The sequence below is a fragment of the Stegodyphus dumicola genome, chromosome X2, assembly GCF_044657685.1.
Source record: "Stegodyphus dumicola isolate Sdum_Otavi_A_Nest chromosome X2, ASM4465768v1".
Taxonomy (NCBI): Eukaryota; Metazoa; Arthropoda; class Arachnida; order Araneae; family Eresidae; genus Stegodyphus; species Stegodyphus dumicola.
The window spans coordinates 182,839,224-183,127,581 of NC_140781.1; the positions used below are offsets into that span (position 1 = coordinate 182,839,224).

The 288,358-nt window shown below is 33.1% G+C and overlaps 2 protein-coding genes across 7 annotated transcripts; one reads left to right on the plus strand and one right to left on the minus strand.

Moving 5' to 3' along the window:
* Positions 1-2,547: 2,547 nt before the first annotated feature.
* LOC118193735 (autophagy-related protein 13 homolog) lies at positions 2,548-85,711 on the plus strand. Of its 3 annotated transcripts, none has more exons than XM_035364863.2 (7): positions 2,548-2,797; positions 15,071-15,351; positions 35,679-36,029; positions 45,589-45,794; positions 74,734-74,904; positions 80,829-81,156; positions 85,296-85,711. In XM_035364863.2, the coding sequence occupies exons 2-7, from the start codon at positions 15,190-15,192 to the stop codon at positions 85,506-85,508; spliced, it is 1,431 nt and encodes a 476-aa protein (XP_035220754.1). In that variant the 5' UTR covers positions 2,548-2,797; positions 15,071-15,189; the 3' UTR covers positions 85,509-85,711. The 3 variants fall into 3 exon arrangements, with proteins under 3 accessions (XP_035220754.1, XP_035220755.1, XP_035220756.1); XM_035364864.2 differs by having other exon boundaries at positions 2,549-2,797; positions 80,829-81,147; XM_035364865.2 differs by lacking the exon at positions 74,734-74,904 and having other exon boundaries at positions 2,550-2,797.
* On the minus strand, positions 85,562-225,390 carry LOC118193734 (NF-X1-type zinc finger protein NFXL1-like). 4 transcript variants are annotated; one of them, XM_085809611.1, is made up of 16 exons: positions 225,241-225,390; positions 177,164-177,292; positions 174,451-174,603; positions 174,115-174,224; positions 167,836-167,966; positions 166,805-166,983; positions 157,628-157,789; positions 155,788-156,119; positions 140,422-140,553; positions 129,536-129,626; positions 121,080-121,197; positions 111,669-111,828; positions 106,791-106,901; positions 99,681-99,809; positions 96,814-97,050; positions 85,562-86,146 (listed from the first exon to the last, which is right to left on the minus strand). In XM_085809611.1, exons 2-16 carry the CDS (start codon positions 177,219-177,221, stop codon positions 85,730-85,732), a joined length of 2,520 nt encoding a protein of 839 aa, XP_085665737.1. In that variant the 5' UTR covers positions 177,222-177,292; positions 225,241-225,390; the 3' UTR covers positions 85,562-85,729. The 4 variants fall into 4 exon arrangements, with proteins under 4 accessions (XP_085665737.1, XP_085665736.1, XP_085665735.1 ...); XM_085809610.1 differs by having other exon boundaries at positions 174,451-174,606; XM_085809609.1 differs by lacking the exon at positions 225,241-225,390 and adding an exon at positions 214,731-216,484.
* Positions 225,391-288,358: the final 62,968 nt, after the last annotated feature.

The window sequence follows — 288,358 nt, forward strand, 5'->3', positions numbered from 1 at the left end:
CTACAACGTTACTGCGACATTGAGGTCGTCACAATGCCACACATTTGCAATGTTGCAACGACGCGCAGTGCTGTTGGAGACATTACTTTGCTTATCAAAAACAGAAGTAATATTATTCAAGAAAGGAACAGGTAAATTAATCTGTATATAAATTTAAGTTATTAGGACTGCGCAATTTATAAATGAAAAATTTCGAGGAAAGTATTGCCTAAATGTCATTTGGCAAATCAACAGAAAGTATTAAATATTACAAAACTGCAGGGAACTTAAGAAAATACTCTTATTTAATGGTCATTCAAAACTATATTTTATAAAATAAATGCAGCCAGCATATGAAGCTATGACAACAAAATGAAATGAAATAATGCTTTAATACATGTTGTTGCTCAAACTTTTATAAGATAGCTTATAGAAGTTTGATTTCATTTCATAATCTTTAAATTTTATTCTTTTAATACTTGCCACATAAAACAAGGTTAGCGTATTATTCAAAAATGTTATTTTACTAACTCTAAAGGGTGTCTGTGAAACGTTCCCCTCCCTCAAAGGCAAGGTTAATGTGTTACATGTTTTCGTAATTTAACGGGAATGCTTTACGAAATATGCGCAGAGTCCATGGAGGTAGGAAAGGGAGGAGGGGCCATTCCGCGCTAGAAGTGAAGCACTGCTTTGAAGCTTGGGTCACCAGACGGGGTGTTCTTTGTTTACATTCAGAAGCTCGCTTGACAAGATTCTGATAGTATATCGACACACGACAGTTCCATAGAAATCGAAAAAGGGACACTCTCGCATGAAAGAAACATTCATAGTGTAATGGATAATAGCAATTTGTATAGTTTACTGACATTTACGCAAAAATCACATCTTGGTTATTTTTCGATAACTAACAACAGCGATTTTGATTATGAATTTGTTTTATAAAATTCTAAGCTGTTGCACTACAAAAATATAGTTTTTAAGAAAATTGCTAAAAGAGACCTGCCAAAATTTATTTTCTAGAAGATTTGAAAAGTTTGACACTTGATGGCTAAATGTAAATATAAAATTATGTATGTTAAAATATTTGTAATTAGGCACATAGGTCAGATTAAGATTTTATTAAATAGAGTAACGCATGCAAGGGCTATCTGCCTAAAGAGAGAGATGCCATCGTGGAGGAATTTTGAAGAAAAATTGACCTTTGAGTGGATATTAAAAATAATACTTATAATTTTCATTCAAATTATATTCATATATATTTTTTATGTAAAACTTTCGGGTGTATGCTAAATTAGTGTAAATTACTTTACACGAAAAATATACTAAATGCACAGAAATTAAAGATTTGCACATGGCGGAAATGATAAATAGGAAATATGTATGGGTATTTATGCATGTGCTTGCTAAAAGCATGTATCTGCCTTTGACAAAATACTTAAATATTCATTAAATTATTTATATATGTATTTGAAATGAAGAATTTATTCACTTATAAACAACTGTGAAAGTACTGTGAAGAAATCTAATGATTAAATGTATCTAATTTATAATGATTATAAATGTTATCTAAATATATAATAACTTTAATATTGAATTGCAAACATAAATTGAAATCCTGTTGACAAATACGTTATAAAACTATTTAAGCAAGAATTGTTCGTATTGGAAAGCAATCTGTTAAAAGGTATTGTAAAGCAAATGCTATGAGATGCGCACTTAAGAACGTAATAAAGAGTTTTGGAATATGTATTGTTGAAATGAAGGGTAAAAAAAAAAAAATCTGATAAGTATAATTAAAAGAATTATTCCCTTTACATTTTATAATAACTCAGTTACAAGTTTAAAATAATATTTAAAAAAAAAAAAAGTTATTTTATTCCCTTTCAGAAATGTTCAGAGAAAGTCAAATACTATTTAATACCTATTTAATTATTAGGAATTAGCGAAATACTTATTTAAAGTATTTCGCTAATTCCTAATTTCCTAATAATTCTCTAATTTTAAATGAACCGAATAGAGCATTAATTATAAATTGACTTACATTTTTCGATTTAAAAGAAGCCAAAAAATCATGTCATATTTAAGAAAGTATTTTAGGAAGAAGCTCTATAAATAGAAAAGAAATAATGCATAATTTTAATATTAATAATACAATAAACTTTGATCTTAATTTTTGTACCTTAACCGAATAAAATCGAATTACCTTAATTTTTTTTTCTAATGTAATTAACGAAAACTTGAAAATATTTCATTCAAATTAAACCATTCTGAGAAAACTGTCCTGTGAAAAGTATAGCATTTAATTCCGTTCAGAATGAAATGTTGTTGAAAAATATGTTGTTTTCACATACTTAGGACTCTGAAGTGTTGTAGAAAAAGAAAATATATACATTTATATGTATATTTGCGACGTAATTACAAAATATTTACACCCGAACGCGTCAAATCCCATAGAACTCAATGGTAAATGACCCAATGTTTTGGTCACCACATAGGGATCGCCGGTGCTTCAGAGCAGGGTACGGAGAAACTTGTTTAGGGCGACTCCATCTTACTTCGTACCTCCATGGCAGAGTCATCTAGTGGATTTGAAGTACGCATATTATCTGCGTAATGAGTTGACGGGAAGTTCAGAACGTTGGTAAAAACCCATCCTGAGTTAAAGTAGCTTGTCTACGAATGTGGTGAGACCGTGGAGAGCGGAGTGTTCGCTCTCGTAGCTAACGGCTATGGGATGAAGTTGGGATTTAAATTGGACATGGCATATGAGATAAACATAAATGCATACTGCGTATAATTCATCTGTACATGACTCATTGTAAGTAACAGCAAATTATAGAACTACTAATGGATACTAAATCATATCATATATTAATGTATCATTCGTTAATTGGGGGAACTTAATACTGCGACCTAAGATAATTTATGAAGATTTATTGGTTACATATTGACTGAATATATAAGGAATTTATACTTGTTTGCACTGTTTTAGTTAAGAAGTAATTGCGCCGTAAGATTTGTGGGCTAAAATGAAAAAATACGAGCAGTGATATGTTATCACGTCAGATTATTGGGAATTCGTAATTAAATTTTTTATCTTTATTTTTTTTCTTTTCTTATCTTGAGGTCCCAGTACCCCTATTATATGATATGTAAATTTTTCTCCTACATCTGTTCTTGCGAAAAATTCTTCGATCGGTTTTTTTTAGTAGCTGATCATAGATAAAATCAAAAATGTGATATTTAACTTAATACAGTTAAATTTAGCATCTCCTCTTGAAAATTTATCCAGTACCTTCCCGCATATATTCGTATTAACATTGGTCATTTCGTCCTTCATTAACTGTATTCAAATTGTATTTCATTAAATCTTGCTAGATTTTACTCCAGTTCCTTTTGTAAAGCAACACACGCTGATTTGCATAATAAATGGAATGCTGAATCTAATCTGATACGGTGTAAATATCTACTTGATTGAAAATATAAGGTATGAAAGATGGAAAATTCGTAAAATTCTTTCAGTTTCATGCAATTAATGCAAATAAATTTGCTGCATGATGGCCATTTATTTTGAGTCTTTCATTATTATTGGTTCTTTTATCTGTATGTTTTGTGTATATGCAGGTTTGAATGGTATGCTGGAAGAGAATATTAAAATAATTTTCATATTGATAACTTTTCTAAACTTACTATTTATTGCTAATTTTAATTCTCAACTGGTTAATTTAAATATAATGTATATTATGCAGCAGTTACAAAGTTTCTGGAGTGTTTCAGTTTGAACCTAATTAAAAGATTTAATGAATATGTACTTCTCAATGATAAGACTGCTATTATATGAACAAAAAATATTTATGAAATACTAAGTAAATGAGAAATAAATTCCATAGAAATCACAATGTCAAATTTAAATGAATGATATAGAAAGGCACCTTCCTTTTTCTCATTCTTATCCTACTAAATTTATTATAAAATTTGTAATATTAATTTAAGGTTCTATTTTCATTAGTTATCATTTATTAAATCATATGTAATACAATTACTCTTTTTTTGTGGAGTGTTTTTTTTCTCCTTGCATATGAATACTATTATTTTGCTTGCCTTATGCTGTGACGGAGTTCGGGCTTTAACAGGAAAACATCCCAGAGTGATTTCTCAAATAATGAAAGTCACACCTGAAACTAAATTTACTCACTGTTCCATACATCATGAAGCTTTAGTAGCCAAAACAATTCCTGAAAACCGGAAAATCGCTTTAAATCAAGATGTGAAAATTGTTAATTTTATTAAAAGCTGAGCTTTAAATTCAAGAATATTTAGTATTTTAGACCAAGAGCTGGGCAGTGAGCATGAAATGCTTTTGTTACATTCCAAAGTAATTATTCCAGACGCAAACTTTTAAATCCTCTTTTTGAACTTCAATCAGAAATTCAAATTTTCCTCTGTGATTCAATTAATGTTTATTTGTGAATTATGGTTGGCATATTTAGCATATTTAATTGTTATTTTTGGAGAGTTAAATAAATTGAATTAAAAAAATTACTAAGCAATGAATCTTTATTCATTAATTAACTAATTACATTTCATGATTTTATTTCATATTTGTGACATCCACACATACCTAGCTTCACAATTTTTTTTTTTTTTTCCCTTCCCCAGTAGCAACAACAGCACCATCTCATTTCAAAGGATTTAACAATGGACTTCAAATGTTAATTTTTTTATGTCATGCTTCATAAAAAGGGAAAACAAGAGTTTGTCTTCTGAAGTTCAGTGGAGTATTTAACATGTATTCATGTTTTTGAATGTCAGTTAATCAGACACCAAAATCTTCAAATATATCATTGTAATTTTAATTATTTCATAAACAAAAATCAAGCAGGAAAATGTCGGTTGATCTTTGGAATATGGTAACAGGTAGTTTGGCGACATTTTGGAGGCAATAAAGGTTACTACCTAGGACTTCGGTAATAATTTCAGAAGTACTGAGTTCCGATTATGCATTATTTTGTGTGAGGGAAATGAGAGATTCTGAGATATGTCATGTGACATTAATGGACGAATTGCAGTTCTTTAATCGGAAAAGGGGGTAAAAATTTGGAAAAATATCTGTAGTACTATGTTATTATGTATTAAGCTTCATCGTGTGTTATGTGAAATAGTGTTGATTAATTTTCGGATTTCGTGGCACTATTTAAAGTGAATTCTAAATTTTTAATGCGTGTATCTGATAATTCAAAAGAATTGGTTGAATGGTGTATGAGTGTAGGTTTAATTGCGGATAAGTATGAATGTCCAAAATGTGGGAATGAAATGAGATTGTGTGAAAGGAAGGATATTACAGATAAGTTTGAATGGTGGTGCAAGAAATCTGGTGAAAATGGACATTTTGTGAAACGGAGTGTAAGGAAGGGTACGTGGTTTGCTGAAAGTACTTTGAGTATGGGTGAAACTCTTTCTGTAGGGAAGTGTGCGTGCCACGTAATGAAGATTCTGAAGAAGATTAGGTAAGTTAGTATTTTTAATCATTTGAGGATATTATTTTTATTCATTGTTCTAAATGTAAGGTGTAAATTAATATGGTATTATTGGAAAATTGGGTTGATCTTTATGGTAACTTATGGTAACTTGGCGATTTTTTGGTGAAAATTTGGTGACCAACTCTCCTACAGCAACCCTCTATTTTTTTTTTCCCGCCGCCATTTTGTCTTCACGAAGTAAAGACATGTTTCTTTTCTTTTTATCTACTGAACACTTCTTCCAACAATCTACTAGCTGAATTACACTTATGCTAGAAATTTTATCTAACAAAACTGCTTAATCATGACAAATATTCACTGCAAAATTGGGAAAAAGTGCACAATACCGTACTCCTTACACGTTTTTCAAATTAACACATACACATAAACCATGTACACGACGACTTATTTTTACTTAAAAAAACATCCCAGAATTACACAAAAATGGCATTGCGCACACTCTTCACTATATCCATGTACACTGCTTTTTTCTCATAAATTTGAAAAATTTCACGAAAATACATGACAATTTTCTGAATCTTTAAACCCGGTAAAAAGAACATATATGAAATGTCAAATATTGTCAATAGTGTCAAATATTTAAATTATTTCCATGCACGTTTACTTCAACTAAAACGTATACCAAATTCCTACAAACATAAAATTCACTAAATAACTATCATTTAATTAAAATATCACTAAACCATGTACACGTCGACTTATTTTTACTTAAAAAAAAAATCCCAGAATTGCACAAAAATGGCATTGCGCACACTCTTCACCATATCCATGTACACTGCTTTTTTCTCATAAATTAGAAAAATTTCACGAAAATGCATGACAATTTTCTGAATCTTTAAACCCGTTAAAAAGAACATATATGAAATTACCTAATAACGAAAAAGTATATACCCTTTCTAAATATGAACATTTCCACGTCTAAAATAAATAAAATATCCAAAAACTTTTACCTCTAAATTATCTATTATATTATAAACATCACCAACGAATTCATACCGCAAACATTACAAATATTTAGTGTCAAATATTTAAATTATTTCCATGCATGCTTACTTACACTAAAACGTATACCAAATTCCTACAAACATAAAATTCACAAAATAACTATCATTTAATTAAAATATAATTAAAATCAAAAACACTACTTAAAATATAAATAAGCACATACATTAAATTAATAAAAATTAGCTTAAAGTCCTAATTACTTTAAACTAAATCATTGCTAATAACAATTTTCCCAATAATACCAAATTACTTTACTTCCACCTTACATTTAGAACAATGCGTAAAAATAATATCATCAAATAATTAAAAATACTAATTTACCTAATCTTCTTCAGAATCTTGCTTACATGGTGGATACACTTTTATTATGGATTCAATAAAATTATTGAACGATTTTTTTCTGCGAATTTTTCCTCCACACTTCCTCCGCTAAATAAAAAGCAAAATTCTCTTTATCACATCTAGAATTCACTTTAGACAGCGCCATACAATCCCAAAATTATTCAACCCTACTTCACACAACACACAATGAAGCTTAATACAAAATAATATACAGCCACAGATATTTTTCCAAATTCTCCCCCTTTTTCCGATTAAAGAACCGTAATTCGTCCATTAATATCACATGACATATCCCATGATCTTTCATTTCCCTCACACAAAATAATGCGTAATCGGAACTGAGTACTGCTCATATTATTACCAAAGTCCCAGGTAGTAACCTTTATCGCCTCCAAAATGTCACCAAACTACCAGTTATCATATTCTAAAGATCAGCCGAAAATTGTTATTAGCAATGATTTAGTTTAAAGTAATTAGGATTGTAATCTAATTTTTATTAATTTAATGTATGTGCTTATTTATATTTTAAGTAGTGTTTTTTAATTTAATGATATTTTAATTTAATGATCGTGATTTTGTCAGTTATATGTTTGTAGTATTTTGGAATACGTTTGAGTAGTATACGTTGAGTATTTTCATGCATTTTCGTGAAAATTTTCCAATTTATGAGAAAAAAGCAGTGTACATGGATATAGTGAAGAGTGTGCGCAATGCCATTTTTGTGCAATTCTGGGATTTTTTTTAAGTAAAAATAAGTCGACATGTACATGGTTTAGTTATATTTTAATTAAATGATAGTTATTTTGTGAATTTTATGTTTGTAGCAATTTGGTATACGTTTCAGTTGAAGTAAACGTGCATGGAAATAATTTAAATATATGACAATAAGTATTTGTAACCATTTTTAATGTTTGCGGTATAAATTCATTGGTGACGTTTATAATATAATAGATAATTTAGAGGTAAATGTTTTTGGATTTTTTATTTATATGTGGAAATGTTCATCCTTGGAAAGGGTATATACTTTTTCGCGATCAGGTAATTTCATATATGTACTTTTTACCGAGTTTAAAGATTCACAAAATTTTCTTGCATTTGTGCAAATTTTTGTAATTTATGAGAAAACAGCAGTGTAGATGGATAAAGTTAGGAGTGTGTGCAATGCCATTTTTGTGCAATTCTGAGATGTTTTTTTTAAATAAAAATAAGTCGACGTGTAAATGGTTTATGTGTATGTGCTATTCTGAAAAATGCGCAAGGAGTTTGCGATTGTGCACTTTTTCCCAATTTTGCAGTTAATATTTGTCATGATTAAGCAGTTTTGTTACAAAAAATTTCTAGCATAAGTGTAATTTGGCTAGTAGATTGTTGGAAAAAGTGTTGAGTAAATAAAAAGAAAAGAAACATGTCTTTGTACTTACGTATTAACGCAACCAGGCCAAAATTCCCATAAATCGCCAAATTTGGCGACCCTACATACGGCAATCCTACGTGTTATACGTAGTTTTTCATAAAGAAATTATTTTTCTTACTGGTTTGATTGAATGCCCTGAAATACTTTAACTATGGGTTTTTGGGATCTGCCTGCGAGTGAAAAAGATGCTGTTGAATTGTTGCAGGGATATGGAATTATACTGAACGAACGTACTTGTAAAAATTCTCATAAAATGAAACTGTATTTTGGAAAGAAAATCTTCTGGAAATGTAACGTCGAAGAGTGCAATCAACATTTGGGTGTGAGAACCGGAAATTGGTTTGAAGGTAGCCGAATTTCATTTGTGACAGCAATGCACTTCATTTATTGTTGGGGTAAAGAGTAAGTCAGTTTTCAGTAATTAAGTCAATTAGGATGCAATCACAGCGCTTACCCGAAGCCGAAAATATAGAAGATGTAAAGTCAAGGGTTAAATTCATCAATTCTAATGAGAATGCATTAGTGAAGTAAAGCACTGCAGTTTTAGATAATTTCTGAGTAAGCTATTCGTATGAATTGAAATATTTCTTGCAATTAAACTTTTGTTCCAAATTAAGATTTAACTTGAAATTAATGTAGATAATTACTGAGAGCATTAGATTTTTGTAGAGTTGTTTGCGTGAGATGAGATCGCTTGGGGTCACGTGATATGAACCGCCGAATCAGGATGTTGAACCATGAAAGCATAGTAAATTCTTAAATTAATGTCTTTTTACAAATTTATTGTCTCTATTTATTAGCTTTTTATAAAATTTGAAGCAATATTAAAATGTTTATGCCTTCAAAATAAAAAATTCTTAGAACTAAAATTTTTTAAATATTTTTTATGTGTATACTGTATGTTGTCGCCAATATAGCCTGCTTGGCAAGATTTGTTCCGGCGAAATGGAAAAGTACCGAAATTTGCTTTAGTTTTGTATAGCGAAGATTTTTAGTAAAGTATGTTAGGTTTTACAAGAAAGTTAAAAGTTCACTGCTGTTTCTCTGTTTTTCTCTTGCATTTTGAAAAAATAGAGTTAAAATCTGTGATCTCCCTTTTACAGAACAGAAAGCAGTCAAGTATTTTCAAAGTTGTAGGACTGATTATACCAATGCACACTGCGCAAAAAAAAAAAAAAAAAAAAAAAAAAAAAAATGGGGGGAGACTGTTCTATATCTCCCGCTCTACTGGGCCGTTTGACAAACTTCAACTTGCATTTTTCATGTCTCGAAAGCGCGACTTAGGATGTGTATTAGATTTATGCATAACATTGTTCTAATACAGTCAAAAGTCGTTAATCCGGACACGTCGGGACTTCGGCGATTCCGGTTTATCGATTTTTCCGGATTATAGATCATCAGTTTAAATCTCGTAAGATGGCATGCAGAAATTCTAAAATTAAAAATATGAAACCGTAATTTATAAAATAATGAGCAATTATGATCTAAAGGGTATCAAAATTTACAAACAAAAAAAAAGCTTAATATTTATTTGTTTACTTTATTAAACATTTCTTTCAATGTAAGTTGTTTAAGTTGCTTCGTTTTATGTGATAATACTTTCTCTTTAATTCTATAAACAGACATAATTTCTTGTTCAGTTACAAAGTTCCGCTGTTCAAGTCCCGTTAATTGCTGTGCCGAGAATACCGACTAACTTGTCAATCGAAATGTTTTCATTTTCACTAACCTCTCTGTCACATTCTTCAGGTCTTTATCCATTTTTTGCAGCAATTCCACTTTTTGTTTGTTGGACATCGAAACATACTTTCGTTTTGTAGATCCTTTGGAAGTTCCAGCATCAGAAATTCTATATGACATAATTGAAAGTTCAAGTTTACTTTTATAAAATTGCTCTTACAGTCTGCAAAAAATAATAAGCGGGATCCAATTTGAAGTTTAAGGAACAACGCAATCATTAACATTAACTGAAATATATAATTAGATAATTTTAGCTTACACCGTCCGTTATACATTAAACGCGCAGGCGAAAACGTATTCTGCACTTGCGCACACGCATATGCGCAACAGTCAAGGTCTTACGCGCATGCGTAAAACGCCTGTGCGCATGTGCCAATGCGGTGCATGCGCAGAAAGTTTTTAGCTTTCAGGTCCGGATTATAGATCATTCCGGATTATGGACGTCCGAATTAATGACTTTTGACTGTATAGGTATTTTGACACAAAAGTGCACTTTTTCTGAAATGACTTGCCATTTTCCATACTTCGATTCTAGAACTCAAATTATGCCAAACTGCCAAGTTTTGTAAAAATCGCATGAGTGGTTTTAAAAAAATTAGCTCTCAAAATTTTAGCTCCTCAATGTTAATTGAATTTGATATATATTTATTAATATCTCTTTTTGGTTAGAGTAGAGAGAAGGGTATCCCTTGTATTATTGCGAAGTTGTTGTTTCATTTATCGCCAAGTTTTTGTTTCATTTATGGTAGCCTGAATAGTTGAATGTTATAGAAATCCTATTATGATGTAATCGGTGGCATGATAGCGGTAAATTCGTAAGGGCTTGTGGTCTGTGTTGGTTAAAAAGTATATTGCTTGTTTTGTGGTTTAGACAGTAAAATGGCTGAATGTGATAAGATTAATTTGAAGTTTCTGTACGATTTGGAAGGAAAGGGGAAAAGAGCATTACTTGACTGGTGTGTAAATGAAGATTTACTTAGTAGCCATTATTAAGTGTCCTGTTTGTAGGAAGGCAATGTGTTATGGTCGGACGATAATGGCAGTACAGAGGATATTTTTTACTCTTATTTTGTGAATTTATGTGGTGACGCGAGTATACAGATTCTAATTCAGATAATTTTAGGAAGTTTTTGGATGCTGTTAAGGAATTTTGTTTGATTGAAGATATGTTAATTCGTAATAAGTGTATATTTTTGTGTAGTGCAAAGGTGAATTTTCTTTTTTATGTTATTTCATTGTTTGATTTAAAATGTAGTTTATTGAGATTATATATATATATATATATATATATATAAATATATATTTTTTTTGTTGGCTGCTCTTTTGACTTTTAAAGTGAATATAGTTCAATGTGTACATGGACAAAGGGAGTGCGCAGTGCCTAGTTTGTGCAATTCTCTGTTGTTTTTTTTAAGTGAAAATAGGTTGATGTGTACATGGATATTGAGTGCGTGCAATTCTTTGTCTTGTTATTTCGGCTTTGTGTAGTGGCGATTTTTGGTGCAAAAACCACCGCTACACAAGCCAGAATAACAAGTCTAAGAATTGCACAAATTTGTTATTCATGTATCGCCAATTTTCGCCAAGGGGTACCCGTAAATATACCTTTACCCGCTTTTTTTTTGTTAAACTTATTTGATTCTTCCTTTGATATTTCAAAATTTAAGTTCATTCCAAATAAAATTCACCTATTTTTTTATGTTTTATTTTTAAAATTTGTATTTTTAAAGAATTTTTATAAATGTTTCAAAAACATTTGAATTGTAATCTATAAAATTTTTGCCATCATCTTAAAGTAGATGTATTTTAAAGCATACCTGCAAAAAATTAGTTTTTTTATTGAAAATTTCCGAAGTTATATGGGAATTTATATATTGGCACATTTTGAAATTTGGCATATTTGTTGAAAGTGATAATGACATCAAATGTGGTTTAGGCACTTTTTTAAAATTATTTCGAAGTATAAATGAGTTCAACTTACTTATAGATTTTAAAAACAAATGTTTAGTTGATGGACAAACAAAACTGTATTCTTCTGGTAAGACTTCCCAATGTGCACCCGCTCAGTACTAGCATTCATATTTTGATGGGTAACTCAGAATTTGACAAAATTCTTGTCGATTACCCCAGCTTGACGAATCCTTCACATACTTTTGAGAGGACACCAATGTCAACAGTTTTGCATCACATTGAAACTAAAGGACCCCCTATTTTCTCAAAACCTAGAAGATTGTCTCCAGAATTACTTCAAGCTGCACATCAAGAGTTTGACTTTCTCCTATCAAGAGGCATCATTCAGCCTTCAAAAAGTCCTTGGGCAAGCCCCTTGCATATGGTTTGTATAGCAAATGGTGACTGGCGACCATGCGGTGATTATCGTCGCTCAAATGCCATTACAATTCTGGATCGTTATCCCATATCCCATATTCATAATTGCACTCAAATGTTTCAGGAAAGAACATATTCTCAACGCTTGATTTAACCCATGCCTATCATCAAATCCCTGTTAACCCTGCAGACATTCTAAAAACGGCCATCACTACACCATTTGGTCTCTTTGAGTACTTGTACATGCCGTTTGGCCTTTGCAACGCTGGCCAAACATTTCAATGATTCATACACCAAGTACTATCTGGTCTTGATTTCTGCATCCCATATTTTGATGATATCCTGGTTGCATCTACAGATGCAGAAGAACATTCCCAACATCTGCACCAGATTTTTACTCGCCTTAAAGAGCATGGACTAAAACTCAGTCCATCCAGATGTGTACTTGGTCAAACCACAGTTTCCTTTCTTGGATGGCTTATCACTCAGGATGGAGTAAAACCTTTACCTGAAAGAGTCAACATAATTAATGACCTACCTCAACCAAAAACCATCTCGGAACTGAAGCATTTCCTAGCAATGTTAAATTTCTACCGTTGCTTTCTGCCACATGCTGCAAAAACACAAGCCTGCCTGCATGAGTTTCTGAAGAAAAAAAAAAAGATCAACGAGCTGTCCCTTGGACTGAATCTGCATCTGCAGCATTCGTGCAATGCAAAAACGATCTGGCAAATACAGCCACACTTTCTTATCACTCACCTAATGATAAGCTCTCTATAATGGTGGATGCTTCTGACACTGCCATAGGAGCTGTGCTTCAAGCCCATACCACTAAAGGACTTTTTCCAATGGCATTCTTCTCCAGAAAACTTACCACTGCAGAAAGGAAATACAGCATATATGACAAGGAATTGCTTGCTGTGTACTGTGCTGTTAAATACTTCGGCACAATCTGGAAGGACACAACTTTATCATTATCGACCATTAATTTTCGCTTTTCGAAAAAGCTCCAACTCGTGTTCTCCTCGTCAACTCCGACCGTTGGATTTTATTGTCCAGTTCAGTACAGATATGTCTCTGGTACTGATAATTGTGTTGCCTATGCTTTGTCTCAGATTAACAATATTAACCTCACCACTCCAGGTTTTTCTGAAATTGCAAAAGCTCAGTTGCATGATGAGGAACTCAAGAACCTAATCCACATACCTCCCTTCAGTTAAAACCACTGTACATTGATGCAGCGCTTAAAATTTACTGTGACATAGAGAACGATAGAATACGTCCTTATATTCCTGTCGATTTTAGACGTGAAGTGTTTAATGCCTTGCACAATTTGGCACATCCTGGAATCCACGCCACCAAAAAGCCGATAGCAGACAGAGTTGTCTGGCCAGCAATGAACCAGGACGTCGCAGAATGGATTCGTTCATGTATTAGATGTCAATGGTGTAAAGTATCTCATCACACTCACAGTCCCATTCAACAATTTAATCTTCCTGCAAGACGTTTTGATCATATACACTTAGATTTGGTAGGCCCATTGCCTCCTTCAAATCGTTACACTTACCTTCTCACTTGTATTGACTGTTACACAAGATGGCCTGAAGCCTTTCCTATTGAAAATATCTCTGCTGAAACTGTAGCTCGAGTGTTCATCTCCCACTGGATTTCAAGATTTGACATGCCTACTACCATCACTACTGATCAAGGTCAACATTTTCAGTCTCACTTGTTCTCATCCCTCACATCTCTTCTTGGCATTTGCCATATCCGAACAACACCATACCATCCATCTGGAAATGGGATGGTGGAACGATATCACTGATCTCTAAAACAAGCTCTGAAGTGTCACAGTAGCACACACTGCACAGAATTTTGCTATCTAAATTTTTTGTTTTGGATTTTTAGCTTAAATTGTGTGTTAAAAGCATGTTTTTTTTGAGACATTTTAGGCTTAAAGTTCGAAATGTTGACAAAAAATTTAGATAGTAATATGGCACCATGGATTTTCGAGCCGAAAATGTTTGGTGAGAAATTTGGCAACCTGAGGGTGTATATAAAAGTAGTTCCATGCTGTTTAAATACAGGTCATCATGACGACATCCAAAAAATAGTGCTGCTCAGAGGGTTAAATGAATTTATGTAATTTCGAGTTTTTAAAGAATGTGAAATTTGTTATTTTAGATTCCATTAACGATTTTTGCCCACTGAAATGATTGACACTAGTTTTAATGTCAGGTAATTTCAAAGCTTAAGTTCATTGGTATTTAGGTTTTCATATGCTATAATTGTAACTTGTATCTGAGTAAAGAGCAATCTGTTCCTTCAAATTTGGTGGGATTTGGTGGGATTCAATCTTTGGTGGGATTGCTGTCATCAATGGGAAAATACAGAAACCTGAAAAATTTTATTAACATATATTAAGATTCAATTATTAAACATATTTTTATTTATTTAACCTTTAATATTTTTTCATCAAATTATTTGTAAATGGTTTTAAATATGTCAGCCATTCTTTAAATGTCGGTTGTAAAATATTTCTTAAAATTTCTCAATTTGTATACAGAAATACAGTGTAATTATGCTGTTTCAAAAATGTTTTCTAATTATGCTTTTTCAAAAATGTTTTCTAATTATGCTCCTGCCTGAATTGCATGTATATCTAAGTATATTTTTTAGATCTGTTATCATAGTTTCTTATATTAGTGTTTCATTTTGCTAGGTTTGCTTATTGATTTCCCATGATACTTCATTGCATTTGATCAGTTCAGAATTTCTACATAAAAAGTGTTTCATGTGTGCAGTTTTCAAGTTTATGTTTACTTTTCATTGCCTTGAAAAATGAATCAGAGCCCTGGAAATAAATTATCTTCACGTGAGCGAACTGAACTGGAAAAGTATGTGAAATTTTTGGTTTTTAAAATGTCTCAAGTTATCGTGCAGTCGCGCTTTGGAGAAAAACGAAAAGTGCGAACAAGCACTAAATCTTCTGTTCATGATTGGGTGAGTAAAATGTGCAATTATGTTAAGCCTTCTGTTAAAATGCATTTAGTTAGATCATAGTGTATATGTGTTTTTATGGTATTAATTGAGGGTAGATGGTTATGATTTTGCTGCTTCTAAAGAATATTTATTTTTCTACTTTATTTATTTTCATAAGTATCACTGTTTAGGTTAATAATAAATTATAATGTAATTTGGCATATATATTTTTTTCCATTTGACTTTCTTTTAGGGCCAGTTTTACAAATGATCTAAAGCTAAGTAAAACTCAGATAAAATTATTTTTAAACCATTTCTTGCTCAGCATGTACATCTTCTTCCTCTTGACATTGTGGAGTACTCAACATCATCATTATTATTTGTCCTTTGATCCAAGAGAGGGTGCTGCCAGCTTTCTCCCTCTCGTGCAGTAGCTAAAAATTCGGACCGGTCCCTCATTTTGTTCCAGGCTGCCGTCAGTAAAGCACAAACTTGCCTTTCTTCTGCCTCGTGATGTTCGCATAGTTGTATTACAAATTGAACTTATTACCTGTAAAAATGCTTTTGTTGTGTGACCTGCATCCGATGTTATTTTGTTACTATTGAACGTGAGTTGAAGTATATATCCTTTCTTGCTTTAAAAAAAATGGTAATATCACCGAGCTAAGTTATCATCGTTTTTATCTGCAGCAACAACACACGCCACCAAAAATGGCATCCATAAATGATGACCCGTCAAGTTAGTCAAACACGTGCCTCCTGGAATCTCCTTGCATTGTCAATTTTTGTGCTTATAATGTATTATGAAGTGGAAATATCATCTGTTAACACAAGCTAATATCATAATCCATGATTATTTTTGTGATATCATCAAAATAATCCATGATTATTTTCGTGATATCATCAAAATAGTGTGAAAAATAATTGTGTCTTCTTAAAATGTGCTTGTGAATTATAATGTACCTCATGCAAAAGGGCAAAGTGCTTCAAAGTATTCTACATATAAATCCTACAACGTGGTTACATATCACAAAATTGTTTTGGAATATTTTTGTATGAGTGATTTGTGTTATGCTGACTGAGCAAATATTTCTCGTATAATTCGGAGGTAAGCTACACAAATTCTTAGTATTTATTTAACACTCATGCCTATATCTGGATAGCATACCTGCAAAAAATATTTTTCTCACTTTAATCTTTGCATTAACTTTATTTATCTTGCATTAGTATCATATGTGTACTTATTAGTGATTGATTATTGTGTATTTATTTGTTGCATATTGGCAATATATATACATATATGTTTGTTTTTTGTGAATCATGGCTCCACCACAACCCATCGCAGATGATCTTAATATCTTGCATGTTTCCGTCAAACTTCCCCCATTTTGGAAGGTCAATCTCACTTTGTGGTTTGACCAACTGCAGGCCCACTTTGAAATGCCCGGAATCACTGTTGACTCCACGAAATTGAATCGTGTGATATCTGCAATCGAATCTGATATTCTCAATAGTGTTTGCGATATCGTTACAGTTTTTGTGCTTATAATGTATTGGGAAGTGGAAATATCATCTGTTAACACAAGCTAATATCATACATATCAAGGGCTATCTTGTCTCTCGCAAAATGCACAGCGTATTCATGCTGTCTTAAGTGATGATCTCCCAAAAGTCACAGTTGTAGCTGACAAAATTGCAAATTTTGTAACTCTCCCCAACATAAACAGTGCTGCTACGATGCCTACCTCTCCCATTGAACAGCAAGTTGCAGAGCTGATGAAACAATTAAATTTACTTTCGCTAGCCATCAAAAAAGCCATGAATGCTCCTGTGAACAAAGAGACAATCATTCCCAATACAACAGAAGGCTAATAGATCCAATGGACGCTATTGACAGTATAAAAGAACCATGAAACAACATTTGTTTCTACCATACTAATTTTGGTTCCAATGCAAGAAAATGCATTTCTCCATGCAATTTCCAGCAGTCAGAAAACTAAACCAGTGATCGCTTGGCAGCCAACGTTGCAATGGCCACATTAATCAAATTCTCCTAGCCGATCCATCGTCAGAACTGACCTTTTTAATTGACATCAGCACCGATTTATCTGTCATTCCCAGGAGTTACAGTCAGCATGCCAACAATCCAGCTGCGTTAGTACTCTTTGCTGCCAATGGCACGAAAGTAGCAGCATATGGTACCAAACTTTTGACCATCAATTTAAACTTACATTGCTCATTTACTTGGCCTTTTGTCTTGGCAGATGTCAATCAACCCATCATAGGTGATGACTTTCTCACAAAGTTCAACTTACTTATAGATGTTAAAAACAACTGTTTAAAATATGGACAAAGAAATCGATATTCTTATGGTAGACTTCCTAATGTCAACACGCTCAGTGGTAGCATTCATATTTTGATTGGTTACGCAAAAGCTGACAAAATTCTTGCCGATTACCCCAGCTTAACGAATCCTTTGCAGACTTTTGAGAGAAAACCAACATCAATAATTTTCCATCACATTGAAACTAAAGGACACCCTATTTTCTCAAAACCTAGTAGGTTATCTCCAGAATTACTTCAAGCTGCACGTCAAGTGTTTGACTTTCTCCTATCAAAGGCATCATTCAGCCTTCAAAAACTCCTTGGGCAAATTCCCTACATATGGTTCGTAAGGTGACTGGCGACCATGTGAAGATTATCATCGCTTAAATGCCATTACAATTCCGGATCGTTACCCTGTACTCCATATGCAGGATCGCACTGAAATGTTTTCAAGAAAGACGATATTCTCAACTCTTGGTTTAGCCATACCTGTTATCAAATACCCGTTAATCCTGCTGACATTCTGAAAACTGCCGTCACCACCCCCTTGGGTCTTTTTGAACTTTTTGCTATACTGTTTAGTTTACCTAATTCGGGCCAAACTTTCCAAGGTTTTATACACGAAGTTTTATTTGGATTGGATTTTTGCATCCCTTATTTTGACATCTTTATTGCATCGACTAGTGAAGAAGAGCACATCAGCCATCTTCGTCAGGTGTTTGATCATTTGAATAAATACAGTTTGACTTAAAACCCTAACAAATGCATACTCGGAAAACCATCTGTTTCCTTTTTAGGTTGCTTTATCACTGCCTCAGGTGTAAAACCCCTGCCTGAAAAAACAAAAGCAATCGTCGACTTCCCAAAACCTACCACTATAGTCGAGCTTTAGACATTTCTTAGCCATGATAAACTTCTATCGCTGCTTCTTACCAAAGGCAGCTGAGACCCAAGCTTCACTGAATGAACTCTTAAAAGATTCACGTAAAAATGATAAACACTCAGTTGCTTGGAACAACGAACTGAATCAGGCATTTGAAAAATGTAAATTTGAAAAATGATCTTAGTAATGCTGCAACTCTCTCCTGTCATTCTCCTAACAAAAAGCTGAGTATTTTGGTCGATGCTTCTTGCGTTTCCATCGGAGCTGTCTTAAACATTCGACACTCTAGCAACTACCAGCCGCTAGGATTTTCTCACTTAAACTGTCTCCCACTGAACAAAATATTATAAAATAATAATATATAATATTTCAGTTATAATCTCGAAGGTCAACACTTCACTATATTTACTGATCACTGACCTCTAACTTATGCATTCACATCAAAATCAAATTCTGCTTCCTCACGACAATTAGGCATTTAAATTAAATAGCTCAGTTCAGTACGGATATTAAGCATATATCAGGTTCCAGCAATGTTGTCAGATACTCTCTTGTTTATTCAAAACATCAATGTTAATTCACCACTGGATTTTACTCTTATTGCTCACTCACAAGCCACTGATGAGGAGTTAAAACGTCTGAGTGAAGATTCAAACTGCTCATTGAAATTTCAGTCATTGCAACTTATTCTGGACCTCCATCTATTATGTGATACTTCTAATAACAGACTTCAACCCTACGTACTACTTGAATTCAGGAAAATAGCTTTTGACTGTTTCCACAACCTATCGCACCCAGGTATCCAGGCTTTCAAAACGTATATACAAGAAAGAATTCGTTTGGCCTTTCATATTAAAGGACATTGCCAACTGGACTCATTTCTGCATCATGTGCCAATGTTCGTAAGTTACCCGGCACACACACACACATAGCCCTTTGGAAAAAATTGTGATGCCCTCCGAGTAATTCGACCATGTTCATATAGACATCGTCAGTCTTCTGCCGCCACCTGAAGGTTACCAATATCTACTCACCTGCATTGACAGGTTTACTCCTTGGCCAGAAGCTTTTCCCATTCAGAACATTTCTGCTGACTCTGTGGCTCGACCATTCATCTCTGGTTGGATTGTATGTTTTGGTGTAGTCTCAATTGTGACAACTGATCAAGGTCAACAATTCCAGTTGCACCTTTTTGCTTCTCTAACATCCATACTTAGAATATGCCGAATTCACACTTTGTTACATCATCCTTCCGCCAATGGCTTAGTGGAACGTTTCGACCACAACCTAAAAGCAGCTCTCAAAAGCAAGACCTCACCTGTATATCTGCTGAACTTGCCTGCGACACAGCGCTTCGATTACCATCGGAGTTCTTTCAGCCATCCTCTGCTCCAGTCGATCCAGCTGTTAGAACCCAGCCTCAGTTGTTATTTTTCTTTACATAGTTTATCACTGTAAGAGTGGCAACCATCTGATTTTTTTGTAGTTTCTTGGAGTTTTATGGATTTTGAAAATAAATATGACGCTGTAGAATTTTATATGTAAAGTTATTTTATTTTAAGTTTATTAGGAGAAAGGAGAACATTCTTGCAAATCTCGAACAATTTTGGTGATGACGGAAGTGATCGGTAAAACAAGTCAAGGTAATTTTGTTAGTTTTATCGAATTTAATTTTATTTGACTTTTTTGAATTTATTTTTATTGAAATGGAATTGTTAATTGAGAAACGAAAACCTGTCAGAGCGTCTTTTATGAGAACAATTAATGCAATTTTGCAAGAATTAGAAAAGGAAATTCCTGATGCAAAATCTGTAAAAACGAAACTTGTTACTTTAGAATGTTTATCTGTTGAACTTAATGCATTTGATACTCAAATATTAAATTCGGAATTTTTTTCAAATGATACGTTTGAAAGTGAATGGGCGAAAATTGAAGAATGCAAAGAATAATTAGATTTAATACGAGTAGAAACGGTATTATTCTTCAATCGCCAAACGACACTATCCATAGGCAGTGTTCCGCTGAATTCGAACAAATGGAAACTGAAATTACCTAAAATTGAGTTAAAACAATTCAGTGGCAAAATTAAAGATTGGTTACCGTTTTGGGGGCAATTTTGGCGAATACATGAAGATAAAGAAATTCAAAACGAGGATAAGATGCATTATCTCGTTCAAGCGACCGTACCCGGTACGAGACCACGGGATATTGTAAACAGCTTCCCTGCAACTGCCGAAAATTATGAAAAAGTTATAGAAAGCTTAAAAATAGGTTGGCAGGGAAGAATTGTTGGTAGAATTCTATATTCGGGAATTATTAGGTTTGATTATTAAAAATGTCACTGATCAAAAGGGAAAATGCAGTATATCAGAATTGTATGACAAGTTAGAGTCGTATTTACGTTCGTTGGAGTCAATAGGAATGACAAGCGATAAATACGCTGCAATGCTGTTTCCGCTCGTGGAATCTTGCATTCCCGAGGAAATTTTACGAGTTTGGCTTAGAAATTATGCATCAATAATTACAGCAGAAAATTCTCACTCTGATAAATTGAAACAATTATTATTGTTTTTGAAGAATGAAGTGGAAGGAGAGCAGAGAATTTCTTTGGCAAAAGCTGGATTTAAATTAATTGATTCGCGTGCCAAGAGAGAAGGTAGAAGAGATAAAAGGTACCAGAGTGAACATTTCGTGCCTATAGCAAATGATTTATTCTCAGGCCATAATAAAGCAACCAGTTATAGTAAGAAGAATTCTTGCATATTTTGTGAAAAATTTCATGAAAGTCGAGATTGCTTTGTTTCTCAGAAGATGCCTCTGAGTCAAAAGAATGATGAAATTAAGAAAAAGAAGGGTTGCTTCTTCTGCCTCAAAATTGGACACAGAGCCAAGCAAGATAAATGTACGATATATGATATGCTCGAAAAGACATTGGGGTGTCATGTGTCTGGATTTGCCCACCAATCAAAAGAGCAATGATTTTGAAAAGAATAAAGAAGAGGAAACACAAAACGTATCACTTGCGGGCACTAATTTCCTAGATGAAGTGTTTCTTCAAACACTATTAATTAATATAGACGTAAACAAAAAGCAGAAGACAGTAAGAACACTTATCGATACAGGATCGCAACGTTCATACATATTAAAGGAGACTGCTGTAGACATAGGGTGCCATGCAATTGGATCTGAATTTTTAATCCATGCACTTTTTGGAGAAGTAACAACAAGGAGAGAAATTCACAAACGCTATGAAGTGAACGTTAGAAGCCTAAGAGGTGATTTTTCTAGACGACTAATCTTGTTGGAACAGTCGAAGATTTGTGGACCAGTAGTCAGTTTACAGCCTGGACCATGGATGGAAGAACTAAGACAGAAGAATATCCATGCATCTGATGTAGGAAAAAAGGATTTGAAAATAGAAGTTCTTATTGGAGCTGACGTCACAGGTGTTCTGTTAACTGGAAGAATTCAGAAATTAGAAAATGGGCTGACTGCTGTGTAATCACTACTTGGATGGACAATCATGGGAAAGATAAAAAATAACGTTTCAGAAAGAAACTCCTTGTCCATGTCTTTAACCATAACATCGATGTTGACTCACAGCAGTGACATAGAAAACTTGTGGAAGCTAGAAGCACTGGGAATTACAGATGCCAAAGAAAGTAAAACTGACTCAGAGTTAGAAGAAGCAGTGTGGGATCACTTTCACTAGACTCTGAAGAGGGTGGGTGATCGCTATGAAGTCAGTTTACCTTGGATCAACGATAAAGAAGCTTTACCAAGAAACAGAGAAGTTTCTCAAAAGCGATTGATTTCCACGACAAAGAAGCTCATGTTGAAAGATAAATTTGAAAGATACAACGCAGTATTCGAAGAATGGCTCGAATCTGGAGTAATAGAAGAAGTAACAGAAGAAGAGGAACGAGTTAACAATCATTATCTTCCCCACAGACCGGTCTTCAAAGATAACTGTAGTAAGGCCTTTATTGACGCTTCGTGCAAGCAAAAAGATTTCCTGTGACTTAATGACTGTTTAGCAAAAGGTCAAAATTTAATTGAATTAATACCTAGACTGCTTCTTGAATTTAGGCAAGGAAAAATAGGGATTATCTCAGATATTAAAAGAGCTTTTCTTCAAATATCTGTTCAAAGATCTGATCGTGATTTCCTAAGATTCCTATGGTGGAAAAACTCGGAACAAAAGGAAATAAGAAAATTTCGCCATTGCAGAGTAGTCTTTGGACTAAAATGCAGTCCGTTTCTTTTAGGAGCAGTGATCAACTCTCATTTAGACCAATGTGAACCTTCTTTGAAGGAAGTGGCTACAAAATTGAAAAATTCCTTCTATGTTGAGAACTGTGTCACTTCAGTGAATTCGAATGAAGAAGCAGAATACTTTATTGCAAAATCAACTCAGTTAATGGCAAGTGCTAACTTTGACTTAAGAGGGTGGGAGCAAACAGAACTGAACAGTGGAAAATCTACAATGAGTGAACCATTGAAAGTACTTGGTCTTCTGTGGGATAAATATGAAGATTCTTTGTTTTGTGACATCCCTAATATCAACATGATTGATCTCTCAGTGACAAGATGAAACGTTCTATCGATTGTACAGAGAGTTTTTGACCCAATGGGTTTCACATGCCCTTTTACACTCCTTCCAAAGTTATAATTGCAAAAGAACTGGGAAACTAAATTGAGCTGGGATGCAGAGCTACCTGAAGATATTAAAAGAAAATTCTTGAAGTGGGTCAAAGAATTGCCCTTGTTATCCTCTGTGAAGATTCCCAGACTACTTTCATTGACAGAAGGACAATCTTTTAGTTTGCATATGTTTGCCGATGCTTCACAGGGATCTTATGCAAGTGCAGTATATTTGAGAAGTCAAAATAAAGAAGTCAAAGTGACCCTAGTGCGAGCCAAAGCACGAGTGGCTCCCTTGAAAGATTCCTATGGTGTATTCCTTGAAAGTATATCACGACTTGAATTGCTTGCTTCTCTTATTGGGGTGCGATTAGCATCATTTGTCAAGAACCTTAAGGTCAAAATTTCAAAGGAATATTACTGGACCGATTTGTCAACAGCACTGTTCTGGATAAAGAACATAGAAGTTTGGAGCACTTTTGTGAATCACAGAGTTTCAGAAATTAGAATCCTATTGAATCGTGAAAAGTGGCATCGTGTACCAAGTGTGGAAAAAACCAGCCGATATGCCACAAAGAGGATGCTCTGTGAAGAAACTCATTGAATCAAGATGGTGGGAAGGCCCACCTTGGTTGGCACTGCCGGAAGAAGAATGGCCTTGTTCTATCCCAATCGATAATAAAGAAGATGTTAATACTGAAAAACGTAAAGCAGTTATAGTTTCGTTAAGCAATGTTAGCGATATGTCTTCACAATTCTTTGGCTATTTTTCAAAGTATAAGAAAATACTTAGAATGATTGGGTGGATACACAGATTCATAGGAAATACCCGAAAGAGGAAAGAAGAAAGAGAATCAGGAGAGTTAAAAGTTTATGAATTGATAAGGGCTGAGGAATCTATCGTGAAGATTATTCAACATGATTCTTTTTCATCTGATGATATTAAGAAGCTGAAGTCAATAAGTGTGTTCAAAGACGATGAAGGCATTTTACGTGTCAGGTCTAGGTTGACTGAAAGACCATGAACATTTTATTTATCCGATGTTACTTCCAAATCATAAGATTGTGGAGAAATTGATAATTGATAAACATCTCTCTATGTCCCATGCAGGAATTCACGTACTGATGTCAAAACTTAGAGAGACGTTTTGGATCCTGAAAAGTAAAGCTACAATTCGAAAAGATTTATATGCATGTGTCAGGTGCAGGAGACATGGAGGTAAACGACTACAGACTGTGCCTGCTACTCTACCAGAAAACAGAGTTAGAGAGGCTCGTGTTTTCGAGATTGTCGGCGTTGATTTAGCTGGCCCATTAATTTTGAAGGACAAAAGAAAAGCTTGGATTTTACTTTTCACATGTGCTGTTTTCAGGGCGGTCCATTTGGAACTGATTTTGTCCCTTTCAGCTCAAGGATTTTTACTTGGTCTTAGAAGATTTATTGCTTGTAGAGAGAGGCCATCGATAATTTATAGCGAAAAGGAAAGCAATTTTGTCGGATCCAATAACCTCTTGAGATCGATAAATTGGAATACCATTGAAATAGAAGCCGCCACAAACAAGATCGATTGGAAGTTCAGTCCACCCACAGCACCATGGTGGGGTGGCTTTTGGGAACGAATTGTTCAAATGATTAAGAAGCTTTTGCGTCGAGTCCTAGGCCAGTCATGTCTGAATTATGAAGAATTGGTGAGTGTGCTGTGCGACTGCGAAGCAACTGTGAATGCCAGACCACTCACTTATGTGTCAGAGGACTCTGTTGATCTCATCCCTTTGACACTGTCCTTGTTTTTAGGTGAAATTCCAGTCTTTGGAGACTTGGATCATCTTGATAAAGTTGATTTCAACAAGAGACTGAGACATTTACAGAATTTACGAGAGCTCTTGAGAAAGAGATTTAGAAATGAATATCTCGGCCTGCTAGTGCAACGTCAATCTACAGTATCGATTTCTCAACTGATAAAATTGGTGATATAGTTCTTATCGAATGTGATGACAAATGCAAGGTGTTGTGGCCTCTAGCAAAAGTAATTGAACTATATCCCGGAAAAGATGGCAACATTCGAGTAGTTCGTGTCAAAACCATGTCTGGAGAATTGTTCGACCAATCCAGAGAATATTCCCTCTCGAAATGCCTTCATCTTTGGAGTCAGATGAGGCAAATGAAACTGAGACGCAGGGTGAAGACAGTTTAGTCTCAAAATTACCAAAGAATAATTCAGCTGCAGATTTATCAAAGGACATTAAGACTGTCGTGTCGAAGTGGACGACAAATTAAAATTCCATCTAGATTTCTAACCTGAACACTGCTTGAGTTATTTTAGAGTAGAAATTTAAAAACTTAATTTTTTTCTTTTGTTTACTATTTAGCCTTAATATTTGTATGAACAGTATTTTTTTATTATATTTTGTTTTGATTGATTAAGTATATGTCATCGATCAAAAGGTGGGAGTATTGTTAGAACCCAGCCTAAGTTGTTATATTTCTTTACATAGTTTATCACTATAAGAGTGGCAACCACCTGATTTTTTTTTGTAGTTTCTTGGAGTTCTATGGATTTTGAAAATAAATATGACGCTGTAGAATTTTATATGTAAAGTTATTTTATTTTAAGTTTATTAGGAGAAAGGAGGACGGTTAGTTCTTGCAAATCTCGAACATACATAGGAAATCCCCGAAATAGGAAAGAAATCATGACAGATAGACATCGTCAGTCTTCTGCCGCCACCTGAAGGTTACCGATATCTACTTACCTGCATTGACAGGTTTACTCCTTGGCCAGAAACTTTTCCCATTCAGAACATTTCTGCTGACTCTGTGGCTCGACCATTCATCTCTGGTTGGATTGTATGTTTTGGTGTAGTCTCAATTGTGACAACTGATCAAGGTCAACAATTCCAGTCACACCTTTTTGCTTCTCTAACATCCATACTTAGAATATGCCGAATTCGCACTTTGCTATATCATCCTTCCTCCAATGGCTTAGTGGAACGTTTCGACCACGACCTAAAAGCAGCTCTCAAAAGCAAGACCTCACCTGTATATCTCCTGAACTTGCCTGCGGCACAGCGCTTAGATTACCATCGGAGTTCTTTCAGCCATCCTCTGCTCCAGTCGATCCAGCATTCTTCCTCCATTCTTTCTAAGAGGCGATTGAAGACGCTGTTTCCGACTCTTACATCATGCCACAACAAATTCGTCTCATTCGTACACTCTGTTGTGAGCTCTTGCACTCGCATATTTGTGCGAAATGATGTGGTAAAACCAACGCTCACTCAGCCATCCAACAGATCCTTCAAAGTCTGTGCATGTAGCAATAAACATTTCTTCGTTCTTGTGCGTGACAAGGAAACCATTCTGGAATTAGACCGATTGAAGCATGCATTCTTCGAAGCTTCAAATAGTCCAGTTCCTGTGACCAGCAATCCTTCTTATTCCCTGGACCCACCTGTTTCTCCAGATACTCCTCTTTCGATCGACCTTACGTTTCCTCCCAATGCTCCACCAGTCATCACACGACCGGGAGGACAGGTATGCTTCAACACCATGTAATTGTGAACTGATTTTTTCATCGTAGCTTTGGTACTCAATGTTGAAATATTGTGGAGAACTCTTCATTATTATTATTTGTTCACTGACCCAAGAGAGGGTGCTGCCAGCTTTCTCCCTCTCGTCCAGTAGAGGAAAATTCGGACCGGTCCCTCACTCTGTTCCTGGCTGCCGTTGGTAAAGCACAAACTCGCCTTTCTTCCACCTCGTGATGTCCACATAGCTGTATTATGACTTTCATGCTTTTTTGCTAACGTGGACTTACTACCTGTAAAATCTTATATTGTTTTGTTACTATTGAACATTTGTTGAAGTATATATCCTCCTTTCTTGCTTTAATAAAAATGGTAATACCACCCAGCCAAGTTATCATCGTTTTATCTGCAGCAACAACAACACACGCCACCAAAAGTGGCATCCATAAATATAACATCAATCTGATAGACACTTTGGTCCTTCCCAAATATCTCGGAAGGAAAGAGCATGCACTTGTTTCTAAGAAAAATTTCCATTTTCCCTTCCAATTACATTTTATTGCATTTATTTGGCCCTCAAACAGATTTTATTCACATACCTATTAACTTTTTTCTCCACTCTATCCAGAAATTTGTTCTGTTGTAAACTGAGGGTGTCAGTATTGTGTTGCTGCAAATCAGCGCTACCAACTAACCCTCATCTGCGAGTTGTTAGAATTTGACATATAGACCTCAAGGACTCTCCATTTGCAAAATTTAAGCTAATATACTAAAGGGAACTTGATTTAAACTTTAAATGTTGGCTGGAAAGCCTAATCTGTAACATGCATTATTCTATACTTTCTCTCCAGTCGTTCATAAACAAAGTTTTGCATTTACACAAAGTTTGCATTTAAACAAAGTTTAACTTTAAAGCACTTTTAAAATCGTAAAGCGCTTTTAAAATTGACCTTTAAAATTTTACTTTCAGCACAAACATTTTTTTTTTCATATGTAATATATAAAATTTAAAATTCATTTTACATCACAAGTTACACAGTTGTATATAGTTTACAATCCTTTCTACAATTTAATTTCAGTTTTACAGCAATTTTCATCCTAATTTCATGTCTTTTTGACTAAAAGATAGTTACAGTGTACTTTCTTGCAGCCTTGCAAATTCAACGTTCTTGCTTCTAGTAGCTTGAGAAAAGCAGCTTTGCACAAAGTTGTATAAATTGAACTTTAATTCTAAACGAGAGAACAAGGAAAATTCTTTCATTTTTGCTTTCTGTACTCCTACATTCTCTTTCAGCAGAAGGCTTTCCAGCTAGGGCACTATAGGGTCTCTAGTCTGGCCTTTCTCCACGGGTGGCTTGCATTTTCCGCTGAAACTTCTTTCCTTTTCTTCAATTTGGCAGTGAATTGTCCTGATTTCTGCATAGGTTGAGGATTCTGGTACTCAGCCTTTCTCTTGGTTTCCTGAGGGGCACTCCTTTCCCACTGGTCTGTAAACTTTCTTTTGGACTTCCTTGATTGCTGGAGCGGCATTGGCTGTTCTTTTATTCCTGATTATTCTTCGAACTGTATCTCTTTCGACCTCCCTCGGGGTGGTTGTTGAAGGTTAATGATGACTATCTGGCGAGGCTTTCTTTGTTGCGTCTGGCCCCCTCTGTGGTGCCACTCTTTTCACTTGTCTTCCATTTCTTGTTCTTTTTTCTTTTCTCCACTGGTACTGGAACTTGTCGTGGATCAATTTGTTTAGCTGGTCCTTTTCTCCATACTTTCCACCTGCTTCCGTTTTTCTGCTGGGAGATTCCAGTTTATTGCTTAATTATTCGCTGTTCTTGGCACGCTTCCAGGATCCTGCAAGAGATCTCTTAAGATTTCAAAATCAGTTCGACTATAATATGGTTTGATTTGGTCAATGTTAGCAACTATTTCCTGGCCATTTGCAGCCTTTAAATATACTGTTGGAAATTTTATCCTTTCAATGACAAAAGGCAACTCGAACCTGGGCTCAAATTTTGCCACTTTATTTTCTGGTGCAGATGATAAGGAATGTTTGATTTTTAAAACTTTTTGACCCACAGAATATTCTACCTTCCGTCTATTCCTGTCAAAGTAGACTTTCTGTTTCTGCCTCACTACATCAGAATTTTTGATTGCTTTATTAATGATTTCTTGAATGACCTTTAACTTAAATTCTTCTTCCTTTTGTTGCACAAAGAAGAGTTTATCTAAGGGAGTTAAAATTTTCCTAACTGAAAAGAGTTCTGCAGGGGTCTTTTGTGTAGTATCATGTTTTGCCAATCTTAAAGCAAAACCTAATTCATTGATGCAACTATCCTAACGATCATGACAATTTTTGACGTATCCCTGAGTAATGTTAAAAATATTCTTGTTTACGCATTCCACTATATTCAATTTGGGTCCTTTATGGTACCATATTTGATGTGTATGCCAAGTTCTGTGCAAAGGTTTTTAAATAAGTGACTAATAAGTTATTTTCCATTGTCAGATATTATTTTTGCTGGGGCCTTGTATTTTAAAATATATTTATTTAAGAATGAATCTGATACTATTTTTGCTAATGCTCGTTTAAAGGGAATTATTTCCACCCACTTTGAAAAGTAATCAATGATAGTTAAGAGCTATATGTTTTTATTTAATCTTGTTCTAAGGGTGGTTGCATTTTCCGCCGGAACTTCTTTCCTTTTCTTCTCTTTGGCAGGGAAGGTCCGAGCAAAGTAATACCCACCAATTCATTGGGGAAAGTGGTCTTTATGTTATTTAAGCACCTGACCGGGTTGTAATTAACGTCGTTAATTAATTGGCACATATGACATGATCTGAATGCATATGCTTATGCATGTGCGTATGTGCACATGCGCATAATACGTTTACGCATGCACGTTTAATGTATAACGAACGGTATAAGCTAAACGTATCTAATTATCTATTTCAGTTAATGTTGCAGATTGCATTGTTCTTTAATCTTCAAATTGAATCCAGCTTATTATTTTTTGCAGACTGTTAGAACAATTTTATAAAAGTAAGATTGAAATTTCGATTATGTCAAATAGAATTTCCGATGCTGGAGCTCCCAAAGGATCTATAAAGCGAAAGTATGTTTCGATGTCCATCAAACAAAAAGTGGAATTGCTGCAAAAAATGGATAAAGGCATATCCTTTGTTTCTCTAACCATTCCGAAATCTGTTTATCAATTTCACGCTGCTCTGCGGGGAAGGGGGGGAAACGCCGCGGCACGCAATTAATTGGAAGTTGATCTGTCAGCACTAGCCTTATCTTCAGGGCAGATGTTTTTATTTTATTTAGCTTACGATTCCTTACTAAATGTAGTATTTCATCTCGATGTACTCCGTCTTTGATATGATTTAAATCAAATTCCTCCTCATTATAATTCGCTTCCGATAGTGAAGAAAGTGAAACAGAGGTTATTGAAAACGAAAAAATTTCGATTGACAAATTAGTCGGTATTCTCGAAACAGTAATTATAGGACTTGAACAGCGGAACTTTGTAACTGAACAAAAAATTATGTCTGTTTATATAATTAAAGAGAAAGTATTATCACATAAAACGAAGCAACTTGAACAACTTAACATTGAAAGAAATGTTTGATAAAGTAAACAAATAAATATTAAGCTTTTTTTTTTTTTTTTTTTTTTTTTGTAAATTTTGATACCCTTTAGATCATAATTGTTCTTTATTTCATAAATTACAGTATCATATTTTTAATTTTATAATTTCTGCATGCCATCTTACCAGATTTAAACCGATGATCTATAATCCGGAATTACCGAAGTCCCAACGAGTCCGGATTAACGACTTTTGGCTGTACAACCATTGAGCGATCCTGCGGATAACAGTATACCGCAGGATCTTTGTGTACTGTTATCGAGACACTTCCAAAATAAACGTGGAATTTTTTCACTACTAGTAACACAGCGAGAGTTCAGTAATTTCGCTGAGTTTGGTTTAGTTTTACTAAAAAAGTCAATTGGCTGCCCATTTTGGCAGAGGACGGCACTAACTGAGAAATCCGAGGCGTCTGCTGCGATTTATAAATTCTGGTTCCCTTCCAGGAACTTGAGAACTGTGGTGTTAATGAATGCATGCTTTAATTATTTGAACACTGTGTTCGCCTTTGCGGTCTACATGAGTCTAGTTTTTTTACATTTGAGAACCAGCAAGTGTTCAACTATTTTCCCAAACTCCTTGATGGATACTCTATAATATGAGCACATGCCCAAAAAGGATGCTAGTATTTTGCCTGCATTAGGAGGTGAATAACTTGATTGCTAAGATTTTAGAATTATCGGCTTCAATTCCTTTTTTTTTTTTTTTTAGATATTATACCCGAGATATCTAAGCCCTTTGCTGCAAACTTGCATTTGTTAGGATTCACCTTGAGGCCGGCTTTATTTAATAACGAGAAAACTTCCTCAAGATGTTTAAAATTTCATCTACGGTTTCGCTTGTAACAATTATATATCATCTAAGTACTTTTGCCAAAGATGGGTCTTAATATCCATGACTTTTTGGAATGTAGCTGGAGCTCCGCTTAAGCCAAACGCTTAAGCCAAAATGTATTGCCATTGTATGTCATGACATTTTTGTATTAACCCCAAAAATAATATTTCAAGTACTTATGTATTAATGTAATCACCTTGGCACTATTTGCTAATATTTTACAGATGAAAAGGAAGAATTTACTTGTTAAGTAGGCAATTTTTACTTCTGTTTTTTAATAAGATTTCTAAACTATCGATATGTATCATAAGTGAGCAAGCATTATTAACATACGGAAAGAAAACACATTTTAGCAATTTAAATTATTAAATCAGGAATATGTAATACATTAAAAAATAGATGGCTACATATTTCACAAAAACCTTTTTTATTTTTTATTTATTTATTTATTTTTTCCTTGGTGTGTGTATATATGTTATGTTTCTTCCCATGTACACAGTGATCTGTTTTTGCTTAAAAAATATTCAGAGAATTGCACAAAATCGGCATTGCACAACAGCCATCTACCAGTGCGTCTCATTGTTGTTTAGTGATTTTACAGAAAAATACACTATTCCTGCATATATTTGACTGAAATTTTTTCCTTTGTTGACAGATTTTACAATTGCATATTTTGAACTGACTTTTAAGGTAAAAGAAAATAAAAATATGATTTTTCTATCAGAAATGTTGAAATGCAATGGAAAGAAAGCATACAAAAATGGTGATGTTGCTTGTCAGAACAATTGTCATGAGCATGATTGTTTGAATGATGGTTATGCACATGGTTGTCTAGGTTTAGCATGTTTTGAATGTGATGTCTTCTGCTAAGGTAGTTGTAATAACACTTAAGTACCATATTTTAACGTCCAATTATCCCTGACTATAATATACGCAACTTACATGAATTCACAGTTGCCTAACTCGGCAAAAGCCATATCAACTGAAACCTACCAATTAGAAATAAGAACTTTCTTAAATAACTCCGCTTTTCCTTGGCATATGCTTCTTGCATTTCAATAATATTTGCATGGTTAGTTTAGTCACTTCAGGGCTGTCATTACCACCAAGTGAGGAGGAAAAAAATACACAGTCAAAAGTTTTTAATCCGAACTTGTCGGGACTTCGGCGATTCCGGATTATCGGTTTTTCCGGATTAGAGATCATCAGTTTAAATCTGGTAAGATGGCATGCAGAAATTATAAAATTAAAAATATGAAACCGTAATTTATGAAATAAAGAGCAATTATGATCTAAAGGGTATCAAAATTTACCAAGAAAAAAAAGCTTAATATTTATTTGTTTATTAAACATTTCTTTCAATTTAAGTCATTTAAGTTGCTTTGTTTTATGTGCTAATACACTGGTTGTCATAAATTAAGGAAAAATCACGATTACTGAAAAAGTTACATGTAGAATTTAATGAAACTTACCCACAATATAGAACACATAGTAAGGTATCAAATAACATACGTAAAAAGAAATTACCAGACAAATATGGTAGTATAGAAATTAGCACATGTATAAAATGAACAAATCGAAGGTGTCAGTTTGCTATAGGAAAACTACCTTCAATATGGAATATGATCACCTCTAGAAGCAGTACAGCACATACAGCGATGTGTGATGCTTTCAGTTATGCGGTTTATCAGTTCCGTAGGAAGCGAGAGCCATTGCTCTCGCAAAGCAGTTGCAAGCGCGACAGGGGTCTGAGGGGGCGAATTGAGAGCAGCTAGACGTCTCCCTAAAGCATCCCAAACGTGCTCGATAGGATTCAAGTCCGAGGATCGAGCTGGCCACTCCATGCGCATAATTATTTCCTGTTAAAGATACTCATCTACGATGCGAGCCCTGTGTGGTTTTGCGTTGTCGTCCTGTAACAGGAAAGCATCACCTATTGCCCCGGCATATGGGCACCCATAAACATCAAGGACGTCATCTCTATAAATCTGAGCATTCACGGTTCCCCTTGGAAAGACATGGAGGTCTGTGCGTCCACCTAAAGAGATGCCACCCCAAACACAGACATTGCTTCTTCCGTATGCATCTCTTTCACGGATGTTTGACGGATGATAACGGGTTCTAGGTTCTCTCCATATCACTCCATATCAAATAACGTGTACTCTCGCTTTCTAGACTAAACCTGGACACATTCGTAAAGAGAACTGCCCTCCATTGATCAGGCGTCCAGTAGACATGTTGTCGTGCCCATTGAAAATGGTCCCTCCTATGGCGTGACGTGAGCGGCACACAAATGGCTTGTCGGTCACCTTGCATACAGATCACCTTCGTGAAGCCTTCTATGCACAGTTGACGTTGACACGAATCTTCCGGTAGCTGCAGCAAGGGAGGATCTAAGAAGAGTCGGAATAGCGGTTCTATTCCTGCGTGCACATAATGTCAAATATTGGTCATTGGCGCTCGTCGTAGCAGTTTATTGTCCTTGGCTGAACCTCCTAGATGCCAAATCTGTGGTTTGAAATTGCCTCCAAAGTCTATGAACCACAGAAGGACTCACATTTAGCCATCTGGCCACTTCTGTTTGACTTTGTCATGCCTCTAGTCTCCCAATGCCTCTCCATCGCAGTTCTGCAGGCAAATGAATGCCTGGAGGTCATTGTTAGAAATTGGCTATCTCAGATTTCTGATGTCACACAAAGTGATATATGTGGACTTGCTCTCAAACATGGACTTTTATGCTCCTCACAGATGACGTATTCCGAAAGCAGCGCCACTAATTCGCATTTCGCAGTTTTACTCAGCATACGGAAGGGGCAGTGTCTGTGTTTGGGGTGGCATCTTTTTAGGTGGATGCACAGACATCCATGTCTTTCCATAGGGAACCGTGAATGCTCAGATTTATAGAGATGACATCCTTGGCAACATGTTTGAATTTTACGCGGTTTGGCTCATTTTTTAGGGAGTTATCGCTATTTTTGTGATTATCCCTTAATTTATGATAATCAGTGTACTTTCTCTTTAATTCTATAAACAGACATAATTTCTTGTTCAGTTACAAAGTTCCGCTGTTCAAGTTTTATAATTGCTATGTCGAGAATACCGACTAATTTGTCAATCGAAATTTTTTCATTTTCAATAACCTCTCTGTCACTTTCTTCACTATCGCAAGCGGTGCATCGAAACATGCTTTTGCTTTGTAGATGCTTTGGCAGCTCCAGAATAATCGGAAACTCTTTTTGACATAATCGAAAGTTCAAGCTTACTTTTTATAAAATTGCTCTAGCAGTCTGCAAAAAATAATAAGCCGGATCCAATTAGAAGATTAAGGAACAATGCAATCTGCAACATTAACTGAAATAGATAATTTTAGTTTAAGTTATACTGTTCGTTATACATTAAACACGCATGCATAAACGTTTTATGCGCATGCGTAAAGGTAATATGCACTATGTGTTTACGCATGCGCATAATACCATATTCTCAATTGAGAATAATCAAGCACCCCAAAATTTACTTTCATAAAATAATTAACTAGTTTGCTTCTTTGACAGTTAGAAAACAGAGATTTTTGTAATCCAAGTATAAAAATAAAGTATACTGAATAATGTGATAAGCATTTTAGTATAATTATACAGCATGTGTCTTATGACATCAAAAAGCTTAAGGTGTCACATTCATTTTAACAGGACTAAATAGGAACAAAAAGTAACATATATAATGACACACATCAGTGAGACATTTATCAAAATTTTTCATTCACTTAAGTGTACTTTAATTATTAAAAAAATTATCAACTATAACTAGGAAAAAAAAATTGTTAATGCTGGGAGTAAAAATAAAGAGGATGGCATATGAAGTTACACTTAGGCAATTTACAAATTTGAATTATATAAAACTCTGGTTATGTAAAGATAAATAGAATTCATTATTTACTTGATTTGAGGGACTACTGTATTGGTGCCAAATTTGTTTTGAGCTGTTTACATCATGTATAGATTTGTGTTTCGCACATGTAAATTTCTCCTCAGACCTGTGCAGTTGAAGATTTGATTCAGTGTTTATTATTAGAAAAAGCAGTTTCTTTCATTCTTCCAAAATATGAATTTTGCATCTTTGCTATTATTTCTAACATTCTAGAAAAGTTGATGATTTATAGTATTTGTGTTAAAGTAGATTGCTGTGTTGAAGTTTTAGTATATAAATGACAGTTCTAATTTATAATTTTCTTGCTTTTGTACAAATGTTTGAAAAGTAAATCATGCAGTAATCTATATATAATTCTTTATAGGGTTTACACAATCATGCAGATCATGCTGTGAAAAGACTTGAAATTCTAGATCTGTAAAATTGTTAAATTTTTGTTAAATATTTTCTTACAGCTTTCCTGTTTCAAAATGATTTCTTTTTATGGAGTTGCTATGTTATTATTGCTTAGTTTGTTTTGTTCAGATGGTGTGTGTGTATAATTTTTTAATTGATATTTTCATTTGTTATAGTTTAACTTGGCCATAGAAGACAATATTGAAATTCAAGCTAAAGCTAAAGAAGCATATAGCAACATTCTTCCTTTGAAAGACTTTTGTATATGTACTGAAATTTTGCTTAAAACTGCTGATGGAGATACATTGGTACTTGAAACATGGAGCCTGCGAATGAATACTTCAGACTTCTTCTGTGACTCTCCTTATGTATCATACACTAGTTTAGCATCTGTGTATTGTAGGATGACCTTACTTTTGAAGTCTGTCATAGCTGTAACTCGAGTTACTCCTGCATATAGGCTGTCTTCTCGACAAAGTGCAGATACATATGTAATATTATTTCGGATATATTCAGGTGAACCCCAAGTAAGTTTAAAAGTGACTTAACTCTAAATGATTGATAAATGTTGCGTAGTACAGTGTAGTGTATCTTTCTTAAGCTAGAATGAAATAGAAGTTTTTTAAAGAAAGGGAAGATGTTTTAAAAATTCCTATTTTAAAGTAAATTAAATTTTGTACAATTTACTAGTAACTTGGTTTTAATATAAAAATTGATAAAAATAATGTTATTTTTTCTACTTATATACTTACTTCCCTTTTTTCCCTACTTATTCTTTTGCTCCTGCCTGTGATTTTCCCACTAAATTACTATGTTTGGTTGTAGTATCTTTTTACTATTGACATTAATAATTCATTTTTCTTCTTTTTTCCAAGATTTCTGAATTCTTAAGTATTAATTCCTTAATATGTCTTAAAAAGCATTCCGTGAAAAGAGCAACATGAAAGTTATCCTCAGAAATTTTTGTTAATCATAAAGCATTAGCATAAGTAATTAGGACAGTTTTTAATATTAAAATATAATTTCTTAATATTAAAAAAATAATGAATTTGTAATGACAGAGTTACCTCCAAAAAGTAGTCTTTAAGAGTTCTAAATTGAGATCCAATTTTTCATTCATAATTATGTTTTATTATTTATTAACAAGGAATTTCACCAAAGACAAAAAATGACATATCTTGGGATAGCAGCCTTTAAATTTTCAAGATTTTTTTATTTATCTTCTTTGGACCAGAAACTAGAAAATTTAAATGAACTCAATGATTGTGCTTTATTCCTTATTATTGGATGTATTTTTAAAAAATCCAATGATTCAACTTAAAAAAGAATCCAGGCAATTTTTTTTTATTCATCTTTTTAGAGAGTGTTTTATTTCTTAATATTTCTTAAAAGGTAGATCTTTCAACCTTGATTTTCTTTTCTTATTTATTAGGGAGTTGTTACTGAATAATTTGAATATATATGAATCTGCTGATCTAGAAAAGCATTTATTGCTTCAGCACTGTAGATCAGCAATTAAAAAAATATGCAAACTAACAATATTTAGCAATGCCTACCGTTTTGCAATGTTCTATAATTTCAGCATATTTCCTAAGTTCTGAAATTATGAATAAATTATAAATAAAAAGCTGTATGTAGAATCTTAATTCTCATTGATTTTATATACTTATGTTACATTCATTATATGTATTATATAGAAATACCAATATGTTTTAATTTTGGTTGCTATCTGCTCACATTCATATGCAAGTTTGTGGAAAACGATATATATATATACTACTTTATATATTAGCACATTTAGAAATCATGAAATTTTCAGAATGCGTCAAACTGTGGCAACAGTACGCATAATAGTTCTTCAGTTTTAACAAGCAGCATCTCCATTTTCTTATGCATTCTTTTTGGTGTATTCCAGGTGCATTTTTTCTGATCCAGTAGATTGCCATAAGTAGTATCAAATTAGTTTTTGATGTTACATACTACTGGCATAAGCTAGTGTTGGAACTAGATTATCATGCGAGCAGCCAGAGAAACATCAAAACGAATTTTGCAGCAAGATATCTTGTAGAAAGATGTATGTGTGGCTATTCAAGCAACAGAGTAGACTATACAATCCTAGTGAGTATTTGTGTACGATGCAAGCACAAACTTTAATCATGAATCTTTCCTTGTAGACATGTGATCTTGCATCGTGAATTATCTTGAACCCAAAGGTGAAAATTGGTGTTAAAAACACCCAGTGCATCATCATCAACAACAGTGCTTAATCAATGAATAAAATGTAGAATAGAAAGTCAGGGTTTGCTGTTGCCTACTGAAGAATTCTGACTGAACCTGTTAATTAACACACAGTGAATAATCATCCAGTTTTAATGCTTGCAGTCTCTGAAAATGATACAGATGCATTTCTTCTTCATTTAAATTATTTGAAACAGTTTGCTGATCGACACCCAATGCGTATTTAATGATTCTTGTGCTGGTACTAAAATTATCCTCAAATGTACATATTGCAGTTTCTGTGATATCCCTTGTCCAAATCACATCTGCAAACATGAAATGATCCACTGTTGTACAACTCCCAGTTCATGCACTTAAAAAGCATGTAGATTTGGTAGTTGTGTACTTGGTAATGTCTTCTGTACATCCTTTGAGAAATTATTTCATCTCCATCTGCAGAGCCATGGATGGAATGCATGTCAGCAGATTTCTGTTTATATACAGAGATACTTACTGCTCATAATCATAAGAGATACTTACTGCTCATAATCATTAAGTCATGAGGAGTGATGATTTATGCCAGCGAAGCACTTTTACCTACCAATCTCAACAAAATTGAACCTACCAACCTTCTCCCATTTATTTTTGTGCACAGATATTCCATTACATAATATGCCGATATTGATCACGTCTACCTGCCTTTGCATTTTTGCCAGATATTTTAACCCCTTCGCGCCGACTGTCACATATACGTGCCAGCAACGAACACACTTATCTACCTGCCGACACGCAGGCATTATTGCGTTTACTACCGGCTGTCACGTATTTGTGCTAGTACCTTGGAACGTTTTTCAAACTATAATTTCTGCCACAAGATGGCACTGTATGTCCATATGTTTTCAGATACATGTACATTAGACCTTCTACTCGAAATGAGAGAAGCATGACTCACATACACGTGTTTTTGATTATATAAACAAACGGGGAACTAAATGTTTCCGAATGGCGTGATTTATGACGTCTCTTTAAATCGCACTTTATTCGCACGTGGTAGTTGTTTATTGTAAGTAGAAGTTTTATATGCGCTAAAGTGTTGAGTATTTCGGTTTACAGTTCAGTTTTTAGAAAATAATTAGCTCTGTTTTTACTGTTTCAATGTCGAAGCGTCGAAAATGTTTAACAGAGCATGAAATAGCAGAAATGATACAAAATATTTCAGATATTGATTCTGAAATTCTGATATTGATTCTGAAAGATTAACTGAAAGACATTTTCCCAAACTTTGTTCAGATGAGACTGATAAGAAAATGAGACGACGATGCTTCGTTTGTTCACATTCCCGGAAAAATCCTCCAAAACGGCAAATGAGTTATTACGAGTTCAAGGAATGTAACGTAGGACTGCGTGTAGATCCCTGTTTTAAAATTTTTCATACGAAAAGAGAATTTTAAGTAATATATTTAGTTTTCAGATGTATAATGTTAAAAGTCATAAAATGGTGAGTAATTAAAATAAAATGTGTAAAATATGCATTTAAACAAGAAATAAGGTAATTAAAGTATATATATAAAAATATCTATAAAGCATAAGCCGTTTAAATACTCTATAGAGCATTATTAAACAATGCGTTGATACTTCAGAAATTTCATGGATTTAGGCTTAGTAGCAAAAAAGCCCCCGGCCCTGGAGAGACGCTCGCGGAACACACTGCGGGCCTCCGCAATAAGCGTGCGTTTTCGCTACCCGGCTCGAAGGGGTTAAAATTACTCCATAATTTTATATTCACACGTAATCTAGGTGACATTACTTTGTTTTTTACTCATTATGGGTACTAAATGTTTATGATTAGTTAGCACTTCAACTATATGATAATAAATGGAATTAAGAAAGAGCTATGTTTAAATATTCTTTTTCAGTTTTTACATAACCTGTTTCTGCTTTAGAGAAGCCTTAAAAAGCAAATGTTGACTAGCCTCGCATCCTGTAACAAATATCTGCTAAGCCATCTTTGGAATTATCTGCATGTATTACAGTAGTCCATTGAAAGCATCCAGAATTGGTGCTTTTGACGTGATTATAAAGTGCCTCAGATAATGAATCAATATACTGTGTAGTTCAGTTTGATTAATTGGTACTGGCTTTCAGAAATAGCTTTGGTGTAATTTGGATCAGATTTCAATCCTGTAGAACCAAACACATACCTTAAATATTTCGCTACTTGTGCTTAATGCTGAGTGTTATTCTGACTGAATTTCACATTCAGTTCTAATTCTTTTCTCTAATATTTTGCATTCAGTCCTAATTCTTTTAATTACTTGAGCTAAAATTTGATAATGTTCTACCCTTCTTCATTGGCTGAGTGGTTAAATCTGCTGAATGGTGTTAGTTCGACCCAGGTTTCAACCCATGTGAAAAGGCTATCCCCATGTGTAATGTGAATACAGGTCAGTTTCCCTCAGAAAATCCTCCTTGAAGGCATCACTTCCCTTAAGGAGTTGTCCCTCATGTGCTTTGCCATGTTCAAATAATCTAACCTTATCATGTTCTGTGTGTTTTCTTAACTATAAGAAGGTCATCAAAATAAACTGAAAAACCCTGGAATGTCCCCAAATTTTTTCCGTTTCTCTAAAAAATTTCAGGTGTACACTGTAATTTTATTGGACATTGCAAAACTTTTTAACATCTGAATGTTAAATAGGCACAAATAATTGATTCCCTCTTTTTATCCAGTTCAATTTGAAATTATTCATATTTAAGGTTAAGAACTGCAAAGCTAGTTTTTATCACATTTAGGAACAAGCTCCTCTATTTTAGCTATTAAGACATGGTCGCTTTGATTGTTTGTTAAGATCTTGTGTATATAAACTAAGCCCTGTGGAACCATTTGTCTTCTTCATTATCACAAAATTATTAACCCACCCTTAAGCACCTTCAGTTCAGTTTCTCTTCCTATTCCAACTTTTTCAATTTCTTCTTAAATTTAGGTACTGATACATGTATTTAGGTAAGCAAACTGTTGGCGAATAGTTTTTCTTTTATTTTAATATTGCATGTCCCATCAAATTTTCTTACATCTTCAAAGATTTTCATATTATTCTGTAGAAACTGCTTTTGTTTATTTGTAGCTATACATGCTTTATCAATATATTTTTAATAAGATTAAGTTTGACTCCCTCTTAAATCTAATAATGGCAATGATTTGTTATTACCTACAATAACAAAATTCACAGTTGCTTGTTTGTGACAAACACAGCAATTTAAATTAATCTTGTCAAGAGGTTTAATTTGTACCTTCAAAAGCCTCTAAACTTATGTTTGTTTTCTCAAATTTCAGGTTTTTATCTCTTTGCTGATATAATATACAATGTTAGAACATTAATCTGAGCACAAATGTCTAAGCTTAAAGTTTATTTTTTATCAGTAATAATTTTTTCCCACTCATTTCTTGGAACTTCTTTTTCAGTCTCAAAGAATAGCAGCCAAGCAGTAAAGTTACTGAACACTCGTAGTTTGGTCCAAAGTTCAAATCTGGTGAACAGGCTGGCTGCATGGACTTTTCATGGTTTTCCTCATGTCATGTGCATATGAGACAGTTTCCCTTAGAAAAACAAAGGCATTCCTTTCCTTAAGCTGATAGCCCTCGAATGCTTTGCTGTAATCAAATAAACCAAAATAAAATAAATTAAAACAATCCATTCTCATAATGCATAGAGTTTATAAAAAAATCACTTTGACTGTTGTTGTGAGGTAAATGTCTCTAATCTTCATTATCATTACATGACATCCTTTGTACACCATGATATTTACACAGTATGAAGAAAAATTTACTAATTACATTTGTAGGAATGCTTTGTGTAAGCTTGGCATTCTGCATGCTTATTAATAGCACCCAAAGTTTTTGTGTTCTTGATGAAGATCTTTTTTGTACTGCAGCAAAAATTTTGTATTTCAGTGTTTGGACCTGAATTTTGCTTAATACAGCTAGTCTACATATTCCTACAGTGCTTTCTGAAGAAAATCTCTTAAAATTCTGTCTTGTAGGCGATCACCCTCTATAATCCTGTCTCTTGCAACACTATCTGCTTGATCACCAATGTCACAGGATTTTATCATTTTTCCTAAATCAGTGTAGAATATATCAAAACTTCCACTTGATTTTAGCATATGGGTATTAATACAAATTTTCCTCTACAACATTTCTTTTAGGTGTTGTGTACTATTTAAATGCCACTAAACTTTTATCAGAATTCTTTCTTTTACTGTTTGTAAAGCCGAAGGTATTAAAAAGTTCTACATCTTCACCTACTGAATGAAGTAGAATTGCAACTTTAGTTTCAGATTCTTTTTGTCCCCACTACCCAGTGTTTTCATATATACAGTGAGCAACTGTTTGAAACTTGCACCAATTTCCAGCCACTTTCCCATTTAGGCTTAAGTGTACTAGCGGGTTTCAAGAATTTCATAGTTAATTTTTTATTTTCAATTTTCATAGTTTTATAGAATTTCATAGTTGAATGAACTGATCAAAGTTTCACAGCAATTGCACTATGTTACATTTTTATTTTAAGTGAAATATTAAAACACAACCATTAAGAAGCAGATATATTTATTAACATGTATAATATCTTAATTCTAAGAACTAGTTTTTCTTTATGATTTTTTTTATTCCTTATTTCTCTAAATTACTATTCTTTTCTCGGACACACAGATTTTGTCTTAGAACTTCTAAAATCTGAAACCAGAATTTATTTAGTAATATATGTTTTTTTTCTTTTACTGTTCTTTCTTCATCATTAAACAAAGTTGCTATTGCTACTTTTATGGGCAATGGCATTACTCTTTTGCAGTGGACTCACATACTAATCAGACCTGGCATTCAATTTAAATTTTACATATTTAAGTCTTTTTTTTTTTTAAGCTGCCCCCCAATGGCACTTGCAAAAAAAAAAAAAAAAAAAAAAAAAAAAAACTGAGGTTCCCTTCAAATGATTTTGGTTAATTGAACAGCAAAAGTTTTCAGTTTTTACAAACTGGATAGCATGCCAGCATTTTCTTTCCAAGGAAGTGCATAAACTTTTTCTTTCCCTGCTAAATTTCATTCTTGAAAAAATAGGCTGTACTTAGAAAGTGCTACTGATATCTTTCACAACAAGTTGTGATATAGAGTGAGCACTTTTAACTAGAAAACAAATTTATTGATACACTTGCATTAATTTTTAATTAATCTCATCATTATATATTCTCATTTACTTTATTGTATTTCTAGTATTATCAGTATCATGAAATATTTTGGTAGATTTTTTAATGTAAATTAAAAATTTTATTACTTTTCCCTGATTTTAGCATGATATTTCACTGAAAGACAATTGAGCAAATTTATTCAAATATGCCCATTAAAGTGAAGTTAGTGTCAGTTTTAGAAAAGTGGAGTAAATTTCTTGAACATCAGTGCTGGTTTACTTTATCATTACATTTAAATTGAGTATTGCAGATATTTCCCCCTCATTCTGAACTTACCTCATTAGTATTATTTTTGTGTGGGGGAAAAAAAAGTCATATGCTGGCTTAAGAAGTTCGGACATGTATCTATAAATTTCCTCACATTTTTTTCTTTTGTTTTTGAAACCTTTTGCATTTAATGAAATATGTTAATTTAAATTAATGATTTTAATTTTAAGACTTAATACCCAAGTGTTTATGCATATGATCTCTTATCTCCCTTCTGCCTCTTTCTGCTGAATAAATAGTTTTAAGCAGCCATTACATTAAAAATGATTGAACTGAGGGATTCTGCTCAGAATAAAAGATGATCACATTTGAATGCACCATGTTTCATTTGCAGTCAGTTTCAAAATTAGATTTTTGCCACTTGCTAATCTTTGGTGTGATATGTAATTATAAAATTATATCTTATATAAAATAAATTATAAATTTTAAAATCTTATAAATTGATTCAAGCCAAAATTATCCTTAGCTTTGACATGTTCCATTATCTTGCTTTAATAAAAGTCGAAACTCCTTGTCTTAGTCTCTGAGAATGAAATATATGTATATTTGTTCATTTTTGATATCCCAGTTTTTGGTGGGGTTAAAAGAATAGAATTTACAAAATAATTGCCTTAGGGATATTGTAGAAATGCTTTTTTAATTAGGAATGCAGGCAATGGATATTAGTTTACATATGTTATCACTTATGATGAAAGATAAACCATTTCACTTTATTATTTATGACAATGTTTTGACTTACTGTTAGTAATAATAGCATAACAATTTCGAATGAAACATATTAGTTGAATGATCTCTTCAGCTTTAGAAGCATAAGAATTAGCTGTAAAATTTTAATGAATCAATCTCAACTCTAATCTTTCAGGAATTTAAACCATTAAATAATAATTACAGTAACTGCCATTAATAATTACCAAATTAAATAATAATTACCTTAATGCCTCATAATATTTTATGCCTCCATATTACTTCTTTAATGGTCTACCATTAGTGAAAGTAAAATGTAAAATGATTTTTTTTCTTGAATGTTAATGAAGGTACAGAAAACAATGCAAAATTAATTTTAAAATTACATATCTTCTTTATTTTGCATCTTAGATGTGTGCTGTGTTTTTCACTTGAATGTCAGGAATGCAGTTTCTTAATTTTGTTTTATTATTCATTTTAAATTGATAGTGTATATAAATTTAGATTATTATGCAAGCTTTTATTTCTATCCAGTTTCTAGTATTTCAGTATGAGTTTTCAAAATAATTTGGTTTGAGTTTTTCCTGATTTTAATTCCAAAAAAATTTTTTAATTTTTAACTAGAATTGATTTTTTATCTCTGCTTTTAAGACAGCACTCTGATTAATATTCTTCAACATTTTTCATGCTTTGTTATTATATCCCTCTAAAATGCGTGCAGTTATGTTCTGTGATCTTCCCTTTTTTGCAATAAGTATTTCAGATTTATGAAACATCATCACAATGTTGGTAGTCCACCAGCACCCGAGTGTTAAAGTCACTGAACACTGGTAGTTAAGTCTGGGTATCGAATCTCGGTGAGCAGGCTGGCTGCATAGATGTTTTTGTTGTAATGTGGATATGAGCCAGTTTCCCTTAGAAAGTCCTACATAAAGACATACCTCTCCTTAGGCAGCTAGCCCTTGAGTGCTTTGCCATGACCAACTAAACCACAGTGCTGGTAACTTCAGCCTTATTATTATAGAAATTTTAAAACTTGCATAAACACAAAACCTGATTAGTCATGAAATATTATTAGGTACCATAAATATTTTCTTAAGTTTTGCATCTAAAGTAAATGAAATATTTTTTCCAATCTAGTGCTTTATTGTAAAAGAAGTAACATCAATATTTCCAGGTTAAGTTTTACTGAGGCATCTGAGAAACTATTATGTCAGAAAAAATTAGTGTCATTATATTATTAGCTAAACAGCATGCTATTACTTATAGAAAAGAGAAGAAACAGTCATTACTTTGCCAGTGATGAGGGCAAATAGTATTTGGCTTTGTATTTGGGTAATGAGACTCAATATTTTGATTGATGTTACTGATCTATAATGTGAAAGAAATTTCAACATTTTCATCAAGCATTCATGTATGTGAGCATTTGCAGCATTTTGTGCTTCGTTAAAACATCTGTTGACAGGGGGTATATACTGCCTAAAATTTTCATAATTTTCTTGCAGAATAGCATAAAGCAATGTTAATAAATTTTGATTTTAATATCAAACTTTCCTAAAGCTGAATTCCATCTGCAATCTCCCCCTTTTTTTTCGAGTGGGGTCTATTTGTGTCTCAAATCTAAGTACTGATATTTTGGTAATAATCAGTGTATATTTTCAATTGCTGTTCTTTCAGGTACATCAATTAGGTGAACATTATCAAGGAAGTAAAATTGGTGAGGTTCTGACTCCAGTAGGTACATTAAGAATGTCTGTTTCCTACCGTTCTAAAGATGATATGACAATAACACCACAAAAAGTTGAGAAAGGAAGCCCTTTCATGGTTAAAAGTGACTATTTTAAACCTGACATGAGCCCTAAAAAATATAGGATTGGAAAAAAGTACGTATGTGTATTCAATTTTTTCCCTTTATAAAAATTCAGAAGTTTTAAAATCTGAATAAAACTTTATTTTAAATATGTTTATTATTGCTATGGATGTACAGTCTTAAAGTAGCTATAATAGACTTAGACATTTTGTGTAACTTTTCTTTATTTTATTACACATTTTAAGATCAGTAAATTCTATTTCTGTGATTATCTTTTGAAGGTAGGTTTTTGTATCCATAGTTGAAGCATTTTATCTTATTTTTAAAAAAATTCTCACATTTTGAATTTAATCTGAAGATTTTTGAATTTAATCTAACATTTCTCTTCCCACGGAAGAGAAATATTACTTTATACTTTTAATGAAAGAATTTTTTTAAAAATGGGAACTGCTGCTAAATTATCATTCTTTTCCTGGTGAAAAAAAATGCTTGTGAATCTGCTCTTAAAAAAAGGGGGGGACTTTTGGTGGTTTCTGATTAGTTGGACACCCACTGAAATGTCACAAAAACGTTTTCATCAGGCAATGCAGTATGTTACCAAAATAAGTATGTAGTAATTCTATGATGTTATCAAAAAGTATTTGTGTGGTAATGCAGGTATGCAGGGTAGCATATATCTGTTTAAGTATACGTGAATTTGTAATTTTGAAACTCAACTGCCATTTTTTTATCAATATTTCTATTTATAATTGCGTTAGGTATTTGGTTGTTTTCTTGTAACTTATCATAATGGAGATTGTTGAGTTTGCTGGCTAATGAAGAAGAAAGCAGTTCTGCAAAAATATGATGGCATTTTGCCCAACAGTAGAGGAAGTAAACGTTTGCATTCTGTGAGTTGTATTTCTTAAACAACTAACTTTTATGGAAATGCAATGTGACAAATTGTAGGCAAAATATTAGAATGCAGGTTTGGAAATTGATTTGGAGATAGCAGTGCAACTAACATTCATTTTATTTAGTCTTGGCTAATGCTCATTGCTAAGTTTGTGCAATACATGGGGAAAACAAGTGTGAATGAAAAAAGTGCAGAAGGATTTTTCAAAAACATTAATTATTTTTATTTCTGATGTTCAGTGTTTTAAAAATTTTATTGATTGATTGTTCTTTAGTGGAATTCTTAGTGCGGTGCCATTTAAAAAATGGTTCTTGCCTTTCATGCATTAGCTTGGCAAATAATTACTTAACAAGGAGTATGCAAATGCAGTCTAAAGTCACAAATGAATTCACAACTTTTTAGTGGGTGTATGGATAATCAGAAAGTAGCTTTCTTTTTGATACTTTTTTTTTTTTCTTTTTTAGGAAATTAAATATGATCATTGAAAAATATACAGCTTTTTTATATTCAAAAAAATTAACATTTGTGTTTGTACGTATTTGTGGATTTGGATTGATTAACGACAACACTTGATGAAGAATGAAAACATATTTTAGTAGCCAGTATTACCCAGAACAGCTTCAGAAACACATTTACAGCCATTAGAAAACTACAACAAGCATACTGAAACAATCAGCAACACAGCCTTCAGGCGATAACAGTGAAGACAGCTTCACAGCAAAGCACTAGAGTACAGCTCCTGACTTGGTTAGGTCGTTCTCAGAACTCAACGTGCTCTCGAGACTCTTCATGCTAGAACTCGCAGTGCCCTCGACGATACACTCGATAGCCTCAATGATGCACACTCTCGATGCACCAACTCGCAACACACTCGACACTAGACTGCTATTCTGCATACTGGCAGGATTTACTGTAATTTCCGGAAGAAAGGCTGCATCAGCGTAAATGCTGCACTCGTGGAAAATGGCGGGAAAAAAATTACACAGAAAGGCCGCATCAGCGTAAACGCTGCAATAGATTAAATTGCGTGTGACATTGTCATGGGCCGTATAGATGCAAAAGCTCAACCTAAGTCCTGATATATGACATATCAGTTAAGAAAAATGCATAAAATGAAACCATAAATCAAAAATAAATTAAAGGTAAGAAATGTTCTTATGGCTCGTTTCTGTTGTGGCATATTTTTAAGAAGTTCTTTTTCAGGTCTTTAACGTCGAATACATCTGTCGCCCACTTCAAACTCTCGATCTGCTGCTCTATTTCCAATTTGTTCAGCACGTGAAATTACATTAAGCTTAAAACCAGCAGTATAGCTTCTGTGCCGTTTAGGTGCCATTTTAAAAAAAATTCTGCTCCCTTCTTACTTAAAATCTATCCAACAAGTACTTGTACCCAAACTGAAGGGATCTGTATCTAGCAGAATGCCAAGAAAAATTGATTCATGCTGAAGGGGAAATATGTCAGAGTTCATTATTGCGAGGCAGGTGGAGTCGTGTCTGCTTTTGAAAAAAATTGCAGAAAAGGCGGGTGGGGAGAGGATGGGTCCTGGAAGATTCATCAAATGGCAGAGGAGAGAGACTATTCAAACTGATGAGAATGTTGATTTGAAAGGGGGAAGAATGTTATTGTTCTGAGATCCTGCTTAGGGTGAATAAGGAATGTAGGTCCATCTAAGGGAAAGAATGTAAACAATATAACATTTGCAAAAAGCAACTGAATGGTCATTTGTGTGGGAACAGCACCAGTCTATGTACAATGACAAGGCCATCCAAACTATGTACAATGACCATCATAGGAAATATTTTATTTTTAGTGCACCTATACACTGCATGAAAAGAAACAACGCACCCGCTAAAAATGTAAGTTTTAAACACGTAAACGCCGCGACGTTTCTTCCGGAAATTACGGTGTATTGCTTTTGGCCTGCCTTCAAAGAACATTCTGGTCCAAACTGGTAAAATTCATACCAGAAAGTTCTCCATCTGTCTATGGCATATTGGCAATTTTGTTGCTAAATGGGCAATTTTGTGCCAAGTATGGCAACCCTGTTTTCACTTGCCATTTTCTGGCAACCCTAAACTCACCTTGAGGAGAAGATATCTTACCGCAGCTGGGCATTTCATAAAAATATATTTTTTTAATTTATGACAATGTGAAAAACTAATAGACAAACTGTGTAATATATAGACAACAAAATAATTTTAAAATAGATCACAAATGCCAAAAATGTCTAGATCGGGAGTTCCCAACCCTATGCCCGCAGGCACCATGGCATCTGCCAATCGTTTAACGTGTGCCCGCCACTGTGCGATCACAATAAAAATGTTTTAGTTTTCAATAAAATTCTATGTGAAATTTTTCTCATTTTTAATGAAATAGAAATTGCATCCAACATAGATACCACCACAAAGCGAAATGTGGCCGATTTCTTATTTTTTTATGTGCATGTATTATTGACCCTATCTAACTATAAATTCACCTTGAAAAAGGTAAATGCTGTCTGCCATTCAACAGATATTCTAGAATGTGCTCTTAAGGACAAAAAGGTTGGGAACCCCTGGTGTAGATGCATAACTGTGTCATCATTTGCTATCATAAAATCAGCACGAAACTTAATAAAAAGTTAAAATTTGCAGAGATATAAGCACTCAAATTTAGTGCTATCAGGATTCAGATATGTCAACGAACATATAGATAAATCACTCATACATAAGATCAAATACAGTACATAATGGGCTATTGTTATAATTTTGCATCTGCTTTCTGTTATGAATTTCTGAATAAGATCACATACAACTTGGTTATGTCTACGTGAATGGTGCATTGGAACAATTAATTGAGTGTTACAGTAGAACATGATCTCCAGGAATAGGTTATTTTTCATTGTGTTCAGCATAATATCGCAAACTGAATACAGTGAAACAAAATAATAAATTGCATATAGAATGCTTTTGGGTGGGCTAAAATTTCTCCCAAGAAGTACAGAAGGTCATGAATATGGTAGTTTCTTGATAAGAATTGCAGTCGTATTTCAATGAAACGTTTTCAAGACTTTGTTAGGAATATGAATGAATGCCATAAAAATATTAAAGGGTTGTAATGATTTTTAATGCATAATACGCCCTGCCACAAATCAGTTGTATTGAGTGCATTTACTTTATCATTGGAAAACAAATCTGTTGCTTTCTTATTGATGCATAAATATTTATGCAGTGAAATCTCGAATCACAAACGTAATTCATTTGTGAAAGCCATTCATCATGTGAAAGGTTGGTAAACCAAAACTGCTTTTTCCCCAGAAGTGAATGTAAAACGGATGGATTTGTTCCTGATCCCAGATGATTACTTATTTAAAATTTTATAATGATATTTTATGCTCAAGCTCATATCACAAAACAATTGAAATCATCAAATTTTGCACATACACAACACACTTATAAAAAGAAAAAAAAAAGGATGGAAAAATAATATACTTAACTGGTAAAATAGATGAAAACTTAAGTTTATCATACGTGTACAAAAGTAAGTTGGCAGTGTTAGTGAAGGGAAAAATCAATGTTACTTATTATTTGAAGAGTAATTTTGCCGCCATAAAAGCTGAAGTAACTTCCTTTCTGGGATTACTTTTTTTTTCGTTCTGAGTGTCTTGACACCATTTGATTGCTTTCAAGACTCACTGGGCCTCTGGCTATTGAAATGTTTCCCATTGAGATTTGTTTTTGTTTATATTTTAAAATATTTCCAAGAAGAGGTATGATATTGCCACTGAAAATATTTATGCTGAGGTTTGCTACTGCTATGATATCATTCTTTGAAACTTTATGCTTGGTACCACTTTACAGAAATTTTGTAGATAAAAAAAAAATAACATTCTGTCTTCCCATGCTAAAACTCTGAAGACATAATCTTTAATCATTTTTAAGACTACTTTTGAAGTTATTCCAAATCTTTCACGCTAAGTCACTTCTTTATATCTTCATTGTTTGCAAGGAGGTAAGAAAGGAAGGAGAGGTCATCTCAGCACTATGAGTGAAGCACTGCTCCGAGGCTTCGGTTTCCAGATGGGGTATTTTTTGTTTACATTAATAAGCTCCCTTTATAGCATTTTGATAGTATTTTTACACATGACAGTTCCATACAAATCGAAAAACGGGAAGCAAAAAGTGACATTCATTGTATGATGGATAATAGCAAATTGTATAGTTTAATGAAATTTATGCAAAAATCCAATCTTGGTTATTTTTTGATAATTAACAACAGCGATTTTGATTATGAATTTGTTTTATAAAATTCTAAGCTGTTGAACTACGAAAATATAGATTTTAGCAAAAATGTTATGCTTAAAGAATGAAAAATACCTTACGGTAACTTTAAAATTATATATTATACTCCTATCGATACCCTTGATAATCGCTACTTTTATTTTATGTTCTGAACGGCAATATGTTTTAAATAAAATAAATTTTTTTGTCATCCACATATTATTGTATTGTACATTTTAAAAATTTTTAGAGGGGAGCCTTTATAGTTGCTCATTTTAGACTTATCATTTTTATATAATTGAAAAATAATCACTGGGTTTACACTTTTTACTTATTTGGGTTAGTTAAGAAATAAAATTACCACCAAATCCTGCACTCATCATCAGTATTAATAAATATACACACAGATATGCCAATAAGTTAACTTTTCCTTGATTTGTAACCACACATTTGTGTAAGATTATGTACAGTTTTACACACATTTGTTTAAGAGAAGATGGATACATTTGCGAATTCAGCGAATGAAACAATGTTATGCAGACTACGGCAAACAAAATAATGATCTGATGACAGTGTGGTTAATGTTTAAATGTGAAATGGATAGTTATTATTTATTATATTATCAGAAAATTATTAAACTAGGTAAAATTGCTAAAAGAGCTATTCAGTGCTATGTCAAAATATATTTACTAGAAGATTTGAATTAGATGATGAATGTATACTAAAACATGTTTTAAGTCAAAAGTTGGAAACATGATGGCTAAATGTAAATATAAAATTATGTATGTTAAAATATTTGTAATTAGGTACATAGGTCAGGTTGTTTATATTAAATAGAGTAAGGCATGCAAGAGCTATCTGTCTAATGGGAAAGATGTCATCGTGAATGAATTTTAAAGAAAAACTGACCATTGAGTGGGTATTAAAAATAATGCATGTAATTTTCATTAAAATTATAGTTACGTATTTATTATACAGTACAAAGTCTGAAATCCGGACCTCAAAACCATTGACAACGTTTTCTCGTAGGCTTTATGCATGCACATTTGATCCCACATCCGCGCATAATAAAACGTTTAGAGAGTTGATTCTTAATTTCACTTTGACACTAAATAAAATACCTTATTTTTGAAGAAACAACCATTTTATTATGAATTTGTATGATCAACAATTTGGCTCTGTTGCTGCATATCTGCTTGGCATACATCTCAAACTGAAACATTCCACATAGATACATTATTGATCTGACGCCACCCTGGCGAATCATTATTTATTATACTTTTCTTTCATCACTGCATGTTTATCAAAACATGACAAATTGAGTAATGACTCATGTAGCCATGCCTAAACAATTTTTTTAATGTTAATCATTAAATAATAAAGGAGTGTGGTAACATTTTATGTTGACATTACGCTTGGCGATGATTACAGATTTAAGTTAAATGTGCTAAAAAATGTTGACAATTAAAAATTTACCGAAAATTTCTTTCCATATGCTAAAAATAGATTTTGTTGATGATACTCATAGACCCAAAGATTACATTTAGGGATATTTGAATTAAGAATAACTGATTTGTCATTCACATAAACTCAGAACCAGCACCAGGGCTGCATGGTCGCATCATTGAGTCACAGAATTTAGGGCCCACAGAGACTGCATCAGGTGATAAGATATCTAGCACCGGCACCTCAGTAAGGCTTAAGTATATGGTGGGAATTTATGTATTCAGAACTCTGACAAGCCTTAACCCTCTAACTGCTTAAGACGTGTTTAAACTTTTTCAGAGTTTCCTTTAAAAATGATGTAGACGTCTTTACACGAATTTTAAATCACTCGAAAAATCTTTAAGACGTGTATACACGAAGCTCAAATTTTGCCAAAAATGCTTAAGACGTGTTTAGACGATGCGCTCTGGTGTTCTTTCCCCTACCTTTCTGCAGGCGGTTGTCAGTTGACACAAAGCGCTTAATGGGGTGTGAAGTTTCTTTCAAAAGAGCACTTTACGAAAGAGTCCTGAGAGTGAAGTATCATTGTCAGATAGCAGATATGTATTATCTGTGTGGTGACTAAAAGTTTGCAAATGAAGATAAATCATTTTCCAACTGTTTGCCTTGTAGTACTTTATACAAATGAAAGTCAAACAGGATCAGACGTTGTTATAGTACATTGCTGAATTTTAGTAGAAACAGGGAAAAAATAAGAATTGCAACGGAAGACACCCTTTTTAATAAATCATATGTTACACAATCAAATATTTTATTTTTGTATTAAAAGTTGATTGCAATTTCTGATTCGTAAGGAAAAAATATGAAATGTAGCAACCAGCTTTCTTGTTTGCCCTCATATTTCAAATGCGCTTTATTATAATGGTATATTCTTCTTTTGACATTCTGAAATGTTAAAACTGTGCTTTCAGCATGGCTGAGTTTTGTACTCGTATGTGTGGCTCTGTGTTCTGTAGAAATGGTGAACTGACATAAAAATTTTATGAATGTTTAAAGGAAGATGTTCTACTCGAAAACTTCAATTAAATGGAATAAATCAATGCGCCGAAGGAATTTCTAGAAATATTTGTTTTAAAAATTTTATTATTAAGATTTTAAATAGTTTGAAGGAGGTTCAAATCCTGGTTAAGGGGAGGTATGCTTTCATGACAAGTTTTCTAAAGGAAACAATCTCGTACTACACAGAGTTAAAACCATAAAAACGCCCATGCAATTAGCCTGTTCGCTGGGGTTTGAATGCAGATCAAACTACCAGTATGTTAAGAGCTAGCCCTCGTATAGTTTGCCATAAGCTAAATAAAATCATTAAACATTCTTGAAATCACTTCACATTACTGAAATGGCAATAACTTCATATTATACTATGCTACCATTTTTCCTCTAATATGAAATTTTAAGCTTTTCCTTTATTGGACAGCCCACCAGCAGCTGAGCGGAGTTTAACAGGACAACTGATGGTTCTGTCCGGGGTTCGAATCCCGGCTAACGGGCTGGCTGCAAAGATGTTTTCTTAGTTTTCCACATGTGTAACATGTATTTAAGCCAATATCTGTTAGACATTCCTCCAATGAAGGCATCCTTCACCTTAGGTAAATAACCCTCGAGTACCTTGCCATAATCAAATAAACCATTATCCATAACATGCTTCTCTTCGGTCGGATATTATTTTTCTGTTGAAAAGTGCATGTGCCAAAGTTGGCCCCCGTTGAATGAAATAAGTTGTTTATTTTTTATCACGTCAAAGTTGGCCGCCGTTGAATGAAATACGTTATTAATTTTTATAACAGTGTTCTTATTTTCAGAATCTGAATTATCAATAAAATATTTTTAGTAATATGCAATTCTATTTTTCTTTTGATTAATGAAAAATTAATTTAAGCGACAAATTTCTTACATTTAGAAAAATTTCCTATTGTCGAAACGAGTTGCTGTCAAAAGCGCATCTTCTCGTTGCTGCATATATTTATTTACAGAAAACTGCTTGGTGTGTGTGCTTTTATAATTGAAAAGATCCAGAGAATTTTCAACAGGGAAATAAAGTTATTAATTTTATTGAAGTTTGGATTCTTTGTGTTTTGAGGTGAAAGTCAAACCATCAGATATGTAATAACCTTAAAATAAGGGTATATATAATTAGGATTTTGCAGCCAGACATTCCCAGCGAAATATATTGCAAAAATTTATCTATGTAAAAGTAATGTATATTCCGCTTAGTATTTGAATTTATCAGTGTTATTACACATCAGTTTATCAGTGTAAGTTATATCGAGATTTAGTCGTGTTCAATACAAGAATTTAATTTGTTTATATAAATCCGATTCGTTTAATAATATTATATTTATTAAATACTATTTATTAGGTTTCCAAATCTGTCAAACCCAATCAATGGCCTCCTGGCTAAGATTTCTGATTACCGCTAGTTCAACTTATATTCAAACCCAAACAAACTAACTGGCTGCATGATTGGGTTTTGTGATCTCACCTATGTGTAGCATGAACATGAGTACGTTTTACTTAGAAAGTCGTCCACAGAGACATCCAAATCCTTAGGCTGATAGATCTCGTTTCCTTTGCCATACTCAAATAATTTAAACATTGTCAAAAAGACTAACAGATGCATATAACAAAATAAAATTAAGTAAATGCATATAACAAAACTGAAGTAAATGTATATAACGAAAAACAAATGAGGTAAAAAATTTTTAATCATTTTTTAATACAGTAGTTTTTAAATTGCGTTGTTTTCAAATTTTATTTCATTTTTATGTATGTACCAATATACAGTTTATATATGCAAAAGTGTACTTGTTCAGCATATATAAATTAATTAAATAAATCTGATTTGAAAATGCATGCACTAACGCGCTATTCTCATAACTTGAAAAACACTACACATAAAGTATTGTCTGAGAAAAATGTTTTTAAAGAAAAATTTAGTCTCCTTACTCGGTGCTTTGTAAAACAATTTAAATAAGCTTATTAATTTTTTTCTTCTATATTAAAAACAACTTAGTTTCTTTTTCATCTATATATGAAAAATACAAAAATTTTGCTGTCAGACTAGAAATTCTTAAAAATATGAAACTCGTTTTTTCAAACAAAAGTTTCTGGGGGATTTCTCTACGTTAGCAGGTAGTAACAGACCACTGAATGCTTTGTTTGAAAAACCCGATGAAGTGGATGATTTCAGCCCCCAGAAATTTTTTTTTACAAAGCAGATGCGGTCCAAATGGCTTCTGAGAAGTGTTCATATTTGAATATCTAGAAGCTTGAGTTGGAAGACTTATTGTTCCCGAAGCAATCAGTCAGACAGCAATAAAATTTGTTATAGATATTTCTCTCTCTCTCTGTGTGTTCTTGAAATCCTAGAATTTGTGAAAGTTTTTTTTGTTTTACATGTATAAGGAAACTACATGTAAAGCAAAACAATTCCAGGCACCCAATGTATGTTAACCCCTTAACTGCCGCGGGCGTATATATACGCCTTGCTCAGCCGATGCGTTAACTGCCCCAGGCGTATATATACGTCCTTCCAAACTGCTATCATTTGCTTTGCGCTGCTACACCTAAAATTATTCGCAAAGTTAATGCATCGGCTGCGCATCTGGGGCAGTTAACACATCGGCTGAGCAAGGCGTATATATACGCCTGCGGCAGTTAAGGGGTTAATCATTGTACGTCCCCTCAGCTCTTCGGTCGGATATTAAGAAAAGAAATTATTATACTGCTTTTGTATTACTTGTATAGTGAAAGATTTGAAAAAATTATCTTCATATGAAAAGTTTTTCTCTGATGAACAAATACAGCTGAAAACATGTTTCTGTCTTCCGTATATCCACAAAACAACATGAAATAGTACTGTACTCATTTGTGTTGTATTACATTTTTATATTACTCGTGGTAAATTTTTCGATTCTTAAATTTCTCTCTCTTTTCTTATAATACACAAGCACTTTTTCAAATATGGCTGACCTATGAACCTAAAGTTTTATGCTATAAAATTTTATATAAAAATTAGCCGTAATCATTAGGCACAGCTTTTGTGTATATTATATTTATGAATACATGCCTGCAATTAATACTAAGAATACTGTTGATAAAATTTGTGATATAATTAATAATGGAAATACTGTTTAAGCTATAAACCAATTTGAATCTTTTTTTTATTATAGGGTAACATGAGCCAAACACTTTTTGTTAGAAATATACAATTATGCTAACTTGACACATCAGATAGAAAATATTTTATCGTCATCATCGGCTATGATAAAAGATTTTTACGCTTAAGATTTTGGATTATGATAAAGCACACAGGATCTATTTGCGTAAGGAAAAGGAAGTCTTCATGGTAGATTTTTTTGAGGAAAACAAACTGTTAATTCACAATCGCACTTCTGAAAAACTTCTAAACCTCCCATGCAGCGGCTAGAATTTACCGGTGCTCAGCCATCTTACCGCTTGGAGACTAGTTGGCTTTCTGAATTTATGCAATATCTATCTGAATTTGGATATTTGCATAAAAAAGGAGCAAAATAAAATTGCACATTGTAAATAGTACATTTTACTGAAAACTAACTTTCTTTCAAGAAGGAAAATTAACTGTAAGGAATAAGATGGATGCATTTAATTAAACGGCGGCCAATAACAGCGCTGATCATATGTTTCTGTATAATCATTTTATTCGTGTTATCGTATAGCAAAAAATATCCACATATTATATTTTACAGTTTGTAAGGTCACGGGTTATCTGTTTTAAGAGAACACCTTTGAGGGAAATTTTCTAAATAAAATTGGCTTGAATTCACGTTACGCATGGGGAAAATCATAAAGACACCAAGCAGCTAAACTGTTCGGTTGCCAACGACAAACTACCAACATCCACAATCTTATTCACTGAACTATAGTGAACTTAAATTACTGTTTGTATATTATTAGTAGTATTAAAATAACGAAAATATTTATTCTAATAAAAATTTTTGTTCAAATATCCTCCCTAGTAAGGTATTTCCTTTGGTTGGAGATTTGGTGTCAATAATTAATGCTATGTTGAAACAAGACATTTATTTAGAGCATAATGCTTCAAAAATGTATGCTGGGATCCCTAGAAAAAAATATTGCCTGAAAATATATCTCCGAAAAAATATTTAATTATTCATATTCTTATGATTAATTATTAAATAATTAATAACTGTTATAATTATTAAATGCAAGCTTATTTATACTTTACAAAATGTACAGCAACACTCTTTCTTTACAAAAATACCATACTGAATAAATTATATTGTAAGCTAATGAGTAACAACATTGCTTTGTTTAATTAAGATACAATAACACGGCGAACAAATATTAATTTGGAAGTCAAACAACAAAAATCAGCATTATATTTTCAAATTTTAACAATCTAATTTTTATTATATCTTATCTCCTTCATTTGCGCTTTTGCAGCTGAGAATGATGGTTCGGTAAAACCATCAAAACTAGTCCTGTGAAAATTTGAAATTATAACGCTGATTTCTGTTGTTTGACTTCCAACTTAATTGATTTCTCTGTTATTAATATATCTAATCTTTCTTATTTCAGATAAAGTTTACTAGTGTTTCTTGGACAAGAAAGCAAGAATTTTTAAATTGAGTCAATAAATTTATGATACACTGAAAACAGTTTCAGGTTATAATTCCCTTTCTGAATATCTTTAATGTATATTTAAAAAAGTAAAATGCAAATTTAATATTAATATTATCACCTTTAAATAACACCCAAATGTTCCGTTTATAACTCTTAAAACTACGTAATAATTAGGGCCTAAAGAAATTATTTAAAATAATTATTATTTGCATGCAGTTGAAGAATATAGGAAAATGTTAAAAGTATGAAAGTTTTTTAATTAATGACAAAAATAGAGACAGAAAATCGGAAATAATATGAAATGTTTCAGCAGTATCTCAGAAGGAATGAAAGAGATATTTGTCAGAATAGAATTTAGTGATAGCAGTTTAATCAGAGTGTATTGAAATTCAGGTGATAATCAGTGACATACAGATTTAGGATACTTAGGTTAAAAAAGCATAATAATTAAAAATTTAACCGCGTGAATTTTAAAACCAATTTATTTGAAAATAATATTGTTTTAGGGAAGTAAACTTTTAAGTTTCGCAGCTGTACCGTGCAGCATTGAGACGGTCATCACGGAAATTCTAGTCTTTTGCAATTCTCTTGACAGTTGACATCTACGGAACAATATCTAGTAATCAATCTCACTTAGCGGAATCATTAAAGTAAAATTCTGGGAGGGATGGGAAGTAACAAAAGAACTGCCTGACAATTTTCAGAGGTTTTGGGTTATTTTCGCGACATTTTACGGGAAGTTCGGTCCAAAACCAGCGACAGTTTTAAAGGGATTCGCAAAAAATCGCTTGACAGGCTAAGGGTTAAGCATGTGCAGGAAATAGACATAAATATAATAAATAACTAAAGTAACACAATTCAGGCTTAATTTTCTCAGTGCGTGATAGAAGCAAGATAAAATTTAATGGAACAACTTGTCATTAGTCACCAAGCTCATGATGCATAGCCAAATATGTATAGTGAAGAATAGCTAAATTTGATGGTGGTAGGTGCTAATTTTAAAGGTTTTCGGATATTGCAAAACAAAGGTAAAATTTCCCAATTAAAACATTTTGTAAAGAAATGCAGAGACGCAGTAATAAATGAAGATGATGTAAAAGGAGTTTTTTATTGTGCTGACAATGCTTCTCAATCATCAATCAATTAACCCCTTAACTGCCACAGAAAACGTACAAGATTCATTTCCCAGTACCACGGTTTTTCACATAGGCGTGCATAGTTATGCGATGTATTAGGGGGGGGAATAAGTTTTACTTTCTAAAAACTGTTTACTTTCACAAAATAAAGAATAAAAGAAAAAAAAAATGAATGAACAAAATTTAATGTTTTGAGTAAAAGTATAATGAAAAGATGTAAGTATAATAAAAATGATGTTGTTATAATAAAAAAAGATACCTAAAATGGAGTTTCGATCAATTCATTTTTAGATTAGTAAAGTGTAATATCAGGTTTCAGTGTTATACCTTGTGAAATCAGTATACCTAAAAAAATGTATATTTCTTCTTTACTGGTTGAAAACCATGATTTTGTTCTTGATTTTTCGTTTGCAAGGTGTTGGTTCATATTCTCGTCTACAAAATGGTTAGTTTCAGTAACAATATGAAGCACAAGCAATTCAAAAAAAAAAAAAAAAAATCAAAAAAGATAAATGTGTTTGAAACATCCATTATATCTTTCTTTATTCCTGGAACCTACTATAAAAAGTAAAAGAAAACAGAGGACACAAAATTAAAAAAAATACGTTTTACTCAAACAGCACCAGGCAATACCACGCAGTCATTACTTTCATCGTTTTAGACACACCCCTCTCTCCAATTTCTCCCCACACTTCTCTGATATAGGATCCTCTTTCACATACTTTGTCAAGGTCATTGTGGTGTTGCATTCCAAAGCTTTTCAAATAATTTTATGGGTAGCAGCGCAAAGCAAATGATAGTAGTTTGGAAGGGCGTATGTATACGCCCGAGGCAGTTAACACATCGGCTGCACAAGGCATATACACCCGTGGCAGTTAAGGGGTTAATGATTGGCAAAATCTGTAGTATTGTTCTAGATCCAGAAAATACTGCTACCGACAGTGAAGAAAGTGACAGAGAAGTTACTGAAAATGAGAAAATTGCAATTGACATGTTAGTCAAAATTCTCGACACAGCAACTACAGAACTTCAACAGTGAAACTTTGTAAGTGAACAAGAAATTACTTATGTCTATATAACTGAAAAGAAAGTATCAGCACAAAAAAGAAGCAACTTAAACAATTTACATTCAAAGAAATGTTTAATAAACAAATAAATATTAAGCTTTATAAATTTTGATACCCTTTAGATCATAAATACTTCATTATTTCATAAATCATGATTTCATATTTTCAATTTTATAATTTCTGTATGCCATCTTACTAGATTTAAATTGATAATCTAATATCCAGAAAAATCCCAAATCCGTAATCGCCAAAGACCCCACAAGTCCGGATTTCGGACTTTGTACTATATTAAAATTTTCGGTATATGCTAAATTATTGTGAATTACTTTACTCGAAAAATATAGTGAATGCACAGAAAGATTTGCACATGCTGAAAATGAAAAATATGAAATATGTATGGATATTTATGCATATGCAAAATTCAACTATTATCATTCAACTACTTTCTTCCAAACTACTATCATTTGCTTTACACTGCTACCCATAAAATTATTTGAAAAGCTTTGGAATGCAACACCACAATGACCTTGACAAAGTATGTGAAGGAGGATCCTATATCAGAGAAGTGTGGGGAGAAATTGGAGAGAGGGGTGTGTCTAAAACGATGAAAGTAATGACTGCGTGGTATTGCCTGGTGCTGTTTGAGTAAAACGTATTTTTTTAAATTTTGTGTCCTCTGTTTTCTTTTACTTTTTATAGTAGGTTCCAGGAATAAAGAAAGATATAACGAATGTTTCAAACACATTTATCTTTTTTGAATTATTTTATTTATTATGTTAAAGACATGTATCTGCCTTTAACAAAATACTTAAATATGTATTAAATTATTTATAAATGAAATTTGAAATGAATGATTTATTTATGCATAAACTTCTGGGAAAGTTACCGTGAAAAAAATCTAATTATTAAATGTATCTAAATTTATAATGATTATAAATATTATTTTAAAATATATAATAACCTCATATTATACCTTAACATTGAATTGTAAACATAAATTGAATCTTGTTGAGAAATACGTTTATAAAAGTATTTAAGCTAGAATTGTTCGTACTGGAAAGCAGTCAATTAAAAGGTATTGTAAAACAAATTCTATGAGATGTGTGAAGTAATAAAGAAGAGGTTTGGAATATGTATTGTTGAAATTAAGGGTAAAAAAAATCTGATAGCTATAATTAAAAGAATTATTCCCTTATATTTTATAACTCAGTTACAAGTTTTAAATAATATATTTTTTAAAATCCTTTTTTTTTTTTTTTTTTTTATTTTCTTTCAGAAATATTCAGGGAAAGTTAAGTACATGGAAATGAGCACCAATATTAAATATATTTCACTATTAAAATAAAGGATGCTTTACTTTCAAATGGACCGAATAGAACATTAATTATAAATTCACTTTGATTTTTTGATTTAAAATATGCCTCAGAAGCTAAAAAAAATTGTCATATTTGAGAAAGTATTTTAGGAAGAAGCTTTGTAAATAGAATAGAAATAATGCATAATTGTAATATTAATAATACAATAAACTTTGATTTTTAATTTTTGTAATCCTTAGCCAAATAAAATCGAATTACCTTAAACTTTTTTTCTAATGAAATTAACGAAAACTTGTGAAAATAGTTCATTCAAATTAAACTGTTCTGAGCAAACTGTTCTGTGAAAAGTATAGAATTTAATTCCGTTCAGAATGGAATGTTGTTTAAAAATGTATTCTTTTAATATACTTAGAACTCTGAAATATTGTAGAAAAAGAAAGTATATACATTTATATGTATATTTACAAAGTAATTACAAAATATTTACATCCGATCATGTCAAAACCCACTGATCTTAATGGTAAGTCACTGAATCTTTTTATGACCAAGAAGGGATTGCTAGTGCTTCAAAGCAGTGTATGCAGAAGACCAGTTAGGGCCTCTCCTTCTTACTTCCTACCTCCATTATTGTTAGCTTAAGCCCATATTTTTACCTAGGAGCACAATATCATTGATAACAGCAAAAATATAAATAATAATAGTTAACTAATTAATAAAACATTAATAGTAAATAAATAATAGTCCTTGTTTATCAAAGCCCCCCAAATCTGTTCGTGAAACTCTGGTCTCAGTTTCTTGTAGGCCAAATTAATCATCCTCTGACACATTTACTTCCAGGCTGAGAGAGAATATTAAAATGATCTTTTAGTGGATCGCTGAGTATTACTTCTGTGCGAGAAATAACCTCATAATATCTTTAAATAAGAGCTCTGGTGTAGAGTTGCTTAAAATTTAAAGTGACCTGCTGGGTGTTAACAGGCAGGAACTGTACTGTGATACACTAACCGACATTGAAAATACAAAACCAAGGAGTGGCCTGGAGATTATGCAAAATTCAAGGTAGATGCATGTCACCGAGTTATGTGAATGATGTGAAATGTGCACCTTTCCAGCACACGTTGAAGAAGATATAAGGGAAGGAACCTGCAGAATGTTCAATTTTTGTGCTGTTATTTCTGCTAGGGAAATCATCTTAGAAAATTTATTCTTATCCCTGAGAATGTGTGTAATAGCAGAAGATGGCAACCCATCATACAACAGAGGCAGTTCCAGCAGACAGACAATTTTATGAGGATCATGGTGATTGTACTTAAAGGGGCAGGTTGGTCCATACGGTAAATCTCAGCTGACACACACCTCGACATGTCCACAGTGCACCGGCTGTGGCTACGATGATGGGAACAAGGAAATGTGGCAAGTTCAAGGGGTGCTGGTGCAGCCACAATGATGTCAGCACACATGGCCTACCTGCAAGCCACGTATACCAACATTCAGGATGTTCAAGACACTGGAATGTTTCCATATCGACCAGAAACTTTTGCCGTCTATTGGTGGCTAATGGCCTGCACTGGTGACGTCCATTAAGAAGACTACCAGTGAGCCCACATCATAGATGCCAACATCTGCAGGGGTGCCAGGCTCGAGTGATGCGAATGACGGAATTGCACAGGGTCGTGTTCTCCGATGAGTCATGCTTCTGTTTCTCCATGATAGTCGTCACATACGAGTGGGGTGTCAACGTGGAAACAGGTCCCATCCAGCAGCAACTGCGGAATGCCCCACGACATGACAATGCGGCATCATGGTGTTTGGGGCACAATCTCAAACAATTCCACGTCACATCAAGTTCGTATTCAGAGCAATATGACAGCCCAATGATATGTGGATGATGTGCTGCAGTTGGAGATACCACCTACCTTCAGGAAGTGCCCAATGCCCTTTATCGGCAGGATGACCTCTGACCACACACTACTCGCATCAGCCAACGTGCTCTGGAAGGTATATAAATGCTTCACTGACCACTGCTCTTGTCTGACCTGTCACCAATCAAACACATTTAGGATATCATTGGACTCCATTTGCAGATTCTGCTGTTGCCATGTTCAGAACTGTTGGAAATGGTTGACAGGGAATGGAGAGCTATTCCTCAGGACTTCATCTGTAGTCTAACTAACTTTCTACCTAGATGTGCTGCTTCGTGTAGCCCCATCCAAGGTGGTCTTACAACCCACTGAGCCAACGCTATTCTCGCTCTGTATTATGTATATCATTTCGAAATAAAGATCAATTATTGTTCATTGCTATCTCTCTCTGTTTGCGGAGTGTCATCGCTTTCTGGCCAATCCTTCTTGATGTTGCATTTTCAGTGTCAGGTAGTGTATAATCTAATTATTCCATTAACTCGTGAAGCCTAGATGCCAAGCAGATATATTATTTATCAAAAAAAGACACTTTAATGGCAAATTGATTTTTTGCAAATATTTCTTCAGAATTGCGGCAAAAATCAGCATATGTGAATGTTAAGCCTTTTTAATAACGACACTGTGGTAATCAATTTTCAACATTTTTCTGCTTCATTTTATTCATCCTTTAAGCATAACCAGAATACGCTGTTTTTTGTGGGGTTTGGTTAGATTTTGTTGGTTGTCTTTAAATGTTGGTTGATTTTATGTTATCTGTCTTAAATTGTAAGCTGTATTAGCAACAAACTTTGCAAATTGCACCTGCTTACAACTTAAGCACAAAGATACCCCTATGATTAAGCAAAGAATAAACATGAGTTGATGAAATTAGGAAATAAACAAGCATGGCTACTATTGGTCTTCAGCCAGTTTGTTTCTCTAGTAGGGCAGCAAGCTCATTACAAGACCCCTATTGGATGAAGAAATTATAACCTTTGTCTACATCTATGTTACTTATAGCAAGTATTGCACCAAAATTCCACATGCGGAAGTCCTTTGTAGCTTTAATTCAGTTATTGTGACTTCCTGTGCATTCTGAAGTGTCATTTGTTTTGGATTGCCAGTTCATTCCTTGAGCCACCATTTTTAACCTGAGATATTTCTGCTTGGAAAATTTGTGACCTTGAGGTTTTACTGTATCTGTTTAAAAATCGTAATATTTTATTTTCAATTTCAAATTCCAGTGCTAGTTATGTATGTATATACATAACCTGTTCGCGACGGGCACCTTTGTTACCAAAGCATTCTCTTGGAACAGCGCATTAACCGGATGTGTCGTCCCGCGGGGACGGGCAATTTACGCTGCTAAGCCTAACTTTGGAAAAAAATTTTTATAAATGAAATTTTTCATCCAATTTTTCCAATTTTGGGTACATTATGAGAAGAACATTCAGGTAGTCGTCAGAATTAATTTTAAGCCTTTATTATTATATTTTCCTTAAAAATTTTATAAAATACTCATTCTAGAATAATATAATTTTCCCCTTATCCCACAAATAAATATACATAGAAAAATATCCAAACAATCGCAGATTTTATTTAACACACACAATTAAAATTAAAAATATTAAAACTGTCTTTCATAAAAATTCAACTAGCAAACAACGAAAAGTAAGCAATGTTTCGAAATGAGACGTATGATATTCTTTGAAACATGGGTGTATGCTAAGTCCAGCGTTGCATTAGTCACAGGAATATAATATCTGCTGCTATTTTACTCAGCAAATTTGACTCATTTAGCATTTGTATATGTTCTATGATCAGATAGTGCTTTCGTTTTGACATTTAAAAAAAAAAAAAAAGAAAAAAAAAAAAGAAAAAAACTTTCACTAAGCGATACAAAATATTCGTCTCAATGGCGTAAAACTCAGAGTAATAAAAAAGTCTCTAATGATAGAACATCTACTCCGCTATAACCGATAAAAAATAAAATAAAAATAACAAAAATTAACAAATTAAATTAAAAGTATTCCAGAGCATCAAGAACATGTTCATTTGTTTATATAAAGTGATGCAGTAAGAGCCATTACATAACTCAACACTAACGAATTAGTGATTGTATATATTCTACGTTTAGGTACTGCTTTCATTTGCCATGAAAAAAAAGATATGTTTCGCTGATGATTAAAAATATTCATCTCTAAGCACTAAAAATCTAAGAGTAATAAAAAAAATCTGTAATGGTAGAACGTCTATCCCACTATATCCCAAAAATTAAAATAAAAAGTACCTCAATATAGTGCGAGCACATGCATTTGTGTATATCAAATGACACAGTTAAAGAGACGTTACATTGCTCAACACCAACCCATGAATCTCACTCTCATTCCGAAACAAAAAACCAAAAGTAAGAATTATTGCATAGGAATGAAGGTAAACATACTTAACTTTCGATATATTTCCCCATAACAGGCATACAGCTACATCTGGCAGCAACAAAAAATATTAATTAAACGTTCTATGTAAAAAGTGAAATCTCGTACGCCCGGCCGGTAGAATGAATTAAATGACGATTTAAATATGACACACCTGGCCGTGAGGTAATGTTCGCTGCTGATGCATATATGACACACCCGTACTGAACAGGATAAAATCCAGAGTGTTTTGTATATTTCAATATAACAATTATGGATGTATTTTATAATGTAATATTAATGATACATAGTTGATTGATTCACCTTACCAATCTAAACAAACATTCCATACTCATAGCGACAGTGAATGCAGAAAAATATTGCTGAAATATTTCCTTGTTTTTTAAATATTGATGAACATCGATTATTGATAATTTAATTATTGATGAGTATTTTTTCCTTTTATTTGTTATTTTCTCTCTTGATATTTCTTTTCCTTATCTCACTTGTAAGAATAGAGCATGTACTGCATATGATATGCACTGAAGAGCCATTACATTATGACCGCCCTGTTAATAACATGTAGGACCCCCTTCAGCCCTCAAAACCACCAGCACCCGGAGTGGCATTAACTCCATAAGGCAGGGGTGGGCAAATACTTTTAAGCGCGGGCCAAAATGAAATTTTCAAAATGTCCCCCGGGCCGGAAGACTATACCGCGTACGCTGTGTACACGCAAATTTTTTTCCCTGCCCAAGAAATTTTTTTGACAAAAACACTATAAGTATCATTTTAAACTTTAAAGCATTTGGACAGAGAAATTTGACAGTTAATAAAAGATAATAGTAATAATAAATTGCCTTACTTAGGTGTATATGCGAACAATTTGTGCCCAGTAAAATATGTCGCGTAATTTTTAAAGAAATATGATCCATTATATTAAATTAATGGTCATTAAATAAATCAGTTAATGAAAGATTTTATTTTGATATTTATTTATATCTTTTAATACAAATTATTTTATTTTGGTTGTATTTATTACATTTTTATATTTATATTACATTTTGTAAATATAAATAGTAAATAGAGTTATAAAAAGAAAAGACAAACATCAAACATTAGAATAGAATAGTTTTAGTTAATGTGAAACGTGAAATCTGGAATGTTAATTTGATATATTTCTTCAAAATTTGGATCCAAATCACTTGTAGCAATCCTTAATACCGAGTGTAGATTTTCGTCAGTAATTTGTGATCGATATTTATTTTTCGTGTAAATCATTAACGAAAAAGTTCTTTCACAAATATATGTTGATCCAAATAAAACTAGGTATTTTTGAACATAGTTCAAAAAATGTTTGAAATGTTCTGTATTCAAAGCACCGTAGAAAACACTCAACTCGTTTGATTGAAAATTTTCTTTTAGTAAATTATTTGACTTAAGTCAATTAGTTCTAGTTGAATTTCAACAGGAGCTTCTTGCACGTCAAAATTGAAAGGTTGACTAATTAATGATAAAGGTTTTTCAATAGCTTTGAGATCTTTAAATCTTCTTTGGAATTCAGAATGCAGGTCTTGTCTTATTGCACTATATTTAAGAAAATCGGTATTTTTCAATGATTCTCGTCATGATTGTAATGAAGGGAAATGATTTAGTAATTTCTTATTAAAGTTTTTAACAAATAAACTGAGTTTTATCGTAAATGCTTTGACGTTTGAGTGCATATTGAAAGCGAATTGGTTTTTCCTTTGTAGATTTATATTTTGTTCATTCAAATATTTTACAATATCTACTGCAAACGAGAAATCGTTTAGCCACGCCTCATTTTGCAATTCAGGAAAATCATGTTTTTTTTTTTTTTTTTTTTAATCGACAAGAAGGATACTATTTCATCAAGTAAATATTGAAACCTGTCCAAACCGATATCTTTACCGATGCTAAGCCATCGCACTTCAGTGTAATAAGAAATTTCGTAAAAGTCAATTTCAATTTCGCCCACCAGCGGCTGAGCGGTAAAGACGCTAAACACTGGTAGTTCGGTCTGAGGTTCAATCCTGCGAACATGCACTGGCGCTTTTGTGGTTTTCCCCATGTGTAACGTGTATACGAGCTAGTTTCCCTTAGAAAGTCCTCCATGAAGGCATCCCTCCCTTTAAGCAGATAGCCCTCGTGTGCTTTGCCATAATTAAATAATCCAATCCACTTTCAATTTCTTTCAAAAATTCAACAAACTGTCGCTGATTTAAGGCATGTCCCCGGATAAAATTTACAACTTTTGTCACAACAGTAATGACGTGATTCAATTTCAAGACTTTTCTACATAACACTTCTTGATGAATAATGTAGTGTAAAAATAATATATCCTGTTCTGGCTGCAACTCTTTTACTTTGTCGCTGATTCGTTTTAGTAAACCCACATTTGTCCCTGTTAAACTAGGACAGCCATCTGTAGTGATGCTTACTATTTTGTTCCAAGTTAAATTTACTTTAACTAAACACTTTTCAACAGTGATAAAGAAGTCTTCACTGGTAGTTGTATCTTTCATTCAATGCACACTAAGAAGTTCCTCGCTAATTTCAGAGTTCTTGTTAATACCTCAGATAAATATTAATAATTGACTTGTGTCAGTAGTATCGCAGAACTCATCTAAAGCCAGAGAACAATATGTAAAATCAGCAGTTTTTGTTCTTAGCTGGTCAAGTAAATTTTCTGCAGTATTTTCGATCCATCGTACTATTGTTCTTCTTGAAAGGCTTACATTTTCAAAAATATGTTTCTTTTCAGGACAACATATCTCCGACACTTGTATCATGCATTGTTTAACAAATTCTGCTTCAGTAAAAGGTTTACAGAACTTAGCAATTTTGTGTGCAACAGCATAACTTGCTTTTGTGGTAGATTTCTCGATATTACTTTGGTACAAATATTGTGTTGCTTATTCAAGTTTTTTTGTCATGTTTTCTGCTGCACTTCGAAGTTCTGTTAAAGAAAGTGATGCATATTTTGGATGTTTTGATTTAAAATGCCTGTTTATATTGTATTCCTTGAAAACAGCAATTGTTTCCTGGCAAACTAAACAAATTGCTTTTTTTATCTATGTTTGTAAAAAGGGATTTTACCATCCATGCTTCATTGAAATTTCTGCACTCCAAATCAACTTTTCTTTTTTTAGATTGACTCATTTTACAAAGGCCTACAAATAAATAATTTAATTATTACAATAAAATAATATATATATGTGATGTACCAGCTTTAGTCGTAGCTTAAATTATCAGATGATAAGATTAAAAAAACAGGATCCATTTATTATTATTCAGGAGAAAAAGCAGTTACAAAATCAGATATCTGGAGTAAATAAAAAGAATTACTAATAACTTTTTGTATGAAGTTTACTGCATTGTGACATTTAAGAAAAAGCCCCGATATTCTTTTGCAAGTCCTTTTATAGCCTCTGGAAAGGCGGAGCTTCCAAGAAATGACTGACGTCAGCCTCGTCAGCCAATCCAGTTCGCTTTAAATATTTTCAGAACATTCTATAACTGTACATGTACAGAAGGCGGGAAAACCAACTTGACTACGGGGCTGTGGATTTAATTCCACGTACTTTCAAATAAGAGAACATCGCCATTAAAAAATGAAAAGAACATACAGTTTGAATTTTAAGTGTATTCTTGACTATGGAAATTTTATTATTACATATACATATATATATATATATATTATTAAGAAATAAGACATATATATGAGATTAAATAAGATATATTTTAAGAGGATGTTACAGCATATAAGAGATTAAAAAAATTGCATGCAGGATTTTTCAACGGGCCGGATAAAGCAAGCAAAAGGGACGGCTTTTGCCCACCTCTGCCGTAAGGTGCTGATAGGTAGTCTGAGGTGTCTGGTACCAAGTGCTCACCAACTGATCTTGCAGTTACCACACATTGGGAGGGGGGTAGCATGGCAGCCCGAATTTGGTTTTCCAGGTAGGACTACAAATGCTCAATTGGATTAATGTCGGGTGAATTTGGAGGCCAAGACAGGACTTAAAAGTCACTGGAATGTTCCTCGAACCACTCCCTGACAATTTGACCCTTATGACATGGTGCATTATCCTGTTGATAAACACCGTGCCCCGCCAGAAATACTGTTGTTGTGAATGGAGGAATCTGGTCTGCAAGGTCATTCACGTAGCACACAGATTGTTTTATGGGGATTATGGGTCCTAATGTGCTCCATGAAAACACTACCCATATCATAATACCCCCATTTCCATTCAACTATGCATCCAGGAGCCAGAGCTTCGCTTGAAAATTGGCATATCAGCACATGCCCATCAGTGTGATAGACCAGAAAACATGATTAGTCGGACATGCAACTTTCTTCTATTCTTCTAATGTCCAATTCTGATGATTCTTGGCCCATTGTAGATGCAGCTGGCGATGACGTGCCGTCAGTGCAGGTATATGTTTCGGCCTCCGGCTGCATAGGCCCATACGCATCAATTTAGGCTGCACAGTGTCTTGAGGAACACTGTTGGGGTCGCCACTTCTGCAGCTGGTGGTGATTTCAGCTGTTGTAGCTCTTCGGTGATGGCGAACAATGCATAGCAATTTCCTCTGTCCTCTGGAATCTATATGCCCTTGACAACACACTGTTGACTGACAAGTTGTCGTTTCACCATTCATACACAACTTTTGATATGTGCTTATTACAACTGCACGTGAAGAACCTACTAAACGCGCTGTTTCTGATATTGATGTCCTCACTCACCAAGCCATATCGATCTGACCTTTATCAAAGTTTGATAAATCAGCTGCTTTTCCCATTATGTCGCTAATCGCATTATGTTTGGGAAAACAATGCTTAGCCACTTTGTATACTTCAACATCAGCCGTGCATATACAGTGGTTTTTTCCTGGGTGAGGCCATTGTTATAGATGAAGGATGGTCATAATGTAATAGCTTTTCGGTGTATAAAGCATGTGTTAAGTAACTGTAAATTTAACTGTTAATGTTATTCAAGCATCTACTCCCCTTTGGGCTATATGTCACGTCACCACTCTCACACTTTGAGCATTCTAAATTATTGTGTAGGTAATGTTGAGGGAAGACTGTGTTAAACCTGTTATGTATGTTTATACAATACAGAGTCTGAGATCCGGATGTCCAATATCCGGAATGATCTAAAATCTGGACATCAAAGCAACCAACTTTTTTTAATTTAATTTTATTTATTTATTTTTTTATTTTTTGTATGCTTTACGTATGAGCATTTGATTCTACCCGGTAATAAAACATGTGGAGAGTCCCGATTCTTAATTTCACTTTGGCAGTAAATAAAATACCTTGTTATTGGAGAAACAATCATTTTAGAATAAATATGTGTGATCAATAATTTGGCTCCATTGCTGCATATCTGTTTGCCATACATCTTAAACCAAAACATTCTACATATATACATCATTGATTTTACCCCACTAATATTTTATATCTCTGATGCGAACCTGGCAAATTTTATTTATTATATTTTGTTTTCATCTTTGCATGTTTATCAATGCATGACAACTTGAGTAATGACTCATGTAGCTATGCCTAAACAATTTTTATATTACTAATTAAATAATAAAGAGTATAGTAACCTTTTATGTTGACATTATGCTTTGCAATGATTACAGACTTAAGTTAAATGCACTAAGACTTGTTGATGAGGAAAAATTTAACAAAAATTTTATTCCATTTGTTAAAAATAGATTTTGTTAATGATACTCATAGGCCAAAAGATTACATTTAGGGCTATTTGAATTAAGAATAACTGATTTGTTATTCACATAAACCCAGAATCAGCACAGGGCTTATATGGCTGCCCTGGACAGTAGAATTTAGGGAATACAAAAGGAGGTGTTTGGTAGCAGAATTTAGGACCCACAGGGACTGCATCAGGTGGTAAGATATCTAAGACCAGCCTTGAATAAGCCTTAAGTACATGTGGGAATTTACTTATTGATGACTTGGATAAGCTTTAAGCATGTGCAAGAAATAGACATGAGTATAATAAATAACTAAACTAATACAATTCAGGCTTAATTGTCTCACTACACGATAGAAGCAAGATAAAATTTAGCGGAACAACTTTTCATTAATTGCCAATCCCATGACACATAGCCAGATATGTATAGTGAACGATAGCTAAATTTTATGATGATAGTCGTGAATTTTAAAGGTTTTCGGATATCGCAAACCAAAGGTGAAATTTTCCAATTAATGGATTTTGTAAAGAAGTGTGGAGAAGCGGTAATAAATGGAGATGATATAAAAGTTTGTTTTTCATTGTCAAAACAATGTTCCTCAATTGTCAATCAATTAATGGATGGCAAAATCTGTAGCATGGTTCTAGATCCAGACAATACCCGCTACCAATAGTGAAGAAAGTGACAGAGAGGTTACTGAAAACAAAAAAAAAATTTGATTGACAAGCTGGAATTCACACAGCAAATACAGGACTTCAACAATGCAACAATGTGACAACAAGAAATTATGTCTTTCTATGGAATTAAAGAGAAAGTATTAGCACATAAACGAAGCAACTTAAACAACTTGCATTGAAAAAAATTTTTAATGAAATAAACAAATAAATATTGTTTTGTAAATTTTGATACCCTTTAGATCATAAATGCTTCTTTAGTTCATAAATCATGATTTTATATTTTTAATTTTATAATTTCAACATGCCATCTTGCTAGATTTAAACTGATGATCTAATAACTGGAAAAAATCCTCAATCCGGAATTGTAGAAGTCCCGGCGAGTCCAGATTTCTGACTTTGTACTGTATAAACTTATAATTATGTTCAGTACTAACACACTAAAGTTTTCTTTTGATAAAGTATATTAATTTTTTACAGAGAGAGTTTTTTGAAAAATCCTGATAATGTGTTTTAAATGTCTACATCTGCAGAGTGTTTCTTTAAAGCAATATTATTTTTAACAAACTTGTTTTAAAAATGTTTTCAAGTTTAAAGCAGAGTTATTGCTGCAGAGAGATGAGAAAGTATGCACTTATTGATACTTGTTTGAAGCTGACTATAGTAACCTTTCATTCAGTCTCACTGATTACTCCTTATGAGTTCATGTCAAGTGAGGTTTTCCTGTGCCAACTGAAACAGCATTTAAAATATCTGTAACCTTTCATTCAATCTCACTGATTACTCCATATGAGTTTATTCCATATGAGTTCATGTCAAGTGAGGTTTTCCTGTGCCAACTGAAACAGCATTTAAAATATCTTTAACCTTTCATTCAATCTCACTGATTACTCCATATGAGTTTATGTCAAGTGAGGTTTTCCTGTGCCATTTGAACACTAAAGTTGTATGCATGGTGTCTGAATGGGTGTATAATATTCCCAAATAGCATTCATAGAGATGTGTGTATGAAATGTTTTAGAAGATATTTTTAAATAGGTCTACAATATATTTTATTTGTTTTAATGATTCTGATTTAATATTTTTTTTAACCCCATGCAATAAATAAATGGTGTACTTTTAGAAAATGGTACAATGATTGTTTCACAGAACTTGAGTTAAACTTTTACACATTGTTATTACATTTTATTACTGTGTATATAAATTATCAGTTAAATTTAAACATTATTACTGGTACTGTATTTTAGGAAATTGTCATGAATTTGAATAAAGATTTCAGCTTGAAATTACACTTCATCATAATAAGGAAGGCAAGACGTTAAATGACAGAAAAGAATGAACTTTTTTCTGTGGTTAAAAATACACTTGAGCATATATAGGGTTTTAGGAAAATATTATATACCCCTGTAACTTTTGTATGTTATGTCATAATGCCACAGAAGTTATGTGATAGGTGGAAAAAGTGTGCAGTTAAGTATCCTTGTAAGGGGCAAAGGTCAAAATATGGAATGTTAAAAAGTTAACTCTGAAATCAACAGAAAGAGACAAAGTCTTCTAATTGTAAACTGAAAAAGCACAAGATAGTTTGTAATTCAACCAAACCATTAACAAAAATATGTATATAAAAAAAGTAAAAAAATGCATAGAGTATCGATGTGAGTATCGATGCAAGTATCGATGAAAACGGTTTTCTGGTAACTATCATGCAATACTACGTAAAAACTAGAATATAATAGCTATAGAAAAGTAATTATATGAGTATAAGATACCACAGCTTCATGTTAAATTTTAGCATAAAACAGCTGAAGGCGATTTATTGATGATTAGTCAGATGGTACAACTTAATGACTGTCTTTACACGATTGGTGTTATGGTATGAGATTTATTTGAATGTCAGCTAAATATTTTTTAAAAACGTAGAACTACAAGTTTTTATAGCCTACAAAAATGTGTCCAGATTAAAGTGAAAACATTGTATCTTCAATAACTATGTTCTTGTTATATCCCAGGTGCTAGAAATTTTTCTCTTTATTGATATAGATCTTTCTGTTGAAATATGCATTGTTATATTGTATTAATTAAACACCACTTTCATTTTTTAGTATGAAGTTTTCCTCAAGTCTGTGTTGCTTTAGCATTTATTTTTCTACGATCCATATTTAGTTATTTGGGATGTTCATTTGGCTGCACATGTCACTTTCTTTTAAATTAACTTTTGTAGTGCTATGACACAACACTAAAAATTATAGAGGATATACAGTTTTTCTAAAACCCTGTATACAATGTATAAAAATAAATAAAAAATGGACCATTTGTAATCAAAATAAAGAAAATATGAACAATTATTATTTGTTTTGCATCCAAGATCCCACTTTACAAAATCCCCACATAATTGCTAAATACATTTATCTTCATATTCTGTATATAATTACACTTAAAAATCAAACTAAAAGCATTATTTATTACAGCCATTTAGAAGGACCGTACGTATTTGACAAAGGCCTCACATTTAACAATTCGAATAGCCAAATAAGCAGCTGCCATTGTGGGAAGCATCTTTTCCCTAGGAAATCGACACCTGACAGTGAACGAGGACTTCAGAACATTGGTTTAGTCAATGGGGATAGTAAAAAATGCTGGTAACTAAGTTTTTCCTAATGATGCATTTATACCCTGCGTGACTCTTTTGCTTAGACTAACAACCTTGCGTCTAGTTTTATGGAATTTCTGAAAAGATAAAGAATAGTTTTAGTGAATAAAGCATGGTTTGAAAATATTTTTGATATATTCATTTTGAGTTTCCTTTTAAAATAAGGATGCTCTGCAAAATCAGTTATTCGTTGCTGTGCATTTAGTGGCTTATTAATTTGTTTGCATAAAATGCATCTATTTGGTCATGTAAATCTCTACTGTAGTTTTAATTTAAAATTAACTAATAGAACTTATTTTTAAAAATTTACTTGCTGTTAAAATATTTTTTGATATGATTCTTAAAATTCAGTATAAAGAATTCTTTTCTGAGCACTGTGTTAATTATGAAATTAAAACTGCTTATCAAAGCCTAAATGCCTTTTTCTATGTGCTGGCATTGTGATATATATGTATTTTCCCATTAAAATATCACTTTTATCACATCTTTATGCAAATTTGAAGTGAATAGAATGATAGTTCTGTATATTTTGTAGTTATGTCATTTCCTAATTTGAATGCTTTGAAAATATTCTCTGCAGGAAAATTTAAATGATTAATAAATTTACTGAATTAAAAAAAAAGTTACTGCTTTGTTAATGTTTTTGGCAGTTGTTGTCTTACAGGATGCAAGGTATCTGTGGTCACAAAGTGGAAATCTTGTGTACTGAAATTTTAAAATCTAAATTGTGATAATTCAAACAGAGGATATAAAAGTGTTAGCTGACCAGCAGACAGTTCCCAAGAGAAAATCGAACTGCAGATACTGCTGTTTTGTACAACGTTTAATCATTGTTTTTGAGGTTTCGGCTATTCCTATTAGGGCTTTATGCGTCAAATAGGAAGTATTTATGCAAAATACCACTGCAGCACCAGTAGCAAGGCTAGGCTCTTTTTCAAGAAATAAATATAGGAAGAATTTACCATTCCTTGTTTCACCAATTGACTTTTGGAGCAAGCAGAACTATTGTATAATAAAAGGGAAATTTCATTCAGGCTATAGAATTCTTTCTTAATTAACTTTGTGGTAGCTGATTCCTGCTTCAGAACTGTGACCTGTTGAGTTTTTGTAGAATTTAAAAATTGCTAAAAGGCTTAAGTATTCAGATAGATCAAGTTATTGCTGAACTGTTTAGTATTGCAAAGATATCTCTTTTGGGAATACAAATTGTGGCAATGTGGCTTATTGATTTGTAGAAAAATGCATTTTTCTGATCAAATAAGCCATTTTTGTAGTTTTAATTGAAAGTTAACTTTTTTATGAATTTACATGCTATTAAAATCCAATACAAAGAATTAATTATTAATATTATATATTAGTAATATATTAATTATGAAAAAATTACCAATGAAAGTGTAAATGTCTTTTCCTGTATAATGGTGCTGTCATACTTTTTCCACTGAAATATCACTTCTGTCAGATCATCATTTAAAAAGAATAGAATGATGGTCCTATATATTTTTTAGTTTTTTTTTTTTTTTTTTTTTTTTTACTAATTTTCTAATTTAAGTGTTCTGAGAATGTTCTTCACTGGAAATTATCAATAATGATTTATAACCTTATTAAATTAATATAACAGCTTCATTGATATTTTTGCTAGTCTTTGTCTTAAAGGATGCAAGATAACTATGGTAGCATGATGGAAATCTTCAGTATACTAAAATTTGAAAATCTAAATAAATTAATCCAAGCTGAGGAAAGAACTGTCTTAGGTAATATTCCACACCATTAGCTTTCCAGCAGACAATATTCAAGAGAAAATGTCCTAACCTACAGACATTGGTGTGTTGCATAAAGTCTAAATATTGTTTTCAGTAATTAGGATATGCGTAGTAATGTTTTATGAAGTAAATATAGCACTACATGATAGTTCTAACAGTGAGATATTATATCTTGTTCCTTCAAGAATGTATCATTGCATGTTTTATGAAAAGTGTTTGAAAACATACGCAGAACTATTATACACGAAAGGAAGGGATCGTTAAGGCTGTAAAATACATCATTAACTCCATGAGTGCTAATTCCTACTTGCACAAGTGTTCCTATTTAGTTATTTACACAGTTTAAGAAATCATAAAGTATTCTTATAGAGCCACTCATAACAAGAATATTTGTTATTACAAAGATGCTGTTTTTGGCAAAGTGCTGATTAATGGCAAGGTGGTTTATTTATTTATTTGCATAAAAATACATCTTTTTGTTCATGTAAGGCATTTTTATAGTTTTCATTTAAAATGAATAAATAGAACTTTTTTTTCAAAATTTACTTTGTATCAAAATTTGCTTGATATGATTACTGAAATGAAATATAAAGGATTTGTTTCTTTGTAATAATTTATTAATTGTGAAATAGGACTGCTTAACAAAGCTTAAATATTGTATATTCTTTCCAAAAAATACCACAGAGTTAGATCATTATGTGTTATTAAAAAAAAAGTCTGATGCATCCCCATGACTTCCTTGTATGGAATATTAAATTATATGCATTTTTTGATGCATTTCACTTAAACTTATTTCCTCGAATTTCAGTAGAATTAGATTTCTCATTCAATTAGTTCAGTTCTCACTTTCCGACAAGGCAAAAATACATAAAACCTCAAAATATGTTCATTGAAAATTGAAAGATTTAGGAAAACATAAAACTCCAAATACAGTTAAAACTATTTAAAAAAAATAAATTACAAATCCAATTAGAGGATCTATGCAACAAGCAATTCGGCCAGCAGGCAAGAAGGCAAATTTTTTGGTGCATAAAACTAAAAGCTTCCTTTTGGTCCCGCTCAGCAAAAAGACACAAAATATGCAGAAACTGACTTAATTCACTATTCTGCTAATCAAATGTAAACAAATATCACTGGTATGGTAAAAAAAAAAAAAAAAACGCTTAGCTGCAGTTAAACAACATTTAAATTGTTGATAATTCTACAACTGTTATATCTAGATTAACTGAGGCATAAAAACATTAGCCGGAAGATAAGAACAACATAATTCAATCATTTTTAATGCAAAAAATGCACAATTTACCAGCATATAAGAATAAAAAAAACTGTGCTAACAGAGTGGATATATATATATATATATATACACACACACCAAAAAAAGGGGTGCACAACTACATGTTATAGCAGTCCTGTATACAAAATTTCGTTGTTTTGAGGCCACTCATTTTTGAGTTATGCGAGATACATACAGACACCATGAAAAAAATCTCTTCTAAATTCATTTTAAATCAGTTTTATAATTTCGTTTGGGGGAAAAGAATCCTTTATTCTGTCCTTACGTATAGGTGTCACGCAAAAACATCATTAAATCGTATTCAAAAGCATTCAAAATAGATATTTTTGTTTAAATATGATACCCGGAATTTTTCATGATTACAATACTTCCTTTACTTTGTACAAGGAAGTCAAAAGGAGGAAATGATGTGCCTACACATTTTGGACTTTAATTTATGTAATTCCCAAAAATGAGAATGTTCTTCATAAACAAATTTAAATTAGTAAATTTGTTAAATTAAAATAGCTTTGTTGATATTTTTGCCAGTCCTTATTTTATAGGCGGCAATTTGGAATCTTTAGTCGAATGAAATTTGAAAATTCGAATGTACTAGTTCAAGCTTAGAAAATGACAGCTTTAGGCAATAAGCATAAAACAACTGCCAGTTGTTTTTAACATTAAGAGGATGGAAACTGTTGGAAAGTATAATTGATGTGATTTTGATATTTGCATCAGAATCTGAATAGTGGTTAGAAAGAAATTATACAAGCTTCCAAAATCATAGGGACTTTTGCAATTCCAGATGTTTAGATCATCAATTTAAATCTAGTCAGATGACATGTAGAAATAATAAGTTGAAAGATATGAAATAGTTATTTATTAAATAATAAAGCATGTATGATCTTAGAGAATCTGTTAAAAAAAGCTCAATATTCTTTTTGTTCTATTTTTGTAAACATAAGTTCCTTATGCTGTTTCATTTTTCATGTTAATAAAAATCTTTTTAGTTTTATAAACAGACAAAATTTCTTCCTCGGTTCAGGTATTCAAGTTCTGTCACTGACATGTCGAAAATTCCCACTAAATTGCCAGTTAATTAATTTTTATTCTCACCAACTCTCTATCACTTTCTTCACTATCACTAGTGATATTTTCTGGATATAAAAACTTTACATATTTAACCATCTGTTACATGATTGGTGATTGGGGCATTATCATTGAATTGGGAAACTTCTGGTCTTATCATCCTTATTTATTATCACTTCTCCACATTTTTTCACAAATTCCATTACTTGGAAAATTTTGGCTTTTGCTTATGATACCTGAAAAACCTTTATATTCACAGCTATCATTGTCGTCATTTGATAGCTGGCCATAAATTATGCTAAGTATTTATTTAATCTCTGCAGACCCATCCTCCCATGACATTGCAGTGTTCCATGTAGCAAATTTCATGTTAAAGTATTCCAAAAATTCTTTAATGAATGTGGCGCTGTTCAGTAAATTTAGCACAGAATTTGAAAAAGCTACTTTTCTACATTTCAGAGCATACAGCATGATATCCATTGGCTGAATGAAGGATGTGTAATTTTGAAGGAAGGAATAAAATAAATAGTATCTTTTACACTTTAACTCAAGTATGAGCTGAATAATTGTCTATAATGAGGAAAGATTTTGCATCATACAGTAGTAAACAAACCGATTTCAAGCATTGGGTATGGAATAATTTTCAAACCAGTCATTCATTAACGTTTATGTCTTCAGTGTTGTTTTATTTGAATGACAGATGACAGGAAAAATCTTTATCCCTTAAATGCCCCAGATGATTGCATAACTTTCCCACATTTAAAAAGTTTACTTTGATCAGCATTTGTTCATGCAAAAATCATTAATCTCCCTTTGAAATGTTTGACACCATTTCTTTTCTGTTGAGGTCGCCGTATCTTGAGGCACTTGAGACCAGTTGTTCAGTATTATAAATTTGTACTGGAAGTAATTTTCACTATCAATAAGTTTGATGAATTTATCCGCAAACTGTTTTTATATGTATATTTGTTTATTATTTTTCTATGTTTGTAAGAAATAATTTTTTGTTTTTTGTTTTTCTACCCATCTTCCCCTAACCCCATTATTTACGTGATGAGGTAACCTTGTTTAACGATGTTTCATATTGCGCTCTACTTTTGGAAAAAGGGGTCTTACTGTACTTGAAATTTATAAACTAACAATTACTTCATTGTTTAGGCAATTTTATAACACAAGCTTCTAAGAGCTTGTTATGCCATGGGTCATATGTAATGTCTAGAGTTAATTCTGAATGGGCAAAAATGTTAACAAGCTCATCTTGTCAGCAGGACCATGAGTGCATGAAGCTACTCTGTCAGTACAACAAATGCGTGGTTAGGTGTCTATCAAGAGCTTCAAGCATCATATGAATGCAGATGTTTTTATGGGTACAGAGAGTCGGGGTGGGTGAAAGTGTGCATTCTCTTAACTGTATGTCAAATGTAGAACCCTAAAACTGAGTATGATGGATAACTTGCTTGTAACCTGCAGCAAAGACAGAGTGCACTGATACTGGCCATAGTAAACTTTTGCTTCTTTTTAAATATTCATTATTGTTCTTTTGTTAAATTGTATTCCTGATAGACAGAACAAATATTTTACTTAACTCTATTCATAAAATGCTTTGCAATTATAAAAGTAATATCTGTGTTGATTCTTTTTGTGACTGCATATAATAAATAATTTTTTTGTACTTTTTATTGCATCTTTCCTTTGTAATGTGTAATTTCTATGATGCATTATTTTTAATATTATATTGTATCAGATTAACATTTTTCAAAAATTAAGATGTGTATGTTTAATTTTTCCTAGTTTGAATTGCCAAAGTAGCCCAAATGAATTCCGGAAAGTAGGAGCATTTGCTCCATCAAATAACTTACCAGATACTGGATTATTTCCTGAGCTGGCAATACTCGAAAAGCCTTTTCTGAATTTGTCAAGGAGCAAGTTGCATCATTCAGAGAACAAGCAAAAAAATGATGACTCAAATAGAAACTCTGACAAAAATGCTAATTTAAATCTGGTTGATAACAAAAATGGCAGCGAAGTGGATTACAATTGCAACGCTAATGAGAAAGGTGGCCAAAAATTGACTTGCAGTGATTTCTCAGACTGCGAAGATTTTGTCATGGTAGAGCTGGTAAACACTATCCTATACATTCAAAATCCGGACACCAGTAAAACAACATGCAAAAAAGAGAATTGGTCTTTCATTATTTATTAATGAAAACAAATTCTACTTGATATCCTTTTTAGAAAATGCAAAGTGATGTTTGAAATTCTGTGAAGGAGGTCTAATTTTAGAGAAATAGGATGCATACAAAAGGAATTGGTTTTATATGGAAAATGTTGTTTTGAAAAATGAGATAGAATTGAAAATTTTAAAATTCCTTTCATTACAGTTCTGTATTTTCTCAAACGTAGTGTAATCAAAGTAAAATATATTCCAGAATTCTGCAAGCAGCTTTATCAGAGAGTTTTGGGGTACTTTATACTTTAATGTCACTTATTTGAAGTAGTGTTTATAGTGATACTTGAATTTTAAGGAGCGTTTTGTGTATTAGAAAAATTTATGGTTCATGTATAATAAAAATTTAAGCAAGTATTACTCATATTAGAAATGCATTATCTATGCCATAATCTTTAAATTTGATGTTAGATCCTTTTCATTGTTTAATATATCAAAGTACACTGCTGGCCATAAAAATTCCAACACCATGAACGAAAGCAAATACAAAAAAGATACTTACTGTACGTAAAAACAGTATGGCATAAAGACAAAATGATTAAATTTGTAAGCAGTTTGTATGTTTACATGTGTGCAAAATTAGTAGAAACAGCTGTCGCCCCTGGCAGCTAAAATGGCCCTTACCTAGTTATGCATGGAGTCAAACTGGGCTTGGATGACAGAAATGGGCAACTCATTCCATGATGCTTCAAGTTTATACCACACTTAATCAACGGTATTAGCTGGAGAGAGATGGTACCAATCTGCATTTAAATTACTGTCAATCTGAACTAGGGATGTGCTTATCGTGCACCCAATAGCTGCCCAAACCATCACACCAGGTGCAGGGCCCCTATGTCAATATGAAATGAAAGCAAGCAATGTGGTTTCCTCAGAGAACATATATGGCCATCAGAATACTGGACACAGAATCGGGATTTTTCTGAAAAGACGACATTGTGCCACTCCCGTATCCAGCTTTGTCGCTCTGTGCACCACAGTTGCTGTCTTTCTCTATGCTGCGTTGTCAAGGAAAGCCAAATTAATGGTCACCATGTTGATGGGTCACGCTGCTGCAAACGTCGACACACAATATGAACGGATACTGGGTGTGTTGCAAACATGCCCATTTCCTGACTAATGGTCTGTTATGTGGTTGTACGGTTTTGCCAGGACTGACCTCACAATATGTCTGTCCTCTCTGGCGTTAGTCCTGATCCTGCAAGCCATTCAGTATGACCCTTAGCAACCCATTGATTCCATATTTGAATGACAATGGTTGGATGTTGACCAGAGCGACAGGCGATATCGCAGAACAATAATCCATACTCTCGATAGGCAGTGATCCTGCCTCTGTCGAATTCCCATAGTTGCTAGTAAGCTTTTCTTATTTGTGGCAGAACATGATATTCTGAGCAAACTCCTACCTTACAAAGCACATTTCGAATGACAAATCCAGTACACAACTTTTCTTTCATGCAGTGCTTCAGATATTGTTTTTCCCTCCTGTGTCATCTAAATGCTCTGAAATATTAATCATTCACATATCCCGACCTCTTCTTCTTTTCTTGTAATTTTGACGTTTGTCAGATCACTCCTTCCTGGTGTTGCAATTTTAATGGCCAGCAGTGTATTTTTCTAATACTACAGAGGTTGGAATGAATACTTAAATAATGAACTTATAGTTAATCTTGAAATTATTTTATCATAAATAATTTAAAACAGACTAGAATTTTATTTGAAGATTATTAGATATATCATTATATTAGAGGACGTTGGATAGATATTTTATCAGATACCATGCCTGATGATTATGTCCGATTCATCTGCTTTTACCAGCTTTTATCTTTTTAGTAAAAAGACAGTTTCTGTTTGCATGGAAAGTTTATATATGGAAGGCTGAAAGCTTTTCTTAAGCGACTTTATTTTACTACTAAATTACAAATCACGAGGAAATTAAAGCTGTGGTGGGCACACTATGAATCTAAAATTGAGAATAATAGATAATGATTAATGTACTTACATGGAAGTAAGGATGTTTAGCTTTACTGCTAAAATGGCATCACCCCCCTGAAAAAAAAAAAAAAAAAAAAAAAAAAAAAAAAAAAAGAAAAAAGAAAAAAAAAATTGAGACAGCCTGTTGTAGTTTCAGAGCTCCTAAAATGAATTTATTTATATTCCTTCATTATTACTAGTTTCCTTTGAAGTAATTTTGTTCATAGCTGAGAAAGAGTAAGCATCAATAAAAAATTTTATTTCATAAATTGTTCAGTCAGTTTCTAACAATGATTTTGAAAATAATTTGCTTCTTTTGCAATTTATGCATGTTTATGGGGTGATATTTTTAACGGTTTGATGCAAAATTCACGGAATGAATACCGTATTTTGATGATGTTAAATTACAGCCCTTTTTCAGCATGCGTTTCCTAGCAGGTAAAATATAATAATTGTGATAGTTGAAACAATAATATACATCAGTTTATTTACAGCATCCTTTTTTAGAGTGCTGTTGATAATTAGACATTTTTTTTAAATAGTAGCTGGGCAGTTTAGTATGATAGGAATAAACTGCATAGGTGGGATGTTTTGGTGCATTACTTTCTGAGAGGGGAAGTAAAGTTTATATTACATGAAGAGCTTTACATGCAGATTATTAGATGATTATGATTTAGGAATTAGATCAGTCATATGATTCAAAATAATTCATCCAATTTTAAATAAATTTACCTATGAAATTTAAAATAGTAATTATTTATGCAACAAACAAAAGAAAAACTACCCAAGTTTTGCATTTCATTTGTGTAACTATGTGACTTCTGTAGTTTTATGAACACCACCCAGATTTGATTTTATCCAAATACATGGTGTGGGGGTTTTGTCACTGACTCGTTAGCAGCAAGTGTTTTTTTGAGCTCATTCAGAGTTACTTTGGACTCAAGGACAAAGGATGCATATGTGTATGGAATAAATTCAAATATAATCTCAACACTGTTCAGGTAAACTTATCAGAAGTCATATGGTGAGCATTTAAAAAGATTAAAGTTAGAACTTTTTCCTTTTTTGATGCATCACACTTTATTCCTTTAAATTTGAAATTGCTCATCCTCTGCTTAATGCCAATTCCTGACACATATCTGAAATTGGTAGTCTCTGAGAATATTCAATATTCAATAATTCTGATTCTAAATTAGTTCAGGCAACTAATGTATGAAAAAATCTGACAAATCAAATTAATTTGAATTTATTTAATAGCTTAAAGTGTGAAACACAGCAACCTGCAGTTGCATTAGAATTTAGTTCCGAGAAATTTACGTTTTTTTTTTTTAAATCGATGACAGTATCAAGATAGTGGACATATTCAGTTTACAAGTACTTCAATTTCTGATGCATCCTAACAAAAACTAAAATTACTCTCTTTTGTATCCAAACAGTAAATTGCTAGAAACTTTACTCAAAGCTATAAAAGCCAGTAATAAATCTCCGAAGCATCAACTCTCTCAATTACTGAAATACCATGTGTGAAAATTTACTATCCATCAATGTATAAAAATCCCCAAACAGATTTTTATTCAGATCATAAAATTAATGATAGACTTGTATGTTGTGGGCCTTAGATAATTTTTGTAAGTTATTTTAACTGAAAATTCACAGTTAGAAGATTAATACTATTGTTTCACATTAACATACATTTATCACAGAATTTCAAAGTTATTGTAGTTCTAGTTAATGTATTTTAGACTGAAATATCATGGTGGAAGGATTTGAATGAACCCCTTTTTAAATTCTCATTTTTGCATGTACTTTATTTATCTATTCTAATTAAAGTTAATAAATTTATGCATGAATAAAATTTCTCCTTTTTAATCAGTTTACCTATGTTGCCTTTATTATTATGTTTTCCCTTTTAATCTTTAATAATCTCACATTGAAGAAATAAAATTTTTAAAATGTGTCCGAGAATAAATTATATAAAATTTGCATGATTATATTTTAACGTAAATTGCATAAAAAAGTTGAATTGTCATGTACCTTAATCTTTTTGTTACTTACAGAAACCTCCATTTGCTGACTGTGATGGTGATAATGATCTAGGAGCTTTTTTTAGAGAATGCCAAAGTGCTCCACCCTTAGCTTCTTTTGCTCTTCAGCCAACTTTAGAAGAACAAGTAACAGACATTACTAGTCAGTTAGTGAAATTTGAAACTAGTATGAATGACTTTGATAATTTTGTTGATTCTATATGTCACATTGATACTGAAAAATAACACTGGTGCTGATGTTAATTAAAATGAAATCTGAATAAGTAATATGCAGAATATAAATGAAATCATTTGAATATTTTATTTGAGACAATTTCAAAGACTAATTATCAGCATACTTCCTGTTACATGTTATATAATTTTTGTTAATCTATCAATCTTCTTCACATCCTGTATATCTGCAAAAATATTAAACTCAATATAAACTAGTTTTGTTATTTTTGAATTCACAAGCAAAATCTTGACACACAAAAAAAGACACTTATAATGCAAAAAATGCTAGCAAAAATCATGAATTTTTTAACAGAGCTATTTGTATTTATGTCATTTTCACTGATCTTTTTTTTACGCCTTTTCTTTCCCTCCTGTTTCCTTAAGAAGCTCTCAAGTTCTTCTTGTTGTTTTTCTTTCTCGAGCTTCTTTTTCTGAAATTCAGCACGTTCTAAAGCTGTCATTGATTCTTTCTGTATGAAACATTCAGAATCACACAACAGATCTGTATTATCTTTAATCTGCGTGCAACATCGAATTTCCTTTTTCTTTCTTTTGCATGAACATCGAAGAATAATTTTCTTTTTACAATTATCTCTGTCAGCACAAGGTCCAGGGTGACATGGGAAAATGCAGCGATGACCACACGACATCTGTAACAAAATCTTGAAATTAATATGAAATAATTTTCTTCACAAGGAAATGTAGAAAGATCGTAATTAATATAACTGGGATAAAACTTTGATAATAAAATTGTGTCAGCTTGGGAAAATAAAGATTTTAGGAGATGAATGATATTCTAAATTGCAGTGAAATTCCTATTTTAAATGATTTGCACAATTATTAAAAATTAAACAATAAATTACAAAATGTTATAGAATACAATAATACACAATAATTTAATTTGTAGATTTATGACAGTAATCAAGAATGTATATATGTAAGACAAATATTTTCATAACATTTAAATAAGAAAATCATGCTAGACAAGTGACTCTATACAAGTTTTGTGCAATGAACTCCTTTCACCATTGCTAGATGTTCACCCCCCTTTCCTTTCTCAAAGTCTAAAAAATGCGTAAACATTTATTTACGCATTTCATTTTTTCATCATTTCTTAATCTGTTTTATAAATTAAATAAAAAGATATAGAAAATGTTGATAAATACCAAAACTAAGTTTTTTAAATTTGTAAACTAAAATGAAATATTTAATGGGTAAAATAAGACAGCATTCTTCGCTGTAATTATGAAATTCTGTCCAGCTTGAGAACTCCTAAACTGAACAATCTGCATCAAAAAAAGAAAATTTTTTGACAGCTGCATCAAATGTTAATAATACTCTAAATAATCTAGTGATGAAAGTTTTGCACTGAAATAAGTCCTATGCTTTGCTTCCATCAAGAGACTTATTTTCACCTTTAATGGTTCTTTAGAATAAATTTGAATACTTTTGCCCCTTTGATTGTGCTACTTATTTGCCACTCATTTAAATCAGTATCTTCATATTGCAGCTTCAAAATTTAATGCGTTAAAACATAGCCCTTTCTCGGTAAACCCACTGGGTTTCCCCCCTCCCCCAAGAAAGCTTTGATTATAAAATTCCTGAAGGTAGCCAGCTGAGTTTCAACACAGTTGATTCATACTGCACCTAAACAGCACAAAACAAAGTGTTCGTATGGTGAGTACAAAACCCTTTCCTTTCAATTTAGACTTTGCAACGCTAAGCATGCAGCAGTACAGTTTAAATCAAAGTAAATATATTACTATTCTCCATAAAATTGTTTCTTGCGTTAGTGTTCCTTTTTAAAAAATGTTTGTTAAGATTTGACTTGGGTTTCATTTTTATGTATAAACATCTACAGTTATTAATTTAGACTTGTCTACATAAATAGTAGAATTGAATCCTGCCAAAATCTCTTGGATGGTACAACCAGGCATGCTTGTCTTTTCAGGATATTTTTTCCCAAGAATTTAACCGACAAATTTAACATATTGAAAAAAAGCATTATATTTTGAACATCGCAGGATGCAGTGTACATCTTTGCATAACCAAATTAAGAAAAGCTCACTTTTTGTCTCATCTTGACCCCCCTTGGGCTCAAGCGAAAATTCCTCTCATAAAAATAGAAACTTAACTATGAAGAGATGCTGTGATGCTATAGCAATTCCTCCCTAATATTGGTGAATTACATTACATAAATATCAAATAAATACAGAGCAACAATCATACAGATTGTAAATAATTCTTATGTTAAGGTACATTGAGGCTAGTGTAAAAACACAGTACAAGAACTTAAATCACACTGGTAAAACTTGAAATGATATCTCTAAATTCAACACAGCAATTATTCCTACTTATTAAAATAGATATAATTTGATAGTTTCTAAATATAAGGAATATATAATTATACATTCATTCTCTCTCAATAAGAAAAACCTTCTGAATACTTATTTAGTTATTTCTGTAATTGGTTTCTTTTTGGAGATCCTAATCTTCCTTCTAAATTACTATTTTTAATAACATCAAAATAATCAAACATTTGGACTGGTATCAGTACAAGGAAAATTTATTTTTTTGTCAATCTGGTTAACATCATTTTTGATGCAAGCTAAATAATAAATTGCTCCAGATGATAAAAAGATAAGTGGCTTTTTATTTAAATTTACTAACAGTAAGCTTCATATTGATTCTCTCATTCATTCCTCACATACTCGCTGAGTGTGAAAGTATATGCAAATTTCAGGTCAAGTGGCATAAAAATGAATTGTGAAGTAAAATAATAATCAGGCTGACTCATAACAGAAGTTTGACTCAGTGTTGGCTGCTGTGGCTACATGCTTAGAGGCAGAAAGTCGCTGATCAGAGCAGATGTGAAGACCTAACATTGGTATGGTTGATTTAGAAGTCAAACAACAGAAATCAGTGTTATTGAATTTGAAAATATAACACTGATTTTTGTTGTTTGACTTCTAAATTAATATTTGTTCGGCATGTTATTGTATCTTAATTATTGGTATTGTTGGTAAGTGTCAAAAGTTAGCTGCAATTTGTCTGACCCAGTTAGTGCCATAGCTTTATGAAGATGTGCTGGAGTTGTAACCCAGTTATTATATAGTATTTAATATGAAGTTCCAATAAGATGCTGAAGCACCAGAGGTTATAGGTTATTTCACATTACATCTCATTAGCTGTAAGGAATAAAATTTTAATTTTTACATTTTCGTGTTGTATCTTGCATCCACAATAAGGATTAAGGGATAACTCACCTTAACAAGCAGAGATAATTTCTAAGGGTGAGCAGTTAGTTATAATAGATTTACATGGTTACAATAACGAGATAACTTCTAAAGGTGAGCAGTTGGTTATAATATATTCATATGGTTACAATAACATTTTTTTAACTTCTAAAATTATCGCTTGAAAAAGCACTAATAACATTTTACAGCAGTTATTATTTATGATTTCATTCTACAGCAAACAACAAAATATTTATGCATCTGTTTCATTTGAAAAATTTCCAGATATTTTAGCTAATTTACATCAATTTCTTTTTCTTAGCATATTTTCTAAGTTTGTTTCAATAAACAAATCAATGTTCTTTCTAATCTCTGTTTTCATCTCATAATTTGCTGATGTTTCAACAGTGTAACTTTGAAGAATAATTTTCTCTCTTTATAAAATCAATTTCTTTTTCATGATTTTTTTCATTTTTGAATTTTCAGATCCCAGCACTCTTTGTTGGTTGGAAAAATAACACTTTCCATTTTTCTGAAGCCAAAATTATTCAAAAAACATCTTGTATAGGTGAATTAAGTTTTCTGAAGGCATTTCACATTCAAAAAAAAAAAAAAAAAAATCTTTCCATTCTAGTTAACGAGACTAATTCCAACCCATCTCAGCCTTTGAGGAAATTATGTCTTAGTTTTCTTCTTTCATCAATAGGTGGCGTCAGTAGGACTTCTTTAGAGCCATGTTGTTATCAACATGTTCTATCTCGCTTATTTCACTTAGGGAGCTAAGAAGATGGTTCTGAATTTAAACTACCGAAACTAGTTCTGCAAAATTTACAAATATTACGCTGAATCTTGTTGTTTAACTTCTACAGTAATCTTAATGGGTCCAACTAAATCTATATGCCATACTTCTAAAATATCTTCAGATTACTTGAATTTCACAATTTTTATAAGAACTTTGTCATTTTCCTTAATGTACAAGATTTCACATTTATTCTTGGAAATTTTTTCATTTTCTAATACAATGACTAATAAGTTTCTCTTCATTTCCATCAATCTTTCAGAGTTTAGGTGACCTAGTCTCAGATGCAAAAGTTGCTAATTTTAGCTTTTTTCCATCAACTTCAAATTTGTTTCAATTTCTGTTAGCTATATGTTGAATGTTCCATGTTAATTGGTCACTTCTGCTCTAGTTTTTCTAAAAGTTACTTTTAATCTTGATCTACAATTTTTGGCACTGATAAGTAAATTTTGCTTAAGTTTAGTACTTGCAGAATATGTTTTAATATGCTCTTATTTCTATAAATTTGCATTTTTACAAATACCGACTGATTTGTTCATAGCCTCCTTTTCAGCTGTCAATATTTGTTGTTCATCTTTAAAATTGGCAAATATTTCTTTACTTGTCATGCGAGATGTGGCTTATGAATCTACAATCCATTTAATTTTTCTATTGTCTTGTTTATCAATTTCATTCTCTTCATCATTTCTATATTGATTAAAAGATGAAGTTTCTTCCATTTTCTTATTTACGTTTTGTAAACATGTAGCGTATTCATATTCCCTTTTCTTGCTTCTGCCAACCTCTAAAGATAAAAATTCAGAAGATTTTCCCAAAATTCAGAAGAACACGAAGAATTAATATCATGCTTTGATATTAAAAAAATAACAATTTATACAAATAGAAAAAAGAAAATTGTACTTACATTAGTAAATCTCAATTAAGTAGTAACTAAAAATTTATTAGGAAACATAAAACAAGAACTTAATGTTACACAAAAAAATTATTGCATCGAATTTAGAGTGCATTTTTTGGCTTTGGCTTTCCAAAGAATTTTTGGCTTTTCCTATCATAACAATTAGTTTCCTCATAACATTTAGCAATTAAAATGTTTTCTAGAGTTTTTGGTGAAATTGAAGAACGAAACATAGTTTTGCTTTTCTTCACAACACTGAAGACTCTCTCGCACTCAGCATTACTGTGTGGAATTACGAGAATAGCACATAAAACTCTTGCTAGTCTCATGCTCTTGCTAGTAGTTTGATATTGGGATGTTAAGTTGTTTCAACTCAATAATTACCAAGGAGGCAATATTTTCCCCCGTAGCGTCTCCATTTAAAATGGAAGACGCAAAAGATAGTTTTCATTTCATTAGAAATGTCACAGAAATATGTGACAACGATGGGATAAAGCTTCCAATGGCTGTCGTTGCTCCCATCGATGACATCGGCATCTAAATTCGTAGCCGAATTTGAAAAAAAATCATCCACTTTCTTTGACGTTGTCGAAGCCGAAGCATTAACTTCATGCTTTTTAGACTTAACATGCTTCACAATGTCGCTTCTTCCACCGTGACTTATTATGAAGTCACACACGCACACGTTGCAAAATGCATAGTTATTTCCTTTGAAGGATTCTTTAATTGTTGGAAATTCGGCTTTGTAGGCAGGCCGAAAATATTGAGAATACGGTTTTTTTTTAACTCATTTCATAACAACGATATATTAAGAAAATTCATAGCATGTGCAAAAAAAAAAAAAACAAAAAAAAAAAACAGAATGCGACAAAATCCACACTCGCTGAGTAATTCCCTTGCTGTTGAAGCGAACGCGAAAAAAATAATCTGGCACCCACAAAGAAAAGAGTGGGAGAAACAAGTTCAGCGCATTGGATTGGCCGGTTAAGTGGCGAGTTGGGAGAAACCGCAGGTTACTGGATTCGAAGTAGTCGGTAAAACACGATGCAATTGGTGAAAAATTCTAAAATTTTGACAAAAATCTCCAAAAACACTTGAAAAAGGAAAAAAAAAATCGTAAAAAATGGATTACGATCATAAAATCGTAAAGACACTCATTTTTGTAAAAATTACGAAAAATTCATAAAAGTTGGCAGGTATGTTGCTTGACATTCTTGGAGTTTGTTAAATTTCTTGGCTTTCTATGTTCTTCCTAAATTCAGTTGATTTGTTGCCTAATTTTCCACAACTAAAGCATTTATGACATTCTTTTGATAAATATCCTAATTTCCCACCATTAAAGAGTCTTCTTTCATGGTATCTTGATTTTGTTCAGTCTTCTTTTGCTTTAGAAACCTACTTCTATTTATTTTCGCCTCTATTTTTTTCTTCAGTTTCTTTTACTGCTTCTCTAATTGCATCTATATCTTTTTCTCTGTTGTTTTTAATGATTGTGACCTCAAATATATACATTCATTCGGAAGCCCTTTTAATATCGAATATTTATTCTTTATCTTTTATTTTGTCCTCTATTTGAACACTTTTTAGAACTGCAGCTCTATTTACGTAATCTACGGATTTATCTTCATTTTTAGTTGAGCTAATTCTATTCTACATTTTATTTGAGTAGCTTCTGTTTTTGTCACCATTCCATTTTTTGTCTTAAAGCTTCTTTTTGCATTCTTTTTATTCATATATTTTAACATGTGTGGAGCTGTCATAGTTTGACTCATTATATTTCTTACTATTGCATTATCATCCCGTATCTCCCAAGTTTGGTGGTTCATGAGCTTTGATGACATTTCTTCATACTTTCACATTTCTTAATTCATTTTTGATTTTGTTTACACACATAAGGTATTCTTGTTTTCTATTTTTTATTCACAAATTATTATCAACAATGTTATAAAAATTTATCACCAGAGGGAAGAACCACCATTTCCACTACCAATTGTTAATGATTTCTACATGTTATACTTTCTAAGCAGCATATACTTCAAGAGAAAGCATTAAAAATAAATGCATAAAAAATTATCAAAGATTATCATAGCTAGAACTACCACATTCCCCAAAATCATAACATTATCTACTAATGCCAGATACATTAATTCAGTCTTTTAAAACAATGTTGCCAATATTAAAACGTAAAATTGTAATTTTATAAACAAGCACTATTATTTATAGGCTTTAAAAATCTATAAACAGAACTTATGCGCATAGAGATAAAGAGGTACCTAATTAATTGTCAACCGAAATGGAAGAAAATGTATACTGCATGAAGATGTTATGACTGAAGACGATAAAATGTGATGGCCTCAAAATACCCGATTTAGAGTAGCAGAGTATAGGTAGATAGATGCACTGGCAGTAGATCTTGAAACAGAACTCACAAAGAAAAGCTATAATGTATAATATTTTCAGAAGCTAATCACAACAACTGTGCTGTGCATTAAAAAATGCCAGGTATGTTAAGTGTTGTAAAACTCGGTTAAAATATGAGACCATGACACTAATACAAAATATCTGGTAACAAAAGTTTTCCGCTAAAAACATTCTTAATAAAGTTAAGAGGGGGAAACATGAAAGCAGTACCTTTAGTGCTGGTAGTAAATACCACCCAAATCTATGATTTTCTGCCAACTTTTTGGTAGTTTTTCAAAGCCCTTCAGCCCAGAAATTTGGTAGCCACGAGTCCAAAACATATCAACCTAATTTTGGACATTCTGTGCAGAATGTAAGATAGCACCAGCAAGATGTAGCTGCAGGTGTGAAAAAAGGTAGGAAATCCATGAAATACTATTGATGAGGTTTTATTACGATGTTTTCAGTACTAATGGCTATGTTATTTTTCATCTCCATGCTTCTGTTGATTGTACCAGAATCCATTGCAGCTATTCAACATATATTTCTATTAGTAAGAGTATTGTAAACAGATGAAAAGATAAATTTAAGGTAGTGAAGAATTTAATATATAAGATATTTTCTCCCTCCTTTCCGCATGCCTTGGTGGTGTAGCGGTGGCACACTCAGTGCATTCGTAGCGTATTCGAGAGGTCCAAGTTCGAACCCCGGCGAAGGCATTGCTCATTTCTTGCTTCAAAAAAACATGACTTTACAAATATTACTCCTAAGGTCCAATTTTATCTGGTTGCAACGAAAGTTGTCTGCCAAAAAAAGTTCTTAATAAAGTTAAGATAAAAAAAACATGAAAGCAGTACCTTTAAGTGCAGGTAGTAATCACCACCCAAATCTATGATTTTCTGCAAAACTTTTGGAAGTTTTCAAAACCTTCGGCCCAGAAACTTGGTAGCCAAAAATCCCAAAACAGATCAACCTTATTTCGGATGTCCTGTGCAAAACAGAAGATATGTAGAAAAAGGTAGAATTTCGAAGGAGAGGCGTTCGGGCTATATGGCAGGTGTAGCAAAAGATCCCATTCAAGTCCACACACAGTCCAGCCGGTGAATGCAGACACATGTGCTCTTGCATTATCTCAATGGGACATTACCTTTTTGGGTGTGAACTCGGTTCGATGTTTTTCCTTGATAGCAGCATCAAACACTGACTAGCATCTTGCTGTACACCTTACTGTCGAGGGTTTTACCCTTCTTCAGATACTCTGTGGATAATCCCACCAGATTCAAATAGGACAATGAAATTACCCGAGTTTTCCAGGTGTGTTTTAAGAAAATTCCAGTTTATCCATGTAATGCATGTTGGCTGTGCTAAGAGGTAAATGAATTATGGTAATACTTGAAAACACGAAAATTTGCCAATTACATATGACTTATATCCCCAAAGCATTACTATTGTAACAGGAGTTATTTTCTCCACTGCAGATTGAGATCAGAATCTGCCCAATCTGGAATAAAAGAAGGTTTTTTTGCAGACATTTTGCAGCTAAATGAAAGAAAGAAATCTATTTAATGATATTTTTAAAATAAATTCAGGTATTTAATATTTATTTCGCAGCATATATAAGCAAAAAATATGTGCATTAAATTTCATTATGGTATGTCATCATACTACTAGAATTAATTTAAGGATTATGCCAGAGAAAATTTTGTGAAATTTGGAAGTATTATTTACTAATAATAAATAAATTTAGAGGAAGAAGTAACATTAAATGATAATAATAACATAAAAATAAAGATAATTACTTAAAAACTGAATTAAAATAATCAACGATATTTTAGCGAATATAGTTATATTGTTACATGGTTAGCCTAGATGACTGATTACTATTTTGTTATTTTACTATAAAATGAGAAATAAGGCATTTATTATAAGAAAAAAAAAAAGGTTTAAAAGATTTTGTGGTAAAATTCTAGCATACTGTAAGGCCTTGGCACAATTTTGAAAATTGTCGCCAACACCAAAATGATCCGTTTACTGCTCATCATAATGTCGCCAAATCCCGTATGTACTGTACATAGAGGTTAGAATAGAATACATGGAGGTTATCCTAACCAAAGGACGTCTATGTATAGAAGAAAAGGTTCCATAGACGTAATGCTATTACGCTGCTAGAAAGCAAAGGGAAATTTTGCCAAGGGTGGTAACGGATCCTGGCGGCCAGAATTTCCCTCTCCGCGATGTGTACAGGAAATTGAGGAACACGTGTTAAGAAGAAACCTTCTTTGATAAAATGTTTCTTGTTTGATTTTTTGCAATAATTTAAAAATGGATTTTCGTAGTTTTTTTTTTTTTTTTTTTTTTGGTTGTGGTTCAAAATAACTAAGGCATTAATTAATTAATTTACTTGCACGAAACAATATTTTCTTTTCCTTTAAAGGTTAAAGAAATTTTAAAAGATATTCATTTTATGAACTCTTGATAACGTGACCTTCGAAGTTCAACACCGGCTTTTACATTAACCATATTCTTTCATTCTAACCTCCACAGTACCGTATACTAGGATTAAACTCATTCTCTTTTATACGAGAATAAGTATTTTCTTATTCTTGCATAAAACATTTTTCTTTACTTCAACATGTGATTCTCTTGATTTTAGAGGTAATTGGAAACCAAAAGTTGCTAAAAAATTGCTTTGCTTTCTAAAGCACAATCTAATTGAAGCTGTGAAAATTGGCTCTGCCACAATGATGCTTATGTGATACACAATTCACCAAAAAAGTGATTCCTTGCAAAACTCGCCTTTTGGGGGGATCACCATATGAAATTCCCTGACTTTTTGGTCAATTTTCAAATTCCCTGACTTGTTCCGGTAGCGTGGCAACCCTATTCAAAGCATGATCTTTTTATTAGTCAAATTGCACTTTGCGACACTGCCAACGGGCTCACCGGATGCAGACCAATCGCCTTTTCGGCCTGTGTTGTTGAAGTAAATCAACTTTCCATCACATGATTTGGTGACATTCTGTAGCTGGCTTTCTGTAGCAGAACTGCAAGTTCATTCTAATCACAGTACCAGATCATTCTAATCTGGTAGTGTGATAGTTCCATTTCGGACACTTAATGGTATCTTTTTGCAAATTTCACAACAGTGTTCTACAACAAGTCTCTTTCTATCAAATGCCAAAAATCGTTTGAGAAAATATGATTAAACACGGCAACATGAACTGTTTATATAGACGATATTTGTGGTGGTGGGAAACTTTCATTAAAACCCGATATTAAAACTGCAACTTAGCTTAGTACTCTACAGGTTTTCCCATGACTTTGATTTGAAGAATCATACTTAAATCTGTGCTATTCTTCAAACTGCTTCTCTTTCTACCATTTCCTGCAAGCAAGTTCAAATTAGTTGTGTAAAATCACTTATCAGCCTGTAATAATATTTCCACATGTATGTATATAGAGAAAAGTCATTTTGCTGATGCTAATTATGACAGACTCAATGAATGTGCTGTAATGAAAGGCAGAAAAAAACAGACCAATTTTTGGCACAAAATTATAAATGATTGATTTTATATAAACTCTTATGTAAACAAACTACTAATAACCAACTGGTATTTGTTTTATCACTATATCGCCCATAAAATGGCTTAAGTATATGGCCTGGCACAAGGCATATAAAATGCTAATTTACCAGTATCTGCTGTGTTTCTACAAGTGCAAAGCAAGTAATTCGTATATAGTGAATTTCCTCTTTCAGCCTGCTTTCATGTGTATCTAAGAGTATACTTCATAAATCTTAAATACCTTTATAACAGCACTTTTATCTTATGAACTGGATAGTGTTGATTAGACAGCCTTTGAAATCACTGTAGTCTCTTTTGGTAAATGGTAATGGGGCTTTATTGCCGATTTTAAGTCCAAGATAAGCAAAGAAGTTTAATTATAAAAACATCTATGCAGCAAGTAAACACATATAAGAAATCTCACCTTTTTACAACATCTGTTTGAGCAAGACATTAGTGCATTCTTTTTAGAATCATCTGCATCTACCCATTCAGAACAAGCAACATATATCGTATTGATTTCACAGTGGCATTTCATCTTTATGTGCTGAGTGCAAGGATTGCAGTCTCCAGGATGACAAGGACGCCTGCAAGGATGATTGCATCCAAATGGTCTTGGCTTCTGACAAACTTCATTGCAAGTAATACATTTGTCAGTTTGCTATAAGAGAATAAACAAAAATACAAATTTGTTTGAAAGATGAGGGATCAGGCAGTTTTGAAACACCTAACACTATATTTTTTTTCATACCTTTTTAGAACATAAAATTTTCTGTGTATTCAGTCTGTTCAAATGTAATTAAATTCAACCATCATTATATTATACAAAAAACAATATTATACTGACAAAGACTAAAAACTTAACCACTTCCCTGGTGTTCGGGAAAAGGGGCCTTCCCTGTTTTGCCCGAACGCCGCTCGTGCGACTGATTTTTTTCCTCTCTTGCAATGATTTGCCCGAATTTTATGCTTGATTAGTTTGCAATGCTTCCAACAGATGGCTCTAGTAGTCCAGGAAAGATCTGATTGCAAATCCGCTTTCTAGTTTATCTTTTATGCGGAAAAGTTGTCATTTGGTTTTGACTCAATCTGCTTACTATACAGCTCGCTGCGAATTCTATTTCTTTTGAAGCTGAAAAGTAGAAGAATGAGTGATTTTGAACATCTCATAACAGATGATAACTCTTACAGTGGATCGATCAGACAGTGAATCTGAAATTTCTATAAATGATTCTGGAAGTAATGAAAGTTCGTTTTCGGACTTTTCAAGTGATGAGGAAACGGAAAGTTCGGATGACCTAACTCAAGTTCGAAACTTTTGTGAACTAGATATAACAAATCCTCCTTTACCTCCACCTCGATTTCCATTCACAGCAAATCCAGCTGTTCATGTAAATATTGATCTAAGTAATGGAACTCTACAATTTCTTGATATTTTCTTTGATGATAATCTTCTTGAAATTATAGTTTCTGAAACCAATAAATATGCAGATCGGACCATTTGGAGTAGTAATCTACGAAGGAAAAGCGGAGCAAAAAAATGGGAACCAACAACAAAGTGCGAAATTCAAGTGTTTCTTGCTTTGAATATTTTACAAGGAATTGTGAAAAAGCCTGAAGTTGAGCAATGCTGGAGTAAGAGACATTCAACATCAACTCCATTTTTTTCCAAAATTATGTCCTACCGACGCTTTTATCTTATTCACCGGTATTTACATTTTTCTGATGATACCGAATTTGATGCTAAAACACATGAGTGTCCAAAACTGCAGAAACTGTGGCCGATCATCAAGCATTTGAATACTCGTTACCGAGAAACTATCATACCTGAAAGAGATGTTACAATCGATGAGAGTTTGATGCTGTACAAGGGAAGATTACACTGGAAACAGTATATACCTCTAAAGAGATCACGATTCGGCATAAAAAGTTTTATTTTATGTGAATCGAAGTCAGGTTATGTGTATCAACTTATTATATACACTGGGAAAGATACACTTTTTGATGATAATTACCAGCATTTGTGCAAATCCTCTCAAGTAGTGATGACACTTATGCAGCCACTATTCAAAAAAATGCCTAACGACAGACAATTATTACACATCACCAGAACTTGCAGATATCCTTATCAACCATCAAACAGATATATATGGAACCCTCAAACTTACCAGAAAACACATCCCAAAAGAATTACAGAAGAAAAAATTAAAATTAGGAGAAATCTGTGCGTACCAAAGAGGGAAAGTCTGTCTAATGAAATGGATGGATAAGAAAGCTGTATCTCTATTATCCACAATACACAACTCTATAATGATTGAAGTTCCATCTTACAAGGATGAAGTCAGAAAGAAACCAAAGGTAGTGATGGAATATAATAATACCATGGGAGGTGTTGATAGAATGGATCAGCATCTCACCAATTATCCAGTCACAAAGAAGAGAGGAAAGAAATATTACAAAAAAATATTCTTCCACCTTTTAGATGTATCGCTGTGGAATGCATTCGTTTTATACCAGAAGCATGGAGGAAAATACTCGCATTTGAATTTCAGACTTGATATAATTGATCGCCTGATTGAAAGACACGGGACTGTAAATGAAAAAAAAGGACAACCAGGAATTTTGCCCAATCCCTTACGATTGACTGAAAGGCACTTTTTAGAAGTGATTGCTCCCAGCGACAAAAAACTGAGACCAACGAGGCAGTGCTTTGTGTGCTGCTCTAAAAGAAACGATTTCGGTAAAAGAGTGAGAAAAGAAACTAGATATTTTTGTCCCGACTGTGATGTTGGACTATGCTTGTCACCGTGTTTTAAAATTTTTCATACAAAAGCTGAATTTTAAAAGATATTAGATGTAAGTATAATAATAAATTCTCTCTTCTAATATTCATTTCTGTAAAGTGTTTCCCAGATCGCTTATTTCACCGGAAAAAAGCCAACTTTAAGTAAAAATGTAATTTTTCGTTGTAAATAAAAATTATCATAACTTCATAAATTCATCACTTATAATAGTTTTGACTCTTGATTTGAGTTTCTATAATCGATTTTAAAATAAAATTGTTTTTGAAAAATATGCTTATTTTTTGACACAATATGTCAGAAAAAAGAGACTGTTAAGTGGTTAAAATGTTAGAAGAAGCTCTAAATACTATTAAGTGTAAAATTATCAAATAATAAAGACCTGTTTTAAATAAATTATAATGCAATGAAAATTATTCACATACTTAACACATTTACATAAGATTTAAAAAAGAGAATTTCATTTATAGACTATATTAAATGTTACTACCATTGTGTCATTTGCATTCCCAGTGTCATGGCATTCTAAAGAGCATGAATGGTTTCCGCATGAAAGTTCCCGTCCACATGGTCTACCACAAGATGTTCTTCGAGCTTCACAACAAGGAAAATTCAAAATCTAAGAATATAAAGATGAAAAATGATCAATTTTAACAGCCAAAATACCTTAAGAAATGCTGGTTGCCTGATTAAACAGTTATTACTGAGCAGAGCCCAGAATGTCTAGGGCACAGTTTTCCTTCAGTGGCTTCCACTGCCTACTTTCCTAATTTTAATGACATATGTGAAGAATTACAGGATGATTTTGGAACTTTATGTCCTAAATGATAATCAAGACTTGCTGCCATGGATAGAAAATTAAACTATTATTAATAAATTTTAATTTGTTTATTAATATGCATTTAAAATTAAATTACTGTAATACATGGACTGTAATTGTAAATGATCCAGTAATGTGAACCATGTTAACAAGTCTAAGCAACTTTAAATAGCAAATCTTAAGGACAGATTCATTAAAAAAAAACTTTGAAAAGAATGGCAGGAAGAAGAAACTGTAGAAAAATATATATATACTGCATGCTGTCACAGATTTAAACATTGATCAACATGTCAGTTACAGACGACTTAGAATATATTTCAAGTACTGCAGTTATACACTTGATGCTTGCTGTAATGATTGCTTGTTATAATGATAAATGCATAATTACCAGATGTTTTCTAAATTCAACATATTTCCCAATTTTTCTTCAAGAACTGGATAGATAATAAGCAGACATTATGACCGCCTCTACGCTGTGAGAATACACTCACTGAAATAGGATAGATGTAATGGGACAAGATGAGCATGTTATTGATTGATTGCTAGTGATACTACTGGCATATCATTTTTTTCATATTACATGTGTATATGTAGTGGGGAAAGCTGCAGAGTTGAGTGACTTTAATAAAGAATAGATTGTGAAGGTTTAAAGGCTAGGAAAAAGTAACTCCAAAACAACACTGTTCATTAAGTGTTCTAGAGCTGCCACTGTTAGTAACTGGAAGAAAGACAGTAAAGCCAGTAATAGACACCAAAGCATTGAATGTCCATCCCTGATGAATGAACATGGATGTTGGTGACTCTATGACTTTGTGAATTCAAAACAGGTGGCTGCTGGTTGTTCAACTTACAATGCTGATCCAAATACATGTGCTTTTAAGTACACAGCTCACTGGACAGTGTTGGATATGAGCCTCTATTAACACAGCAGCATCGAAGTTCATAGCTACAATGGCTCCCAAAACATCATGAATGGATCATGCAACAATGGAAAAGAATTTTCTGATTGAATGAATCATGTCTTTTTCTTCTTCCAGATGAACGGTTTATTGACATGTGTATCATAATTTAACAGGCAGCAGTGGATGTATTATGCTTTGGGAAACATTCTCATGACCATTTCTGAGTGCCTTTATAGTGGTGCCTGGCATAAATGAGTTTCACCTTTAGGCAAGTTAACTGCTGTTCTAAAACACATAGATCTTCATAAAAGTACTGCAGACATAGGGAAGCATGCACAAACTGAAATCAGTTTCTCGATTGAAACTGATCATTTGCACCCTTATGCAAATCTGGCATTTTCTATAAAGGTGCACACAAAGTCCAATTTTCATTTCAAATGCTGATTGATTAATTAAGGAGATAAATAAATCTTCAACTCCTTTATGAAAAACAAGGGCATACATTACATAACAGTGACCATATCCTTATGAAAAATGCTGGATTGGCATAATGATGCTGAAGTTTTTGTCAATCAATAAATTTATAGGTTGTGCTTCAAGGAAGAAGACTTGAGCATTTTAATAAATTAAGACTTTATCTTCAACAAGATGACAAAAATATGGGGAAAATGGATGTATATAGTTTTTTTTTACCCTTTTGGGGGGGGGGATCTGGAATGAATACAGACCATAAATTTAATAAAAATGCTTTATACTTAAGCTTCAATATTTATCAGAGATATTCAGCTTTTCATATGCTAACAATTTAAATATACTACCTGATTTTTTTCCCTGCTAGTAATGTGCATGTTGATTTAGAATATTAGAAAAAAAGCATTTGTACTGTTAATAATGCAATGTTACAAAACTCGCCAATTTTATGTTTTCTTCCAAAGATTTATTTCATCTGCTGCTTAATTAGTTAATCACTAATTGGAAAAAAAATCAAACTTGCATAAGAGTGCACACTTTTATGAAAGATGTTGGTCTGGCATAAAGCTGCCTATGATCAATTTCAGGCCATAAACTGATATTCAGTTTGTGCACATTTCCTTATGTTGCAGCACCATTATGAAGATTTCAGTCTTTTGGAACAGCATCGAGTTGTATAATGGTGCAGTAGCCTGATGCTGGGGCACTATTATGAAGCAGTCCTGGTGTGGCTTGGACTTATGCAGAAATTTTAAACAATGATTAATATAATTTTTGTTGTTGTTGTTGTTGTTGCTGATTTTGGAATGCCAACAAAAAGATTAGTCAATTTTGTTGTTCTAAGAGTTGTTTATATTTACTAAGAACTTTAATAAAGATTATTTTCAAATTAAAAATGTGGACTAATGTAATTTAAAGAAACTGAGTTCTAATTATAAAGATCAATTTGGAGTGAGGAGCCAATAACTGGTGACTTGGAATTTTGATTTTAAAGTGAATATGTCTGAAGATGATAAAACTATCGAGGATACAGCACATGTACCGTATAGGGTTAAGTGTTAAAATTTCTCCATTTTGGTTAGATCACCCAGAAATCTGGTTTTTTTCAAGTTGAGGCTCAGTTTAAGATAAGTGAAATTGTTTGGGAAGAAAACAAATTTAACTACTGAGTATCACAGTTAGAACCCAAATAAGTTGAGAACATCTGGGATATTATAACAAGTAATTCTGCTACTAAATATTCAGAATCCAAAACAAGGCTTCTGGATTTACTTAAGGAAAGTTAAAGTACTTGAATTAAAAAAACTTCTTACAGGAATTGATTTAGGCAAATTGAAACCAAGTCAATCATTACAAGTATTAAAATCTGTTGCAACATTGATGTGTATGAATAGTTAATCAAAATGTTATGGTTGGAGAAACTGCCAAATTCTATGCATAATATAATACTTGTTAGTGATGAAGAATAACCCAAGTTGGCGATCATGGCTGATAAAATTTCAGACATGACACCTTCCAATCAGATTTGTGGTGCATCAACAGCTGGTAATTGCTTGAATACAGAACTGTAATGAAAATTCAATCCCTTGAACAGTGAATTGCCGAAATAACTGTTCATCATATACCGAGACCACAATTTATGAACAACTCTCAGTCCCGCAGACGATCTCGCAGTACTTCTAAGAAAAGATTCAATCCTAAAGGAAAATATTGTTTGTATCATTTCCGTTTTGGTAACAGATGTCATCAGGGTAAATGTATTCAGCTGTGCAGTTGGTCAACCGATACGTCATCCAATCAAGGAAACGCCAATGTGTAGTAGAGGAGGCAGCAAGCTCTACTGTCGATAATACTCCTATTTATCAGAGATAAAAAAATCGAAAATGTGTTTCTTAGTAGATAGTGGTGCACGTTACCATTTTACCCGCTTCAACACAAGACAAACAATCTGTGGAATTAAAATTACATGCAGCAAATGGTACCGAAATCAAAACGTATGGTATAAAAATGTTAACACTTGATTTGGGACTTAGGTGTGAATTCCAATTTCCATTTACAGGGGCAAAAACTAATAAAGGTATTTTAGTAGCTGATTTCCTTAACAAATTTAAATTAATAATTGATTTACATGGCAAGAAACTGATCGATGGAGTAACTCAACTAAAGGTAACTGGTGAAAATGCTTCTATCAGTGAAAATAGAGATATCGGTGCAGTAAACCATTTGACAAAATTTGATACTACTCTAAAACAATACCCAGACTTATGCAAATAAAATTTGTTCTCATCAGTTTAAAACATAATGTTCAACATCATATCATAACACATGGTCAACCTGAGCATTCTAAAAGCAAGGCAGTTGGATCCTTGAGAGCTTACAGTAGTTGAGCAAGAGTTGCAATTTATGTTGGACAATAACATAATAAGGCCCCAAGTTCTCAATGGAGAAGTGTGCCAATAAGTTGCATAAAGGATGGACAATAAAACCCCCTATGTGATTTTCAGGATTAGCATTTACATATATCTATAAGGTTTTTTGTAAATAGTGTGTTTAAAGGTAATAATCTGCTCTACCATAACTTAATTACTGGGAAGGGAGTACTGTTGTGGCTTGAAACTTATGCAGAAATTTTAAATACTGATTAATATCATTTTAAGTTCTTTTGTTGTTGTTTTTGGAATGGCAACAAAAAGATTATTCAATTCTAACTGTTGTTTATATTTGCTAAGAACTTTAATAAAGATTATTTTCGAATTAAAAATGTGAACTAAGGTTATTTAAAGAAACCGAGTTCTAAATATAAAGATCAATTTGGAGTTGGGAGCCAATAGTCCCATGACTTTGATAACATTTCATGGCCTCTGTCTTCCCTAAAAGAAGTAAGACTCTTGGCAACGTAACACCCCTTGTCAAAACCAGAGTTATGTTATAACATTTGAGGACCATGCTGATGAATTCCAGTTGATGTTTTAACTTGCTGGATTTTAATGAACATATATATCTAGGACATATGAGGTGCCAGCTCAAAGCATAAACTACTTTCTTGCAATCTATGCGAACTACATGACTTCTATTTGTAGATCTGGTACAATCTTCCTCCAAACTCTTACCAAGGATTTGTAGCATCCATGCTACAATGGTGTGCATCTATTTTGGGTGCCATATTTTGCAGCTTAGGGATAAGAAAATAAAGCGAATAATTGAAAACAGTCTGAAAAGTGTACTGTATTTAATCGAAAATAAGACCACTATTTACATTTTGCTAAAGTTAAAAAAATAAAAATGTAGGTGAATATTTGATGAGATCATTCTAATCAGAATGAATGGCACACTACCCTCATTTATTTTCAAGTAAGTATAGCAGTAGTATGTAGAGTACATGCTAGTCTAAACTGAAATCATATGTCCTGACCTCATATGTCACTGGACAAGATATGGCTATTATTATTAGTGATAGCTAGGCAGTTCATAATTACAGATATATAGTTTTTAATTGTTAGCCTGTGTAATTTATTTAGTATTTAAACAGCATAATTTTCTTTAATGTATTATTAAACTCCCTCTCATTCTATGATTCATTTATTAAAATACTCAATTATAAGAACTTAACCAAATTTGGGAACAAAAATAAAGGGTTTTATTTTCAAGAAAATATGGTAATTGACAAATAGGGCTCAGAAGTCATTTTTAATCTTAAGGATTACAGACTGTTTCTAATGGTGACACTTAAACAGACTTTTTGTGTCTAAAGATGAAACTGAAAAGTAGAAAGCTAAATCTATAAGCAAAAGTTTTATGTATCCATAATATCAGTATTGAAAAGTTCCACTTTTAGTGATTCGTTAATCTACATTTTAAAGGCATTTCCAGTAAATCAATGAAAGAACAGGAAAAGTGTGAATGAAAGCATGAATGATTGTGACATTTGGGTAAACAGAAATGTAGTCATCATACTTGGCAACAGACAATCCAAAATCAACAATCTGACTTACATAAGAATGAAATAACTGCCAACAAATGCTATTCTTAGTTTCTCGGTCAAAGGATCACTTTAAGTTTTAAATGCATTGGAAATATAAGAAATGGCTTTCGGAGAAAATCACTTTTTGAACTAAACAAAGATACAATTTCAAGAGAGAAACTTTGCACTCCTCCAAAGTAGCATAGAATGTACTTGCAGAAAATACAATTAAAATTGCTTCTGTGTTTTAGGTACAGAGCTTGTATGCATGAAATTTCTCTCAAAATATTAATTTTCAACACATTACAGTATAATGAATCCACTTTCTCTACAACAACCACTCTTTACTGCATTGTTTTTCTGCGAGATGTTATGATGAGCATCAACTATACAAAAAAAAAGTGTGACAATCTGAATAATGTGTTATAAAGTATGTCATGAATGTTTAAAAAAAAAAAAAAAACTATGTAAATATAAATGCCAATTCTTTCTCTCTCTCTCTCTTTAGAAGGAGATGAATATGTACAAAAATGTATCGAGAATATATGCTTTTTTTCCCTTTAATAGATATTTTATATTTAAATTTTTGTTTTGATTTAAAAAGCAAAAATATTAAAATATTTGTTTTATGTTTTAGTTTTAAGTGAGCAAAATGAAAAGGAAAAAATATCCAAATACATATCCAAATACACAAAATTTACATGCAGTTACAATGAATGCAGAGTACATTCTTCTCAAACAACATTTCTAAGTGAAAGTATAGGTTGTTGCATACTTCTACAACAGCTCACGTTTGGTGCCATATTTTAAAATTTCACTAAGTACTCATTCAACGCTTTAAATCGATAGATATATACAGATATTTTCTATGGTCACTAATAGTTCTTTTTCCTTTAGCATAATTATTACATTCATATGATTTTCTATTATTTACGAAGTCACTAAGGGTCAGTGGCTAAACATATGAAGCGCTGGAATTACCATCAGGTTCTATTATCAGGGTTGAACAAGATTTTTATGCTCTGCCCATTCCATCAGAAAGTCCATCACTGGGGAGATAGTTCTCAGATGCTTTGGCTTAATTAAATAAACTGATCTTCTTTATTTTAGTAGTTATATTAACACTAACAACATAATCATCTGCTTCAAGATGTGGCTTAAAGACAGTTACTGTTTAAATATAATTTAATGAATGCAAGTTAAATAATCTATGCATGCAAATTTTATGATCGTATATAAATGCTTCAACTATTCAGATATGTCAGTATGTATAAAGTGAATATGGAAAACCTCACAACGAGAAAAATTCAAAAGTAAGCAAGCTGTTTATATTTATCACTACTGAAGGATTATTAGAGATTTGCACAGAAAAACAAATACTGCTATAACTCATTAGTAAAATAGAAAAATACCTTAAAAATATATATTTAGATAAATTCAGCTTACTTCATGATTGCCTAAACATGGTAAAGGTACAGGTACCACACATGGAGGGCAAGGTTTACATAGTAACTGCATTTTATATGAATTAAGCAAATCCCAAGGCCCTTCTTTTTTCTAAATAAGAAAAAATTATAAATTACGAAGCTGAATTTTCATACAACATTCTTGTGCAATACAAATTACCGTATTTCACAGCATATAAGACACACCCTTATTTAGAAGGCCACACACATGTAGACGTAGAAAAAGTTATTTGTGTCTAGACCTTTGTCCGTGCTAAAAATAGCATTGAGTACTGAAAGTTAACCTGTGTCCTTCACGTATAAGATGCAGGTATCTTTTTTGAGACCAAATTTAGGAAAAAAAGTGCATCTTATATGCCGTCCAATACGGTATTGCATAGTTAAAAAAAAAATTTTAAATATTTGCATTAATTATATTTGTACCATAACATGTTACTACACCTCATATATATAACATTTCTGAAGATTAGAACAGATCTGTCCCTCAAACACTTACAAAATTGTAGCTGTCTATAACACCTATAGTTTCCACGGCAAGGAATTTAACTCATGATAAGATTGCTAATTTTTGTAACACTGCTAATGTTTAATATAAGGAAATACCCTAAGATGTGACTTGATGAATTTAGAATATGGGTACTTGAGATTGAACTGACACATAACATATGAAGATACTTAATTGCCATATAAAGCTCACAGAAAACATTGGGGCATATTTGGTTAAAAATGAGTTAGTGTAGTTCAATCAAGCAATGTTCCTTAGAGATCTATCTACTTTTGATCACTTTGGAGTCACTTTTGATAATAATTTTTTATATAAGCATTATTTATAAACTTCTTGCAGCATATTTTATTCATAATCAAGAAGAAATTTTTCATAACCGGTACTTGCTGCTTTTTTTTTTTTTTTTTCGTATAATACAGAGAGTACTACTGTATAATTTATTTTATTAGTATCCCAATACTACATTACAAAAAACACAGGCACTAATAAAAATTCAATTTTGTTTAGACTAATTGAAGTGCTTCTTAAAAACTGATATACATTTTCTGGGAAAACTCTAAACTGTAATGGAATTGTAATGGAATATGTGTTGCCAAAAAAAAAAAAAAAAAAAAAAAAGGATTCAGTTAAACATAGCAGATAAACCCAAAATAAGAAACATTACAAAAAACTCACAAATAATGAGATTGTTTTTTATAACCAACTAGCTGGAATTAGTAGGGAGATGATAAAAATTAATGAATTTTCAATTTCCTTTGCGGTTTTAATATGGTGACAGAAGCAGTGCTACAACAGATGAGGTAACAGTCTCAGTTTTTCTTTTCTATTAATGAATAATGAGTTTTAACGCACTAGCAAATTTATAAATTTCAGCAATAAAATTCTTTTGGGAAAGATGGCTAAAAATAAAGCTTTTATATATCTATCTATATACACATATACTTAACATATTTTTTTGAATAGCTAAAGGACTGGTCCAACAGCTCTCAGCAGGTGAAACTGGTAGTAGTGATGATTTAGCTGGGTTATGCTGATATGAGGCCGACTGAAATGACAGATAGAATGCATAATGCAAATGCTGCTCTTAAACATATTGAAGTTGTACATATGTCAGCAAAAGGTTCTGATTCAATACCATCTGAATTTATTAAAAATGCTGGGCCAGATACTGTACAGAAAATACACAATTTCATAATAGAATTTTTATGGAATGATGGAGTAATACCAGAAGAATTCAAACTTCGAGCAATTCATCTTGTTCATAAAATGTGAGATGTCTTGGAATACTTGAATTATCCAGGCGTTAAGATTACTCTGCACATTTTATAAACTATTTTCCAATATTCTTTATAACAGATTAGTTGTTTACACAGATAATATAATTGGTGACTATCAGTGTGGCTTTTGTAAAGGAAGGTCTACTGACGAGATCTACAATATAAGGCTTTATTCACAGAGTTTAAAATTATCATTCAGTTAAAAGAAAAAGGCTTTTTAATTCTATGAGGAAACTTAAAATTCCTGAAAAGCTTGTTAAACTTGTCATTATCCTAACACAGACCAAACTAAGAGCACACAGAATAATTTTTCAGAACCTGCTCTATTAAAAATGGTTTGAGACATGGTAATGCTTTCGTTTGTCACCTGTTTAACCTCCAATCTTCAAAAAATAATTAATGGCTCAAAAATAAATACCAGGAAAGGTATTTTCAACAAAACAGTTCAAATCTTTTCACTTGCAAGGATACTAATATCACTGTTGGAACTCCTCACTCAAAGCACTCAAATCGGCATCTTGCATCCATCCACAGTACAAATGGTTTGTCAAACTGTGGACACATTTGAATTCTCACAGATATTAAAGTCTCCTTCAGTTTCTTGAATGCATCCTCCCATTCTTTTGCACATAAGAACTTTTGCTTGGTTTTTGTTAGTTTGAAAGGGGTTTGTGATAGAAGAAAAGTCTTTCACAAATCTCCTACAGCAGGAGCTAAGCTCCAGGAAACTTCTCGGCTGATGGACATTTTCGGAGTATTTCTGATCTTTAACTGTCGAGTATACTCACGTTGATTACAGATGACATTATGCAGGTAAATCACTTTTCCTGTCTGAGTAATTTACATTTGGCAGGACTTAACTTCAGAATGCCTTTTTTCAGTTTCTGAAGCATCTCTTTAAAATTTTCTAAAAATGCACTTCAAAAGTTTTCCCAATGATGATGATGTCATCCAGGTATATCCGCACAAGCTTCATAGGAAAGACATCTCAATACAGTCTCCAAAGGCATTTGAACATTACATAATCCAAAAAGCATCACCTTAACTGCCAAAGTCCTTGTCTGGTAGTAAATGTCATCTTTTCTCTGTCATCAGGGTGAATCTCTAGCTGCCAATATCAAGTCCTGAAATTATGCATCAACATCCACTTGTATCTACAAAGAATGCCCAAAATATCATCAATTCTAGGAAGAGGGGATCTCTCTTTCTTCGTGACCTTGTTCAAATAGTGATAGACAATGCATGAACTATTTTCCTTTTTGATCAGAATGGTAGGAGAGGCCAAAAACTAGCAGAAGGCTTGATAATTTCACATGCTTACATGCCCTTTATAACTTTTCTTACATCTTCCTCTTTAGCAGTCAGTAGATGGATGTTGTCTTATTGGTGGATGACCCCCTCTACTAATTCTGTGTCAAACTGGTTCCACCTACATCAGAACATAAGTGGGAGGAAACATCTTACAATTCTTGAATTGCACATTCAGCAGCACTTCTCTCTTCATTGCTTAGTAGCGTATTCTGCAATAACTCCAATATTGGGCTTTCTAAAGGCACGAAGGACTACTGGCTCATTTAATACAGGTCACTGGAGTACATGCTGCAACCACTTTGCCTTTCCTAGCAACTTTCACTTTATCACTTACGATCGCCACTCTTATGAACAGGTTTATGTCTTCAGAGGCAGAATGAAGTTCATTATTTTTAAAGTACAAGAAATAATTGCATTTCCCTAGAAAGGGTAATCTGAGTATGCAAGGGCTAGTAATATCTGCTACATATGCCATGTGATGGTAATCAGCACTCTAAAACATGATGTTAACATTTAACTTTCCATTGATGTTGAATTTATCACCGTACACAATGAGTAATGCAGGGTGGAGGTCAATGGAGAGTAATGCAGGGTGGAGTCCAGATGAGTTTACCTTCCAACTGTTAAGCCAGATCAATTCATATGATAGTAACATTAGCTTTTGTATCGATGGTCATATTGCAAGGGGCTCCATTGATATGTTCCATGATGAAGAGTCCATTACTGCCACCGCTCACTGCAGAAATCTGAAACGCTTTAAAATGCAGCTTCTCATTATCTGGCAACCTCTGCTACACAAGATGGACACTAAACAGTTTCCCTGCTTCTTGATGGGAGCAGTCTTAATTTCCATGCCCTGGGATGTTCTGTAGTTTCTTTGTACGTGACTTTCATCATCAGAGGTCTCCATCAACTTTAAGGTCGGTTTCTTGTCACTAATATTCTGTCTCAAAGCATTAACTTTTCTGGTTAATTCATCTAGATGAGCTGTCAGTTAATCCACTGGCACATGAACTTGGGCAACTCTGAGTAGCTGACAGTATGAGTTGCTTGCTAGGCTGCCTCGAATTTCATGGCATATACTAAAGCACTCCTTAGACTTTCTATATCTGACATTTGCAGCGCTTTCTGCATCTCAGGAAACAAGATCCCATTAATGAAGTACTGCAGGGGCTGGATTTCCTTTATTTCTGTTGGGCAGTTCAAAAAAGCGAGATCAGACACCCTTTCAATATCTGAGGTGAGTTCCTGGAGTGTTTCCGTGAGCTTTTGGGTCAAGATTTTAACTAAATTCTGCTACAGTCCTTTAAACATTTCTCGACAAAGTGAAGCTCCAACACACTGGATAGAGCTTTGAAGCCTCTGGTTTTCAGGAAGAGTTTGAAAGGTCACAGAAGCAGCCAGATGGCAGGCTTTAGCTTTGTAATTTCATCCATTTATGTTTGCCACTATAGAGAACTGACTCTTGTACAGTTTCCCGCAGATTTTCCCATCACATGAGGATAGGTTTAGATGGGGTTGGGATAATACGTGTTAAAATTTAAAGGTGTTAGAATTGTGACCATCTATCATTATGGATTTCTTTAAGCTGTAAATTCTTTGGTGACAGCAGTAAAAATTCTGTAATAGATTTGTTGTTCAACAGCAGAAACCTTTTTTCATTTTGTTGTTTGGCAGCAGAAACCCTTTTTTCCATTTATATAGGAAAGATCAAATTTATATAGCATTTTAAAAATGTATGATAAAGGAAAGGATATAAAATTACCGTCTTCACTTCAATTTTAGTTAGGACTGCAGAATGACATCTTACAGGACATGTATGGCCACAAGTCAGCGTCTTTCCACAAATTAAAATACATTGTGGGCATGAACCAAAATGACATTTATGTTTATGCCTTGCTGGATGGTGGCAATCAGGGCGAATCCTAAGAGATGAGAAATCAGTTATATATTTTATAAATATGAAAGACTGAAAATGATGATGATTTTGTCCTGTATAAAACATAATTATATATGTGTAAAATACTGTTTTAATCAATATTCATACAAACACTAAATAAAATAACGAAAAGCTGTTGGTATAAATGTTTATGAATACAACAAAAACAATTTAAAAATTCTTTTAGGATGAAAACTTATTTTAAAACAGAAATTTCAAGTAATCCGAATGGAATTATTACAGCAGTTTTTTCAATGTCAGTTGGATTAACAGGGATCTAGTGATACATACTAACTAAATCTAATGTTGTAAATATTCTTTTCCTGTTAAATACTTGGATGCAATCTTAGATATGCGGGAGGAGATAATGGTCCTCAACAATGATTGTATTCAAGCGACAGTAACTGGTGCATGTACGCTATGTGCCATTTGTTTCTTAACCATATGAAGGAGGCCTGCCAAAGCACTCTTTGATGGGTGCATGATACCCTGTGCCAAGAGAAATTCAAATTCCTGGCAAGCAACCATGAGGAGCTCAGGCTCTAACCGATAAGATTTAGAAAATACTGAAGCAACTTGGTCTCAATGTGGTGAACAACAGCATGACTCGGTCGCTCTTTGGGTACAAATGAAAGATTAGGAATTTCTGAATACTTGTCAAAATTCTATCATACTTGGAAAGACCTAAACTGCTACCTTGCAGAATATCAGCAACCTTTCACTGTGAAGTGAGCCAGGTCTTGGCATCAACTGCACTATTATTTTTAGCCATCAACTAAAAAATTAAACTTTAGAAAATCAATGCCTGTGATAGGTTGGCTAACTTCGGCAATTTTGAAAGACTAAGTGAACTTTATATGTAAATTTACGTCAAGAGTCACATGTCTATTACTATAGGTTAAGATTTTTGTTCCATTTGCAGCATAAAGAACCAATTCCTCATTCACAACAAATTGGTATGAATAACTGGAAGGATGGAAATGCCTCCTCTCGTGTCAATGAAACATTTCACTTTAGATGAAAGGTTGGCCAAAAGAATGTGATTTATATGGCAGCTGCAATTATGCCCCAAATGTGACCACCAAACTAGTTTGCCTGGTGCTCGAATGAGAATGGGAAAGGAAATTTTTTTGCATTACAGCCAAAATTTATATGATAAAAGCATTAATTGTTTGCCGGCTCTTTATAGTGCTCTTGGAATGACTGCAATTGTGTCCTTTATAAATTTCGAATTTATTATTTCTGAAGCAGTTTCGATGCTGCATAACTGCTGCATTTATAGTGATTCGACCCATAATTACAAAACGAAAACAATAGTCCTTCAGGGACAAAGCCCCTTTGGACTAAAAAAAGCTTTTTACAAAATTCTGGATTCTACGAGATTCCACTGAGTGAATATGGTAAATTCCAAAGCAAAGAACTTAGCACTGCTGTCTCAGCGATACCACATGGATTTTTTACTGGCAATGGATCTCACCATGAATAGAATTTTCAAGCATGAACTACACAAACAGTGGGAGGCACACATGCAAAGCGGACTCCATTACTTCACATATTCTGGATGGATGGGAAAAGCTTTGTATGAGAAGACTGGCTGCCTTGTGAGTCGATAAAGCACCAAATTAGTTTGCCTGGTGCTCGAACGAGAATGGGAAAGTAAATTTTTTAGCATTACAGCCAAAATTCATATGATAAAAGCATTAATTGTTTGCCGGCTCTTTATAGTGCTCTTGGAATGACTGCAATTGTGTCCTTTATAAATTTCGAATTTATTAACTCCGAAGCAGTTATGATGCTGCATAACTGAAGTCAGTTCACTTACCTGTTGACTGAGCTGTGCATTTGTGCTAACAGCAATGAAATTTGAGGCAGTTGTTCAATGCATACTGCATTGATTTCAGGATACAAGGTCTGATCATGAATTTTGTTAGTTATAACAAACTGCAATAGTCCATCATTTAATGCCCCTCCTATGCTGCATGTAGTAGTAGGAAGACACAAGGGCCTGATCATGAATTTTGTTAGTTATAACAGCCAACTGTGATGGTCCATTATTTAATGCCCCTATGATAGTAGGAAGACACAACAGCCATAGAGATTTAAGGAGTGCTTTCCCTCCAGGTTTGCCTATGAGATTATGCATATGCACAAGTAAAGGGGATGGACATGAGTCGCCAACTTTTATGCCTTGCAGCAAAGTACCATATTCTTCAATATCTCTCCGAGTGAGATTTCATTAGACTCTTCTTTAAAGTTTCATATGGCTAATCATTGGCATAAGTAACAATATCATTTATGGACATGAGAATATCGTCATCAACTGCTGCCACAATATACTTAAATTTAAAGATTTCAGAAGCAATTTAGCGAAGGAAAACTATGCTTCTAGTCTAAGTAGCCATACCACTGTGTTGGTTTTCCAGAAAAATGGTGACTTAACCTCTACATGTGCAATCTGGTTTTCAAAGCTGCTTTCATCCAGATTGGCAAGTGGCATGATGAAATATATATACAACAGAAATTAATATACAAAAAAGTAAATACACAAAACAAAATGAAATATAATTATTAAAAAATAATACACAATGTTGCCCTAAACACTCATATTCAATGAGCAAAACCAGAGCACCTGCGACAGAAATTGCAGCTAGCGAGTTCTAATATATTAAGTTTGAAATAAGTACCGTAATTTCCGGAAGAAACGCCGCGGCGTTTATGTGTTTAAAACTAAAATTTTCAGCGGGAGCATCGTTTCTACCCATAAGGCGTTTAGGTGCACTAAAAATAAAATATTTCCTATGATGGTAATTGTACATAGTTTGAATGGCCTTGTCATTGTACATAGACTGGTGCTGTTCCCACACAAAAGACCACTCAGTTGCTTTTTGCAAACGTTATTTTGTTTACATTCTTTCCCTTGAACGGACCTACATTCCTTATTCACCCTAAATGGGATCTCAGAACAATAACATTCTTCCCCTTTTCAAATCAACATTTTCATCAGTTTGAATAGTCTCTCTCCTCTGCCATTCGATGAATCTTCCAGGACCCCTCCTCTCCCCACCCCTGCCTTTTCTGCAATTTTTTTCAAAGGCAGACTCGACTCCACCTGCCTCGCAATAACGAACTCTGACTCCCCTTCAGCATGAATTGAATTTTCTTGGCATTCTGCCAGATACAGATCCTATCAGTTTGGGTACAAGTACTTGTTGGATAGTTTTTAAGTAAGAAGGGAGCGGAAAATTTTTTAAAATGGCACCTAAACGGCACAGAAACTATACTGCTGGTTTGAAGCTTAATGTAATTTCATGTGTTGAACAAATTGGAAATAGAGCAGCAGCTCGAGAGTTTGAAGTGGACAAGAGATGTATTTGTCGTTGGAGAACTGAAAAAAAATTTCTTAAATTTATGCCACAAAAGAAGCGGTACTGTAAGGTGGCCGAATCTAGAGGTTGACCTTGCAAACTGGATAAAGGAGCAACAAGGAAAGGGAATGGCAATTTTGACTGTAAAAATTTGCTTACAAGCAAAATTTATAGCAAAACAAATGAACATAAATGATTTCAAAGTAGGTCCTTGCTGGTGTAGCAGATTTATGAAAAGAAAAAATATTTCTGTGCATACTAGAACAACCGTCGGGCAACAATTACCAATGGACTGGCAGGATAAAAAGGCATCTTTTCTAAAATATATGACAGATATTATTGACAAACTAGTAGGCAAGCATGCCAACTGAGCAGGCTGAAGCCCCCTTTTGACTGTTCAATGGTCAGGTGTTCCCATGTTAAATTTTGCCGATATTCGAAAGTTGGACCGAACAACCAGTGTTCAGCGGTTTTGCACGGGCTCCACCCGCTTTATTCACGTATGCATCAAGAAGATACTGCATACACGTTACACGTGCATAAAATCACGAAAACAGCCATGCAGCCAGCCCGCTGGCCGAGATTCGAAATTTGGAACGAACTACCAGTGCCTAGTGGTTTTTACGTGGGCTGTGCCCGCTTTATTAAAATATGCATCCAGAATATACTGCATAGACGATACACATGTGGAAAACCACAAAACACCCACAGAGCCAGCCCGTTGGCCTTTATTCGAAAGTTGAATGGAACTACCCGTGTTCAGCGATTTTACCCGGGCTGCGCCCGCTTTATTCTCGTATGCATCCAAAAGAACTGCATACACGTTACACATGCAGAAAATCATGAAAACACCCATGGAGCCAGCCCATGGAACACTACCAATGTTTAGCGGATTTGCGCGGGATTCGCCTGCTTTACTCTCGTATGCATCCAGAAGATACTGCATACACGATACACATGCGTAAAATCACGAAAACACCCATGGAGACAGCACTTTTGCCGGGATTCGAAAGATGGTCCGAACTACCAATGTTCAGCGATTTTATTGCTCAGTCGCTAATTGGCCTCTTTACCAACTGTAATCAAAAAAATTTTCGGGTATAATATTTGAACAGTAGATTTGTTATTAAAATTCCCTTTGATAAACTTCAACATAATCATACACAAAGTGCATCAATATATATATATTAATGTAATTAATCATTCATAATTATTTATAAGAAAACTTTCCATATATCATGTCCAAGCAACAGAAATTCAATTTAAAACCTTGAATGGAAAAAAATTTAGTCAAAATTTAAATAAATAGTTTAATTATTTTTATATTTATTTTTTTGCAATTAAACTTTCTTAATTAAAATTAAATTTAATATTAGCTTTATGCGAACAGAGACAGACATTTGTTAAATTCAAAATTTACAACAATATATCTATTAATGCAATCATATATGTATGTGCATGTGCGTATGCAAAAATGAATGCACTGAGTCAAAAATGTATTTGCATCTGAAAAGAAAAAAATATAGGTTCTATATACACCTGAAAAAAAATGTATAAAATATGAAATGTAAATGCAATTTTTCAAGCAATAATAAAAGAAATGTTTAGCACAAATCAATAGGTCTTTAAAAAAATAGGGAGCAAAACATTAAATATATCGCAAGAGTCTAAATGTTGATACTTGTTTAACGTTGGTAAGTTAATTAGAAGGAAAGTTGTTAATTTGGAAATTATTTTCCACGTGTAAATCCGGGAACTTTTACTTTTCGTTAACCCAAAGCTCATGCGGATGCCATCTGTTCCCCCGAATCGCAGGCTGTCAACAAAGAATTCCCAAGGAAAGAAAGAGGTATTAGGGCGTTTTTCATGACCCTGCTAATTAGCCTTCTAAATCGCAAAACAGTGTGCAATCAACGGCAACATTCGTTAGAACATCTGGGAAGTGCAAAATTCAAAATTTGAAAGAAATCGGTTAATTCTTTCAAGAGTTACGTATTTTTGTGCATTTTTCTGGCGCAATTTCTCTAAATAAGAAAAAGTCACTAAAAATTTGTATCTTGGGAACCAATAATGCGATCGATCGGCTCCAAATTTAGAAATTTACAACTGAGAGACAGTCAAATGAGGGATGCCCTTTGTTCTAGATGGATTGGCAAATCAGGTGATTAATTAGCAAAATGACTAAAAATGCTTCAGTACGTTAATTTCGTCCTTGGGGAATGGCCTTGGTGAATCTAAAGGGCCATTCCCACTGGGGCTTATCTGAGCTAACGGAGTCAGTTTCATGTGTCAACTAGCTCCGCTATGCCTGCAGTTCAAATTTTTCAACTTGCTGTCCAGTGGGGAAAAACTGGTTTTGGAGATGGGTCGATACGTTAGTTGCTCACTACATTAATTTTGTCCCTGGCGAATGGCTTTGACAATTCCAACGGTCGACCGGATACAGCTGCAACCCCTCAAAACCCACCGCCTTCGAATCCCAGCCTGTCCACAAAGATATGGGAAGGAAAGAAAAAGGAGTATTAGCCAAAATGGCAAGCCCCAGACGTCCTTAATCCAACGGTATGCTTCGCTAAGCTCTGCAGCCAGCAGTTCTCAAGAAGATGAGGTTAGAAACAAACAGATGTGCACAGATTTTAATAGCATAGGAAAAAAAAACTTCTTCAGTCACAGATAATAAATATTTATCTGTGATATATATTATTTAATTACCCTGTTAACTACGCTCCTAATTCCCAAATCAGTGTGGAATCAACGCCATCAGTCGTTTCATCATCTCGCAGGTTTAAAATTCAAAATTTGAAAGAAATCGGCCGGTAAGTTTCCGAGATACCGATTTTTTCTGCAAGTTTAGGCCTAATTAGCATCTCTGCTAATTAACGTCGCACGACGATGCCAATGGCCAAAATGTTGAGCCACGGATGTCCTGAATCCAAGGGTATGCTTCGCTAAGTTCTGCAGCCAGCCGTTCTCGAGAAGATGAGGTTACACACAAACAAACAGACGCACACAGATTTCAATAGTATACAAAAAAAACTTCTTCAGTCACAGATAATAAATATGGATGAAACGCCGTTAGCTTTCGAATCTCCTACAAACAGAACTCTTGATGAAACTGGTGCAAAAACAGCATCTGTGCTTACGATGGGGCATGAAAGAACGTCATTTACATGTGTGTTAGCTTGTGCCGCAAACGGTGACAAGCTAAAGCTGATGATCATTTTTAAAGGAAAGACTATTCCGAAGGGAGATTTTTCCTAATGACATAATTATTTGTGCAAACGAGAAAGGCTGGATGTGCGAAACAATCATGCATGAGTGGTTGCAAAAAGTTTGGCACTGTTGTAAGGGATCTTTTTCCAACCAGAAGGGTTATTGATAATGGATTCCATGCGTGCTTATTTACTTGAGTCAGTGAAAACCAGATGTCAAAAATTGTCTACGACCGTAGCAATAATTCCTGGTGGTTTGACAAAAATCTTACAACCATCAGATTTGTCAGGTAATAAATCCTTTGAAGCTGAAGTCCAAAACCAGTGGGAGTGTAGGATAAGTGAAGGATTGCATACGTAAACCAAAAGCGGTAAATGCGTAGAGCATCTTATGAAGAAATTGCAAAGTGGGTAGGAAGTGCGTGGAAATCGGTAAAAACATCATCAATAATAGCAGGGTTCAAAGAAGCTGAAATTATATCCTTAGATAAAGAGACTGTAAACCAAGAGGATGAATGTGACGATCTGGAAGACTTGGACTTAAATCAGGATTTACTAAATCTTTTTAATTCAGATAGTGAAGAATCAGATTTTGACGGCTTCATACGATGTATAGTTTGCTGTAATTCCTTTTGTAAGTAAAATTTAAAATCTCCTTTTGTCATCCAAATTTAATACGAGGGCCATCCAGGAAGTAGATTACGTTTCCGTCTGTGTCCGCTAGGGGCGGGGCTAGCGCGGCCATCTTGGGGTCAGAGCGTTGCGCAGCTCAGTCTGCATCTAGCCGTGCTAGTGAGAGGTTCGTGCTGTGCTCCGTTCAGATACTGTGACGGTTTGAAATGTCTGCGTTAATTGAAAATCCCGCGAGCTGCGAGGTGCGCTCAGTAATAAGGTTTCTGACTGCAAAAAACTGTAAACCGATAGAAATCTATCGGCAGCTTCGTGAAGTGTATGGGGACAACATTATCACTGAAGGTGGAGTGCGTCAGTGGGTCATAAGATTTCAAAATGGCCGAACCAATGTTCACGACGAAGATCGAAGTGGGAGACCCAGCATAGTGACCGCCGAACTTCTCGAAAAAGTCGATGCTAAAGTCCGTGAAAATCGAAATTTCACAATAACGGAACTTTCTTTGAGTTTTCCACAAATTTCGCGAAGTTTGTTGCACGAAACCATCAGCGAAAAGCTTGGTTACCACAAGTTTTGTGCAAGATGGATTCCAAAAATCTTGACAGAGGACCACAAAAATCAGCGAATGGCTGCAGCGTTGAACTTTTTGGACGCTTACCATAAGGATGGTGACTCTTTACTCGATCGCATCGTTACTGGTGACGAAACATGGGTGACCTATTCCTTATTCCCAGCAATGAAGAAGTGGCTGGCTATGCAGCATTTTGATGACGACGCACAGCTGCAAGAAGAGGTAACGAAGTGGTTGAAGGCGCAGGCGGCCGAATTTTTCGACGAAGGAATTTCCAAGCTCGTACATCGCTACGATAAATGCCTTAATTTGTATGGTGACTATGTAGAAAAGTAGTATTTGAGTGTGGCTTTCATCTGTATATAATAAAATTTGTTTCCTATACTTTGTTTATTTTTTTATTCCAAAACGTAATCTACTTTCTGGATAGCCCTCGTATTCCGTTGTTGCAACATTTTTTGTAATATAGTCTGAGTATTACAAATATGGACTTCTTTAGTAGGTAAATAAAAGTATATACGTGATCTTAAATATATTTTCAACATTTCTTACCTTTAATTTATTTTTGAGTTATGGTTTCATTTCATGCATTTTTCTTAACTGATATGTCATATATCAGGACTTAGGTTGAGATTTTGCATCTATATGGCCCACAACGATGTCACGCTCAGTTTAATCTATTGTGCCGTTTACGCTGATATGGCATTTCTGTGTAATTATAATTTTTTTCCGAGTGCGGCGTTTAAGCTGATGCAGCCTTTCTTTCGGAAATTACAGTAATTAAAAATACACTTTAGAAGAAATGCAGAAATGGCACAAGAAAATTTTTTAAAAATGTTTCCTGACTACAACAAGAAGGAAAAATAGGCTCAAGCAGATAAGCAGATCAGGTACATGACATTACAGAAGAATCCATGCAGATTTCCTGCATGTGTGCATTTAAAACACTATGTCACACACAGCCTCACATACGTGTGAGAAGCCATCGAAATCAGAGAAATTTTTTAAATACCTGTAACTTTTACCTCTTCTATATCAATGTTTTCGATTTAGTGCTTTTAATTAATAAACTGATGACATATCCTCTGGATATATATGCATGATGCATGCTCAATTTTTCCACCACTCTGTTATATCCACTATTCTGATACACCTTTGGTATATTACCCTGTTGTAGCCTGGTAAGATATTTGCATATATCTGCTGCCACCACTCTGTTATGTAGCATTACACCACTATACTGTACTAGGTCATAAGACATGTTTATTATACTGGAAGATAAGTAAATGCACTTAATAAAATAAATCAGTAGTTATCTTCACAATGCAACAGCTTTCATATTTAACAAAAACAAGTTACAAGGATGTATGCATCTGCACACACACATGAGCAGAACTACAATGCTCACTGATGTACAGATATGGTTACAGTTACATTAAAACAATGGAAATTACTAACTTGCAATCAGCAGAACATCGTGGAGGAACAGATTTTTTCCTTCCACATGGCACATTAATTTTGGTAGCTCCACAATTGCAAGTAATGGTCAGTACTTCACGACAAGGATAACAAGGTCCTGTAAAGATACATAAATAAATGAAATTGAGAAAGGTTACTGCTACATCACAATTTATTTTGATATATGTAATAATCACTTTTGTGTATAAGCATGAAAATAATTTTTGACCATTTGTTCCTTACAGAAATCGATAATTCGCTTTCATTTTTTATGAAAATCAAGCAACAATTTTAGCTTTATGCACATATTCCTCAAATAGCAGATTTTAGCTTAACACCAAATCCACTTGCAATTTTGTGATATTAAGCATAGTTTTATCTTTTTTTATTTGAGTATTCTTTTTAATATTCTCATTTAGTTTTTTTTTTAATTATTGACTTTTTCCCCTTTTGTACTGTAGCAAATATTTAATCATTTAAATTATATCACTTTCCATTTTTCTTTCTTGCATTTTTGTGATAATAGCTTTTTTTTTTTAATGTGTGTATCCTTTTTAATATTATCCTTTAGTTTTAAAAAAAACTTTTTTATATAATATTTTCCTTATATTTCATTGATTTTGCATTTTTGGTAGTATTAGTGCAGAATTCTAAAGAGCATGTGAAATATGGTAAACACGATGAAAGTTTTTTGCACCGAGCTAACATTTCACTGCTCCTCTGCAGTGGGGATTTAAGCAGAAAATGAAAGGAAATTAAGCAGAAAATGAAAGGAAATTAAGCAGAAAATGAAGAAACTGTATAATTGTGAGTAGCACAAATTGCCATCAGACAAGAGGCAGGGAAAGTCATAGGACAATAACTATCCTTAATGCCTAACGGGTTAAAGTGGAAGAATTTCTCTATCCGATATTTCAGTCAGAGCCTTTTTTGTTGAGATATTGTAGCTCTGACCTATATTTCAAAAACAGTTATGGGAAATTTCAGAGAAAAGCTTTATAAGAATCTTTTAGGTAATACTCTTAATTGGCTTATATCATTATGAAAAGCTTCCATTGGGTGTCTTCATTTTTCAGGAAAACATTTATTGTTTATGTAAAATAGCTAATTCCAGTCTGCTGCCTTTATAGTTTCTCTGATTTGGAAAGTGAAAACCTAAATGGTTAGATTCTAAGAAAAACATGCCAGAAATTGTTAGCATGATCGATGCTTGTTATAATGGTCTTTCTATTATAATGACCAGTATGAAAGGACTACAATTGATGAAAGTCCACTTTCAGTCGATTTCCGTAATAACTATCACATCTTTCTTCTATGTGATGCAAGTTCAAATATATTCACATCAATAGTTTACGAATCATATCAAAGATTTCATTAAGAGTTTAAAAAATAATCAAGCAAAGAAGCTTACATACATTTTCCTAAAATTATATATGCAAAAACTAGCATTGAAATTAATTTGCATCAGAAAAATTAAACTAGTCTGACGACTAAAAAAATGTGAAAACTGTGAAGGTAGGAAATATGAATAGAAAGGAACAGAAATTTTAACTTCTTTAAAATGTTTTTCTGGATTGAACCATTACTATGAGATATATGTAAGTAAATTAATTGTATAACCAAGTTCTAAAACAGGAATTGGTATGAAGCCCAAAAGCAATAGTAATTTTGACCTCAACCATCTCACTTTTTTCATATTTATGTTAAAATCTGACATATGGCTGCAATATAAAATTGTTTTCTAAAACTGAGATTTCTGTTAACTTTAGTGAACTTCTGGGGCCTGACTTCCTGTAACTTCATTTTTGCCACCTTTGTCATGTGCTCATCCCAAAAAATTCCAAACTTATCCTCACACTAAACCTGAGCAGCAGACTGGTCCCTAACTTGTAACTAACTAATAACTTGAAAGCTCTTCTCTACAAGAAAATCAAAACAAAAACATATAGAGCTATTTGTTTTGTATTCAGTTGTAGTTTCAGTGTACACAGCATTGAATTCAGCTGTTTTCTATCTCCCAAGAACCCCCATTTGCATCTCATATACACTCATGTCCAAAATTATCTTTACATACCCAAAAATGATGATATTCAATGAACTATCGAATCAATGTGATCTGTATTTGCAGGGAATGTGTGAAAACCAAGCCTAATTAGCATTATCCAATCAAAAGTAATCAAAAGGTTTGTGATATGCAAATCTAGGCGTTACGTCATCCAAGGATGAATCAAGTGCTTTGCGCAAACTGAATATTTGAGTGAATTTCTGCAACATAGCATTTGATTTCAGTGTGTAAGGACTCAAAGCGGTTTGTTATGGCTTCGAAGTATCATTTGGAAGAATCTGTAAAGTGGCGAATTATCGGCCGTTTAGAAGCAGGGCAGTCAATCATGGAAACAGCCACGTGTCTGAATATTTCAAGACAGACAGTCTCTAAGCTATGGAAACAGTTTCAAAATGATGGAAGTGTTGTAAGGAGGCCTGGACAAGGTCGGAAACGAATGACAACTGCTTCTGAAGATCGGTATCTGGCATTAACTGCCCGTCGTAACAGAAAGGCTACTGCTCGCCAGTTAAGTTCAGAGCTTGCAGCCGCCACTGGAACTGTTGCATTACGGCAAACAATATACAGAAGGCTTAATGAAAAAGGCCTTTATGCCAGAAAGCCAAGGGTATGTGTTTTACTGTCTTCACAGAAAAAGAGGGATCGCTTTAATTGGTGTAAAGAATATCAAAACTGGACTGAACATCAATGGTCCCATGTTCCCTTTACTGATGAGTCTCGGTTTAGTTTAACTGGTGATTCTAAACGTGTTTACATCTGGAGGGAGTCAGGAACACGAAATGATCCCTCGAACATTGTGGAACGTGACCGTTTTGGTAGTGGAGGTGTGATGGTATGGGATGGAATAATGATCGATGGATGTACACCCCTACACGTGTTCAGCAGCGGATCTGTGACAGGCCAGATATATCAAGATGAGGTCTTAGATCCTTATGTAAGACTTTTCAGGGGTGCATATGGACCTGACTTTTTATTTATGGATGATAATGCCCGTCCACATCGAGCAAACCTCGTTGATGAATTCCCTGAAAGTGAAGACATTAAGCGAATACCTTGGCCACCAAACTCTCCTGACCTTAACCCGATAGAGAACTTATGGGACTACCTTGGAAGAGCAATTGCACGTATACATCCTCCTCCTAGAGATGTAAATGCTCTGAAGACGGCATTGCTGGAAGAGTAGAGATTAATTCCCCAAACTGTGGTTAACAACGTTATTTCCAGCCTTAAAACACATTGTGATATGTGTGTACAAGTCAGGGGAGATCATATTTCATATTAAATTTGTAAGACTTAATTCTTTTTCTGAATCATTCCTTTTTTTCTTAACTCTCTTTGTCACACTTAATTACCATTTTTATTGTTTCATGCTACAATTTTATATCATATGAGGTGATCTTCAATTTTTTCTTTTGCATTTATGTGTCATCATGTTATGTATGATTCCACGAAAATTCATTAAATTATAAGTTATAGTCTCTGAGAAATCCGTGAATTTATGCATGTAAACATAATTTTGGACATGAGTATATAAATATATGTGTGTGTAGTCTTTTAAGTATTTAAGGGCCCACCTAACTGCCTCATGCCCTTAAAAACTGAAAAGAAGACAGATTCCATTACATATGTATCCTTCCGATTCTGCGTTTAAACACACAAATGTAATTCAGCAGGACATTCAAGGGCAATTTAAGTCTTTGGGGCCCCATGTGATGGCATTCCTTGCATACGTGTATTTACGTCACTGTGTAGGAAGAAAATCTAATTACTCACACCTGAATATCACCTACAGGTACAGAAAAGGTTGTAACGGCATAAAATATAAATAATTAGTTTGAACGTAACTCACAATAGTTTAATACTCATAATACTTTAATAATTATAAATGTTTACTTTGCATATTATTGTATTATCATTTTTGGCAACAGTTTTTATCTTTAGAATTTGATTTGTTTATTAAAATATAGAAGATGAGATTTTTGACTACTGAGCTGGTGAATAAAAAATTACATTTGATGTTGATATGGTAATCTTTTTATTTCATATTTTCATATTTCATAGTAAGAATTTATTTGCATTGTATTATACACTGACTACCAATAAGTATTTGGACACCTATGCAAATGACGATATCTGCGGTCCTAAGGTACGTCATGGACTCCGCCGTTATATATCGTGTAGGAAACAGCATCGGCTTTAGTCGCATGCAAGATGCCTTGCAGTTCGGAGCTCTCTGATTTCGAGAAAGGTATAATTATCGGGTATCACAAATGTGGCCGATCCTTAAGGGACATATCTAGCCATCTGAAGTACCCAAAATCGACAGTGGCCTATGTGATTAAGAAGTGGAAGGTGAGCGGTGATTGTCGGAATGTGCCCCAAGTCAGCAGACCAACGAAACTGGGAGATAGAGACCGACGAGTGCTGTCCAGAGAAATTCGGAAGAACCGCACCCAATCGATGGCCCTCATCCGCGACGAGTTTCAACAGGCATCCAGGAATATTGTTTCAATGAATACCATCCGTAAGAAAGCACATCTGCGTGGTTTTCATGGTCGTGCTGCTGCCCATAAGCCTTTGATCACAAAGTCCAACCACGCTGATCGGTTAATGTGGTGCAAAGCACATCGAAATTGGACCGTAGATCAGTGGAAACGGGTTCTTTGGAGTAACGAATCAAGGTTCACCCTTTACCGTTTGGATGGCAGGGTCTGAGTCTGGCGTCTACCTGGAGAACGTCTCCTGCCAGAATGCATTGTGCCAACAGTCAAGTTTGGCATAGGTGGAATTATGGTCTGGGGTGTTTCTCCTAGTATGGGCTGGAACCCTTGGTCCCCATTCATGGTAAGCTCAACTCCGATGCCTACTGCACTATTTTGGATGACAATGTGCTTCCTACGTTGTGGCAGTTTTACGGGTTGGACGCCTGTTACTTTCAGGATGACAATGCCAGTTGTCATGTTTGGACGTTAACCAAGGCTTGGTATTGTGCCAATGGAGTTCATTGAATGGAATGGCCTGCCCAAAGTCCAGACCTGAACTCTACGAAAACCTCTGGGACGAGTTGCATCGCCGAATTCAGGAGTGCACTACCCGTGCAAAATCAGTGAAGGAACTTCTATGTCTTCTCCAAGCCGAGTGGAAGAAAATACCACTAGCTGTCATACAAAGACTTGTGGAAAATATGCCCCGGAGTGTCCACGCTGTAATTACCTCTCGTGGATGCTCTACGAACTATTGATTTTGAATAAAGTTAGTTTTTCTTTTCCATCGCAGGTGTCCAAAAACTTATTGGTAGTTAGTGTATTGTATCAACTGAAGATCCATAAAGGCGTACTGTTTATATTTGTTATAAGGTAATATCTAATCAGGCGAACCAAGCTGGTGACAAATTATTGTCTACCATATTTCAATTTGAGTGTCACTATATAGCAGTGGTTCTTAACCGGGGGTGCCCACACCCCTGGGGGTATGCGAATGCATCTTTGGGGGTGCGGGAGAAGCCTAAGCATAAAAATTACTAAATATCATTTATTAAAGTTCTTATAATAAAATATTTGAAATCTGCAATAGTGTCCCCAATATTGAAGCTAAAACAAATTGGTAGCACCTAGCTCACTTATCGGTAAAAGACACAGGAAAGGGCCGGTGCTGATGGGCATATATACTACGCTACGAAAAGGCATGAAACACTATAAACGAACGCAAACAGGCAGCTAGGTGACAGAGAAAAGAAAAAAACCTTGTGGGAATACAAGCAGAGAACATTATCTCAGCTTGCACATGCGCTGAGTTCAATATGTGCTACTCCAACGGAATCTACAGATTCACAGATTTATATCTGCATCTACTGCGCCTGTGTTAGGTTGAGTCAAGTTGAGTCAACTATTGTGTCTGCGACATGTGTATTGTGTATTCTGACTTGTCCAGAAACCTCTTGAGACTAATACATTCTTAATTGCCCGTTCAAGCCGAATAGGATTCAGTGATATTACAAACGTAAGAACATTATATATATTATATTACATTATTTCTAAATAATTAAATCGATTATAGTGAACCCCTCTATGTCAAAAAAACGTCAATGGAACGATAAGTATGCCGGTTATGGATTTACCTGCACAACCGAAAAACATGGCACGCAACGACCGCAATGCATCTTGTGTTCCAAGATATTTTCAAACAACAATCTCAAACCATCAAAGTTATTACAGCATTTCAACAATCTGCATGGTGGCGAAAAAGCGCATAGCATGAACAGCTTAAAGTCAAAGAAGGCTCAGTTTGATACCAGTGGAACTATCCTAAAATTGTGCGGACCAGCAATTCAAAAACCTTTATTAGAAGCATCATGTCAAGTGGCATATTTATGTGCAAAAAAAAAAAGAAAAAAGAAAAAAGAAAAAAGAAAAAGAAACCTCACACGATCGCTAAAGAGTTGATTAAACCTTCTGCTTTAATTATTGCTAAAACAGTTTTAGATTCTGAAGCACATAAAAAAATCCAACAGATTCCATTATCGAATGATATTATACGATCGCGAATACAAGATCTCAGTGAAGATATTTTAATGCAAGTAATTGAAGACATAAAAATCAGTCCACTAAAATTAAGTATGTAATTCGATGAGTCAACTGATGTTGATAATTGTAGCCAACTTTTGGTATTTGTCAGGTATGTGAAGGAAAAAGACGTGATAGAAGAATTTCTATTTTGTGAGCCATTGGAGGTGAATATGAGAGGAATTCATGTTTTCAATCGCATGAAAGATTTTTTTACTAAATATCAATTACCAATGAATGTGATTAGCTCAATATGCACTGATGAAGCCCCAGCAATGTTAGGCAAAAATTCAGGATTTTTTTCACACATGAAAAGAGAATTACCGTAAGTTATAATAAATAACGCATTGCATGTTGCATCGTCATGCACTTGCGTCGAAAGCATTGCCAGAAAGTTTAAAAACAACATTAACTACAACAGTAAATTTAGTAAAATACATCCGAGAGCAAGCGCTTAATCATCGCATTTTCCGTACATTTTGCGAAGAAAACAGTGCTGATCATACCGTACTCCTATATCACACCGAAATACGATGGTTATCTAAGAGTCGCATGATTAACAGAGTTTTTGAATTGCATGAGGAAATTATTCAATTACTGACTAGTCAAAACTATTATTTAGTGAAAGATTTTGAGAGTATCGATGCAATGCTGAGGCTGGCCTACTTAGCAGACATACTTAGCCATTTAAATGAATTCAATCTATCAATGCAAGGATTTGGTATAAATATAATAATATCTAGTGAAAAATTATCTTCATTTATCGCAAAATTAGAAATTTGGATACGTCGAGTAGAGAAGGGGAATTTTGCAAACTTTCCCTTGCTTGATTCTGTTATTGTGAAAAATGAAAAGAATACAATTATACCCGACATTGTAATACATTTGAAACGGTTGAGCGATTCATTCAATGGATATTTTTCTACCGGAAATATTACCAAAACTCAGAGATGGATACTGGATCCATTTCTATTTCACTTAAATTTGATGGATGATAGTGATCTGAAAAAAGATCAACTTCTTGAAATGCGAGCAAGTGGACATGTTCAAATGGAATTCGAACAATTAGAATTGCAACAATTCTGGTGTTCACAGTTACAACGTTATCCAGAGTTGGCGAACAGAGCACTGCAGTTACTCTTACCCTTTGATACCATCTACTTGTGCAAAATGGGATTTTCATCGCTTTTGCACATAAAAACTAAAGCGAGAAATCACTTAAATGCAAGTGATGACTTATGCGCACGTCTTTCAAAAAAGGAACTTCGCTTTGCCAGTATAAAAATGAACAAACAACAGCAGACTAGTCATTAATAAAAATAATATTATTTTGTATTTATATAAAATGTACAATGTTTTTCAATAAACAATAAGGTTCGCAAAAAATGTATTTTTCTAGACTAAAAAAATTAAAACACATTTTTCAATAGGGTGCAGAGATATATTTTCAGATTCAATGGGGTGCGACTCGATAGAAAGGTTAAGAAACACTGCTATATAAGCAATGGATTTAGAAAACCAAAGCATCTTGATACATGATAAAAGACCCTGTTAAGAACTGAACCCAAATTTTCCACCCATTAGACTGATGTGCTGACTACTACACAATAGCATCACAATGGAGGAATGTCTAATTCCTTATCCTCCACATAGCAATTTCATCGAACACTATTATTTAATTCATTAAAAATGCAGTAACAATGAGGAATATATCAGGGGAGGTAGAAAATTTTATGTATCTGCAGAGTGACAATATGAATATACTGAATGTATTGCATTATTTTTAAGACATACTAAACGTTTTTCATATAAAATAGGATAATACATGCCTGGATGACATACACTAGAACACTTATGCTTTCCACAGTTTAGCACCCTTCCACATGGCATTTCACATGGAGGACAATTGCCAATGCAGCACTAGAAAAGCAAAACAATGGATCAATTATAGTGATTGTTCCTATTTCATTTGAATTATTATCATAAATAATATGCGGCATATTTGTACTGAAGTAAGCTATTATCATAAAAATGCAACTTTTAGCATTACAGAAAACATTTACTACAATACTAAGATGAATACTATATGACAATGAATACATCGCAATCCCAGCCCAAATTAATTCAATGGAAGTCATTTTGGACAACTTTTCACCCCTTGAAGAAATATGTATTGTTTTTCAATTAACACAGTTTTCAGCAAAATACCTCTGGGAAAATACAATGCATAGACATAATCAAGACTAGAAAGCTAGCAAATGTAGAGAGGAAAGGATCTTACAGCAGCATTCACCATCCATCTGCTTTGGCATATGCTGCCACTGTATGAAACAAGCAAGCTTTAATTTATATTCCATGCACCCTTGTACAAAGCTAAGTGCTAGTATTTGGAGAAAGCATAAAAATATTTACCTCTTAAATTTTAATCAAGCTATCTGATTTAAAACTAAGTAATTTAAAAACAAATGCACTTCCTAATAATTAAATTCTATTTTACTTTTTTTTTAATAATGCATATAAATGATATAAAATGAAATACATTTAATGTATAATATATCCAACTGATACTTCTTTACGAACATTTCTGCAGCTTTATTATAATTAATGACAGTTTTTAAAATCATATCAGAACTGCCAGACGTTTTTTGAATATTTTTTTAATTTTCATATTTTATTAATTTTTGTGAAGGTTTACAGTTTTTCCTTAACTTTTTTTTTTTTTTTTTTTTGTGTTAAAAAATAAGCTATGCTCAGGCTCAGTTCTTAAATACATGATGTATGCACAAAGTTGAATGTTATAAAAATTTTATTTAAATCACATAAAAGGAATAATTTATTATTAATAAAAAAAAACCTTGAACTTTACTTCAACTATTATTTTTTTAACTCTCAACACAATGGGCACCATAATACACACAAAAAAGTTGATTTGGACCGTTATTATTTTTTTAATTAAAGGATCATAAATGTTCCTTAATGTCTTGTAATATACTTGCAAAACATTACATTTCTATCTACATTTAAAACTTAACTAGTTTATATTCATTTAGACGCTTAAGGTCTATGTGAGCATAAATTCTGTTTTGTAAAAAAACATTACATCATTCAATTATACATCAACTTTGTTTCATTATACGCAGAGTGATTGTCCAACAGGAATATACACAATGAGCAGTAACCTTCCCCACTGCTTTTTTTAAGGACTTGGTAACCCTTTAAAATTTTAGTTCATTCTGAGCATTAACCCTTTCTAGACAGGCATCCCATATATGCATTCCCTATTAACATTTCTCACAGTCGGGCATCCCACCGATGCATTATTGGCCAATGAGCTTAGAGAGCGGGTAATGCACATTTGCATTTTAAGCTGAACCACTTTTTTAAAGACCACTAAGTGGCATCCTGTGTCCATTACTCTTGAACTGAACATAGTTTTATGATCTTGACCTTCAGTTTGATCATATTCTACCTAACTTTAGTGTTGGCTGTTGCAGGGAAGAAGGGAAACCATAATGTAAACAAACACAGCTTGGCTCTTATTCGAAACATGATATAAGCACTCCCATTTGCAATATCCCTTTGAAACTTTATTCTAGTTTATTTTATTTATTTCTTCCCTTTTTTAGGGGGAGCTACTATGATATATGGTCTTTTAGAGTTACTATGTGGAATTTGTTATGCTCTACGTTATTTTTGTCAATTATATTTCCTGTACTAGCCATTCTATTCCAGAAATCCTCGACTTCAGTTTATTATGGTGAGCAAACATTATTTATCAGAGGAAAGATATACTCACATGGTAAATGAGCCAATGAGTGACAGGGCTGAGACTAACGATTCATTTTCTAAAGAGTTAACAAGATTTCTGGTCATTCTGATATGGACATTTTGTCAGACTGAGCTCTCTAAGTTCCTGCCTTAAATTTACTGTAAAAGACTTACTTCTGATATTGTTTTACGAATTTAAGCATTTATTGATATATTTTGTCAGTTAAAACTTCAGAATAATTTGAATAACATTTTTGAAAATTATTTCTCACAGTAAGCAATTGTTTTATATAGTTCCATGTAAAGTACAGGAAAAAGATTATTAAATACTAATTTTAATGTACACTGTACAAAAAAAGGGGGACGACAGTTCTATATCTCTCGTTCTACTGGGCCGATTGATGAAATCCAACTTGCATTTTTCATGTCTCAAAAGTGTGACTTATTATTAGATTTATATACAGCATTGTTCTAATATAGGTATTCTGATGCAAAAACCAGACTTTTTCTGAAATAATATACCAATTTTTTTCCATATTTCGATTCTGCGACTCAAATTATGTCAAACTACCAAGTTTTGTAAAAATCGCACGAGTAGTTTTTAAAAATTAGCTCCTCAATTTTGAGTTTGGTATATATTTAGTAATCTCTCTTTTTTTTTATTAAACTTTTTCCTTTCACATTTCGAAATTCAGGTTCATTCCAAATAAAATTCCCCCATTTTTTATGATTTATTTTTTTAATTTGTATTTTTAAGTAATTTTTTATAAATTTTTCAAAAAATTTTTTTAATTATAATCTATAAAATTTTTACCATCATCTTAAAGTAGACGTACTTCTAAGCACACCTGCAAAAAATTAGTTTTTTATTCAAAATTTCCGACAATATACGTGAATTTATATATTGCACGTTTTGAAATTTGGCATATTTGTTGAAAGTGATAAAACATCATATGTGGTTTACACACTTTGCTAAAATTATTTGAAAATAGAGATATGATGTGACTTTCTCCGCTCATGCACAATGCAAAAAAGGTAGGAATGGGGTGCCTTTTTTTCCCACTCTGGCATAATGGAAGGGAAAGGAAAATTGGTTGCCACATATTAAGAAGTTAGGCAAGTGAATTAGTCTTGGTGCCAAATATTTTACAAAATTTAATATCTAGGCTTAATTTGAGTCGTAGAATCGAAATATGGAAAAAATTGGAATGTTATTTCAGAAAAAGGTAAAAATACCTATGTTAGAACAATGCTTCATATAAATCTAAAATACACTAAGTCGCGCTTTTGAGACATGGAAAACACAATTTGAATTTTGTCAATCAGCCCAGTAGAACAGGACCCATAGAACTGAATTTTGTCAATCAGCCCAGTAGAACAGGACACACAGAACTGTCCCCCCTTTTTTTGCGCAGTGTACATGACACCTTAAGTAATAATATAAAATGATACCAAAAATCTATGACATTAGGACTTTTTTCCCCTAAAGTTAGGCTTAGTGATGCAAAATCTCATCCTGGGGAACTATTCCTTTTGACTCCTACCCATGGGAATGTCTTAAACAAAGGCAGATGATCTCAAAACGGTTAAAAGGGTTTTATATTTTTCCTTTCTGTATGTGGGTGTATCAGATATTTCCATTGAAATTTTCACATTTTTAAAACTTTATAATTCAATATTGCATGTAATACCAAGCATGACATCTATAGTTGCTCAATTTGTTTTATTATTAAAGAAAATGATGATTCATTTTTCCCATTCTACATATTCCTTGTGAACTGGCAAAGACCTTTTCTGAAAATGATATCCTCTATCCTACACAGCACTTGTAATTGTTTCTTCCCAAGCTCAATTATTATGTAAACACCAACATCAGATTTTCCAACAAGTGCTTCAACACATATGTGAAAGGCTTCAAATTGATTTTGTTGCTTCTTTGAATATAGAGATTTTCTTGATCAAATACAGATTTAGAAACATTTATATTCATGAAACGTGAAACTGATTTAGTAAACCAAATAGAAAAAGATATAGTTAATGATTTAGCCAGATCAAGTGAATTTTATCCTGAAGAATTATTATATTAAAGTTTTTATTCTTACTGAATTTCTTAATAATCTTTCTGCAAATTTTTACATTAATATTTAAAATATTTAAATAGTTTCAATAAATTTGATTCCTTTTTGCTTTTGTATTACATACTGTTTCAATGTTTTATCGCATAATGTATTTTTAAATGCAACAAGTGATTACAATACTTCATATGTATCAAAAAAGTAAACTTTAAAATTTAAATTAAAAACTTAAATATTCTATTTTGTGTCACTGGAAAATCATATGCATTGCTTATTACTTTACTTTGTATGTTTACAAGTTATAAACATACTGAAATGACACAAAAAGAGGGCATGACCTTTGACTTAGTTATTATACTAAAACTTTGCATAATTATAAGGAATCTTAAAAATATTCCATTTGCAAAAGCAGTTCTCAGAAATAAAAAGATTCATGTCAAAAAACCAAGGGAACTTATTTGAGATGGTTACTCTTCGTACCTTAGCAGTAGATGAAAGTATGAATCAGGGATTACTTTATCAGCTTTTCTTTGCCTTTATTTTACTCAAATTTAATTCATAAAAAAAGTTTGGACAAATAATGTAAAAAAAAAAAAATTGACTTATTTTGTTCTATTTTAAGTTTTTTTTTTAAATATATTTAATATTAATATGAGGACATCTGTTCGGAAAACTGAGCATAATAGTTCTGCATAATATATAATTAATAAATTCCCTATCACTACTTAAATTCTCTCTGCGGAAATTTTTTCTATAAATTTTAAAGAGAAATAAACACTTTGCTAACATTCATAATCCTATCGCTATCTTCTGGAATTCTAATGCAAACCATATACATTTCAAAATTCGCTTTGAAAATAAAAAAATTTTTAAAAATTGCACATTGATAATGGAATCTTGACATTTTTTATGTGGCAATTTTTACTTTCAGATACTGAACAGCTACAGCCCTGCACTTTGTGATGAAACTTTTAACTCTGTTTCATATATATATAATAAAGAAATGTAGATAGTAAAGTTGCTAAGATGTTGATCCATTATAAACAGTGAACTTGCCAGCCAATGCAGATTAAATATTGCTTTTTATTTCAATTCACATTTGTAGCTACAATTTACTTGGCATTCTAATTGTGCCTATTTAAAAACATTTAATTTTTGGATACCGTTGTGGTAGGAAGAAAACACTGCCGTGTTCAAGTGGCAACAGTAAAAAGGACTAGTGTTCAGAATGGGTTAGTTTCAACTTCAATGAATTAGATTGGATATTTAATAATGCTGTAAAATTATTATTGACTGTTTTAGTTCCATTTATGTCATCATCATTATATAAGAGCATGTGATATGGGTGATGCAGCCCATAAAAAGTTATTTTTAGTTTTAGAATTAAGAGAGGAAATACGCAAATTAAAATGAGGAACAAAGGGGCTATTGCTAACTTAAGTTATTTTGATTTACATATTTTTATCTTACATATTCCTGCCTTCAAAGAGAAAAGAGCTTAGCAAGAGAAAAGTCTTTTTAGAGAAAAAGCATTAAAGCATTAGCGAATGAAGGAAATTCTAATTTGGAAAAAACACAAATTGCGAACTTTTTACCAAAATAATTATTTAAATAACTGCAATATAAAAGCTTTGATAACATTTGATAAGTTCTGATAAAAATTTCAGTCCCAAGTCTGTCTTTTAAAGTCCATGTAATCATATTTGTTGAGGGAAGGCTTTTCAAAAAAGGTGTTTCACAGAAATCAAATATAAAAATTTTATACAACTCATATACTTCTTTAACCCCCTTCTTTTGAAGAATCACAAGAAATTTCAAAATTTTATAACATGCTAATTTCCATACTTTTTAGTACACTTTAAAAAGGTACATTTTATCATCATAAATAAAGTAGTAATATTGCTGAAATTACGGTTTCACTGTTCTTATTTTTCATTTGCAATTTCTTATTTTATATACTGGAAGGCCCTACATACTACATCAAAATAAACATCAACTGGGAATATGCACTTTGGATGACTGGTGTGCTAACTGCAACAGTGGCCATGGGATATTGAGGAGGTTACTCGATAAGGCTTCTGTTCCTTGCACAAAGTAACAGGCCTTTGAGAACTGCACTAATACATTCCATAATAAAGGAAATATAATATATATAAAAAATACACTACCCTAAAACAAGAGCCTTCAACATTATTTTGAAAGAGAAGGGTAAAAGGAACAGTTGTACAGGGGTAACAATAGGGCTCAGTTTCGGAACCAATACTTCTTTAACATACTCTATACTTAACACACAATTAGTCATAAATTATAAGTTATATAATTATTAATTAATCATAGCATTTTACTGGACAGAATTTCAAATTACTTTTTAATTAGCTTAGTCACATAAACCACCCCAATCATTCAATTTCTTAAATGTTTCATATTTCTATATTCTATACAAGATTCACTATCAAAATATTAAGTATTTTCAAACACTCAAAACACAATTTCATATAATTTTTTACACATATATTAAAAATTTTTTGATTTATTTTTATATTTTACCTTATTTTCAAAATAATTCCAAAATTTTTAACATAAATTCAAAAATATAATTATTTGCTATATTAAAACTTAATAACCTTCTGTAAAAATAAAAAAATCCTTGAAATTCATTGCTTAGTTTTATTAAACATAACTGTTAAAAATGAAACCTTTTGATACAACAAAATTTTAATCATTTTCATAAAAACAGTGCCAAATGTTTAAAATTCAATATAATAAGAAAACATCATTACAGATTTAAAATTTTAAAAGTAGCATTAAATATTAGCAATTTTCTATATGAAGATAGTACATTTCTAGCTGCACTAATTAGAATGTTTATTCACAAAACACTTAAAATTTTAAAATTCCTTGCAGTATCTCAGTTTTGTTTCACTGAGGTGACTGCAATTTAACACATTATGATTGAAAGAAGAAAACTATGCAGTTCTCTGTTACGGATAAGCATCATAATGTTGAGTATTTTTATTCATGCACATAAACACTTATGATGAAGAGAGAAGTGAAAATAAATTTGTTGCACAGAAATTTGGAGCACATTCTTTAAGCAGAAATTAACGACCTTCAAAAGCAGTGGGGATATGTAGTCGGGATGATTTGAAACATCTGTACCCTCTATCCTTGAAAGCATTCATTACATTACTTTAAACACTATGCTGGATTAATTTTGCAAGCACTGTAGATGATAGCAATTTTTTCACTTCTTGATACTGAATAGATCAAGAGCAATATTTCATATGGGTATAGAATAAAATAAAATTAGTAGTCATATTAAATCTTCAATCTTTGTTAACACACTCTATAATGCCACAGATGAATTTTCCACACACGTCTGACATTTTAACAGACTGGAATTAATACTGTAGACTTTTGAGATGTTGATCCATAATTAATACCGTAGACTTTTGAGATGTTGATCCATAATAAATATAAATTTAGGCTGATCCATAATAAACAGCAAACTTGGCAGCCGAGGCAGATTGAATATTCATTTATAATTCAAATGACATTTGTGGCCACAGTTTACTTGGCACTCTAATCGGTACTTATATATTAATGCAACCACTTTAGTAAAAGTTGCCAAATTTTCAGAATGTGCCGAACTATGCCAACCTTGCACATAACCATTCTTCTAGCAACCATGCTCATGACAATCCTTCAGTCAAGCAATGCCACTATATTTGTATGCATTCTTTTTTCTGCTGTATTCCAAGTTCCAAAAGGTTTTTATAAACAATTGGTCATATTTTTTGCCTTAAACTTAAGTTTCAAAATACAAGCTTGTGGAATTTTCCAGTAATGGAAGAAACTGCAGTAAAATTTCTGTAGGAATATAGAAATTTGCTCAACATTTTCTACAGAGAACGTCAAGGAAATGCATTTTCTCAATAGGCACTGTTTCTGATGATTACACAAAGCTGAGTCCTTACAATCCTTTGATTTTGTTTAAGCAAAAACAGATCACTGTGTACTTTGGGAGAATATCACAAAAAATTATAGAAAGATTTGAAGAATTTTAAGAGATTTATTTTTTAATTTATCACATAATTTTTATTTTAATAATTCAAATTTTTTTGAATAGTTAAAATATGCTTTCTTTTCATGTGTTGATAATGTTTTACTGACCTATGATAAATATCCATAGTTTGGAAATCTTTCTAAAAAAAAGGTGCTAAAACCAGCAATTTGCACCCAATAAGTAACTTTTACCTTTTCTTGTGGGGAAAAAAATCGGCCCAACTGTGTCAAGTGGTGTCATTAATATGTAAGTACCATCTAATCATGCCTATTTCAAAACATTTAAATTCTTGATAGTATTACAGAAGGAAGAAAATAGAGCAGCAGGAGCAGCAGGATCCCAGCAGCAATAGAAACAGAAGCAAAGTGCCATGTGTTCATGATGAAATCTTAAATTCAGAATGGTTAGTTTTGGTTTCAATGCATTTGACTGGATAATTAATAATGATATAAAATTATTATTGGGCATTTGAGTTTTAGTTCCATATACATCACCAGTAAAACTCATATGAAAATGGAATATAGTTTCAAAATGATGCAATCCAGAAAAAATTATCACAGTTTACAGAATAGAGAAGGGAAATACCCAAATAAAAATGAGGATTCAATGTGCTGTTGCTAATTATAATTTCGATTTACATATTTTTATCTTACACACACACACATACATATATTAATAATCTATTACATATGTAATAGATTTGGAGAGGTAGATGGTTGTAATGCATTGTATATAGTTTATTGCATATATGTATCATAGAAAGGCTTTACTGAGTAGACAGAAGAATGATGTAAACAGACATAGATATATATTTAACATAATTTTATAACTGGATTATACAATTCTGTAGAAGCAATATCTGACTCACATATCATAATGGATGCAATATGCACCCCATATTGTTTGAAAACTTACATATCCAGATAATGGATGATACAGAAAAATGAGCAGCAATAGGTGTTAAGCAGAGCAACGTGAAAGGAGAAAGGGCTATGCATTCAGAAGAAGTGTGCAGGATAGAGTCAGAAAGTTTCAATTTCAAATGAAACCTTTAATCTAATAAGAGGTGTCTACATTGCTATGTTACGTGAGATAGCATCACGTGGATTAATTTTGAAATGATGCAGTTTAAATTGATATGCCATAAATAGTAACTATTTTTAGGACAGACAGGGAAAACAATCAATATAAAATGAAGAATAAAAGGACTATTACCAAATTAAAATTTTGCTGTCAAATTGTTAATCTTACATAAATACACTGAAGAGCCAAAACATTAAGACTCAATAATGTGTCCTGCGGCCTTTGCCCTGCAAAAATGATGCAACTTGCCTTGCCATAGATGCCACTAGTTCTTGGCAAATGACTGGAGACAGGTTGTATCAAATGTCTAAGTAGCATTTATGCAAACTCAAGATATTCCAACATGGTGGTGTTTGAGCTCTGAGCTACCCCTCCCTTCCCAAATGTGTTATATTGGGTTAAGATCCTGTGAGCTAGGTGGCCAGGACTTTAATTCAAATTCATCCTTATGTTCCTCAAACCAGTACAATGCAATTCAAGCCTTTTGGCATGGGGCATTGTCCTGCTGGAACATTCCATTTCCAGTCTGGAAGACAGATGCCATGTAAGGGTGCAACTAATCTACAATTAAGTTCAGGTAGTCGACAGCTTTCTTGGTCTGTTCTGACAACTAAGGATGCCAGAGCCACCCATGAGAACATCCCCCAAAGCATAATACTGCCACCAAAAACCTGTATATGACTTGCTGCAGAGGGGAAGAACAACTGCTTGTATGAAAGACTGTGTACCCTGACATGACCATCGATGTGACGAATGAGAAATCATGATTCATCTGACCAGGCAATTGTCTTCCACTTATCATAGTTCAGTTTTAATGTTCCTGAGCCCTCTGTAGGTGCCACTGACAATGATGCACATGAGTGAGTGTCTGCTGTACAATCCCATATCTAACAGCGTCCAATGAACTGTGTGTTCCGAAACATTTGCACTTGGACCTGCATTGTACTGGGCTGTTAGCTGAGCCACTCTCTGGTGCCGATTTTGCTGTACCAAGCAGGACAGTCTTCAAAGTCTTTTTTTTCTTAGATTACATGTGGACATCCAACATCTTAGCATCTACTGTTGGTTTCACTGTCATTTACCATTTTGCATAAATACTAACAATGGCAGATTGTCACCTGCCAGTCACGCAATTTCAGAGATGCTTGTTTTGAGTCTTCAGGCCATTACAATCTGCCCTCTATCGAATTCACCTAGATCAGCAGCCTTTCCCATCACTCACAAAAGTAATGCAAGAATGATTCCTGACCTCATCCAGGAAGCAGTTAAATACCATTCCGTTTAATCACATGCTCTCCATGTCATCCAGACAATTTCACTAAAAACGTGGAGATGGTCATAATGTTTTAGCTACTCAGTGTATACATCAAATGTTGACATAAGGAAGCGAAATAAATGCAAGAAATTACTTTCTATGCTTTCTTTTCATTATTATACCACAAACAGCTATTATTTTTTTATTTAAATGTATTTTTCCATATAAATTCTCCTCCCACAGAACAAAATGACTGTTACTCTAAAATTTCAACTAGATAAATTCAATTAACATAAGAGTTACTCAGAATTTAGGATTTGAATTTGGGATATGCATGCTAGGCATTCACTACTATTTTGTTTTTAAGGTTTCATGTTTATTCAGGCAAAATCAGTGTATCCAGTTTCATATACTCATCTTTCACAGAAAAACGATTAAAAAGGCACAAAAAAATCCACAGTAACTTACTTTTTTATTGCAAGAATGCTTTCCACAGTCTCGTTTACGTTTGCATTTTATATCACATAAAAATTCTTTGCAGCAAGGTACAGACTTTTCTCGCTGTCCACATCTGCACAACATGACCCGCATTTGCAGGCACTACTAATAGCAATATGATTAAGATGCAGTAAAAGTAACTTAAAAGAATTATACAATGATTTTAAAATGAATTCATCATTAATTTTTCAAAGTAAATGACAGAAATAAGTACAATATGTTAATACAATACAAATAGAACATTTAAAATTTTTAAACACTATGACAATGTTAAAGAACAGTTTTTTCAGAAATAATTTGCTAGCCATTAAAACTGCAGCATCAAAGAGGAAGAGACATGAAAACAATATTATTGATGATGTAAATTATATGAATACAATGACTGTAAAAATAACTTGTGACTCGCAAACCAGTCTATATCTCATGAATCCATCTTAGGCAGCAACAAGCACTGCTACAAGATTCAACATAGAGGATTATATACTGGATGTGAGTTTGGGATACATCAATTCATGCCTTTTCAGTATGACGCCAAAGTTCTTTGGTAGCAACTGACAGTATCTGGTGCTCTTGTAATTAGGCAGTCAAAAACCTAATGTATTATACTGCTGATAAATTAAGATATGTGAAGGCAATAGTGGCTTATTCAGGTACTGTCTAATGTTATTACAAATGGTTGCATGCAATACGTAAACTATCCCAGGGACACTTTAAAAATCAGGCATTATTGCAATATTTCAAAAGCCATGACCATTAATTTTTCAAAGTGCTACTAATGCTGACAAAGGAGTGGCAACAGAGAATACTGTGGTTCTGAACCATAACAAAATGCACAAGATTTCTTTGGCACCACAACAATCATGTCACATTCGATATTTTCAGTACACATAGCAGTTGTAAGTTGTGTTGAGATTAAAGATTCTAAACATTATTCCTCTGGCCTGTCATCCAGTCAGATGTTAACATGTTGAGCACTATGTCAGCCATCTGTGGCTGACACTAGACTTTCTGTTTAGGCCGCGTCGACCACCGCTGGCTGACAGCATGTAACATGATAGATAACTATAAAATTTACACTGTTTTATGGAATTATAGAAAATTTATTTAAAATTTACTTAACTTTGATTCATTACAGGACTAATGGATTTCAATCAAACATGGTAAACATAAAAACGGTTCTCCATTACAGCTATTACAAAATGTGACAACTCTCTTAGTCTTTTTTCTGGCCATTACTCTACCAGTTTCTGTTGCATTTTTATCATAACATAATTTACAGTATTTCTGTACTTCAGAGGCTTTTCTTGGAGTTTATGTTGTTGTTTTTTAGATATTCTTGCATTTCTGCTCGATGGAATGTCTTCTTTTTCACAACTTGTAAGGGATAGCGCTAATTCTTTCTGGAATTCAGTAATGCTAATTTTTTGCTTGGTAATCTTTGTATGGAATGTAACTATTTGCAAAACAGACTTGGTGCATAACATGTTAAATGAATGCCTATAAGAATCGCATTCCAAACATAAACTATCTTCTACTGCTATAAAAATCACTGGTCCTACAATACCAGCACTTTTAATTGGCGCACGTGGCCCAAACAGGATTGCCTAAGAAATACATGTGGCGCTCAATATGTTAACAGGAAAAATCTATATCACTACCTCCTCAATACATTAAATTTTGATTTTCATTGTTCTACAAATATGAATTCAAGAATTCTTAAAACCTCCACTCAACTGCATTTTTTTTGTGACCATAATGCTTGTTTCATTTTACTGAGAAATTTCGGTACTGTTCTGTTATTGGGACTGGAGTCATCACTAAATGTTTTGCTAAACTCGCCAAGAGATTGGTTCATATGAAATCACCTATGTTTACATCTAAAGTCATTAAAATGTTAACTTTTTCAACAACAAGTAAAAAAAAAAAAAAAGGCTTTTCCAAACTGGCAGCAAAATTGCAGATTTCAAAGATATAATGGTCACTTGCATAATTATTATTGTATATACCATGGATTTGAAAATCTGGACTTGCCTAATGATAAAATAGCTTCCATATAATTTCTTAGGCAGGAATTATTCAGTCTAAAAAAAAACATGCATAAAGTGCATGAAAAACCATAAAATGATTCTTTCCCCCTCCCCTGGTTTCTTTGTCAAGTTATCAAATTTGCATTAAAAATTTCTAATTTTATGAATATATGCTATTTTTCCCTTGGGCTTTTCTTTAAGATAACCGTACTGTATTTTATTTAGCATAATTTAAATATTTCGGCGATTTTTTTATTCTTCAAATTTTTTGCCAGATCATCAGCTTTTGGCGATATCCGAATTCAGGCCCAATAAATAAACAATACTGAAATTTCTCTAATCCTCTTCACCTGAAAGGATGATGTCAGTTACTATACAATGAATTACAGCCAAACCTTCATATGAATGCAGAAATTTTTGCTTCAGAGGCTAAAGCAGCAAAACACTCACAGTGCACCTTCGGTTCTATCCTAAGCATTGAACAAGCTGTATGATAATTTTCTCATGTATACCCTAAGTACATGCAATGTCTCTTCAAAATTATCAGCCAAGCCATCTTTTTTTTATGCTAGACAGTAAAGTGAACTTTGCAGTAATTCAGTAATCAACTTTAACTCTCAAGTTTAAGGGTTGTAGCAAAAAAAAAGACATTTTTGCTTCAGTTATAGAGCTGGACAAAACCTATGAATGAGATGAAATCAGATCAAAACTGCTTGCTTCCTGAATTGAAGCAGTTCTTTATTGCACATCAATAGTAGCTTTAATGAATAAGATTAGGAATGGGAAATGTATCAAGAGCAATGCGAGACAATCAAGCAGAAAGAATCAAATGCACAGAATCAACCCAACAAAACTGTTAACTCCCTTGATGGATTTTTTCAATTGTAGTTTTGAGATTCCCTTAAGCTTTCCTATATAAAACTAATAATAAAATTCTGGAACCAAAAAAGTGTTCAAAAAGTTGGCAAATGATTAAAATTACACTCACTTTTAACATGGAAGGAGAAAGAAATGGATGGAATGATCTAAAATCCGGGACCTTAAAGCCACCAACAATTTTTTTTTTTTTTTTTTTTTTTTTTTTTTCCTGAATTTTTTTTTATTTACACATGCACAAGTGAATTTTTCCTCATAAGAAAACGTGAAGAATCCTGACTCATAATACACTTAGGCACTAAATAAAATACCTTGTTACTGAAGGAACAATCATTTTAGCATAAATTTGTGTAATCAATAATTTGGCCCCGTAGCTGTGTATTTGCTTAGCATACATCTCAAACCGAAACATTCTACATAGAAGGATAGTTTATTTTAAAGCTACTAATATTTTATATCCCTGACGACAACCAGGCGTATCATTATTTGCTATATTTTGCTTTCATCACCATATGTTTTATCAGCAAATGACAACTTGAGTAACGACTCATGTAACAATGCTTAAATAACTTTTTTTTTATTAGTAATAACAAAGAGTACGGAAACCTTTTATGTTCACATTACTGCTTGGAGATGACTGCAGATATAAGTTAAATGTGGTAAATGTTGGCAAGGAAAACTTTAACAAAAATTTGTTTCTGTAGGTTAAAAACAGATTTTGTTAATGCACTTATAAGGCCAAAATATTACATTTAGTGCAATTTGAATTACAAATAACTAGTTTAGTATTCACATAAACCCAGAATCGGCACCAGAGCTCATATGGCTCCACTCAGCAGCAGAATTTAGGGAAGACTAAATTTTTGGAATTTAGAGAAGCACCGAGTCACAAAATTAAGGGATGATCAAATATTCAGAGCACTAGGACCCAAAATTAAGGGGTGGCAAAAATTTAGAACTTAGGGAGGTGCTTGATATCAGAATTTATGACCCGAAGAGACTGCATCAGGTGGCAAAATATCTAGCGCCGGCCCTCAGTGAGCTTAAATATATGTGGGAATTTATTTATTCAGAACCCAGATAAACCTTAAGCATGTGCAAGAATTAGACTAAGTATGATAAATAACTAAATGAATACAATTCAGGCTTAATTGTTTCAGTACACGGTAGAAGCAAGACAAAATTTAACAGAACATTTTGTGTTTTGTCATCCATCTCATGCTACATAGCCAATAATGTATAGCAGACGCTGTGAAGCTAGGCTACTTTACTGATTCCAAAGAATTTCAGTTAATATAGCAGATTGCGCTGTTCCTAAATTTTCTGATTTGCTCCAGCCTATGCAGGATGTTATAATTACAGAAAATGTATGAAAACTAAAGACTGAATTTTCGATTATGTTGAAAGAAAGAGTTTTTAATTCCGGACAGGATCTACAAAGTGAAAGCATGTTTCGATGTCCATTAAACAAAAAGAGAAATTCCTGCAAAAAATGGATATAGGTAAACCCTACCAAAATTATGAGAGGAGTATAGCATTGGAAAGTCAACTGTATATGACGAAACAGGAAAAGGGAAATTTATGAATATTTTGTGCATTCCGACACCTCCCTTGCAATGAATAACAGAAAAATTATTCGCTACACTAAAAGTGACAATCATGACAAACTGATGATTGAATGGGTCAGACAGCATTGCAGCGAGGGTGTACCATTGATAGGCCCAGGCTCAAGCCAAAATATTTCATGAAGAAATAAACTTAAAAACTGATTGCACATTTTCGACAAAGTGGTTAACCAAATTTTAAAATTGCTGCGGTATAATGCAATTAAAACTTTCAAGTGAAAAATCTTCAGTTGATACTGAAGCTGCTGAACTATTTGCAGGTGAATTCATTTAACACATTAATAGCGAAAAGCTATCTCCAGGACAAATTTACAATGGCAATGAAACTGGTCTTTTCTGGCAATATGTACCGCGAAATACCTTGGCAACCTCAACAGAAAATGCTCCAAATGGTGTCCAAGATTTCAAAGCTAGACTAACAATTTTAACCAGGGTTGCCACTCAAACAGGAGAATGAAATTCCCTGACTTTTCCAGGTTTTCCAGGTGTGTTTCAAGAAAATTCCAGTCTATCCGCGTAATGTACGTTGGCTGTGCTAAGAGTTAAATTAATTATGGTATTACTTGTATTGTGTAGCAAATTCACTTAATTATTCAATAAATCCCAGAGGACATTTATTCTTAATTATTCTTGGTATACTTTGTTTGATAATATTGTTTAGTTTTCCACTTAAGAAACTTAATAAAATTTAAGATATATATATTGGATAACAAATGTATGTTTTATTTAATTATTACTCATGATCATCACCAGTTCAACACGAGGCTAATCCAGTCCTTATAAATCACAACGCAATGCTAAATAGTTAGGTTAGATTTTAGGTAAATTTAATTTGCATGAGGTATGTTCTTAAAACCGTAACACTTGAAAACACAAATATAATTATAATAGTTGTTGTTTTCTCCCCTGAAGATTGAGATTAGAATCTTCCCAATCTGGAATAAAAAAAAGGCTTTTTTTGCAGACATTCTGCAGCTAAACGAAAGAAAGAAATCTATTTTAATAAATTGAGGTATTGTATATTTATTTTGCAGCATACATAAGGAAAAAATATGTGCATTAAATTTCGTGATGGTATGTCATCATACTGCTATAATTAATTTCAGGATTATGCCAGAGAAAATTTCCTGAAATTTGGAAATATTATTTACTAATAATAAATAAATTTAGAGTGAAGAAGCAACATTAAATTATATGAATAACTTAAAAATAATTACTTAAAAATTGAATTAGAATAATCATCTATATTTTAGCGAATATAGTTATATTACATGGCTCTAGATGACTGATTACTATTTTTTTTATTTTACTGCAAAATGGCAAGGTATTTATTAAAAAGAAAAAAAAAGGGTTAAAAAAGATTTTGCGGTAAAATTCTAGTATACGGTAAGGCTTTGGCACGATTTTGAAAATTGTCGCCAAGACCAAAATGACCCGTTTACTGCGCATCAAGATGTCGCCAAATCCCATTATTATTCTAACCAAAGAATGTCTATGTAAAGAAGAAAAGGTTCCATACCAGTAAAATGCTATTATGCCGCTAGAATGCGGAGGGAAAATTTGCCAAGGGATTTGGCGACGGAACCTGGCGGTCAGAATTTCCCTCTCCGCGATGTGTACAGGAAATTGAGAAACACGTGTTAAGAAGAAACGCTCTTTGAAAAAAAGAAAACTACGAAAATCCGTTTTTAAATTATTGCGAAAAATCCAAGAAGACACGTTTTATCAAAGGACGTTTCTTCTTGGATTTTTCGCAATAATTTTAAAAACGGATTTTCGTAGTTTTTTTTTTTTTTTTTTTCCCCTCTCTGAAAATAACTAATCCATGAATTAATTTACTTGCGCCAAAAAATATTTTCTTTTCCTTTAGAGTTTAACCACTTGCGCTTAGACTAAACTTCACGGTTGCGGTGCCGTGCGCTACAATATAACAAGCGGTAAAGTGTCTCATTTACGCCGCTCCGCATCTGCGAGTGCAATCCAGAGCTGTAACTCGAGAAATAAACAATCTCGTTGTTAGGCGACATGTGCACCATGTTATTTTCATTTTTGCGATAAATGCTTATCGACGTGGTGTTCACGTCGCTCGCGGTTTGAGACAAAAGCATCTTGACGTGCGTGGCACGTCTTTTTAGCGCAAGTGGTTAAAGAAATTTTAAACGATATTCATTTTATGAACTCTTGATAACGTGACCTTCGAACTTCGACACCGGTTTCGAGCTTTGGTGACAGATATATCAGACATGCACAGCTGTTTCCCTCTATGATGGAACGGAGCCACAGCCACGTCTGTTGCAGAGAGGTTTTCCTTCTTTACAATACATATTCTTTGATTCTAACCTCCATAGTACCGTATACTAGGATTAAACCCATTTTGTTTTATACGAGAACAGGTACTTTCTTTAGTTCATGCACTGCACATGCGATTCTCGAGAATACTGGAAACCAAAAGTTGCGGGAAAGTTGCTTTGCCTTTCTAAAAGACAATCAAATTGGAGCTGCGAAAATTGGCTCTATGCCAGCTACCCGAATGACACTCACGTGATACATAATTCGCCAAAAAAGTTACCTCTTCCGACGACGGCGCAAAAATCGCTTTTTTTGGCGGGATCGTTGTATGAACTTCCCTGACTTTTCCAGATTTTGACAAAAATACTTAAATTCCCTGACTTTCCCCTGAATATTTTGGTCAATTTTCGAATTCCCTGACTTTTCCCGGTTCTCCCGGTTTTCCAGGTAGCGTGGCAACCCTGTTTAACCCTCTAATGCCCATGGTAGCATATTTGCTATCATATATTAAACGACACGTTTTTATACCAGGAACGCCATGAAATGTAATTTTTATGTCATGAATTTATAGGTTGAACCTTTCTTATGTATTATTAGCAAATTTTAGGCATAGATAGTGGCACCAGCTTAAAGGAAAAGAATTAGAAGCAGCATGGATGCAGCAAACAATGCAAGCACCTTTTCAGACGTAAGTTGTTTGTTTACAAACATTTTATTAATAAAACAGTTAATAACTACTATTTATATAAAGTAAAAGAGTTAGTGTATCCACACAGTATAAAATAACTTTTACAAAATTATCGTTTTTAATGCTAAAATGTATTTTTAAAATCATAGTAGCAAATCTGCTACCATGGGCATTTGTTTATCTAAACCTAGCAATTCTCTGAAGAAAATATGTATTTACATTGAAATTAGTTCATGATCTTTAATCTTTGTAATTTTAGAGATAATAAATACGTTTTAGAGATAATAAATGTATATCTTTAAATACAATTTATGGATTTAAATTTTATTAGTTTAAATTTTGATATTTTTCAATTTAAAAAATATTTTAAGATATATTTTTCCTGTAAAAAATCTAGGAAAATTCCTTTTTAGATTTAATTTGAAAAATAAATTTAATCCTCTATTAAATCTCAAGTTCTTTTTAATATATTTGTACTTTATTTATTGAATGAAATTTTAAAAAATAATTTAATGAAATTTAATAATAATTTAATAAAATTTTCGGAATTTTGAATTTTTTTTTAGAAGATGCCATAGCATATATGAATGATTTGGAAAGTGATTTATCCGATATATCTGATGACAACTCTGATTATGAATATATGCCTACACGAGCGTCTGATATCTTCCATGACGGAAGCTCACATGATGAAGAACGAAATCATAATAAAGATGTAGAAAATGATCAAAATGCATCAAATATTGAAGAAAATGTCTATCAACGTAAGAGCTATAAAAATTCTTAATTCTCTGGAGGAAATAAGAAACTAATCTTATGCCTTCATCAAATGATGATTAATTTCCTGATCCTACAAAACCTCTTGCATATTTTCAGATTGTCATATCAACAGATATGATTAAATTAGTAGTTGAACAAACAAATCTGTATAGAATTCAACAAACAGGAACTTCTCCTATGGTGATGGCAAATGAAATAGAACCAGTAATACGAATGGACCATATATCTCACATTAGAGGATATTGAAAAGAGGGAATAAAGTACGAACCGATTGCAGAAGTAATGTCTAGAAACAGATTTGAAAAAAAAATCTTAAGATTTTTGCATATTGCGGATAATTCACAAATTCATGATGTTAGGAGAGACAAAGGCCGGAAAGTGCGACCGTCGTTGTTTAGATTTCGAGAAAACATGCTATCTGTTCCAGGTGAGAGACCAAGCAGTCTATTGATGAAATAATGATTCCATTTCATGGGACAATCCATATCAAACAATATATGCCTAAAAAAACATCATAGCAAACGGGGTTTAAAAATATGGGCCCGGTATGGACAATCAGGCATTTATTACGGTTTTTACTGGATGTTTACACTGGAAAATCTGAAGGTTACTATTGAGATCAAACTGCCTACACATTAGGTCTAGGAGCAGGTGTTATGATGCAGTTATGCTGCAGTCTAAGTAACCCAACAAAAACTACTATCTTTGTGGATAACGTTTTCTCTGGAATCTCATTAGTATATGAATTATCAAAGAAAAATATAGGATTTGTTGGGACTTTGAGAGAAAACAGGCTAATGAAATGTAAATTAAAGGACGAGAAGGAAGTGAAAAAAGAAGGCAGAGGATCCATTGATTATTCTGTAGCATCTGTAAAGAACGCAGATATCATAGCTGTAAATATAAATATTGTAACCTTAAATATTTGTTTTTCAATTATTTATTACTTTTTGGATCAAAGAATTGATGGTGTGCATCACTGGTCAGAGTAATAATTCCATATGGCAAAGATGCCACACATGCCCTAGAGGAATATTTACTCAAGTTAAATGTGAAAAATATCTTTGTTTTAACAAGGAGAAAAACTGTTTTAGAGCTTATCATTTGTAAATAACCGTACATAAACTAAACAAAATCTAAAAAAACGTGTTTGAAAATTTTGAAAATCACTTGATTTGTACCCTAATCTGCCCATGGTAGCATATTTGCTTAAATTAAAAAAACATTTAAAAAAAAAATTTTTTTTTTTTTTTTTTTTTTTGCAATGTTTTGCCATGTTTGTTTTATTTAACCTAAAGTAACACACTCTTAACTAACAAATAATTTTTTGCTTGGAAATTTCTTGTGGTGGGCATTAGAGGGTTAAGATGGCCAAATGCTGCAGGAATGCACAAGTGTAAACTTTTCGAAATGGGAAAAATACACAACCTTGAGCATTTAAAGGAGTGAAGATTTTCCCATTATATATCCTGCAAAGAAATGAGCATGGATAACACAAGCGCTAATGTATCATTGGTTTTAAAAATGATTTCATACCTGAGGCTCGCCAAATTTTGAATTCAGTTGGTTTACTTTATGACACAAAAATTGCCCTGATTGTAGATAACTGTTTGGCTCATCTTTCACTTAAAGATTTAATGAAAGATAATGTATCCGTGTTATTCTTTCCTCCAAATAGTATGTCCATCATTCGGCCAATGGATATCAGAATAGTGCGCATGCTGGTATGCAAATATAAAGTAGCATTTTTAAAATCCATGTTAAATTTCTTGAATAATGGCACTGCTATTCAAGAATTTTTTTAATATTTTAGCATAAAATCTGTTGTGTGGAGTATTGCAAGATCGTGGGAGGATGTGCCACCAGATACTTTAAAATATGCTCTTCATAATTTCTGGCCAGCTACCATATTTCATGGTGAGGAGGATGATGATGATAGCCACGAATTTGAAGGCTTTAGTATATTGCAAAACCACAAGTGAAATTTTCCTATTAATGGATTTTGTAAAGAAATGTAGAGAAGCGGCAATAAATGACGATGATATAACAGAAGATTTTCATTGTGATGACAATGCAATGCTCCAATCATCAGTAAATTAACAGACAGTGAAATCTGTAAGTATGGTTCTAGATCCAGGAAGTACCGCTCCTGATAGTGAAGAAAGTGACAGGTTACTGAAGACAAAAAAATTTCGATTGACAAAGTTAGTCGAAATTCTCAACACAACTACAGGACTTCAACAGTGGAACTTTGTAACTGAACAAGAAATTATGTATGTCTATAGAACTGAAGAGAAAGTATTAGCACAAAAAAGAAGCAACTTAAACAATTTACATTTAAAGAAACTTTTAATAAACAAATATTAAGCTTTGTAAATTTTGATACCCTTTAAATCATAAATGCTTCATTAGTTCATAAATCACGATTTCATATTTTTAATTTTATAATTTCTCTATGCCATCTTACTAGATTTATACTGATGATCTAATATCCAGAAAAATCCCATATCCGGAATCACCGAAGTCCCGACAAGTCCGGATTTCGGACTTTGTACTGTAATAGCTTTCTCTCCTAAAATGGGGATCATACTTTTCTGGCACACTTCTAGTAACAGCTCTCAGTAGGTGAACTCTAAAACAGCTATCATTCAGTTTTAACAAAAGACCACTGACTCGCTCAGAAAAGTGAATTGGTTTTTTAAATAAATTTGACAGCAAAATTGCTCCTTCAATTTTATTTACTGCAGTAATGTTATATTCCCCTCATTTCCTGTCCTCCTCTTTTTTTTTTGGGGGGGGGGGTTCAGCCTGTTCAAGTTTTACTGAAGTTCCACAACGATTATACTTAAGATGATCTATGATGGAACAATTGATATCAAGAAAGTAAAATATATATCAAATATGAAAGTAAGTACAGTAAACAGAATGACACATAGCTCAAGTATTTCTGAAGCTATCATATAACAATCTCCATAAATAAGAACAAAATCCAATACTTTAGTTTGAAAAATACTCAATATGTTCAAACATTAACAAGAGCATTAAAAAGTACATAATGAGAACTTTCATTTTCAAGCACTACAATTTGTGCTAAAATCGCAAGCTCTTTCACTAAGCTCAGGATTAAATCTTTTGATTTCCTCCACACATTTATCACCAAAGGCTGGTTCTTTATAAGTTGTTCTTCAAATATAGGCTATTTTGGGAATTTTTTCTACTTTTGCCGCAACTTTCAAAAAATAAAAATGTCCAGATACCTTCAAAACCCATTGTATCTGTAAATCTTTGCCAATTTATCAAGCATAACAAATTTAGAGATGAAATAATATCAGTTCTACTAACTGTTGTAGACATTTACAAGCCATTAACAATTAAAAACAAAATTTCATACTCTAAAATACAAATCATTAAATATGACATGAACTATGTAATGAATAAAATAAATATCAAAATAGTCAGAGCTATAGAAACTTGTTAATTCACAAAAATGAATATTACACATATTTATTAAAATACAGAATAAAAACATAATATGCAAATTCAAAGTAATATTATACATTTATTTTATTTCAACAAAATAAAAAATTCGAAAATATCCTTTAACACATCAAATATCTTCAGAAGTTTATTGATTGAAGATAAACTGCAAGAGTCACAATTATTGAAAATTATTATTAATCCAAAAAATCTAAAATAAATGCATATTTTCAGGGACATTATTTTCTAGTCTGCAGTTTTTCTTCTGAATTACATTTCAGTGCAAGAAGGCAAAAGGTTTACGAAACTTGTGAATTTCTGAAATAATTCATGCTAATGTATCAATTGAATGAGAAATGATGCAATCAAAAATCATAATTTCAATTATCACTCTTATTAGATATGACTTGACATAGCAGCAATATTGAGGGTCTATGTCAACTGCATCAATGGCATTACAGCTAAACCTTCATATGAATGCAGCAAAACATTCACAGTTCACCTTCCGTTCTATCCTAAGCATTGAACAGGCTGTATAATGATTTTCTCATATGTAACATGAGTACATGCAATTTCCCTTCAAAATTATCAGCAAATTGACACACTAAGACAAGGTGCTTTGTTTTCAGTATATATTAGCAGCAGCTTGTGATTTTTCACCATGGACTCTAAATATGAATGAAATGTCAATGCCAATTTTGTTTGTTATTAGGAAAATCGGCTTTTATCATGCCCACAGCAAAGAAACAATGAGGCAAACTTGGTGTTTTAAACAGTACACAAGGATCAAGATGAAAAAATATCATTGAAGTATGACTAGATGTTCGAACATCAAAGTATTAGCAAAACGGAAGAAAACATTGAAAAATTATTCTGCAAGATAACTGACGACAAGTCCATACTGTTTCAGATATTCCTTGGTTATCTTTTGGCTTAATCCAAGCAAACCTAATAATCAATTTAAACATGTAATGACCAAATTTGCCTCCCTAGTTCTGACTGATGATCTCAAAGAATGCCTAGTTGCATGAAAAACAAGAGTACATGCTACTTGCAGGAACTCTGCAGCAGGCCTGGCTTCATGTCAAACATCATTACAAACATTAAAGCTTGAATCATACCCACGGCCCCAAGAAGAGAGGCCTTATAAACTAGGATTCTGAATTCAACAAACAAGGCGAAGTATAACTAGGAATGCATGATACTTCTCACATGATATGCTGACTTTTCCACAATACTGAAAATCTTCAGCCATATATCAGGCAAAATGGTATCTTATTATGACAATGTTTTAAAGTGGGAGTAAATATTTATTGCCAAGGAAAAAAAATGCAGAGCTATATTAACTGTTTTTATTTACCATAATAGCACATAAAGGCCCTCTGTCACAACAATGTAACAATTCAGGCAGATATGAAATTCACCATTTTCTCTTTTTTCCTAACTCACTGGATTTTCCACCTTTATTTTAATTTTGAAGCTTAAATATAAACTGAAGAACTGCTGCTTTGACTCTTGTAGATGACATCCAAGTTAAATGACACAAAGTGCTAGGATACACATTAATCAAAGGACTTCCAGACAAAATTCCAATCATGGCGCAAAATTTAATTCGATAAAGGATTCCAATCATGACGCAAAATTTAATTCGATAAAGGATTCCAATCATAACGCAAAAAGTGGAATGAATGTATAAATGCAAATAAATCAGATTTAATTGTGTTTCCAAAACTGATCAGCCATGACTGATTTCTTCGAATTTTTATTATTTATCAAATATGCCAAACTGACTGTAAATATAAAGGGCATTTGACACATTTTTAGAAGGAATTTAATAAAGGATTAAAAAAAAGCAGATCTCGTAGAACAAACATTTCTGGTAAAATATATTTTTTCATATGAAAAATATCTGTTTAAATGTCTCAATGTTGTTTGAAATGAGAAATATTATCCTTGAAATGTATTCTTCTTTCAAAACTTTGCAGGTAAATAAGCCATGAACTGAAAGACTTTTTGTCACTTCCGAACAAAAATATTCTTACTCTGCAATTCAAAATTCATGATATTAAAATTTCTAACTCAAAAACAAGCAATATTATTAATCAGAAAAGGAAAAATACAAACTTTTATCATTTACATAAAAAGAACACTAAAAATGAATGCTCAAAGAAAAGTGTGTACTCATTCTAATATTCCTAAAGTGAAATATCTGGTATAACAAATTCACCAACATAGAAATCTTTCAGAGTCTTTAAATGCAGCTGTAGTAATACTAAATAAAATAATAAACAAAGATTTACAGCTTGTAAAACTAAAAAAAAAAAAAAAAAAACAATGTTCACTTTCTTTTGTTAAAGCATATGGTTGGATGCACAAAATGCTGTACAGAACTCTTAAGAACACCATTTAGTAAAAGAAGAGCAGAAATATTTTGTGACCCTAGAAGAAGCATGGGTTTGGTCGATAAACTGCTGGGAAGGAAAAATAAATAAGAAGAGAATTATGCCCAAACCTGGTTCACCCACTGCAAAGAAATTTTCAATCACAGAATGGTTGTTAAGTTTTTCTAAGAATTAAATATGAGAAATTAAAAATAATCTGTTAAATGTTTAAAATCTCAAAAGTTGTTAATGTAAAAAGTTCAAAAGCTGCAAAGGAGAAAATATTAAAAATCAAATCACCAGACTATCGAAAAATGCCTTATATCCCATGCTGGCAGAAGAAATTCCATTTTTTTAATTTCAACCTCTTTCAAAGAGTAAAACTGCGCTAATACAAAGACAACAGATATACTTCAAAAGTTGCTGTTACATTCCTGAAAAAAAATTAAGACACGTATGGGCATTGCATAAAGGCATGTATGGGCACCTTTCCAGCACATTTCTGTTGAAAATCTCCCAGCATTTAGAACTTTTGACCCACTGAAAAAAGCTTTTCTAAAAGCAGACACATCACTATTGACGAACTCTGAAACGGAACTGAAGTGGAATGGAAAGCAAAAACCCTCAAAATTTTGCATGAAGCCTTGTATCATGAAAATCAACACAGAATAACAGTCCAGAAAAAAATGCCATGGCATCAAGCATTTAAACAATATATTTTTACATTTCAAATAATAATTAAATGGTCAAAACTCTTCAAAAAATTTGTTAACAATTTCAGTATTCCGTACAATGGTTTAAAAGTAGTTGACATACAGAACTTTGTGAAAAAACTAACAAAAGCATGATTTAATGTTAAAACACAGCCATCCAGTAAATGCAACTGACACAACTTTATTATTAAAAAAAAAAAAAAGTCAAACACTATGATATACAAGGAGCTATATGATAAGACATGCTGAGGCAAAGGAAAATAATACTATGGAAAGGAATACTATGCGTGAGGCTGAAACCATAAAATATTTTCACATGAGATAAAATAATTAGGATGTTTTAACAATATCCATTCTGAGAATAATATTTGATAAAATGAAATAAATGTAAATTTTAATTTACACCTTTTAAATCATGACTAATCAAAATCAATTTATTAACATCCTAAATAAGTACAATAGTTTTTCAAAGTATCTTACTTTTTCACAGGGGCCAAAATGACATCTCTGAGTGCAACGATGTAACTCGCATTCCAAAAGCTTATTGCATGTGTCTCCACAAGGAATAATGTTATCAGTGCAAGGTAATGACGACATTTTTTTTCCACATGGGCATGGCCTTGGACCCGAATTAGGACATCCCAAACAAGGTCCTTTGTGGCAAACAGTTTCACAGTAATGATTTCCACATTTCAGAAGTTTACCACACACTTTTTCACATTTCCAATCTGGATCATTACAAGGCATGAGTTTTGTTTCTTTGCCACACTGACATTTCTGTTTGCTCTGCTTTTTACAAGGAGGACATGCACCTAAAATGCAAATAATTATAAAGAATACAAATGTTGGAACAGCTCATTTCATTTGTTAGGACTTACTTTATGGAAATGTACGCGTATAAAAAGAGATAAAAACTCAAGATAACTGAGTTTAAGATATTTTTGAACCATTTTAATAATATAAAAGTTCTTGTGTTTCCCTTCACTATAAGCAAAATATTACACACTTTAATATTATGCAAATGTATGAAAACACTACTCTGCTGAGTATTTCATAATATGCAATTTTATGTTTTACTGAATGACATCTCGGCTTCTCAAATTTCACTCTTTTAGGATTTTAAGAACATTTAGTCAAAAGTTAATTCAGGCTTACACACAAACTATTAACTTCATTCAGTTTGCTCCCTTAGATACTTCATACAAAACAAATTAGTTACAGACTAACATACAAATCATCACAAATCACTAAAATATATCTATGTCTTATGCAAGCCCTTAGACAATTAACAAAAACCACTACACCAGTTATTCAACTAACAGAAGTTACAGAGCAAAAAATACAGATTAATGTACAACCATATGCATATTGCATCCTTTCAGGTTAAAAATTCAGTGTGTTACAATGACTCAATAATTTTAAAAGGGGAATGAAATTTTAATTACTCTACCTAGTGGTATATAGGAAATGACCAGGCAGATGACTTCATCAGGCTGATTCTGACTTTACTCAGCTGTTCTATCTTGTTCACTTTTTTAGAGTTACGCAAAATTTATTAGTCCATCTATATATATTGGCAAAACCTCTAAAGAATTTGTTAGGAAGATATCCTGGAGTTCCTTCTTACAGGCTCCATTTTCCCATAACCTACCTAGAGCTGCAAGTATGGTTAACTTTTGTCTAAGTATTGGCCATGACTATTTACAAAAACATCATCGTATGCACTTGCACACTCAACAACCTGTCCATTTTGTGTTTTGACAGACATGACTAAGCAACGAATTCTAATACATTTTGCCTTCATACTAATACATTAATTCTTCTTTGCATAAAAACCTCTATGTTATTAGAGTATACGTATTGTAAATGTGTTACACTATTCATATCTTTGAAGACACTTGATGGGTGAGATGATTCTGTAAATATAAAATCAAAATTTCTTTGAGACCTTCTCAGTCAAAATATTTCAATTATTAAAATATTCACCACACTTTAACAAATTAATTGCAAAAATTTTTCATTTTACACATAAATTTTAGCTGCTTTGTTTAATACGAAACAACTGACCTCCAAAACAAAAAATCACATAAAATGTAATACCCCCCCCCAAAAGATTCATTTTATGATTTTCCTTCTCGAGTATCCTGCAGATTATGCACATATAGCAATTGAGCTCACTGTATTGTACCTAAGTATAATAAGCAGAGAATAATTCTGCAATGGACGTTCACTTCTAGTTTGCTTAGAGACTGGCTAGGTAATACAGACTTTGGCTAAACCAAGGTCTGGCCCTTAAAATTGTAGTTTTAAAATTACTTACCTTGGTGACAAAGCTCATCACATAAATGTAATTTGCAGGATAAAATTTTGCCACACGTTTTCCCACAAGACCATTCTTTATTACTACATCTTCTGGAAACAGTATTGCTTTTCCCACAGCAACAAGATACGAGAACAGTTTTGGGGCATGGTGGACATGGACCTAGGAAATACATCAAGACTGAAATATTTAGAAGACATTAAAACTACAGAATTTTGAGAAGGATTCAGTTTCCATTTGTAACCCTGAATAAATAATTCAAGTTTTCCTGAACATAAACTAAATATTCCTAAAAAACATACATTCTTTTTCAAGTGTATACAACTATACATAAAGTCTTGTTAAACCCTACACTACAAAGGTTGGAAAAGTTTTGTGGTTACTAATGTATCATAAATTATACAATGCATGACAATTATTCACATAAATTGCACATAAAAAGTTAGTAAACTAAAATGAATTTATTGCTAGAAACCGGCACATTTTGATACAGAACAAAGTCCAAGATCCAAACTCATCGGAACTTCCGCAATTCCGGATTTGGGATTCTTCTGGATAATAGATCATCAGTTTAAATCCAGTAAGATGGCATACAAAATAACAAAATTAAAAATGTGAAATAATGAAGTATTTATAATCCAAAGGGTATCAAAATTTAGGAAAAAAAAGCTTAATATTTATTTGTTTACTTCAATAAACATTTCTTACAAGTTGTTTAAGTTGCTTCGTTTTTTGTCCTAATACTTTCTCTTTAATTCTATACACAGACATCATTTCTTGTTCAGTTATAAAGTTCAATTGTTGAAGACCTGCAATTGCTGTGTCTAGAATTTCAAACAAATTGTCAATCAAAATTTTTTCGTTTTCAGAAACCTCTCTGTAACTTTTTTCACTATAGATAGTGGTATTTTCTGGATCTAGGACCATGCTACAGATTTTGCCATCCATTGATTGCTTGATGATTGAGGAGCATTGTCATCACAACGAAAAACTTTTTATATCATCTTCATTTATTACTGCTTCTCCACATTTCTATACAAAATCCGTTAATTGGAAAATTTCATCTTTTGTTTGCAACATTTGAAAACCGATTTGCTATCATAAAATTTAGCTATCGTTCACCTATATATATTAGGCTATGTATCATGAGATTGGCAACTAAAGACAAGTTGTTCTGCTAAATTTTATCTTACTTCTATCAAGCACCAGACTATTAAGCCTGAATTGTATTAGTTATTTATTATGCTTAGGATTATTCGTTGCACATGCTTAAGGCTTATCTGTGTCCTGAATAAATAAATTCCCATATATATATATAGGTTTATTGAGGGCCGGCGCTAGAAATCTTACTGCAAGATGCAGTCTCTGCAGGTCATGAATTCTGCTACTAAGTGCCTCCCTTTATCCTCCCTAAATTCTGTTGCTCAGTGCGGCTATACAAGATCTGGCGCTCGTTCTAGATTTATGTGAATAACAAATCAGTTATTCTTAATTCAAATAGCACTAAATGTTATCTTTTGGCCTATGAGTATCAATAACAAAATCTATTTTTAGCATATGGAAAGAAATTTTTGTTAAATTTTTCCTGTCAACATTTCTTAATGCATTTAACTTAAATCTGTAATCATCGCCAAGTGTAATGTCAAAAAAAAAAAAAAAAAAAAAAAAAAGGTTACCATACTCTTTGTTATACAATTACTAATATTAAAAAAATATATATATGTTTATGTGTCTCTACGTAAGTCATTACTCAATTTGTCATGTTTTGATAAGCATGCATTGATGAAAGGAAAGTATAATAAATAATGATTTGCCAGGTTGGCGTCAGATAATTGATTTATCTATGTGGAATGTTTGGGTTTGAGATGTATGCCAAGCAGATACACAGCAATGGAGCCAAATTACTGATCATACAAATTTATGATAAAATGGTTGTTTCTTCAATAACAAGGTATTTTATTTAGTGTCGAAGTGAAATTAAGAATCGAGACTCTCCAGATGTTTTATTATGCGCGGAGGTGGGATCAAATGTGCATGTGTAAAGCTGAGATTTTTGTTAAAATTTGTCTTGTCAATATTTCTTAGTGCATTTAACTTAAACCTGTAATCATTGCAAAGCGGAATTCAACATAATAGGTTACCATAATCTTTGTACTAATATATTAAAAAAATTGTTTGGGCATCAACTGCATGAGTCAATACTCAAGTTGTCATCTGTTCATAAATATATGGTGATGAAAGCGAAGTATAATACAGGGTTGGCCAAACTTCATGTCAGTAAGAGCCGAGCGTTTGAAATCAGGAATGTTTGAGAGCAGCATCTAGATTTTTCTAAAAGCCAGTTCATATTAGATCATTATAGAAGTAGAGGAGGGGATTTTAAATAGAAAGAAAACCCTGATAACTTTGTCAAAAGAGTCTAAACTAATTAATTACTTCCTTTTGGACACTGAATAGTTTTAGTTCACCATATTTCATACATATATTTTATATGCACTAGCCGCACAAATTGCCTGCGAGAGCCGTATCAGGCTCGCTGGCCGCACTTTGGCCACCCCTGATATAATAAATAATGATTCGCCAGGTTGGCATCAGGGATATAAAATATTAGTAGGAGTAAAATCAATGGTGTATCTATGTAGTATGTTTCGGTCTAAGATGTACGCTAAGCAGATACGTAGCTACGGAGCCAAATTATTGATCATACAAATTTATGCTAAAATGATTGATTCTTCAATAAAGAGGTATTTTAGTTATTGCCAAAGTTAAATTAAGAATTGGGACTCTCTATATGTCTTATAATGCATGGAGAGAATCAAATAAGCATACGCAAAACACACAAAAAAAAAAAATAAATAAAATTTAAAAAGTTGGTGTCTTTGAGGTCTGGATTTTAGATCACTCCAGATATTGGATGTCTGAATCTCGGACTTTGCACTGTATAATGAAATATTTGGAATAGTTAAACAAGAGAAGAGAAACAAGCCATGGTAAAACATAAAATTAGGCAAATCAATAATCTTGTGTTTCTCATAGACTTTAGTTAAAACTATGAACTTTAAAGGAAAGCAGGTACAGGTCCCTCTTCATCAGGAGAAAAGAAATCTGCAATTAAGAGTAAGCCATGGAGGTATTAATACTTAAAAGGTGTAAAGCAAATGAGAAGCTAGCAAGTCTGTCTACAGAAATAGTAACGAAAACTGAAAAATTAAATTAATAGAATTTTAAAAGGGTTAGGAAGGATTGAACTGGAATAAAAGTCATGAACCAAATAAAATAAATCTTTGTGGGAGTGAAAAGCTTCAAGAAAATCCAATTCATCAACTGAAGAAGCTCTTTGGCTACTTTTTGCAGACTCAAAATCAAAATTGTAATTAAATTTCCAACTATGATTAGCTTTCAAAGACTTATTAATCTCACCTTTTTGAACATATTCATGTTCCTTGATGTGAAACTTTAAGGCTCTTTTAGTTGGCTGATATATCGCAAATTACACTGACAAGATATGCTATAAATTGTCTAAGAATTAAAGTCAAAAATGGAATATTTAAGAATCAAATGATGTATTTTATTGATCGGTGAGAAAATAACTTTAAAATTCAACTTCTGGAGAATCCATGCAAATTTGGTACTGAGCGAAGCATGAAATGAAAGAACAACAAGGTTATAAATGCCATTTCTAATAGTGGAATGTATTGTTGGTTTGAGATTGGCATATAAATGATATTCTCTGCAGAATTATCTACTTCTAATAAAAACACGTTATAATATCATATAAAAAGAAAACTTTATTAGAAAAGTAGGCATAAGAAACCTTACTGCATTCCACAAAACCATAACAAACTCTCTAGATGCCAGATACATCTTTTAACTTATTCTGTTTTCAATTTAATATCAATGTTGCCAAAATATTAAAACTTAAAATTATACTTTATAAACAAATACTATCATGTATTCCTTGATGGGAGGAGAAAAAAAAATTTAAAGGGTCTATCAATGACCATGGGAGGAAATCCTCTGTCAGTGGCAACTGATCTCAAATAATTGAGTTCATTAGCAAGCAAAGATTTCAAGGGACAAATTTTAAGAGTGAAAAACACATAACAGTAAAAAGAAACCATTCTTGGCTTAGCTAGGTGACATGATTTAGCATAGAGAGGCCAAGGAAAAAAAAAAAAAAAAAAGTTTAAAGTAAGCCACAATACTGAAATCAAATTCATTGCAGATTATAAGATATCAAGGAAAAAAAATTTAAGATTCAGTTTCAAAATTGAACTGGATGGCTGATCAATCGCATTTACAATGGATAAAATCTAAAACAAATTTTTATCATCGTCAAAAAGTGAGCAGTCAAAGAAGCACTAAAATGTCTTGAAATTGGTCTTCCAGAATTCCATTTCACACATATTGAAACTAGTTATTCAGTTAATTTCTCTTACTAAAGATTATTTCAATCAAACCCACTTTGTTTTCCAGGACAAGTATTATAGCTAAATTAAACAATTAGCTATAGGTAATACCCTCAGTCCTGTACTTGCTGACATTTACATGCACTATTTTGTGATCAAATTATTTCAGAAACTATCTTTTCGTCTCTAGATTTGCTATATAGATAACATTTTTGCACTTTCTGATGCCTCCCCAAGCTAAACCATGTCATCCAGCTAAGCAAGAAATGGCTTCTTTTCACTGTTATGTATTTTGCAACTCTTAAAGTTTGTTCCTTGGAATCTTTGCTTGCTAATGAACTTAAATACGTGAAATCAGTTGTCACTAGTGGATTTTTCTCCCACGCTCCATAATAATGCATTTAAAAAATTTTAATCTTGCCATCGAAGAAGACATTCCACTGTTAGGAAAAACATTTATAACTTTGTCGTTCTTCCATTTTATCTCATTCTCAATTACAAATCTGCACAGATTCTCCAGAAGTTCAATTTTCAATTAATTTTCTCACCTATGAATAAAATCTATGGTTTGATTCTTAAAGACTCCATTTCTGACTTTAATTTTTAGGGAATTTATAGCATATCTTGGCAGTAAGGCTTGAGATATATCAGGCAAACTAAAACAGTGTTAAAAGTTTCACATCAATGAATACAAATCTTATATAGAAAAAGAGGAAACTACTAAGTATTTCATAGTTAATTACACTTGAAAATTTAATTGCAATTTTGACTTTGGATCCCTAAAAATTATCAAAAAGGCTTCTTTAGTTGGTAAATGAGATTTCCTTGAAGCTTTTTGCATCTTTTGATTTATCTTGTTTGGTTAATGACTTTAATTTAAATCCAGACCTTCCCAACCCTTTTAAAAATCCAATAACTCAGTTGTTCAATTTTCATTGCTATTTCAGAAGACAGATGGCACTATCTTCTCATTTGCTTTACTCCTTTTGGGTATAAATACCCATGTTGCATACCCTTTATTGCAGAATTGTTTGCTCCTGATTTAAAGGGACCTGTACCTCTTTGGCCTCAAAATCTATGCCAAACACAAGATCACTGCTTTGCCTAATTTTAAGATGATAACAACTGAAGTTTAAAAAAATTCACATTCCATTATAGTGAGATGCAAAAATATGCAATGTAAAGAATGGACTTGTAAAGTTTACGAAGATTTGGAGGCAGGATTAAAAACTCACCCCTATGATTTGAAATCATCATAAAGCATATTAAATCTAATTTCTACTCAATAATTACATATATTTAAAAGATCTGAATAAAATTCAAATGACTGAATTGAATAAAAATTGCTATTACTTTCAAGAATAAACTTTTAAAATTGGTGTAAGTATTACAATGTTAAAAAAATTAAAACAGAGTACTTTAGAAATATTTAAAATTAGGAAAATTTAAATTGGACTGCTTTCATAAAACTGTAGATGTCACCAAAATAAGGTAAAAAGCTGCCATTCTGAAAACACCAAAACCATTTACAATGTGCTCTCATCCTAGTACAAATTTTGATTCTCTACACCATCTCACTTATTCAAGTTGATTTATATTTCGTCACATTTTCAAAAAATCTAAATTACCCTCACATGTTCAGTACAAACCTTCTGGTTCTGCTTCATTCTCTCATCATCATTTCACTCTCATACTTTTTTTAAATCAAGCATTTCTTTACATTTATTATTTGGCATATAAAATACAAAACAGTGTTTTTTATAAATATATTTTGTAGTTTTTCTCAATTTAATCAATGATGTCATCCCACAGTATTCTTCTACAATTTTTTTTAATGAGCTAAGAAATTTAAAAACATTTTCAGATAACTATCTACAACCTTGAGGAAATTTAAACTATTAAATCTAAATGCTTAAAAAATCAGTACATATGCACCACATTTTTTAATACGTATTTGAATTTTCTTGTTATTTTCATCAAAGCAGTTGGTAAATGACATACAGCTGATTCGCTAAGCATGATATTTTCTTTCTACGAAACTGAAGAAATTTCTATTCTCAAAAACTAATTAAGTGAATAAATAATGAAATTGAGAAGAATGTTTATAAACGTGGAAATTTCAGCAAAGTAGATATAACTAGATTATTTTTACGGTGGTCTGAAACTCAAGTTAAAACATGAAATTCTTTTCTAGCCAACAAATGGATTTCAATAATTAAATCATCCATTACAAATTTAAATTATACTGATTAAGGCAAATTAACTCAGTAGCCGTATATGGGGATGAATGCCCTTGTGCAGAACTTTTTTTAAAGAGAAACTGGCTCGAATCCACGTAAAAAACAAAGAAAATTTCCATGCCACCAGCTGTTTGCTGGGATTAGAACCCAGATCAAACTAAATAGCAGGGTGTAGCAACTTTAATGCTCTGTGACTAGTGGGTCATCACAGATTAACGATTCAGAATTAATGGCAAAAACTGCTCCGTGAAGGCATCAGCTAATGAAATAAAAGGCTGAGAACATGATAAATATTTTGCTTAATAGTTCAGTATTTACTGAAGTGCAGTGAAATCATGTAATAGTAAATCAAAGCCAAATTTTTGAATTTTTCTTAAACAGACATAAGGCATGTCACTACAAATAGAACTTTGAATACCTCTCGTCAAATTGTACTCTGCATCTGCAAGATGTTTTTCTGTTAGATTTTTTTTAATAAGTGCTTTAATCTGCTTTCAGTACTGTGTTCCTGCTGTATTTATGTGTCTTCGATCTCCTCAGGTGGCATGCTTTCCTAAGTACAGTTCTTATTTACATTCCTCTACTGCAAAGTTTGTAAATAAGTTTTGAGACACCCAGTAGATTGCAAAAGGTAATTAAACCATAGTGAAGAAACAAGGTCATTAAAAATTTAATGGACTACTGCCTTGAATGGTAATTTTATTAGCACAGTTTGTTCATTTTGCCTATCTTCAACACTTTTATTTTTTTCAGTATTTTTAAGGAAATGTTCCTATGATGCATGTATATTTCTTATACAGCTTCACTCTACCATGTAATTAACACAAAAAGCTCTGATTTAAAATATTGATTATTTCTTAAGGAATTATGTAGCTTTAATTACACAGGAGCTGAACTGCAGTGGAGGTTTTAAGTAATTCTAAACCAGAAAATAAGCAAAGCCCCCACTTCATATACTTCTTAATATAGATGAAATTAATTTCAGAGATTCTTGATATAGATTAAATTAATTTCAGGTTCATTTTAATTTAACTAAAGGATTACTAAAAATGGGAGAGAAGAAAGTTTGCAGGAAATGTCCTCACAGAAAACTAAAAAGATTTTTGTTGCATCATGTAAATCATTCAGACATAATGTTATAAAAGCAATATGCTTCCACACATCACTTCAGTTTAAACTATTTTTGAATTTTAGCAGTTTAACTGACCTTTTGTATTAATTTTGCATAGTACAATGATGAAATAATCATATTTAATATCTTATACATCCAAGTATGATCAGACTTGAACTAAGTCAAGTGATCAGATCCAAGTATGATATGACTTCTTTTGCTTTGGATCTTCCATATTAGGAAACACATCATTGAGATGGAAAACTACTATTCAGTTCATTTCAAATGTCTAGGCTTAGATGTTTCTCCAAAGATGTGAACTAAAATCACACCAAATCATTGGATGTTTTGAAGATCAGACACAGCATTATAGCCCTATATAAAATGTAACATAATTAAGAGTATTAAAGGCATAACCTGGAAAGAAAGGTATGAATAAACTATAAAATGCAGTCAACTACTTTACATTAAAAATAAACATGTAAAGCTTTGCATCTTAAAATCGTTTCGGCTTTATACCAGTAAATAAGCAAGAATTGTATTATTTGAATTACTGTAATATACACAAGCACTGTCTGCTGAAGAGGAGAGATACCTTTGTGACAGACTTTTAAAGGGATATTACACTGACACACATGAAAAACCACAAACACTCCCACAACACCAGCTTATTCACCAGGATCTGAACCTGGGTTGAACTAACAGCAGTATAGTAAAATGATTCAAAAATAGTAGTTCAATGGTCAAACTAACACCATGCTACCAGTGTTGAGTGATTTCACCACTATTGGGCAAATAGATGGGGGAGAAAAGAGAAACAGTATTTGATGTATTCATTTTTAGTGAAAATTCAGCTATATGACAAAGAATAAATGAAACGCAGAACTGAGAATAGGTTACTCCAATGTCAAATCGGAAGAATGATTAAAAGAACTTTGTACAAATCAAATAAAGAAACAGAACAAATTTTACTAAAAAATACATTTTTATGCGATATAAAACTAAAATTTGAACATGTAAGTTTGTTTCAAGTTTATGCATGTTTACAGTTTATCACCAAAACATTAGACTAAACAATTATAACAATCACTAAGAAGAATACTTCATTAAACAAAAACCTGTCTGATTTTAAAATACAGAAATAAGCTAAAAAAATTAAGATTTAAATGAATTTTACATATTACACTTTTGTAAAATACATAGAGCAATCTAAATTCAACCCTTTAATATAAATGCAAGAGCACAATATTAATAGTTTAAAGAACACTTTTACCTTGACAACATAACAAACAGCAAAAAAAAAAAATTTTTTTAAAGGGTAAGAACACAATGGTATAAGGTTAATTTTTACCAGCATGGTTTAACAAATAGCAAAAAAGAAAAGGTAAGAATACAATGATATAAAGTTTAATTTTACCTGGATGACATAACAAACAGCAAGTATGACCACAGTCTGGTTCTAGTTTTTTATCACACGAGTTTCCGCAAGAATGAGGGACATTCCATACATCATATGATGGATTTTCAATCTTCCCACAAAAACAAAAGCATTTTGTAGGCCTTTCTTCACTGGAATATTGACTTCTGCATTTTGGGCTGCAAATGTTAAACACAGTGCTGGGGTTAAAATTACTATTTAAAATATTTCTATGCCAAGTTATACTTGCAGTATGAAACACTTTTTATAATTTATGAAATGGAATGAAAAACACAATATACAGATTCAAAAGAATACAAAGGAAATTAAATGCAAAATTTAATAAATCACTTTAAGAATAGAAGATATCTATACCACAAGCTCTTAGCAATAATTAAAAATTCCAAAAGCCAAACTTTAAATTAGTGAAAGCAAAGGCACTTAAATTAAATTATTAAATAATTGCCTTTAAATTACAGAAACACAATTTGAAGAATATTAAAAATGGAATAAATAAAGTACAATCAGTTACAGCTACCAATAAGAATTCTTTTTGCTTCTGAAGAGGAGAGGCTTGCGTCTGATTGCCCTCAAAATTGATAATTTTACTCAAAATTAAAGTCAAATTATGTTTTCCTTTGCTTAATTTTAAATGTTAAAGCTGGTTTGAATGCTTGGAATTTTGCATTTAGCAAATTTCTTAAGGCACCTAGCCTGTAAGTGTTCACTTAATTATTCAAAACTTTAATATTGCAATGCAGACGTTAACAAAAACTTTAATGAAAATAATAATGGCTTTAGACCCTGGGAAAAAAAATCTCCACTTTTAGTATAATAGGAAAATGCAGTTTTACTTTTAGCATAATAAGAAACTTACTAATAGAATACACACTTTTAGTATAATAAGAAAATAGTTTTAGGACAAAATACATAGTTTATATTTCACAGTACTTTCTGCTCCTTGCAGCTTTTTCCATGTTTATGTTTCAGCAAATTGAGATATGTTTTAAAACTCAACTTTACATACTTACCAGCACCACTTCAAGTATTTTATATCTTGATCCCTTTCAGAGTTTGCTGATAAATTAAACAAGCTATCTTTAGCCCATTTTTGAATACAAGACAGGTGAAGCATACAAAAGCAATGTCGACATGACCATATCTATAAAAAAAAAAAAAAAAAAAAAAGTAAAAATAAAAAATCTGAAAGATTTCAGATTTTAAATTACATCCAAAGGGACTTTTTTTAACGTTTTGTGTGTTACCTTTATTTATTAAATACCATGTTCTTTGCAGTTAAACCATAAAATTCAGTTCAACAGCAATTTCTCAAAATAATTTTAAAATGAGCATATCTTTAAAATTTCCGATACACAGTTTCGTGCACTGGAGATAAAATGCCCCCCCCAATAGAGTGTTGCCATTGCTCGCTTTTAAATCATTGAGTTTGTTAATCAAAAATTCATTGAAGTTTTACAAAATATGAAATCGATAATAAAACAAATTCCAAATTTCAAATTTGGGCTTTCAGATGCCCATATTCACAGAAGGATTACGTCATTAAAAATTTGATGGATCTAGGTACCGTTGTTTTATCACAATGCGAGAAACATAGATACATTTATGCAGATTCTTGATTATTTAATTTCTTCAAATATAATACATGGCGACAGTATTTGGTGGCAACAATTTGAAAAGTGATACAGCCTTTTAAAGTTTTCAATGCAAAATCGCAAAATGAAAATGACAGTCCCTCAGGGAAAAAGCCTCTTTGGACTAACAATATTACAGAATGAAATATATATTTAAATTGCTCTAAATTAACTAGTATTTCCTTATTTTTATGGGCTTTGTTTTTTTTAACGTCACCATGGATAGTGTTAAATCATTATCAATGGCAGTCATAACAAGATTTATTTACCTAGTTCACTTATATGAGAACAGCTGTGTGTTGCTGCACGTTTATGTATTTCCTTCTTTCATAAATATGCTAACAATTTTTGATTTACTGATGACTGAGGAAGAATGGTATATTCTTCCAAGAATAAGGCATTTTACCCCACATTTGTCTGTATATGCAAAAACGGCCACAGAGTAAAACTATATATCAGCAGTGGCCAGCTTCATGCCAGTACGAATCGCATTTCGGAATTCAAGAAATTTTGAGAGCCACAATTTTTTATCGTATTTATGTATATAATATGATTACATATTTGCTCTACATTTAGCAAACTTTGTTCCAATGATATAGAAATTCAAACCTACTTAAGACAGAACTTAAAATTCTCTTTTTTCAGACAAAAACATAAGCATTTTATTCTGCAACCTCCAGATTTATAATTGTTGACTAGTTTTAGCAGAGATAAATGGAAATCAAAAGAAGAAATTATAATGGTTTTTGCAAGTATTATAATGTAAAAGGCTTTCACTGAAATGGAAAATAAAGCACTAATTTGGAAAACAGATCTAGAAGTTTTCCCATAATTCAAATACACCTCTTTGGAAAGAAAATAAATGAAACATGACAGTGCAGACTATGATGAAATTGCTAGTCCAGAAAAAGGTTAGTTTCTCTGTTTATCTGAATATGCAAACTTATGAAGGCTATAAGCTTAAGGGGATAGATGCCTTTGTTAAGAACTTTCTAAGCAAAATTACTTTGTACACGGGAAAGGAAAATTGCTTTAAAAATAAGCTAAGTGTTTTACTGGGGTTTCATGCAAAATAAATTTAATTTTTTCCACAAGTAACACCAGGGCAACACACTAACATCAAATTTTAAAAAGTGATTTAATTGTTTAAATACAGATTGGATATTCAGTTATAGTTCATTTCTTCTAAGCATAGGACAGATTCTCAGATCCTGTGGATTTCCAAAACTCAAATTTTAGTGCCCTTTTTATCATTTGAATCTTAACTTTAACACTGTTTTTTACTCAGAGCTTTGGAAAGATTAATTTTACTGATGCTTAGTAAAAGCATTTACTAAAAAAGGAGGATGAATCCTTAGAATCACTTTGTGACGAACCTGAGCACTACACTCTCCCAATATGTTATCCAACAAAATCTGCCATAATTCTCAAGAAACTAAGTTGTGCTTTCTTGAAAATTCTCAAAACTGTAGAATCCTTTCAATAATTCTGGATATAGGTAACTCACTATAAATAGATTTTAAGGTTTCTAACAACTCGTGACGTGGCATATAAATATTGCATCTTAAACATAATTCCATCTACCATTTCGAACTATTCAGCCATGGTTGCTCAATTTTGAATTCTTAATTAAAATCTGAGGTATTACTCAATCAGTTTGATAATTATGTTGAGAAAATGAACCTCAAGATTCAAGAGTTCAATTACTGTCTTCATTAATTGAATTTTATTTGCATCCTTTTTAATATGTGCCTTAAAAATGAATTATTAAATTTGCTTTCTGTTAAAAGTCAATTTTAAATTCAGCCTTAACTAACAATTAGTAATACGTAAAATGCTTTCTTTTTCCCCCCTTTTCCTTCTTATTATTTGAAAGGATTCAAGTTGCCCGAAACTGAAGATTTACGTGAAGATACTGCAATAGAATCAATCTTACAGTGCATTGTATGAAAATGTCACTTAACTACTTACTTTCAAAGAAAATCTGTCAGACATACAAGATAATCAAAAGCCAGGAAAACATGAGAAATATTGACTGACAATGACAGGTCTTTAGTGTGATAACACTTATAATGGGCTAGAAAGGTAGAGTATTATCCAGCAGCAAGCAAACAAATATTTCAATAATTTCCAGCATCAATAAACCATATTTGGAGAAAAGCTTAGTATAAAGGGAATGTTTGTGCCCCATGGGTTCTTACTTTTTCATGCAACTTTATTAAAACAATAATTTAACAATAAAAGAAAAAATATTTGTATTTAAAAAAATTAATAAAAGAAAAACTATATGTATTGAATAATCTGATAAAACATTGATTAGAAATCAACGAATCAGATGTGAAATCACCGTCAATCCAGTGGGGGGAAAAACCATCTTTCTCCCTACATGAAAAATTTTGATATGCACAGTCACAGATCAAGTAAATGATGACCTCTGCATAGGATTACCAAGGAATCATTACAAAAGATAGTGTTCTAGCTGAAAAAATGAGACAGCAAAATATGGTGCAAAAATTGTGCAGAATAATGTATGAAAAACACCCAACTTGCTTATACTTATGGATGGACATTTTCATTGCTAATCCACATCCATACATGGGCAAGTTGTGACAGATGTATTGACCAAATATGGTCTCATTCATCATAAAGTCTATTCAGGAGTCCCCAAACATCAAATACTTCCCCAATTTACAGAGCTGGAAGCATTATAAAGCACGTGCTTAGGGCCTCAAGAAAAGGGAGAACTACAACTAGGGACTCAAAGAAAGGGGACATCAAAAAAATTTCCCATTCCCAGTTTGACCATGGAATGTATGGTATAGCTAAACCAAGAACCAGAGAGAATGAAAGAGGGAAAACCCATGTAAATCTATATGGAGGCCCCAAAATCTTTCAAATGCTTAGGGCTTCTAAAGAGTTAATCTAGCCATGCCAGTCTGAAACATACCAAACAGTAAGCCATATCTTTCCTTCTTTTAAGAGGACCTCTAAGTCTTCTTGAAAGATTCAGCAATTGCCAAAGTCATTCGACGAACAAAAAAATCGAGTACCCTACATGGAATACCAAATCTTCCAAAACATAGAACTAAATAGAAAGACTGTAAGGAGAAAGAAACTGCTTGAAATAATATAAAACCTGTTAGAGTAAAGAAAAAAATTAAAAGTACATTATATTTAGATAACTTCCATTTGTGTCCTTTGTGCTGTCCCAATAGCTATTATTTGCTCTAAATATAAAATGGCCAATACATAAATTCACAGAAACAATGTTATTTGCCTTTCGTTCATAATATTTCTAATTACTGATATGTAAGCATTTTGAAATCAATTAAATTACTACCCACACAATATAATTGAAGAAATTAAATTACTAATTGATAAAGAGTTTCATTGCATAACTTTTGTTTCAAAAAAGTCAACAATATTTCAGACATAAGACTAGTATTTGCTGTAGGTGAATCTCATTTAAGAGGTCAAAGAACTTCATGTAGCTTGTAAGCTGCAGTTAAGGTGCACAGACAGCCAAATGTGGCTCATAAGCCCCAATTTAGAAGTGCAAGATAAAAAGGTGGAAGTGAAAAAAAAGTGCATGTTCTGACAACTGGTTCAGTGGCTATAGAATTGTGCTATCACAATACTATTTGTGATAGCACTGCAATTTATTTACTTTTAGGAAATGATGTTGAAGAAGAAATGATGTTGATTTAGTGGTGTGAGAAACAGTTCAACCTTTGCAAATATGACTTCTGACTCGAACAGTTTTAAAGGAACTTTTTTTCCTACATTTAATCCAAAAATCAAATAAGCAAACAGGTGGCCCTTGGGGTGAGGGAACCTGAAATGGACAAAAGTCTATTCATTCAGTGAAAAAGAAATGCCAGAAGGGTTCTCCCACAACAGTTGACATCTTGCAAGTTACGCAAAGAAACTGATAAGCATTTTCTTGTTCAAGTTCTGAATAGAGAGGTAGCCACGCTCACACAAAAATTATAGTTTACGTAATGAAGGACTGACAATTTATCCAGACTTTTAGTCAGCAAACAAAACACAGAAACTGAAAAAAAAGCAAGATAAGCACATTCCATTTTGTTCCATTTCCAGAAATGGCTGCTCATACACAAAATGCTGAAAGTGTGCAGCTCTACACTGTGTAGCCACATGAAATAAAAAGCAATGAGCTACACATTGAGTCCTAGCTTGCAGAATTCATATCCTTAAAAGGTAAAAACCTCAAAAGAAAAAATGCTTTTAGTACTATATTAAAAGCAATCACAGACACATGACACAGGATCTGCATGTGAGAAGTAAATATGAGTTTGCACTAATCTTGGTGCTATCATGATTGGGGCCATAAAGCTAAGAAAGTACCAATTAATTATGAAAATATTAATCTGGTTAATTTTGATATACTTTAAAATTTTTCAAAACACAAAGCTGTGAAACTTTACATATTTTGTTATTTATCACAAGAACTTAAAAAAAAACTTTTTTGTATATTACAGATAAAACTTCATTATTTCTGGATAAAAAAAAGGTTTTTCTTTTACATTAAAAATTTTTATAAAAATAAATGATCATTTTGGTACTTTTTTGCAAATGTTTCGTTTTAATTTTGATTAGATCTCATAGAAACCAGCACCAATCAAATAATTTTATGAAGACATACCAGTCTTCTAGAAACATTAGATTGCATAACGTCATCAAAATATAAGGTTATTATTTTACTTGTATAAATATGCATTTTTTAAATGTAGCAAGAATGCAACGTCAGTTCAAAGCAGTGTCTTTGTGAGTATATACAGATTTTCATAGAAAATAGTACTTTCTTTTACAGATTCTGCAAAACAACTGCTCCAAAATAACCAATATCCTAGATAACTGTTTTTAACATTAAATGAAACATTATAATTTATGAAGAACTGGATAAAACCGAAAGACTGATTAAAATTCGTCTCTGCTTACATATCTGAAATGCCAGTTCATGCCATATGAGGTTGTATTCAAAACATGTATCTACATAAACAGATGATACCTCATTTTTGTAGACATTTATGCAGAATGTTTCTCAAATCTCATTCGTTTCAAGTACAAAGTTAGGTGATATGTGTTCCTATAAGAAGTACCTATATCATTTCGATATATATTTTCAAAGGCATTGACTTATTTTGGGCTATTTGCAAATGTTGTAACAGTAGTGCAATCATTAATGGGTTAAAAACTGCAATGCAAAATAACTTACTCATTTTTTTTATTCTTGTAAGATTTAACTGCAGTTTCAGAACATAATTTTTAATTTATAATTTTTTTTGTTTTACAAAAAAGTTGCACAGATATAGTGTGATGCATTCTTTGATGTGTAATTTATTTTATAAGTTCATTTTATGTAAATAGGCACATAATTATGTAACTATGTATTTTATGATACAAAGATAATATTTTATTATCTTTCATGATAAAAAGATATTCACAATAAAAAGATATCATTTATATATTATATAAATTAAATTCTTAGAAATCATGCATAGAAAGTTAAGGTATGACATGCTGTTTTAATACATGACTATATTTTTAACTTCTAAATATTTCATAAAAAATATTAACATTTTACAGAAACTTTCTTATATGAAAAGGGTTTTATAATTTAATAATTTAATTTACCTTATCATTTCTTTTGACTGATTCAATGCATATCAGACAGACCACTGCTCCAGATGTTAATATATCTTGTAAAAATTCTCTTGTTTTTTTAAGATTAAGATTTTCATCCACTATCCAAAGAAGAGTACAAATTAAGATTGTTTCAAAACTAGAATTCTTCAAAAAGGTTTAAATAACTTAGATTAAAGATAGAAGATTTTAAGCAATTCAAAATTTTTCATTGTAAGACAAGTAAAAACATACATAATTTTTTTTTCAAAAAATTGCTTTTAACATACTGTAATTGTTATAGTGGAATTTCATGAGAACAAAAGGAGATAAAAATTGTGCATTTACCACTATAATGGGAGAAAGTATTTTCTATGATAGCTGAATCATCTAGTTCATCTTCAGAAGAGGAAGAATCCGAAAGTAAATTGCTGTCAAGAAACTTTGCAGCATTCTTTTTCATCATTTCACATGCTTCTTCAAAACGCAGACTTCGTTGAACTTCTTGAGAAAAAGTAAATTTAAATAAGTAAAATGAAAAATAAGCATTATAATAGCAAAGAGAATAAAGCATAACTCTTTAATTTTTACATTTCCTACTTCGAATAACAATTTTTTTTCCCTTAAGTTTTATTAAAGGAATATTTTTTCTTAATCGTGTATTATTTCTTTGTCCCTATTTAACAAAACATTTATTACACTTTAGCCTACCAAGAATATTGTTAAACATCTGGGCACATAACTAACATCAGAACATCTATTTCATAAAAAATTTTGGCACATTAGTCTAAAAGTAGAACACCTTAGCAACAAAATTATTAAAGAATTTTTTCTACAATTTATTAAATGTTAATCTAATAAAAGTACATTATTAGTAGCATTATAAGTTAGATCTTCTAAGGCACAAATCCACCTCTTACCAACTATTTTAGTTAGGAACATAATACTCGTATATGTAACTGACTACAATGCAGAGGTAAGAAATTTTTTAAATTTGCACAGACAATAAGTGGGAAAAAATGAAGAAAGAGAAAAAAAGAAGGAGAAAAAATTAATGGTTAGATTTGGAAAATATGAACTATTTTAGCTCAGCAGACAATTTTTTATTGGCTAATTGCAAGTAGTTTGCCATTGAATACATTTTAGGCAGAAAGTATTTGAAGTTCATGCGAGGACATTATCAAGCTATGATTTTAAATTGAGATTAAATCAAGAATAATGCTTTCAACATCTACAGTTAGCATTTGGAAATGAAGGTCCATCTCAAGCTACTGTATTCAGATGGTTTACAGAATTTCACAAAGGTTGCAGCTTTCTTAAAGATGAACATCAGGGAGGCCGCTGTCAGCAGTAATCCCTGAAAATGTGTCTGCCATATGGAAAATGTTAACTGATGATAATTGCTGCACCTATCAAATGATACAGAAGGACCTTAACACTGGATTTCCTACAATACGTAAAATTATTCATGAAAAATTCCATACGAAAAAACTAATTTGCCGTGGAGTTCCCCATAACTTACCTGAGCACCAAAAAGAGGTGTGTGTTGGAATAAGTAAAGAAACCCTTAAATTACTTAAAGATGCTGGCCACTACATTATTTCTAAAATTGTAACTTGTATTGGAAGAACAGAGGGCAGTCATAGCTAACTCGTACACCAGTAAGTGTTTTCCAAAAATTTTTCAAGAAATGAATGTTCAAGCTCCACCATGACAATGCATCATCTCCTTCAGCATGATTGACAGTTTAGTTTCTTGAACAAAAACACATCAAAATGAAAGAAAATCCATCCTATTCACCCAATCTAGCTATGTGTGACTTTTGGCTATTTTTTAATCTAAAAAAGAACTTATGCAGATGTGGTTTTCATTCCAAACATAAGATATATATAAATATAAATAAATTTTTTTCATCGATTCCAAGAAATGAATGGCTTGAGGCATTTAATCTTCGGAAAATTCACCTACAGAAGTGCACTGATGTCGGAGGAGACTACTTTGAACACTCCTAAACTTTCATAAATTTGAAAACCTATACGTATCTAAAAAATTCCACAACCCTTGCATTAAGCAAATACAAGCCATCAGCATTTGTTTAAAACAAAACAAAACTGATTTCTTTTTAGAACACAGCTGTGTTCACACATACCCAGGCTTGCAGGCATGTGAACACAGCTGTGTTCTTTCATGCCTGCAAGCCTGGGCATTTTCAGGAAAAACAAGATACAAATGGCCATTCTCATCAGTATTAAAAGTTTGATGCCCTCACATTGTGCTCACTTTTAAAGCTTAGTGAGAAAAAACTACATTTATTTCACATCAGATTTATGTAGCCAGCACATGCTCTTCTATTAAATGTCTGTATTAACAACGTACAGTATTTTTAATGCACCAATCATCTAGCCTATTTCTGAAATTTTTGGCTCAATATGCTTCATAAACCTTTTTTTCAACAGATTTTAACTTATTTAATAACAACACAGGATGTATGTACACTGTATGTTGAAGGAATATTATGACTTGTGCAGGGAAAGACACATATCACCTCTTCTAGCTGGCTAATCAACAAAATTTTATTTTGAATTTTTATGTCTCAAAGGGATTCTATAAAATATATTCCAAGCTGAATTTATTTCCAATATTGCACATGCCAGATTTATAACCAACAATATACTAATATGCCTTTTTTTAAAACAGGATGGTCTTTTTCTGAAATGACATCTATATTTTTCTTTTATTGATCAATTCTTTCAAATTTTATATGGATCATATCAATATCTTTGCAGTTATTTGTGTTTCAATTCTGCTGCTACGTTTTAGTAATGAAATTTAAGTTTTTAATCACTATAAAAAATTATACAAGCAATTTTTTTTTTAATTCTTTCTTATGTTAACACAAGCATTACATCAAACTGCACAAATTTAGTATTCAGGTGAATAAATGAATGATAAGAAATGGAACAAATTGCACAATATGAAATTAATGACATACTATATATATAAGCTCTTCAAATGTAGCAATAAATTATCTTTATAAAAAAAAAAAATCTAGGCAATATACCACCATCTCTTCCAGCATTTTCTTGGTTTCTTGATCTATTTGACTTGCTTGACTTCATGTTTGCAAGAACTTTCAAATCTAAATTTTTCTTATAAAGACTTTCTAGTGAGAACTGCAGATCCTTAAGTTCTATTAAAAAGAGAGTTTAAAATTTAAAAAGATACTTTATGACTGCATAAAATATAAACTATCTGAATATTTTTAAAAAGGATAATAAATTTCCTAAATTAAATATTAATCAAATAACAAACCCTAACTAGACGTATTTTAAATATTAATGCAAACAAAAAAATTCAGTAAAACCTATCTTCAACAGTCAGTTAGTATTTGCATTTATGAGTTCCACCTCATTAGTTTGCAGATATTAAAAATCATTTGCGCTAATGCAGTATACTTATAAGTAGGTCTAATATTAGTAACACTGTAGTGGACATGAGATATCCGAGTTAAAAATGCAATTAAATACATTTATAAGTATCACTAAGACAGAAACTTGGAATAAACTTAAAAATTTGCATAAAAAATTAAAAGTTCTATAAAGATAGAAAAATTCATGGTAGGGCATACATATACTGGCTTTAAATTTTCCAACAACTGTAAACAGTTTCTATTAAATGCTATCAAAATAAGGCTACACTGTCATAAGTTTAAACATGGAAAGAGAAAAAAATCAAGTTACCAAAATTTTTAACAAATAAAAATCTTTAGTATTCAACATAGATATGAGTAGATAGATACATATTTAACATAGGGACAAAAATTTATTACTGTAGCCAATCCATTAATATAAACTCTGCTGCTAATATAAAATGTTGGACTAACTGTAACAATGAGGGTGCCCTCTGGTGAGTAGCCAGAGAAATACTTCAGTAAAAGCAAGGCCAACTTATACTCAAGGCCTGCCAGACTGAACGAAACTCCGGTTCCCAGTTTTCAGTGGCTTTCGCAAAATTCATCACTAGATGGTGCTCGCATTCTCTAGACTTTTGCTATACGTTCACTATTTGTAACGTGACTCATTATTAATAAAAAGCGTATTTTATTAAAAAGTGTCGCAGTTTACTAATAGTAACATAGGATGGTATATTGTCGCGTGCCATACTGCAGTTCCGACCACAGGAAAACTAAAAATGTGTCTTTCCATGAATTTCCCTGTGAGGAAACTCTGAAAGAAAGATGGATCAAGAGCATATCTGGAAAACGTATATTTAACGCTTAGCAAATGCAACTAAATGAAAATTGAGTGTTGTTCAAAATATGTTATAATTATTGAAGTTTTATTTTAAATTTCATTTGTTAACAAAACCCACTGTGATAAGCTGAAAGTAATAATTTCATTGATTTATTTTGCACGGTTCTACCCATAGTCTGATACATGTAGAAAGAAATAAAATTATGAAAATGGCGGGCTTTTCGAATTATAATTGCTACATACATTAAAATTATCTGTAGTTTAAGATCTCATATTTCCACCGATTTATTAATCTCTTTCAGTGTTCTTATTTATTTCCTTGTAGCCTGCCCTTACATAATGACATACATTTAGGATTACTTAATTTTAAGAATGATAATTAAAAGTAATTGGATAAAACTGTCAAGTAAAACTGATTTATTGACATATATATATCGATAAATCAGTTTTAATCAGTTCAGAATATATATATATATACTTTTCCCGAAAAATTTATTAAAAGAGTAAAATTAATAAATAAATGTGCATGTTTCATTTACACATTATAAAATGACTGAAAATAAGTATTTTTAACATCAATTATGAAATGATTTAACGTATACATAAACACATCATTCTGATTATTGTGGTATGTGGGTTAAAATGCCTAGCTGCTGTATATTTAAGGACTATATTTAATAAGCTTGCTTTTTTGCCTAACTTTATATTCATATATGTTTAAATTGAGTATATACCTCATTGTACTTATTTAATTTTAAAATGTTTGTGCATCCGAATCTTTTATTTTCAAAACTTTGTGTGCAACTCTATTCTGATTAATAGGAATGCTATACATGGATTTCTGTCAACTAGCTGCATGTATTTAATGTACCAAGGATTTAGATAGCACTCATGTATAAATGTGTTTAATAATGCTAATACTGCTTTATGAAATTCAGTAATTTTATTTCATGTACACATTATTCTTAATAATGAACTACATCAGTATCTCAGAGCCATAAAATTTTGTACAAGTCATTCTGATTAATATGGTATATCATCAAGGATTTTATAGCATTCATCAAGGATTTAGAAAAATAAATGCGTTTAATAGTGCTAATACTGCTTTATAAAATTCAGTAATTTTATTTCATGTACACATTATTCTTGATAATGAACTACATCAGTATCTCAGAGCCATAAAATTTTGTACAAGTCATTCTGATTAATATGGTATATGGGTAAAAATGTTTACCTGCTGTATATTTAAGGGGTACATTTAATAAGCTTCCGTTTTTGCCTAACTTTTTATGCATCTATATCTAAAATTCTGTATATACCTCATTCTACTTAGTATTGTGGGCATGTGTGATGGATATATTATACATATTCAGCCATTGCAAGTTATAAAATTTTATCCTTGATATACAGAATTAAATGTTTTCGTAAGTATATATTGTGATGAGAGCTTTTATGTTGCTTTGTTGTGCTGTTAAAATATATTTAATGATGTCTATGTCTCTTTTCTTTATAACAAACTGAGATTGATTTGATGAATAACTTTATCAAAAATTTCATTATTTTCATTGGAAAAACTCAAGATTCTCTAACAGCGAAAATGTTAATTGCTGCAATATACTTAATTAAATTTCTAATTTTTGCATGTTAACCTCTTAACTTCCGTGGGCGTATACAGTCAAAAGTCGTTAATTCGGACACTCATAATCCGGAATGATCTAAAATCCGGACCTCAAAGCTAAAATCTTTCTGCGCATGCGCCGCATTGACGCATGCGCATAGGCGTTTACGCGTGCGCATAAGACCTTTACGACTGCGTATGTGCGTCTGCTCAAGCACAGAATACGTTTTCGCGTGCACGTTTAATGTATAACGGACAGTATGAGCTAACATTATCTAATTATCTATTTCAGTTAATGTTGATGATTGCGTTGTTCCTTAATCTTCGAATTGGATCCGGCTTATTATTTTTTGCAGACTGTAAGAGCAATTTTATAAAAGTAAGCTTGAACTTTCGATTATGTCAAATAGAATTTCCGATGCTGGAGCTCCCAAAGGATCTAGAAAACGAAAGCATGTTTCGATATCCATCAAACAAAAAACGAATTGCTACAAAAAATGGATAAAGGCATATCCTTTGTTTATCTAACCGTTCCGAAATCTGTTTATCAATTTCAAGCTGCTCTGCGCGGGGGGGGGACGCCGTGGTGCGCAATTAACTGGAAGTTGATCTGTCAGCACTATCGTTATCTTCAGGGCAGATGTTTTTATTTTATTCGGCTTATAATTCCTTACTAAATGTAGTATTTCATCTCGATGTACTCCGTCTTTGATATGATTTAAATCAAATTCCTCGTCATTATAAATATCACGAATACAAATCAAATAGTTTTCTGGTTGCAATTTTCTAATTTCGGCTATGCGTAAGGTATGCTTTACGCATGCGCGTGTTGAAAGAAATGTTTAATAAAGTAAACAAATAAATATTAAGCTTCTTTTTTTGTAAATTTTGATACCCTTTAGATCATAATTGCTCATTATTTTATAAATTACGGTTTCATATTTTTAATTTTATAATTTCTGCATGCCATCTTACCAGATTTAAACTGATGATCTATAATCCGGAAGAATCGCCGAAGTCCCGACGAGTCCGGATTAAAGACTTTTGACTGTATATACGCCTTGCTCAGCCAACGCGTTAACTGCCCTGGGCATATATATACGCCCTTCCAATCATTGTGTACTATCATTTGCTTTGCGCTGCTACCCGTAAAATTATTCGAAAAGCTTTGGAATGCAACACCACAATAACCTTGACAAATGCAAAGGAGGATACTATTTCAGAGAAGTGTGGGAAGAAATTGGAGAGGGGGATGTGCCTAAAGCGGTGAAAGTAATGACTGCGTGGGTATTGGCTGGTGTTAATTGAGTAAAACTTTTTTTTTTCTTAAATTCTGTGTCCTCTGTTTTCATCTACTTTTTGTAGTAGGTTCCAGGAATAAAAAAAGATATCACGGATGTTTCAAACCCATTTATCTTTTTTGAATTATTTTTTGATGAACTGCTCGTGCTTCATATTGTTACTGAAACTAACCGTTTTGTAGACGAGTATATGAACCAACACCTTGCAAACGAAAAATCAAGAACAAAATCGTGCCATTCAACCAGTTCAGAAGTAATATATGTTTTTTTAGGCATACTGATTTCACAAACCTGATATTACACTTTACTGGTCTAAAAATGAATTGATCGAAACTCCATTTTAGGGATCTTTTTATTATAAAAACATCCTTTTTATTATACTTACATCTTTTTATTATACTTTTACTCAAAACATTAAATTTTGTGCATTCATTTTTTTCTTTTAATCTTTATTTTGTGAAAGTAAACAGTTTTTAGAAAGTAAAACTTGCACTTATTTTCTCCTTAATAAATCGCATAACTACACCCGTGCCTGTGTAAAAAAACCGTGGCACTGGGAAATGAACCTTGTATGTTTTCCACGGCAATTAAGGGGTTAACACACAATAAATGAAATCTAAAATACAAATGAAATTGGAAGAGAAACACACTTGTGTAATATTAAAATTAGTCAAAAAAAGCAACTTGAATCCTGAGTTTTATTCAAAATTTATGCTAAAGTAGAATTGCTTTTTTTTAACTTAACAATTCTAGTCTTGCTTTGAATATCTGCAATGTTGCAAATACTACACAGATATCTAAACCTGCATTATTTAAACTTTTATTGTTTAAGATTTCCTAAAACAGTTATTTGATAATAATTTAAAAAAAATTTCTTTAGAACCTAAAATTTAATCTCTTTAAGTAATATTTTTCTCCTATGTCGTGGAAACAGATATACAAATTTTAGAGCATGGTGTATTAATATGTTAATTACATATGTAATAGGGGTTAATAAATTATTTTTTGGCCCACAATAACCGATAAAAATATTTTGAAAATTTTACATTGAAGTAGTATATGTTCTGAAGCTATCTGCTAACTTCTTACTACAGTCAAAAGTCGTTAATTCGGACACCCATAATCCATAATGATCTATAATCCGGACCTCAAAGCTAAAAACTTTCTGCGCATGTGCCGCGTTGACGCATGCGCATAGGCGTTTACACGTGCGCGCCCTTTACGACTGCGCATGTGCGTGTGCGCAAGCGCAGAATATGTTTTCGCGTGCACATTTAATGTATAACGGACAGTATAAGCTAACATTATCTAATTATCTATTTCAGTTAATGTTGATGATTGCGTTGTTCCTTAATCTTCGAATTGGATCCGGCTTATTATTTTTTGCAGACTGTAAGAGCAATTTTATAAAAGTAAGCTTGAACTTTCGATTATGTCAAATAGAATTTCCGATGCTGGAGCTTGTTGGAAAATATAGCTTTTTTTAAACCTTTTACTGCATCATCTCTCCTCCTTGAAATGTGTATTTAGTTTAGTCCTTATTTTAACGTAATATAGTAGTTACTTCTACTTCTTTTTCTTGCTGCCACTGTTTGCATTGAGAACGGACTGTTTCAACCTAATTGAGATGCAAAAACGAAACATGATTTACGTCATCTGAAAAGCCGATTCGTGCCGATAGCTGATTGGTTGCCGAGAGATGACATCATTCCTACTTCTGCTATAAGTATCTCGCGTCGCTCTGGCTCAATGCTTCTAGTTCCTGCTTTCCCGGCACTTGAGTGAGCGGTTTCCAGCCCCTTCAGAAGGATGCATGCAGTCCGGTGATTAAAGTGCCTTGGTTCCGGTTTGCGGGATGATTGTTCCAGATTCAAGTTCTTTGGTTCCAGAGGCTACCACGTGAGTGACTGCCGTGGGCAGCATCCATGTTCTTCAATAAAGGCGGCAATTAAAAATACGTGAGCGGCGACTCCTTGTGCAAACGGGGTTAGGCCTGTTTTAAGTGCTTTCAAGAACTTCTTTTAAATTTTCAGGTGTTTTTCTTGACCATTGATTATGGACTTATTGAATGGGTAGCCAGCTTTATTTTTAGGCTGCATAATTACTGTTTAGGACATTTTTGTTTGTATAGAATGCCAGTGTTTTGGAGACCAGGTAAAAATATTTGATGAATGATGGTTATATTATATTTTTCCTAAGACTCTAATATTGTTGACATTTATTTTCTGTGTTTGTATTCTTTATTATATTGTTAATAAATTGGTTAAGTTCAAAATCTTTTATTGTCTTCAATGTCTGCACAACATATCTCAGGGAGCTTTTATTGCTACTACTGCTAAATGTTTAATTTCTTTAGACTTTAAACTTTGCTTTAGCATCATTTTGGTTATGGGCCACCAGCTCCTGAGTTACTTTTAGTGCAGACTTTTGAAGTTTAAAGTTAATTTAGGACTTAAGAGATTGGGGGGCGGTTTCTGTTAAAATTCAAATATGGCTACTGTTAGTGTCATGCATAATATTGCTAAACTTGAGGCATGTAATTACTTTACATGGTCCAAAGATATGAAGTTTGTCTTGAATGAAAAAAATGCATGGCTTTTGGTCAAATGTATTGAAAAATGTCCTGATTTAGATGATGTTAAGGGTATTACAAAAGAAATTATTGCCGACTATCAAAATAGAAGTTGATTGGCATTATCGTTAATTTATATGAATGTAAGCCCTGAATATAGAAACTTGATATGTGAAATTGATGACCCGGTAGTGGCATGGAATACGCTTGCCAAATATTTCCAGCCAGATTATCGGTCAAGACATATGTCCCTGTTTCCAGAGTTCTTAAATTGCAAAATTAAGCCGAACGAAAGTATTAGTTTCCTTTCTTCTAGATTAAAACGCGTAACTGAACAGTTAGCTGATATTAATCAGGCTGTAAGAGACGTATATATATGTTTCCAGTTTCTTAGGTTCCTTCCAGATAAATTTGATCAAGTAGTTCAGAATATTTTGAGGTGGCCAGATGAAAAGTTCATTTTTAAAAATGTTGAACTTGAAATTCTAGCAGAGGAAACGAGTCTTAATTTAAGAGAGATAGATAGGGAAAACTCCAATAAGACTATAGAAGTTCAAAGTACTCACTGTGAACCCAAATTTAAGCAGATTAAAGGGCTCAAGTGTTATAAATGTGGCCATCCAGGTCATATTCAAAAATACTGTAGAATGAGAGGTAACTTTTCTAGATCACCCTCACCTGCTTCTTCTGTTTCCTCAGCTGTATCTAGTAGTAATAAAACATCTTCTAAGTGTAAGAATAAACCCAAGTTGAGTAAAAGTAAAAATAATTCCCATGCACAGTCCCATTTTATAGCTCAAGCCAATGTTAACAATTTGGAAGAAAATGATGATAGTTGAATTTTTGATACGGCTGCATCTCATCATTTTTGTAAAAATCGTGAATTGTTTGATGCTTTTTCTCCTGTGAAAAATGAGAATATGCTAGTAGCTATTAATGGGGTAACTTTTCCAATTCATGGGAAGGGTACTGTTAAAATGAAATTTGGGGATACGGTTATTTTGCTTAAAGATGTGTTATATTCACCTGAACTGAGACGAAATTTAATATCTGGACCTAGGGTGGATATCAATGGAGCAAGATTTTATGGTAAAAATGGGCAAATTAAAGTTACTGATGATGAGAATTCAACTTTGTACAAGGCTAAGTTGATAGGAAGTAACTATCATGTATTCCCGAAAATAATCAAAAAGGGGGGCAAATCTGTGAAATTTGAGGCATCCACAGTTCAGCATAATAATAGTGAATTATGGCATGGTCGGTTTGGTCATATAAATTATGATACTATTGTCAGGACTAGTAAGAGACATTCAGTTCGAGGTCTTCCTGTGTTAAAGCACTCACCTAATTTGTTTTGTGAACATTGCCAAATCAATAAGCAAAGACGAATCTCCTATAGACCCTTAGAAGGTATTCAAGTAAAGAGACCGCTTAAAAGGGTTTTCTCAGATGTATGGGGACCTATTAACATTCCAGGTAGGAATGGTGAACGTTATTTCATTTCCTTTATTGACGAATATTCTCGTTACGTGGTAGTGTATCCCATTGTGGAGAAAAGTCAGGTGTTTGAAGTATTTGAAAGGCATATAGCACGTGCGGAAAGATCTTTGAACCTTAGATTGAAATACTTTAGGACTGACAATGGGCGAGAATATGAAAATGATCAATTCAGGTCATATTGTAATAAAAATGGTGTAAAGCACGAATTTACAGATGTCTACACTCCAGAACAGAATGGAGTTTGTGAGAGATTTAATCAGACAGCTCTCAATAATGTACGTGCAATCTTACACGATAGTGGAATGAGTTCCGAATTTTGGTCAGATGCAGTAATGTATTTTGCATATTCATTTAATAGAATTTGTCATAAGGGCCAAGACAGAACCCCATTTGAATTATACACTAAGCGGAAACCATCAGTACGTCATCTTAAGGCATTTGGAACGATTGCCTATGTGGGAATTCGAAAGGCTAAAAGAAATTCTAAACTTGATCCAAAGGCAACAAAGGGCCGATTGATTGGGTACAGTGTACGAACAAAAGGGTACAAGATTTGGTTGGAAAATGAGCAAAAGGTAGTAGAAACCCTAAATGCTACTTTTAAAGAGTCAATTGGAATGCAGAAAAGTGGCAGTGGAGCTGCACTGGGCACCCTTCCTGATTTGGAATCTGAAGAAAGGGTAGAGTTCCAATCTAATGATACTCCAGTTGGCTATTTTCCTGAAATAGAGGAAAGAACCGATACCAATGTACCTTCTTCTACAATTGGCACTGACACTCAATCTACATTGAGACAAGTAACTTGGCTTCGTAAACCTGTTCCAAGGCCAGACGGCACTCGTACGGATGTGTATCATTTTGAGAGGGGGTCTAATCAAAGACTACGATCACCAAATGATGTAGAAAGGTATTGCACTGAACATAATATTCAGTATGATCCTACCTTGTTTGATTTCAAGGGAAGCAATACTTATAGTGGTGAAATCGACCCAACTGGTACTCCTTCAACGTCGTATACCCGAGATAGCTGACTAGATGTTTCAATTCCAAACACTTATAACCAGGCAATGAAATCTGCAGAAAATCTTAAATGGATAGAGGCAATGGAAGAGGAAATGGCCAACATGCGAAAGCATAAGGTATGACATCTTGTTCCACTTCCTAAAGACAAGACTCCACTAGGTTGCAGGTGGATTTTCAACATTAAACGTGACGAATTTGGAAACATTGTTCGTTTTAAAGCTCGTTTAGTGGCTCAGGGTTATCGGCAAATTAAATACGATACCTATGAAGAAACCTACTCTCCTGTAGTCAACTTTTCAGTAATAAGGCTCTTTTTCTCCCTTTTAGTTGCACACCTTGGATGGGCAAATATACAATGTGACGTGAAAAGTGCCTATCTCTACGCTCCTTTATCAGAGGAAATTTACATGTCCCAACCTCAGGGTTTTGTAGAGCGAGATAAAGAAACTTTTGTGTGTCGCTTAGATAGAGCCTTGTATGGTTTGCATCAGAGTGGGCGATTATGGTACTACGAGTTGGATAGAACACATTGTAACCTAGGGTTTATCAAGTTTGAGTGGTGTAATTGTGTCTATCGTTTTAAAGATTTTGTCATTCTGTTGGTTTATGTTGACGATATAGTTGTGTTTGGGAAAAGTGAAGTTCAGGCCAAAAGGATATTAAAAGTCCTGAATTCACATTTTGATTTGAAAATTTTAGGTAAAACAAGAAAGCTTCTGGGTGTGGAGTTTGAATATGAGAACAATAGTGTTTTAATTTATCAGCAATTATATATAGAAGACATAGTTGATCGATTTAAGTCTTTTAAAATACAAATTACTTCCCTTCCAATAGTTAAAGGTGTGAAATATTCAAAGTCTCAAAGTCCCAGTACACAAGAAGAAACGACTGAAATGATGAATTATCCTTATAGAAATGTTTTGGGATGTCTCTCGTTTCTTTGCAATCGTACTCGTCCGGATATAGCTTATGCTGTTAATATATTTTCTCAGTTCCAAAGCAATCCTGGTAAGTTTCACTGGGAAGGATTACTTAAACTGTTAGGGTACGTTTCCAATACCAGACAGCACAAACTCAAACTGGTATGCAAGGAACTGAAGCTCAATATATATTCAGATTCGGATTTTGCTTCAAGCAGGGATGATATGGTGTCTATTGGTGGACAAATAGCTTTGTTGGGAGAATCACCTGTATCTTGGCGTACATTTAAAGAAAGGGGAGTGAGTTTATCTACTATGGAGGCTGAATTTATCTCCATGACTGAATCAGCAAAAGAATTAGTTTGGTTTAAAAACATTTTGGATGAATGCATTCAGTTTAAAATTGCAAGTCACTATGTTTCGAGGCCAATATTGTTTGCTGATAACATGGCTGCTATATGTTTTACAAAATCACCCATTGAAAACTCAAGGACAAAACATATAGATGTGAAACTATTTTTCATTCGTGATCTATTGAACAGGGAAATTTTTGATTTAAAATATGTTCCAAGTAAAGATAATCTGGCTGATCCCATGACAAAACCGCTGACTAAGCATAACCTGATAAGATTTTGTGGAACAATTTTCCTATGAAATTTGTTTTTGTGTGTATTTAAATTAAGAGTTTTGTTTATTTGAAACTAATATGTTATAAGTCATATTATGATGGATTTTAGGTAAATGTAAAATTGTATAGTGTAGAATGTTGTATGAGTGACCAGGGCCCTGGGTAAAAGTATTGAGTGTGTGATCATATATATGTCTTTGTATTGTTCTGTAACATGTTGGACTTTCTTGCTACAGTAAAATTTTTGAATAATGGGATAAGATTTTCCCAAAGAAAAATTTTCTTAAAAATTTCTGAATGAAATTGTGATATTTATTTATTCTTGTTTTGAATTTTGTAAAGATACTGGCATTCGGTTTTTATTTCAGGTCGGAGATGATGATGTGGGGGGCATTTGTTGGAAAATATAGCTTATTTTTAAACCTTTTACTGCATCATCTCTCCTCCTTGAAATGTTTATTTAGTTTAGTCCTTATTTTAACGTAATATAGTAGTTACTTCTACTTCTTTTTCTTGCTGCCACTGTTTGCATTGAGAACGGACTGTTTCAACCTAATTGAGATGCAAAAACGAAACATGATTTACGTCATCTGAAAAGCCGATTCGTGCCGATAGCTGATTGGTTGCCGAGAGATGACATCATTCCTACTTCTGCTATAAGTATCTCGCGTCGCTCTGGCTCAACGCTTCTAGTTCCTGCTTTCCCGGCACTTGAGTGAGCGGTTTCCAGCCCCTTCAGAAGGATGCATGCAGTCCGGTGATTAAAGTGCCTTGGTTCCGGTTTGCGGGATGATTGTTCCAGATTCAAGTTCTTTGGTTCCAGAGGCTACCATGTGAGTGACTGCCGTGGGCGGCATCCATGTTCTTCAATAAAGGCGGCAATTAAAAATACGTGAGCGGCGACTCCTTGTGCAAACGGGGTTAGGCCTGTTTTAAGTGCTTTCAAGAACTTCTTTTAAATTTTCAGGTGTTTTTCTTGACCATTGATTATGGACTTATTGAATGGGTAGCCAGCTTTATGTTTAGGCCGCATAATTACTGTTTAGGACATTTTTGTTTGTATAAATATTTGATGAATGATGGTTATATTATATTTTTCCTAAGACTCTAATATTGTTGACATTTATTTTCTGTGTTTTTATTCTTTATTATATTGTTTATAAATTGGTTAAGTTCAAAATCTTTTATTGTCTTCAATGTCTGCACAACACATCTCAGGGAGCTTTTATTGCTACTACTGCTAAATGCTTAATTTCTTTAAACTTTAAACTTTGCTTTAGCATCAGAGATCCCAAAGGATCTACAAAACAAAAGTATCTTTTGATGTCCATCAAACAAAAAGTGGAATTGCTGCAAAAAATGGATAAAGGCATATCTTTTGTTTATTAAACTTTTTTTATCTTTAATACCACGGCGCGCAATGAATTGGAAGTTGATCTGTCAGCACTATCCTTATTGATTTTTATCGATTTTTCCGGATTATAGATCATCAGTTTAAATCTGGTATAAGATGGCATGCAGAAATTATAAAATTAAACATATGAAACCGTAATTTATAAAATAATGAGCAATTATGATCTAAAGGGTATCAAAATTTGTAAGGATCTTAAGTTTTACTAACGTTTATTTTATTTTAAATCTTTACTATCACTTCTTATTTTCTACTTCCGGCCAGAATTATAAGCGTGAAGGAGTTTATGCAAAGTTGTCTGGCGAACGCCAAGTATTTAAGTGTGGCCTTTTTGCCAAGCAGAAGAGAGGAAGCCGTGAGTTCGAAGCAGGCCGCTTACCTTAGAAGTTACGCAGTTGCTACTTTGCCTTCCAGGCCAGAGGTTTTAATCCTCTTGATAAATTAAACGTATTGTAGTGTTCACAGTCTCTGTGCTACATACGCTTTCTGTTATTATAAGGCCAATCTTATTCTAAATTTAAATTAGAGTTTAGTTTTATTTTGATATCTTTTAAGTTAGACCCCGAGTGGAGGGTCATTGTATTCCGAAGTACGGAAGTCATTGTATATAAAGAAAAAATAAAGGGTTTTGTATACCCTTCGTCTGTATCCTGTCTACTTACTACAATTAGTGAACATAGCTTTAGTAAGCTCTCTGTTCTAGTCAGGTCATTGTATGTTTCTGAAGAAGGTTAGAAGAAACATTGAACCTGATAGTGGCGCCCGACGAAGAATAACCATGGCCGAGTTTCAAGAAGAACCTGTGCTGCCTGCAGAAACAGCTCAGAATCCAGAAATGCCAGCTGCCGCCCTGGAAGGATTTGGGTATATTGTCCAGACCATGCGCGCTTCGATGAAACCAGAAGCAACGTTTAATGGAAACTCACAGGTAACCAGTTTTTTGGAAAAATTGGATGACCACTTCATGCTCTACCCCGTGCACGAGTTTCAAAAAGTTACCTTAGCTACCAGCGCTTTGAGGGGCCAAGCGCTTAACTGGTTCAAATGTATCGGCAGAAGTCTCTTGGGTCAAGCAGGAAGTCCCACCTATACCTACGAAAATTTCAAGACTGCCCTACTAAAAGCCTTCCCTGTTGTAAGGGATCGTGCGAAATTAGAAACAGAACTTTTCAGTATATATCAACAAAGAATGGAAAACATCTCGAGTTTTATTTTAAGAAAAATTCACGTTTTCAAGCTCTTGTATGGAAACCGTCCGGATCCTGAAATAATTCAAGTGATTTTGCCGAGGTTACTACCCCAAGTGCAAGACTTTATTGAATTGAGAAATCCGACTACACTGGAAAAATTATTTGAGCTAGCAATCCAGTTTGAAAGTAGAAGAACGGCGGACGTCGAAAGAAGACGCCAATATCAACAGCGAAACCAATTTGGTACGCCAAGACTACAGCAAATTCAAGCACATGGCTACGGAGAAAAAGCGAATCAGTGGGCAAGGAAACCCGAGCATTCAAAAACAGCCGGCGAACGTCGACAGTTCAATAGCAACCCAGGAAAAAAGTCTCAAGGCCAGTGGAGAAAGAAGGAAAGCACCGAAAGGAAAAATAATTTAAACTAAAACGGATTTCTGCTGACGAGAGGGTGCGGAAATCCGAAGGCCACGAAAACCTATCTTCCTACAAGTTAAATACAGTAATGGTGAAAAATTTAACTCTTCCGAAGATTGAAGTCTTGGTAAATAATATCCCGGCCACCGCACTCCTGGATACCGGCGCGCAGTGTTCCTGTGTGGCAGAAGTCTTTTTTAGAAAGTATTTTCGCAAATACCGCATATATAATGCGGATAATACAACAGTATTAGCGGCGCAAGGAGAACAATGTAAGTGCGTAGGTAAAGTACCTTTGTACATCCGTATCAAGGACGAACAAGTAAAGGTGATGTTTTTTATAGTAAAGAATTTGCAAGCACACTTAATACTAGGAATAGACTTTCTTTCAGACGCACAAGCTACACTGGATTTTAATGAAGCGTCTCTTAAGCTGACGATGAAACCAGTGCGTGTAGAAAAGGTTGAACCGCCAAGGTTAAATCTCGACCACCTGCCTAATGACGAGCAAGATAGAATCCGACAAGTGGTAAGTGAATTTGCTTCCTTATTTAGTGATATTCCAGGATTTACCCAGGTTACTAACCATAGTATTGACACCGGAGATGCATTGCCGGTTCGTCAAAAACCATACCGGTATGATAAGAATAAGGAAAAAATTATAGAATGGCATATTACCGATATGCTACGTAAAAAGATCGTAACGCCTATCTCAAGTAGTTATGCTAGTCCGGTGGTTTTATGTAAGAAAAATAATGATTATCCTTTGGAGCATCCAAAAAGGTGGAGATTCGCTATTGATTACCGTAAATTAAATTCCATAACGAAATATCCGGTATATCCGTTACCGATTATAGAAGAAATTTTAAGGAACATAAAATCAACCAAATTTATGACGACTTTAGACTTAACGAATGGTTATTTTCAAATAGGGATCAGGCCTGAGGACGTGCCTAAGACTGCTTTTATAACCAAGTCTGGCACTTATGCATTTTTGCGAATGCCCTTTGGCCTTTCAGGCGCCCCAGCAACATTTCAGCGATGCATGGACATTGTGTTAAGACCTGTTCTCGGAAAGTCCACATTTATCTATTTAGACGATATCATTATTACTAGTGATAATCTAGACCAACATGTACAGGATTTAAGACAGGTGTTTTCTTTATTAAATGAGGCCGGTCTAAAAGTTAATGTCGAAAAATGCAAATTTGCAGCCCCTGAATTAAAATATTTAGGTTACAAAATATCGCAAAAAGGGATCGAGACAGATGAATCAAAAATAATCGCTGTACAAAAGTATCCGACTCCAAACACGGCAAAGAAGCTCTCTTCTTTTCTAGGACTTTGTTCATATTATAGGTCCTTTATAAAAGATTTTGCGGCTATCGCTGAGCCATTGTTAAAATTAAAAAGGAAAAAGGCAAGATTCTCGTGGACGGCCGAAGCCAATAGTGCTTTCGAAAAATTAAAACAAGCATTAACGCAAGCCCCTGTGTTGAAATTTCCTGAAAAGGATGAAAATTTAGAAATTTCAGCGGATGCTTCGGATTATGCGGTAGGAGCGGTACTTTCGCAAAATCAGCAGCCAGTAGCATTTTTTAGCCGAACTTTAAATCAAACACAAAGAAACTATTCCGCGACCGAGAGAGAGGCACTTGCAGTTCTGTTAGCAGTGCAAAAGTTCCGAGTCTATTTTGGAAAGGCGCCGATAACAGTATATTCTGATCATGCGGCGGTAACTAGATTGTACTCTGGGAAAAATTTATCCCCAAGGTTAATAAGATGGGCACTCAAGCTACAAGAATATAATCTGGTAATCAAGCATACCCCCGGAAAGGAAAATATCGTAGCAGATGCCCTATCCAGAATAAAAATAGATGAAGAAGGTAATACTGTAAAGGTGGCAATGCTCACAGCATGTACACTAAATTCCCGAGAAACTGTAATAACCGAACTGGGTAAGGATCCTGAGTTTGGGAAACATTTATGAGTATTTAAAGGATCCTGAAAATTTTAGCCACCAAGATATTGTGGCGATAAGAAATAGGGCGGCCCATTACGAACTAATAGATGGTCTATTATTTTATACAAAAACTACGAATTCCAACAACGAATTTCGACCTGTTATCCCAGCTAGTCTTAGATTAAATATCCTGCAAGAGCTCCATGACAGCCCTTTAGCTTCTCATGCTGGTATTCGAAAAACTACTCAACGCGTACGCGAGGCAGTCTACTTTCCTGAACTGCAAAAGTTAACAAGGGCGTATGTCCAGTCCTGCCCAACATGTCAAGCCGTTAATTATATTAATTTCCGCCCGGCCGGGTTTCTATATAGTATTAAATCCGAATTTCCAAATGAAATAATCGGCATCGATTTATTGGGCCCTTTCCCAAAAAGTCAGTTAAACAAAAGTCGCTATCTCCTTGTTATAGTTGATCATTTTAGTAAATGGACCGAAATTGTTCCCTTAAAACGAGCCTCCGCGAAATTAGTTACCGATTCTATTTTAAATAAATATATTTTAAAATACGGGGCGCCCCTAAAAGTCATATCGGATAATGGTCCTCAATTTGTAAGTAATATATTTGAAGACATGTGCCAAAAACTGGGCATACGTCATTTAAAAATGGTCCCGTATCGGCCGCAATCAAATATAGCGGAACGGGTCAACAGAAATATAGTGAAAATTATCCGTATTTATGTTAAAAATTTTCATAAAAGCTGGGATAACTATGTCAATGAATTTGCTTTCGCCCTTAGGACCGCAAAACATGATACAACGGGCAAAACTCCTGCTGAGTTATTTCTAGGCAGAAAGGTTATAACACCGTTAGATAAACTATTTTATGTGCAACAAAGAGCCCCAGAATTTAAAATGGGTGATATAGAAAAACTAATAAAAGAAGCAAAAAAGAATACGGAAGTAGCACAAAGAAAACAAAAATTGTATTATGACTTGAAACGACGGGGAGTAACTTATAAAGTAGGGGATGAAGTACTAAAAATTAAGCATTCACTTTCTTCAGCACCAGAAGATAAAACTGCCAAATTTTTTCCACGCTTTGAAGGACCATATGTTATAGAAAAAATAACTCACGCTGTTGTAGTGTTAAAGGCAAGAAATGGTGAAACCTGTTCCGCAAACATTGACCAGATAAAACCATTCTATGACCGTAATAAAATGCAAATCTTTTCAGATCTTTTGCAGGATCCGGTACGGCAGACACCGCAGGTACAAGTTCCAGAGGTGGGAAAACGACAAGTACAAGGGCAAGCCAATGAGAGACAGAAGCAAGTGAAAAGAAAATTGCCCCGCGGAAAAATTGAAGGTACAAAGAAAAAGAAGCCGTTCCACCGTCCAAAAAACAGAGTTCACGAACACCCCCAGAATGAAGAAGGGAGAAGGACGACGTATGTGGAAAAGACCGGGAGAGAGGACGGCAACTATAACCCGGCTGTGAAACGGAAGATTGACTCATCCGACAGAACTCTCCGCAGCAAAAGTCGCCGAACTGCGGAAGGGCCATCAGCGGCGGATGAAAAAGTACAAGAAAAATTTGAACGGCCAACAACGAGGTCCAAGCAGGATCACGACAGAAGTTTCCCGGTTCCACCAAGACCAGCTGCCTTCAAACGGCCAAGACCACAAGCAGAGGACAGAAGGAAGATGTTCAAGGGTGGCCGTAGTGGTGAAAAACGGAAGCTTCCAGACGAAAGCACTGAAGGGCGAGCCCGTACAAGAAGGAGGATCAACCAAGCTACGGTCTGCAGCACCTTTAAAGACTGGGCCCAGAAAAGGATGTCTGAATATTACAAAGATAAGTAAAATTTTATGTTACTTTACAAACTTAAGTTAATCTTTCATTCTTACTGCAAGTGGCAGATTTCAAGAAGTTTTACCTCATGCGAGGTCTACCTTTATCGCCAAAAGGGCGAGAAATGAGTTGTGACCGATTTTCTTATTATGTTTTTCAATTACTCGCGCGTAAAACTAAAGTTGATGTATAATAGCGTTGTATAAAGACTTAAATATTGTAAAAAGTTATTGTATAAATTTTATTTAAAACATTCTAACAAGAAAGAAGTTTTAGTCTGAAAGACTTTTTGAAATGTAGTATTATTTCAATGTAGAAAGAATTGGCACTTGCTTTGAAAAGAATAGAAGTTAACAATGTACTACTAATGTATGTTTTCAAATGTGTAAAATTAACGGCATCTTGATATGTTCTTGTATACATGTGAACTGTTATTTTGAATGTTTAGAAATAACGTGATATGGTAAAAGTGAAAGTAATGTTAAAAAATTTGTTATTCGTGTGACTGTAAAGATTAAATCATGGTGAATATGTGTTAAAGGTTGAATGATGTAGTTAGGCTCTCTGACGCTACACTTTAGAGTTAGCCACTTTCAGAATAGTACCTCAGGGTCTAGAGTTGAAATTAGGGTGTGTTAAGAGGTCTCGTATGTTGAATTTTAACACATTAGTGTTTTGATTGTAGCAGGAAGTGTTGAACACATAGACAGAAACACATTCGTGTTTGGTGTTTTTACAACACATGTCAGAGAGCACGGGGAGAGATAATTAAAATAGTCATGAATGAAATAAGAATGTTAAGAAAAGTATATTCTATATGTTATTTGCAATGTCATTCTGTAACATTTCATTAAACTAGTTTTCCTTCCAGATCTCTGGAAGGAACCAGAATTGAATAAAGCTCCTGTTTTGATGCAGTACAGATGAAAAAGAAAAAAGATTGTTGTATATTCCGGGAGCTGCTATTGTAACAAATTTCTTTCTTTTAAAATTTTCTAGTTTCTAGCTAAGTTACGATTGTAAAAGTTTGGCCTCGCGTTAGTTTCTAGAGCTAAAAGTTTTCAACAAGGTCGTTTTAGACCTCAGTTTCAAACTAATTAACTCTGGCGGGAAGTATGTAAGGATCTTAAGTTTTACTAACGTTTATTTTATTTTAAATCTTTACTATCACTTCTTATTTTCTACTTCCGGCCAGAATTATAAGCGTGAAGGAGTTTATGCAAAGTTGTCTGGCGAACGCCAAGTATTTAAGTGTGGCCTTTTTGCCAAGCAGAAGAGAGGAAGCCGTGAGTTCGAAGCAGGCCGCTTACCTTAGAAGTTACGCAGTTGCTACTTTGCCTTCCAGGCCAGAGGTTTTAATCCTCTTGATAAATTAAACGTATTGTAGTGTTCACAGTCTCTGTGCTACATACGCTTTCTGTTATTATAAGGCCAATCTTATTCTAAATTTAAATTAGAGTTTAGTTTTATTTTGATATCTTTTAAGTTAGACCCCGAGTGGAGGGTCATTGTATTCCGAAGTACGGAAGTCATTGTATATAAAGAAAAAATAAAGGGTTTTGTATACCCTTCGTCTGTATCCTGTCTACTTACTACAATTAGTGAACATAGCTTTAGTAAGCTCTCTGTTCTAGTCAGGTCATTGTATGTTTCCGAAGAAGGTTAGAAGAAACATTAAACCTGATAAATTTACAAAAAAAAAAAAAAAAAGCTTAATATTTATTTGTTTACTTTATTAAACATTTCTTTCAACACGTGCATGCGTAAAGCATACATTACGCATAGTCAAAATTAAAAAATTGCAACCAGAAATCTATTTGATGTGTGTTCGTGATATTTATAATGACGAGGAATTTGATTTAAATCATATCAAAGATGGAGTACATTGAGATGAAATACTACATTTAGTAAGGAATTATAAGCCGAATAAAATAAAAACATCTGCCCTGAAGATAAGGATAGTGCTGACAGATCAACTTCCAGTTCATTGCGCGCCACGACGTTTCACTCCCCCCCCCATTATGTGATTTTGAAACAATTATGAAATTCTTTTATTTTTGTTTACAGATAATGCATGTACAAGAACTGCATAATTATGACATTCATTTTTGTTTCAAAATAATAAACGTGGTAAAACACAAATATGTGTAATATATTCAAAGTAAGACATTTTAAAAGTAAAATTCTGTATTAGAAATTGTTATGTATAACATGCTGAATGCATTCAATCTTAGAAACTTAGTTTCGATATCACTGGCAGCAAATGCTCTTGACGAGCCAGTACTTCGATGACATGCTTCCGGTTACAATGCTGGAAAATTGTTTATGTTTGATTATTTAAAGTAATGATGTTATTTAAGCTGTGCCATTTCTGTTATATATATATATATATATATATATATATAGTAAACAAGAGTGGTTTTTTTTTTTCATATAATATTTTGACACTGTGTTATATTATTTTTTCATATTAACTAACTTTAGTCTTGTGGCATTCTGTGGTAAAATGACTGCAGATCTTTTCCGTGTAAGGTGACCTCATTACAGTCTCCTATTTAGTGCCATAGTAGTGTTTTTTTCATCAAAGAATTTATGTTAAGTGAAACACATCACCATGTTGTTTTTTGATAAAGGACACAAACAAGATATGTGTGTTCTAAGCATATAAGCATGCGAACTTGGTGTGAATGTTACTGAACCAATGACAATAGTTGATATTAAGGATGCCATTTTAATGCATAAGGGATATATTGAAGAGTTTACAAAAGATCTATTTTTTAGCACAATTGCGGAATGAAAAGAATGATAGGAATGCAAATTTAACAAGAGAAAAGAGAATGAGGAACGTGGATATAATGAAAGGAAAGAGCTAGAAGAACGCAAGCATGATCTTGAAAAATTGAAAATACAAATAGCTAGTTCAGGTGCTAGTCATGATTCCATACCTGCTTTGAAACTCACCGACAAGGATATCCATAAGTTACAACTACAGACTTTAATTCCTCACTTTAATCAAAAAACTGATGACATGAGCATTTGTCTCACTTTATTTAAAAGGCAACTAACAATTTTGAATGTACCTCAAGGGAAATGGGTAGTGTATCTCCTAGGTTTGTTACCTAATGACGTTGCAAAACTAATCGTAAAGGAATCTTCTGGTGATGCACAAGATTATGACAACATCAAACAAATTATCTTAAAGCATCTTAAATTAAGAGCTGAAAAGTTTCGACAGTTATTTTTGCAGCATCGCATTTGCAGCATCACAAAAGTCCTGATAATACATGACGAGATTTTTACTTCGATTTGAGAGATTTCTCTGATGGCTGGATTGGTGAATTACAAATCAATACTTTTGAGAAGTTAAAGGATTTGATGATATTGGGCCAAATTAAAAGATGGTCCCCTTCTGAATGTAGAGAATATTTTGTGGATCACTGGTCCGACTGGACTGATCCTCTTTAACTGGCTGATAACTTGGATTCATATGAAGAAGCTAAAACATCAGAAGTAGAAACATGAGTAAGGACACTACAAAACCTTCTCAAAGTAGCGGTCCCAAAAATTATAAAAATAACCCTCAAATTGTTAAAATCTCAGCAACAAGGAGTTCTGGCATGAGAGAAGACTGACCAACTGTTAGTTGTTATGGTTGTGGAAAATCAGGTGCCGTTAAGGCTAAGTGTCCAACCTGCTCTCCTTCCTTAAGTAAAGCATCAGCCGACTTCAAAGCTATAAACTTCCATACATTGTCTGCGGAGACACAACTCGGAATTAACGGATTTACAGGAATTGTCTGCACTGACACTGGCACTACCTGGACTATAATGGAAGAAACATTATATAATCACTTGGAAAGAACATGGAACAGCATTTAAGAAACTACTATAAAAGTCACTCTCGCCAACAGTATGCAAAGGGACAAAGAGGTCCACATGACTCAGGTAGACATTCACATTGAAGGAAGATCATTCTGCATAACTTTATGTATTCTCCCCTCAGCAAAGGGTAACAGGACACTTTAAGGATCGGATTTTCTTAAAAGTGCTGGAATTGTTTTAGACCTACAAAATCATTGGTGGTTTTACCATGATAATCTAAAACAGAAGTTTAAGTTTATTGATGATGATTTTAAAAACCAATGAGCAAACTGAATGTACATCGAAGTTCACACTGTATTGTTAAAAAAAGGTGACGGACAACATCTATCACCTCACTAAAGATTACAATTAAATAAATTATTGAGTCAATATTCAACTATCTTCCAACCAGCGGAGGAAGCAACACCTTTCATCGAATTAAACTGGAAACCATCTCCCAGTAGCTGTACCACCATACAGAATGAACCCTGCCAAGAAAGAAATCTTAAAGCAAGAAATTGACAAGCTCTTGAATGAAGGAACAATTGAAGCATGCGAATCACCTTATGCATCCTTCAGTTGTTTTAATACTGAAACCTAATGGAACTGTACACCTCTGCATAGATTACCACAAAATGAACGCAATTACAGTTCTGGATTCCTACTCACTTCCAAGAATGGATAACCTGTTACATAAGGCAAAAAAAGCTACTCCTGTCATGTCGACACTTGATCTTCATGCAGATTATCACGAAGTGAAGGTTCAAATTGATGATCAAGACAAGAAAGCATTTGTGTGTCCCTTCGGAACATATTGTTTCATACGAATGCCCTTTGGTCTTCAGAACGCCCCAGTATCATTCCAGTGATTGATAGACCATTTTCCCAAATGGGCTTGAGGACATCCTAACCCTCACCTATTTGGACGAAATAATCATTCTGTCAGAATCATTCGAGAAACACCTTTCCGATCTCAAAGCTATTTCTGAAAGGCTTTCGCTCTTCAAACTGCATGCAAACAGAGAGAAGTGGAAATATTTGGGATTTTGGATCACACAAAAAGGAATCGAAGTTGATCCAGAAAACATTTTTCTCTATCCAGAGAATTCCACCTCCAAAAAACGTCAAAGAACTGCAATCCTTCATTCAAACGTGTTCTTGGTTTAGACGATATGTACAAAATTTCGCGGAAATATCACAACCCTTTAGTGTTTAATGAAGAAGAAACTCTGATGGGAATGAGGTTTCAACCAGCAAAAAGCATTTTAAAACTCTAAAAAACTGCTTCATAACACCTCCTGTGTGTTGATACAAGCAAATGGAACTCATCCGTATATCTTTAAACAGATGCAAGCAAATATGCTCTTGAAGCTGTTTTACTTCAAAAGGAAGAGTCAAAAGAGTACCCTATTGAATATGCCAGCTGATTGCTTTTTCTGTCTGAACGAAACTATTCGACGACTGAACGAGAAGCCCTCGCTGTAGTCTGGGCCCTGAAGAAATTCTGTGGCTACGTCGAAGGATCAGAAGCAACTATAACATCTGATCATTAAAATTTAAAATGGCTTTTGAACCTCAAGTCTCCAACTGGATGACTTGCTGTATGGGCACTTGAAATTCAGTCTTTCAACTTGAAAGTACAAGACATCCCTGGAAAGGCAAACATCATCCCTGACATGTTGTCCCGACTAAGCTTCAAACATGAAGTTTCACCTTGCGAGATTTCAAATATGTCTGTAGTAAACATGCCCACAAGAAGTCCAAAATACATGCGTGAATCCCAACTTAAAGATAAAAATTTAAAAAAGATTATAGAAAGTTTCGAATCCACTCAGAAAACTGAAGAATGTGCCAACTGAACTGAACGGGGATTTTTAATGAATCAAGGTGTTTTCTACTGATACGTACCTGACTCTCATTCAGGAGAGGCACCGTTAATCATTCCAACTGCCGAGCATGAATCTATCATGCGAAAGCACCATGATGACCCAATGGCTGGACATGATGGAGAGGAAGGAACATTCTAAAGAATTGCCAGATGCTATTATTGGACTGGTATGAAACAGTATATACCCGACTACGTGAAAAGCTGTCCTGAATGCAACTGCTACAAGGCCACCAACCAAAGTCAGCTGGACTGCTAAGAACCTGTCTAATCTCAATGTTTTGAGATCATATCTACTGATTTGTTTGGACCCCTACCAAAAACTGGCACTGAAAAACAATGGATCTTCATTGCCAAAGACTGTGTTATGCGATGGGTTGAATTATTTCCTCTTGCTCAAGCTACAGCACGCGACTGCACTATAACCCTCATTGAAAAAGTATTCATGTGGCATAGCATACAACGAAGAATCATCAGCAATAACAGAACCCAGTTTATCAGTGCCGTCATGACACAAGCTTCCTGCACATTAAATATCAATCAAAACTTTATACCAGTTTACTTTCCTCAATCAAATCCTGTGGAACAGAAAAATAGAGACTTAAAACCTCATCTTGCAATCCTTGTAAGAGATGTGCATGACAAATAACATTTGAAACTCCCAATTATTCACTTCGCTATGAATAGAGCCATCCGTGACAATACAGGCCATACACCAGCATTCCTAATGTTTGGTAAAGAGCTGAAGACTGTCGATGACGTTGTCCGCGATTTCAAAGCTGTGGTCGAAATTGTAACTTCGTCCCTGAAATCACTCCTTATCTTATGCGATTCACAACTATTACAAAGGACATATGAGAGGGTATCAAATGAAGCAAGATCAATGTAAAAAGCAATATGACAAGTGTTTTATTCACCAGGTGATAAAGTGTGGGTCAATTTTGCATCCCATTAGTAATGCAAAAAACAAACACTTCAAAGTTTATACCAAAGCATGACAGTCCTAAAATTTCACAATTTTCTGATCAGTGGTTTCGCTTGTTAATTTTTTATTTTATTATTTTTTCATGAATTGCATAAAATGACACTGAAATCACCTACTTCCTATGTCATTTCAAGCCTTCATAAACTATCAAAACCCTTAAGGACATACCATACATCTGCACTAACACCTTTCATAGACACGTTCATTTCTCCTATTGTTTCACTCAGGAAGAGAGGTAGACAGCCAAAAGTTGCTTTGCATTCCCGAACTAATCAAGAACTTGAGTTTCCAGACAATGCTTCAAAGACAGGTCCCTTGTCCAGGAAACCGAAAAACCTGAGACTAGAGACAATATTACAAGAGCTCGCAAATCTTCCAGTTCAGTCTCCTTGCCAAGACAACAGTGAAGCCAGAGGGGGAGTTTGTAACCAATCCTTTAATATAAACTCTGCCGCTAATATAAACTGTTGGAAACTGTAACGAGGGTGCCCTCTGGTGAGTAGCCAGAGAAACACTTCAGTAAAAGCCACGTGAAAAACCTGATAGGTTGTATCAGACTCTTGTTCTGTAATTTTCTTAAAGTTAAATGCAATGTCCATGTGCAACTTAAACCTGTTAATAAATTATCATAACACTACAAAGGACTCTTATGAACCCCCCCCCCATATTACTTCAATACATAGAAAAAATTGAAACATAGTTAAAAAAAATCTATAAATCTAATCTTTGATCCTGTAGAATTACATTAAAGCTCTGTTTCTCTATAAATAATACTGAGATGATATTATATAGTTATCACAAAGAAGCAGATGATATACAACTTCTTAAAAATGACAGTTATAATTAATAAACAGTGACCAACGATCAATGGACAAAAGCATACACGACAAAAGCTCGAAAAAAAATCATTCTGATAATTACCCACCCCGATGAAAGCACACATTGAGAAAAGCCCAGTCACAAAAACCTACAGCGATGTATATGTTATATTGAAATTAATATTTTTTTCTATTTTTTCTCCAGTTATACAATTCATGAAAAAATAAAATTAAAAAAAATTACAAGCGAAACCACCGATCAGAAAATTGTGAAATTTTGTGGTGGACTTAAGAGAGATGAGAATTCCATTCAGCGAAAAAAATTAGTTACAAATAGTGTCACCAGACAGCATTTATTATATTAATAAATTATACATTTAGGCACACCTTTCCAATAGTTTTACAATTTCACAAATTTTTTTACAAAAAAACATGTTCCACTTGATGGCCACCATTTTCAGCTACCATCTGAAATCAGAAGATGACATGTTCCACAGTTCACCAAAGTGGGTGCTGGGAAATGTTCAGCACGTAGTGTGAAATGCTATCTTTAATGGACTGTCACAACGTACCAGATTTTTCAAATGTCTCCAAATCCAAAAATAGCATGAATCAAGGTCTGGGGATTGGGGAGCCTATACATTATTAAAGTCTGGTCAATGACATATTCTTCTGTAAAATGACATTTAAGAACATTCGCAACACACCGTGCAATATGCGGAGGTGTTCCAACTTGTATAAATATTGTGCACGCAAAGAACTGACGTGCTTGCAGAGACAGAACAATTTCGTTCTTTAACAACGATGCATATTGCTGCCCAGTGATCAAGCATGTCACTGAACCTGTGGAACTTAACTCCTCTCTATCAGAAAAGAATAAATGACGCAGAAAATCCAAATGTTACTGTCACTTTTGTTGAATGCTATGGAACCTCTAAGACAGGCAAGGATTTTCTGATTCCCAAATGTGCAGTTGTGAACATTCACTGCGCCGTTCAAATGAAAATGCACTTCGCCTGTCATGAGGATATTCCAGGGCCATTCTCAATCAATCTCAAAGCGAGCATGAAACTGAAGTGAGAAACAGAGTCGAGAGTCAAAAATTATGCTAAATCAGCTGTTGCACTAAGGAAAGTTTGTAAGAGTAACATCAGACGATACTCCACAAGATCATATGGACAGTTGAATGTGGTCTATCCAACACCTCTGCTATATGCCAGACACTAGTGCTACTCTGAAAGTTTGAAGCTGTGTCCTCTACGACCTGGAGCACAACCTATTGTACCGCTTTTCCAGAAACAAATTTTCTTCCTCTTTCAGGACGAAAAGAAAACGATCCTGTTTCTTCAAATCTCGTTATCATTTTCCGAAGGTTTTTAATATTCATCGGACTTCTTAGAATCCCCTTCAAAGTCCAAAATTTCCTTTGAGCAACTAACTGTTGATTTATTGTTTTGGTACACAATTTTACTAACAAACGGCAATCTTGTAAACTTATCATCATGGTGAACAGCATGCACATTGAGAACAAAGTCTCCGCAAATGTTTCTAGGTTTTATAACAGCTGCTGCATGATGTTGACAAAGATTTGCATTCTTACTACAGTTTTCAAAGTAAAATACCCTTTAGTGATGCTATTTGTAACTACTTTTTTTTTTTTCGCTCGAAGAAATTCTCATCCCTTCATTAAGTCTGCCACAAAATTTCACAATTTTCGTATCAATGGTTTCGCTTGTAAACAGCCTTGAAATGGGGTTCTTTAATTATAGACACCCGGTATATAGAAAAAAAGAGTCATGAAATTAATATAATTAAAAACATATATGTATGTGTAACTTTGTTGTTATATTTGCATGACAAAAGGAAGTGTCCCTCATATACGTCCAACAAAGGGAGGTGAAAGGGAATGCTGGACACATTGCTTCTTTTAATTCTATAAAATTATAAGGAATAAAAAATACATATAAGTTTTCTTCATGTACAGAGAATAGTTTATAAATTATCTAACAGTTCAGAAAATGTTCTATATAATGAATCTAATATGGAGAATAAAAGCCAAACTTTTATGTCAACGAAAGAAATTAAAAGTACCCCATTCTACACAGACTCCAACCTTCAGCAAACCTTGTCAGTAGTCAACGCGCGAACGACATTTTTACAACTTTGAAAATGTGCGCGTAGCGTATGTTGTAATTAACCATTCATTAATTTTAAATTAATAATTAATTGTAATCAATTTTATTACATTTAAAATCCATATACATATAAAACTGAATAATTAAAAATATACCTTGTAAATTATATGCACATTTAATTAGAAATTTTCTTTTAACTCCTCAAGCATTCACTAATAAAAAGTACTTCAAATCACTACTAATCATAGAAAAAATCAAAAGCTATAAATCATATCTTTATTCTGGATATGATTTCTACAGGGAAATAAAATTTAAATAACCAAGAATGATACATATAAGTATTAAACAAAATACGCATAATTTATGAATGCAAAGATTTATATGTAGCATGCTTAGCAAGCTTAAGTTCTGATTTTGAGAATGTTTTTTTATAACACAGTTCTTCTTTTGCCTGCATATTTATTTTTTCAATCAAAACTGCTTCAAGAGTTTTAAGACCTAAATTTGGTCGAAATTCCGTCTGATTTTTTTTAACAATAGAAAAAATTCTTTCGCAAGCTGCATTTGAATGAGGTATTATTAAGACAGCAAGCATTACAGAAGGCAATACTTTGTATTTAATACACCCATTCATATTTTTTAATTTGGCAATTTCTTCCCATGCTATATCAATACGCAAATCTACAATTTCTTTCAAATCATCTACTTGATACACGGAAAATTCAATTTCTACTTGATTAAGACATTTTTCATCAATAATGGATGGAAAAGTATTCATCAAGTAAAGAACAGATGAAAATGAGACTTCAGTTCTCAAGTTGATGTCAGCAACTTCAGCATGTTTTAGAAATGGATCACTCAGTGGAAATTTATCAATTATATATGAACATGCAGTTATAAAAAAAGCTCGCACAGAATTGAAAAATGATTTCACTTCACTTTCATTCAACTTGGCATTTTTTAAATATAGTCTTGTTTCCGCACCAATCACTAAATTTTCATTTTCTTTTTGTTTACTATACTTCTGAAATGGAATAGACGTTAGAGTAACATCTTCATTTTCTTTAGAAATTACTGATGGTTTTACGAATCTAACAAATAAATTCATTAAAAGTTCAAAAAGTTCTCTTCTCAATTTATGTATATAAGGAGCTTGTTGTTGCAAATTAATATTTACTGTTATAAACAAAGGCAAAGTATTTTTCAAAAATAACAAGTACAATTTGGTGGTCGGTGACTGTAAAATTTTTTTAATGTTTTGCAATCTCTTTCCTTCATTCTCACTGTTATCTGGTTTATCTCCAAAAAAATTTATCACAGCATCCCACTGTTCCAAAATCCTTGTTATAGATTCTAAAAGAGACAACCATCTCGTACTGCAATATTTCAAAATTTTATGAGATTTTGCATTCTGTCCCAAAATTTGTTGAGCAACTTTGAAGCTATGCTTCCGTTTCGAACTTTTCTCCAAGTAAAAATATATATCTATTATCAACATTTCAATTTCTGAGCCAATTAATTTTTCAGTAGCTTTTTTTGCAGCTATATGCAAGAGGTGGCACGGACAACCTCGGGTGATTATACTTGGTTGATGCATTTTGATAAATGATGCTACACCTTTAAACTTTCCAATCATATTACTAACATTATCTGAAGAAAATGATAAGCAATTTTTCCATTCTAAACCTTTGTTTTTAAAGTTTTCATTTATACAATTAAAAATACCTTCTCCTGTATTATTCGTGCATTCTAAAATAGAAATCAATGAAGTAATTATCACTCCTTTTTCTTTACTGTAGTATGTTATAACCAATGGGTACAGTTTGTTATCATTACTTCCATCAGTACTTAGAGAAAATGATGTACTGCACACTGATTTTATAATATCAGCAACAGTATTTTCTGCAAGCGTTTTCACAATAGCAGCAGTTTTGGTATGACCGCAGCTAAATTTTTTTGCTATGGCAGAATCCGGAAACATTGCTTTGAAAAGCTCTTTGGAATGATCCGAAACAGAAAGCGGTAGATTATGTTCAATTAAAAAACGAACAAAATAGCATTCGGCTTTTATAGGATCTGTTTCATCATCTTTTATTAAGAAATTTGTTATTTCTTTAGATTTTACGGTGCCAAGTTCTATATGCTTTTGAGAAAACACATGCCGTTTACAGTCATCTTTTCCGCCATGAGCAACTGAGAAGTCTTTGTTGCATACACTGCAGTGTGCGTGATTCACAGAAATTTCGGACGCTTTAATGCATGGAAATTCTGAAGAATATGAATCTTTAAACTTCTGCTTTGATAATTTTGGCTTCTTCGTTCGAGGCAGCATTATGATTAAAAATCTTTCACCTGATTCACAGTTCACAAGACACACGCTAAGCTCTCGCCGTAAACTACACAATGCAGCCGAATGCAGCCTAAACACGCATCAGCGAGGAACCTGGGAGACAGACAATTGGGTGGAACTATTGATAAGTCGTTAACGGTTGGAGTTACTGATCTACGATTGGCTAATTCTTCAAAACTAGGAACGCACTCAACACGTGATATATGATAACACGAGTATTCAGCCAATCATCGGATTAATGAATTAGCTGGTTCCGTTTTGCGTACTGGTTCTCCTGCTCTTGTTTCTGTAAAATCCGTAGTTTTTTCCATACTTTTTGTAGCTCGTAGTTTTTCATGAATTTCCGTAGAAACTACAGAGAATCCGTAGTAGTTGGAGTCTATGCATTCTATTATGATTAGAAAAACATTTCTGTGCACTATCAGAAATACTGTTTTAATAGTGAATTAAAAGCAAAGTTTCAAATAATTTAGTTAAATTTCGACTAATTACATTTTACATATATTCACTCCCACTTAAAATTTCATATTTAATCATAATAATTTTTATTTTGGAATTCCTGAAAATGTGTTCCTGAAATGTCTTATTCGTCTTGTGTGCTTTTCTTAGCTGGTCTCTGGCTATTCAAGCGGTGAATCATTTGCATTCCCCCTTTTTTTCGTTCCCAGTTGACTGAAAAAGCTGTTAAAGAAACAACAGCTTTGCTTAATTGCTTTATCACCTTTCGAACCTAGGGTGCCAAAGAATGGCCACAGAGGGGAGGTAGGGGACAAGGAAAGACATTAGAGGTTAGTGAGAAATAAATTAAAGAGGATTTTAGACATCTTTGTTATTTACTGGAAAACAACAATATCTGAAATTCTGCTTGTAATTGAAATTTAAAAAACATTTTCTTTAGTCTATTTCTTGAATTACTTTTATCTAAAGATTTGGCTATAATTTGAAATATTTTAAAAATTTGGAAAATGAAAGGTTTAGTTTATTAGATTATGGCAAAGCACTCGAAGGCTACCAGCCTTAAGGGACAGATGCCTTCGTGGAGGACTTTTTAAGGGAAACTGGCTCGTATACAAATTACACATGGGGAAAACCACGAAAACACCCATGCAGCCAGCCTGTTCGTGGGATTCAAACCTCAGACCGAACTACCAGTGTTCAGCGACGTTACCGCTCGGCCGCTGGCTCGGCTGACTGAAATACAGTCAAAAGTCGATAATTCGGGCACCCATAATCCGGAACAATCTATAATCCGGACCTCAAAGCTACAAACTTTCTGCGCATGCGTCGCATTGACGCATGCACGTAAGACCTTTACGGCTGAGAATATGCGCGTGCACATAATACGTTTACACATGCGCGTTTAATGTATAATGGACGGTATAAGCTAAGCTAAAATTATCTAATTCAGTTAATATTGCAGATTGCGTTGTTCCTTAATCTTCGAATTGGATCCGGCTTATTATTTTTTGCAGACTGTTAGAGCAATTTTATAAAAGTAAGCTTGAACTTTTGATTATGTCAAATAGAATTTCTGATATATATTTACTAATATGTAAAGGATCTACAAAGCGAAAGTATGAAGGGTATTTTTGGCGAAAATATTTAACGAAAGAATCGTCGTCTTTATGAGTGATCTATTTTTAGTCAACGTCACCGTTTATCAGAACATTACATCAATCAGATGTTTATATTTGTGTTGGGAAGGAAGGGAAAACAGGTGTTGCGCTGACGCAACGTCAGCAGGAAACGGGTAAGCTTCTTTTTTACTCTTTCCTTTCGATGTTCTGGTTCATATTCTGGCTGCTTTAAAAATGCCTATAACGAGGTATCTTACATTAGAAGAAGCCCTTCAAAGATTATTTTGATGAAGAAACAGATGATGATGATAATGTTAATAATGGTCAGAATGAAACTGATATAATTGTTGTTCCCCCAGAAATTTCAGAAGCTACTGATGAAGAAGAAGGGAATGGTAATTTTTTAAATAATGAAAATGGTATACCAAATGACATTGCTGGGAAGTTGAAATTCACGTAAGAAGTAAGTTTCAGCCTTCTAAAAGCAGTGGTAGTCAGAAGAAAAAGTTTAAAAAGCAGAAAACTGAAAACTTGAAATGGATAAGAAAGGAACCCTCAGTTATGTCTTAGGAAGAAAATAAAGAAAGAGATAGAAGAGAAACTATAAAAGACAAAATACAAGGTAAAACTACTGGAGAGGTATTCAATTTTCTCTTTCGTATAGACATTTACACTCTTCTCGTTGAACAGACAAATTTATACGCTCAGCAAAAAAATCTCCCAGAATTTATTGCATCTGAAGCCTATATGAGAAGATTTGTTGGAATATTATATATACGGGATATTATTCTTTACATCAAGAAGAAATGTATTGGTCACTTGATAAGGACATTTCTGTTCCTATTGTACGAGAATCAATATCACGTTTGTAGTACAGGAATACGAAGCAGAATTTGCATTTAGCTGGCAAAAGTCAAACTGACAATACTGATAAATTATATAAGGTGAGACCGTATCTAAACTTACAAAATATCACAACTTTCTACTACTGGAAATAAAAAGTGTCTTTTAGATTTCAGATGCGAGATTGCATTATTCCTTTTGCAAATTCCTATTGAGAGTGTAGAATTAGCCAGAAATAGATCAGCAACAGGAAGACCTAGTAAATTCAGCATTCAAAAACCATTGCATGGAGATGGTAGACATTTTATCGTAAAGTCTGATGATAACAAAAGCCTTTGTTGTAAAGAGCGCCATAGCCAGACTGTTAATAGATACAAAGCATGTAATGTAGCTTTACATCAAAACTGTAGTGAAGCTTTTCCTTCTGGAATCTTTCAAATGAAATAATCTGTCTTTGTAAAAGAAATATAATGCCTATTTTAATATTAAATTAATTAAAAGTAAAGTGATTTATAGTTTTATAAAACGCTATACAGCTAAAAAGTAATCCAGTGCTCCACTCAAAGGAAACAAAGAGAAAAATTTTGTGTGAGTAGGAGTCCAATTCTACTCACTCAACATCTGTAGTCTTATTCCGCTGACGTTGCGCGAACGCAACACTCGCTTTTCCCACAGGTAAGAGCACTTTTTTTGTATTTTCAATGTAAATTTATGTTATAAATGCTTAATTTAATATTTGCTATTATTTTCATGAGAAAAGAATCATTCCTTGTAGTTTTGGAGGTTAATGGGTTAAGACAAGAGAGGGCTGTGGAGCGGGCACTGCAAGGGTTCTGAGAAGGCCCGAGATATTTTTGCTATAAATAAGCACAATGTTAGCAAATTTAACGTTTCGCTCAGTTTTGTGAACATTTTTATTTTCTTTACTTTACGCTTGTAAAAAAAAAAAAAAAAAAAAAAAAAAAAACTTGGTGCGGCAGGCGCGGATAATCAGGAGTCTACTGTATTTGAATAGTACTGTGTAGAATGTGCGCTGCACAACCTACTCCAATAATTAGCTTTTCCACCAGAATATGCGTTAGTGTTATCCTCACAATAGGCAATAATATTATCGTTCAAATTATTATTTTTTAAAATAGTACTTATTGAATCAAAAATTATTTATGAAGTTTCACCCGGCAATGAAACAAAATCTAATATTCTAATTTTAATTCCTGTTTCTGGAATAAAAAGTCTAACAATTGTGGGAAATAGTTTTAAATCTTTATGGTTGGAAGCATCATAATATATGGGTATAAATGTACATTTAATCTAATACTTTCTGCAATTTTGAAAACGAATATGGTGAAAAAACATTACAAATAATTGCTTTGGTTTTTGTCCTTGCACATGTAAATTTTTTGTCATACATTGTTTTGATCATTTGCGACGTACAATCAATTGATCTCAAACTTTGACTGTGGTTTATGTTGTGGAAAGCAAATAGCCCTTCAGCTAATGTTAGCTGTTCCTCTGTTAATAATACATATTCCTTGACGAGACGTAACAACAATGGTTGAACATCACCGAGTAAATCTAACTCGTTACATCGCCTAACTTAGTTTACTCTGCATGCATTTTATGCGTTTTTTTTAATTTATGTATTTTTTATTTCTTTATATATACTATACTAATCATTAAATAATAGGTAATATATTTTTACAGTACATTTAAAATAAGAAATGCAGATATTTTCTAAAAAGCGGGACATTTTTAAAAATCGGAGGGACGTGGGACAGTCCTCCAAAAAACGGGACTTTCCCACCAAACGACGACGGCGATTGGGACGTGTGGTCACTTTATGTGAGGGGTTTCGTGGGCTTTTGTCAGGGACCTTAAATAAACATGTCTGCTTTACATTTGGCAGTATTTCTTTCAATAGCAGAAATATTACACAAAAACAGTAATGTAAATAGTTTAACATAATATGGGTAAAAGTATATTTATGGGACCCCCTTGGCGAAAATTGATGATTTTTGACGGTACAAGGATACTATTTTTGTGCAATTCTTTACCTTGTTATTTTGTCTTTGTGTAGCGCTGATTTATCACAAATTGGCGCTACACAAAGACAAAATAACAAGAATTGCACTCGGTATCCATGTACACATTGACCTATTTTCACTTTAAAAAAAAAATCACAGAATTGCACAAACTAGGCTTTGTACACTCCCTTGACTTTATCCATGTACATGTCGACCCATTTTCACTTAAAAAACCAAGAGAGAATTGCACAAACTTGGCATTGCGCTCTCCCTTGACTTTGTCCATTTACACATCGACATATTTTCACTTAAAAAGTCAAAGGAGCAGCCAATTCTTGGTACAAGTATATTTACGAAGTATTCAACTACTCAGGATATCATAAATGAAACAACAATTTGGCGATAAACACAACAACTTGGTGATAATACAAGGTCTACTCAAAATGCAATATGTTTAAAGATACAGTCAAAAGTCTTTAATCCGGACGTCCATACTCCGGAATGATCTATAATCCAGGCATCAAAGCTACAAACTGTCTACGCATGCACATATGTGTTTAAGGATGTGCATAATACGTTTACGCATGCGCGTTTAATGTATAACGAACGGTATAAGCTAAGCTAAAATTATCAAATTATCTATTTCAGTTAATGTTGCAGATTGCGTTGTTCTTTAATCTTCTAACTGGATTTGGCTTATTATTTTTTGCAGACTGTTAGAGCAATTTTATAAAAGTAAGCTTGAACTTTCGATTATCTCAAAAAGAATTTCCGATTCTGGAGCTGCCAAAGGATCTACAAAGCGAAAGCATGTTTTGATATCCATCAAACAAAAAGTGGAATTGCTTCAAAAAATGGATAAAGGCATATCCTTTGTTTCTCTAACCATTTCGAAATCTGTTTATCAATTTCACGCTGCTCTGCGGGAGGAGGGCGACGTTGCAACGCGCAATGAACTCGAAGTTGATCTGTCAGCACTATCCTTATCTTCAGGGCAAATGTTTTTATTTTATTCGGCTTATAATTCCTTACTAAATGTAGTATTTTATCTCGATGTACTCTGTCTTTGATATGATTTAAATCAAATTCCTCATCATTATAAATATCACGAATACACATCAAATAGTTTTCTGGTTGCAATTTTCTAATTTCGACTATGCATAATGTATGCTTTACGCATGTGCGTGTTGAAAGAAATATTTAATAAAGTAAACAAATAAATATTAAGCTTTTTTTGTAAATTTTGATACCCTTTAGATCATAATTGCTCTTTTATTTCATAAATTACGGTTTCATATTTTTAATTTTATAATTTCTGCATGCCATCTTACCAGATTTAAACTGATGATCTATAATCTGGAAAAACCAATAATCCGAAATCGCCGAAGTCCCGATGAGTCCGGATTAAAGACTTTTGACTGTATTACCTTTTGATTTATTCAAAATTAATTATATTTTTAAATGTTAAGCATTTTTGCTTTAATTCAAATAAAAATATCAGACTGCATTTTCAAAAGTAATAAAAATCTTCTTCAAAGTAAATTTATAAATACAGATGGAAGGAAAACTGCACCTCACTGTGAAATGACAAACTGACTCAAAAGACTACAGGAAGATGCACTGCATTTAATTTAAAGAATCTACACAAAAGGTTTAAGAACAATGTTCCAACTTCGGTTTATTGAAAAATGTAAAAAAAAAAAAAAAATTATTCAAAAATGCTCCACTCATCAAATATTTCAAATTAAGAAACTTCAACTTAAAAAAATGAAGTTATTATAAATTTTTAAATGAACTGCACATGAATAATATTAGACATGACTTATAAAAAATTTTTGGTTAGAGTTGACTTTAAAGTACCCCTTGTATTATCGCGAAGTTGTTGTTTCATTTATGGTAACCTGAGTAGTTGAATGTTATGGAAACCATATTGTGGCATAATTGTTTGCATTATTTCAGGAAATTTTGAATCATAGGATGTTTTGTAAGGGATTTTGTGGTGTGTGTATGTGTGTGGTTAGGAAACAAATTGCTTGTTTCATTGTTTAGATGGTAGAATGGCTGAATGAAATAAGATTAATTTGACGTTTCTGTACGATTTGGAACGAAAGGGGAAAAGTACATTAATTGACTGGTGTGTAAACGAATTTTTCCTTAGTCCATTTTTGGGACAGTCTGGAATTTGTAGGATAATTTTTACTCTTATTTTTGTGAATTTATGTGGTGACGCCGATATATGGATTCTAGTTCAGATAATTTTAGGAAGTTTTTTGGATGCCGTTAAAGAATTTTGTGTGCCACAGAGGTAAGTGGATATTTGCTTTGTGTAATGTTTAAACGCATAATGTTAATGCATAATCCTTTTTTATGTTATTTTACTGTCTGGTTTAAAATGTAGTTTATTGAGATTATGTATTTTTTGTTTGCCTCTACTGTAGAATTGGGTGCTCCTTTGACTTTTTAAGTGAAAATATATCGATGTGTACATGGACAAACTCAAGGGAGTGCGCAAAGCCTAGTTTGTGCAATTCTCTGATGTTTTTTTAAGTAAAAATAGGTCAATGTGTACATGGATAAAATCAAGGGAGTGTGTAATGCCATTTTTGTGCAATTCTGGGATTTTTTTTTAAAGTAAAAATAGATCGATGTGTACATGGATACCAAGTTTGTACAATTCTTTGTCTTGTTATTTTGGCTTTGTGTAGCGGCGATTTTTGGCGCAAGCAAAAATAACAAGTCAAAGATTCACACAAATTTGGTATCCATTTACCGCCAAAAATCGCCAAGTTTTGCCAAGGGGTATCCTAAAATATACTTTCAGCAAATTTTTTTAATTATCACAATATAATCAAAGTTCTATTATATTGCTCAAACCAACATGCCTAGAAATTTTAACAAACAGTTTGCCATTCTTAAACTTGCATCAAAATGCTATGTAGACCAAGAAGTAACAACAGATTTTAACTCCCAGAAGGGAATTTTTATTCGAAGAACGAAACAAAATGGCTTATGAAATATAAAAAGCTAGAATTTATTTAAATACCTGCTTTTCTATGATGAAACTGGATACATCATGATCATGCATACATTTTGTACTTTTAATTAATTAATAAAAATACAATAACTTTCAACCAATTAAAATGCAATAAATAATAATAAAAGGAAAATAAATAAGCATTTTGAAATGTATTTAACCCTTTAACTGTCAAGTTATTTTGATAATTTGGGTACATAAACTGTTCAATTTTTTTTATTGCAAAAATCAAATGTTTAGTACAAAATAGACTATACTTAGTAGTTAAAAACTGATAGTTTAAATTACATGCATAAAAATTTTTAGGTTTTGCAGCCAGTGCATATTTGCTTAAGACAGTTGCCACTCAGCATGGCAGTGGTAAAGTTCGCTTCTAGTGGAGCATTATTTTCTAAAAATTAAATGAAATTAATTTAATTATTTTCTAAAAAAATAAATAAATAAATAGAAATAAATAAAAATAAATACCTATTAGTAGTTCAATATTTAAGTTTTGTGTGGTATAACTGGAAACACTTTTCCAAGCACAAACCAACTCCACAATCAGTACACAAGAATCGTGTTTCCTTAATTTTCTTTTTCCCATTTTCATCCTTTTTTGAACAATAAACTTTGCATTATCTTGTAGGCTCACATTTTGCAGGAGGAGGAGGAATATGGGACATAAAGTGTCATTCAGTAAGACAGGCAGGGTTATCTATTGTAGGTGGTCTACCAAGATTCTTTTGTCCAGAAGCTGCATGATCATATTTATGTAAAAGCTGTTCTACAAAAACTTGGATTCGAAATTCTAAAAATGTAATATGTTTCCCAACTACATTTTTTATAGAGCAAAAATGAGTTCCAGAGCAAATAGTCTAATAAATGTAGAAATATATTTTTATAATATTTTTTCTGACACTTTTAGATTGTCGGATGAAAGGATAGTTCTTGATCACGGTGATCTACACCACCCATACTTAGATTGTAGTCAGAAACAATCTTTGGCTTGAGTATATCTTCCTTTTTTTCTTTTTTTTAAATTTTTGAGGCTGATCATAGAAGTATCATAAATACTGCTCATTAAACACACATCCTTCTTATCTTTTCACCTTATAGCTGAAATATTACCTCTTTGAAAAGCTATGATTTGACCTTTTTGGAACTTTCTTTTAGTGAATTCTGTAGGTAAATCTCGTCTATTTATCCTTACTGTGCCATAAATATCTGATTTTGGGGTATAAGTAAATCTGCAAGTTCGGGTAACATGTAATAGTTATCTACAGTCATGCAATAACCATTTCCAAGAAAGTGATTCAATAGGTGCATGATGACTTTTATGGAAAGGCCATAATTTGTATACAATTCATTGAAGACAGTACTATTTCCTGTATAGATAATGAAGTCACAAATATACCCTGTTTCAGCCTCACAAAGCATAAAAAATTTGATTCCAAATCATGCATGTTTGATTGGAATATATTGTTTCCAAGATAATCTTCCCGTATAAGGCATCAAGCTTTTATCTACAGATACATCTCTTTCCGGTATGTAAAAGTTACAAAATTTTTGCAGTAAAATTTTATATCACATTTATGCAGCTTCCAAAGTTTTGGATTTGTAAAATCTTCTTTTTCTTCAGCTTCATTTATTGCAAAAATGTAAATATCAAAAAAGCAAAATAAAATTATTAACGGGTATTACTTTTGAGTAACCTGGAGTATGCAAAACCTTTCAATGAGACCAGTACATAGCCTGATTTGGTTTCTGGACAATACCTTAAAGAATTATTAGCCCAAAGAATAGCTTCATTTTTCCGTCATTTGTAAGGATCCATTTTTTACTGCAGGAGCACCTTGATATTTTTGCTCCATTTGCTCTTTTTTCTTGTTCTGCACAGTTGTTCCTTTCTTTACCAATTATATCCATTAGAATTGAATCCAGAAACATTTCTAATATATCTGAAAGAGTGTAATTTATGTTTACAGGAAACGTTACACCTGGAGTACCTGTAAAAGGGAACCGAGGAGGCCCTGATAAGCCAGAAGCAGTTACTTCCCACCAGTCTCTTGCATTTCCTATATCATTATCACCACTATCGACTGATTCACTGCTACACTAAATGTCACTCTCATCAGTTTCCCGTGCGTCACTAGTATTGATGCATTCAAAATTTTCATCTTCGTTGAAGAATCTAAATAATCTATACAACGTTTAAATGAACTGGACGCCATTTTGCAACAACAAAATTATGCGAAACTTTGAACATAAACCTCTATCTTTTGAAACCTGCAGTAAAGTGCTGCCATCTATTGAATTGAAGCCGAAATAAACTTCTCACAATATATATTCGAACATAACAATACGATCCACTCAAAAAAAAAAAAAAAATTACCCTGAGAAATACTCGGGCATGACATTTTGGAGCATCGGTACTGTGCCCGAGATTATTTTGGGCATGACATTTAAAAGGTTAAGAAATAATTCCTAACTCTTCCCATCCTACTAACCATGTAGATCAAATCAATGAATATTTTAGCAGCATTTCAGGCTCCTTCCAGAAAGAACTGAAATCAGGGTTCATAGCCACATTTTAGTTAAAAAAATAAGCACCTATAAGCACATTTTAAGAAAAAAAATAAGCACCTGTCTAATTACATTATACACAACTGCATAACCTTAAAAATTAAGACTCGTAATTTAAAATATGAGAAATGCAGTATAAGAGAGAATAAGCATTACCTCAACCATGGAAAATAATTACTTTTTTTTTTTTTTTTTTTAATTTTAAATAACAGTTAAATTTACAGAACTAGTTTACAATGAGAGAAAAAAAAAACTATGCAGAACTAAACTATATTACACGATTTAATGATGAAATTTCAGTTCAAAATAGAGGAAATAAATAATAATAAGGCATATTTATTCTATTCGCTTGGAACTTAATAATAAATACAATTTATTTTCCCACTCATATTCATATTTAACTAATTTAAATCTAAATTCACAACATATATTAGGACAGTCCAGCGTAACTTGAAAAAGAGGAGCGGAGGGGGGATAGACTGTAGCCGTTCTTTAGATTTTTCCGCTAAATAAATGCTTTTGACACTTCGATATGTGCATCATATAAAAACAAACCAACGGAACAGAAAAATATTCTGTTTTGCAAGCACAGTAAAACTCTTTTAAGTGTTCATAAACAAATCTCGAACCGAACATCAAAATTAATTATTTCTGCAAAATATCGCAAACGTTATTGCGCAATACGTGCGCAGTAATTCTTCCCTACATGATATTACGCAATCGGATTCAACAGCTGCCAGTATTGGGAGAATAAAGGAAAAGAAAGAGACTTACCAATCTGCGGTGTTTTTTATTCTAATTTTCAACAGACGGAGTTAAATTTCCGGAATAGAATCATTCTTCGCTTGGGTTAATAGACCGCAAAACTTTTAGTCCTATTCAATCCAGATTGGAAAGTGACCAAAAAAAAAAAAAAAAAAAGAAAAAGAAAAAGAAAAGAAAAGATCCGTTGCTTGTTTTGCAGCAAACTGTAACAGTTTCAATATTCGAGATTTTGCGGAGAAGGGGAGAACCTCCCAATCTTCGTACTGTATAATGTATTGGCCAAAAAAATGAAATTATTTTGACTATTCGATTACTTTCCCTTTATTTAGACCATTCCGAATATTATTCCTTAGAAAGCTAATCTGTGTTAAAACACAACCATTTTTGGAAGTTCTTCAGCAGTTACTGCAACTATGTTATTATAAACATTTCATACATACACTCATAATATAAGCATAACGATCATAATAAACACGAATATGAACTGACCAAGCGGAATGAGAATGCAAATTATTAAGATCTTGATAGAAATTCAAACGTGTGTAGTATTTGGGTGGGAGGAAAAGAATGCCGAATGTACCGAAATTTTCTACTGCTTCTTTGACCAACAGAACGACGGGCACCTGTCTGTACTCTCCGGTTATGTTAATGCAGAGAAAGGGGAAAAAGCTATTTCTGGGAGTATGATTCACGATCTGACATTCCATATTAGCAAGAAAGGTTGTTTAATTAGTTTCGGCTTTGGTACGGGGAAAAATTGCGCGTTCATTTAAAAAAAAGCACTAAAAGCAAAAAATAAGCACTAAAAACAAAAAAAATAAGGGCTTTAAAGAAAAGTAAGCACCTATAAGGGCCTTTATATTTTATTTTCAAATATAAGGACTTATAAGCACTTATAAGGACTGCTACGAACCCTGGAAATGCTGTGCGTTTTCATGTTTCCTTCAAGTGTAACATACATACGAAAGATATCACCTCAAAAAGCCCTCCATAATGACATTTATTTCCTAGACACATGGCCATTAGATGCTTTAAAAGTTTATTTAACAGACTTTCCTTTAGAATGTAACAAATTTCAATTCCCTTCCCTATTTTCCTCCATACAATATTACTCTTAAAACATTTAACTTAGAGCCAAAAAGTTTTACCGGATTACATTGCTATTTGGATTAAGATACTTGAAAATGACAAAGCACATAACAGCTAAACTGCTTCGGGGGAGAGATATCTTCATGAAGGACTTTCTAAGGGAGACTGGTTCATATTCATAGGAAAAAAACAATGAAAATCAATCATGCAGCCAGCCCATTCACCTGAGTTAGAACCCATATCAAACTACCAGTATTCAGTGGTCCTTAACCATTTCACTCATTGGTGAAGTATTGTTATTCTAATTTCAATAATTACAGCAATAGTAAACATTTGCTCACATTCTCCTTTAAAAGTAAATTAAATCAATCGCATCTCATAGAAACATGTTTCAGGAAACATCAATAAGGTAGATATAATACATGAGATTTAACAACTGATTAAAGCAAAGCAAAAACTGGCCTCTAGTGGATGAATTTCTAAAAAAAAACTAAAATCACATCTGCATTGGAATACTGAAACCCACTAATCACAATCTCTTGTGCAGCTAGTCTGCTTTAATGGGAAAGATAAAAAATTTGCAATCACACAATAACCACATTTTCAAATGTCCTTACGGTCAAGTGATTACACTAATTAGTGATGAGAGACAGATGGGGCTAGCATCAAATTTACAAAGACACCAGCATCACGCCAAAAAAGGGCAATAAATCCAATGGAAAAAAGATTTAATGACAGATTTCCTTAAAAATTTAAAAGATAAACTTATGGTAAATATATTAAAATGACTGTCTTCACACTGCCATTTTTACTTCATAGAAAATTCTTGACTGTTTGATCAAATTCTTTACTCTTTATTCCATACCATAAAAGTGGAAAATTTTCATGTCTCATCATCCCAATGATTACAAATCATGTCAGCATTCTCATGCGAATCAGCAACTACTGTAAAATGAAGTCCTTCACATGGGTGTACTTACCAATTGCCTAGTGAGAAGAATGTGAAAGCAATCATAAAAAATATTCCGGAAACCGTAACCGAAGAAGCAATTTTGATGACTTAAAACGCAGGAAATTCCCAATTATCAAAGTCAAGCAATTTACTCGCACCAGACGTGGATTTACTGAAAGGCTGCCCATCTTTTTTGATGGAATTGCACAGAAATGAAGCTGGAAATGCTATTTTTAATCTCAACAACATGTTCAGTTTCAATGTTAAATTAGAGAAGTTTGGCCCAAGGAAGCGACTGACACAATGCTACCAATGTCAAGATTAAGGACATACTCAATATCTTTGTAAACACCTGGAACTTTGCTGTAAGTGTGGTGAAAACCATAGCACCAGGAGTTGCCCTAAAAAGCCAGAAGATACCCCCACCTGTTCATTTCGCGGCCAAGGACATGTCAGCAGTTATCGTGGATGTAAAGCTTACCAGGACAAGTTCGAAAGAAAAGCTAAGAACCCCCCCCCCCAATGAAGGAAGACTTCCCTAATTTGAAAAGCACAGAAGAAAGTACAGATAGCAAGGAAACTGACGCCACTGCTATACCCTAGGTATAGCGAAAAGGTCAAAGGGCGAAGATTTCAAATTCCGAAGGAAGCAAGTGCTGTAACTGACTGGATTCTGGATGATAAAGTGCAAGATTTCCTGAGAAATATTGTTATGCTCATTGAAAAAATTCGCAAGGCAAGGACTGTTGCTGACAAACTTTCTGCAGGCTTCAGAGCTGTCACGTACATGATGAAAATTGCAGATGAAAACTGATTCGTTCTCAGAATGTCAATTCTTCCTAAATTTCTTGAACAGCTTTCCCATCACTTAGTTCATCTTCGATGCTTTTTGTCAACATGTTAGTATCCTGCTCATCTAATTTATTTGAGTTCATCACCAGGTTAATTCTCATCAACTGTTCTGCATGGGGTAGAACCTTCAGCCCAGGTACCCGGGTGTCACGATGCACCGTTCCACTGGAGGAGGACATGGGTATCTTGATGCAGGTTGCATTCTCCATGGCATAAACTGAACTTCATAAGAATACCATGCACCCTTGTGTCCTGGTGAGCAACTGCCAGCTTGCACAAAGGTGCTGGCACCTTTGGCAATGTCAATCAGACTACCACAACCGCCGCCGTTTATAATACCCTAATTACATTATTCTTCAAAATACACTGAACTCTCAATTATATATGCTCAAATTATCCATGCTTTATCTCCCCAAACAGATAAAATTTTAAGTTTAATGCTAATCTATGAAAAATCTAATCCTTTACATCGTAAAATAAGCAGAATCTGCTAATAAAGAGAGAACAATAGGTGCTCTATTATCTGTATTCTTTTCCTAGAATCCAAGAAATTTAAAATACAAGTGAAAAATAATACATTGGAAAGGTAATCAGAATGTTGAAATCCAGATGACTTTATCATACCAAGATGTTTTTTATACAAATGAAAATATGTCAGTAAAAAAAAGCACAAACTGGGTAATGCATTTGAAACAACTATGGTGGAACCAAAAAATACATAAAGAAGCAATTTGATTACAGAAATAAGGACACAAAATTCAAATTTGATATTACAGCTTCACAACCTGAAATAATATCATTATGGCATTCAAGTGCAAAATGTAAGAGAATTCTTCCTGATTAAGAACTGAAAATCTTTATAAATTTTATTAATTTATTTAAACATAGTTTAAAGAGTCACTAGAATTACACCATATCCTCTACACCAGGGGTTCTCAACCGATGGTCCGCGTACCACTGGTGGTACGCAGAGGAGCAAAGTATTTTGGTTCATCTCTGAATTATGGTAACTTGGCGATTTTTTGGCGACCAACTCTGCTACAGCAACCCTCTATTTTTTTTTTTTCCTCCGCCATTTTGTCTTCACAAAGTAAAGACATGTTTCTTTTCTTTTTATTTACTCAACACTTTTTCCAACAATCTACTAGCCGAATTATACTTATACTAGAAATTTTATGTAACAAAACTGCTTAATCATTACAAATATTAACTGCAAAATTGGGGAAAAGTGCACAATCGCAAACTCCTTGCGCGTTTTTCAGAACAGCAAATACACATAAACCATTTACACGTCGACTTATTTTTACTTAAAAAAACATCCCAGAATTGCACAAAAATGGCATTGCACACACTCTTAACTTTATCCATCTACACTGCTATTTTCTCATAAATTACAAAAATTTGCACGAAAATGCAGGAAAATTTTCTTAATCTTTAAACTCGGTAAAAAGCACATATATGAAATTACCTGATCGCGAAAAAGTATATACCCTTTCCAAGAATGAACATTTCCACGTATAAAATAAATAAAATATCCAAAAGCTTTTACCTCTAAATTATTTTTTATATTATAAACTTCACCAACAAATCTATACGCAAACATTAAAAATAGTTACAAATACTTGTCAAATATTTAAATTATTTCCATACACGTTTACTTCAACTGAAACGTACACCAAATTCCTACAAACATAAAATTCACAAAATAACTATCATTTAATTAAAATATCACTAAACCTTGTACACGTCGACTTATTTTTACTTAAAAAAACATCCCAGAATTGCACAAAAATGGTATTGCGCACACTCTTCACTATATCCATGTACACTGCTTTTTCTCATAAATTAGAAAAATTTCACGAAAATGCATAACAGTTTTCTGAATCTTTAAACCCGGTAAAAAGAACATATATGAAATTACCTGATCGCGAAAAAGTATATACCCTTTCCAAATATGAACATTTCCCCGTATAAAATAAATAAAATATCCAAAAACTTTTACCTCTACATTATCTATTATATTACAAACGTCACTAACTAATTCATATCTTTACTTCATTACAAATGGTTACAAATACTTAGTGTCAAATATTTAAATTATTTCCATGCACGTTTACGCAAATTACTTTAATTCCACCTTACATTTAGAACAATGCATAAAAATAATATCCTCAAATAATTAAAAATACTAACTCACCTAATCTTCTTCAGAATCTTGATTACGTGTCCGATAAACTTTTCTTATTTCTGTTTCAGGATCTTTAAAATCATACTTATAGTTCACAGCAAGGTACCAGGTAAAATAAATTACTTAATAAAACATCTTTACTTCTATCTCACACAACATTAAAGAAACACTTATTACTACCCCTTTCAATCCCACTAAATACCCATTTCGAATTCACTTTAGTTAGGGCCATGGGATCCAAATATTAACGAACACTGTTTCACACAACACAGAATAAAGCCAAATACAAAATTTTCAGAATTTTTCCGGATTTCCCCCCTTTTCCGATTAAAGAACCGTAATTCGTCCATTAATATCACATGACATATCCCATGATCTCTCATTTTCCTCACACAAAATAATGCATAATTGGAACTGAGTACTGCTCACATTATTACCAAAGTCCCAGGTAGTAACCTTTATCGCCTCCAAAATGTCGCCAAACTACCAGTTACCATATTCTAAAGATCAGCCAAAAGCACATATATGAAATTACCTGATCGCGAAAAAGTATATACCCTTTCCAAGAATGAACATTTCCAAGTATAAAATAAATAAAATATCCAAAAACTTTTACCTCTAAATTATCTATTATATTATAAACGTCAACAACGAATTTATACGCAAACATTAAAAATAGTTACAAATACTTAAGTGTCAAATATTTAAATTATTTTCATACACGTTTACTCCAACTGAAACGTATACCAAATTCCTACAAACATAAAATTCACAAAATAACTATCATTTAATTAAAATATAACTAAACCATGTACACGTCTACCTATTTTTACTTAAAAAAAATCCCAGAATTGCACAAAAATGGCATTGCGCACACTCTTCACTATATCCATGTACACTGCTTTTTTCTCATAAATTAGAAAAATTTCACGAAAATGCATGAAAATACTCAACGTATACTACTCAAACGTATTCCAAAATACTACAAACATAATACTCACAAAATCACGATCATTAAATTAAAAAACACTACTTAAAATATAAATAAAGCACATACATTAAATTAATAAAAATTAGATTACAATCCTAATTACTTTAAACTAAATCATTGCTAATAACAATTTTCCAATAACACCATATTACTTTATTTACTCCTTACATTTAGAACAATGCATAAAAATAATATCCTCAAATGATTAAAAATACTAACCTAATCTTCTTTAGAATCCTCATTACGTGGCACGCACACTTCCCTACAGAAAGAGTTCCAATCGGCTGCAGTACTACTGCTAATTTCTAAATCCGAAATCCAGTAGTCAACTGGCAGTTTATTCACCAAGTAATAAGAAATTAAAATTTCACCCATACTCAAACTACTTTCAGCAAACCACGTACCCTTCCTTACACTCCGTTTCACAAAATGTCCATTTTCACCAGATTTCTTGCACCGCCATTCAAACTCATCTGTAATATCCTTCCTTTCACACAATCTCAACTTATTATTATTATCAAATAAACGCATTAAAAATTTAGAATTTACTTTACATAGCGCCATGCAATCCGAAAATTAATCAACACTATTTCACACAACACACAATGAAACTTAATACAAAATAATTTTACCACCCCCTTTTCCGATTAAAGAACTGTAATTCGCCCATTAATGTCACATGACATATCTCACGATCTTTCATTTCCCTCACACAAAATAATGTGTAATCGGAACTGAGTACTTCTCACATTATTATTAAAGTCCTAGGTAGTAACCTTTATCGCCTCCAAAATATCGCCAAACTACCTGTTACCATAATTCCAAAGATCAGCCAGTATGGTTAGCTAATAAATTCAAAAATTAAAACCTCAACATCCTGATTGGGTTTTTTTTTCTAACACTCGTAAATTTATGCGATCTCAGCTTTGTACAAGAGTGGTGGTGGTAATAGTACTTTGCAGTGGTGGTACTAAAGGTTTTCAGTTTTTGTTTAGATGGTACATGTTAGTCAAAAAGATTGAGAACTGCTGCTCTACACTATGTTATTTATTTAAAACCACTTCTCTTTTTACAATATCAATGTATTAACAACAACTTTACAAAGATCTTCTTGGTTTATTCTTGCATAAGATAAAAATAGTAATTATTCGAGCATATATTTATAAGTACGACTCTAATTTTGCAAATTTTATCAGCTACTATAATTCACTTTTAAAAAGCAACTGTTAAATGACCGCGAAACCCTTATTCGAGAAAAATTATTAATTATTATTTTTTGATATGCAGTTGCATATTTCTCACAATAAATAAGTAAATAATAATAAAACCAATCGACTACCTGTACTGCACTACTGATTACTTAAAATAATTGCGACAATTATAATGCTTCTTTAAATGATCGGGAAAAAAAATAAGTCATATTTATTTATTTCTTACATTGATGCCATTTATAACATCAATTTAATAAATAAATATTACTATATATACGTGACATCAATCGATGTCATCAATTTTATAACTAAATAAATATGACGCTCTGTTAACAAAATGAAAACAACAAAGAGAAAAACATTACATTTAGGTAAGCAGAACATCACACTCCACGTCAAATCTCGTAACTATTTCACACAAATTAAAGCCTTTAATTGCGCATCAGAAACACGCGGACAGTAAACAATTTTCACAATATCCTCCTGTTAAAAGTTTTTCTGCCCGCAAAGCGAAACATTGAAAGATACTAGCGTCTACGGAGAGAAGGCAACTTTTGGGATCGTGATCTGATCCTCCCGTGCGCATCTCAATTTGCGCATATGCTGCCGTGCACTTCGTGAAATTTTGTTTATTTACGTGAAGTACAATGTGGTTTTGAAATTTGCGTCATGTGTTGAGAATGGATGAAATTGTATTACATCTGTATTTGATCTACAGTGAAATACAGTTCAATTAATAAATCGGTGTTTGTTAAAAAAATTAATTTATGCTTGGAGATAAAAAAATAAAATTTTTGCTAATGAAAGTTATTAAGTAGTGCACTTTTCATTAAAAAATTTTATTTCTTTTTATACATTAAACATTAAATTAATTATATACATTAAATAATAATGAAATATTACCTATGATTGTTGTTAATTAAGCATGCCTATCTTCTGTAAATTATTGCTAAAACATGTGCAAATAATGAGGAAATATACGTTATGCTAGTTTATTTCTTAGCAGGTAATCACAGGACCATGATAGAGAGTGTCTATTGTTTGTTCCTGAAATTTCTTTATTGCCTATACTAAGCTTATGCGTTAAAGTGTATTAAAAAGCTTATTTACGACACATATGAGCACATTCTGTTGCATCAGCTATGTGATAAGTTGGTGTTACAACTGGCATTTCAACTGTGAATTAAACTATTGACATTTCATCATCTGTACAAGAGCAATGAAGTGCACTGTTTTTCGATATATCCTGACTGTACTGTATTTTAATTATATCATTAAGTCGTGCATGTGAGACAAATGCATTAAATTGTTATTACAATAGTGTGAAAACAAGAAAATTAAAGTCAATGTCTTTGAAAAAACTGTTACTTTTTGGAAAAAATAAATACTTTAGACATTCATATTCATCATGTTATTCTCAATATATTTACAATGTCAAGCTAATAATACCTAAGTATTATTTGTGATAATTTATCATTTTAAAAGAGGTATATTATATGTCAAGGACAAGGTTGACAAAGAAAGTATAAGAATTCTTTCTGTAACTAAACATGATTCACTACTCAGTACTAAAATAAAGAGGTTTATCAATCCATGAATAACGTGTTTTTATGTACATCATCTTACTGGATGGTTGCTGCCAATGAATTGACTGTCTGTGTAACAGCTGGAGAACAAGGTGCTCAGAATTATCATTGATGCTCTGTGTTTTGTCTTAAAAAACATACATCAACCTGGATTTTAAAATGAAATTAATAGACATGAAGCTTAAATAGAAGTATCTAATTTTAAAATAACTGTAAGAGCCATAGCCGCAGTTTACTTAATAATTCAGATATTTGTGATTTTATCATTGAGGAGCCTTTCAATGGCTAAGGATTATGTAACATAACAGTATAGTAGTAGACTACAGTTAGTAAATTTGCAACATTTTTATTGCTAGTTCATAGTTGAGATATTAGTAAAGACCATTTCAGGTTGAATGTTAGCTATAACATTCTACCTAAACTGCCTACAATACTTCGATCTTTCATGTATTTTCACTTACTGTCTCCAGAGGCAGTATTTTTTGTTTTTACATCCAGAGCTCTTTGATAGTGTTTTTTCTACACATGACAGTTCAACACAAATCGAAAAGGGGGACACTTCTACATAAAAGAAACATTCAATTGTTGGATGGATAATAGTACTTTGTACAGTTTGGTGGCATTTATGTAAAAATTATGTGTTGGTTATTTTTCAATAACTTGCAACAGTGATTTTGATTATAAATTTGTTTTAGGAAATTCTAAGCTACTGGATAACAAAAATATAGATTTTAGCAAAATGTTCATGTTATGCGTAAAGAATGAAAAATACCTTAAGATACATTTAAAATGTCAAAATTTCGGAAAAATATAACACTCTTTAAACCTCAGTTTCCTTACATCTAAATAGTATTAAGTGTGAAAATTTGTATAATTTATATATTTTTAATTACTTGTATAATGTATGCATTTGTGAATTCAGATCAATTAGTTGTTTTAACTGTTTTAAAAAATGAAGCAATATTATGCAGAATAAGGAAATCAAGATTGTGATCCGATGACAATGAGATTAATGTTTAAATGTGAAATGGAAAGTTGTTATTTATTATATTATCAGAGAATTATTAAACTGGGCATAATCGCCAAGGAAGGTATTGAATGCTACGCGAAAATATGTTTACTAAAAAATTTGAATTTCATAATGAATGTATCCAAACACATGTTTTGAGTCAAAAGTTTGAAACTTGATGGCTGAATGTAAATATAAAATTATGGATGTTTAAATACTTTGTAATTAGGCACATAGGTCAGGTTAATCTTTTTAAATAAGGTAAGGAATGCAAGAGCTATATGCCTAAAGGAAAATATGCCTTCATGGAGGAATTTCAAGGCAAAACTGACGTTTGAGTGCATATTAAAAAATAATACATCTAATTTTCATTCAATTTATACATATTTCATATGTAAAAAATTCTGATATATTCTACATTACTGTTAATTACTTTACTTGAAAAATATAGTAAATACACAGAAATTTAAGATTTGCACATTTCGAAAAATATTAAATATATGAGTATACATTATCCTTGTAAAAAGCATAAAATACATAAATATTTATTAAATTATTATAAATGTATTTGGAAATGAAGGATTTATTCTTTCATAAACTCCTGTTAACGTTATTGTGAAGAAATCTAGTTATTAAATATATCTGAATTTATAATGATTATAAACATTATTTAAATATATAATAACCTTAACATTTAATTGTAAACATAAATTGAAATTTTTTAGCAGGAATTTTTTATTTGCTATTTCAGCAAGAATTATTCATACTGGAAAGCAATCTGTTAAAAAGTGCTGTAAAGCACAGTCTACAAGATGTGTACTTAATTTTATCTATCAAATGCCTGGCTATTGACCATTAAAGTGCAGAGCACATGTCCAGATGAGCAGTGTCCATGACTTGTCCAGAAACACACAAAGTACATAAAAGTGAGGTAGACAGATGTGTACTTAAGGAATTAGTAAAAAATAAATTTTAGAATATGCATTGTTGAAATTAAGGATATAAAAAATATAATACAGTTAAAAGTCTTTAATCCGGACTCGTCGGAACTTCAGTGATTCCGGATTAGGGGTTTTTCCAGGTTATAGATCATAAATTTAAATCTGGTAAGATGGCATGCAGAAATTATACAATTAAAAATATGAAACCATAATTTCTGTGTTGGCGCATGCGCAGAAAGTTTGTAGCTTTGAGGTCCGGATTATGGACGTCCAGATTAAAGACTTTTGACTGTAAGTATCAAAAGAATTCTTTCCTTACATTTTGTAATAAATCAGTTACAAGTTTTTAACAATATTAAAAATAAACTTTTTTAATCCATTTCAAAAATACTCATAGAAAGTTAAGTACATGGAAATCAGTAGCAATATTTAACGTATTTTACTATGGAAATAACAACTGCTCTAATTTGAAATTAACCGAATTGAGCATTAATTATAAAGTAACTCTGATTTTTAAAGGATGCCTCAGAAGCTAAAAAATCATTCTGCATTTGAGAAGGTATTTCAGGAAGAAGCTCTGTAAATAGGAAAGAAATAATGCATAATTTTGATTTTAGTATTATAATAAACTTTGATCTTAATTTTTGTAATCATTAACCAAATAAAATCAAATTAACTTAAAATTTCTTTGTAATGTAATTAACAAGAACTTGTGAAAATATTTCATTCAAATTAAACTTTTCTGGGAAAGTATAGCATTTAATTCCGCTCAGAATAAAACATTGTTTTAAAATATTTTCTTTTTACATACTTATGACTTTGAAGTATTATGGAAAAAGAAAATATATATATTTATATGTATATTTACGATGTAATTACAAAATGTTTACCGCCAATTATGTTAAAACCTATTGATCTTAATGGATAGTCACTGAATAGTTTGGTTTCCACGAGAGGTGCACTACTGCTTCAGGGCAGTACACGAGGAAAACCAGTTAAGACCTCTCCTCTTATTTCTACTTCCATTATTTAAATTGAGGATTTTGGATCTTTAGAGAGTGTTTCTGGCATCTGTGTTGGATGGTCAGATTCTTCCAGCTCTAGTATAATTAAAAGTATCAGCTTTGTGTTCTCATGCCACCGATACTTTAATCTGATGTGCCAGTAAATTAGTGGCTAGCTTAATAATTAACTATGTAGTCTTAGACTACTGATCAACATTTTTCATTTATTTGATTGTTCGCATTTATTTGCATCGCCACTAGCCGTGGTTATGCTCTAAGTTCAGGCCATGCTCTGTTTTGTTAAAAGTTCAGTTTAAATAAAAAGGTTGTTTTAAAATCTTTCATAAAGCTTTTGTCATAATATCCTAAGTGATAATTATATTAGGGTTATAAGACTAAAATTCCATTATTAGACCAAGAATAACCTTATAACTTAATGGAAGTTTAAGATATTCATAATGACTAAATGTGTAAGTTTATTAAAAAGTTAATAGAGACAGAGCTTAAATTGCACCTGAGCCTGGCTCCGGTACTTCTTAGTTTTTGGAATAAATCATAAATATAGCCGGAGGCTTAAATAAAAAGGCTCCGGCACTTCTTTTATGCAACTGAACAAAAATTTGATCTCAAAAATTTTATTTTTTGCAGTAAAACTGTATTACAAATCGCTTATTAAATTTTAATTTATCTCTTTACATTTTACTTAATTTTAATTACTTTAATAATTTAGCTTTTTTAATAATAATTTATTTAATTAAATAACAATCATTAATTAAAAATAATTGATAATTATTAATATTAATTAAACGATAATGAATTAATTTGGTGTTAATTAACTATTTAATTTTTAAATTATTAATGATTGTAACAGTCATTTTATTTATTTATTTACTTTTCTTCCCCTTTGCTGACAGTTTAGCATAGGGTTCTGGCACTTCTAAGTTTAGAAATTAAGTCCTGAATAAGGATATTTATTAATTATAGGAACTTGATAAGTAACCTTCACCGGCAATTTAATAGCCAGTTGATTGTGTTGTTGCCAAAGTAATTTTGTCATGATTTGAACATGGTTATCTTCCACTGTCGGGGCCGTTCCTAGCGCGGTGCAGCTGTAAAATTATGCAACAGCTGAACACTCGCGATACCACGACTAAATATTTTTAATTCATTGTACTTGTCACATGTAAATACTTTTTATACAATTTGTCACATATAAGTACTTAGTGAGTATGAAATAAAAATTCAACTAATCATTAAGAATTTTTTTTTTTTTTTTAAATTCTTAGGAAATATTCTTAGGAAAGTACACAGGCAGCCAATGGCCTAGGGACGGCCCTGTCCACTGGTGTAAATCTGTGGTGTTAGTCCAGCTGACAAGTATTTCATATTTCTGGTGTATAACTCTCAAGCTACGTTCTGCAGTAGAATTGCTTAAAAGTAAGAATGAAACAGGGATAACACATATGTCATTCATTTGCTGCACAAACTCAAGATATTTGAAGTTAAAGCTCAGTTATATTCACTGCATTGCAACATGTCGAGAGAAAGGCAATTTTTATCTTTACCGTCCTACACCAGGGATGGCCAACACACGGCTTTTACTTTTTATGCAGCAACTACAGAAAAGTATATCATTTTTAATAAAATTCCCAGCAATTCTGTAAATTACTTCCAGAGAACAGGCTCTAAACAATAATGATATTGCGAATATGAGCTCTAAACAATCATGCATACTGCTTTATTTCAAGCCTTTCACATTAACTATTACAGACTTTGGTTTAATATTGAAGCAAATAGACATAGAAGATATGCAAATTCTAGTGATCTGTTTGCTCTAATGCGTACCAATGATGGTGATATGTTACTTAGGGTTATCATGTTTTAGGTTTGAAAATGCTAGACTGTAGGAATCTGCAGAAACGGGAAAATGAACACTTGCCCCTCCTCCAGAATTGAGTAAAAAATATATTTTTGCATCAATATAATATTGTATATTTCATAATCTGCTATAAAATCTTCAAAATGTGTGCGTGTGATTATGGCAAAGCCTCGAGGGCTATCTGCCTAAGAGGAGGGATGCCTTCGTGGAGGACTTTCTATGGAAAACTGGCTCCTATACACGTTACACATGGGGAAAACCACGAAAACGCCCATGCAGCCAGCCCGTTCACGGGATTCGAACTTCAGACCGAACTACTAGTGTTCAGCGACTTTATCGCTCGCTCAACCGCTGGTGGGCCCAAAAATCTTCAAATTAAGTAGTTAAATAACAATGTGTTGATTTGATTGTTGGAACTGGAATATGGCAAAGATCATGTGGGGGAAGAAATACCTTCATGGAAGACTTTTTAATCAAAACTAGTTTGTTGGTTTGGTTTATTTTATTATGGCAAAGCACTTGACGGCCATCTGCCTAAGGGGAGGGATGCCTTTGTGGAGGACATTCTAAGGGAAACTGGCTCGTATACACATTACACATGGGGAAAAACATGGAAATGCCCATGCAGACAGCCCGTTTGAGGGACTTGAACCTCGGACCAAACTACCAGCGTCCGTTCGGCCGCTGGTGAGCCAAAACTAGCTTGTATTCATATTCATAAATACTTCGGGTGTTAACTGACATACTTTATCTTTCAGATGTGCAAAGAAAACAGACAAAACTTCCTGCTCAGTTCTGTTTGTAATAATAAATGCACAGGGAAAGCCGTGAAGCAAAGCATCAAGTAAAAGCAGTGTGATTAATTCAATTCTGTAACCGTTCAACCTATGTGTACCATTTATACATATATAGTCTGATCCCAACTTCTGAAGAAAGTGCCTCTGGGAGTCATTCATTTTCATTAATGTGAAATCATCATTTTAAAATTCAGGATAACTTTTTAAAATATATTTTAAGGCTTATAAAATAAAATAGAGTTGTTATCCTCACTAGTAATTTCATTAACCCCATTTCATTAACATTTATACAATCATTTTTATGCCTTACAGCATTTGATTGTGGATTATAAGAATTTTCGGTACACTTCTGTTACTGGGACCAGATTCAGAAATGTATACATTCATATGTACACATATATATGCATACATGAACACATCCATCCAGCCATACATGCATACATTTCTGATTCTGGTTCTGATAACGGAAGAGTACCGAATTTTCAATATTCCATAAATCATTCTTTGTCAAAAGATGCAGTATCATATACAGAATCTTGAATTTTATCTAAAATTTCATCAAAAGATACTTTTCCAGCAATTTAAGTTACATAAATTAACATTAGAATGGTATAACTGCCGTTCTAATTTTGTAAGAGACAGATGCCCTATACCCTTTCTATGACTTACAATGGGTTTTTTTATATAAGCAGTACATTTTCCATTATTAAACTGGCTTACTGGGCAATAAGCATTAATTTTGTTACTCCCTTGTATTTTTAAATGTCCCATGCCTTGCACTTTAGATATAAAATAATGTCCTGAATGATGGCATACAAAATAAATATCTTTTACATGTAATGGGTCATGTTTCTTTGTAAATTAAAAAAATTTAGATTATGTTTCCATTTCAAAATTCTCCTTTCACAACATGAAATCATTAAACACAGAGAAATCTCTCTCTTCTTTTTCAATGACTATTTCATGTTCCATTTGCAAATGTAATGAAAAGTTTTCCTTTGGAAAACCTTCATTACATAATGTGCATTTATATAATTTTTTAATGATGAACACTCAAGGGCAGTAAATGCACTATCTGATTGTGAAAATAATAAATTTTTATTATTGTTGAACTGACGACTATATAAACTGCATTTAAATTGGAAAACTTTATTTTTACTTGCTTTGAGTAATGTTGTTTGTTGTGATATATGCAATTTCATGCAGTGACATTTTAGATTGCTGTTACTTGAGAAACATTTTTTTGGAATCAGGGCAGCTAAAACTTTTTTGAAGTTATACTGGATTTTGAAGCAAAAGTATATGAAATCGAATTACCATTGACGACTTTATAAAATGCATGATCTGAATTGGAATTAAATATTTCAGCAGTAGAAATATGCTTTTTATTGGAATGAATGTTCTTCAAATGATGCTATAAATTGCTGGCATTTAAAATACACTTTTTGCAAATAGAACAGTTGTAAGATTTTGAAATTACAGTTTTCTGAAAGATGTTACCAATCGTAATCAAAGCGGAAATGTGAATTTCAGATCTATTGTCTTGAATGATCATTGATATCACCAGCCAGCTCATTTAAATTGGTGCTATATATTCTAATATTCTGAAACAGAATCCTCACAATATTCCTAAGTATTTGGCAGTGAGAAGGGTCTTTTATTGAGAGATTCTTCAGTTCATTATAAATATGTGAAAGCAAAATTCACATACTAACGAAGCATAAAACGCACGAAGTCAAATGCAAAATGTAAACAGACACATTTTTGACGTATCTGTTAACGTCACATGATGCGCAAACTGAGATGCGCGTAAGACGGGAGGATCAGATTCATGATCTCAAAAGTTGCCTTCTCTCCGTAGACGCTTGTTTGAAAGATAGCAATAAAAAACGTCAAGCAGTCCTTCTCAAACGAATAAATGGCCACCTGGAAAAAGAAAATATCATCATCCCGCATTAGTCTGGTTTCCGACTACAACTTTCGACAGCAAATCAGCTCTACAGAGTTGTTGAGACCCTTTTCAGAGGACATGCAATATCGCAAAATAACTGGAAGTATCTTTAGTGATATAGCTAAGGCTTTTGACCGAGTATGGATGGATGCACTAGTATACAAATTACACAACTTGGGCTTACCAGGCTACATCATAAACATAATTAACATAAATCCTACTTGACCAGTAGACACTGTCGTTCACGTTTCAGGCCATTCCAACAGCCGCGCTATTTCAGCCAGTTTCCTACAAGGTTCCTTACTTGGTCTTACCCACTTCAATATTTATGTGAACGATATTCCGATAATGCCCAACTCTACTCTAGCCATGTATGCAGACGATACAGCGATCCTAGACCAAAGTGAATTTTGTTAGCCCAGTTATACAACGATTACAAGCACACATCCATGCATTTGAGACTTGACTCACTAAATGGAAAATTGTGATTAACGTGGATAAAACGCATGGCTGTCCTCTTCAATAGGAAAAGCAAAATTCTGGAAAATCTCAATTTATTTGGAACCTTAATCCACTAGTCCAAGAAATTCCCTTATCTTCGGGAGATCCTCAATAATTCGGTCACATGTATCCCACACATTTCATCTATTATTCAGAAGTTTGGAGTTCGTAAAGCTAAACTCTACAACTAAAACTTGCTCGAAACAGCTTTCTATCTATAGATAACAAGTTACTAATTTACAAATTCACATTGCGTCCCATGCTTTGCTATGCGTTTCCAGTCTGAGCGTATGCTTGAAAAAATAATAGAAAAAGGTAACGCCCTGTAGTACCTTTGTAATAATCGGATCCACGAGGAACTAAATAATGTTCAGCTCAGTAGTCACTACTATTTTCTTGCAAAAAGATTCCATGAGAGGCAGGGGTCTATAAAACAACCCGTTATTAAAATCTGTTCTTATGCAGTGATTTAGCAAATATCTATATCTCATTTGCTTTTATATCTCCCTTATGGTGTTTTGCTCCTCATCTCTCCCCTTTTTATGTTATTACTTAACGCGCTAATTGACTCGTAACTGCTTATGTTTCTAGTTTTATTTCTATGTTTATTTCTATGTTTCTAGCAAAATCGCCAGCTCGAACTTACTTTTCTGGTCTGCGAATGTAGGTTGCTGTCTCATGTTAAATTGTCCAATTATTATTACATCTCTGTCAATTCAGTCAGCTACACTCTCTTTTTACTTTTCTCTTGTAACAATTAGGAAAGTAAACTATTCTACATGCCGTAGGGACTTCGGCCCATTTACCCTAAGACTCCTATATTTAGAACTAGGTTTAGAGGAGCCTTAATTTACCCAGGTGCCAACACCAGTCCTAGAATCGGAAGTAGTAAAATTTCATACTAACTTATGTGCGCTGCCCAGACGGTATAGTGGTTAATCTCTTATCTTGAGGAGCCGACTGCGATGCCAAAGTTCCCGGGTGCGTATTTCCAAACCCTACCCCACTTTTCGAATTTTTGAAGTCACGGAAATATCGACTAGTTTCACCTGGCAAGATGCCTACCCCACTTTTGACTACTACGGCGCGCTTTCGAAAGAATTGTGCTGCTGAATAGTGTGTTTAGGTGCTAATTGTGAGATTTTCGCAATTTAAATTATTATGAGTGGGAATTTACGCAAAATCTTTAGTGAACGGTTATTGTTTATCGCCGTAGTGTATTTGAGGAAAGAGGAGAATAATTCACTGCTGATGTATACATTAACAGTATGAAAAATCTGGAAGGTGACACTCGGCAATAAATGTGCTGCATTTCATCGCAAAATTCAGCGACGCCAGTAAAACAAACGAAAGTGTTCGAAAAACTTATCCACATCTGAAGCCACTATACAAAAATTGTATGTGTGTCAATACAGCAATTTAAATATATATTAAAAAAAAAAAAAAAAAAAAAAAAACAATTGCAGAAAACTTTAGATCAAGGAATAAGAAAGAATTGCAGTGCCTCTATGTGCTTAAAAACTACGGAGCATTCTGCAGACTTTCGTGCCAAAATCAAGGTTGACAAATAGATTAATACATTTTATTGTTTCTTTTAGTGTATATATTTCAAAATTATTAAAATAACTTGAACAGTTGTTTAATTGCTTAAAACAGCAATAAAGTTCATTTATAAAGATATACAAGGAACTTCATAATTCATTGCTTTGGTGAACAACTGAAATTTACTAATTTACCAAACTTTATAACATTAAATATCTTCGTAACTGTGGTATTATGCTCTGTTTTATAAAAGCTTAACTACTTTATTCATTTGTTATACATTAAAATATTTTCTGATTTATTTACTAAATGCGTAATCAATTATCAGGATTACTAAATGTATTAAGAATTTCCATACATGCTTGTGCAGTGTGAATGCATGTTTGTGTAATGAACTTTGATTTTTATGAACGAAAAAGAAATACAATCTCCGAATAAGTACTTTTTTGTTTTCCAGTTCCTGTGTTTAGTTGTAAAAGTAAATTCACTTCAAGTATGTGTCTGTGCATTTGTGACGATGTAAATGCTGAAATGTATGTATAGTAAAAACTCAACAAAAAAAAATATCCGGAAAGCTCTTGAAGTTTTGGATAGCCGAGCATATAAAAAATGAAATATTGTAATAAGTGAATGGAAGAATAAACTACTAGTCTAAAACCATAAAAACAATTCATCTTATTTGTATCAACTTGACTATCAAAAGCCAATATTTAATATTATGCACGATTTTGAAATGAATGTATGCTGCTGATCTTTGGAATATGATAACGGGTGATTTTTACAATGGTTCTTATGTGGATTAAGACTGCAAGTTGAGACTTTAAATATGAATAATAGTAATCTGAAAATTTGAAGTAGTAATTTTATATCCAACAATCTCTGCCAAATAACTTCCATGTTTGAAGTAATTAAAAAAATATATTTTTAACCACTTATTATTAATTTTATAAAGTGCATTCTACAATTTAAATTTTATTTACTACTTTCATCTATTTTTAATGTTTGCCATTATAAATTTCATACTATGTACTTTTTTAAGATTTCATAGTTGCAAATTAAACTTCCTTTACAATTTATTTAGTTATTCTATACATACATTTATATTTTATGTAAGAAAGGGATTTATGTGCAACAGATATACAGTGAAAATCATTTAACACAAAACTGCGGGGACTGAAATATTTTTTCGTGTTAAAGAATATTGAAAGGAAAAAAAAATATATATTCAACAAAATTAAGCTTATTAGAGTACATTTTATTTACATAGATATGTATATATGCATGTATTTAATAAAAACCAATGAAACTAAAACATCCACAAGAACTTAATGGAATTTAATACAAAATTTTCAAGTTTTTGAAAAACAAAACATTTATTGAGTTTTGGGAAACTAATCTGATATTTTTCTTTGCATTGTCTTTTTTAGCATCAAATTGTTCAATGTCAAACATTTTGTTATTCATTTCACCATTGGAATGTGTGTCTGAATAACTGTCCATACTTTTTATGATGTTCCTCATTTCGGATGAGGTGGGAACAGGAACTGCATTATTCATTTTATTTTCGTCATCAGAATCTGCATCAATGATAATTTTTTAGCTTTGAACAAACTCCAAAATAACTTTATCTGCCATAATTGAGGCTGTACACACATTATCATAAACTACTGCAACGAATTCTTCCGATAGTACAGTAGACAGTTCATTAATAAACTTTCTCAAACATTTCATTAAGTGTCAGCTCAGTTTCAATATACTACTTCTCCATTTCTTTCGGCACCGAAGAATCTGATACTTTTGAGAATTGTGTGTAATGAAAATAATTTTCATTCATCCTTGGAGTCGCTGAATTCTATGCAGTGCAACATATGAGCCAAACTCACTAATTTTTACTCACACTGCCATGTATTCATAACTGAATTCCAAAGCTAACTGATGAGAGATGAGATGTTTGTGTGGCGTTTGTAGACGTGGAAGGCGAAAGTACCATAGATAAACAAAACTGGCTCGTGTCACAGGCTATTCCGAGGGTATTTCAAAGCCAAATTAGCCTCTTTTCTACGAAACATGTGAAACCACCTCTTTTTCATTTCACACGCCGCTTAAATCTCGCCAGCGATGCCAGTGTTTTCTGTATTTTGTTCATTTCCAGAAAGAATATCTTTTCATGTTAAGCGATTTTTGTTTCGTGTTAAGAGAAAGAAATTGCATGAAAATACATAGTAGTTTGTTGGGACCGTTGAATTATTTCGTGTTAACCGATATTTCGCCTTAAGCGTTTTCACGTTAAACGTATTCCACTGTATACAGATGTGTTTGGACTATGTATATACAAATAATTTTTTAAAAGGAAAATTTATAATCCTTCCAAAAATTTTTGTGCATTATGCTGCTAAAAATTGATCAGTAAATATATAAAGAAAGAAATTTAGAACCAATTTTTCAGAAAGAATTCAAATTCAAATTAACTTGATAAAATCCTGTTTAGACTAGTAAAATCTTTTTAAATTGCAAGATATTTTTAATGATTTTACTCCCCCCCCCATTTTCCTTTGCTACTGCTGTTTGATAAGAGGTTCTAGTGAAGTTTTGTGTTGAAATTATTTTGAACTGTCAAAGATTTTCCACTGCAGGATTTTTAATTTTTTCTACATTTTTAAGGGCATGTTTTCTTTCTTTCTTTCTTTTTCGATTCTTTTTAGACTAGAAAAATATTTTTAAATCGGAAGATATTTTCAATGATTTTCTTTCGTTTTGAGGAGGACTAGAATATTTTGGTGAACTATTAAGATAAAAAATATATTGAAATGGTTCATCAGCTGATTCTGGATACAGAAAAGCAAGGATTTTGTTTTAGAAATGGAAATGTAATTAAATTCGACATACCTCCTCTTGACGATATTATGTTAAAGTTGGTTGGATTCCTCACCTTTCTTGTTCTTTTATACAGTCAAAAGTCGTTAATTCGGACACCCATAATCCGGACCTCAAAGCTACAAACATTCTGCGCATGCGTCGCGTTCACGCATGCGCTCGGGCATTTAAGAGTGCGCGCAAGACGTTTACGTCTGCGAATATGCAGACGTCTGCGAATATGCAGCGCCGTGGGTGCCACTGGCAACGCGATCAATAGTAAAATACATAATTAAAATAAATATTGATACTGATAAATTTTTAAATAGTACCATTGTTACTATAATGGTTTGAAGAATGATAAACCGTAAAAATTTAAATTATAAATCACAAAATGGTCTACAGATGTTTGGAGGTCGCTGGTGACCCCCAGCATGAAGCACAATTATATAACATTATGTTCTGTAGATAATATTTCAACATAATATATATCGCATAATAAAAATTTCAAGTTGGCGTCATGCGCAAATCACGTAAAATGCACGCGGCAGTCAACGTGTTAATTTTTACATTTTAAATTATTCTTGTTCCACATTTATAGGATTTTATGAAGATCATTTGAACTTCAATTTTTTAGTCTTTGTAAAACGTTGTTTCTAAATTTCTTTATATACTATATATAAGAACTACACTCCTAGAAAAAACTAATTTATATATTTATTTATCCCAAATTTTCATTTTGAAACATTTTAGTACATGCTTTTCCTCAATATTCTAAAAGTTGATTTTTTGTTGATCTGAAATATGTAATATGGAAAAATTCTATCAAAAAACATAACTCAGAAACAAAACAGGAGATAAATAGAGATAATAATAATGTGGGATATTTGATTCTCTTCCCCTAATAGTCATTTGAAACATTTTAGCGTGTTTTTCCATTCAGCTGAAACAGTAAAAATATAGAAAAATTCCCACAGAAACATTATTCGGCTGAGAAACAAAACAGGCACAAAAAGTGGGTTGGCGTTAGGAAACTGATTGGTCTAAAACAGGCCTTCTTTTCAGTCGTGACCCTTTTTTATCATAGATTTTTTCCACGACCCCAAAATATTTATGAAAATTTTGTGAGACCCCATAAGCATAGCAAAAATCTGACACGCGAGAGTGAAACTGTCAATTTTCCCACTTGTATTGTAAGATAGTATTGCAGTTTTAGGGCATTATCTTTAATTTCTCATTTTAAGACAGAACAATGTGAAAATTTTAATCAAGTAACAGACGAAATGACAGCGTCACGTGCAAAGCAAGTAAAATGAACATTTATATTATAAACAGAATGCGTTGAAACATTTTTGTTTTTCCCTTTGTCTGTATTGGCTTATCTTTATCTATTTTCAGATACATTGTGTAAAAGTATTGGGTAATTGTAAAATTATTATATTAAGTTTAAGAAATACCAAAACTACTAAAATTTTTTGCGACCCCCTGCTGTAGATGGGGGTTGCGATCTACAGTTTAAGAAAGTCTGGTCTAAAATAACGTTACAATATTTGAATTTGTTGGAACATTGGATAACTGAGGCCACAGCCAGTGCAGTTATGGCAGGTGTGCAAATTTTGGAATTTACAGAAATATCAAGTAACAAAATTTTTGGAATTGAGGAGTGAAACGTTTTTAGAATTTAGGACCCACAGAGATTGAATAGCATAACAAAATGTACCTGCTGAAGCTAGGACTCCAGTGCATGGTTATATTCTTATAATTAAAATTTATGCCCCAAGACCATTCACGGTAATTAAGACAATTAGACTGCAATCACACCACTCACCCGAAGGCAAAATGAAGGGTTAAATTCATCAATTCTAATGAGAATGCAGTAGTGAAGTAAAGCACTGCGGTTTTACATAATTTCTGAGTAAGCTATTTGTACGAATTGAAATATTTCTTGCCTTTAAACTTATATTCCAAATTAAGATTTAACTTGAAATTAATGTAGATAATTACTGAGAGAATTAGATTTTTGTAGCGTAGTTTACGTGAGATGAGATCACGTGGTGTTACGTGATACGAACCGGCGAATCAGGATGTTGAACCATGAAAACATAGTAAATTCTTAATGTCTTTTTACAAATTTATTATCTTTATTTATTGGCTTTTTATAAATTTTAAAAGATATTAAAATGTTTGTGCCTTCAAAATAAAAAATTCTTAGAACTAACGTTTGTTAACATTTTTTTATATGTATATTGTATGTTGTCGTCAACAAAGTCTGCTTGGCGAGATTTACGCCAGTGAAACTGAAAAGTACCTCAGAAACTAAACATAAAGATTAAGTAAATAAATCTGAAGAATTTTTTTAAGGAATGAGCTGAGAGCATGAAAAATTAAAATGTATTTTTGAAAAAATATACAATAGTTCCTGAGAAGGATTTACAGGCATCCTTAAAAGTTTCATATTTAATTGCAAAAAATTTAAAACCTCATACAATTGGAGAATCGCTCATTCTTCCTTCAACAATTAAAATGACATCATTTATGCACGCAGAAAAATATAGTAACGATTTAAAAACAATAGCATAAAAAAAAGATACTGTTTCTTACCAAATTTTTGTCATATCAGACACTATAGAATACAAAATCCAGTCTTTACTATAAAACTTGATGAAACTACCGACATTACTAAAATGTTTCATTTCATCATTTATGTGAGATATGTTTTTGAAAACGACGCAGTAAAATATTTTTTATGTTGTAATATTTGGGAAGGAAAAACAACTGGAGAGAAAATATTTGAAATTATTAACAAACAGTTTGAAACAAATAATCTTTCCTAGACACACTGTGTCGCAGTTTGTATTAATGTAAGCTTTTAAAACTAAGCCAATACTTTGGGAAGGAGAATTGACCAAAAAAAAAAAAAAAAAACAGAAACATGCTTTTTCACAATTTACTAAAGAAAATAATACAGATTTCTTGTTTAAAACAACATATGATAAAATTGACAGAAATTTTTTTGAAAAATTTCCAAATAAGGAATTAGGTTGGATCTGTGACCCATTTTGCCTTTGGTATTTTGAATTCTAATGTATCTCTAAATGAAAAAGAACAATTAATTGATATTTTTAAGGGACGGAATACTGTGTGTTAAGTCTCTAAATTGCCAAAAATTTTAGTTGATTGGAAATTAATATGCCGATTTAAAAGGAATGAAAGTAAATTATTACGTTTCTTACATAAAATTGTACAGTAAACCTTTAGCTTATATTTAAAACTTCTAAAATGCTTATCTTACATTTATCTGTTATTTAAGCATTGAAAGTGGATTTCTCACTGAAATAGAAATAATTTTGCTATTGAATTAACATGGAGAACTTTTTTATTGAAATATTTTTTCTCCGTGACATTAGTTGCATCTACTACAAAATAAAGATTAAAGAATGGTTTTTAAAACATTTGAATTCGTTGTCATATTGATGTATGAAGCACTAGATTAGTGAGTTTTTATTACATTATTGACAAGTATAGTTTTTAAACGATCAAAAAATTTTCAGCGGAGATAATTATTTGCCAAATATGAATATGTTTCCAAAGAGGAAATAAATAATAAGTGATAAAAAGAAAATTCAGTTAGAACATCACATCTCTAACAAAGTAATTTGCTTTGATTTAATCTTTATTATACAATATATTTTAAAATGATACGGCAAAATCCAATGTGAAAGGTTATGCGAAGATTACGATAGTACCTAGAGTATTCAGCATTTCGTATAATCCTATAACCAGATAATAATAATATTAAAATAAATTTTATCTGAATGAAGTTTTCTTATAACAGAAACAGTAAAATTATGCAATTACATAAACGAATACACTTTCAGACAATATACTTAATACTGTTTAGAAGCGCAAGCCAAAGTTCTGTTTATGTTACTTCTCGCCCTTCAGCGCATGCTCAAGAATTACCATCCAGGCGAATCTAGTCGATTTGTCCATGACGTCAAAAATTCGAAAAGTGGGGTAGGGTTTGGAAATACGCTTCCCGGGTTCATCCGAGAGAAGGGATTGTTGTAACCGTCCATCCCTTCCTAAAAGGCAAAGACGACCCACCTATTAGGTGCTTCAATAGCAAAGTGACAACAACTTCTGGCCTTAGTTGTGGCCGAAGTCGGCTGAGGACCCGTCATTGTAAAAAAAAAAAAAAACTTAAGCATGATCTGAAAAGAAAGTGGTAAATTTATAGCTTCTCTCTCTTTAAGATTTGTATGCTATCAATATCTCATTATCATCAATAAACTCAACATACAAGAGCTAAATTAACTCTCACAAATATGAAAGGAAAAATGTCAGACCTTACTGTAGCTTAGAAATAGTTTAGTTATTTAATATGATATACTACATATAGACACAGATATTACATATAGATGTATTACATATGATTTACAATTATATACTACAATATACAAGTATACATTACAATATGATATACTACACACTTATTTAATACCTTAACTATACATATTCCTAAAAATTTAAAACAAAAACGCTAGAAGCATTTATCATTATTTTTAGCAGATTTTGCTTACTATTTATTTTTCTTCCGCCATACGTTTTCCCCTTTCGATCATATTCCGTTCAAATTTGACGTCATACTGATCAGTTATTCTTTTTTACGGCGTTTTTAAACTTTAATTATAATCACCCTGCTTTTTACATCACAAACAGTGGACGGCAAAAAATTTTCAATTGAGATTTCCTTTTTCTCCTATTATAACTAAAAACTATAATTGTAAGTAAAAATACAAAACAAAAGTGTGTAGAATGTCTAAATTTTACACCGTTTTTATTTCGTATTCGAGAGCATGTACGTGTTTTAGGTAGAAAGTCATTATATTCAAAACTACGGACTAAACCATAGGTGTGCCCAGCAACCAGTGACTGGAGAAATTAAACTTTTATTTCATTGGAGGAATGACTTCGCAGAGGGCCTTCATAGAGAAAAAGGCTTATACGTGCATGGCAAAAAGACACCATAACTCATGGAGTCATTTATTTCACTAAAATTTCGGCCTAAGTCGAACTACTTGTGTTCAGCGGTCTTATTCACTCGGCCAATGACGAGATATTTTATTGGATGAGAAATTGTGTTGTACAAAAATTAGTTATAAGCAAGAACACCGTACGTATAGAAATTTCCTTACGAGTTGCGCAGAAATAATTTTTCATTGTGTCATGGATATGTCCTGGAATGCCACAGGCCCGGAATGATGCTGCATATTAGTTACATTTTTTTCCAAACTTCTCCAAAACTCCTACTATTGTAATTTCAAGTAAGACAATCAGAGGAAATATAAAACTCCAAAGTTTATCAGGTTCAGTGTTCCGCCTTACTTGCTTTGAGAACATTCAAGAACCTGACTCGGAACAGGGAGCTTACTAAAGCTATGTTCAATAAATGTGGGAAGTAGACAAGATACACAGGAAGGGTATACGAAACCCTTTATTTTTCACTCTTTACAATGATTTCCGTACTTCGGAACACAGAGACCAACCACTTGTGGTCTGAACGTAAGAATACAAAAATATTAACTAAACTCTAACTTAACTTTGGAGTAATAAACAAGGGCCTACGTGGAAGATTGGCCGTATATTAACAGGGAGCCGTATGTAGTACAGAGGACTGTTCATACTACAATACGTTTAAAAATTATTAAGAGGATTAAACCTCTGGCCTGGAAGGCAACCAGCAACCGAGTAAAAACTGCTAACGCAAGCGGCCTGCTTCTACTAACTCCTTCCTCTCTCTCGCTTGGCAAAAAGCCACAACTTAAGTACTTGGCGTTCGCCAGACAAATTTGCATAAAATAAGTTAAAGCTTTTAATTCTGGCCGGAAGTAGAAAATAAGAAGTGATAGTAAAGATTTAAAATAAAATAAACGTTAGTAAAACTTAAGATCCTTACATACTTCCCGCCAGAGTTAATTAGTTTGAAACTGAAGTCTAAAACTACCTTGTTGAAAAATTTAGCTCTAGAATCTAACGCGAGGCCAATCTTTTACAAACATTTCTCACTAGAAACTAGAAATTAAAAAAAAAATGTTTTTACATAATCAGCTCCATGGACAATTACTTTTCATCTGTACTGCATCTAAACAGGAGCTTTTAGTTGAAATCTGGTTCCTTCCAGAAATCTGGAAGGAAAACTAGTTTAATGAAATGTTACACAAATAAATGGAAAGTCACATGAATATTTATATTTCTCTTAACATTCTTATTTCATTCATGACTTTATTTTAATTATCTCTCCCCGTGCTCTCCGACATGTTTTGTAAAAGAAAACACCGAACACGAATGTGTTTATGTCTACGTGTTCAACACTACCTCCTACAATCAAAACACTAACGTGTTAAAATTCAACATAACATAATCTCGTAACACAGCTTATCTTCATATCTAAACCCTGAGGTACTATTCTGAAAGTGGCTAACTCTGAAGTGTAGCGTCATTGAGCCTAACTACATTCATTCAACCTTTAACACTATTCACAATACTTTTCTCTCTCTCTTTTTTTTTTTTTTCAGTCACACGAATAAGTTTAAAATTTTTGGCATTACTTTCACTTTTACCATATCACAGTATTTCTTAACATTTAAAATAACAGTTCACATTGTTTATAAGAACATATTAACATGCCGTTAATTTTACGCAATTTAAAACATACATTAGTAGTACATTGTTAACTTCTATTCTTTTCCAAGCAAGTGCCAATTCTTCTACATTGAAATACTACATTTCAAAAGTATTTCAGACTAAAACTTCTTTCTTGCCAGAATGTTTTAAATAAAATTTATACAATAACTTTTACAATATTCAAGTATTTACACATTCCTATTATACATCAACTTTAGTTTTACTCGCGAGTAATTGAAAAACATAATACCAAAATAGGTAACAACTCATTTCTCGCCTTTTTGGCGATAAAGGTAGACCTCACATGAGGTAAAACGTCTTGAAATCTGCCACTTGCAGTAAGAATGAAAGATTAACTTAAGTTTGCAAAGTAACATAAAATTTTACTTATCTTTGTGACATTCGGACATTCTTTTCTCTGCCCAGACCTGGAAGGTAGCTAAGATTCGTGTTTGATTTATCCTCCTTCTTGTGCGGGCTCGCCCTTCAGTTCCTTCCTCTAGGAACTTTCTTTTCCCTCCAGTTCGGTCACCCTTGAATACCTTCTTTTTCGCCTCTGCCTGTGGTCTTGGCCGTTTGATGGCAGCTGGTCTTGGCGGAACCGGGACACTTCTCTCTCGTTCCTGCTTGGACATCGTTGCTGGCCGTTCAAATTTTTCTTTTATCTTTTCCTCCGCCGCTGGTGGTCGTTCCGCAATTCGGCGACATTTGCTGCGTAGAGTCCTGTCCGATGAGTATATCTTCCGTTTGGGAGCCGGGTTATAGTTGCCGTTATTTCTCCTGGCTCTCTTTGCATTCGTCGTACTTCTCCCTTCTTCATTCTGGGGGTGGTCCTGCGCTCTTTTTTCTGGTCGGTGGAACGGCTTCTTTTTCTTGTTACCTTCAATTTTCCAACGGGGAAACTTTCTTTTCAATTGCTCCTGCCTCCTAATGGCTTGCCCTTGTACTTGTCGTTGTTCCACCTCTGGAGCTTGTGCCTGCAGTGCCTGCCGTGCCGGATCCTGCAAAAGATCTTTAAATATATGCATTTTATTACGGTCATAGTATGGTTTTATTTGGTCAATGTTTGCGGAGCATGTTTCACCATTCCTGGCTTTTAACACCACTACAGCCTGAGTTATTTTTTCTATGACATATGGTCCTTCAAATCGTGGAAAACATTTGGCGGTTTTATCTTCTGGTGCTGAAGAAAGTGAATGCTTAATTTTTAATACTTCATCTCCTACTTTATAAGTTACTCCCCGTCGTTTCATATCATAATAGAGCTTCTGTTTTCTTTGTGCTACTTCAGTGTTCTTTTTTGCTTCTTTAATTAATTTTTCTATATCACCCATTTTAAATTCTGGGGCTCTTTGTTGAACATAAAATAATTTATCTAACGGCGTTATAATCTTTCTGTCTAAAAATAACTCAGCAGGAGTTTTGCCCGTTGTATCATGTTTTGCGGTCCTAAGGGCGAAAGCAAATTCATTGGCATAGTTATCCCAGCTTTTATGAAAATTTTTAACATAACTACGGATGATTTTCACTCTATTTCTATTGACCCGTTCCGCTATATTTGATTGCGGCCGATACGGGACCATTTTTAAATGACGTATGCCCAGTTTTTGGCACATGTCTTCAAATATATTACTTACAAATTGAGGACCATTATCCGATATAACTTTTAGGGGCGCCCCGTATTTTAAAATATATTTATTTAAAATAGAATCGGTAACTAATTTCGCGGAGGCTCGTTTTAAGGGAACAATTTCGGTCCATTTACTAAAATGATCAACTATAACAAGGAGATAGCGACTTTTGTTTAACTGACTTTTTGGGAAAGGGCCCAATAAATCGATGCCGATTATTTCATTTGGAAATTCGGATTTAATACTTGTTAGAAACCCGGCCGGGCGGAAATTAATATAATTAACGACTTGACATGTTGGGCAGGACTGGACATACGCCCTTGTTAACTTTTGCAGTTCAGGAAAATAAACTGCCTCGCGTACGCGTTGGATAGTTTTCGAATACCAGCATGAGAAGCTAATGGGCTGTCGTGTAACTCCTGCAGGATATTTAATCTAAGACTAGCTGGGATGACAGGTCGAAATTCGTTGTTGGAATTTCTAGTTTTTGTATAAAATAATAGACCATCTATTAGTTCGTAATGGGCCGCCCTATTTCTTATCGCCACAATATCTTGGTGGCTAAAATTTTCAGGATCCTTTAAATACTCATAAATGTTTCCCAAACTCAGGATCCTTACCCAGTTCGGTTATTACAGTTTCTCGGGAATTTAGTGTACATGCTGTGAGCATTGCCACCTTTACAGTATTACCTTCTTCATCTATTTTTATTCTGGATAGGGCATCTGCTACGATATTTTCCTTTCCGGGGGTATGCTTGATTACCAGATTATATTCTTGTAGCTTGAGTGCCCATCTTATTAATCTTGGGGATAAGTTTTTCCCTGAGTACAATCTAGTTACCGCCGCATGATCAGAATACACTGTTATTGGCGCTCTTCCAAAATAGACTCGGAACTTTTGCACTGCTAACAGAACTGCAAGTGCCTCTCTCTCGGTCGCGGAATAATTTCTTTGTGTTTGATTTAAAGTTCGACTAAAAAAATGCCACGGGCTGTTGATTTAGCGAAAGTACCACTCCTACCGCATAATCCGAACCATCCTCTGAAATTTCTAAATTCTCATCCTTTTCAGGAAATTTCAACACAGGGGCTTGCGTTAAAGCTTGTTTTAATTTTTCGAAAGCACTATTGGCTTCGGCCGTCCACGAGAATCTTGCCTTTTCCCTTTTTAATTTTAACAATGGTTCAGCAATAGCTGCAAAATCTTTTATAAAGGACCTATAATATGAACAATGTCCTAGAAAAGAAGAGAGCTTCTTCGCCGTATTTGGCGGCGGATACTTTTGCACAGCGATTATTTTTGATTCGTCTGTCTCGATTCCTTTCTGAGATATTTTGTAACCTAAATATTTTAATTCAGGGGCTGCAAATTTGCACTTTTCGACATTAACTTTTAGACCGGCCTCATTTAATAATGAAAACACCTGTCTTAAATCCTGTACATGTTGGTCCAGATTATCACTAGTAATAATGATATCGTCTAAATAGATAAATGTGGACTTTCCAAGAACAGGCTTAACACAATGTCCATACATCGCTGAAATGTTGCCGGTGCCCCTGAAAGGCCAAACGGCATACGCAGGAATGCATAAGTGCCAGACTTGGTTATAAAAGCAGACTTAGGCACGTCCTCCGGTCTAACACCTATTTGAAAATAACCAGTCGTTAAGTCTAAAGTCGTCATATATTTGGTAGACGTTATGTTCCTTAGAATTTCTTCAATAATAGGTAACGGATATACCGGATATTTAGTTATGGAGTTTAATTTATGATAGTCAATCGCGAAACGCCACCTTTTTGGATGTGTTAATGGATAGTCATTGTTTTTCTTACATAAAACCACCGGGGTAGCATAACTACTTGAGATGGGCGTTATGATCTTTTTCCGTAACATATCTCTAATGTGCCATTCTATAATTTTTTCTTTATTCTTATCATACCGGTAAGCTTTGTGGCGAACTGGCATTGAATCTCCGGTGTCAATACTATGGTTAGTAACTTGAGTAAATCCTGGAATATCACTAAATAACGAAGCAAATTCACTTACCACATTTCGGATTCTTTGTTGCTCTTCCTTAGGCAGGTGGTTAAGGTTTAACATTGGTTTTTCTTCTCGAACTGGTTTCATCGTCAGCTTAAGGGACGCTTCTTTAAAATCCAGCGTTGCTTCTGCCTCTGAAAGAAAATCTATCCCTAAGATATTATGTGCTTGCAGATTCTTTACTATAAAAAACATAATTTTTACTTGTTCGTCCTTGATACGAACGTATAGAGGTAATTTACCTATGCACTTACATCTTTCTCCTTGCGCAGCTAACACTGTCGTATTATCCGAATTATATATGTGGTATTTCCGAAAATACTTCCTAAAAATTCTTCTGCCACACAGGAACACTGCGCGCCTGTATCCAGGAGTGCGGTGGCTGGGATGTTATTCACCAACACTTCAATCTTCGGAAGAGTCAAATTTTTCACCATTACTGTATTTAACTTGTAGGAAGAGGGGTTTTCTTGGCCTTCGGATTTCCGCACCCTCCTGTCAGCAGAAATCCGTTTTAGTTTAAATCCTTTTTTCTTCCCATGCTTTCCTTCTTTTTCCTCTGGAATTGAGACTTTTTCCCTGGATTGCTATTGAACTGTCGACGTTCGCCGGCTGTTTTTGGATGCTCGGGTTTCCTTGCCCACTGATTCGCTTTGCTTTCGTAGCCGTGTGCTTGACTTTGCTGTGGTCTTGGCTCACCAAATTTGTTTCGTTTTTGATATTGGCGTCTTCTTTCAATGTCCGCCGTTCTTCTACTTTCAAACTGGATTGCTAGCTCAAATAACTTTTCCAGTGTAGTCGGATTCCTTAATTCAATAAAGTCTTGTACTTGGGGAAGTAACCTCGGCAAAATCACTTGAATTATCTCAGGATCCGGACGGTTTTCATACAAGAGTTTGAAGACGTGAATTTTTCTTAAAATAAAGCTTGAGAGATTTTCAATTGGTTTCTGGTATATGCTGAAAAGTTCCGCTTCTAATTTCGCACGATCCCTTACGACAGGGAAGGCTTTTACTAAGGCAGTCTTGAAATTTTCGTAAGTATAGGTGGGACTTCCCGCTTGACCCAAGAGACTTCTGCCTATGCATTTGAACCAATTAAGCGCTTGGCCCCTCAAAGCGCTGGTAGCTAAGGTACTTTTTGGAACTCGTGCACGGGATACATCATGAAGTTGTCATCTAGTTTTTCCAAAAAACTGGTAACCGGTGAGTTTCCATTAAATGTTGCTTCTGGTTTCATCGCTGCGCGCATGGTCTGGACGATGTAACCAAATCCTTCCAGGCCGGGAGCTGGCATTTCTGGATTCTGAGCCGCTTCTGCAGGCAGCACAGGTTCTTCTTGAAACTCGGCCATGGTTATTCTTCTTCGTCGGGCGCCACTATCATGTTCAGTGTTCCGCCTTACTTGCTTTGGGAACATTCAAGAACCTGACTCGGAACAGGGAGCTTACTAAAGCTATGTTCAATAAATGTGGGAAGTAGACAAGATACACAGGAAGGGTATACGAAACCCTTTATTTTTCACTCTTTACAATGATTTCCGTACTTCGGAATACAGAGACCAACCACTTGTGGTCTGAACGTAAGTGGTTGGCAAAAAGCCACAACTTAAGTACTTGGCGTTCGCCAGACAAATTTGCATAAAATAAGTTAAAGCTTTTAATTCTGGCCGGAAGTAGAAAATAAGAAGTGATAGTAAAGATTTAAAATAAAATAAACGTTAGTAAAACTTAAGATCCTTACAAGTTTACCCCAAACCTAACTGGTATTATACTCTATAGATTCTGGAAATCAATATTTTATTACTGACACATATTTCTGTCCTTATGTACATGAATGGTAGCTATATGTTACAAACTGCTCATCAACATTAGGGAGTATTTTGTTTTGGTAAGCAAACTCGTAATACATTAACACAAAAATTAGATATCTATATATCCAAATGGTGATTGCACTAAGCTATCCTATACTTGCTTAAAATATGCTATAAAGTTGTTTATACTTGCGTACAGAAATGTAATCAGATTTTCCGTTTGGATTAAATCGTACTATAAATTTTTGATCCACTTTATTGAATTTATTGTTCTTCCTTTCTGAAAATTTGCCCACAGATATTTTTCTCATTTAAATATAATGCGTCAGAAATTTTTTTCAAAATGCGATATGCATACTTTTGTTATTTCATTCTGAAGAGATTTATACATTCTGCCTTAAAATTTTTTTCATCTCAGAATTTCGACCTTTTCATCTTTAGGCAGTCAGATAAGTAAATTTCCATATGAAATTTATTCCCAGTTTTTATCTTAAGTTAACGAATTTTATTGATTTTCCCCGAATCAATCGACAGTAATTAAATATTCAGTCATTATATGTATATATATATATATCTTTCTACGGTAAATCTCGCTTTTCATTTTAGAAAGAAAAGATGTTTTAGATTTCATTCAAAAGAAATCTAAAACATATCTCGTTAGAACTTCCCTTTCTGAGGTAAATTTATTAAATTTTATTAATCATCTGGTTCTTTTAACTGAAATTAAACAACAAACATAGATTCATGTACTTCCTGTCTTTATAACATGTTAATTATTTAGTTTTTCTGCTTATTTTTGACTCAGTAAAATTTTGAAATAAACTTTTGACTTGCTTTGCCTGTTTGAATCGCTTCGCACAGTATATTTTTGGGATAAGGTTCGGAGAACAGCCTTGGTTGCGCCAACTTGGCTCCTTTAAGGATATGGGCGACATTTCATTATGCCAACGGAAGTAAATATCATGTGGGGAATAGGTGCTAAGGAGAAAAGGAAAATACATGGGGTAAAACGGGATTAAGATGTGTTTATATTTGTTTGGTATCTGATTGCTAATTTTGTTCTGTTATGTTGCTAAATTAGCATTAACAGTCGAGTAATGTGCGTCTATTACGAAAACGCAATGCAATTACTTTTCGATTCGATTTTATATATGTATTTATATATCACATTCCTGCTCATATAATCTACATATGTATCAGATAACTAGCTACTTTTGACACTTAGTATTTCTGAATGTGTATTATTTTATAATTTTTTCTTCTTTGAAAACCCAAGTATTGAAACATTATGTGTATGTTTGTGAAAATATTATTTCAGATATTCTCGTATAGCTAACTATACTATAATCTCATATTATTCAGTTCTCATATAACTACGATAGAAATATGCTTCTATTATTTACTTTAAAAATGCAGTATTTGATAGCCTTCCACATAGTAGCCATTCTAGAATTAGTTCTGTAATGTTATACAATGTTAATTGTCTTATGCATTATTTTGTCTAAATATTCATTTTCATAAAGAATATATAATCAATGTAGAGAATGCGAGTTCAATATATTTTAAAGACAGAGGTAATAAACAAAAAATAAAAGGGAGACTACACATGCAACCAGATAAAAGTGACCATATTCTAAAGAAGTTAACAAACTCAAAATGATGTGAAAGGTATAGCCCATGCCACAAAATTCACTTGAAAGGTATCCGACCTCGTTCGGGTACCTTTTATTTTAAAATGGTTTTTATTTTAACTATAAACATATTAATTTAAAGATAAGCATATTAATGAGTGAAAACAATTTAAAACGTAATGCTAAGTAATTTTAGTTTTGAAAAATAATGAAAAAAAGGATAATTTTTGCTTAAATTTTGCCTTTACGGCAACAACCACGGTGAACAATGTATATATAAATATGCAGTTTTTTTAACTTGTATTTATGTTTACACTTGTTTTGTATGCAATGAAGCAAAATAATTAAGAAATATTCATATGTTCTTGAGATATGTCTAAATGTATAGTATTTATTGTATATTTTCCTATTATTGCATCCAAAATCTAAAAATAAAAACTAACAATTCAACTTTTAATTAATATTTCTAAAATTTTTCGCTTCAGAGCATGCATCAGATTATATGAAACATGTATAGAAAGTATCATTTAATTATATTTATAAAATTTTGAGTTATGGCTGTTACCATTGGCAATATGTACAGAAAAAAACATTTTTCAGAAAACAAGTTTAAAGTTTTCATAAAACAATTTCTTAGTGAAAAAAGCATCCCTAATAATTAAAATTCCCCTGCTTTGTAGCTGACACCTTTTTTTTTTTTTTCTTCCCACACTTTGCACTTTTTCTTTCCACACTTTGCACTTTTTCTTTCGAACAAAGCGTAATTTTTTCTTTGGGTTTTTGTAAAACTTGTGGAATGCCACCAAAAGTCATGATTTTGCACTTTATCAAGTTTTCGAATTCCCTGCTCAGTGTTAAATTCAGAGCACATACCTAACCTTGAAAATGCTTCAAGCAAACCTATAAATCCATCATTAAATAACACAACACTTACATTTGCTCCAAACATTAATATTCGCAAGTTTATGAATGTTTCTTTCGGAACAATTTGTAATAAAATGCAATTAAAACGTTCCTTGATATTTTGAGTTTTGCCATGTAGGCACTTTTTTAATAACTCTTGTTTATGTAGTCAACTCCATATATGTATGTTTAATTCAAAATATATATTGATATACCAGAGGTTTTTGCCTAATTTTTTTTCTTTCTGATTTTTTCCTGATTTCTGCAATCGCACATTCGTAGTTGCACCAACTCATTGATTGAGGAGGGCATTGGCTTCGAATAAGAGCTGCAATGGAACAAGCAGTTAGTACAACCTGCTGCAACTCAATTAAGTTTCCAAAATGACTTTAATTGCAATCCATAATTCTGCAGTTTATCAATAAAAGAATCAGTCAGTTTACCTTTTCCTTTCAATTCAGGAGCGGAGTTTTTTACTTTTCGTAGTCTACTACGGACCCTTTTCTGTACATGTTCAATGCATTCCAGTTTCTTGACCGAATCTTTACCATATATATCTTTCAAAATTAAAAACCCCTTAGAATCCCCATCCTAGTAATACTCCGCGTACTTCAGCTTTCGTAATGTAATAGATCGTTCAAACATTGGATAAGCACCAACTGCTACCATACCCGAAGCTGCTTCTTTATAATTTGCAGAGCAATTATATTACGCTTTACATATATGTCGTGCTGAATATTGCATGCCATTCTGTTTATTTTGTTGCAAATGATGCAAAAATGTGACATAGCTTTCAAATCAAGCACTTTATCAACGCTAATTGACAAAGCAGCAACACATCCATTCAACGTCGAACACCCTCTGCGCCAAACTAAATACGAAATTAAGGGAAAAAACTAACGCCAGATTCTTAAAATGTATTACAAAATATCTAAACTTAGTACGCAGGTTTATAATTTACAAAATCTTGATGATAAATAAAGTTTCTAAATAGGTATATCTATTTAAACGCTCACTTCCGGTCCAGAATATTGGAAATTCCGGTTTATTCGGTTACAGAAAAATGCTTATAACTTCAGTTCTAATTAACCTATCAACAAACAAAAACTTGTATTTGATAGCTAAAGATGTATTCTTTAAAATAATGTAATAAAGTAAAAATCGAAATTTTGACCGAAAATCGTCTTTTGTACGAAGTCGGATACCTTAAGTATTATTTCTGAGTGGTAAAGCAGAACATATATATCTGAGTGCATTTTTTATATCTAAAATAAAATCTGTTATTAGTTGCTGATGAAAAAGTAAGAAAACAATTTTTATGGATAGAAATTTATGTAGCTGAATATTGAAAGTCTGATACTTAATCTACACTGAAATAGCAATTTATATATTGTATGAAAGTGAAAAAAAAAGTGTTTTTTGAAAACTTCAAAAATCTGAATAATTTTAAGAACATATTCTTAAAACAAATTAAGAATATACTGTTTCTTAGAAGTTATTTTTTTATAATTATATGCCATATACTTTATGTACAGATTAAGCATGGCCAAACTGAGACTCGGAATTCATAATTTACTCACGTTGTATTCATAATTTACTCACGTTGTAATTTACTCATGTACAATATTTCATCAAATGAGTTTTCAAATTTTGTATTCTTATTCAGAATCACAATTCAGTGTGAGTTCACAAGAAAGAGGCTTAATGAGCATGTAGGGTTTCCTTTATTTTGCATAACAAATTATTTTAAGTTTGACACCTTTCCTGAACCTGTCATTTTCCCCTCTAATTCCCTCGCCGGGATGCAAATTTAAAGTTAAGTGAAGTGAGTATTTAAATGGGTGTATCTTATATTTTATTCAGGGAAGAGCAGAGACCTTGCGATTTTCTACCGAGACTGCTGATTAAGCTCAGTTGGTTATGTTTTCTTCTTGACGTCAGCAACACTAGAGTGCCTTATATTTAAACGTAAACATCGTCACTTGTTCTTGTGCTCGGCGGGAGAAGAAGGCGGAATTCATTCGAGGCGGCCAATGCTGCTGCTTACCTGGCTGCCAGCCTTGTAGCGCATGAGGTGGTTTGCCCTCATTTTCTGCTTCTGTACCATTTTGATTTTTGACATCATAGAAGGGTTCCTATGCTTTATCGAAGCTGACATCACTAACCTTGAACTACTTAATGAAGAACGATGCTACCTTACAGAAAATGAATCCCGTAATCTGATGTTTTTCTGGAGATTCAAAACGTTCCGAGCTAGGACAGCGTTCGAGCTAGGCATCTTATCGCTTCGCTCTCCGTGTCTTTGACGTTGTTACCACCCCGCTGCTGAACCGTGTTCATCGACCTCTCCTCACGGGCTTTTGTGTTGTTGTTCCTTTCGCCTCGCAGAAGCGTCGCCGTGCCTCCACTGCTGCATTCTTTTTTGCTGGATAAAACAAGTCGTATTTTATTCTTTCTTCTGATTCTCTTTATACACCGTGCTGATAAGAGTACCTTCGGGTATGGCCTCCAGTCAGGCCTTTTTTCCAACCTTTTTGCTTCACATGATCAATCAATATGACACAACAAACACAAATTTAACTAATAATAACACAAACATGGGAAATTCACCTCCAAACTCAAAAAATCCTCACACGAGACATCTTAATGATGAACCCAACGTTCTCCAAATATCAAGTCACAAAATTACTTTATCTAATGACGCTGAAACTACCAGATCCTTGTGGGAGATATCCAAGATATCCGTAACGACCCAAATGTGATTATGTCGGCTAGTGATCAAAAAGAACTAAATTTTCTCCTTGTAAAAACGGTATAGGGGTATCGGAAACCCCTATACCGACAATGTTAAATTGGCCATTTTCGATGTACCTTTTCTCAAAATCTGCTGTAGATACAAGCTTGAAATTTTTTCTGTAATTAAAGTATACCTATCTGATTATACTGAAATGAGCTTTTGAAGCATTTTGAATTTTAGAGTAAATTACAGAATATTTGGTTAGGCATAGTAAAATTTAGCACTTTTCTCACACAAAAAAAATTAAAAATTTTTTTCTTAAGTTTATTACAAAAAGCTCATTTCAGTAAATATTAGGGAACCTAATAAATAAACCATAAAAAGTTTAGACACATGTGAGCAGTAGTTCCCGAGAAAAGGTACATCGAGTATAAAAAAAATCATGTTTGGAGAAAAACGCGTTTTTATGTAAAAATCCTCATTGATCAAAGCAGTAGATGACAAATTAAAACTAGGTTTTTTTACAGTTCTAATTTTCATAGAGATTAAAGAATGGTATTTTTAGAAAGATAAAAGTGCAGAGAATTTGAAAATGCAAAAATCCGAAATCACAATTTTTTGAAGATTTTGGGGTTTCAACACCCCTTAATGAACTGCTTATGCAGAAAAACGAGATGGCCAATGCAAAAATAAACGAATTACGAGCCTCTAACGATAAACTCGCTAAACAGTTTGAAGAGATTAAAAACTTCTGTGACATACTTCAATCCACTAGTGGTTTCAAAGAACAGAGAAAAAGAAAATTGCGCCATAGACAAACGGATTCTGACTCCGATGAGGAGCCTTTCCTCAAAATCAGCGATCGATATAAACAATTAGAGAACCAAATAGACGACATGCATTTGGACAACGAAGATGAATCAGCCACTCAGCTCACTACCACCCCAAAAGTCCAACCAAACAAGAGTTAAACCATTCCCGCTAATAGAAAACCAAACTCCAACCCCAAAACGAACAGATTTGATAAAGTGCCTATTATTGTCGTAGATGACGTCCCAAAAGCGGATGAATTCTTAAAAAACTTAAACAAGCAAACAGGAAAAGAGATAACTGGCACCTTAAAAGGACGCCGCCTCAAAATACAGCCTACAGACTCTGACTCACATCGATTCATTCGTAAAATAGTAGAAGAAACAAAGCTTAAGGCCTACACCTACTTATTGCCAAAGAGAAGGTTTTAAAAAATATAATAAGAGGCTTACCCATCACCAAAGATCCCCAAACCATCACTCAAGAATTACTAGACAAAGGATTCAATGTTAACTATATTACATTATTAAGAAACAAAAGAGAAAATAAGCCAATGCCGCTATTCTTAGTACATATACCAAAATAAGAAGAAAATAAGGAAGTATTCAAAATCAAACGCATAGGTTATATGAACGTATCAATAGAATCATTACGCAAGAAACCCGGCCCTCCACAATGTTATAGATGCCAGCGATTTTTTTACAGTTCCTTGCTCTGCAACAGAGACTGGATATGCATCTGTTGCGGAGGCAATCATAAAACTATAGAATACACCCATATCCGCGACCAGCCAGCCATATGTTATCACTGCAAAGGTCCTCACCCAGCCAACTTCTCAAATTGTCCGGCCAGACCAAAAAACAAACAAGTTCAATTCGAACCCAGCCCTCCACCATCAATCAGTCATTGGACTAACAGAAGACAAGACTTTCCTCCGCTGACATCAAACAACAGTAACGAAAATCTCGCTCAAACCTCCATTCAAAAAGAAAATGCAACAGAAGAAATACCAGCACCGCAGAATCCTCCCTGTCAGACCTCTTTGATTTCTCTTCGCTAAAGACAATCTGGACAATAGTGATACAAGGACTCAAAAACATAAAAACCAAGAAATCATCTCTTGACAAAATAATCGCAGTAGTCGAAATCATTGAAAAAATGGGGAATCATCTTTAGTTCCAATAAATTCAAGAACAAGTGCAACATAAAAATCCTCTCTTGGAACGCAAACGGTCTTTACCATAAAAAGGATAAATTATCCAACCTCATTATTGAAATTGAACCTGACGTAATACTCATACAATAGACTCACCTTAGACCAGCACTCAAAGTACTATATGCTAATTATAAACCTACCGTACGGATCGGGAGACAGGAAGAGGCGGTGGCATTATCTCATTTGTTAAAAGGAGCATAAAACACTCTCAAATTCCAAATCCCAACCCCACTTTCGAAAGTAACACAATAGAAATTGCAATAAAACACAAAAAATTCGAAATTTCTAATATATACATCCCACCAAATAATAATCCGAGCGCACAAGAACAAGTTCATCTCCTTAATTCTAATACTTCTACCATTGTCGGAGGGAACTTTAAAGCCAAACACCCCTGCTGGAACCGGGGACCTGAAAACAAGAAAGGAAATGACATATTTAACCTCATTCAATCAAATAATTGTAACATTCATGCCCCAGACGAGCACACCCATTAAGGGTACAATAGCGCCACTACAATTGACTTTTTCGACTCAAATAACATTACTAACAGATGCAATACTTCTCTAATTCCAGCCCTCTCTTCCGGCCACAACCCCATTGTATTTGAAATCCCCATTAGTAAATACCTCCCCTCACTTAATAGAAGTATAGGAGTTACAAATTGGATCAGATGCTCAGAAATTCTGAATAAATCCATACAAGGAAGGTCGCCGCTTTTTCGGATGGCCCAGACTTTCCCCATTGATGACGAATAGCTGCACTTTGTAATCGATTACGAAGTCTCGATACTTTGTTTACGTTTTATGCGGAATTGTGGTAAGGTTGTATATGGAAAATCTTGCGGAATTGATAAGGGCCGCTCTTCATATTTAATTTTTTTTCTTGCTGTATACGAAACTGGACGCAATACGAATAAATCTCTATGCTACAGTCAATTATTTTCATTATTCGAATTAATTCATCGTGAGAACTTTAAAAGTCTTAATAAACAGAAACTTACTCATATTGCTGATACAAAAGTATTGATATGCTTTGTTCAGTTATCTTGTTAATAAAAAACATCAACTGTGCATGTAATGACAGTAAAAAATAGTGAAAATTTATATATGTCTTTATTGTTGCCTAAGCAGTAATAATGCATGATTATAAAATAAATATTAAAATCTACTGAAGTAATAATTACATATGTTATAACACAAGAAAAGAATCTGAATTTTTATTTATTTTAGTGACCTGTATTTTTTTTTAATTATATTCACAGAGTTCTTTTTTAAGTTTCCTCCAAACAGCAGAGATGCGTGTCCTAAATTTTGTACTGAACAACTCAAAATTATGTTCAAAGAAAAGAATTTCATAAATTCTGCATTGCCTACTATTGCTAGTTAAAAAAATCATGTTTTCCATTTCTCTACATCAAAAAATTATACTTGGGGGGGGGAGAGACCCCACTTCATTTGGCATTTGATGTTTTATATCAATAAAAATCCCATGGTTTAAACCATTGATTCTAATTTTAATTCCTCTTCATTGTTAGCTTTTAAGGAAATTTGCTTCTTATTTGCATTTTGGTCTCTTTCTGTCAATAGTGGTATTAAGGATTTGGTTCGCATCATTTAACCATTCCAGTTTCTTTCTGTTGCTTCTCTTTCCTTACACCCAGTGTGCATGCCGTGCTGAATGCATTATTTCAGATTCAAAATGTATAGACAGAGAACAGTACCAAGACGAAAAAAGTGGTAATTTAACAACATAAATAACATTGGCATCAATTATCCCCTCCCTAAGACAACCACTTTCATAGAAAAATTTTTATAGCAGCTGTGTCTGGCTGTCTTACAGACAGCTCACTGTATTTTGTGATTTAAAATTTATTAGCTCGTTATAATACTGATGCAATTTAAAGTTTTTTTCTTAGTTCAAACAACCCATGCTACTGATCAAAAAGTAGTATCTTATGATATTAATCATATTACTAAAAATTTCAAAATTTTCCTCCTTACACAAGGATTTGCAGTTTGGCAAAAAACATTTCACAAGTTGGTCTTACTATGGGCAAGTATTGAATTTTGTTTCGAAACGATAACCAGTAATTTTGTTTAGAGTTAAAAATCATTTCTATGGTATATGTACATCTTTTTAGTTTTTAAGATATTTCAGTAGTTCCTTTTCTTATGCCATAAGAAAATTCTTTGGTCTTTTCTTATGCCATATGTAAAATGAGCACATATGGCATAAGAAATGGCCATACATATGGCATAAGAAATGGCCATACATATGGCATAAAAAATGGCCATACATTTTACATATGGCATAAGAAAAGGCCATTACATATGGCCTTTTCTCTTACGCCATATGTAAAATAAGCTTATTTCCTTGTATTATTATTAAGCCATCCAGAAGAAGCCTTTCTGACAATTGATCACTGAAACTTACGCCGTACCTTTCTGTTAATTAGAAAATAATTTTGGATAATAAAATAAATATATTAGAAAAGTATTATATTATTAAAATTTTTTAAAAAATATATTAAATTAATGTATTAGAAATCTCTGTAATTTAGAGCAAGCTTTCGTTCTTCAACTACATGTCCATTTCCGATACCCAAAGGCTAATTCCATCATAATAACTTATCTTTTACCCGGTCATTATTCAGCGAAACCTTTCTATCTGAAAATTCTGTGACCATCCTTTGTAATAAAGGCCCAAGATACAACCTCCACCACCTGCGAAATGCATAGCTCTCTTTGTACAGGATCTCTGTGGCTGTTACTGGAAGGCACTAAATAGTATGTTCAAGCACTAAATAGGCTTCCTTATTCTCTGTTTGTTATTCAGTGTGTGATATATTTTTGTGTATGTGTATTTGATAGTGTGTACATATACATATATATACTTTTGTCTACCATTGGAAATAAAAATATATGCATTACAAATCTGAGTTATTAAGCACATTAAGGCTGTTTACACCTTTCGTTCCAGAATAGATATTCAAATTAAATACATTAGGCAATTTGTGTTTATCTACATTTGTTTCAATAATAATGTTTTTGTTGGCATTAATTTCTCTAAGTAATTTAAACATGAGGTTGTTTAAGGCCATTTTTTATCCATTCATTTATTGAAATATTTACATTTATTACTTCTTATATATTAATATTTACATTTATTACTTTTTTCCCATTAGATAATCCAACGATTTTATACATGTTACAGTTTATGGTATAGGCTTGTATATATGCAATATGAATTTTTTTTTTTTTTTAATTTTCCAGAAGAAAAAAATTATTATCTTCTATTTGTAATCTTATTATCGGATTGTGTTATAAGGTATTTCTCCTGCCTTCGTAGCATGCTTCGACACGTATTTGAGAGGTCCATGGTTCGAGTCGCGGGGAGGGCATTGCTCGTTTTTTCACGTCTCTTAGCTTCCAAAAAAATCCTAATGTCTCTACAGTGTCTTCTTCAAAATAAACAAATAATCTGATGGAATGAAAATATTTTGGTCATTAAAACTTTTTAATCACTGCTGTTTACATCTACATTTCTTTTTTTCATATAATTTGAAGTTTTCAAGTAGTTTGAAGGTTTTCAAACTATGTTTCAGAGAAATTTTAGATCTCATGCAACTCCTCTGGGGCATCTGCAAGTCAAAATCAAAATTTAAAACTGTTTTTAATATCACTTGACATACTTAAAATAAAGAAATATTCTTATTCTATTGTTATAGTTACAAAAAATAATATTAAGCAGATCTGTTTTTATGATTAAAATTATAATGAAATAATGATTTTCTTTTCCCTTTCTGCATAAAATGCACAAATTTGGTATTTCAATTCTTTTTTAACATTTATTTTTCTGAGGATGGAAATGCTTCTCTCTAAAAAATTACAATTTTAGAGTTTTTTTTTTTTTTTTTTTTTCTTCTGAATTCACAGATTTGAAGACAGTTGGATAGAAAAGCCACAATTTTTGAAATAGATGAATAAATACAGCCCTGGCTTTTGTTGTTTTATGCATTTAATAATATTCCGCCCGACTGTTTATTCTTTAATTCTACCTAACACAATTAATCGATACTTGTTTCTAATATGGAATTTTAGCATCAGTTCTACATAATAACTCGAATAATCTTTTTTAATGGAATTTTATCATTATTAACAAAATACTTTGGCACTATGAACTGAGAATTTTTTCCTTGACTTCTATCTTCCAATACTTTAGGAACTCGTCATTGATTTACATCTATAATAAAAGAAATAAATGCTTGTATGAGTTTTAATATATTGTTAAAAATGCAATAAACCTCAGCTTATTTGTTGCATGAATAATGTTAAACTCCCTGTTAAGTACTTTTTTAGCATCTTCTATGATTATTCCTTAAAATTGGAAGTATCAGAAATACGAGATGTAAATACGAGTATGTATTGTCTTCTGCATTAACTTACAAAAATAAAAGTGTGAATATCTGAATGGAATTATATAGAAAGAGCTACAGGATGCTATGTTTTCATGATGGTCATTCCACTATACTGGAAATATTAAATCAAACAATAAATGCAGGAAAAGATTCAGTAAGAGGATATACTCTCTTCTCAAACAATACATTTGACTGTAGTTGCTCCATATGATATTTCTAAACAACATCACAAAATCTTGGTAGATAACTTTCTAAACCAAGTTTACAATGTAAAAAAAGTAATTTGACTGTAGTTGCTCCATATGATATTTCTAAACAAAATCACAAAATATTGGTAGATAACTTTCTAAACCAAGTTTACAATGTAAAAAAAGTAGTGGAAAAATGTTGTAGTCATGTAACTGGGCTACCATACATAAAAATTAAGCAATTTTACAAGTGTTTTTATCTTAACTGCCTGTTACAACCAAATAGCTATATATGAGAAAGAACATGCAGTGTCAGTACAGCTGGATGATCCCTTTTACAGAGTTGCTAATTTGAAAACAAGTTAACCTGTAAAACTACCCTTCATACTGGTTTGCTTTAGATTCATTTGGTAACTAATATGCCATTAAAGTCTGTACAAATAAATCAATAAATCTTGTTACATGCAAGTTTTTGTTTGCAGGATACTGTTCATAATTGGTTTTCTTTTGGTGGTATAGCAACAGCGAAGGGAGAAAGATTCCGGGTAATTTAAATTCAACTAACATAGCAAAATCCATTCTTCTGTAACTTTATAATATGATACAGCTTTATTTTTTCAGAATTTTATTCATACTACTATTTCATCCATTGCAGACAAATTCCACAAGTGTATATTTTAAAATTAATTTCACATTTAAAAAAGTATGATTTGTTATAAAAATAAAAATGAGTTATAAAAGTCATTGTAACTTGGAGAAATACACACACACACACACACACACAAAAAAAAAAAAAAAAAAAAAAAAAAAAAGGTGATGCTGCTTATTAAAAACTGAAGAATTGTTATATGCACATACACATGGTTGACACACTTTGGTGCATCCTGCGAAATTTGTTGTGGTAATATGGTAGCAAAAAGATTTTTTTTATCATTTGGTATTAAAATTATTAAGGTGTTGATGGCTATGCTAAGTTACACAAAACAAGGTAACTTACAGTAAGAGCTATGTACCTTAGGTAAACGGATGCCTTTGAGAAGGTCTTTCTATGAGAAATTGACTTGTGTTCACATAATACATGAGGAGAAACAGGAAAATTCCCATGTAGCTATCCCATTCACCAGTATTTGTACCTGGATCAATCATCCAGTGTTCAGCTATCTTGTCTGCTAGTCTACTGGTGCCAGTCAAAATAGACAGTAATGTAATATTATACAAGCTAAGTAGCATTGACTTATACACCACTAACGAAATAAATACTCTTCAGAAAACTTTCCTGTTTTCCGAAAGTGTCAATATCTTCATTATTATAACTTCCTGATATTTCAATGCATGTAATTTTATGATGAACTATTAACTTAAAATAAAACAGAATATTTTTTTGAATTGGTTGTGTTTAATTATAAGATTATTTTGAAAAACATTGTTCGTGATAAAACTAAAGAATGAATTTTCTTTACACACGGGCTGTTAATTTATTATATTTCAAATCAACAGATTGCATTTATACAATAAGACAAAATGAAAAATACAGTAGTCATGAGGCAATTGTTGAGTTTCTGAAGAAACAGTAAAAATTTTCAAATCTAACACAGTATACCCTGTTTAAAGTTTAATATAGTGTGGAAGGTTTTGTAAAGCATCAGCTATTTAAAAAAAAAAGCATGCAATAGCTGAAAATGAAAGCAAATAAAAATCAAACAGAACTCTATTACACGTTATGCAACAAAATTAATGAATATGAACGTCTATAAACATTTTTTTTTTAAACTTGGACCAGATCTCGAAACATCAACTAGATCTTAGGCAATAAAATTAATAAAAATTTATGTTGATAAGTACTTAAGAACAAATAGAACAAAATGGCCAAACTTTCAACTAGATAACCAAATAAAGCGTTTGCGTTCTAGAGGATTTTATTTACTTCACATACATACATACATTATCTTTCATTTACTTTCATAACTTGTATTATACATAACATACTTCATAACATACTCTTATCATCGAATGATTATGATTTTCTATAATAGGAAGCAAATATTTTTAACAGTTTCTACTTCGTGTCTGCAAAGTATTCCTTTAAATTGCAAGGTTTCGCGATATTAGTTTTCCTTCTGACAAAGTTCATACACGAATCCAAAACATTAAAACCTTCGGAATCGATAAACATCGGCCATTTCATTATCGATGACAAAAGTCTGTCTATCGATAGTAAAAGGAAAGTCTGGGCCATCCGAAAAAGCTGCGACCTACAAGGAAACCCATGCATCAACAACAAAGAAGAATTAGAGCAAGAAGTCTCAAAATTTACCGACTGCATCAATTCTGCTTTAAGGGAAGCCACCAATACTTTTTACGTGAACAAGCCTTTCCTCCCCCTACCTGCCGATATAAGAAATAGTATTAAAGAGGAAAACCAGATCCGTAAAAGATGGCAAACCACCAGGGATCCACAACTCAAACTCTATGCAAAAAGAAATCAACAAAAGATTCAAAAATGGACTAATTTCCTAAATAACCTAGCTATAGAGGACAATTCCCTATTTGACATTTAACGCAAATTCAAGAAACCTCATAAACCTATCCCACCTATCCATGGACCTAGTGAAATTTCATATATAAGAAGAGGATAAAGCTAAATCTTTTGCGGACTATATGGAAGATACATTCACTCTTAATCCCACTCCGTACGACAATAATCATATTCAACGGGTCAGCCTTGTGGTTAATAACTTCCTTAATACCCCTGCTCAGTACGCATGTTTCACAAGTGCACATCAGCGTAGCCACTGAGGGAGGGGTTTCGAAAATGGACCAATGAGCTGCTATTGCTCTTGTGACGCTAAATCTTCGTGCATGTGAGCGTATGTTGTTTACGTTTTAATTTGCATTTGTTTCGCAGTTAAAGATATATGGCGTAATAGTAGAAATCTTGCAGTGCTTTCGTGTTCTGAGTTTACTTTATTGCTGACATTTCACTTTCGCGATTTTTATCACGCATTAATATTTAGATTGATGTTCACGGCATATTATGTGGATTAAGAGAAATTCAAGTGCATATTTTTTTAATTGAACTGAGAATGACTGAAAGTGTTACAATAAATCTAATGTTTTCTTATTTCAGTGCTTGCATTCTTTTGATTTTTAAAGTGTAAGTTTCAGAATACATATGATCTGATTATATCCATTGTTAACATTAAAAGTTATATGTGAATAAATTAAATATACTCTTTGTGAATATGATCAATTCATTCTGTTTCATGAGTATTTCTTGTGTAGACAGTACATTTAAGAGTGAGCAGTTATTAAATATGAAATTTAACGCACTAAATGTATACGAATGCAAATTAGTGAAGTTCACTTTGAATAAAATTGCATGGGTTATTATTATAGAGCATCTTTTTCATATAGACTGCAATAAAAATTGCTGACTTCTACTTACATATATAATTGGTATAAATATTTTTCTCATACGCATAGTTTTATGTAAAGATTGCACTTGGGCTCAGATGTTTATCACATATCTCTTTCTTCATCTTATTTATCACTTATTAAGTAGTATTTCACATCGATATTTTTGCGAAGTATCCAACATGTGTTTGTATTTATTTCAACCAGGTAGTGAAATCTTCATAATTGCCTATATTTGATCTAACTTCGCAATGAAATGTTTCAAAAGCAATTGACGATGCTTTAATTATTTTGTACAGAAAATTGCGTGGCAGAATACTTTCAACCATCTTGCTTAAATCTTAAAGCACGCGAAAGGTCATGTGACATGATATAAATATTACTGGATACTCATTGGTCCATCCTAGAAACCACTCCCTCGGTGGCTACACAGATGTGCACTTGTGAAATATGCGCTCCGTACAACTTTACTTTCCTGACCACCCCAACAACATCAGCTCCTTACAGACAAAGAAAGCTCCAGGACACGATGGCATCTCGACCAAAGCACTGAAACATCTTCCGATCAACGCTCTTACCTGCCTTACTAAGATAATCAACAACATTATCAAATTCGCTCATTTTCCTAGCCCATAGAAGCAAGCTATAATAATTGTTTTTTTTAACCGCAACAAAATCCCATCTTCCCACAGAACTATCGCCCTATCAGTTTACTAAGCCATCTATCTAAAGTTACTGAGAAAATTCTACTTTTACACATCCAGAGAATTCACCCTTCCAAGGATTTTCTTCTAGAAGAACAATTCGGTTTTCGCAATCATCATAGCACTTGCGACCATCTTCTTAGAGTTATCAACATTATCATTGAAGGCTACAATTGAAAGCTTCCGACCGGTGCCATATTCCTCGACATCGCAAATGCTTTTGACAGGGTAGGGCATCGCGGCCTTATTTACAGATCAATCACTCTCAATTTTCCAGATCATTTTATTCGCTTAATAGCCTCTTTTCTCAGCAACAGAACGTTCAGAATCAAAATTGGTACTGCTTAGTCAACCAGATGAGTAATAAAAGCTGGTGTCCCACAGGGGTCGGCACTTCCGCCGTATCTTTTAATATATATATTCAAGACATCCCTAAAGACCCTTCTGTTCATCTTGCACTCTTTGCCGATGACACCGCCATACTTACTAAAGCCTGCATAGCAATCACCGTAAAAAACCAACTCCAAAACTATCTCATAAAACTGGAAAATTGGCTCACGCTTTGGAGGATTAAAATTAACCCTGATAAAACCAAGGCAGTAATTTTCCGTAAGGGAAACATGAAATACTATCCTCCACCCCCTGAAATATTTGACGAAGAAATAGACTTGATTAATGAAGCCAAATACCTTGGAGTCACCCTAGATCAAAAACTTACCTTCAGAAGCCACTTCCGCTCGGTAGCACAAAATTTTAAAATCACCTCAGCTACTATGCGACCTCTTTTTGGTAGGAGAAGCAACTTATCTACTACAAATTAATTTTATATCGTTCCATAGTTCATCCAGCCCTCCTTTATGCAGCGCCGAACTGTGGACACGCAGCTAAAACCAATATTAAACAATAACAAATTCTGCGAAATAAAATTTTCGAGAAATTATCAATGCTCCTTGGTATATTCCAAACACCTACGTTCACGGAGACCTTCAAATCGAACCTATACAAGAGTATATTAAATGATTAAAGGTCAGCTTCTTTCATTCAGTACAAACTCACAGTAATAGTCTTATTAGCACTCTCAGACACTCCCCGCATCCCGGTGAGAAACATCGGTATCCATGTGACATCCTACCCCACATAAGAATTACAACCCTAATTGACTCATTTATGCTAAATTGACTCTGCGGTCTGTCACCAGTTGCTACATCTTGTAACGACACTGACTTCACCCCCCATTCGCCGCCGCTAACGCGGACCTGACTCTTTCCCCCTCCCACACCTCCTACTACGCTAATCTTCTTTCTTTTCCTTCAAGAGCCGAGTAATAAGATGTTTCTACATCTTGACACTCGAGAATAAATTACGACCTGTGAGATTCAAGGCGTTTAGTGACCAAGAGTTCCTAAAGATCAATGTTGAGCGGCCCTCCACTACGACTGCAGATACTGGCTCTTCGAAAGGAGATAATACCTCTTTAAAAGGAGATACTGCGTTTGAATTTCCTCATTGCCTCCCACTAAAGTTTAACCAGGAGTGCCGAAAGTCCCAGAAAGTCTGCTAATAATATAAAAAAGTATAAAGCCCTTGATGACTCTTCGGACTCAGACAGCGGTCCTAGAGGAGACTTTACATTCAGAAGCCGTAAGCCCCTTAAAAAACTTGTCACTCAACCAACCAAGGAATCTTCTGATTCGCCAGGGGTGGATCCGCCGGCAGCCAATCAAAGAGCAACTGAGAATATGGATCTTTCCCATGCTAATGACGCTGGGCAGTCTCCACCTGCAACCAATCGGAGCCAATCATCGTTAACGCTAAAAATTTGGAATTATATTTGCACATTGCTGTCACGTCATAATTTTATTTGGACTCATGATTACTAGGATCAACAAATTAAAGATGGCTTTAAAATTCAAACAAAACTGCCCTCCATCTATCAGCAAATCACTATGTTCAATGACGAAGACATCTACTACCATTGTTATGTACTTCCAGAGGCTAAATTTGTAAAGGCTGTTATGAGAGGCCTTCCTTCCTATATGATACCAGAGGATATCACTGAGTATTTGGCCTCACAAGGATACCATGTCAATTGTGTCTATCAACTCACCCGACGAAGAAATGGTGAAATAATACATTTGCCTCTATTCCTAGTCATGCTGGACCGTGCTGAATGAAGTAAAGATATATACCATGAATTGTCCATCTTAGGAATGAAGATTTAAGTTGAACGTTATAAAGGACGTGCAGGGTGTTAACGATGTTTTATGCTCACGCCAAACCGGTGCTAATTGGCGTCCTTAAGATGTCAAGCTGAGCCAAGCATATGTATAAGTACTTGCTGTTCATTCTGTCTGTGATTCCAGTATGTTCTGTGTGTTGTGCCTTCAAATAAATGTGTAGACTTGTCTGCCGCCTACTTATTTCTGGTTCTATGTAACATTTTTGGTGCCAGGAGTGGAATACTGCAGGTGTTTTCAAGCGAGATTTTGTGGTGAAAAGCTGTTATGAAGGAACGCGTTGTGAAGCTGTTGTGAGGGAAGAGGGAAAGTTCGAGGTGAAGGCGGTGGATTGTTTGAGGTGAGTTGGTTAGTTTCGTTTCAATTTGTCAATGTTGAAATGATTTATTGGTTGTTGAAATGATGTACTGTTTTGTAGAAATGTTTGAAGGGTTAGGGAGATGTTAGGATTTGAAGTAGTATGAAGAGTAGGTGTGTATTTGTAATAATAGAGCGAGCTAGAATATTGTTGTATGTGTTATGTATTTAAGTTGTTTGTTTAATGTATATGTTGTATATTGAATTAGAAGTGTTATTTTGAAGAGTAGCATTGTACGTAATAAATTAAGTAAGCATGGAGGGGTTAGACAGGTCAAAAATTAAGCGTAGGTCAGTTCGAACTGCTACTACAAAGTTATTGAACAGTATTGAAGAAATGTTTAAAGATCTAAGTAGTATTGACTTAGATACCCTAAATGAAAATATGCAGTTCATTATTGAAAAAGAGAGCACGCTAAATGATTTAAACTTAGGTATTGAAGTTTTGTTGCCTGTTGAGGAAAGCGAAAATGATGTATCAACTTCCATAGATCATTCAGAAAAGATTTCGATTTGGAAGTATAAAGTTAAAAATGAAATTGCGAGTTTGAAGAGTCCTGAAATGTCTGACGCATCATATTCTCCGCGTATTGTAAATGCAAGCAGTACAGTAAAACTTCCTAAACTACACATTAAGCGATTGTACGGGGATCCGTCATTGTGGTTAGAATTTTTTGGTCAGTTTGAGTCAGCTATTGATAAAAATTCTACTCTTTCTAAAATAGATAAATTTAATTATTTAAAATCATATTTAAGCGGTCAAGCTGCGAGTTTGATTGCTGGGTTGGCGATAACGGACAGAAATTACGAGGTAGCCCTTAATATACTCACCAGTAGGTTTGGTAATACTAATATCTTAATCCAAACTCATATGAATAATTTATTGAAAATTCCTTCTGATCATAATCCTCAAGACATAGTTAGTTTTAGAACATGTTTTGATAAAATTGAAGGACAAATCAGAAATTTAGAATGTTTAGGCATAAAAGCTGAAACATTTGGCAATTTGCTAATGCCGATAATTTTCGACAGAATGCCAATTTTCGACAGAATGAAATTCTCTTGGAATTTAATAGAAAATGGCCGAGTGACTTTACTTTCCAGTAATGACTTAAGTTTTTAGAAGGTGAAATTCAGTCTAGGGAAAGACCATATTTAGTTCGAATGAAACCTGATTCACGTAAAACTAAAACAGAGACTTTTAATAGCGAAGATAGAAATAATTTTAGAAAATATAATTATAATAAAAGATACGCTGATCATGTAAGGGGTAGGGTACGAACTGCGCCAAATTTGATCGAAAATCCCCGTCCCCCTCTTTTTTAATCCACGAACTGCGCGACGTTTCCTGTCCCCCATTTCTTTCCAAGAAGATTGGGTACTACAAAAAGTCGTTTATCGCCATTAATGGGACATTCTATTGAGATTGCAAGCCTTTATGTTCCTTTATCAATATTGTAAAAATTGTGCATGTAAAACAAATATTAATTTAAAGTCTGGCGTGTGCTAAAAAATAAATTTCTTTTACACTCATTTTAAAGTTTTATGATGCTTAAAAGAATGATAAGCCAGATCTTTTTTATTCTCTGTAAGAATTAAAAACTTTCCAAATTGTAGATTTTAGTCGCTGATCTCAAAAAAGTGATGGGACACTTGTGCTTTACAAAAGGAAACTGCAATAAAATAAATTTAAAAAACATGTAAAATTTTTTGTGGGTGTGTTTCATACTTAAATTTAGTAACAATTATTACATAACATACATTTTCTCAAAATATTAAAATATTAATTTAATAAAAATACAATTGTAGAACGGAGCAGAAAATGGCTCACTTAAGTGATGGGACACTTACTTTTCCATCATATATTTATCCAAAAATTTTACTTTTTAAAAGGTTTTAATATTTTGTTGGATTTCCTTTTACTTTTAAAACATGATTTAATCTTCTTGGGATGGATTCCACTAATTTTTTTTTTTTTTTTTTTTTTTTTTTTTTTTTTTTTTTGTGATTTCTGGAGTGATTTTACCCCATTCGTCTTGAAGCACCGATTTTAATTGTTGTTTTGAAGAAATGGTGTGTTTGCGAATTCTTGATTCCAATTCTTGCCAAATATTCTCTATGGGATTTAATTGTGGAGATTGTGGGGGTGTTTTTATTATTTCAGGACAGTTATACAGCAGCCAGAGTCTAACGTTCAAAGCACTGTGCTTGGGGTCATTGTCCTGGTAGAATTTAAAATCGTTATGAAGGTTCAATTTTCGTGCTGAAGATTTCAAATTTTGATTTAAAATGTCAATATACTTGTACTGATCCATTATACTGTCAATAAAAACAAGATTACCAACTCCAGCGGACGACATACACCCCCATACCATAACTCCTCCTCCACCATGTTTTACTGTTGGCACCAAGTTCTGTTTGCGAAATTCTTCCCTGGGTTTTCTCCACACCAAGATTCTACCGTCAGAACCAAATATATTAAATTTACTCTCATCAGCAAATATAACTTCATTCCAGTAATCAGAATTCTTATTTATGTCGGATTTTGCGAAAGCCAGTCTGAGTTTTCTATTCTTTTCACTTACGAAGAATTTTTTCCTGGCTGCTCTACCGTGATATCCAGTAGATCGAATTACTCTTCTAATAGTCTCAGAATTAACAATTACTCCATATAATGCTTGTAAATCAGCAGCAACTTTAGGAGCACTCATTCTTGGATTTTTTTTTTAATATTTCGAACGATAATTCGCTTTATTCCATTGGATAGCTTTGATGGTCGGCCAGGTCTTCTTTTATCCTGAATCATATGATTCTTTTTATATCGTTTAGTGATATTGAAAACTGTTGAATGACTGAAGTTAACTGTTTCAGTAGTTTCTCTAATAGATTTTCCACGTTCAATATGCAAATTAATAACTAATTTTCGAATTCCAGGCAAAGTTTTTTTTCGTTTAGCATTCATGGCTGCACAGAGCTAAAAAACACAAAAATTCCAAAACAAACTGGAGAGAAATACTGCAGACGATTTTATAAATTATTGGCAATTGCTTTTGAGTAAAAATAAATACCCCAAAAGATATTTTTATTGCTTACTTCAGACGATTTTTGTTGCATAGTACGTAGTGTCCCATCACTTAAGTGAGCCATTTTCTGCTCCGTTCTAAACAATTGTATTTTTATTAAATTAATGTTTTAATATTTTGAGAAAATGTATGTTATGTAATAATTGTTACTAAATTTAAATATGATACACACCTACAAAAAATTTTACATGTTTTTTAAATTTATTTTATTGCAGTTTCCTTTTGTAAAGCACAAGTGTCCCCATCACTTTTTTGAGACAAGTGTCCCCATCACTTTTTTGAGACACTGTATATTAGTTTTGAATAGTAAAATTGATAGATTAATGACATACACAAAACTGATACATAATCAGCGTATCAAATATCGGATTTGTAGCTCACCTTAAACAAGTTTCTTGTCTAGATAAATATTAACAAATCTTCTTAGATAGACAATCTTCTTAGATGCTAACCTGTTTTTAAATATTTTTCTGAGCAAATATTCAGAAGCAAATAGATTTTTCACCAGGATAGTCAAAGAATCGTTCGGAACTGATTGAAAATTTAGCTATTTAAGTAATATACACTGACTTCCGGTTGTAGGGGTGAAAAAGGTCAGAGCCAATAGTTGTGCTCATGAAGAATGCCTTGTAGCCCCACATGTTGTTACAAAGATGAATTTAATCCCTGCAAGAGTATTACGAAAGTCCTCTGAAAATTTCTTTTGTGTTACAGAGCAATTAACAAAAGTAAATCTAAAGTGATGTATAAAAGAAATTAAACAAACAAAAAAGAAACGATTTTTCACAGACAATTCAGTGTTTCTCATCAATTAATTCAGTTCTTACTTCACGACAAGGCAAAAATACATAAAAACTCAAAATATCTGTATTAATTACGAAGTAAATTTTAAACACTTATTTCTTGGAATAAATTCCCGAAAGGATTGACTTAATTCGCAATAATAATAAAAGAAGGCTTTATCTTTGTTGTTGCCGAAGCATAGTTTCTCTAGATTGGCAACAAATCCACTATTCATTTGTAAAAAATATATTTCTTTATTTTTATTTTGCTCTTGGCTACAGTTGGCTTCGAAAAATAAAATTGTAATCCTGTAGGCAACGGGGGAAAGAAATTTTGATCGGCGCAGTTGGACTATAGCAGAACGAGGGGGGGGGGATTTTCATCAGCGCAGTTGGAGTACACCCATGTAAGGCTAACGGGAAGTTATGCTACCACTATTAAATAGAGCTGTGTATTTTGTAAAAACCAAAAGCACGAATTTTGTGAATTTAAACAGCAGAAGATAGAACAAATAAATTGAAAGCTGAAAATATGCGTTTTAAATGTTTTTATAAAAATTATTTAAGTCGTAGGTGTAGATTAAAATTTGAATGCAAGTATTGTAAAAGTAAATTCCATAATTATTTGTAGTGTAATGAGAATGATCCAAGTAAAATTGAAAAGCAAAGTCCAGTTGATGCAAATGTAGGTGAGTCAGAAAACAACGCTGTCATTATGCAGTGTAATTCAACAGTATCAAAAACCAGTACATTGTTGTTGACATGCTCAGTTATCGCCAGTTCAGTAAATCAGTCAACCATTTCAAGTTTACCATAAACGTGGCAGAGGAATACGACCAATAAAGATGTATGCATACGTGCTTGTGTGCTTCATCACGAAAGCTGTTCATCTGGAAGCTGTCAGTGACTTGAGTTCCAAGAGGTTTATTGGTGCTCTAAAACGGTTTGTTGCACGTAGAGGAACACCACAAATAATCTATAGTGACTGTTGATCAAATTATATTGGGGCACGAAATGAAATGAAAATGTGGACTTCAAAAGGTCATTGGAAGTTTCTTAGCAGATGATAAGGTTGAGCGGAAACTTAATGCTCCTTTCACCCCTCATTTCGGAGGCCTCTGGGAGGTTGCGTTAAAAACCATGAAATTCCATATGAAAAGAGTGATTGGCTCACAAATATTAACCATCGAAGAGTTCAATACATACCTTGCCGAAATACAGGCAGTAATGTACTCTCGACCCCTCATTCCAGCATTAGACGATCCTGATGATCTCTGCGCACTCACTCCAGCACATTTTATTATTGGTACTGAAATAAAGCGAATTCCTGAACCTAGTGTTATAGATGAAAAAATTACAATGCGCGAGCGATGGAGAGCGACAAAGCTGAGCGATGGAGCGATGGAAGCGAAATCGCACAGCTTTCGCAAGCCTTTTGGAAAAAATGGTTTAAAGAATATTTAACGCCGAGAATATTTATTTGGAATTAATGGTCTAAAGAATATTTTTAAAAAAATGGTCTAAAGAATATTTATTAAAAACTCAATTGTAGTTGAGATTAATAATTCATTGTAGTTTAATTATTAATTTAAACTACAATTGAGAAATAAGTGGAGGAAATCCACGACTAACACGAAACCTAGAGATTTAGTGTTCATTAAAGAGGACAACCTACCTCTCTTAAAGTGGAGAATGGCTCGAATTATACAAGTTTGTGCCGGCAGTAATGAAAAGATTCAAGTTGTCAAATTAAAAACAGCCTGTGGTGAACCAATTAGACCAATACACAAACTGGTACTGTCAATGTTCGAGAACTGAACTATATATATATATATTACTTCATTTCTTTATTACGATTTTTAATTTCGTTTTGTTTTGTAGTTTAGATTATTTCTACATACATGCCTGAATTATGCGGAAAACGCTCACTAAGCTTCACTATGCTAAGTTTGTATAAGTGTTATGTTTAATGATTTGGTAAACTACATAGGTATGTATATTTTATTTCATGTAATTCTATAATGTTTGATGTTCTAAGGCTGCGTTCGTAAAGAGCATAAGTGGTTAAAGCCGAGCTCCGTTGCCAAGGCAACCACTACGTCACAAAATCTGGTTTAGGGCTCGCGGCGTAAGGTTCTAAGTTTTCAACTTTACGCCGAGTTTGGGATAAGCGTTGACCAATCAGAGCGAAGCTAAAACGAAGCGGCTTTCTACAGACGATTTCGCTGTTACATAGAAGGCGACTTAATTTTTTAATATGGAGCATATCGTATCCGAATGAGTTGTAATCGTATCCGAGCGAAATAATGAATTGATCTCGCAAGAAATCTACGATGATGACAGGCATTTTTTAATGAGTTTGTACAATAAATTGAAAAATCTGGATGAAACTCGTAAAGCGAAAATTAAGCTCAGGATCACACACGCTGTGTAACAATAAACACACTGTATGATTCATATGAAATCATACCATTGAGGTTTGAGAAAGATCTGGAAACGTGTTCAAAGATTTGTCTACCATGTGATAGATTTCCGTTTCCCATTCAAATCATACCGTTAAGGTGTTAGAAAGTTGACTCGAGAAGTTGACCGCGTGTGAAAATAGATTGCCGATATAGCGTTACGCATTTTCGCCAAAGAAGTTTTGTGTTCTCGAATCGCATTACCATAGTAAACAGTCAATTTGTGTATCAGTCAAGCGACCTTTCCCTCCAATAGATTTTCCATCTACACATTTAATACCTTTCAGTTTCAATTTTCTGAGCCGTGTTCCCATTCTCTTCTGAATATGACCGACACATTCGATTTTAAAAACGGACACATCAGAACCATAGGGCTGGGTCTCCGTTATAGATTGAAAAGTCTTGGAATCTCCATCGCCTATGTATCCAGCATACTTCACATCATGCTTCGTTTCTGACCGTTGGAAAATTCGAACCATACCGAAGGCACCTTGTACAGACATTAGGTAGTTTGGAAGCAGGAAAGATGAAAAATGAGCAACCGCCTTCGGGAATCGAACCGCAGATCTCTGGAATACCAGCCCATTGTGCAGACCACCACACCACGAAGGCACGCTAGAAAGGCCGGAGAAATACCTTATATACTCCCCCTGTTAAAGGGCGACTGGGGTTTTTAGGGGATCCAGTCGCCAAATCCTGGGTGAGGAGAATCATCATCCAACACCCTTTTAGTTCGGGCGTCACTGTAGAGACATTATGTCTTTTGGAAGCAGGAGATGTGAAAAATGAGTAGTGCCCTCGCCGGGACTCGAACCACGTACCTCTCGAATTCGCGTCGAGCGTGCTGATCACTACACCACGAAAGCATGCTAAGAAGGCAGGAGAAATACCTTATAATCTTACTTTGATTACATACTTTGGTTACTTGGTTACGTACTTACATCACATCAGTATTTGGGAAAAAGATTTTATTCGAAACTTTTAAAGACCAAACTGGTTTGTCCGGGAGCTTTGCTTTGGGAATAGACATAAAATGCCCTCGCCAACGTTTCACCTTCTCTATAAGAGTCGCCCTCAATTCATTTACTGCAATTTCTTTTACACGATCAGCCAACCTGACGGTAGTATGCAAAAGAGTGATGCTGCACTCTTTTTCTAAATTTGAAAATTGAGATTTTAAATGAAAATGAGATGGTCAAGTAAAGTTGTTAAAAATAGTTTTGTAATAATTAAACACATCGCAATGAGCATTGTTTCGGTAGACTTGCTTTCGAATGATGCGTGGCATTTTAAGCTCTACATCTCATGATCAAATATACTCTCAAAACTCTTTTCTACATCTTCACGCTCAGAAATATAAAAATTATTTCCTGGACCATGTTATACGTTTCCAAATAATAAACTGCTCCTCCCCGGAAGTTAAACTGCAATTCCTTCTAAATGAGATAGATAATAATATGCTGTTACGAATGTCACAATGAAAGCAGATGAAATGATTGAATTCAGCAGAACCATAGCGTCTCGCTTACATTGCGCACTCCATTGATTATGCACATAAGCATATGGCTGAGCACATAATTTGCTCTGGGGCATCAGTTATTTCGAAAAAGCTTTGATAAAAATGACGGTACGCCTTATACTACATGGCCCATCTTTTCCGGCAAAGGTCTAATAGTATTTTCTTCGACCTAAATCATATAGGGAGACTCGATTATATGGGTTTAATGTAGCCAAAAATGCAAATTTATTAGCCACCAAAACGTAAGATACTACAAGGTACTGTGTGTGTGGGATTATGGCAAAGCCTGGAGGGATATCTTCCTAAGGGGAGGGATGCCTTCGTGGAGGACTTTCTGAGGGAAACTGGCTCGTATACAATACTATAAGGTACAAATAGTCTTATATTTAATCTTAGATATTTAATAATGTTACACAGAAGAGCAGATATACAATTTTTATCTCGATATAAGTAATAATATTTTTAATTTAAAACAATAATTTGAATTCAAATAAAAATGGATTTTAAGCAATGCTTAATCTGCAAGATAATAGTTAACGACTGCTAAGATACAGAATGAGATTTTGCGCTTTTTATGTTCTGGTCAGTATCCTGAGGGATTTTCAATTTTTCTCTTAGTAATCTTCATTTAAACCATTTATTGGAATTTATTATTTGCATATAAAATTTAATTATTTTGTCTGTGTTATTCAATTATGTTATCTTTGTGAAATTTGGATGCATTAAATACTATGAGTCTTTTTTAAAACGACAATCATTATTGCAGACGATTTTAATCTGCTAAGTAAATAGTTGCCGTTCTCAGAACTACCGATCACTTTTATAGATGGTCTTCTAAGGAAAATGATCCCAATAAGAAAATCTCTTGTATTTAATTTGTTTATAAAACAGAAAATGGAACGTGTAATTTCCTCTTGATAAATAGTATTCGACTATGAGGATATATAGCTTGAAATAATAATGATATCTGACCAAAAAATTATTGTCTTCTATTATTTTTTATTAATTTACTTTTATGTCATTGGGATTATCATTTAAGTATAAAATTATTTTTAAACTTTTATTTTAATTCTGAGTTTATTAATTTATGGATTAGGATTTTATGAAAGCATCAATAACACTTTAGATATGCTCGATCACATTTAAACTTTGTCATAAACTTTTTCATATTTCAAATTACATATCGACTCGGTCTTTTTTAATTGATAGAAGCAGCACAGATTAACTAACTTACAGTTGATTCTTCAAATTAAAAAAAAAAAAAAAGTTAGAAAGAGGGGTTTGTACTTTTTCTCCCGTCACTAAATCAAACTCACACAAAATAAATGCTTCACACTTTCTTTTCTTACAAAATTCAACACAATAGTCGCCAACACACTGTTCTGAAATAAAACCCTGCGTCCCACAAGCTTGTAAATATTTAAAAATTGACGGAATTGATAGAACTGAACGCGGTTTGCGAAAAGGTTGCTCTCGTGAAGGCGGATTTTTTTTCTTTTTGTAAAGAAAAATAGTTAAAATTTCCGTCGATAGAGGGCGCCGCACAGACGAGTAACAAGAAATATGTTAATCGGAGTCCTATTAATTGCACCCTTTATTATTAACAGCTTATTTCTCATTTTTCCTCCTACTTGCTGGTACATAACATTTTAACTGTCATGCTCACTTTAGTGGATAAAGCATTAATAATGAATTTGTTTTGCCTCAGCCAAAAATAGCCGGCTGAAGCTTTAAGAATGTTTCGGATACAGAAGAAATGGAAGAAAGTTTCAGGTCCAATCACTAGGACGTATTGAAGGAATGGGAAATTTGTGATACGGCCTTCGTAGTGGTGCGCCAAGTTTATCATAGGTCCGTACTTCCGACGTGGCTTCATAGAAATGACACTCTAAGGGAACAATCAACAAATGCAGTAAGTAGCGTAAGACCGGTTAATAAATCCTGCGAACCTTGCGGTATATGCAGGGATTAATGGAACTACTCATTTCTTTAATATACCCACCATACTGTACTCGTCCTCTAACAAAAGACAAGTTGACACCGCCAACAAATATCTTTATTGAAAACAAATTTACAAAAACAAAATTTACAATCTTCTTGATTACTCTTAATACAATATAATTATTAAAACAAAACTTAAATACAATATAACATAAAAAATTTTTCATTATCTCAATGAACTTTAAATTACAACAATTTTTAACAATGTTACATAATATTTTTTTAAGAAGATTATATTATAATAATTTTAATACATTTTTAACAGAAGTCTTTTTCTTATTAATTAACTTTACTGAGAACTTGAAAATAAATCTTCTTCTGTTTCTGTAATATTTTTCATAACATCTTGTATTCCTTTTCTTGATTTTTCGTCCATATATATTTTGACAACATCCGATTCAAATCTCAATTTTGGTATAAATCTACACCATCTATCTTTTAACAAAGCACAATTAAGTACATGTTCCACATCTGCTTCTCTAGATCCACATTGACACATTATAGATTTAATATTAAATCTATTATAGTAATACGGAACATGAGCATGGTTAGTAAGGAATTGATTCAGATAACTATTTCCGTAAATTTTCTTTGTATTAACTTCTTTTAAGAACTTATAGGTAAATCTACCTTTCAATTCTTTGTCCCAATAGGATTGCCAAACTTGTATTATCTTAATTAATGAATTTTTAAACGAAACAATCGAAGTTGGAAGAAATTCATCTATAACCTCTTTTTTAGAGGCTTGCTTTGCATATAAATCTGCAAGTTCATTCCCTGAATGACCAATGTGTCCACGAATCCAATGAAAATAAATTTTTCTCTTCTTAGAAACTTCCAAATATAAATTAAATGTTTTGAGAACCAAATCCGTATAAATCTTAGAAGCGGCAATAGCTTGAATTGCACTTTGGCTGTCTGAATAAATATTAACTTCTTCTTGAGAGTTCTTTCTCAAGAGCCATTCCAAGGACTTTAATATAGCGTAAACTTCCGCTTAGAAAACTGAAGAATTATTACTTAAACGAAATTTTTGAACAGTACTTATTTCTCCACTTGAGAAAGCAACAAAAGAACATCCAATTTTTCCTGCAATTTTGGAACCATCAGTAATAATTTCAAAGCCTTCTCCTGAAGGAACTTTCTTATCCCAATCAAGATTTGAATATAATGCAGGATGCTTTACATTTTTCAAACTTAATATTTCAACATTATTTATTTCTTCAAGAAATTCAAAATCTATATCTATATCAATACTTTTACCATTCTTTAAATTAAAAAGAATACATTCTCTTTGTGCAATCAAATAAATGGGCTCGCAGCCATTTAAAGTAAATAAGCAAGCACTAGAGACCGTTCTAAAACATTTTGTAATGCTTAGCATAGCTAACCTTTGAATCTGAATCAACAGGTTATTAATTCTCACATTATTTCTGTACCAAGCAGGACAGGCATAAAGAATCTTTCTCTCAATACTTCTTTTATCCCAAATCAACAAATACAATCAACAAATGCAGTAAGTAGCGTAAGAGAAATGGCACGGAACACTAGTATACTGTACGCATTGGTATTCCGCATCCTTCTCAGTGTTTTAAAATTACACAACTGCAAGTTGCAATCAGTCCACCAGCTTTTATCAAACGACAAAGCTAAGCGATATGAATTCGCAAACTGGGCTTTGTAGAAAATTGATGACGATCCGTGATGGCATCTCAATATTTTGGGGACAGATGATGCTCATTTTTCATTGCATGAAATAATCAAGACTGCAACTGTAAAGTTTGAACAAAGATGAACCCACATGACTATACTAAGGAGCCCCTACATTCGACGCGTTTAACTGTTTGGTGTAGTTTTGCTACGTCCATTACTGTGGGCTCTTTTTTCTTTGATAAGCGCTTTACAAAAGCTGGCTGGAAGACGCAACGCAACTGCTTGGAGCATGGCAGGATCGTGGGAGGATGTGTCTCCAGATACCTTAAAAAAAGCTTTACATAATTTATAGCCAGCATGTTGATTCAAGGTAGCCGTGAATGTGAAGGTTTTCGGATATCGATTACCAAAGGTTAAATTTTCCAATTAATGGATTTTTTAAAGAAATGTGGAGAAGTGGTAACAAATTAAGATGATATTGTAGAGTCATTAGGATTTTTTAGAAGCAGAAAAGATGAAAAATAGCAAACCGCCTTCGCCGGGAATCGAACCACGGACCTCTGGAATACCGGACCAGCGTGCTACCGTTACAGCACGAAGGCACGCTAAGGAAGTGGGAGAAATACCTTATATACTCCCCTTTTTAAAGGGCGACTAGGGTTTTAGGGGACCTAGTCGCCAAATCCTGGGTGTGGAGATAATCATCATCCACAACCCTTTTATTTCGGGCGCCACTTGTAGAGTCATTAGGATTTTTTTGGAAGCAGACAAGATGAAAAATTAGCAACCGCCTTCGCCGGGAATCGCACCAAGGACCTCTGGATACCGGCCCAGCGTTCTACCGTTACACCACGAAGGCAAGCTAAGGAAGTGGGAGAAATACCTTATAATATAACAGAAATTTTTCATTGCGATGACAATGTTCCAATTAGCAATCAATTAATGGACGGCGAAATCTGTAGTATGGTTCTAGATCCAGAAAATATCGCAACCGATAGTGAAGAAAGTGACAGGGAGATTATTGAAAACGAAAAATTTCGATTGACAAGTTAACTTGAACAATGGAACTGTAATGACCTTACGGATGAGTAAGGCACCATAAAGAAAACGAAACAAACATTTATTAAAAATTAACGTTCAAAGAATAATAGTAAAAAATTAACGTTCAAAGAATAATGGTAAACTCGGAGCACTACCTCGCTCCTACAACATAGTTAATCTACCACCTGCCCTCCTCGGTGGCTAACATGCAACTGTCGTCTCTCTAACTTGCTGGGCTCTGCCAGGCAGCTGATTGGTTCACCGCAGCCAGATACATGACACCCCCCCGGTAAGATTGTGCTACGCCAAAGCGAAGCAGAATCTGAAAACTGAACCAACAAATACAAACTTAAATTGGATACTCCACATACCAAATTAATTCAAAATATATGAACATGTATACATGACGTAATAACATACTTTAAAATAAATTCAATAAACATTCATCTCACAACAGATGAACAGACGACTTGATACAATACCGGAGTTCTGTAATAAAACATATATGCAATACTACTTTAAAACACAATATTATAATGCAATATTAAATGAAAACCACTATTTTTTTTTTTTTTTTTTTCAAAACAGATGGAAAGTAGCTCTCGTACAATTCCGGAACAAAAGAAAGTAACTAATGCAAAGTTTTAAAACATATTAGTTCATACTTAGTTCACACCTACTTCATTCACCAACTAGTCTTGAAAGACCATCTGCATTTTTTAATTGTGCACCAGGGGAATGAGAAATATGAATATTATAACGCTGAAGTGCCATTGCCCATCTCTGTAATTTGGCAGAATGCGGTGCCGACTTATGCAAATATAATAATGGATTATGGTCTGTGATCAGCTCAATATTTGATCCAAACACCCAACACTCGAACTTTTTTAATGACCACACAACGGCATAAGCCTCGCGTTAAATAGTTGACCAGTTCTGCTGAGTCTTCGAAAGTTTTTGACTGGCAAAGCTGATAGGATGCAAACTGCCTTTGCTGTCTCGTTGTGAAAAGCAAGCACCAACACCATATGAACTAGCATCCCATTGTATGGTGTAAGGTTTTTCTGGTTCTGGAGTGTACAATTTTGGTGCTTCACACAGTCGACGTTTCAGTTCTTGAAATGCTGATTCCTCAACATCAGTCCGTGGAATTATCTCAGGAATTTTCTTTTTCGTAAGCTCCGTCAATGGACGAGCTATTTCTGTATAATTCTTTATGTAATCACGATAATAGTTGAATAAGCCTAATGCACTCTTTAGAGCAGTCTTTGTTTCAGGACATTTTATAATTTCAGTGGCTTGTAATTTTTCAGGATCAGGTTGATGTCTTCTAGCTCCTATTATATGTCCTAAATACTTTATCTCCGAACATGCAAAAACACATTTCTTTACGTTCACCATAAACCTGAGATCACTTAATGTAGTTAGCACAGCATCTAAATGTTTGAGATGAGAATTCCAATCTAGTGAAAAGATAGCAATATCATCAATATATGCTTTGCAAAAATCACTATGTTTTCTTAAGACATCATTCATCACTCGCTGAAAAGTAGAAGCTGCATTTTTCAATCCAAAAGGCATCACTTTCCAACGATATTGGGAACGATGTGTCTTGAATGATGTTAAATCACGACTTTCTTCTTCTAAAGATATTTCCCAGTAACCTTTCAAGACATCTAAACATGTGATAATATTCGCGTGTCCAATTTTATTGATTAGATCAGTCACATTCTCCATTGGAAAATCAACATGCTTGGTTACTTGGTTCAACAACCTGAAATCAATACATAAACGCATACTTCCGTCTTTCTTGGCAACACATACGACTGGGTATGCTATTTCAGCTTCACTTGTCTCAATAAGACCCAAGCTCTCTAATTCCTCGATCTGTTTATCTACTTCAGGTTTCAAAGATTCTGGGATCTTATAGATATATGGCTTTTTTCTTTCAGCTCCAGGTAACAACCGAATTCTATATTCACCAACGGATCTCACCAGAAAATAACGCAATGTGCTTGAGTAAGAGCTCGTGTAATTCCTTTTGTTTGCTACCCTCTAAATGACTAATATCCACCTCGATGTCCTTTCTAGTTGCTGCGCAATCTCTTTTATTTGGGGTTGCATGAATTTCCCCAAACTCAGAATCATCTTCAAATATCACTCCCACAGTTTGTGCTCGAACATAAAATTTTCTTATTTTGTTCACATGAACATGCCTCACACTCCCATCGGGTAATTTAACTTTATAAGAATGAGGATTTACTCTTTCAACAACTTCACCTGGACCTGTCCACATAGCATATAACTTGTTGCTAGAGTCTGGTATAAGTAAATATACTAGATCACCATTTTTAAATTCTTTCATACTTTTGCGACGGTTAAAATAATATGCATAAGCTTCTTGTTTTTCCGCGGCAGATAAAGAAGCCAGCTCAGATGCTTTCTCTAAATTTATCTTTAATTCTTGTAGATAATCAACTGCTGAATTACCCAGATTAAGAGGTAATGGTATTTCACCGGACCATGATGATTTTAACACAGCTAAGGGACCTCTAGCTTCACGACCGTACATAAGCATAAATGGAGATACACCTGTAGTGCAATTTGGAACTTCACGATACGCAAAAAGTAAATAAGGTATGTGCTTGTCCCAATTAACAGGATCTGTGCGAATTACATGATGTAACATTTGTTTAAATACCCGATTCCATTTTTCCACTGAGTCGTTTGATGCTGGGTAACCAGGCGTCGAAAAACGAGGATGAGTTCCTAACCTTTTTTCGAATTCTTGAGTTAATTGTGAGGTAAAATTAGTGCTTTGATCACTACAAATTATTTCTGGAATACCGGTTCTCATAAAAATATCTAAAAGAGCATCACGAGTAGCTTTAGCGGAAAGACTTTTTAAAGGTATGACTTCTGGCCATTTTGAATGATTATCTATCAAACACAAACAATATTTATGTTTCCTTCCTGAAGGAGGTGAAATTTCACCAATAATATCTATGTTTACTGTATGAAAGGGATATGGCGCGCGAACAATAGGAGTAATCGGAATTTTATCCGATTGTCTTTCCGGACTTTTTAATTGACATCTTTCCAATGCTCTACAATAATTTTCTACATCTTTGGATATGTTCGGCCAATAAAATGAAAGCTTAATTCTTTCTTTAGTTTTCCTCATACCTAAATGATTTCCGAATATGGAATCATGAGCTAATTGAAGGACTTTATTTCGATAATTCTGGGGAAAAATTAACTGTTTTATGTTTTCCCCACATATTTTTTCTTTATGAAATAATAATTCGTCCTGTAAAAAGAAATTATTCTTCCCTAATTCTGCGTCCTTAAAAGAATTTATTAATGTTTGGCAGTTTCTCTGATCGACCTTAAATTTATTCGATTCCGAATAACTGTTTAGTCTTTCATCATTCTGATTCGCAACTGAGCTATAAAAAAGATTTACATTTGACAGTTCAACGGCGCCAACCTTAGGTTGTTTTTGTTTATGAGTTTCCGGTTTCGTCTCGGGGTAGACTATTGATTCATTCTCGTCTTCAAATACGCGATCCTATACATCTGGTGTAATAAACATTGAACATTGAGCTTATCTGTCAACACGAAAAGAGCTTCTACGCGCGAATATAGACAACTATTTGGTTTTTTGTAATAAATGGGAATAGTTGCTAACGTTGCCTCTATGACGTCGCCAAATGCAGAACTTAAAATGATTTTACCCTTACTTTCTATTTTTAAATCAGGAATTAATGTAGTGTTCAAAATTGGTATTTCCGTACCTGAATCTTTTATAGCTTCTACTTGCTTCCCTGCAATGTAAATAGTAATCTTTTCCAAGGAATAAAAATTAAGTTTTCCGTCAGAACACTCGCGATTTTGTAAATGTTTAGAATTTACATTTGTAACAACCGCATTGTCCTTCGGTTTACTTGATGTGTTAACTTTCGGTTTGACCGGAAAATTATCGTTCTGTTTATTGGACTTCTCAAATTTATTTCGCCTGTTCGGGCAATCCTTATCCATATGTAAACTGCTACTACACACATAACATTCTTGCGGTTTAAACGAATGTTTCTGTTCATTTACCACTGAACCTTTTCTTATCGCTGGTGGAATATATTTAGAGTTTTTGTTAAATGAATAACGAACATTAATGCGTTTTTCACCTCTTATGTCATCAAAAGATTTACCTTTTGCGATGAAATAAGTGTCGCATTCCTTCGCTAGTTCTTCTGAACGTAGCCAACTTTCACCTTGTCGAACTGCAACATGGCACGCTAAATCACAATCCAACGTTTGAAAAAGTTTGTCAGAAATTATTAAGTTAATTAAAGACTCAAAACTATTGACGTTTCTACTTTTACAATAATGGATCCAACATGATCTTAAGGCCCATCTACACGTAGCGATTTTCTCGGCCGACTTATTTGGCCGACAATATCTGACATAGCTCGCCTGTCCACACGGAACGATTTTCTCGTTAGGGTAGAGGAATTCACTTAGCCAATCACTATGAAAGGTAGTGTTCCCGCCCTCTACAGCGTCACACTATCTACGATTTGTAAACAAAGCTTACGGTGTTGACAAATAGTCAAAATAATGGATGACTATTTTAAATTGCTACTATAGATACAGCTGCAATGTTGAACTTAGCTACTGCTACAGAAGGGGAAAAAAATGCGTTTGGACCAGAAATTGGGTCAAACGACAAGAAATTCATAGTGCCTTCGTAATTCCCTGCTCCGAGAGTTGCGTATTGAAGACACAGTACAATTCGGAAAAGTATTTAAGGACGGTGCCGCGTGATTTTGATTTTTTGCTAAATTTAGTTTGCAGGGGAAAAAAAAAAAAAAAAATGCTTTTCTTTTGTGTACTGAGTACACAGATTACTCCTTTTTTAGTTTATTTATTTATTTTTAAATTTCACTTTCTGGCACTCCTATTTGTGCATTTAAATCTTAAAATAATAAAATAACCATGTTTCAGAAAAATAAGTAACTACTGTGCTTTGAAACCTTTATTAATGAATAAATAGACAATAATATCATGAATATTAAACCAATATGAGTAAAAAGTATTAATAAAGAATAAAGATCACTACATTACAAAGCAATAGTGTAATTTCAGTGCAAAAATTTTAAATAAGAAATATCATAAAGGTGCAAAGTCTTAAGTAGTATATTTATTGAACATTTAAAAACTAATATCAGCATAATTACAGTCTGAATACTATGATTATATGACTCTATCAGTTAATCAGCGAATAAAATTTAGCAATATTGAATTAAATTGGGCTGTAATTTGCTTTCGCAAAATTCAATTAACACAAAACTGAGTTTGTGACTTTTGACTTTCTTTTGACCAGTAGATCTAAAACACGTGCCAACGGCCATTCGAAAAATAAAAAGAAAGACGTTAAAATTCAATAAACACCCCACCCGTAGGCGAAAAAATAAAACGTGACTTTTAAGTCATGCAGTTCGAATTTAGTGATGGAGAAACTAAATTAAAAAGTTCTTCCATGCGCAGAAAGTCCAAAATTAGAGTGGGGGATCGAACCCACAATCTCGACGTACGGAGAAAACCTAATCTGCTCCTTACCACTAGGCTACGATCGCTCGTGTAGGAGCTCTCGGAAAAGCTATGTACTTCTTCAGCTGATTAACTCCCATTTTCGGCGAAGTCAATTGAGTCTCTGCGCTGCTTTATTCTCGACTGGAGATTTTGCTTTTTGAATTTTTTCAATAAGTGCGACCACAGTTTCAAGTAGTTTCTGAATATTTTCACCTAGTACCCATGACATGGCATCATTAATACTTTTTGGAACTTTTTCTTCATTTTCACACGGAATTAGAAAATATTTGAATATATAAAGTAATGGGAAGACAAATCTTATCAAAATAAGAGAATCCCTTAATTTTTTTATTTTTTAAATTTACAGTACTCGTGTCCCACAACACAATAGCAGCCATGTTTATTATTCCAAATGAGGAGAAAAGCACGTGATCACTCAAAACAATCTTATTGGCTAGAGACCCCGATTTTATCGTACGCTAGTGAGCAGTGAACAC

Bases quoted from the DNA above. Each gene is read 5' to 3' on its own strand.
- LOC118193735 (XM_035364863.2), top strand. From the start codon at position 15,190: ATGAATCAGAGCCCTGGAAATAAATTATCTTCACGTGAGCGAACTGAA. The intron at 45,795-74,733 runs GTACGTATGTGT...TATTTATTACAG, and splicing joins AAATATAGGATTGGAAAAAA to CCATTTAGAAGGACCGTACG. The intron at 81,157-85,295 runs GTAAACACTATC...TGTTACTTACAG, and splicing joins ATTTTGTCATGGTAGAGCTG to AAACCTCCATTTGCTGACTG.
- LOC118193734 (XM_085809608.1), bottom strand. From the start codon at position 214,854: ATGAAAATGGGAAAAAGAAAATTAAGGAAACACGATTCTTGTGTACTG. The intron at 166,984-167,835 runs GTAAGTATGTAA...TAACATTTGCAG, and splicing joins AAATACTTGAAGTGGTGCTG to CCCAAAATGCAGAAGTCAAT. The intron at 106,902-111,668 runs GTAATTTTATAT...TTTCTTATTTAG, and splicing joins CTAAAATTGAAGTGAAGACG to AAAAAAGAAGGGCCTTGGGA.